Source organism: Acipenser ruthenus, chromosome 3 (genome assembly GCF_902713425.1).
Source record: "Acipenser ruthenus chromosome 3, fAciRut3.2 maternal haplotype, whole genome shotgun sequence".
Classification (NCBI taxonomy): Eukaryota; Metazoa; Chordata; class Actinopteri; order Acipenseriformes; family Acipenseridae; genus Acipenser; species Acipenser ruthenus.
The window spans coordinates 86077091-86310443 of NC_081191.1; the positions used below are offsets into that span (position 1 = coordinate 86077091).

The 233353-nt window shown below is 41.0% G+C and overlaps 3 protein-coding genes and 1 pseudogene across 7 annotated transcripts; all 4 read left to right on the forward strand.

The window, feature by feature from the left end:
• The first annotated feature begins 1335 nt into the window (after nt 1-1335).
• On the forward strand, nt 1336-7356 carry LOC117394340 (E3 ubiquitin-protein ligase TRIM39-like). The gene is made up of 6 exons (XM_033992497.3): nt 1336-1644; nt 2236-2331; nt 3644-3889; nt 4254-4276; nt 4945-5081; nt 5720-7356. Exons 1-6 carry the CDS (start codon nt 1477-1479, stop codon nt 6340-6342), a joined length of 1293 nt encoding a protein of 430 aa, XP_033848388.2. The 5' UTR covers nt 1336-1476; the 3' UTR covers nt 6343-7356.
• A 9428-nt stretch (nt 7357-16784) lies between these two features.
• On the forward strand, nt 16785-38355 carry LOC117394553 (protein lifeguard 2-like; annotated as a pseudogene).
• A 10209-nt stretch (nt 38356-48564) lies between these two features.
• On the forward strand, nt 48565-199853 carry LOC117394695 (potassium voltage-gated channel subfamily H member 2-like). Its single transcript, XM_033993152.3, has 15 exons — nt 48565-50374; nt 52414-52644; nt 113730-113891; nt 114497-114913; nt 115316-115530; nt 184008-184433; nt 185639-186038; nt 188820-189019; nt 189532-189784; nt 192933-193126; nt 193926-194025; nt 194551-194853; nt 196195-196381; nt 196947-197136; nt 197909-199853. The coding sequence occupies exons 1-15, from the start codon at nt 50299-50301 to the stop codon at nt 198179-198181; spliced, it is 3627 nt and encodes a 1208-aa protein (XP_033849043.1). The 5' UTR covers nt 48565-50298; the 3' UTR covers nt 198182-199853.
• A 13739-nt stretch (nt 199854-213592) lies between these two features.
• On the forward strand, nt 213593-221182 carry aoc1 (amine oxidase copper containing 1). 5 transcript variants are annotated; one of them, XM_059018333.1, is made up of 7 exons: nt 213623-213657; nt 214355-214456; nt 214954-215202; nt 215625-217175; nt 217725-218013; nt 219079-219211; nt 220050-221182. In XM_059018333.1, the coding sequence occupies exons 4-7, from the start codon at nt 215639-215641 to the stop codon at nt 220323-220325; spliced, it is 2235 nt and encodes a 744-aa protein (XP_058874316.1). In that variant the 5' UTR covers nt 213623-213657; nt 214355-214456; nt 214954-215202; nt 215625-215638; the 3' UTR covers nt 220326-221182. The 5 variants fall into 5 exon arrangements, with proteins under 5 accessions (XP_033915170.2, XP_058874316.1, XP_058874312.1 ...); XM_059018329.1 differs by lacking the exon at nt 213623-213657 and having other exon boundaries at nt 213668-214456; XM_034059279.3 differs by lacking the exons at nt 214355-214456; nt 214954-215202 and having other exon boundaries at nt 213593-213657.
• Nucleotides 221183-233353: the final 12171 nt, after the last annotated feature.

Sequence of the window (233353 nt, forward strand, 5' to 3'; positions counted from 1 at the left end):
CTCTCTCTCTCTCTCTCTCTCTCCCGTTCTCCACTGCAAACACCCAACCCGTGTGCATGAAGTAATCACTCTTTTATGCAGCTGTCAATCATTCACTTGAATTTTATTTCTTAGCAGACGCCCATCCAGGGCACACTCTTGGCACACTCTGCACGTGGACTAATTGTGCACTCCCCGTGCCCCCATACAAATACCCACTTTGATCTGCACGTGAAGTATTTGTACAATCCCTGTGCCTAAATACAAGTATACATTTTAAATCACCTGTGCTGCATAACCCACACTCTGTGCACCAATACATACACACAACATAAAACATAAAACACAAAAATACGCACAGGGGCAGGGCATCCCGCCACAAAGCTTTACTGTAAATGGCAGACTGCCCTCTGGGCGATATCACAGTCTTAGGGTGCACTGTTGAAACCTCTCCTATGTGCTACAATACACAAGGCATAATACCTATAACAACACTGTGAAATAAGCTTCGCATAAATCTCCCTAATTTACAGAATTACAGCAAAGAATTTGACTAGCTTACTGAAAGAATCTATAGGTAGGTGTGATGTATTCACTCGAGTCCAGGGTAAATGCTAAACTTGTTTATTAAACTTGAACACAGGCAACATGCCAACAGCTATTTTAAGTTCTCTTGCTGTTTACTGTTGGGGGACCATCTAACAATTACAAACCACTTAACATTTAGATTCTAAATTGTACTTATGAGCTATGAGCTGTCTCTGAACATGTCATTTTAATTCCAATCATAATAATGCAATTAATAAAAATAACACAATTAAAATAATAATATTAGTGAAAAAGCTTGACTAACAACTTTCAAGGCCAGAGTTCAATTTGAGTTGCAGTAATGTGTAGTAATGTGTGGATTTCAGAGAGCGGTGGATGCATTAACTGGGGTGCTATGCCACTGAATGGCATCTTTGTTTACTGGGTGATGCCCCTGATGATCTACCTATAAGTTGGTTGATTCCAAGTCAAGCAGGCAAAACGTTTTGTCTTCAGTGGTAACATTTCATTTTTCTCAGCTTGATTTAGGGATATATTTCTATAGTTTTTATTTTTTTTATTTTTATAATCCATGTTGAAGAAACAAACAGCTTGAGAGTGCTTTCAGGAGGTTGTCTTATTTTTTAAAGTATTACCAGTAATGCATCAGTTATAAAATGACCTTACTCTTTGAGTGTATGTATGAGATTAGGGAGGAACTCTTTTAACTGCTGTAAGGGAAATAGGTGAGGCTGCAACACTTCCAGATAGTTCCATGTGAAGTCACGCAGCAGTATAGTATAAAAGCCTTGAGCCCAGACAGACAGCCTCCAGTAGCTCTTGGTGAAGTAACTGACAGTGCAGGATACCTGACACATCAAAATGATGCCCATGATTTGAGCTTCTTTTATTATTTATTTGTAAAGATCAGGATCGCTTCACCTGTGCTTTTCTTAGAACAACATCACAATGAGTGACTCATCTTCCGATTCACTAGTTTTGTGCACATTGCATAATGAGGGTCTGATACTCTACTGTAGGGACTGCAGGCTGTGCATCTGTCCCGCGTGTTTGGTAAACGAAAGACATCGCAGTCACTCACTCATTTCCTTCAAAGATGCATGCAAAGCAGAGAAAGTAAGTAGTTAACTTATTATTATTATTATTATTATTATTATTATTATTATTATTATTATTATTATTGTTGTTGTTGATGTTGTGCATAAATGTCAGTGCTGTGCTTTAAAGCAGACAAAGTCTAATGCTTACAGCAGTTTTTGGTATTTCAAATTTCAATTGTCCAGAAAATCAGCTAGACTGCTTATATCAGTACTGCATTTATTATTATTATTATTATTATTATTATTATTATTATTATTATTATTATTTATTTATTTATTTATTTATTTATTTATTTATTTCTCAGACACCTTTATCCAAGGTGACTTACAGGTGTTACAGGGCAGCAAATGGTTAGAATGTAAGCTTTATTTAAATACAGTGTAGTTTACAGTATGTGCAAATAATACTACTAAAATACAATCTGAATTAGGATGCAATAAGTTAGGATTACTACAAGGTTTTTATGTATATCCTGGTATTGGGTGCATTTACAGTTGATTGTTGTTAATTTGTATACAGTTAATTAAAATCAGACCATAGTTCATAGTACCCATTTATTGAAGTTGAATAAAATTATTGTTGAGGCTTTTTTTTGTCTGTGTTCAGGGGATACTGGAGATTAAGGCAAAGCAACTGAAGAAGAACCAAGAAAAGCTGCAGAAAAACTTGCAGCAGCTTTCTGCCAGCGAGAAAGAAGTGGAGGTAGGTTTTTTACTTTCACTTAGCCAATTTCACTTAGAATTACTGTTTGTTTTATTTTGTACTGCACATCACAAACTAAAATATACAGAACAATTAAAAACAAAGCATTAATATCAAACTGTTATCATATACACACGTGTTGCACTATCACACAAAGCAAATTAAATATCTACTTGCTGAAGCGGTTTTTTAAGCAATGCACAAGGAAAAGTCACAGGGCAGTGACGTCAGCTCCATAGCAACACGCCTCCTATGTTGGGAATGGATTCTTTCAATGCAGCGGTTTGGGCATTTGAAAAAGGAAAGGAAGATTCATGAAATTAATTGGAGACTTAAGTTGATGAGAAGAAATTACCCTCCACAGTACGAATTAAAACGGTGTGCTGGTTTTTATATGAAAAATGAGAAAAAGCAGGTTGCATAGAGGATTTATATTGGACCCCGACACCCGCGATATATCGAGTAGGTGGTGTATATATATTGTAATGTTTTCGGGTTCCGACCTTATGGACTCAGACAGAGGCAGTGATTCTAGTGAACGGGTAGTGGTCAGCCCGTATTTATTTAGAATAAAGGATAGAGGGGTGAAAAAGCACAGGGTAGGCAGAAGTATGGGGGGAAAAGGATCAAGACACGCACACACACGCTGCTCCGCAGCTGTAGCTCCTTGGGCTCGTCACTCAGACTCCAGTCCGGCTCCTTCCCTCTGTCAATCGCTCCATTGTCTCGACAGGTTGTCTGTTCTCTCCCTCTTTTCCTCTCACTTTCCTCAGCAAGGTTCCGGGGGGGTTAATGGCAAAGCTGTAGCCGGGGTCCGTCTCACGGCTGACAGTAGTAATGGTGGGTGGTTCTCTCGCTCTCTTATTATCTCCTCACTCCTATCAGGTCAGCTGTCGTCGCTCTCTTCCCGTCCTCGCCTCATTCCCGCTGCTCTTATACGCTGGCCCACACCCTCTCGCTTCTCAGATCCGGAGCAGGGGCTGCTGGAACCAGCCTGGAGCTGGAGCAGGGGGTCTCCATCAGCTCTGGAGCCAGCCTGGAGCTGGAGCAAGGGCTGCTGGAATCAGCCTGGAGCTGGAGCAGGGGGTCTCCATCAGCTCTGGAGCCAGCCTGGAGATGGAGCAGGGGCTGCTGGAATCAGCCTGGAGCTGGAGCAGGGGGTCTCCATCAGCTCTGGAGCTGGAGCTGAGCTACCGGAGCCACTCCGGAGCCAGAGCTAGCAAAGCTGGAGCACGGCCCACCCTATAAAGGAAGCGAGTCCGAGGGGTTGCAGTGGAGTGTGTACTGACATATCCCCCCATCTCTCATGCAGGAAACAGTTGAAAAAGTGAAGAATTCGGTGAAAGCCATGTACGGAGAGATGCGTGCGCTACTAGAGCAGGATGAGCAAAACACATACCGTCTGATCGAGGCTGAGTACCACAACATGCTGCGCCAAATCCACAGCCGGGTGAATGGGGGGTTCAATTTAATTGAGGCTGCCATGAACGTGGTGGAAAACGTGGAGCACATGGACAATTTCAAGCTTGCTGAGTGCGGCAGCATCAACATACTGATGGTGAGGCTGTCTCTCCCTTCTCACTGCTAACCACGAATCACAGATTGACAAATTTACTCTAACCCTATCCCTCTCCCTCTCCCTCTTCACTGCTAACCAGGAACCAGGAAAATACCAATTTACCGAACTGTAGTCAATAAACTAAAAATAGTGTTGGGACATTAATCAAGGCTTTATGGTTTCAATAGCTTAACAGCATTCTCATAATACTCTACTCTCAGTTTGCCTGCAGTTGATATGAATTCAGCAATATGGATTTTGACTTTGTTAGATCCCACATGTTATCCATTTTGACAAATGATTGGTTAAATGAATGCAGACGCTTTCCATTGCTGATTTTCTTTTCTCATTTTCTCATACACAGGAGGTCAATTCAATGAAAACCAGGTAAACTTCAGTATTAAACAAACTTGCTTATCACATTAATATATCATAAATTCAATTTCAGTTTCACGTTTGCCTGTGTAAATATGAATCAAAGCGCTAAAGGAAACACCACTCATGAAAAGAAGCGCAAGGTCAATATTGGTATCAGTATCCTGAATCAAAATGATTAAAATAATGAGGAGTACGCATTGAGTTTAAACTTGATTTATTTAACTGAAAAATAATCTGTTACTTTTTATGGTTGACATAGCATGAATACAAAATTAAGAAATATACTTGTGTTCTGTACCTTGAAATCCAAATCTGAGCAGGGTACTATTCCATAATAATGGTCTTAAAGAGCAACAGGGTTGGAATATCTGTTATGTTAATATGTTGTTTAGAATGTATTTCTTTTTCTTATGTTCTTCACTGTCAGAACTGCAGATGACTTGCCTAAGTGCTACACAGATGTTGCCAAGTTAAAAACTTGCCTGGTTGCCTGGCCAGGCTTGTTTTAAGTTATTTATTTTTTACCAGGTCCTGGTTGTAGATGGCTATTATAACAAAGCCTTGAGTTGCTTTGTTAATAAAAGTCTATTTCTAAAGAATCTTCAATTTAGGTGAAGTGTGCTGGGTGAGAGTGGATAGCTTGGGCTATTTTAATCTTTTTTTTTACAATGGTTTAGTATTGAAGCGTTCGAGGCCATACATATATCTTTAGGGAAGGATGTCCAAGTTGACAACAAGAGGCTGAAGTCACTGGAGAATTGTGTAGATGAAATCCTGAAGAGCACCAAGAAATTCCTGCCGCGGCCTTGGCAATGTGAGTGAGGGGATGGAAACTGGGGGGCAGCCTCACCTCGATTTGACTGAGAACGTACATGTTGACTGAGAAACCAGTAACACTGTCAGTTGCAGAGCAAATGTGCCATAGTATGTACTCAGTAATTGTTAGGAAACAACAGTGTTACAGGGTCATTGGAGTTAAGTATTCTGTCTAAAAGTAAGTAAAGGGTTGTGCCAAATATTATTGCAGATATTAGTAATACAACAATCACATTTTTCATTTATATTTCTTGAAGCACACAGCACCATTACTTCCTTTATGGACCAGTAGCATCAATTCACTTCATATTTTAAAGTTGGCTTAGTTGTTGGTTTCTTCCAGTGCTGGCACCTTACCTTACCTAAGTTTATAGCCAGTGGATTCAGATTTGGGCCAGACCAGGTGATGACCAGTGCTCCAGAATACTAAAGTATACATTATATACTGAAAGCTAAAGTTGAAGCAATTTGTCAACCAAAGGCATTAGTTTGCAGATTTTTCACATTGAATATGGAGAATGAAAGATAGGTTAGAAGTCCAATTTTCTGAAAAAGTGAGCCCCAATTTGCTCCTCAGGACCTGGGCTAGATTCTACTGGAAATAAGTGGTGTTCATTGTCCTTCCTCCTGCTTTAGACTCTGAGAACATCACGTTCGACGAGAACACTGCTCACAGGAACCTGAGAGTCACAGAGGACCGGAGAGAAATAAGGTTTGTATCACAGGCCCAGAGCGTCCTGGAAAAGCCAGAGAGGTTCACCAAGACCCCCAATGTCATGGCAACTCAGATCTTCTCCAGCGGTCGCCACTACTGGGAGGTTATGCTCAAGGGCAAAGAAAACTGGGGTGTTGGGGTGGCTTACCCTACAATGTCAAGGACTGGGACCAGGAGAGACATGACATTGGGTTTCAACAAGGAGTCCTGGGTGTTCCAGTTGTCTGATGGAGAATTTTATGCCATGCACAACGGAGATGCCATCCACCTGATCTGCAAGAAGTTTCACCGCCTTGGGGTCTTCCTAGACTATGAAGATGGGAAGCTGTCCTTCTATGCGGTAGACAACTTCTGTCTGTTGTACACCTTCAAAACCAAGTTTCGCAAGCCAGTCACTCCTGCCTTCAAGACATATGACAAGTCAAGTACCTGGCCCCTGGTATTGTGCCCCATGCTGCCAGAGCCTAAAGAGCCTGTGTCTGATATAGGAGAGCCTAATCCTACAAAGGAGGATTCTGTTAGCTATTTCAGTGAGAGGCTCTGAGCCTGTAGGGTGTGCAAAGGCAATCGGTGTTATGGTGCTCCATGTTATGTATTACAGATGTAAATAACCTGTACAAAAATAATTGTCATCTTTACTGGCAACGTCTTAAAAATATATAGGTATAGGAGGCTGTGTGGTCCAGTGGTTAGAGAAACGGGCTTGTAACCAGGAAGTCCCTGGTTCAAATTCTGGCTAAGCTACTGACTCATTGTGTGACATTGAGAAAGTCTCTTGTTCTGAAATCAATAAACTATCATGCAACCGTATGGTTGATAAAGGCTGCCAGTATTACTTGTAATACATGAGAAACATCTTGTAAAATGTGGTACATTGTTGATATACAAACTTAGAGTCGTATTTATTAAGACTAACATAATTGTATTTGTTTTAGGGATTGTAGTTCATTAACAAACCAATTTTCTTATAAAAATTGGTAAAGCAAGCCTTATAAGGTAATAATTAAGTTGTGTTAATTAATTTTTATTTAAGCTAATCAGCTAATTCAAGTCTTTTGTTATGTTTTTCTTAGGTTTATAGATGACACACCCAATATTATATTCAGTACTTTTTGTTGTTCTGATTATTTTAGTAAAATACTCTAAATGGCTAATTTAGATTTTGAAGTAATCCAAGTTCTATGAAGCTTATAAAAAGTAAGATCTTCAGGGATGGTAGGGTGTTTACTGAATAACGATTCCATCAATGAAAAGGACAGTTTACCTCCAATTTGATAGGGAATTTCAAAGCACAATGCATATGTACATGGTGTCCATCTTTCTTCTTTTTTCTTTTTCTTATATTTTTTTAATCGAAGGTTTCATGTGGAAGATATTGTTCTTGTTGACTGGTTTATGTATTTCTTGTGTGTGTACAATAATCGAACTGTGGTGTTTTCTGAAGACGCACCTGTAATGTGCAAATTAGAAGATGTTTGATCAAGTTTATTTTATTTTCAGTAAACAGTTGACAGCTTTCTTTTTGTATTGTACATATAAAATAAAGGCTGTAATACTCCATGTTTTGTGATTTTTATATTATGCTCATATTAGCTTGAACATATCTAAGGAGATGGTCTCCTTGCATGTTTTAACAACGTGTTTCCCTAATGAGATGTATACAGTGATTGTTGGGTAAAAGTTATTTACAGACGGATTAGCACTAATTTTGCACAGCTACCTTATGTTGTGGATTGTAAAGTGTGGTAGTTCATTACGATATAAAAACAATATAATAAAATAATCAACACTATTGTAGTCAAAACAATACCTAGTACTGCTGGTATTCTGATTTCCAGGACAAAACAAAAAACAAACAAACAAAAGAAAAACATGTTTATGATATAATCTGTGAGGACATTGGTGAACTCCTAATAAAGTTATTGTCACACAGTTTGCTCAGTCCTTCAGAAGTGATATGAAAAGGGTTTGACTGTTGTGAAGAATGTTTACAAAAAACTACATCTCCCAGACTGGGTGCGCTATGCTGGCAGTACAGGTCGTGCGTCAGAAGCGTGGGGTTAGTTTAATTGTATTGCGGGTGACATTTTAATGCTGTCACAACATCCTTACATTGCAGGTAAGAGCGTTACCTTTAAATGCGAGATTTACAATTCACTTGTTTTCAAGTTTGAAACGACCACTTATTTATATCTTTAAACCTGTACGGCGTTGTTTTGCAACTGACAGATGTTTTATGCCACGTAATTTGTTAAAAAAAAAAAAAAACGGCTGAAAATGATCCGTGGAATTGCGTAGGAAGGCTAACCTATCTCTCGTCTCACACGGGTTTATTTCGTATTCTTAAATTGTACTTCTCATCACATCACCACTCAAGTGTTCCAGGACAACTAAAATGTTTGTGAGGAAGAAAAACTCAAATCAAGAGGTGTGTCTGTTCTCAATTCTGCTCATCAGATACAGCATTGGTACAGCACAATACTGCAGTGTTCTTTATTGAAAGGCGCCGACTGTGCATGTAATTGTTATTTAAATTTAAATGTATATAATCTGCAGGAAGTTTAATGATGTAACACACACACACACACACACACACACACACACACACACAGAGACAAAGTACCAACATGAAATGCAACAACCACCTCCATGGCACACACAAACAAACGCACTTGTCTTTAGTATTTACTGCTATAGTTTTGAAACATACATTTTTTTGCCCATTCATTAATCAAGGGCTATAATTGAAGCTAATATTCATTTTTACAGTCAGGCAAAAACAGAAAGCTCAATTGTATTTTTACTAAGATGCCAATGAACATGCGGTTTTTTTTTGTTTTTTTTTTTGTATAAACCAGACAGTAGTTACAGTTTAACCCCTTGACTGCCAATTTTTATATATATTTTTAAACAAATAACTTTTTTACTTGTCAGGGCTGCTTATAGTTTATCAGAACAGTGCCAGATGTCAGAATGGAGCAATATTACTGAACTGTCCAGGTCAATTGCAAAGAACTTGTAGATTTTAGTATGGAGCTGCATACAAAGTTGCGGACTAGCTAATAGGTACTGTCTCAGGTTCATCCCCTGCTCCGTATTAACTTAGTAACAATTGCAAGATGGGGAACAATGTTGGGGACTAGCTGATCCCACGCTTTAGTACTGAGCTCAGGATTAAGCTCAGGATTAAGCTCTTTATTGCAGTGTTTTTCCGGACCAAGTCCGTTTGTGTTCACACTACAGTTTGTAGGTGCACTCTGCTCATTTTATATGGGGTGTGAACCAGATGTTTACAATGTCCTGCAAGGCATATTGAAAGATGGCAGCTATTGACGTATTGCTCTGTTTTTTAATATAGCATGTTTTAGATTCTGACATATTGTTGTGGAAGAAAGCACTGGGGAGCACTTAGCTAATTTAATGAATACATTTATTGAATGCCTACAGTGGGAGAATGCAGTTTACGCAATGCTGCACGATGCTCCTACTGTCGGCATTAAACAAAGTAATTTGAGAAAAGATTGAATATATTTGACTATTTTGTGAGTTTTTTGACGAGTTCGAGATTTTGTTGTCTGATGAAAATTTCTACCAGAACTTCAGTTTCTCACACTGTCCATGTAGTTTAGGATTAGCAGATTTCCACAGTGAAAAAACTTTTTTTCTTCTTTAATTTACTGATGCCTTAGTAACTCTGAAGCCAACAATAACAGTAACTAAAATAACACAAAAATAGTTTAACAATTAAACATCGGGTGAATTTATTCCAGATGATAACTCATTTTATTTTTATATTGTCATCTAGTCAAAATATGTGAAATGTACAAAAAAATAGATTTAAAAAATAGATCAGCTCTTACAATTTAAACATATGGTATACATATAATCAGAATGGCTAAACAAATAATCCATAAGATGGTTTATTTTATTTTTGAATGGCGCTAACACACAACCTAATACATTACTCTGCTATTAACTTGCCAAGCAGGGTGATACAGTTTAGTACTTATTATTGGGCCAGTTAAAATTGTATCCTGGCCAGTAAAAACACTACCTCAGTGGCCCAAGGGGCCAGTAGTAAAAAATCTAAATGTAGAGCCCTGCTTAACTAAACCCTTAATTTAACTAATAATTAGCTTAACTGGGCCTTTTTAATTGTTTTCTGCTCTTTGGAGATTTCAGCTTCATTATAACATGTTATAAGTAACTTGAAATCTGCAACTTTACAGGAGCTGAGAACAATTAAAAAGGCCTAATTAAGTTACATGTTAGTTCTGTTTAGTTTTAGTTAAGTAATTGAGTGCTCAGTTGGAGTGAAACGTATCAATGATAATTTCATCCACTTGCCCTGGTACTACTAGCACTGGAACAATCATTTGAAAACCATACAAGCTAAGTTCAAGATCATAAATGTCCTGCAGTTGCACTTGAATTACACCACAGCCTACGAGAGTGACGCCTACTTCTTTACAGTAGCAATGAGGTTACCACTCCTTAACAGCATCTGTTCAGTCTTTACATTAATAGAGCAGGCCACTGAGCAACTGTCTAAAAGAGCCAACAACTGAACTGTGCACCTTTTCTAACCCCTAAGGCATTTACTGACATACCTGGTAGACACCCTTGAAAGCCTACGTTTTCATCGCACTGACACCTGTAATGTTGTTGCAGTATTTACTCTAAGTACTTGTCTACCTTGTTTTAAATGCCCCCAAATTAAAATGTAAATAAAAAAGTGTAGCTACAGTAGCTGCGCAGTACAAAAAAACTAATAATCATTTTTGCTGTATTCACAATAAAATAACACTTATCATATAGCAACCTAAATATTCTACATGTTTAATTCTAACTAACAAATAAAAACATAAAATTATCTGAATAGTGCAAATATTGTAACTTGGCCAAAACAATAAAAAATTAATTCCAACAGTTAATACCTTTGAATTTCATGCAGTCCAACTAACCTCTCCCTGTCAACTCCTGCTCATTGTTCTGTACCGCCCCCCTGGGTCTCTCACTCACTTTCTGGATGAACTCGACTATCTACTCTCCTCCCTCCCCTCTCTGTCTACCCCGACTGTCCTGTTGGGTGACTTCAACATTCATCTCTCCAACCCCAGCCACTCTGCTGGATTCCTCCCTCTCCTTCACTCCTTTGACTTCTGTCTCTCTCCGTCCCCTCCTACCCACAAAGCTGGCCGTCAACTGGACCTCACCTTCTCCAGGGCCTGCTGCCCCTCCACCCTCTCTGTCACCCCCCTGGACACCTCTGATCACTATTTCATCTCTTTTTCTCTGTCTCTCCCCCCTCTCCCTGCTCCTCCTACCCCCACTATCACCTCTCGCCGTAACCTCCGCTCTCTCTCCCCCTCTGTCCTTGCCTCCACTGCTATCTCTCACCTCCCTCCTATCGACTCCTTTTCGCAACTCTCCGTAGACTCTGCTACCTCCACCCTCTTCTCCTCACTCACCTCCTCCCTCGACTCCCTCTGTCCCCTCACCTCCCGACCTGCTCGCCTCTCCCCTCCCCATCCCTGGCTCTCCTCTGCGCTCCGCTCGGCAAGAATCACACTGCGATCTGCTGAAAAGAAATGGAAGAGAACCAAACTCCCTGCTGCCCTAGACCTTTACCGCACTCTCCTCTCCTCCTTCTCTACTCTCTCCTCTATTAAATGTGCTTATTTCCAATCTGTAATCCAAGCCTCCACTAACAACCCACGTAAACTATTCTCTACCTTCTCCTCCCTCCTAAACCCTCCCCCCCTCCTCCTCCCTCCTCTATCTCCCCTGATGACTTTGCCTCCTTCTTCTCTTCTAAAATCTCAGATATCCGCAAAATCTTTAACACCTCTCCCTCCCCCGCACCCCCTCCTGCTCCAACCCCTACTAACTCGCCCTCCTTCTCCACCTTCTTGCCCCTCTCAGACTCTGACCTCTCCTCCCTGCTCCAGGGTCACAAACCCACCACGTGTGCCTTGGACCCACTCCCCACTCACCTCTTTCAAGCTGCTGCTCCTGCTCTACTCCCCTTCATCTCCTCCCTCCTCAACACCTCTCTACTTTCTGGTATCTTTCCCTCTGCCTTCAAAAAAGCCTCTATCACTCCCCTCCTCAAAAAACCTATCCTTGACCCCACCTCCCTCCAGAGCTACCGTCCTGTCTCCCTCCTACCCTTCCTCTCCAAAACCCTCGAGCGGACTGTACACCGCCAGCTCTCTGCTTTCCTGTCCAACCACTCTCTGCTTGACCCTCTCCAATCTGGCTTCCGCTCTGCTCACTCCACTGAAACCGCCCTCCTGTCTGTCACCAACTCACTTAAGTGTGCCCGAGCTGCCTCTCTCTCCTCTGTCCTAATTCTCCTCGACCTCTCTGCTGCCTTTGACACTGTTGATCACTCTATTCTACTATCATCTCTTGCTGACCTGGGGATCTCTGGCACTGCTCTGGCCTGGTTCTCCTCCTACCTCTCCAACCGCACTTACCAGGTAACCTGGCGTGGAGCAACCTCCACACCTCACCCTCTCTTAACTGGAGTCCCCCAAGGGTCAGTCTTGGGTCCTCTCCTGTTCTCTCTCTACACCCGCTCTCTGGGCCCCCTCATCGCATCCTATGGTTTCTCATACCATTTCTATGCTGATGATGCTCAGATTTTCCTCTCCTTCCCCACCTCTGACTCCACCATCTCCTCCCGTATCTCTACCTGTCTGTCTGCTATTTCCTCCTGGATGCACTCGCATCACCTCAAACTCAACCTCTCTAAATCTGACCTCCTTTTCTTTCCCTCCTCCTCCCCCTCCTCTGATCTCTCTATCTCTGTTCCTCTGGAATCTACCACACTCTCTCCCTCTTCCTCAGCTAAGAACCTTGGAGTCACCCTGGACCCCTGCCTCTCTTATTCCCAGCACATCTCCACTCTGGCACGCACTTGCAGATTCTTCCTGAGCAACATCCGAAGAATCCGACCCTTCCTCACCAACTATGCTACCCAGCTCCTGGTCCAGGCCCTGGTACTCTCCCGCCTAGACTACTGCAACTCCCTCCTGGCTGGCCTCCCTGCGTCCGCCACCCGTCCGCTCCAGCTCATCCAGAACTCTACTGCCCGCCTGGTGTTCTCTCTGCCTCGCTTCGCCCTCGCGACTCCACTACTCCGCTCGCTCCACTGGCTCCCGATCACCGCTCGCATCCAGTTCAAGACTCTTGTACTAGCCTACAGATGCCTTGACCAGACTGCACCCAGCTACCTCCAGACCCTCATCTCTCCCTACAGCCCCACTTGACCTCTCCGCTCTGCCTGCACTAGAAGACTAGCTCTACCTCCGCTACGCTCCCCTGCTTCCAGAGCCCGCTCCTTCTCCACCCTTGCTCCGCAGTGGTGGAATGACCTTCCTACAGGTGTCAGGACTGCCCAGTCCCTGACCATATGCCGGTGCCTCCTTAAGACTCACCTCTTCAAACAGCACCTGTAGAACTCCTCTGTTTGTATCCTGGGACACTATCACCCTTCATGTAAATGTGCTTTATTCTGCTCTTATCTGCCCCCTATTTTACTGCATTTAATCCTGTACTTCAGAATACTGTAATCTGCCAAGTGTTTAACTTGTAGTACTTTGTATTTAGTCATATCCTGATGTAACTATCACTATTTAATCATATCCTGATGTAACTATCACTATTATCTGCTGTATTATTGAATTGTGGTTTGTCACACTTGTACTTTGCTTGAACAAAAGTTATTGTATTTCTTGCTCTTATTGTATTACTTGTATTGTAACACTTGAAATGTATTTGCTTACGATTGTAAGTAGCCCTGGATAAGGGCGTCTGGTAAGAAATAAATAATAATAATAATAATAATAATAATAAAACATTACTACCAATTACAACTAGCCATTAAGTACTGAAATCAGATTAAGCTAAGTCAAGTTACTTTGTTTATTCAATAACGTGTAAATAATTCAAAACAAGGAACATACTGTACCTGGTTGTACTTTTAATAGTCAGTGCAAATGTTGACGTTATTCCATCCATTTACAGTAACTTGCTTTTTCGTATTAGTCATTGCGTTGTTCTATGTAGCATTTAGTATGTTTTTATATTCATCATGAAGTTAAATTAGCTCTCTAATATTACCAAAGTGTGGCTTCCTTCTTTTAGCACTTGCTATATCCATTATTTTGTTTTATTTCAGTTTACAAATTTAAAGTTAGCCTGTGCTGTGCTACCGGAAGTTCTTTCACGACTGCCTAGCAACAGTGCAGAACCTGCTGTGTGCAGTCATTACAGAGGAACTCAAGCGGGGATCTGTTAACATTAGCTGAAAACAAGGCAACAATTTCACACAGAATCCGTTTACTGTAGAATTTTGCTGACAATTAATTAGGGTCCTTACGTTTAATATGCAAGTCTCATTCACATGAAACCACAATTCGAACGTCAGTATTAACGTTGGATGTAGCTAAGCCAGGCTAAATTGTTGGTTGGTGCAACAGGCATAATAATGTCTGACTTATGGTTTAAAACTGACTTTTAACACATGCGCCAGCATTTAAACAAAATATGTGTTTGCTTCTACTAGTAGCTAATATATAAGGCTTTTTTATGTACTCAAATATGTAATATGCTATTCGAATAGTTTTTTGATCTCTGTGTATTCAACTACACTGACCCATCCCTAGTTTCGATTTTAAGTTTTGGATAAACTTGGTCTTTTTACAGTAAACCTGATTGCAAAACTAGTTTATGTTAGTAGCAGTAAGCATTCTGAATACCCATAAAAGCTATTCACTGCAAACTCTTTCTACTTGCATCTCTGAATTAACTTTACAAAGACTTCGAGCATCCCTCTCTTCTGTGTTGCCACACATACTGTACAAGACGAGTCCCCTAATGTTCTGGGTGTTCCTGGGAGATGAGATAACTGACCTGTCCCTACTGTATCTAATACATACAAAGAAAAATGCTAAATTTAAATATACATGGTCATAGTTTAACCTTTAATATACACGTCATAGTGTTGTACATGCATTCTTTTAAAATTATTTTACATTTTACATTTACAAATCGTTCTCTTTTTTTTCCATGTCAGACAGACCCACTTCCTGATGGGTGTCCTGAGAAATCTCATTTTCGATTTAAAAGCGTTAGAGAAGATTCACAAACTCAGAGTATGACTGAATCTATAATGAATTGTATTGGATTACCCTAATCCTTTTATTATTTCCAGGGCAAGGTTTAGCCAGGATGTTATTGAATCCACCTGTCGCTTACTTGAAGAATAGTTTTCAGTTTATAATTTTAGTTATTACCGCATTCCTTCGAATTTAAGATGCCCTCGAATTTAAGACGCAGCCCAAATTCCCCACCCTTAATTTGAGGAAAGAATAAAACATCAAATACATATGCATTTACAAAGATACAACCTTGATTACCCATATGAGGCAGTTTGCAACCATCTGCTGTGACACAGCAGTACAGTTATGTGCAGCTTCTCATTTCCTGTCGGGATTACTCACACCTGTTTTTCTCCCAATTTGTGAACTGTGGTATTGCTTGGCATGTGAAAAATATGGGGGTCTGATCAGCATTTCCGATCTGTCCAACCTGGCGCTGTTTGTTAGAATCTCAGAAATTGTAAAAACTTCTCTTCAAATTCCTCAGGAAGCTAATGGCACTTTGTGGTCGAGCAGCAGTTGAGTGGCGTGTGTATGGTGACGTCACGGACCAAGTACCAGAAACAAAACAATGGATGGGCTGGTGAAGCTGAACGCTACGGCGCTCAGCGTATTTATTAAATAATAAATAAAAGATTTAAACAAACAACACAAAACACAACAAACAAAAAGGCGCGTTGGCCAAACAAATAAATATCGTGCTGGTGTAAACCAGCGCGCTTAGCAGTTATTTGTAAGCTAAGTTTCGTTTCGTTTCGTTTCATTTCGTTTTCTCTCTCTCTCTCCTCGCTCTCACGCCTAATACACTGTCCTCCGAGGGTAGAGAGCTACAGGTTTATATACAGTGACCATCTCCCGATTAGCAACAGTTAATCAATGAATTAACTCGGGAGATGGTCACCGTCTGCACGAGTTTAATAAGGATGCCTGAGTGTCAGCTAGCTAAATCACTAGCTGATCAGTCACGCATCCTCACTGGGTTTTTAAATTATAAAAACAATAACAAATACGCGGCGCTTTGAGCTGCGCTGCAAACAAAATTACAAATAATAATACAAATACATATAGGGGCAGGACACTCCACCACACGCTTATTTGAAAATGTCTGCCTGTATGTCATGGTTGATTCTAGATCGGGCAGTAGCGCTTTGGTCATCTTTTCTTGGCAGTCAGTTACGTTGCTGCTTGTGTATTCGGGCAGTGACATCTTTGTTTGTCTTTTCTCGGCAGTCAGTCAAGTTGCTGTTTGTGTACTCGGATAGTCATGTCTTTTGTTATCGATTTTAATACACATATCACTATACTTTACTCGAATTTAAGACGCAGGCTATTTTTGAGAAGAAAAAAATGGTTTAAAAAGTGCAATACAGTAATAGTGTGAGTGTTAAAATAATAATAATCTTTATTTTGTATAGCGCCTAAATGCAAGCATCTCAAAGCTCTATACAGTTTAGAATAATAATACTAAAAGCAACAAAACAAAGTACAAACAACAAATACACAGCATAGAGTTAAAAGTAAAACAGATTTTAAAATAAAACATTGCACAGTGACACAAGCCTAACCATGATGAAATGCCTGTACATAGAGATACGTTTTAATTGCTTTTTAAAAGCATCAACAGTATTAATGTCCTTGATCACCTGCGGAAGATTATTCCAAAGCCTAGGCGCATAACAGCAAAAAGCCCTGTCAATCATAGAACAAAGCTTAGCCTTTGGAATCCTTAACAGAACCAAATTTGCAGAGCAAAGGTTATAAGTGGCAGCATATAGATGTTAAAAGTAACTGTCCTAAAATTGAGCCCAGTAGCATAATGTACGACTTCCGGATATGTGTACGTTTTTTTAGCATGAAAAGGAGATTTACCCTGCCTTTTGAAGTCGTACAAAGTTTTAGACGTGCACTTCCTATAACGTGTGGAATGTGTGGGTTATGTACGTGCTGCGTCACATAAATAATGACTGTAGAGAGAGAGTGACTGCTTTCTAAGCTGTGTGGAAACCCGGCCAATGTTAGTTAGTAAAACAGCAAAGCGAAGGAAGTGAATATGCAAAGAGGGGCACCCAAAACGACAACTAGGACGATTAAAAGGATGTATAAAACTATTTTAAAAGATCCCAAAAAAGCATAAAGAAGTTAACTGAAAAGATCTAAAAAGGAGACAAAGGAGGAAACACAGAAGGAAACAAAGCGGCAGCTGTATGCGCCAGCGTCCTCTCGTCTCTACATTCTACCAGCATTGAATTCCAATAAAATAGTAACATTTCACATACTTTTGGATAGTAACATTAAAATAAAAGTAAATGAGGCCGTTAAAATGATAAACTGGGAATTGTGTTGTATTTATAGCAATATCTAGAAACTTCAAACTTTCATCCACCAATCAGAAAGATCCATAGTTGGACACTACCACACAGTAGACCACACATAACAAAAGATGCACTGTTTACCAGTTTCTAAAAGCAATAAAACTAGGATTTATGAGACATTACCTTAACTTGTCTTCCCTGTTCTGTCAACTACCAGACGGTAATGCACTATAATTTGGGTTTTCTTGTTTAAAGTAATTGTAGCTAACAAAATATTTCCATACATTCTATTCTCTTCCATGAACATCCATTCATTCTGTAGGTCTCATTTGTGCAGTTTTGAAAGAAACACAACAACCATGCATTTTAAAACATGATATCCGGTACTACATTAAGGTAAAGAATGTCCTGTTTTCAAACCATACTTATAGACTGTCTTGTACTTCCTTGGTCATTTCCCCTGTAGGGTGAAAGTGTCCCCACCCCTTCACTGGTTTCTTTCCCGTCAACAATCAGTCAGCTGCCTCCCCTATTTACAGATGTGATTTAAGCCACTAACATGCTTTGACCCAGAAACAATCAAATTGTCAACGGGGGAATACAGTGATATTCTGTAAACAAGTGCTGCCTCAATAATTAAGTAATTAACAAACTCATTAAATTGCACATATACTTTACTGTTTTAAGAGAATATAAGTAGTGGGGTTTCCGAAAAATATAGCATTATATATCCCCACATGTTGATACAACTGTTGAAATAACGTACTTGCAAAATGGCCGCCCTAGTGCACTGATAGTGTCAGGATTATTGCCCACATTGTCAAACAGGTAGCACAGCAATAATGATCCATTGATGTGGTATGGAACAAAAAGGCCACTCTTCCTGCAGTGATTTAGAAAACACATGTAAAATGTGGCCTCTGCATAGCTTGGGGGGGCAGCTGGCCGAGACATGATGGTGTCCTTGAGTTCTGGACAGGCGTGGGATGGAGGAAGAAGCTGGAAAACAAGAGAGAGAGAGGACAGTGCAGGTTTCATTATGAATTAAAATGCCTTAAAGGGTAAGTAGCAGGGTTCAGAAAATATATAGTTATATATCCAGCGTGTTGCTACAACTATTTAAATAACGTACATGTAATTTTTCTTTTCATTGTTAACATCCTGGCAACTTTAAACTCTGTTTCAAAGCTCTTTTCAAAATGGCCGCTCTAGTGCACTGGGTATAGGCCCCTCCCTATACCGCCCAGCCGCCTCATGTCCCATCCCCCTCTGTGCCCATTCACCCCAGCTGGGCCTTTGTCCACCCCAGCCCCAGTGAGTACTCAGCAGTCACACTTTAATGAAGCAGAAAAGGCAGAAATATACAATGGCTCTACAGTATAATACTGCAGAGATAATACACCATGTGTCACTACCACTAGTTTTCTTAAAAGGAGAAAATCACCTGTTATGTTAATGTTATAAACAACTAGAAATAAACAACCAATACCTAAGAGGCCTTGAATTCAACAAAAATATTGCTCTGACATATTGCTGTACTGTGAATGGCACTGTAAGGTTATGTATTTAAAAATAATGTTTCACTGGCGTCTAACTGTCTAAATACTGAAATTTGCATTTGGAGAGCATGCAAGGGCTCTGCTTCTCTTTGCAAATGCATGTGGCAGCAGGTAAAATGTACTGACGAAGATACCAACCAAAAAACTTGTCTACTTAAAATAGCTAAAATAACATGGGCTTTAGTAACCTTCTGAAACACTGTATGAAAAAACTTCTTACAACTTGGTAAACCACATCTTTTTAATCTTGCTGCAAGCAAGTTCATTCTTAAAAGTTTCTATTTTTGTTCAGTTTAGGAGTTGCCATAATAACATAGCAAGTCAGTTGTCCCACGGCACACTTCAGCCAGGGGGAAACGCACCTCTATAATCTCACGTGTTTGCCTCTGTTAAAACATATGTAAGTTGGAAAATGTAAGTTGGAAAAGCTTCTAATGTCACATCTAGTAGGACATTGAACATTCTGTTTGCTCCATAACTGCACAGGATGTTTCCCCCTTTATTTTATAATTGTTTTAATTAAAGTTTTAGAAAAATAAAATATAGCCATAGATAGTAGGGATGCACTATTACACGAAAAAAAATTTGAATAGCATATTACATATTCGAGTACACAAAAAAGACTTATAGTAGCTACTAGGACAGCGGTCCTCAAAGTAAATTGGGCACGGGCATAAATTGATCTTACTTGGCTGTTTGCGGACACGCTGACTATTGCATAGGTTCTTATCTTAAACACTGCCTTCCCGCGACATATACACTGTGTATATATATATATATATATATATATATATATATATATATATATATATTAAAAACATATAAATTTCATATAAAACATATAAAAATCACAGAGTATAACGTTATATATATATATATATATATATATATATATATATATATATATATATATATATATATATATATATATATATATATACATATACAGTGCCTTGCATAAGTATTCACCCCCCTTGGACTTTTCCACATTTTGTAGTGTTACAACCTGGAATTAAAATGGATTTAATTAGGATTTTTGTCACTGATCTACACAAAATAGTCCATAATGTCAAAGTGGGGAAAAATATCTACATATTTTTCAAAATTATTTACAAATAAAAAACTGAAAAGTCTTGATTGCATAAGTATTCACCCCCTTTGGTGTGACACCCCTAAATAAGCTCTGGTGCAACCAATTGCCTTCAGAAGTCACATAATTAGTTGAATGGAGTCCACCTGTGTGCAATTAAAGTGTCACATGATCTCAGATTAAATACACCTGTTTCTGGAAGGCCCCAGAGTTTGTTAGAGAGCATATCTAAACAAACAGCATCATGAAGACCAAGGAGCTACCAAAAAAATATCCCAAACTTTGAACATCCCCTGGAGCACCGTTATATCCATTATTAAAAAATGGAAAGAATGTGGCACAACCGCGACTCTGCCTAGAGAAGGCCGTCCACCAAAACTCAGTGACCAGGTAAGGAGGGCATTAGTCAGAGAAGCAACCAAGAGGCCAGTGGTAACTCTGAAGGAGCTGGAGAGATCCACAGCTGAGATGGGAGAAACCGTCCATGGGACAACTATAACCCGGACGCTCCACAAAGCTGGGCTTTATGGAAGAGTGGCAAGAAGAAAGCCATTCCTGAAAAAAATCCATATCAAATCCCGTTTGGATTTTGCCAAAAGGCATGTGGGAGAAGCATGGTGGTGGCAGCATCATGTTATGGGGATGCTTTTCATTGGCAGGGACTGGGAAACTGGTCAGGATTGAGGGCAAGATGGATGGAGCCAAATACAGGGAAATTCTAGAGGAATACCTGTTTCAGTCTGCAAGAGTCCTGGGACTGGGGCGGAGGTTCACCTTCCAGCAGGACAATGACCCTAAACACACAGCCAAAGCTACACTGGAGTGGTTTAAAAACAAGAACCTGAATGTCTTAGAATGGCCCAGTCAAAGCCCAGACCTCAATCCGATTGAGAATCTGTGGCAAGACTTAAGACAACTTGACAGAGCTTGAGCAATTTTGCCAAGAAGAATGGGCAAAAATTGCAGGATCCAGATGTGCAAAGCTGGTAGAGACTTACCCAAAAAGACTCACAGCTGTAATTGCTGCCAAAGGTGCTTCTACCAATTGACTCAGGAGGGTGAATACTTATGCAACCAACAAATGTCTTTTTTTGTTTGTTTAATTAACTTTTGTGTCACAATAAAAAAAAATTTGCACCTTCAAAGTGTTAAGTATGTTGTGTAAATCAAATGGAAAAATCCCAATTAAATCCATTTTAATTCCAGGTTGTAACACTACAAAATGTGGAAAAGTCCAAGGGGGGTGAATACTTATGCAAGGCACTGTATATATATATATATATATATATATATATATATATATATATATATATATATATTAGTTTTAGTGGGAGTTATTCTTGGCTCACTCTGATAAGGCCAAGTTTCAGGCAGTAATTGTGCATGCTGCGCTTAGTCTTTAAATAATTTATATAAAATACGCAATGCAAATATTTATTGAATAACCTAAAATAAAAGAGTATAGATAGTGTCTCGCTACTGTTTTAAAGATCGCTCATCTCCAGTACAATTATTCAGAAAAAGTGGATTCGTAACAAAATCTACTACGGTGTCTCCCTTGTCTGGTGAAATTAAAAAACATATAGAGAGAAAATTAAATTCTAAATACTGAAATGTATTATTTTTTCTCAATAACAGTCTGTGAAATTCAGTGCTTACATATTAAGCACTGAATTCCGGCATATTAACACCCCGCCTCTGCTCACGAATGATTGGACAGCTGTCAGGTCTTTCACTTTCCCATTGGCTACTCATTCACCTTCAATTTTCATACAGAATGCCGTGAACGATCTCTGCTTGCTTATGATTGGACAGCTGCGTAAAACTTGGAAGATATTTGACTGTCCTATTGGTTAAACTTACTGGCAGTACGTGCAACTGAAACAGACACAATTTATGTTCCACCCAGCTAACACCCAGCTAATGATTGGGCTACCACAGAGGAAATGTAGATATTCAATTGGTTGATCGTATTGCAGAGGACCTTCAGGAAAAAAAAATGTCAAGTACGTACAGGCTTTGCAGGCACGAATTTGCCCATAGGCACCACTTTGAGGACCAGTGTAGTAGTAGAAGCAAATAAGTTTTTTTTTGTTTTTTTTTAAATGTATGTTGACGCTTGACAAGTGTTCAAATCAGTGTTTAAACGCTGCGCGTTCATGTGAATGAGATTGGCATATTGAACAAAAAGACCCTAATTAATCATGCAATGCTTGTAGCAGCAAAATTCTACAGTTAATGTATTCTTTTTGAAATTGTTGCCAATTTTGTTGCCTTGTTTTCAGCTAATGTTAACAGATCCCCCGCTTGAGTTCTCCTGTAATGACTGCACACAGCCACTGTTGCTAGGCAACTGTGAAACAACTTCCGGGAGCAGGGCAGCAGCTAACTTTAAATTTGTAAACAAATGGCATATAGCAAGTGCTAAAAAGGAAGCCTAACTTTAGTAACATTTAAATTAGAATGCTAATTTAGCTGTATGTTGAATATAAAGACATACCCAGCAAACATGTACGTATTGGGCCCATGAGGGCAAAACAAAAATTGTGACACCACATAAAAGTTATGTGATATACCAGCAGAAAATCCTTCAAATTTAAAAAAAATCCCATCTGAACCAAGCTTCACCTGATAGATAGAGCAACTTTAAAAACAACATGATGTATTGCTAACAATCTTCTTGTTTAGCGGTTAAATTTAAATCCATTCACACTTAGCTTTGCAAAGTGTTAAATATACTATACCAACCACTGTGTTAGGGACAAATTTATAAAAAAAATGTAGACTGATAATACCAGAAATATATTCTTTATGGGAGCACATCTCCAGAAACATTGTCTTAAGTTTAAAACCATATTTAATTTCTGCTTTAGTGTATAAGGTGAATATATATATTTTTTTAGCTATATAAGGACTAACACATCACAACACTTGCAGTCTTGCAAGCATGTTTATAGCCACAGGTCATTCTAGCTCTTTAACTTAACCCCAAGCGAACTACTCTCTTTTTGATTTTGTCAGACTGCCTTCCTTGGAACCATTGGTGCAGAATTATGGCTGCCTTACTTGGTAATGAATTAGTAACCAAATTCAATTGGAAGGGACTTGGAAACAAAAGATCATTTTATGACCTCGAACTTCAAAAAGTGATGGCTGGTGAGTTACTCATATATGTTACACCTTGTCTGTGTAGAACCTTAACATTAGTTAAAAAACATCTGATCTTTTTTCATTGCATTTCAAATGAGCAGTAAATCTGCATGATACGTTAAATAAATTAGGTTAAGAATATTATGAAGTAAACAGAGAAGTACTGAAGTACTTGATAACAGGAAAAAAATTACTAGTACTACTGTAATGTATTTTCCTGATGGTGGTGAGGTCAGAGTGAGATGGGGGGGGGGGGGGTAGGGGAGTCGGGAGGAGGTGTGGGCGGGGGGGGTCGGGAGGAGGTGTGTGTGGGGGGGTCGGGAGGAGGTGTGTGAGGGGGGGTCCGGAGGAGGTGTGTGTGGGGGGGGTCGGGAGGAGGTGTGTGTGGGGGGGTCGGGAGGAGGTGTGTGTGGGGGGGTCGGGAGGAGGTGTGGGGGGGGTCGGGAGGAGGTGTGTGTGGGGGAGGTCGGGAGGAGGTGTGTGTGGGGGGGGTCGGGAGGAGGTGTGGGGGGGGTCGGGAGGAGGTGTGTGTGGGGGGGTCGGGAGGAGGTGTGTGTGGGGGGGTCGGGAGGAGGTGTGTGTGGGGGGTCGGGAGGAGGTGTGTGGGGGGGGGTCGGGAGGAGGTGTGTGTGGGGGGTCGGGAGGAGGTGTGTGTGGGGGGGTCGGGAGGAGGTGTGTGTGGGGGGGTCGGGAGGAGGTGTGTGTGGGGGGGTCCGGAGGAGGTGTGTGTGGGGGGTCGGGAGGAGGTGTGTGTGGGGGGGTCGGGAGGAGGTGTGTGTGGGGGGTCGGGAGGAGGTGTGTGTGGGGGGGTCGGGAGGAGGTGTGTGTGGGGGGTCGGGAGGAGGTGTGTGTGGGTTATTATTTTTGTAGTTATTTTTGTAGGCCAAAAAAAGCTTTGAAGGCAACAACAGATTTTACCTTTTTATAAACAAATTACACTATACATAAACACAGCAGTTCATTTAGCATGTGCGTTATTTCTATATCCAATTCCTCAAAAATTACTTCAGGGTGTGAAAGGATGTGAAAAACAGTAAAAGTTTGACAAGTTGAAATGACATGCTTTGAAAGCTTCCACACACAGGGAATGGGTTTATCACATGGCTGTGCTACTACAACTGTTGTCAAGGAAGCATGGCATCATGTGACAGGAAGTTATAGGTGGTGTCTCAACTTACCCAGTGTCTCAACTAGCCCCGCTGTCCCCTATACTTTGTGAACCCGGCCGGCTCCTCTGAAGACTGAACTTAAACTTTAGCGGCTTACCCTTTCTATGCTGTCTGCTGTAGTACACATGCGTATTTGCCTTTTATTCTTTATTTTGCGTAATAACACATTAAGCCTGCATTAAAAAAAAAATAGTTCTCTGCCATGTCGCATATGTGCTCCTAAAACAAGATGCTTGCACCAACAGCTTTGTTTTTGTTCCATATTCAACTAAACTGAGTGCACCTTAGAGCCCTGCATTAGTAATCATTGCAGTTAAAATTAGGCTTTTAATTTATTGAGCATGTAGACTGATGCTTTGGGGCACAGAGGATGTTCTCAAAATATTTTTGTACAGGCGTCAAGAGAGACTTGTCCTTATTATAATAGTTGTGGTAACCCTGATGTGCGTGCTTGCCCTTGATGTAGAGCCAGCAGATGCCTTAGGCGTGGGTGCAGGGCTAACAATTCTTACGACATTTATTGACATAGCGTGACACACAAAAAAATGCTTGTAAGCAGGACAGAGCACTTTTATAAAAGAAAAGAGACACCAAAAAGAACGTGACATTGTCCAAATCCATGCAGTAAAAAAAAGTCCATACTGGATTTCACGTTTAAGCAAAATTTGGTTCAGCAACTGACCTATTCTCCTGAGTAAGATCCATTCCTCTCCCAAACAAAGTCTGATTGCAGCATTTTATATTTAAATAGTTAATTTGGCTAATTGGTCAATAGGCTAGCCAATCAGCTCAGGGTATCTTATTAAGTAGGGGTTCAAGTCACACAATACCGTCATCTACATTGGTACTAAAACACAATATGTTACACTATTTACAGTCCTCCAGAGTTGGGGGTTAGCTTTTAAATAGAGATAGGGGCCATTCACCCTACACAAACCCCACAGCCTCTTCTCCAGGTCCTGTCCCAGTTGTGTGTATTTAGATTTTGCTGTTTTTTTTTTTTTTGTAGGTCCCAAATACACAAACCCCTACGCCTCTGACATGTCCTTGTCTTTCTCTGACCCAGGCACCAATGGGAGCTGCGATGGACTCAGCGGAGAAGGCTGGAAGGATAAAAACATCCAGCGCATGTTCATTCGGAAGGTGAGATATCATAAATATTTCCACTGCAGGACCAGGGGCGGGGCATTATATCATCGCTGACAGTAATGCGTAGACCTAAATTATGACATGCTTCAAGGTGGTCACTTCAAAAGTCACCAGAAGATGGAAGGAATGCATGATTAATCAAATTCAGGTGGAGCAGCAGACGGGAAAGAAGCTATTGAAACTCTGTCTAATTAACACCAGTAAACTAGCGCTCTTGCCACGTTGGTGTGTAAGGACCGTGTGAGTTATTTCATCAGTATCCAAGAAAGTGAGGGTAGTTGTTAATAGTTATAGTTCACAAATCTTGCTCACGAAAAAGACACTTAGTGTTGTACATAATTCATAGAACTCAAGTGAGAGAAAAAGGGTGATGGGAGTTTGCCATCTGCCTAAAACAAATCAAACGAAATACATTTAAAATCACACACAAATCTAAAATGATACATAATTAAAAAAAATACAAAAATAATATAAATTCTTAAAATATTATCATGCAAAACTAAACACACAAAACAAATATGCAAAAAGGAATGTATCTTTCCCACCGCTATTTTCATGAATGTAACTTTTATATTTCTTATTCCTTCTAGTTCAATACCAGTAAAACAGCATGCAATGCAAAAGTAATAAATACTGAAAACAGTCAATGTAAAAACGTTCTCATTCCGAGCCCTGGTTGATTATATGTAATGGGTTGACCCTGGTTGGTCCGGGGTCAGACTGGTATCTTGCCGGGCTGTGGTTTCACGGCTTGGTTCAGGGTCGGCTGCACAAAACGCACAGTAGAGACGGCTCTTCATGGGTCAGGTTGCTGAAGTGCACTAAAGCAAACTATCCCGACAGTTTTCCTCCAAACCCCCCACAGGAAGGTCCCCAGCCACTGGAAATGACTTTGGCAGTTACACTGTGATTTTTCTTCACTCCTTCAAGTGAGAATAAATCTGCATGTTCCAGTATCAAACCACTTGCCCTTTTAAAGGGAATGCTTCATAAGCACAGAATATTATAAACCTCTGAGCTTGTCTCATCCAGTCAGGTTTGGAGTAGAGTGATTTTCTCATTTTTTTTCAAGTAGCCTAAGCAAGGCCCTATTGCCTTTCACTCTTAAAATACATTTGTTTTCATATTGCACAACCCTTATCTAGGGGTGGTTAAAATGAAAAGAGTTTACAATTTTTTTAATTTAGTTTACATTTCCCTTACTATTTTATGGTGTTTGTAATAATTCTGACATTTAAAACAATGTCCCCTTTAACAGTGTAAAATCATTTAACACAGTTTAACACCATCTCTTGCACATTCTTGTCTGCCTGGCCCCTGTCTCCATTCTGCACAGTGTAGGCTTTGCTGTGAGTGTTTCTGATTTCACCAGTGGTGCCACACTTTCACTGTCCCACACTGCACTGCACTGTTAACAAAGTAGAGTGCAAATACTTGGAGCTCTTTGGTTTGTTACAGCACAAAAGCATGCACAGTGACTGCATTATCTCGGCTATGCCTTTGCGGAAAAACTGACAGCTTGAAACCTCAGCTCAGTCACTGACGGGCTCGTTGTATCTCATTCCTGCCTGACTGTCAGTTGAACAAAAAACAAACATGCCTAAAAGTTTTTTTAATTCAACTGAAAGGAATGCTTTATAAAATCTGCATTTTTCCTTTTAATTTAGTACCTGTTTCATATCCTGTTAAGCCTGCTCTCTATCCTCTGTTGTTGTTTCTGATTAAACCATTACTTACCGTGCTTACTAATTATTACAGTAATAAGTCTCCTAAAAGCTGAATTTCTGGAGTGAGTTGGGTTGAAATTACCAGTAGGGGTGTGTAACTATAATTACTGCCCTTGAGACACAGTGAAAATGGCAGCTTTGTTCTGGAACAGTGAGTAAGAATGATAAATAACAGTCTAAGCTGAAAAAACACTAGAGAATCAAAGGGAGCAGAAGAATCCTTGCCACAATCAGTTTGATGTTAGCGTTATTATTTCCTCAGGTTTTCCAGCTGATGGTGACTTTTGGAATTGTGGCTCTGTTTACATTCTGGTGCGTGCTTTTCTCTTTTCCCGCTCTTCTTGTGTATTGTTATTTTCAGACTATAATACTAAATGTGTGTGATATACGAGGTGCACAGTATACTCAGGTAACTGCAGAGGCTTTGCTGCTGCATGCAATAATATTACATTTACTTTTTGTTTCTGTCACAAAGACAGTCGGAGTGGGTGGTGTCAGACCAGATCCAGGAAATAAAACGACAGAGACTTGGGCTTTTGGTGAAGCTGAGCGCGTGATTGCGCTCAGCATTTAATAATTAATTGACAGAACAGAAAATAAAAGGTTTTAAACACAAAACAGGACACGGCACTTGCGCCAAAATAAATAGACAAACAAAAACGGACTAACACTACAAACGGTGCACGGACAGACAAACAAACACGGTAAGTACAAACACTTATATTTACGCTTTTACTTTTTTAACTCCTCTCTCTCTCTCCCGTTCTCCACTCTCGAACACCCAACATTAACACACGCAACATACAACACTTAACACACACATGCACACAGGGACGGGGCACATTGCCACATATACCCCCCCTTGTGCGCAGCACACATGGCCTCAACGGCCACCTCCCCCCTTAAAAACCCAGCAGTCCAGGTCAAAGTCTCGGGCTGGGAAGGGAGGCTTTAGTGGGCCCATGGCTGGCAATGCTGTCAGCACCCCTGCCGGTAGTGGCAAGGCTGACAGCATGCTGGTCCACTCCTGCAGCGAAATTGCCGCGGGGGATGCTGGTCTCCTGACCTCTCCCCTTTTCTTCGTAGCCAGTAGCTCCCCTTGGTGGGGCTCCGACCACAGTACTTCCGGCAGTGAAGAAGCTGCAGTGGGAGCAGGTCTCCGGACCTCCCCCACGATCTCCGACAGCGAAACTGCTGCAGTGGGAGCAGGTCTCCTGACCTCCCCCACGATCTCCGGCAGCGAAACTGCTGCAGTGGGAGCAGGTCTCCGGACCTCCCCCACGATCTCCGGCAGCGAAACTGCTGCAGTGGGAGCAGGTCTCCTGACCTCCCCCACCTTCTTCGTGGCCGACAGCTCCCCTTGGTGGGGTTCCGGCCACAGTACTTCCTGCTGCGATGCGGAGCAACAGGCAGCCCCAGGCGATGCGGAGCGGCTGGCAACCCCAGGTGATGCGGAGTGGCTGGCAACCCCAGGCGATGCGGAGCGGCTGGCAACCCCAGGCGATGCGGAGCGACAGGCAGCCTCAGGCGATGCGGCGCGACAGGCAGCCCCAGGCGATGCGGCGCGACAGGCAGCCCCAGGCGATGCGGCGCGACAGGCAGCCCCAGGTGATGCCAGACAGGCATCCTTGGGCGAAGCGTGGCGGGCATCCTTAGGCGAAGCGAGGCGGGCATCCTTGGGCGAAGCGAGGCGGGCATCCTTGGGCGAAGCGAGGCAGGGAGTCAGGACAAGCTGGGGTGCGGGTGTTGGCCCTCTTCTCGACCTCTGCGGCCGGGCGGTTCTTCCCCGTGCTTCCCTCAGCAGCCTATGCAAGGGCTGCTGAGGACCGCCAGCATCCAATCCTGGTCCTTCTGGTGAAGGGAGAGGCAGCTCCTGCTCTTCTCCCCCTGATGGTGATGGAGGCAGAGGCAGCTCCCGCTCCTCTCCTCGTGATGGTGGGGAAAGTGATACCAGCAGGCATTCATCCTCTGCTGGTGGGGGAAGTGATACCAGCAGGTATTCATCCTCTGCTGGTGGGGGAAGTGATACCAGCAGGTATTCATCCTCTGCTGGTGGAAAGGGACCCAGCAGGTATTCACCCTCTGCTGGTGGACGGGAACCCAGCAGGCATTCACCCTCTGCTGGTGGACAGGGACCCAGCAGGCATTCACCCTCTGCTGGTGGACAGGGACCCAGCAGGCATTCACCCTCTCCTGGTGGACAGGGACCCAGCAGGCATTCACCCTCTGCTGGTGGACATGGCGGAGGCAGAGGCAGCTCCTGCTGCTCTGCTCCTGCCGGTGGAGGTGGCGGAGGCAGAGGCAGCTCCTGCTGCTCTGCTCCTGCCGGTGGAGATGGCGGAGGCAGAGGCAGCTCCTGCTGCTCTGCTCCTGCCGGTGAAGGTGGCGGAAGCAGAGGCAGCTCCGGCTGCTCTGCTCCTGCCGGTGAAGGTGGGAGCAGCGTGTAGTCTCCCCCTTTTGCAGGGGACTGGTGCTGCTCTGCCTCTCTTGCAGGGGACTGGTGCGGCTCTGCCTCTCTTGCAGGGGACTGGTGCGGCTCTGCCTCTGAAGGGGAAACCAGCAGGCATTCTCCCTCTGCTGGTGGACATGGGGACAGCAGGCATTCTTCTTCTGCTGGTGGAGGTGGAACCAGCCCCAACTTCCCTCTCTTTGGGCTGTGGACGCACCGACTCCTCCCTTTTGGGCTGTGGACGCACCGACTCCTCCCTTTTGGGCTGTGGACGTTCAGGCTCCCCCCACTCAGGCGTAGGACGTTCGGGCTCCCCCCGCTCAGGCGTAGGACGTTCGGGCTCCTCCCGCTCAGGCGTAGGACGTTCGGGTTCCTCCCGCTTGGGCTGTGGACGCTCTGGCTCCTCCCGCTTGGGCTGTGGACGCTCTGGCTCCTCCCGCTTGGGCTGTGGACACTCAGGCTCCTCCCGCTTGGGCTGTGGACGCTCAGGCTCTTCCCGCTTGGGCAGTGGACACTCAGGCTCCTCCCGCTTGGGCTGTGGACGCTCAGGCTCCTCCCACTCAGGTACTGGAGAGGGCAGCGACTGCTCCTCTCCCTCTTGCTCACTGGAAGGCATCCCTCCCATGTCTGCAGCTAGGTACCCCAGCACCACCATGGTGATGTCACGAACTGATGCCGGGTTGTGCTGTTGCTCCCAGTCCTCCCATCGTTCCCCATCTCGCATCCGCAGCGTGTTAATAACCCAGGGGAGGTCACTGGCGAAGTTCCCCTCGGGGTGCACCAGCCAGTCCCATATTTCCCGGGATGGTGGGGAACCCGGTGGCAGTGGGGGTAGAGGGGTGGCTGCTGATGCTTGGGGTGACAGCTGCTTCCGCTGCTTCCTGCAGCTCTTTCTCCCCATCCTCGTTTTACTTTTTGTTTTTTTTTGTTTTTTTTTTCCCACACACAAACACCTCTCCTGGTCTGACGCTTGGAGGCGCTGTTATCCCACGCAGGACACCACGTGTCACAAAGATGGCCGGAGTGGGTGGCGTCAGACCAGATCCAGGAAATAAAACGACAGAGACTTGGGGTTTTGGTGAAGCTGAGCGCGTGATTTCGCTCAGCATTTAATAATTAATTGACAGAACAGAAAATAAAAGGTTTTAAACACAAAACAGGACACGGCACTTGCGCCAAAATAAATAGACAAACAAAAACGGACTAACACTACAAACGGTGCACGGACAGACAAACAAACACGGTAAGTACAAACACTTATATTTACGCTTTTACTTTTTTAACTCCTCTCTCTCTCTCCCGTTCTCCACTCTCGAACACCCAACATTAACACACGCAACATACAACACTTAACACACACCACTTAACACACACATGCACACAGGGGCGGGGCACATTGCCACAGTTTCTGATTAGGGTGGCAGAGACATTTAAGGCGATAAGTGGATCAAGTGTCGATCATGTATAACACGTTGAATTTATTATGTTTCTTCTCGTGTTTCTAAATTGAGCTCTATCGAGTGTTTAATAGTTACGGATGAACAGATCAGAAAGACACATAAGAAGCCCCCTAGGTCCTTACTGAAAGATTGTGCCAATTATGAGGAACACTTAAGGAAATTAAAACAGTGTTTTATTTGTAATACTGAAGTTTTATTTTTCAATGGATATTCTACATCTGCTATATAAATATGTAATTGCAGAATAACATAACAAAAATATGCAAGGGTTAAATTATGTTTTCCATCCAAAACCATTGCTTTCCTATTGTGAAGAACCTGCGTACAAACAAATGCAAATACTTAATTTTTATGAAAATGAACTCTAACTGTACTGTACCAGAGGTGTGCATTAGGCATTGGGTGATTACATTCTAAATATTACTGTGGGAGTTTACACCTGGGTTGGAATAAGGTTAAGCAACTTGTACAGAACAAAGAGTGTGGTCTATTCAGTTTATTTAGATCTGCTGCTGGTTTGATTAATAAATACTGTAATAAATCAAATATGATACCAGTATAAAGTACAGTAATCCGTCGCGTATCCGCCCCTCACATATCCACCCTAACCGTTTATCTGCCATGATCAGTCTTTTCAGCAATGTTAGTTTATGATTCAACGGAGAAGATTAGTTCATCGATTGTAGATCCTACTAAAGTTTTCGTACACTGTGTTGTATGTGCTGTGTGCGCTTCCATTGCTGGTAGTGTCACGCCAAGCTGTTCAGTGTGTTGATATGTAAATAAGTCCTGTTCGCCTGCGGAGTGTATCAACTTCAACCTTCGCCTCGATCTCCTGCCTGTCACTCAACAGCAAATGCACGCACCCACACAGCAGACAGCTACTCTGTCACAAGCATTAATACCCTGTATTTTTCTAAACAAGGGATTTAGGGGCACTTCCTAATAAAAGCTTAATCTCAAAACAATAATTGTGTCTAAATAGTTATTGTTACAGCTGTGTATAATGGTATTTAAAACAGGATTAATTTATCCCCCATTTTACATATCCGCCCTTACTCTGGTCCCACCACAGTCGGATACCCGACGGATTATTGTACAAGTATTTAATAGCAGCATAGCTCTAGAAAACAGGCAACAAACAGGCGAATTTACTACAGCAGGTACCAACGCAGGCGTTTTTCTTTTTGAACATAACTCAGGGTTGCTAGTTGTCCTTCTAGCCTGGCTGGCAGCTTGTGCACAGAAATCACATTGCTGAAATACGTCATGATGTGACAGATAGCCTTTCTCAACCACAAGTTTTGAATCCATATACAAAAAACGATGCTGTACATAACAAGAAATGATTTAAATATTTCTCATTACATGTGTTACACAGCTACTTCACAATTCCCCCAGTGCAGATACAGTATTGATACTAACACTGAACTGTATGTAGCTGTTTGTGCAGTACAACTGGATCCTGTACCTCACCTCCTAGTAAGTAAAAAGTGTATTTAATATCTGTATTTAATTGTTTTTAGCAATGTTAATCCTGCAGGAAACCAACAGAAGGACTAATAAAGAGTTAAAAGGTGGCTGCATTTAGATCTGCCACTGTTTAGATCACTAAAATAGATGCCTATATTTGGTGAGCTGTCAAGAAAAGAAAAAAAAGTATAATATGTTTAGTAAATCCTAAGCAGGGACACCCATTCATTGTTTATTAAAACTTGGTACGGCCTCGTAAGTTTCTTTTAGTAATATTACACAATCTACTCTTCACAAAAACAAGGTGATTAATTTCAACATCATGTTCATGTGATCATACCTGGCATTGGTGTGCAGTACAAGTGCCAGGTAAGGTGTGGCAGAGTTGGCAGCAGCTCTAAATGTCTGATATTTTGATTGGTTTCCATTTGACGGATATGTTCTATCATCTACTATTATTATTATTATTATTATTATTATTATTATTATTATTATTATTATTATTATTATTATTATTGTTCCAGCTTCTGAAAAGGCTCCTCAGGGCTGGTTTTGATTCAGTGAATTGATTTCATTGTAGTGTTGCACAGGCTTCAGTGTATAATGCTTCACATATAGACTTTTGAGCAACACTGATATGTTTTACTTTTTAGAAGCATTTTTTTGCTTGGCAAAAAGGGAATCATACAGCACACACATGATATGATATTTAACACAAATAAGTATTGCATTTGGAAAAAAGTATCCCTTTAAACTTAAATAGTATATATTAGTGACACATATCTAGGGCTTCTGATTTCCGGTGCTTTACCCCGACTTTTCTACTCTCCTTTTACTTATTCAATTGATACCTGTTAAGCCATTTGTGTATCTCAATCACAACTGAGAAACGTGTTGCTAGTCAAATTGATTTAATTTTGACTTTTTTTTTCTGTGAAACAACTCAATGGGCTTTTAAGCTGGCCAAGCCTTAATTTTTGATTAACAAGCAGAACGTACAAACGAGATTGCAACATGTTAATAAGCGACAATATTTTATTAAAGCTATAATGAAAAATAAAGTATTATTTTTAAAGACACACTTTATTACAATCGTTCTGCGTGACTGTATTTACATGAATAAAGAGGAGTCGCTTCTGCTTTGAAATGAAAAGTAAGACTTACAATTTAAAAGCCCATTTAGTTGTTTCATAGAAAAACCCTGTACATTAAATCAATTTGACTATTAACATGTTTCTCAGTTGTGATTATTATTATTTCTTAGCAGACACCCTTATCCAGGGCGACTTACAATTGTTAGAAGATATCACATTATTTTTACATACAATTACATTATTTATTTTTTTTACATACAATTACCTATTTATACAGTTGGGTTTTTACTGGAGCACTCTAGGTAAAGTACCTTGCTCAAGGGTACAACAGCAACGTCCCCCATCTGGGATTGAACCCACGACCCTCCGGTCAAGAGTCCAGAGTCCAGAGCCCTAACCACTACTCCACACTGCTGCCCTAGAGATACATGCAAGGCTTAACAGGTATCAATTGCATTTTTAAAGGAGAGTAGAAAAGTCAGAAAACACTGAAAATCAGAAGCCCTACACATATCAGATGTAGCAAAGTTAAAAGTGTTTACATAAATTGGCGGTTAACATAATTATCAGCTTATTGTAATCAAAAAATAATTCATGATCCCTATAATAGTCACCTGATATCACAAACTGCTTAGTGTGATCAAATTGCCACTCCTTTAGCTTATGTTTCTTTCCTTGAAGTGGACACAGTGTTCTGTAGAAATGGTGGCAGATGAATGGATTTTGAATTGGACAGGAACCTGAAAAAAGTGTTGCTGTCACATCTCTGACGGAGATGTTTGTTGCCATGGAAATGATGGTTTGCAATATCAGCTTGTTTATTGTCTTTTCAGACGTCGATATCCCACCAACCTTATTCTCCTGGGTATTTTCGTAAGTAAATTTAGTAATTGTATGGCTTCAAAATACTTCAGTACTTCACCAAATGGTAAGGGATAGTAATGTGCCAGAAAGTTTCACAAGCACAGTCTGGCTATTAAATACTTCCACAACTGCTGCACTAACCAGTGTTGCTTGGTTCCACATCCTGTAATACAGTAAATCATAACAGTGGGGGAGCAATCTATAGCTAGCTTAAATATAATATATCAGTATAATATAATATAATAAGTCATCGGAGAAAAAGTTCTATTGCAACTATTTGACCCATTTGGGTTTACAATCAGCAAAGAAGTGTGGCATCAGTTGACGATGCTCTATTTCATTGCCAAAGGAAACGGTGGTGTCAGGGTTTATGGTGCAGATAGTTTGAAAACCACTGCCTTAGATTGTAATGTATCTCTCTGCTTTATTTATTCAGACGCTGGCCATGTCATACATGGCAGGAATGCTTGCGAGGTAAGTAATTCGATGTGTTGTACTGTAGCGCTAATATGTTGGGTTCTGAAACATGAAGCAGATGGTCAAACTAGTAGTGATGTGAACTGGCTTTCTATTTTGCAGTTACCACAACACAAAAATGGTGATGCTGTGCATTGGCATTACTTCCATGGTGTGCCTGGCTGTCACCCTTTTCTGCTTTCAAACCAAGGTAAGCGGATGTGCAAATACACCCACCCCAATGCAATTGGAAACACCTGTAGTTTGTGGGAGTATCCATCCAATACTGTAGAGAGTATTGCCATTATGCATAAATATACACAATTTACCACCACTGCTACATCTACAGGGGTCATGCAAATAAAAATAGAATTGACCTGAAAAATCCAGTACATTTCTGATGTCGCCCCATGCATAGAACATATGACACAATTCAAACAAGAAATGTTATGTTTAATAGTAGTTCCCAGTGTAATTATAATGTATAGGGTGTATCTTACTATTTTTAGAAATAGTGAAAGTAACTTAGATATGAGAACCTAAAGACTTCTAATTGAAACATTTGTCATTGATATTAAGTTTCTTTTAGCGTTTCTAAATTCAGCACTGTTGAGTGTTGACTAGTTTTGGATGTGTCTATTACTATAACAGAAATAATTTTACAGCCATCTGACATCTTTTAAAAAATAATAAAAATAATGTAATGTATGAAACGTTTTCGCTGAGAAGTCTTTATCAGTGCCTTTGCATGTTGTATCACCTTTGTGCTCCAGTTTGACTTCACTTCCTGTCACGACCTGATGTTCTCTCTGATGAGAGTGCTCCTGCTCACTGGACTACTGCTGGTGTTCACTGCCCCCTTCGGATATGTAAGTAACCTTGGCCAAAGACACCATCCCTCATGGAGAACATGGCCTGTTGACACAAATAACTGAAACGTATTTCTTAGGTTTGTACAGCCCCGGGATAGTGAAGTTCTGTAACCCTACCGTCTAAGTGTCTAATTATATATATGCTTGTTTTTGGTTTCAGATTCCATGGTTACAGACAGCCTACTCAGGACTTGGGGCACTTGTCTTTACTGTGGTATGTGTGGCGGGGTGCCTGTCCCTGTGCATAGTTTTTGTGTTTTATGTTGTATGTGGTGCGTGTGTATTGTACATACGTATATGTATTGGGTGCTTGCAGGTCACCGCCCGGAGGTGCCTGTACATCACCGCCTGGGGATGCCTGCGCGTCACCGCCTGGGGGTCGTTTTCTGCTGACCCCTGGGGATTTGCTGTGGCCTCTGGTGGAGTGGGCCACAGCGTTGTCCACCTTTCTGCTGCAGCATATCCACTGCCACACCTGCCTTAGCTGGAGGACCCAGGCTTGGCGCTGTCAGCACGTCCACTGCCAACATTGCCCGTCGTCAGCCTTGCCGCTGCAAACGTTGCCAATGGCAGCGTGGCCACTGCCAGGATTGCCCGGACTGGAGGAGCCAGCCTTGGTGCTGTCAGCACATCTGCTGACAGCATTGCATAGTTTTTGTGTTTTATGTTGTATGTGGTGTGTGTATGTATTGGTGCACGGGGTATAATGGGGGCTATGTAGCATGAATGATTTAAAATGTATAGTTGGATTTAGGCACAAGGATTGCACAGTCACTTCACGTGCAGATAAAATTTGTATTAGTATGTGGGCATGGGGTTTGCACAAATTAGTTCTTTTGCTGGTATTCAAGTGAATGATTAATTAGTAATTGAATCCCAGCACAGCTGTATGTGTATGTATGTATGTATGTGTGTGTGTGTGTGTGTGTGTGTATATATATATATATATATATATATATGCACGAATCGCTCAGTCTGGGTTGGGTGTTCAGGACGAAAGAATGGGAGAGAAAAGGAGAATAAATTAAAACTAAATAACAATTGCTACTCGTGCTGACATATGGTAGATCGGCTCGATACTTGTGTGTTTAATGTTCACCGTGTTTTTTCTATTTGTTTTGGCCAACGTGCCGTTTTGTTTTGAGAGAACTTAGAACAAAAAATGATCGGTAATGCAAAAAGTGCTAATAATGTTACTGTATGTTACATCTGGATGCGCACTCATATAAATAAATGTATACTAATAATGGTAATAATAATGCACCACAGTTGTATGTGCCTGAAGGCTGCTTCTCTTGTTCCTGCAGTTCCTTGCCTTCGATGTGCAGCTGCTGATGGGGAACCGGCGCTACTCCCTGAGCCCGGAGGAGCATGTGTTTGGAGCTCTCTGTCTTTACATGGACATCATCTACATCTTCTTCTTCCTGTTGCAGCTTTTCGGAAGTCGAGAGTGAACCCCAACCCTTCCTTCTCTGCATCCCACCAGCACCTGTGTGAAAATCACTCATGGTTAAACACCAGCCCCCCCCCCCGTCTCCCATCGCTCCTGTGCATAGTCAAACCTGCCGCTCCTAAAGAGGTCTGAAACTCTGGACCAAAGGGATTCCTTTCGTGTCCCGTTTTGTCTATTATTTTATTTTTTCTTATCGTCTACTCGGAACCTTCCACTATATCCTGTTACTGTAGAGTAAGGCAGTTTGGTCTTCAAGCACTAAGGGTCTCGATTTTAAACTCAACCAAACCACTACTGCCTCACTCATTGGGAGTATCCAGATAGAATATTAAGTAGACATTTTGTTTTATTAAGAGAGGAGAAAAAATTTCATTTTGCAAAATCAGGAACCAAACACAATATAATTCAAGGACTCTTATCCTATTATTTGTGTCCTCTATGATTCTTCATTGTTGTTTCTGCTCATATGGTTATTTACCAGACTTAAAAATAATTTTAGCAGAAATGCCCTTTTACAATCACTTATCAATCCGAATTTCTGAAGCGGTGAAGCAGTTTGAAAAATGAGAAATTTTAATTGTTTTAGGAAGTGGTTGAAAAAAATAGATTTCTGCTGGGATAGTTGGTAAATAATGATCTAAGCAGAAACAGTAAAAGATGATGATAGGAACACAAGTTCATTTAATGCTGTTGGTTTCTCATTCTGTAACCTTGACATTGATTTTTCCAGACTTGAGTGAACACTTTAAACTTGACCACAGTATCTCCTGGAAACACAGCTTTTTATATACTGAGGATGTTTCTTCTGAAGGTCCATATATTTATATAAAGCACAGTACGGGTTACAATTCATTTTTATTCACATGTTAAAAACAAATCTAAAGCTATTTAAAATCCAACCAAAACAACAATAACTATAAAACAAAACTACACTGATGAAAGGGTTAAAGTCAATGTTAATGCAAATAAAAATTGTGACGCTGACCATTTTTTCTGCCATCAAAATACATTTAATTATTTAAATGATATATTGTATTTTATTAGCATACTTCCTAAATTAAAAGCTGATCAGAACTGAGGTGTGAATTAAAAATCAGAAGTTAAAACCAATTTCATTGACTGCAGTACATTCTCATTAAGTGTGTAATCTTCCTCTACTGCACTAGATGGCACTGCGATGCAGGCTGGAAGATTTTTAACTAAAAACCTGTAATATGCTGTAATATCAAAGCAATAACACCCCCAGGATTGGAGCGTCTATGCAGAATCCAAGGGCTCCTCATTTTAATGTGTCAAGAACCAGCCACCAGTTAACTCCTTTGTGCCGGCAAGCTGTGCCTGTATACAGTTAGTTGTACCCTTTATTTAATCACTGTGGTACATTTTCTTTTCCTTACATGGAGTAAATGTGCAACGAACAAAACTAGAGTTTTAACCTGTATATAGAATATTATAGAAAGTAAATATGCAGTAAGAATAAATCAATCAATACATATTTTGCAGACCACTAGCAATCACTTTATCATGGAGGAATAAAAGACCTACTTTGCTTTACCCAGAATTAAATCTGTCAACTATTTTGAAATGTATATTCTCAGATGGACTGTTTTGTCCTATAATCCCTAATTTTACTGATCCAAAATGAATGTGCGAAGAGGTCCCTTGTGCTCCAAGCCTACTTCACTCCGTTAGCAGGTGTCACAAAACCACTATGTCAATATTATACATAGAGCTGCATTCATGATAACACTGATCTCTAACACAAACATGGCATTAAATGAACTGTCAAACTGCAACCTTTCTGTGTTGTAAAATGCTCAGCCCACTTTCCAGATCCAGCATTGTACAGCTATGGCCAAATGTTTAGCATCGCCCTATAGAATTGTCTCATTTTGCTTCATAAAGTTGAATGTAACCTGCTGAATAATGTTACATTTACATATTGAATTACATAGCGCTTTGTAGTTTACCATATACTTAACGAAAAACTAACAAAAATTGAAAAATGTGATGTTTCGAAATTTAACATGAAATACTGTACTACTATTATGGCTTCCAGTAGACTTTTGCGATATCAATTTGTAGTTTCTTTGATTACATGATGTTAAAATAAAGATCTAAATTATGTTCATATATTATTATTATTATTATTATTATTATTATTATTATTATTATTATTATTATTATGTCTCAATCCTAAAATTCTAGGTGATACAAAACTTTTGGTCATAGCTGCATATAGCCAAATCCTGATCTCATCAGGTACCAGAAACAAGGTTGGGCATGGTAAGTACTTTGGGAGAGAGGACCCACAATGGGAAACCAGTTACTGCATATAGTAGTGTTTGTACTTCGGTATCGTCTTTCAAATGAACAGAGATACTGTCTGCCCTGTTGGCTTTAAAGATCCCATTCAAATCTTTCTAAGAAGAGCACATGTTTTTTTACCCTGGTGGTGTCACTGATATGTCCCATGACATGTCAGAGCAATTTAAGCTTTTCATCAGCTTTTATAGACCAGGATCTTTGTGTCATCAGCATTCAAACCAGTGTGCGCACATACAAAGCGTCCTCGTGAATGCACAGTAATAGGAGGCTACAGTATGAGATAAAACCAAGACAGTGACTGTGTTCACCATGTAGAGTGTAACAGATGGACAGACACGAATACGCATAAGCAACCTCTTTCAGAATCAACTGCGGACGCTGTTTTTAAAAGCGGACCACTACCTCCAGCCCAAAACAGTTTCCATCGTAGCTCATAAGCAGCAAAGAGACAAAATGATGGATAGTACCAAGTGCATTGTTCAACAGGAGAGAACACTTAGCAATGAGTCTCAGAGGTTAAAGGAGAGAACACTTAGCATTGAGTCTCAGAGGTTAAAGGAGAGAATGAGCATTGAGTCTCAGTGGTTAAAGGAGAGAACACTGAGCATTGAGTCTCAGAGGCTAAAGGAGAGAATGAGCATTGAGTCTCAGTGGTTAAAGGAGAGAACACTGAGCATTGAGTCTCAGAGGCTAAAGGAGAGAACACTGAGCACTGAGTCTCAGAGGTTAAAGGAGAACACAGCATTGAGTCTCAGAGGTTAAAAGAGAGAACACTGAGCACTGAGTCTCAGGTTAAAGGAGAGAACACTGAGCATTGAGTCTCAGAGGTTAAAGGAATGAACACTGAGCATTGAGTCTCAGGTTAAAGGAGAGAACACAGCATTGAGTCTCAGAGGTTAAAGGAGAGAACACTTAGCATTGAGTCTCAGAGGTTAAAGGAGAGAACACTGAGCATTGAGTCTCGGGTTAAAGGGAGTACAAAGAACAAGGAATTTCCAATTGCCATTTTACTTATTGTATTACTTGTATTGTAACACTTGAAATGTATTTGCTTACGATTGTAAGTCGCCCTGGATAAGGGCGTCTGCTAAGAAATAAATAATAATAATAATAATAATAATAATACTTTCTATTTTGTTGTATTGTTGTTCAGTTTGTATTTATCTAAAAAATAAATATAGAAATCCAAATAACTTTTTTTTTTTTACTTTTAAGAATAATAAATAAGTGAATATTGCTAATGCTGTATGTACCCTGCAGTGACGGTGAATGCATGATCCGGTCTGGTAGCTTCCCCACCTCCCTGGTCTGTTTAATGTGCTATGGATAATGTGGTTTCCCAGTGACATAGAGGCTAAAGCTCCACCTATTCTGTGTGTATTTCGCGAAGTTCCGGAATTAAAAGACAGCTGCAACTGCAATTTATCCAATTAACATTTTGGACACAGTAACTTTGTGCTGCTGTATACTGTATGTATTATTGGTATTTAGCTGTGCCACTGCAAGGTTATAGTGTCCCAAATGCTGCAGTATTGGTACACTGCTGCCCTTTCTTGTAATATATTGAATGAAAATGAATCTCTTCAATAAAAATATGTTAAGTTAAATACTGGTGTCAGTTTTATTGTATTAGTTGTCTGCTTTTAATGTTTAATGTGATATGTTTTTAAATTGCAAATTTAAAAAAAAAGACTGAGGCTGATTTAAAAATGTAATTAACAGAAATGATACCCACAAAAGCTGCAGCAGTATTTATAATGTATATAGAGCGAATTTGACATTTTCACCACACTGCCCCCTCGAGGCAATTGCACTGCTATGCTACACAGAAGGGCGCTTTGTTGACATCAAGGATGAGAGGGTCTGCTCTGCAGAATAACTACTACAGAACCCTCCAACTGCAACACAGTGCCTGTGAAGGCTCTGCTCAGCCAGGACCGTCACAAAGCCCCGCACTTACTGGGAGGCCGGAACTTTGGGAGCAACAGCAGTAGGTTAGTTTAGGGGATGTTGATCCCAAACAGTATAGAGAGGGTTTGTGTTGTGTAGATGGTTCCTGGAGTGGGACGTCTCTTTTAATGAAGCTAGTGCTCACCTTGTGTGATAAACTTTTATTTGTAGTGTGGTAAAGTATGGGGTAGAATAGCAGGGAGATATATTGGTCCTCATATTACTAGGAGCATATACCCCATGTACCACCGCAGGTGCAGTGAAGACAGAGAGATGTAGTCCAGAGGGACAGAAAACTACATCTCCCAGAAGGCAATGGTCTAATGAGGCCAATTGAGTATAACAAATTAGTTAATTATACAGCTGGTTACAATTAACTAGTAAAGGCTGGTATAAGTATCAGACTGGGGCAATGAATCTTAACACATAGCACAGTATATAGGTCACTTCCTGAATCCACTTTCTCAAAATCATAGCAGCTACATTAAAGATACTTATGACTTAATTAGTAAGATTAAATGCCTGACGGTTCACGAAAATGTTTTTTTTGTGGACAATTAATACACCAATATTGAGACCACATTAGGCTTAGAGACAGTTAAAAAACGTTTCCACAAATATCCAGACGATCAACTTTTATAATTAATAGAAATTATTTTAAACAAAAAATATTTTGAAGTTAATAATAAAAATTTTCAACAAGGGAACAACTATGGGTAAGAAATGTGCACCTTCTTGCACTAATATTTATATGGCCTCTTTGGACGAAACAACAAATGTAAACAATTACCATTGGCATATTACTGATACTTAGACGACATCTGGGGAATATGGGAACAAGATAAATAAAGCGTCTTGCAATTTGTGGAAACTGTTAATTACCACCACCTGCCAATTAAAGTAAAGGTCACTACAGAACCTACCTACATTGCTGTCTTGGATACAGCAGGTTTTTATTTTTCAACTCAATTTCCCAATAAAAAATCTTTAAAGACAACACGTTTCTCCTCCAAAGCACATTTTCATTATTACAACTCAATTATCCAGGTTTCACGAATTTCCACAAAATTTTCAGACTCTAATGAAGCCACAGAGACATTATTCCAAGCTGCGTTGTAACCAGAGACATTCTATCGAGGTCAAACTTAGGTTTCAAGCTATAGCTGGCAGTATTTATTATGATTGCTTGGTATTTACTATTCAACCTCCAAATCTATGTTACACGGCAAACCAACAGAGAAAATGAGTCTTTTGTACTTTACCAGACTTTTTACATCAGCAGTAATGACCTTGGTGTCCTCATAGTTAGTTACAGCCATGATTCCAATCACTTTGGAGGAGAGAATATTCAAAAAGACTTCTAACATCTGTTAAGTCAGATTTTCTTAGAACTAGGAATATTTATAATGAAAAAAAACCCACCATCAGTTGTAATTCCTTTTGTAAGCAAATTATCCACCTTAAGCCAAAAGACAAATACTGTTCAAGCACAATTTCCAAAATGTACATACTAAGATTCTAGCTTTAAATCAGTTCAAAAGTATTTCTACTTACAGTAGGAATACACATCTGAAAGACATATTAGTTACACCCTAAACTCAGTACTGACAAACCACTACAACAGACAGACATTAATCGGCGCTGCAAAATACAATCCCGAACTACAAACGACACAACTCACTTTCAAAATAGAACAAAATATCCCACTAACATGCTGCTGTATCTGTGCGATTCCATGTACGAAATGTAAGTTATTCTACACAGAGGAAACACAAAATGATTTAATAAACAGATTAAAACAACACCTCTACAATGTTAGAAATCATTAAAAAAAAACTTCAACATCCATTTAGTTCAACACTGTGTGAATCATGTCTTGAACCATATGTTTTTGAATTCAGACCAGAAATCAAAGAAGAAAGGTGGGGTTAATATGGATTGCTAAACTTTACCAGTGGTTTGAATGAAAATAAAGATATCAATTATTAAACATATAGGGTATATACAGGCATGCTTCCAATAGATTTAGGGGTGATAGCCACGTTTCCCATAAAAAGATACATTAAGGACATTTAAAACACATATACTTTTACTTATTTGTTTGTTTGTTTACTTATTTACTCATTTATGTATTGAACCTTTTAACTATCTTTTTAGCCTCACAATCCACACATTTGACATGGACTCTCCCAGTTGTTGTATTAGTACATTACTGTATATTGCCCCTTCAGTCTGTAATAACAAAACAATGTGTTCAAGGTTAATTATCTTGGAGAATTAACCTTGTGACTAATCTGCATGGCTGTTTGTGATACTATGGGGTTGATGTAAGGATACATGCAAAGTGATTTGCAGCTGCAAAACACCCATATTGCGGCCAAAATCGGTATTTTGGGACTTTATCGGCCACTAAAAATGCGACATATGTAAAGAATGATTTTCACCTGGCATTCTACACCTGCTATCAAATTACCACTTTGCCATCAGTAATCTATTTAAATGGTATTGAAATGTATTCAAATGAAGAAAAGAGCATGGAATTGGGCGGGGATCTGGAATACTAAGCAGGTGCAAACATTATAATGAGATGTAAGGATTTTGTCTTGCACTTGGGCAATTGCTGACCCTCCAAACACTTTGCACCTCCTCTAACAAGGGGCAAACCATTATAGACGTGAGTAATTAAGAGCTGTATAAAACCACACACCTTCAGAGTACAGATGCTAAGTAGCCCGATGCACAGGCGACCCTCATTATCATGACTGTGGCTTATCATTTGTGCGTGTTGAGTAACTTGCATTGCTCTTAAGCTTATGTAGGCCGCAGTGTAAAATAATTGCCTGCCCGCCAGGCAAACTGGATTTTGCAGCCTCAATTGTTTGCACTGCGCATATCCTTACATCAGCCCCTATATTAGAACAAAGCTTTTCCAATTTTTTCAGATAGATTTTTCATAAAAATAATTCTTTTTTTACTCATTTTTTAGAAGAATTTACTATGCAATGGCACTATTTCATGTTACTCTAAACATTGCTAGGATTAACAGACACATTCTCTATACGTCTACAGCCCCAAATGAGAGTCTACACTGGAAGCGAGCGATGCGAGCAAATTTTGTATCTACATCAAAAGCTAATATTTTAGCAGAAATTGACACGTGACCCTGTCCTTATCCCTCCTACTGTTCTCCCACCCAATCCCACACAAGACAAAGACGGCCCATTCACAACACCACTCACGCAGCACATAGACTACAGAACAAACAAGCAAAGCCAACACACACGAAAGAGAGAACGAAGTTGCCACAAATCCAGGAGAGAGAGAGGTCCTGCTGACAGGGGGGAAAGGTAAAACACACACAATCACACTCGCAGTAATACAACACAATACACCCGCAGCACCCACAAAACAGTACACAAACAACTATTTACATCATTTCCCCTAGTCGTCCACCCTCACCCACAGTCCCAACAAACAATACTGCATTAAGCTGTTGCAGGTGGGGCTTATCCTGGAACTGGGGTTGGGGCAGAGGTTGGGACTGACCCGGGGAACTGACTTTGCTTCTGATTGGTCCATTTCACTCTAGTCACTCACGACTGGCGGGAAAAATAGAACACATTTCTATTCCTGTGGAGTTGCTCACTTCACTAAGACAGCCGCTCGTGTCGCTCACAGTCGGTGTAGACGCACCCCTAGATTCCAGTCACTTATAAATTATTGGCTTGCTTCCAGTGTAGATCCACGTTACAATGCTCTGAATTCGTCAAGGAGCTTGGGAAAGCTGGTCCCTTTATGGTGCAAAAGACCACCGAAGTACCTGGCTCGCAAAGCCTGCTCCCTTACAGCGGAAATTCTCGAAACTCCATTTCCTGCTGACCCAATCCCTGCAGATGTTGTTCCCAAATTCAAAAAAGGTGTTCCACTTGTCTGTCATTGAAGGAACGAAAGACAAACATCTCCTGCGTCTCCTGCAAAAATCCCATCTGTCTTCAATGTGCCCGTCACATGCAAGCTGGATTAACCTATACGGAATTTACACTACAGTGCAGGGCTCCCAGTAGAATTGGGGCCCACGCAAGGTCACCGCTTGTTCGGGACATTTTACATGTGACCGGGCACAATACCAAATGCCCCACGGCCTCAACCTACTGGGCGAGATCAGTCTCTAGTCTTACGTCAGAGGCATCAGTCTGCAGGATAAAATGTATGAACAGAATCATGCCTCTTTAAATTTTTTAATTAGGGGGTTGAAATTTTAGAATAGAAAGACAGGTAAAGGTAAATGTGTACGATGCGGGAGGCTGAAGGAAATTCAAATGTCTGCAGCTGGCAAGAACAGTTTAAGTCCATAGTGTTTGTTTCTCTCTCTATTATAGCAGTGGTGCGCAAACTTTTTCTATGCCGCCCCCTTTTCTTATCCCCCCCCCCCCTTAACAAACTGTTGAAAACGTGTACCACAGATTTATAAATGTTGAAAACATGTATCACAAATTCAACATTTAAAGTGTTTTTCAGATTTATCTGTTAGGTAAATGTTGAATTGCCAAGTGTAAAAAAAAAAAAGATTTAAGTTACATGTATTTTTTCACAGAATTATTTGTTAGAAATGTTAGCTAAATGTTTAACAAGCGTGTCCAAATTGCATCTGAGCAATGAAACTGCCCAGAAATGTTTGAATAGAGTTGTTTTCTTTTGCTAAAGTATCCTTTTTGATAAATGGATTTCATTTGTCGGTTTCTTACTCTTAGACCAAGGCGTGAAATTCTGCCGGTACTCACCGGGAGTTATTTTGATGCCGGTACTGGGTACCAGGATTTATTTAATCTGCTTTTCATCCAACGTGGATGTATTCCATCCACTCACACAGTCCACTGACGCAACATTTCTCAAATGTGCTTTCATTCAGCACAGTTCGTGCTGCTTGTATCCTGTTCCCCACCCATTTTGCTTTGTGTCAGTGCTTATTCGTTGATCAGGGCGAGATAAGACTTTAGCAGTGCAACGTGAAAATAACGGTATGGAGTAATTATCATTTTTACGAAGTAAGAATTATCTTCATTAGTGTGGCGGAGAAACTATTTGAAATATTCGAAACCAAATACTGCTGCATATGAATTTGAAGGCAAAAATCCACGTCAGTGTGTTCGCCAGAAATACATAGTTGATAAATATTAGAAATAATTATCACAACGCGTTTTGCCTTGCACAGATTTATCATATTGCCAGAATTTGCGCGAAATTTTCTAAAATGACAAGTGATGTGTGGGACAGTGGGGATTAACAATAAAAAAAACAAGATCAAAGTGCAGCTTCAGATTTGCGAGTCAGAATCAGGATACAGGTGTTGGTGTGCTTTTCAAACACTGGCCCAATTTGCACGGTACATGTTAAGCATAGTGATCAACATTGTGTTTTGTTGTGATCCTAGTGTTTTCTGTTATGAGGACTGTAATAAAAAAAACCAAAACGGTGAGGTGTTTTTTCTTTGTACAATGCCCTCTTTTCTAAAACATTTTGAAGAGTTTATTTAGGTTAAATGTGAGTTTTCACTTGCGTGCACATCTAAAAAATAGACAGAAGTAAACCACAGTAATGTGCCTTTTGCCACTTTGTTTCTTGTACAGAAACCACAATACCTGACTGAAAAATATTTTTTCTGGAATAGATCATGGTAATTAATCTACACAGAAACATAACAGAGAAGCACACAGAACATATTATTGTAAGATAAGTAAGAAGTACAAAATAAATAAAAGAAACAGGGATATATGTTCTATTTATAAATGTGTCGTATACCAATATGTATACATTTTTTATTATTTATTTACTGGCACACAAATTGTCTCCGTTTTTAAAATGTTTACACCCGGCTGTACCTGCACTTTTTTTGTTGAGAATTTCACCCTTGTCTTCGACCAAATAAACGATGTCCATTGCACCTGTGGATAGTACCTAATTTTTTAGGTGCATTGTAGAACACGGGTTAACAACTATTGATTAAGTTTCGTTAATAGTTGGTTCATCTATATATATATATATATATATATATATATATATATATATATATATATATATATATATATATATATATAATTAAACTAATAAAACGGTGCAGTAAAATGAAACCTCGTCGCATGTTTAAGCATTATGTAAACATTACGACATTAACATATTTAAAATGACCTTTAAATAACTGAAACTCCATATGATCCTGATTGCGGAGTTGGGATCAGATTTTTGCTCAACAGTTTTAACTGTTCCTTGTTACTGTATATTAGGCTAAATAAACACGCATTTTAATATGTGACTACTCCAGCTGTTAACATTTAATACTTATGCCTGAATTCTCCTAAAATACTATTTTTATGCTGTAGTTACATTTTGTAAATCCCAGCTCCTGACTTAAGCATGAAATAAATAAATAATGAAATGCACTTTTGGAGAAACAAAGATTAACTAAAAAATATTCTGACGGTTTTAGAACACCGAGAATAGCTAGGGTACATTGTGCTAACTGAATAAGCAGCCAAAGTACATTGACTCATCTAATAAACTATAGCCTATGTAAGGCATGTTTCAATCGGTCATAACAAATATGTTATGCATACTGAAGCAGCAATGTAAGCTCTCAACAGGCCACAGCTCAGGTAAAGTAAGCATATTGATACACCGTAACGTGTGTGCAATAATACGTTCCCATTGACACACAGATAGACAGGTAGTTTAACTGCACTCCACGCCTGTTCTGGAAATCAGCATTGCGTGTTACACGTTTGATCACTATTGTCTTCATTTACTGGTTTCTCTGTCAGGATACTTTAGAATATTCACATTTTTTATTGCCTTGACTTGACAGAGCTTAGCGTTTATATTGTTTCATGTTTATAAATTAATAAAATAGTAAATCAAACATTATGTGTCGAGGGCGTCACTTGCCGCTTAATCAGGCGCTGTGGATACAGTGAGTGTGGCTGGAACGAAGAGGAGCTGTTTTTTTTTGTGTTTGTTTTTTTTAATTTATGGACACCATATCAATAGAAACTCCGCCCTTCGCAGCCTGTGATGCTCTTTATTGTGGAGTTTTATTATATCCCAAGAATCTGGACTGCTATACCGTGCACAAGAAAAAGAACATAGACCAACAAAACGGGTTCCAGCATTGGTGAATGACGGGACTGCATTCTAAATTCTGGAAATTACAGGGATAGAGGAATAAAGAAAGAGACAGAAGCGTAGGAGCAGCAGCGAGGAAGCAGGCTGAACACATCAACCCGACTGCTCCCTGGAGAGCCTGTGTGGTGTGTCTGTCTGTGTGACTAAATAAGGGATGCGTGCATGAGCCTGGTTCACATTCTGGACCATTGTAAAATATACATTTTCTTTTTTAACCTGAGAGAAGGAGTACCCTCCAAAGAAGCGTATTTTTGCATACAAAGTGCTCTTCGTGGAGAAAGGGCTTTACATATTGAAAGACGACCTGGTAATAAACCATAAATATAGTTTTCAAGGGGGAAAGAATGATGGCTGAATTGACACTTTAATTGACTCCGGAAGCAGGAATAAAAGCTATGCGTCTGAAGCGCGAGGGCTGATGTAAACAGACACACGCCACCATCCCCTGGGACTGGGAAACTCTGCAACTGGGCGCTGTGACTTTCAAAAAACCTTCTCCAAGCTGTTTTGAAACAGTGCACAATATGGGCATAGCTGTAAACCAGTGCAAGAGGCTGACGTCTATGAGAAAATGGAAAAAATTTAAGTAAAAAACAAAACAACAACAAAAAACACGTTTGTCAAAAGGGCTCATCGATGTAAATTGATTTTTGTTTCGATTTGGTAACTGCTAGTGGTTTCAGGAGGACCTGTATTTTTGACAAGGGTGATAAATAAAATAGTAAACCATTTTTGCGAAGAAAAACAAAGTACAGGGACTGACCTTCCAAAATAAATACATTGTTAGTATTAATAAGACGCTCGTGTAAAGGCAGATGAAGCAATAATGACACTCTGATGGTTACAATGTACAGAACACCGTGGATTTGTACAGCAATTTGATTTGAAATTGTGCAGCAATAACTGTTAACACTAATTGCACTTGTGACATTTAGGTGCAGGTGAATGGTACAGCGGTAAGTGAAACGATAACACCAAGACACTGAGATAATCCGTGTATAGCGCAGAGGATTGGCGACAACTCCTCGATCATTAGTTCTCAAACCGTCAAATTGGTGCGAGGCTGATCCCGTTGAGACTTGGGGGATGTTGAGTGCAGCTGGTTCTGGGCGTGTGACAAAGTGAGAATGAGAACACCGCGATCGCAGATCAAGCTCGGAGGCCTCTGCTGAAGCAAGTGTATTCTTATATTCCAGCGTCTTTCACGTGTGGCTGACAAAATCCTGTGACACCTGCGCTCAATTCTAGAATATCAAAAATAGGAAATAAATATGAATCTCTGTCAACACTAAAATCTGACAACACGCATGATGTTTCTGAATGATTTTGTAGTGCTTTCTGACTAAAACATACATTTTCTTTGCCTTAACAATTTTAATTGCTGGTGAAGTTTTACATAAAATATGGACATCCTACCCAGGTGTTCGCCAATAGAAATGGATTAACCCTTTCACCCCAGGATCCTCCTGGCACGTGTAAGTGGCAGTACCCTGGAAGAGGAAGTTTAAAGCAGCGAGCAGAGAATTGGAGGGGCTGTGGCGTGACGCTTGAGCAGGCGGCATCACCTTCATAAATCATAGCCGGGATTAAGGCTACAGGATGCCGGTCAGGAGAGGCCATGTGGCGCCCCAGAACACATTCCTGGATACCATCATCAGGAAATTTGACGGGCAAAGTATTATTATTATTATTATTATTATTATTATTATTATTATTATTATTATTTGGATGCATAGAGAACAACATAGCCCTGTAATTACTATGATAGTGCAATGTAACTATTGGTTTAGATGTAGCAACAGTTACTATAGGAGTAGGGTTGTGATCATGCACGCGTAATAGTTCATGGACCCAATGTTCTCCAGGTACCTATTATTATTATTATTATTATTATTATTATTATTATTATTATTATTATTATTATTATTATTATTATTATTGCACATTGTAGTAACTGTCAGGGACATGAGTCTTCTATGGCCTACGATGATTATGGGTCTCTAACCCCAGCATCTCTGCTAGGAACTGCATGCAGCCTGAAAGCTGTTGTAGACAGAAAAATAGATTGAAAAAGTCACTCGGATGTGATGACTGAAACCCAATATAGAACTTGAATCCAGATGTTTAACCAAAACCCTTTACCAAGTTATTGTTTAACTGCTGATTAATTTCATTTTTTGCAATAATTGATTTTAATATCAAAGCTGATCTTTGTGTAAAAGTGCAGTCACAGTTTTTTCACAAATGTATTATATATTTAGAATCTATACAGTTTGTAAACTATTTGTAAATCCTCTAAAAAAATGCTAACTGCTATGAAACCATGAATATTTCTGGCCAATGTAAAATATTCTAGGATGCTTTTCCAGTTGTTATTTCTCCCCTTGAAACGTATTCACTGAATTCTTCTGTGGCGATATGCTGCAATGCAATTGACAGTTTTGTGAAATGTGTCAGTCTGGCTCTTGTAGTGCTAAAAAAAAACAAGAAAAAATTGTGTTACAATGCATGGCTTCTAGACAATAATCGAGTCTTGCAACAGAAGGCATAGAGCTATGTTTTTCAATGTTCAGGCGTCTGTCTACCCGACTAGGAAGTCTATATATATATAAACGACTAAACTAGCTTATTCATTCATAGATTGGCCATTTATTATAATCGTCAGAGATGTTTTGAGTTGCAACACCTGCTCAGCTCAGCTTGTTTAAATACATGTTTTAATAAGATCCATTTGCCAAGTCCTTACTGAAGCTGTAAATCACCCAGTCCCCACCAGTCACTGTACCTGCAGACCTTGTTTATTTTATGTATGAAATTGTGAATATTCACAACAGGAATTCCTGGCATGTAAACAAGAGGTTCCAATTCAATGTGTGTGTGTGTGTGTGTATATGTGTGTGTGTGTGTGTGTGTGTGTGTGTGTGTGTGTGTGTGTGCGCGTGTGTGTGTGTTTTTTAATAACAAGTATGTGGAAGTGGAATATGCTGATTAAATTCCTACTGTTTAAAATATACTATCGGCCATTCCAGCTAAACTGGACTGCATTCAGGTGTTTCCTGATACACAAACCACATGTAATGGATAAAAGGGTTCCATGCAGAATAGCTGTGTAACTCATACAGTCCCACATGGGGAGAACTTGTCTGAAGTATACAAAAAATACCAATTTGATGACATTTGACCTAATTTACCTCAGTGTTGGGAATGACCAAGGCACACACTCCCCCTCTCTCTATAAAATCTCCATTAGTTTTGAAGGTTGTTTCAGTGGCTTTACAACTAAAAACTGATGTAAGCCATTGACCTAAGATGTTGAACAATCCCCTCTTGGTCCACTTGCACTAGAATTAAACTTATTGAGATACTGGCTACGTTTTTCCGAGGTACTTGTTGGTGTTTCAGTGTTCCACCTTTATTATGCCTACAGAATAGAACACTGCCTGCTGAGAAGTCCTTATCGTCCTTAACGTTTTGGGATGCACAATGAACGAGTAGAATTCTACAGTTACTACTCTCTCATGCACCCAGCAGGAATTATTAGTGAGGGTTCTTCCCTATTGGGTTTGAAAAGCAGTATAAATACTCTTATTTGACAGTTTCACAAGATAACCTAAGTGCTGCTCTTGCATTTTGATAATGGTTTTACTCAATAACATCTTTATATGTGAAAGTGGCTAAATGTAAATGTCCCCTTTGCTTTCTCACTTTCCTTAGGTCGTAAATTCATCATCGCCAATGCACGAGTCGAGAACTGCGCCATAATCTTCTGTAACGATGGCTTCTGTGGCATGTGTGGCTACACACGGGCAGAGATCATGCAGAAACCGTGCACCTGTGACTTCCTGTACGGGCCACAGACCAAGAAGAGAGCCATTGCGCAGATTGCACAGGCCCTGTTGGGTTCCGAGGATAGAAAGGTGGAGATTATCTTCTACAAGAAAGACGGTAGGGTCAGCATGTATACTTGCATTGTTGTGCTGGGAATAAGGCATACTGATCTCTTCTTAGGGGCAAGGCAGGGAGCTAGCAGATTAATAAAGATCTGTTCCTTTGGGGAGGTTGTCTTTTTAAAGAGACAACACTGTTGTCAATTTATATTTAATACTATGAGTTTAAAAGCAAGAAGGATCTCTTCTGAATGTCTTTCAGAATGGGAGATCTCAGATTTTAGACTATATATTTTTAGACTGCTGATTTGAGGCACTATCAAGAATGTATGTAACTGAGGAGAGATTAACACAGTTGTCAAAGCTCTATACTGCAAGTCATCATTAGAACAACCCTAACTAAAGCACTTCATTTAGAGGCTTGTATTTGCTTCAGCATCCCGTGAGGAGTGCTTGTAAGAAACTGCCGTTCTATAGCTGCTTAAAACTCTAACCACTTCTATCTCTGACTGCATATTTTCAGGGTTTTATAAACTTTGCAATAAGTGGTAACGTCAGTGGGAGGCGAGGTGTGACGGGTTCCTCCCCTAAAATTTCCACTAAAAACTACATCTCCCAGAATACCATATCTTCAGTTACTAGGCAACCATATGAGGAAAATCCTCCACAGCAAAGTCTCTGGTTAGCCCTATTACCTTTACAGCCAATCGGAGGAAGACAATTTCAAAGCTACTCAGAATCACTGGGTGGTTATTTACATGTGAATTCGCGATGCACATGCACGTTTGGGAGAACAGCTCGAGAAGATCAGGTTTGTGGGTGAAAGTAACGGCCACAGAAAGGGATAGGGTAAATCTCATTTACCCGTGAGCACGATGGAAACACGCATTTCATGTGAAAATGTTAACAAGCTCTTTCTGTCCTTAAAACTGCCAGTTTTCAACCATGGTGATCTGCAATAGCTGGGTTGGACAGTTTCATTATATACCTCTGGGTTAATTGTTTTCTTTTTTCTTTAATTAATAAGTTGTGTGATTAAATTAGTTGAAATATTATTCATTACTAACGATATGCCACCCCACCAATGGACATTTGAAAAACAATTTGGGGTTAAGCAGTAAAACACATTATTAAACAACCAGGCACGAGGCATTTACAAATCACAGCTTTATTACATCAGCTTAACACTGTGCTTTAAACAGTTTCACTCAAACAAGATGTCACCTGACAACCATGGATTTCCAGGTGAGATTCTCTCCTGTACCTGTTCTCTGTGCATGGAAACCACATTTTCCCGAGCTGTCTGCGCAAACAGCACGAGAACGCTACGCATGGCTCATTTGCATCAACCTCTTCCTTTCCTCTTCATTTGCATGACGTCAGGTGAAGAGGGTCTTCTCGAGTAAAATAAACTGAGCCAATGGAAACCTGAAATGTATGAGTGAGCAACGAACGAAACTGGACCAGTATGGAAGGCCATCTGGATCTAAAACACATTATTTAGTACACATTTTCAGATATTTACACCAGATATTGATTTGAACTAATCTGAATTAATAAAATAGTATGTTCTAAATAAATGTAAATAACCTACTTATTTTTACAGTTTACAGTAATACCTAGTCATGCCAACGTAGTCGCTTGTAATGACTTTGTATTCACAACGTATTACAACAGTAGCCCATCATCTTTGGGATGACATCTATTCAGATATGAAACACACTTAAAAAAAAATAAAAAAATCGAGACTAAGAAAAAAAATGCAAATATTGCGGCAACGGCAAGAAATTTTCTTATATGATGCAAATACAGATTTGCTGAGTGCTGTTGATTTAGGTGTTACCAGCCCTGATTTCTTTTTATTTTTGTCCTGGTCAGAAACATTTACAATTGTTTAATTCTCAGTTTAGCCAATGTTTAACTTTTAAATGATGATTAGGTTATGATTTATAGTTATTTTAACTGCTTCAGAGTTGTTATGAAGTCTAATGAATTGAAGAAAAAAACATGTTCCAGTTTTTCACTCTGGAAATCTGGTATCTCTATGCTGACTTGTACTAAATGTGTTCTTGACCCGAATGGCCTTCCATAGACTTAACTTGTTTGGCCTTCAGCAGAACAATCTGCTGCCTCGTTGTTGCAAGGTGCTTTTTAACCAGCGGTCCATTTACCAGTAGTCATTTTATGCCGTGTTTTTTTTTTAAGTTAGTAAAGAAAAACAACTCCCAAAGTCACCACTTTCAAAATAGGAGGGTCTTACTTTCTTTCCTCTTACTGCAATAGACTGTCTTGATGACTTCTACTAACACATATCAAAGAGATTAAAGTCTCGTGGCATTAAATATATCCAGCTCTACTTCGTGCATGTGCTTAAATTAGGCTTCCTTGAATTCTTAGAATATCTCTGCAGGATTTTTTCTGGACTGAAAGTACAGACTATATGGGAGCAATTTGGAAAATGCGCTGAAATTCAAGCCCTGCCACCTTGTTTTTATATGCAAATTATGTTTGCAAACAATTTGATCTGTTATGACGCTGAATGTTACAGAACATCAAGAAATGCGTTCTGTTACCGTTGCTGTGTCCCACGTTGTCTGTATTGCAACGATATATTTTAAAACATTTTGATGACTCTTTTAAACATTTGAATCGCTCTTCATGAGTCACAAATGAGACGTGCAATACATTTCTCAGCATTTAGGCCGCTACACACCAGACGCCCTGCGTTTTTCTTCATCGGGCCACAAGATACTTTCACAGCGACATGACCATATACACCTGATGTTGATGATGTTGTTTGACAAAACAATGATCAAGACTGTTACATATTTGACATGATGTGGAAATTATAAGTTTTCTCTGACTGTATTTCAACATATGGCAATAAATCATACGTACCAGGCTTATCCAGTTCCTTTTGAAATGGACTCCTATATTATCTTTTATCTCTGTATCTTTTATAATTGTGGTTATCTTTGTCATAAAGCTCTGGGTATTTTTCCACGGCATTCTGGGTACTGTTTCACCCTGGTGGACACTATGCATGGTGCGTTCAATAGGCAGAGTGCTCCAGAGCATTTCTATTGAACGGCCTGCACGCCGAGAGCGCTTCGTAATGTTAGCTAACATTCTGAGGAGCTTACTTGGTGGGCGTTTCAAAATGGCGGCAGTACAATGCCAGTGCGGCAGTTGTGGTGTCATTTCCCCACATATTGGACTTTTTGACCAACATGTCTGTATGCATTCTTTTTCTTAAATAAAATAAAAAAATCTGATAGTTTATTTAAATTAACAGTGTAATTAATTGACTATTTTTTGTATGCATGTTTAGCAAATAATATCTATATGCCACCAACTGTATATGAAACTTCAATTTCCGTTGTTACAAGACCAGTTAACCACTGTAGCCACCTGTAAATAAAACATGCAATATGCAACAATCAATGTACTGAGGAATAATGCTCTCAACATAGTTTTCAATCCGTACAGGACTCTCGCATGTGTTTGAATTCACTGCCGCTAAAGTCATGGTGTTGGCTCTCGATGCAAGTGCAATAGAGGCACTACACAGCAGATTTTCTGCACAATTTTCCATAAATTCATCCAAAAACAGCGCTAGTGCTGTGTTTTCCACTGTTTAAGAAGAGTTAATTGTGTTGCGTAGCGCCGCAGCAGAGTGCTCGACCTATTGAAAGCAGCCTGTTCTCGTCTGACTCAATTCGCTAGTTGTCGCGTGACAAAATCTCAAAAAATAGGATTCAATCCTATTTATTTTTCATCGCCTGTGATGTGAAAGATACCTATCAAAAGTATAGGTTCTGTTAATTTTGTCACATCGCTGCACATTTTCGCTCTGAGCACCAGCATTAACTGAATGCACTGCTTTGTTTGTGAGAAACAAAAGTCATTCTCTTGTTTAAACGAGTAAAACGTTGAAAAAAAGTAATTCCCTAGTTGTATATAGGCCTACCCATCTTACCTGTGAATAAAAAATAAATAAAAGCTATCAGGAATATGGTATGGACAACACAAGAGACAGCAAAGGTAAAGTAACATGTTTCTTATAAATACTGCAAGGAGTACTGTGACACTTGAAGCAAGGAAATCCAGCTCACGGCAGACTATTTCAGGTAATGTCACTGTTCTGTTAGGTGTTAGCTTATGACAAGCATGTATGTTCCAAATGCCAGATGCTTTCAAAGAGTGAGACTTTTGCTTGAGGGTGAATGTGAAAGCTGCTGACGTAACAAAACCAGGAGAATCATTTTGCAGAATAGTTAACTGCCTGCTGAATATGGTGCTCTTAAAAAACAATTTACCCTTTTAATGTAGTTTGGGAGAATAGTTTATTATTATTATTAATTATGTAGCATTAATAACAACAAAAATAATTAAAATAAACCAAAGCGAAAATGCACTTTGAATAAAACAATCTATTTTGTCTGTGTGGATCACATTACATAAGTATACTGAGCATCAAAAGAAACGTATCACTTTTATAACACATTTATTTTCGAAAATTTCAAGCTTGAATAAAAGCAATAAAGAAAATCACAGAAAAAAAACAATATGCCACATCTGTCAAGAGAACATTGCCTTCGTACAATTGGCATGTTGGAGGTTGGACTACGGCAACGTACTGTGGCTCGCCGTCTTGGGTGCTCACAGCCAGCAATTTCAAACCTGGCGAGAAGGTATAACCAGACACACACTGTCAATGACAGGCCACGAACTGGGAGACCAAGAGTCACAACACCTGGCCAAGATCGGCAGATCATTTTACAGCATCTTCGTGATATCAGTTGTTAATCAGCACAATAAAAAGTCACTTCACCTGCTTTAAAAAAAAGTTTGTCATTTTTCAATCACATCTAGTGATAAGTTTATGGGAAGTCAATCTTCGCACCTTTTTATAAATGATTCATTTTCACTAGGTCTACAACATTCTTGTTGGTCTTTGTACAGGTGTCTATTCCTAAATCTTAAAGTACCAGAACATGAATTTAAAATACAGATTTTTCTAAAACAAATTATACAAATCACGTTTTATTTGTACATTTAATAGGTAGGGTACTCCCCCAGTGCTGCCAGATTGACGTTTCTTTCCAGTCAAATATGGCTTGTTTTGAAGCATCTATGCGTTAATGTTTCTTTGGTGGTTTGGTTATTTTTTGGCTATTTTTATCATGCATTTTTTTTTTTTTTCTATTTCTTTAGATTATTTCATCACCAGCGCAAAACTTCAATCACCATGATGCCCTGTAGTATATCACGTCCTCCCCCCCTATTTTTTTTTTCCCGGAGCTCTGCATCCAATACATTTATGAATTATTATTATTATTATTATTTATTTCTTAGCAGACGCCCTTAGCCAGGGCGACTTACAATTGTTACAAGATTTCACATTATACATTATTTCACATTATTTTTACATACAATTACCCATTTGGGTTTTTACTGGAGCAATCTAGGTAAAGTACTTTGCTCAAGGGTACAACAGCAGTGTCCCCCACCTGGGATTGAACCCACGACCCTCCGGTCAAGAGTCCTGAGCCCTAACCACTACTCCACACTGCTGCCCCTGGTGAATCACACAAATGCTCAGTTATTTTTTATTCATCACCAGTTTTAAAAACTGTATCAATGCAATACATTTGTTTTTTAAATGTATTTTTAAAGAATATCTGCCGACAATAGTTATATAAATAGTTTATAACATTACCAGTGTGTTTTTTTTTTTAAATACATGTGTAGCACTTCTGCTTTTGTAATATATATATATATATATATATATATATATATATATATATATATATATATATATATATATATATGGAAATCATTATATATGTGACTGATGTACAAAGCAGCTTTAAACCTGTGTTTATGGCCATGGTCATAAGATGCACTTTTGCTGTCAGCTGTTGTGACAGGGTAGCCGTGTGGTGACGTCAGGCCAGATGCAGGAAGAAAACAAAGGCAAAATACCGCGGTGCAAAAGGCACTGTGGCGCTGTGTTTATTTTCAAACACAAAAATAAATAAAATTAACAAAAAAAAACACTGCTCACAGAGCAAAATAAATATTCAACCAAAAACAAATCACGAACACTAAACACAACCCTAAGGTCCGGCTGGGCAGCAACCTTCACGGATCCTTAAACTAGTTGTTCTTTTTACTTTCTCTCTTGTTCATCCTCTTGAACACCCAGCCAGAGTGCAGAGAGCTGCAGGCTTTTATGCAGGTGACCATCTCCCGATTAGCAACAAATGAATCACTTAATTCGGGAGATGGCCACCTTCTACACAAGGTTTTGAATTACTACTGGCAGAGGACGAGCTGCCGACCTCGCCTCTGCCAGAACACATTTAACACGCCGTCATATTTATAAATACATATATCATAATAATAATAATACAACAAAACAAATACAAAATAATAAATTGCACAGGGGCGGAGGGGTACTCCGTTCTAAAATAAATACACAATACATTTATGGCAGGGCTTTGCCCTGCCCCCTTTTCATGTGCAGGGCTTCTCGCCCTGCCACAGCTGTCTTCAGCATTTTTACGAAAAAAAAATTGTTAGCCTTCTTAAAGTAGTACTGTAGTTTGTAATAGAAGTCCCTAATGTTCTCTTCATTACATGACAAGGATAACTGACTGAATCAGACTATTGTATGGTTGACTCTAAAATACACACCAGTACCATCAAAACTGGTTTGTAGGGAATCGGACAGTGATTTATTTATTTTTGTTCCTAGTGTGTATTCAATGGAAAGACTAATTTTGATTTCCAAATGGAAAATCGATCACTTCATTGATGCCCAGGCACCGGAATTAGAGTGGTCGGGTGCTGTAGAAGCATTTTCATAAAAAAGCAGTAAATGGTCTTACAGGTAATTCTTAAGTCAAGGTTCTGCCTATAGAACAAAATGGAGGTTTTGTGTACAGTTGTTGGCATATAGATATTATTATTTTCTGAAATAAAATAAAAAACAGAAAAACGTAATCAGTTGAAGTGACGGTTAAATCAGCAGTACCACTATATATATATATATATATATATATATATATATATATATATATATATATATATATAAAATGTGTATATGTGTGTATATATATATATATATATATAGTGGTGCTTAGTGGTCTGCTCTAAGATCTGGCTTGTTTTACTTGCATACGAGTCATTTTTTGGAATGGAACAACAATTATGATGAAGTGCTGTGTGTTGTTTACTTGACATGTCTGCAGGTGTCAGAATTGACTTGTCTCGCATCCAGTTGAAAAAAGAAAAACTGCAGTTAAACTACAGTGAAAATACATTATACTGACAGTAGGAGAATAGTGTTTGTTAGGTTGCAGGTTGAGTTCACTATAGCAGCTATTGAAGGTAATATTTATTTCCAATGATGTCAAACTGCAGTTACACAGTCGTGGTGTTGCGCTTGGTTACCAAGGGAATGTTTACAGATGGACACACAGTAAACATGAGCCCCGCAGAGGCAGCTGTTTGATTTGTAAATTATTGTTTAGGAAAATCTGCACTGCTGCCCATAATGCTCTTTAAACATTTTCTATTATATATTTTATTAAATGTTTTAGTAAGGTAAAGCAATAACACTAGTTGAATTACTGTGGTATTGTGTGTGTGTGTGTGTGTGTGTGTGTGTGTGTATACAGTGCCTATAGAAAGTCTACACCCCCTTTCAAAATGTTTACCTTTTGTTGCCTTATAGCCTGGAATTAAAATTGTTTTTTTTTCATTTATCTACACATCATACCCCACAACTTCCAAGTGAAAAAAATATTCTAGAAATTTGTAGACAATTAATTTAAAAATAAAAACTGAAATAGCTTGGTTGGATAAGTGTCCACCCCCCTTGTAATAGCAATCCTAAATTAGCTCAGGTGTAATCAATCGCCTTCAAAATCACACACCAAGTTAAGTGGCCTCCACCTGTGTTAAATTGTAGTGATTCACATGATTTCAGGATAAATTCAGCAGTTCCTGTAGGTTCCCTCTGCTGGGTAGTGCATTTCAAAGCAAAGACTCAACCATGAGCACCAAGGAGCTTTCAAAAGAACTCCGGGACAAAGTTGTTGAAAGGCACAGATCAGGGGATGGGTATAAAAAAATATCAAAGGCCTTGAATATCCCTTGGAGCACGGTCAAGATGATTATTAAGAAGTGGAAAGTTTATGGCACCATCAAGACCCTGCCTAGATCAAGCCGTCCCTCCAAACTGGATGACCGAGCAAGAAGGAGACTGATCAGAGAGGCTACCAAGAGGCCAATGGCAACTTTGCAAAAGCTACAGGCTTTATGGCGAAGACTGGTCAAAGTGTGCATGTAACAACAATATCCCAAGCACTCCACAAATCTCGCCTGTATGGTAGGGTGGCAAGAAGGAAGCCATTACTCAAGAAAGCCCACCTTGGGGTGATCACGTGACCTCTTGGCCAGAATGCAAGGGTAGAATATGCTCTCTGTCCGTTTTGGCTCCAAATTAAATCCATCCGTTTAAATTAAGCATCCCTGACTGCAAAATTCGACGTCTGAATATGTCTAAACTGCAAGGGAAGAAAGGGAGAGAGGAGGAGGAATACAAATCTCCTGTTAGAAAATCGGAAAGAGAACCTTTAGAATACATTCGGTTTGTAGATGATATTTTTGGGGTTTGGACACATGGAGAAGAAACTCTTTTCCAGTTTCATAAAATGGCAAATGAAATACACAGTAATATTAAGGTGGACCTTCGATGGACAAGGAAAGAAATAGAATTTTTAGATACCATAGTAAAACTTGAAGAAGGTTCAATTGAGACTGACCTCTTCTGTAAACCTACTGACATGCACCAGTATTTACACATGTCCTCTGCACATCCGATACACACTAAAAGGGCAATCCCAAAGGGTCTAGGAATAAGAATACGAAGAATATGCTCAAAAGAAAGTGACTATGTAAAACAAAGAAATGTATTAAAAACAAATCTTAAAAAAAGAGGATACAAAGAAAGAATTATAGAGACAGAGTTAAGAAAAGTGGATAAACTAAAAAGAGATGATCTACTAGATTATAAAAATAGAGATAAAAAGGTCAAAAGAGTCCCATTAATAATGACTTACTCTAAACTTTTGCCCAATATTTCTAAGATAGTTTGGAAACACTTGCGGATTCTACATAATTCAGAAAAATTAAAAAAAGTATTTCTTAAGGCCCCAGTTGTAGCATTCAAAAGAGAAGCTAATTTAGGTGATATTTTAGTTCACAGTAAACATAAAAGAATAATTGACAAAATAGGTTCTACGAACATATGCACTAGTAGATGTAAAGTGTGTAAATACATAGACAAACGTAAAAATATAATTAAACATAAGAACACCACATATCCACTAAAAACGAATACCTACTGTAAAAATAGCAATGTTGTTTATGGAATAGCCTGTGAAAAATGTGATGAAATCAAATATGTTGGAGAGACTGGAACTACTTTATATAAAAGAATTCAGAACCACCTTTCATTAATTAGAAATAAAAAAATGAATGAACCAATAGTACAGCACTTCACCAGTCAGGGACATGACATAAATGATGTAAAGTTTGTAGTATTAGAACAGCTCAAATTAGACAATGCGACATATAGAAGAATAAAAGAAAGTAAATGGATAAATAGACTGAACACGATTATGCCAGCGGGACTCAACAGAAAAGAATGAACTAATTAACTTCAATAAATATATAACATTTAAATAAATAAACAAAATTCATTCAAAAGTTGTGCATGCTGATGCACTGGGGAGGCCAAATCTAGACTGATCCTCAGAGCCAGCATTGCATGATATATATATAAAAAATATATATATATATATATATATATAAGTTTATATAAAGTAGTGATAATTAGAATTAATACAGATTCAAAGATATAAGTGAAAATGATGTCACAATATATAGAACACCATTACATCATGTAAGAATAAATCATGAATTTGAATGTAAACAATAACAAGTAGTTGTCATGCCGTCAAAAACCTATAAATACCTCCAATGTTTGGATTCAAACACAGGCTCCCTTGAGAAAGATATGTACAACATATCGAAACGTTGGGCAGCTGGCTCTTTGAGCTAAAATATATATATATATATATATATATATATATATATATATATATATATATATATATATAATTTTTTTTCTTTATGATTATTTTAATCGCAAGCTCTGAGACACCAGTGTATATAGTTCATTTCATTTTATGTTATGTTATGTTTTTTTTCCTTTCTTTGTAACTGTACGGATTCTCTCAATATCTTTTGTATAAGCTGTTTTGATTGAAAATAAAAACAATTGATCACAAAAAAAGCCCACCTTGAATCCAGTTTGAAGTATGCAAAAAAACACTGAGGAGATTCTGTAGCCATGTGGCAAAAAGTTTTGTGGTCTGACGAAACTAAAATGGAACTTTTTGGCCTAAATGCAAAGCGTTATGTTTGGCGCAAACCCAACACAGCGCATCACCCAAAGAACACCATCCCTCCTGTGAAGCATGGTGGTGGCAGCATCATGTTATGGGGATGTTTCTCATCGGCAGGGACTGAGGCACTTGTCAGGATAGAAGGAAAAATGAATGGAGCAAAGTACAGAGAAGTCCTTGAGGAAAACCTGCTGCCCTCTGCAAGAAAGCTGAAACTGGGACGGAAGTTCACCTTTCAGCATGACAACGACCCAAAGCACACAGCCAAAGCTACACTGGAGTGGCTAAGGAACAAAAAGGTAAATGTCCTTGAGTGGCCCAGTCAGAGCCCTGACCTAAATCCAATCGAAAATTTGTGGCATGACTTGAAGATTGCTGTACATCAACGCTCCCCAAGAAACTTGACAGAGCTTAAACAGTTTTGTAAAGAAGAGTGGTCAAATATTGCCAAATCTAGGTGTGCAAAGTTGGTAGAGACCTATCCCAACAGACTCACAGCTGTAATTGTTGCCAAAGGTGCTTCCACCAAGTATTAACTCAGGGGGGTGGAGACTTATCCAATTATGATCTTTCAGTTTTGTATTTTTAATATATGTATTTTTTCTCAATAAAAACTTTTTTCCCTTTAACAGTGTGGAGTATGGTGTGTAGATAAGTGGAAAAAAATCCTCATTTAAATGCATGAAACTCTGAGGCACTGACACAACAAAATGTGAAAAAAGTTCAAGGGGGTGTAGACTTTCTATGGACACTGTACATACATACTTACATACAGGGGTGAAATTCTGCTGATAAACAGGACTTATTTTGATGCCTACTGGGTACTGGGACTTATTTAATCTGCTTTTCATCCAATGCGGATGCATTCCATCCACTCACACAGCCCACTAGCACAACATTTCTCAAATGAGCTTTCATTCAGCACAGTTCGTGCTGCTTGCATTATGTTTCCTCATACTGCTTCTGTTTCTGTTAGCTGCTGTTGGCTACCATCAATGTCCATGTAATCACTGCATGTTGATTGGCCGAGCTTTCATTCTGACCAGATTTCATTTTGGCATGAGTCACAAATCTCCACCCATTTCGCTTTGTGTCAGAGCTCATTCGTTGATCGAGAGAAGACTTTAGCAGTACAACATGAAAACAGCGGTGTGGAGTAATGATCATTATTACGAAGTAATAATTATTTTCTTTAGTGTGACGGAGAAACTATTCGAGATATTCGAAACAAACATTGCTGCACATGAATTTGAAGGCAAAAATCCACGTCAGTGTTCGCCATAAATGACATAGTTGATAAATATTAGAAATAATTATCATAACACTCATTATCATAGGGTAGCAGTGTGGAGTAGTGGTTAGGGCTCTGGACTCTTGACCGGAGGGTCGTGGGTTCAATCCCAGGTGGGGGACACTGCTGCTGTACCCTTGAGCTAGGTACTTTACCTAGATTGCTCCAGTAAAAACCCAACTGTATAAATTGGTAATTGTATGTAAAAATAATGTGATATCTTAACAATTGTAAGTCGCCCTGGCTAAGGGCGTCTGCTAAGAAATAAATAATAATAATAACACGTTTTGCCTTGCACCGATTTACAGCATTGCCAGAATTTGCGGGAAATTTTCTAAAATGGCAAATGATGTGTGGGACAGTAGGGATTATAACATAAAAAAACAGGATCAAAGTGCAGCTTTAGATTTGAGAGTCAGAATCGGGATACAGATGGAGGTGTGCTTCACGCTTTTCAAACACTGGCCCAACTTGCAAGGTACATATTAAGCATAGTGATCAATGTTGTGTTTTAACAACATAAGAAAGTTTACAAACGAGAGGAGGCCATTCGGCCCATCTTGCTCGTTTGGTTGTTAGTAGCTTATTGATCCCAGAATCTCATCAAGCAGCTTCTTAAAGGATCCCAGGGTGTCAGCTTCAACAACATTACTGGGGAGTTGGTTCCAGACCCTCACAATTCTCTGTGTAAAAAAGTGCCTCCTATTTTCTGTTCAGAATGCCCCTTTATCTAATCTCCATTTGTGACCCCTGGTCCTTGTTTCTTTTTTCAGGTCGAAAAAGTCCCCTGGGTCGACATTGTCAATACCTTTTAGAATTTTGAATGCTTGAATCAGATCACCGTGTAGTCTTCTTTGTTCAAGACTGAATAGATTCAATTCTTTTAGCCTGTCTGCATACGACATGCCTTTTAAACCCGGGATAATTCTGGTCGCTCTTCTTTGCACTCTTTCTAGAGCAGCAATATCCTTTTTGTAACGAGGTGACCAGAACGGAACACAATATTCTAGATGAGGTCTTACTAATGCATTGTAAAGTTTTAACATTACTTCCCTTGATTTAAATTCAACACTTTTCACAATATATCCAAGCATCTTGTTGGCCTTTTTTATAGCTTCCCCATATTGTCTAGATGAAGACATTTCTGAGTCAGGCTTATTGGTCTGTAGTTACCTGGTCTCCCTTTTTGTGGACCGGTATTACGTTTGCAATTCTCCAGTCTGTCGGTACAACCCCTGTGTCAAGAGACTGTTGCATGATCTTGGTTAGTGGTTTGTAAATAACTACTTTCATTTCTTTGAGTACTTTTGGGAGGATCTCATCCGGCCCAGGGGATTTGTTTATTTTAAGAGCTCCTAGTCCCTTTAACACTTCTGCCTCTGTTATGCTAAAGTTATTTAAAACTGGACAGGAACAGCTCGACATTTGGGGCATGTTGTCCGTATCCTCCTTTGTAAAAACTTGTGAAAAGTAATCATTTAATATATTTGCTATTTTTTTCTGCGTCTATGATTTTGCCATTTTGTATATCTTAGACATTTAACCTCCTTTTATTCATTGGCGCTCAAATTGTCTAAACGTTTTCACCCGGCTGTGCATACGAGTACCTCAACTTTTTTGTTGAGAATTTCACCCCTGTGTGTAAATATATGTGTGTGTATGTGTGTGTGTGTGTGTGTGTATATATATATATATATATATATATATATATATATATATATACATATATATTTCCTTTATTGAGAGCGTGCACCTTTCTTTCTCCCCTTTTGGGGGTTTAAAAATATTTAGTATCTGTGCATCGTTTACATGCAACATTAAAACACAATTATGGGCACTGATGACAGAATTCACCAAACTGTTAGTTTTGTTGTACTTGAATCCAGCTGGTTCACATGTTTCCAGTTTCGCAAAGTGGTATAAAGTCATCCACATGCCATGCCATGGTGTCGCTATTGTTGTAGTTGGGCATTTAAAATAAGTGGCCCACAGGTCCACTTGAGGACAAAAATGGAAATTGCATCTTAATAACGTGAGCGAAAAGTTGGACCACAAAAAAATTTAATAAAATGCAAAATCAAAGACTTTTAATTTTAAACTGTATTTCAATAGTGATTATTTATTTATTTTTAATTTATATTGTTGCTTCCGAAACAAGCAAGCATGACATCCCATAACCGAACAAACTACCAGTGTATATTCCATTGTCTCCTAGCAACCACTACATGGTGATAGTATTTCGCACAAGGATGACTTCACAGCTGCCAGTACAACACAGAGCAGAGTTTAATTTAAACATGTTTGTCATTTTAATTATACGCTCACTCTTTCCATATGCTACTGTTTAAAGAGTAAGTAGCGGGGTTCAGAAAAATATAGCATTATATGTTATCTGTTTCAAAGCTCTTTTTAAAATGGCCGCTCTAGTGCACTGTGGTTTGAGATCTGTCCTCTAAATCACTGCAGGAAGAACAATTAAAAAACCAAAAAAAACCAAAAAAAAAAAAAAAAACAAGTGCTCTGACTTTTCTGTTCTGTACCACATTATGGATCGTTATTGCTGTGTTACTTTTTTGACAATATTGGCAATGATCCTTACACTATCAGTGCACTAGAGCGGACATTTTGAAAATAGCTTTGAAACAGACTTTAAAGTTAAAGTGTAAAAGGTTGTCAGGATGTTAACAATGAAACAAAAAAACTACATGTACGTTATTTAAACAGTTGTAGCAACACGTGGGGATGTGTAACGTCATATTTTCCAGAACCCCGCTATTTACTTAATCCCAACTGTGTACCGGTATGCCTTGCCTACACCGGTGCAAAGAATTATATAAACACATTAGCATTGCTGCATCACTTCAGGAAGTACGGTATTTTGTAATAAATATCCTTGTGGGATTGACTCTACCTTTTCCGTGGCACAATGCAATGTTTTGGCTTATGTATTACAGCAAAACTCATGTCAGCAGCTTGGCGATGATCTCCTTTGTTTCTTTAAGCACTTGGGTATGCCATCCGGACCACAGGATTGGTGAGGCTTGTGAGCCCCCAGTCATCTTCGTACGTCGGTTTGAGGACTGACTGAGTCAGAGGGCATGTTCTTGACACCCTCACTAGTGAAAACTATTACAAAGTAGTCCTTTATATGTCTGTTATTGCTCTGCCATCCTCCTCTACATTCCCATGTTATCCCTCATGCTCTTGTCTTCTTCCTTGACTGTTCTTTTACTGTTGTGGTATTTGAAGAAATGATTGGGGTTATGTTTAATGTTCTAGAACAATGTGCAGTTCTATATCTCTTTTTTATGTTTACTAATCTTCTACTTATATATAATATTTCATACCAGTACCCGCGCAAGCATTTCCTTATATTTGTTTGGTTTTGCTGTGTGCTTAATGTATCGTATAAACCATTTAGTTTGCACTTCTTAGTCTTTGGGATGAAGAGATCTTCTATTTCCAGCATGATGTCTCTGAAAGTGAGTAAGGTGCTTGCAGCGCTGCAAAATTCTCATCACTGCTCAAAATGTATTTAAGTATCTTTGGATAACTTTTCCAAATGATCCTCCTTGGCATATTAAAAGGTTCCCTGAGTAGTTTTCCCAAGAGTTCTCCCTGTCAATATTATTAATAACGCTAAGAAAGCAGTGGAGCTTCAACATCAAGGCAAGGTCAAAATATTCACAATGACAGCATGCTTAAAACTCTGCTGACTTTGAGTCTCTTTCAGTACATTCATAACCTTGGGATTTCTGCAAGGGCTTCTCAGTAGAGTGAACCCTGGAAGTTGAAGGGTGAGGGGAGGGGGGGCATGTTTGAAGTAGGGACTGGGAATCAGTGTGGCTGAGCACCTAGCTAGATCTCAGGATATGGAAACTCAGTGGATTGAGTCACAGAACTGGGAGCAGCCATGGCTAGCAGTGGGAGCGGAAGGAGTGAGAGGTAACACAACATAATGGTTACTTCACATTTTTAGTGAAAGCATTATAAATTGATAGTGACTTTGAGTGATCCAGACAAACCTCAGCCCCCAGTCTGTTTTTGCAGTGGAAACAGTTTGATTCCTGTATAGTCTGCAGCCATATCTCTCTGTTTATTGCAGGACCTGACAGGCGGATACTGAGCATGAAAAACACACTCTGGAGTTGGAGGACCTACACACACAAAGACTTCTTATTGGATATTCAGCACACTATTTTAGGAAGTTAAGAGTTTTATTACTCCGGAAATAAGACGTGTTGAATAGTTAGTCAGGTTTGAGTAGTTGAGTGGCAAGAATATAAATTGCACTTATTCCATTCCATTTGCCATTAGCGGAAGCAACATTTCATTTAATCCACACATTTCCTGATGACTTTACCACGTCTCTTGATGTTAAAAATGCCAGAGTTTCTCTAATGCTTTACCTCTGAATTTAACAATTTACAGAGAACCCAGTTGTCCTTATAGGGAAATAAGAGAGCTGCACTGGGACAGCTTTATAATTTCACTCCAGTTTTAAGCCTTTCCCAGGCTTTCTGTATCCACTCTGTCTGATAGCTTTTTCTAGTCCACAGGGACTCTGTTATCTCAACTCCATTTGACCTAACACTGTAAAAGACACAAATGAAATTAAATTAAATATAAATTCAGTGAAAAGCAACAGCACACCAATCACAGAGTGCTCTACCAGGTATTGTAGCCTAGCATGAATAATAAAGAATTCCTTTCTCTATAGAAATGTATTGTTTCGGTTCTGCTGCAGTTACTGCATTATATATTAGATCTGTGTTGCAGCACGGTATTGTAAATACACCCTCATAGTTGTCACAGTTGATGTACAGTACAGCTCAGGAGAATCCAGAGCATTTCCTGCACCAGTGTTGCTGGCTACATTTGCAAAGGTTTTTTTTTTTTTTTTTCTCTCCGTGACCTATTAGCATGTCAGCTGGAGGGTCTTGGATAAGGATGCACCTACCAACCAAGTCTTTTTTGCCTTCTATCAAAGTGTCAGATCTGCTGTTGTGCCCATCACGACTGAAACTGACAGGGACGGGGAGATGCACCTTTATTATATTTCAAAATACTGATTAATGTTTTCCTGCACTTTTATTTTTTTGTGTGTGAAACCGTTACCAGTATTTTATTAAATACAAATCTTCACACCAGAATAAAGCATTTATCAGATGGGTCTCGGGGCTGCAGACCACATGAAGTTACAGCATCAGTACACATTTAATTGCAGAGTTACAGAGCAAGGATGGGGGGACCACAGTCTGAGTCAATGCAGTGCTGGCCAGTGTAACCCAGTAAAGCAGTGTCCTCCCACTGTGCCTGGCGCATTGAGGTCTTGTGTTACTCCTAATCACTTTTCCCTGCTGCACCGATCTTAGTGTTAAGGCATCTTGGATGCCTCATTCATTTCTAATCCCAATCAGTTTGTATATCTCATACTATCATTGATATGATATATGTAAACTCACGATATCTGTAAACCCATGACACCTCATTCTGAATGGATTCTCTGGATTGAAGAGATGGAGAGAACCCTGTAGCTGTTTTCTTTCTTCCATTGCCTGTTTTTATAGTGAGAGAATCCTGTTTTCTGAAAAACAGAGTAGAGCAGAGATACTGAAAACGACACCCTCAGCGTTGAGTATCACTGAAAAATCTGTTTGCAGGACAAATGAATCGGACGGCTCAGTCTGTCCTTCTAGAGGAGGTGGTAGAAGTTATATAACAGGCCTGCATTTAAAACAAGATACCAGGTAGACTGAAGCACTGATCCTTCATGAAACGCATCCCAGTCAAGACAGCATGCATTCTTACAAATACATATTCCCAACTGCGCTTGAAATTCCTGGCAGAAACAAAACTATTGGGTTTCAGCTGTTTGCTATGTCACAGCTTGGCTGACTTTAATTTCTATTTGTATTGGCGCTGGTAGGACGATACCCTCATTATCGGCTTACAAGTAGCATTTGATCTGCTAGCTGATCTTCGGTGGGGTAACCTGATCAATTTGGATTCTATAATATATAATGATGCTGACTGGTTTATGCCTTTACATCTCTAAATGAATTTGATTTGCAGAAGTCAAAGACTGCTAAATGTGAGCACTTCCATTTTTTTATGTACTGTAATGTATGTTAACCAGGTTTTTAATTTTCAGCTTTAGTTGAAATAAGTGTTTGTTTAATGGTGGAATGCCCTTTCAATTACTCTTCCTGCAAGTGGTGTGCTAAATTAATTCATACTAGAGTCTGTGACTTGCTTTTACATTGAAAAGGATGAAATGCCCCTGTTATTTGGTAGTGCTGTTAAGTGGGCATGTGCACTCAATATAGCTTAGTTGTGTTGTAAAGGAGTCACTCAGTTTTATATTTTAAAAGTGCTGCCGCAATGTGTTGACTGTGTTCTGTCCAGTGTTCCTTTTCTATTTTTTATTCCTTATCGATCACTCTTATTATAATTATATCTGCCAGGTTTTAAGATGTCCCAGTTTGTATATTATGTTGTCTGCATCTGGGTGAAGAGCATTTACTGTTTTGTCTTTAGTGCAAATAGACCATCTTCAGACATTAGCAATAATAGTGCTGAGTGTTTTATGTAACAATGACGGAAGATCTGTCACTCAGCCTTTCAGAAACAGTATATCCCTCAGTAATGGGGACTGATTTGTTACAGCTTTTCTGATAGTATAGCAGCTTAGTTTAAAAAGTCTATTTTCTGTTGAGTGTATGGTCAGAACAGATTTCCACATTGCTCAGTGTAATTGTACAATGGATTGTTCCTCTAAGAAATTAAATTAATCCATGACAGTCCCTCAGCCTGCTGCACAGCAATGAAATTGTCATGTTGGAATGGAAAATGCCTTATTCAGTAATACTGACCTGGTTAAGAAAAATCATGTGTCTGTTCAAAACATTATTTTAATAATTGTATGGCATTGTACAGCCCTTTTGGGTTCCTTCCAACTTTTAGGAACTTTATTGATACAACCTTTCCAAACTATTTAATCAAACAATCTAAATCCAAATGAAGGAATGTTGGAAGGTTAATTACAATTCAGGTTATTTCTGCAGTTGTCTGTTGTCTGCAGACATGTTGACACAAAAACACAAACACAAACAGAAAATAACTATTCATATTGTAGCACAAACCGATACCAAAATGACACCTCATGGGTGTAAACTGACCTTGTGCTTTGCAAACCCCTCAGGGACAAGTGCAGTATTCACATCAGCATCCCTCACAGCCCCAAGGAACACCCAAACACAAACCCACTATTAGAATAAACCCTAATGTCTCTCTCCAGGTGGTTGAGCCGGTTCCATGAATGTCTTCCTGTACACTCCCAGGGCAATGTGTATTGTATGTAGCCTTGGAGTTTATTTATTAGGATTTTACTAGTTTACAAATTGGCAGAATTGTAATGCAGTGGCATAGTGGCACTGTCAATTAGCAGGGTTTAGTAATTGCTATATAGGGACATGAACTTGCAAAATATATCTGTGGTCTAAATCACTGGAAGTGAGCAGTTTTATTTTTCTCCCAGGTGTGTGTACTGTCACTGACGTGTGCCCTTCACATTTCACCCCTTGACTGTAGTTTCCATGTCTTCAGCACCAGCTGCCAGGAAAAGGAATTGGTTCAAATCAACAGGGTTGGTAAAAGAATAACCGTGGTAACTGCTGATATTGGGTTTTGCACAGGGCATGCTGGGGTGCAGTCAGACTCCAGATTCCAGGTACTGCAGGAAACAACCCGATTGGCGAGGGAGAAGGTCTGCAGGAAACATCCTGATGGGCGGAGGAGAGGGTCTGCAGGAAACATCCCGATGGGCGAGGGAGAGGGTCTACAGAAAACATCCTGATGGACGAGGGAGAGGGTCTGCAGGAAACATCCCGATGGGCGAGGGAGAGGGTCTGCAGAAAACATCCTGATGGACGAGGGAGAGGGTCTGCAGGAAACATCCCGATGGGCGAGGGAGAGGGTCTGCAGGAAACATCCCGATGGGCGAGGGAGAGGGTCTGCAGGAAACATCCCGATGGGCGAGGGAGAGGGTCTACAGAAAACATCCTGATGGATGAGGGAGAGGGTCTGCAGGAAACATCCCGATGGGCGAGGGAGAGGGTCTGCAGGAAACATCCCGATGGGCGAGGGAGAGGGTCTGCAGGAAACATCCCGATGGGCGAGGGAGAGGGTCTGCAGGAAACATCCCGATGGGAGAGGGTCTGCAGGAAACATCCCGATGGGCGAGGGAGAGGGTCTGCAGGAAACATCCCGATGGGCGAGGGAGAGGGTCTGCAGGAAACATCCCGATGGGAGAGGGTCTGCAGGAAACATCCCGATGGGCGAGGGAGAGGGTCTGCAGGAAACATCCCGATGGGCGAGGGAGAGGGTCTGCAGGAAACATCCCGATGGGCAGGGGAGAGGGTCTGCAGGAAACATCCCAATGGGCGAGGGAGAGGGTTTGTCACCCTCTTCAGTTTTATGGGGCACTTTGGAAGTATTGTGTATATATTGCTTTAAGGGATGCATTATAGAGAAGAAAATCGTGAAGATTACCTGCAATATGCATAATTACTGTACTCTCTGAAGCATCTGTCCTGGTGGGTGTTCACAAACCAGTAATAAGGTTATAAAGTCACTTTGCTATACTGTTTATATAACCTGTCTAATCATCCAACAAGTAGTCTGCATCTGATTGGTACTGTATATTTGGTCAACTGAGCCAATAAAAGGAGAGGGAAGAGATCAGCTACCTTGTACATCTCATTAATTACAGCTGTAATGGGTCTGCCATGATAGCCCCGTTGTGCTGTTGAATTAATAATATCTGGATACCCTCTATTCATTCTTAATGATAGGTTTCCATTAACAAGGCATGCTAAAAGTTACAGGGCAATGGGGTCATTAATCTGAACTGTCTCGTTGGCCAGCTAAACAAGTCAGAGATCCTTGAAAACAATGAGCTTCCTGTTTCCAGACCCGTATTTATTAAAGAGATTGCGAATGTTTGACTGGAAGTCATGGCAGCTCCGAAACCAGTCACTTCTACATATACAAATGTATGACTGGTGTAAAACTGCACATGGGTGTTTTTGTCAAGAAAAACGGCTTCTCCAGGGATGTAATAAAAGGGTCATTCTGATAGGTCAGTAGCAACACCTATCCCAGGTACTGTTTGTGATTGCATTGCGATTTAATTTAAAATCAGATTGCAAATTAATATTTCATTATCTCATTTAGGACCAGTTTGCGACCCTTTGATATACACATGAATCTTTATCCAAGCAGACTTTAGATTCCTTGCATTTTGTGCTATGCCTGAGTAGAATGGTCAGTTAAAGTTGAGCAAAATGTAAACGTTAGTTGATGCACAGTTTTAAACATTAAAATGCCCCAGAAGTTATCAGATAGTGTATTAAAAGATTCAGGACAGGTTGAGAAACTGACAATGTAATAAAGTTTGGAAGCAATCTTCTGGTTAATGGCCTTTGTGCAGGAGCTGCAAGTTTCAGAAGCAGGTTTACTGTCTATTTGGCATGTTATTCAGAAGCAAGTATATGGTACCTGCTGTTTCAACACCCGCTGATGTGCAACCTTTCTAAAGGATTCAGCTCTGGGTGTTTACGTTCAGTGAATAAACTCCTTTTGAAATTTTAAAAGGAGATTGTTCCAAGTAGGAAACATTGCTATTGAATCCCAGTGACTGGGACTGCACAAGGAATTCATATCCTGTCTTGTGGTTCAACAGCCATGACTGCTATTGAGCAGGGTCATTCAATAGCTTCTTATTGTGCCGTGTCGTCCAGACAATGGAAACCAAACCTGTAATCTCATCCCCTTAAATAAGATTGCTGTTGCGCATTTGAATTACAAAATTCCTTTCATTAGCCATCTAGAGACATTTTAGATTTTAATGCACATCAACTGGGGGGCAGCGTATGTCTCTTTGCATTCTGTGTTGTGGCAGAGCAGGAAACAACAACATGAATAATGAAAACCTTCCTCAATAACTCACCTTGGCTTCCCCACGTGTAGCCTGATGTTATAGAGCTACAAATCTAGTGAAGTTGTTGTTTACATACACTATTCACTCCTTTTTTTGAAAAAAAAAAAAAATTAGTAGTCGCCAATTATTTTTTGTATTTTCTCCCAATTTAGAATATCCAAATATTTTTAGGCTCAGCTCACTGCTACCACCCCTGCGCTGACTTGGGAGCGGCGAAGATGAACATGCACTGTCCTCCGACACGTAATGGAATAGCCTGGACTCAAACCGGTGACTTCCAGTCTATAGGGCACATCCTGCACTCCACAAGGAGAACCTTTACCGAATGCACTCCACTTCACTCGGGAGCCCCTTCACTCATTTTTTTTTAATGTAAAGAATGCAATAGGGTTAGCACCAAATAGTCTACTAGAAAGATGGGTCAACCTCAGAAACTGGTAGTTGACTAATCACATGTCATGTAACTGGGAAGCGTGTGGTTTCAGTTGTATGGAAGTGCACTCCATTAACATATATAAATGACATCTTAAAATAATAATATACAGTCAAACACGGTTAACTCAACAGGTGGATAACTTGACACTTTCTCTTAATTCGACAGACAGTCTTGATCCCAGATTTTCTCCATATAAAATATATGCATCCTGCCATTTTTTTTTTTTTTTTTTAATTCGACACCATGCTTTACTCGTAACTCGACACTTATTACTGGTGTATTACCAAAGGGATAAAAACTATTAAAAAGACCATTGGATAACTCGACACTGTCGTTTCACGTGACTGATCTCTGACTGGAAACGGATCGTCCATTCATTCATTCGCAGCTATCAAGTGCAGCTGGTTACACTATCCGTTCACAATGAGTGAGAAGCGAAAAATAAATTCTCGATCACTTGGCTTTAAAGCTCAGGTTATTCTGGATAACAAGCTTGTCAGCAGAACTTTCAAAGCATGTGTTTTTGCATGTGAAACAATTGCCAATGCTTGATTTCTGTGTGAAAGTTGTTTATAATTTTGTTTGTTCACTGTGAATTCTGTATAATGTACATTTGTAAACTTTTGCTATTTAAGCTGTCAGATTAGAATATACAAGCTAAAAGTATAGTCAACAGTTTGTGCAGTTTGTGGTTGGATTGTTTTCGTAAAAATAACACTGTAGTTATTAATTCTTATTTCAATTGAACTATACAAGTTGTACCGAGTTTGTACAGTACTGTATACTGTAAGTGATTCATTCACTGCAGTTCTTTCAACTGTTTTCATAAGGACATTTAACTAAAAATAAACTTTTAAGTACTGTAATACTATAAATGTGTTCTGATACTCATTGCACCCATAGTTAACTTGACACCTCGGATAAGTCAACAGTTTAAAATAAAGTGCACAAATAGCAGCAAAGTGTTATGAAACAATATGTTCTCAAAATAGAACACCAGAAATTCTTAAATACAAAGACCTATCTGACTTTTTACTATGCCTCATTATTCTTTAGATTTGGGACAGAGGGAAGGAGACCCTTCTTCACAGGGAGTGGTGAGGCTATGGTATGGAATGTTGTTGAGGCACTCGGATCCTTTGAGACCCAACTTGACAAAGTTCTGAGATTAATCAGCCACTAGGAACCAGGTGAGGGCCTCCTCACATTGGTAAATGTTCTCATGTTCTTAACTATTCAACTAAAATGCGTAGTCCTTCCACCATTAGAATGCAATGTCTGTGTTTGTCGGGCTCCTGTGCTGTTAGGGCTCCGATGCTCTTAAAGAGCCAGGCTCTAAAACAGTTGGACATGCCTTTTATATTTTTTTAGGCGACACTGTGGTCCAGAGGTTAAAGTCCAGCGCTTGTAACCAGAAGGTCACCGGTTCAAATCCCACCTCTGCTACTGACTGACTCACTGAGTGACCCTGAGCAAGTCATTTAACCTCCTTGTGCTCCATCCTGCGGATGAGATGTCAAATCAGTGTCCTATTGTAAGTGACTCTGCATATAATGCAGTTCACAGCCTACCTCTGTAAAGCGCTTTGTGATGGTGGTCCACTATGAAAGGCGCTATATAAAAATGAAGATATTATTATTATATCATGTGACCAGGAACCAGAGCATGTAATATGATTGTAATGTTTGACTTTTATGTAGGAAAGCATTCAAATGACAGAGTCCCTCGAAATACTGTTTTTACAAGACATATATTTTCTAACGTTTTGGTATTCTCTGTGGGCCTTATTTATGAAGTGTTTACCGTATGCAAACATGATTTGTGTAGTTCTGTCCCCATCCTATTTAGCATTCCCATTTCCGTGCGGATGCAAAATGAAAGGGGCGAAATAGCGCCGCTGCCTCATTTGCATTGAATTAATGGTGTCTACATATGCAGAGCAGCATGTTAACACAGATAATGAGCTGCCATACATTCATGACCTATTCATGAAGGTCTGACAAGGATTTTGCGCAGGCAAAAATGACCCAAAAATTCCACCGACTGAATGCTGCTGCAGAGCGGAGAGCATAGCTGGCAGAAACTGTGTACTGATTTGAAATGGCAGAACATCCTGTATAGCCAGAACGTGTTAATGCCACACTATGATTTACTTTGAGCTAATCCTAAACAGACTAAGATAAAAAGAAAATATGCTGAAATAATTATTTCAGTGTAAAATAATATTTTATCTACGCGTCCTACAACAATGTGAAGCCTACAACGCATCAGCATGGCTTGTTTTGTATTACATAAGAAAGAAATAAGAAATAGACTTAAAAAAAACTGCTAGGTATTCATTTGATTTTACTACTGTACTGTTTTAAACCTATTGTACATATCTATATTTTTATATAATGTAATGTGTACAGAGAACACACTAATGTTATTTTAATATGCCCTCATTTATTGGGTGATTTTTTTTGCTAAACAAAGGTAAATCAATTGAAAACATACAAGTACAGGTACATATATCATACTTTAATTAATGTCGAAATTATATATATATATATATATATATATACAGTATATACTGTATGTGTGTATATATATATATATATATATATATATATATATATATATATATATATATATATATATATATATATATATATATCCAAATATATGAATAACAAACTAACTAAACTAACAAATACATATATACATAAATAAAACCTCCTAAGATAATGAAACACCTCCCCTAAACCTGAAGAAAAAAATGCAGCAAAAAAATGTCAATATATTCCTCAAAACAAAAACAACTATTTCCGACCTACAACTTGGCTCTGGAGTTGTAGTCCTGAGAGCTACGCATTGTACATGTATGCAGTGTGGAGTAGTGGTTAGGGCTCTGGATTCTTGACCAAAGGGTCTTGGGTTCAATACCAGGACACTGCTGCTGTGTCCTTGAGGAGTGTGTTGCTCCTGTAAAAACTCATCTGTATAAATAGGTACCAGAATTTGTATGTAAAATAACTAACTGTAACTTGCTTGGGGAAAAAACCGTCAGCCAAATAAGTATGTTATTTTTATTATTAATGGGTGAGAGCACCATAGTGCTGACGAAAAACCCACCACAACCGACGTTTATTTCACATACCTGATAAATACCTACCTTTTATTCATAAAAATTCAATTTACTACCTGTCTGATAAGAACTGATACTACAGACAGCTTTTCTAATTTAAATGAAATGCTCGCTTTTGCTGCCAAGTTTTCATTAATTTTTATGATATAATGAAGAAGATAATTTTGCTCATTATAGAAAGGCTTGGATTCAAAACGGCTGATGACAAGTGAATCTTGTTTTGACTGCCAAAAAGAACTTTCCAGGTCTAGCACCGCTCTGCTGCAAGCAGGTAGAGGCGAGGCTATTAATTGTATTATTTTTTATTAAGTCTACTGTGTACTAAAATGATTAAATACAGTTTACACTTTATTGTCTTATATTTAAACCTAATACTTCCTCTTTTTTTTATTTGCAGTAAAGCCTTTATATAAACTAAGCATTTATATTCTTTGGTTTAATTGATATTATTATGTCTAAAATATTTTTTTTTTAGTTGGAGACAGAAACTGAACTCATTTTTAAATTGATTAAATTAAATTAACATTATCTCAAATGTGTCTTAGCAATTGTCAATGTCAAGTATCTGTTATAATGAACTTTTAATATGTTCTTTCAACAGTTTAACTTTAAACGACTTTATAACATCTATTTCTAATTCAGATACTTCAATAATTTTATTTTACTACATTGATCTGTTATGAAGTCATTTAAGCGTTCAGTGGACGGTCCAGTTATTTTCATCTAAATTCAAGCCACTGTTAACATATTAGAATATAATAGTTTTACATTGACTGAACTAAGTCCTTTTTCTCTGTTCATACAAAATCCAGTTGAAGCAGGTTTTAAAACAACCTCTCCTTTTCCCAATTTTCAGTGTTGATTAGTATGAGACACTACCATAAGCATTTTCTAATACTCATTATTTTAAACCAAATTTTAGCTTAACGCTACACTTTTCGTTCCCATTTCTTCTTCCCAGGTTCTAATTAATTTCTGTGATATATAGAAATGTTTATTTTAATATAAACTCCTTCCTTCTATTATCCAAAAAGTATTTCGTTTGTTAATATTTACGAGATCGCTCATTATAGATGGGATCTTGGCTTTTAATTCACTGACCATCAAAAAACTGTGCTACATTGGCCAAAAAATGCCATTTTGCAAACTTTAAGTGATTGTCCTTTGAACATTTTCCTAAGAGTAGCTTTTTCCTTGGCCTGCGACCATGGAGATCTTCACCATGCAATACTCGACCTATGGTTGAAATGGAAAACCCACTTGCAGCCAATTTACTTTGAATATCTTTGGCAGTCAGTCTCGGATTGCTATTAACCTTCCTCACAATTCTTCTACTTGTTCTTGGTGAAAGAACCTTCTTTCTTACAGATTGAGAGTGCCTTGTGACAGTACCATGAGTCTTGTACTTCTTGATAATAGAAACAATAGTTTAAATTGGGATACTCAGATGTTTGGAAATCTTCTTGTATCCTCTCCAGCTTTATGACAATAAATCATTTTCTGCCTAAGGTCTTCAGATAGCTTTTTAAGTCTTAAGACTTTTGCACAGAAGTGTGTGTGTGTGTGTGTTGAACTGACAACAGAACTGGCAGAATGCACAGGTATATTGTAATGTATGTGAAAATGTCTATATAAATTGTATGTAGGCCAATATACTCAAATATACTACTTTACACAAAACACATTAATTAGAAGCAGCTGTCCTAGAACACAAAAAAAACACCTCAGTATCACAAATGTAATATAATTATTATTATTATTTATTTCTTAGCAGACACCCTTATCCAGGGCGACTTACAATTGTTACAAGCTATTATGTTTTTTTTACATACAATTACCCATTTATACAGTTGGGTTTTTACTGGAGCAATCTAGGTAAAGTACCTTGCTCAAGGGTACAGCAGCAGCGTCCCGACCTGGGATTGAACCCACAACCCTCCGGTCAAGAGTCCAGAGCCCTAACCACTACTCCACACTGCTGCTAATATAATGGAGGAAATAGAACAGAGTATTTTTACTTTCAAAGGAAATCTCAAACAGTAAAAAAAAAAAAAAAGATGTCTGAGTATATAATAATAATAAAGGCCATTGTACAGTGGGTCCATTCCGTCATCCGAAGAAGTCGTGCGTCAAGCCATTGCACAGTAGATGTGTTAATATCGTACTTCAGAGTGCTGGTGTGCAGTGGAGGCTTTGTAGTAAATATACCTAGTTTCAGTATTTTAATTAAAAAAAAATACAACTTTGAACTCAAAAATATAACTTTGAACTCAATGTTAAATGTAGTATAAACAATGATCAGCAAACACTGATGGAAGTTAAAACGCTTGCTAATTATTACATTTCTACTAGATCTACAATAATGTTGTTACGCAATACATTAAATAAATAAATAAATAAATAAAATAAACACATGATATTCCACAACACAGTTGTCATAGCATCAGAAACATATGACCAATATTTAAGTTTTCAAACACTCGCTCCGGTAATAAATATATCTAAAAGTTGGGAAGTTAGTAATGAGCTACCGAAAATACTTTACCATAATGACCTTCTACTCTCTGTGTATGGAGCCAGAAATTCCATCACTTTCATGTACTGCCCCTCTTCTCTGACTGTTAAGCCCTGACCGCTCTTGCCCTGTCACGCTTCTTTCTCTGATATGTGTCTCCAGGTTAGGCCATTGTTTCTTTACTTCCTCGACTACAATTGAAATAGAGTATATGCTTGTAATAACCTATACTGCACAAAGTTTATGTATGCTATCTGTTCAGAATGTCATGTTTTAGAATACATATCATTCACGCCCAAGTCCTCGGCAATGTCTTTCCATATGTTTTCTTTTTCTTTCAAAGTCTTTGTTGGATTTATCATAAAGTAACTTTTGTATGGTGACAGATTTTCCATTTTGTTCAGGGAACTGCAAGAATCCACGTGTCTTCCCAGTCGTTTTTCATTGGTCAATGTATTTTTTAACGCACGTCAAATCAGCTCAAATCTAACTTGTTTTCGATTCCGTCGTACGACAATTCCGGCCTCAGTGTGCAAGGTGCAATAGGGAATGCATATGATCATTTTTTTCTGTTTAGACGCACGTTAAATTTAGATGCGTTATTGGATCCAGTTTGCAATGGCCTTAAGTCTCAATATTTAACTTATATTCCAAAATATAACAGCACTAAAAAATATATATATACTGACAAGCTGTGAAAATGCGAAATAGTAAACAGTACCTGCCAGGCAGCTTAGCACAGAACTGCAGCTTCAGTGTACCACGCCTCATTCCTCTGTGCTGTCTGCTGCCGTCCCTGCTTCACAGTGGAAACTGAACCTGCTAAAAATAGTGTGAAGTGCTAGAGAGCTGAAGCCCCCTGCTTATCTGTTTATTGCTACCCAGTGGTGATTTGTGTGATGTGTGTGAGGCTGTATGCCTTTGATCTTGCTATTCCAAAAAAAAGATTGGACCAGATTTACTTTACTGAGATTTTTAATCCCTCCCAAAGAATGCACAGGACTTTTACAAAAAGGTTTTATCAGCTTCACCAAGGCTGAGATGAAATGTTCATGTATTGCAACCAGATACAACAGGGTTATATGTCATCTGGGAGAACTGTTTCCCATTGTCTAAGGCTTTTAGCATCTTTTTGTAGCAGCTGAGTTTGTTATAACTTTATACCTCATCACATTAAAAACCCATTTCCTTTTAGATACAAATTTGCTGAAATTTAACCGACAAACAACACGAAAGTTAATTAAGTTAGACAGTTGGGATGTAAAAGCTTCTGGATTTAAAGTTATTCTTAATAATAAATCTGTCATTGCCATCACAATCCTTCAATAGCGTTAGTAATATCAGCTGGGAGAGGTGGGTGGGTGAGTGGAGGGGGGGATTGCTAGTGTTATAGATCAGCAACAGTATACTCTTTCAAAGTTTTCATTTCTGAAATATGGTATAAAAAATATAATTAATACAGGAATTATTAAAACATTATACAGTGCTAGTTAATCTGACATATTGAACCTGCTTTGCATACTGCTGTTGCACTTGGAGTAAAGTGCACATCATTTATTTTTTTTTGGTCTCATTTCTTGTGTGGATTTGGGAGAGTGCCAGTTTTGACTGTCGTATCCATGAGGACATATTTTTCATGGTGTTAGTGGGTGAAGACCCCAACCTCTAATGAAAATCAGTTGTAATTATATTTTACAATTGTTGATCTCCAGAACTGTTTTTCTGCATGGCTGTCAGAGGGAATTGGAAAAGTATATGTTTGTTCATGAACTGAGTTTAGTAATATAAAGACATAGACAGACAGATGGCACTTTTTTCTCTGAACCTGGATTCCTGGCTGCAGTCCTCAGTTGTGTCCTCTACTATGTTTAGGATGCAGATGAGTCCTCCCAACAATTCATTAATTAAGAAAAAGGGAGGCGGTTGAGAGGAGGCCTACAGATCACAGTTTCTTAGAAAGTGACAACATCTGGAAGTATATTCATAAGGACTGATATGATGGAGTGAAAGGCCAGGGGGTTGGGTCCGAGGTTACGCTCCACAATCAAGGAAAGGCGTATATCCTTCAGTGACCAGGAACAACAACATTGCTTTTGTCCAAGGCTGCTTCCCGGAAAGATACTTCATAGTTGTTTTTCAATGATATGCATTGGGTTGAGGCGATGCAGCTTGTGGGAACACTGGCCCAGCGTGGTGTATCGCGGGTGACAGGAATCAGATGCAGCCGGCAGCCCTGGCTGGAGTGTGTCTGAGTCCTGAGAATGACCTGGGAGGGTGCAGCTGGCCAGCTGGCTTGAGGAGAGAGATTTGTGAAGGAAAAGAAGTATGAAGCTATCAGCAGTTTAACAAAATAAATAAAAGTAAGATTTTCAAGCAGAAAGTAACGGAAGAGGAGACTGGATAGATTCATACAGCATTTGTATTTGTACAAGTATGTGCTTATATAAATCTCATGTGACGTACAGTACATCTACCACATAACTACATCTATGTGCTATCCCAAGATTTGTGGTATTAAAAGGGACTTCCCTCATTGGTAATAATTATTGAAATAGTGGCTGTAATCATTTACAGATTAAAGTGCATCTGGATGCTTTGAACAGGGCTATACAAATACATACACATTTTCAGCAAGATCTATCCCAAAGAAGTGCCCATAAAAGTGCCCTTAATAAGAAATGTTAGGACTGAAACACTGATGACTAGAGCCACATATACTTAATCACTCATACAACAGTCTAACGCCACCATGGCATGATTTAAAGCAAACCAGCACAGTCTATGTCGAGTGTAACTGAGCACTGCACACCGAGCCTCATTCTGAGTCTGATGTGAATCAAGTTTAGAACTGGACTCCATACACATAATCCCAGATATTGCTAATGGGCTATTGTACAGGCTCTAAGGGGAACGGGAGAATACCCTACAGTATACACTGATATATCAGTGTGAGCTGAACCAATCCCTGCACCGCAGGTGACACCCGTGACCATGGTGACTGTGGAACTGTTCGTGCATCAGCTGTCCTAATCTTTTGCACATAATAGTCATATCAGCTATGTACAGAGGATTACGTAACCAACAGTCAGTAATCACAATACAGGAGCTCAAAATCCATCTGCAAACAAGTTTGAATCTTCTGCACTTCATTACCAGCACAAAGTACCTCAGCATTGTTAATGTGCACTTTGTAATTGTATTGAGCTTTGACTACGCGAATAGTCAGTCCCAAAATGCAACTCTGCCGCTCTTCCTGCCAGCAGACTGAGTTACTAGGAAGTGAATCCCTTGTTCAGAACGGCTGGAGGCTGGATACACTTTCTTGGGGTTTAGGAGTACATGCTTGGCCCGATTTTAATGCAGGTTTAATTTCAGCCCAGGGGTCATAGCCTTAAGCAAGATAATGCAGTCCTTATTGTTTATGTAAAACGTTATCTCCAAATATGTAAATCGTTACTCTGGTTTGCTGTGAATGCTGGTAGTTTTTGGGTTGTCTGCTGATGCTCTGGTACTGTGTGTTCTATTTGAAGGTCGGCAGCTCATTCCAGTTCCCAGAATCCTTGGAGCAATGTTCTAATGTCCACTCCATTAATATTGCAAGGCATTGTTCTTGTGGGGCTTTCTAGGAATGCCAGCATTCTATCAACTGTTCCCAAAACAGCCGTATCCCCATACAAAGGCTGATGCCGATCCTGTCAGATACAAGTGGGAGATTTATTTTTGCAACATAAAATCCAAGACTTTTGGCCTTTTAAGCTTTATTGCTATTTTAGATTGCAGGTCTTTTTTTTTGTAATGTGTAGCCCTTCATGTTTTTGGTAATATTTTTTCACTTCAATAGGATTTAATTTATTAATTAAGATGCAGCTAACTTGCTGTAGGACTGCTTTTTAAAATGAAGATACTTTAATAGTTTTACTCTTATAAAAGTTTATTATAGTAAAGTGTAATAAAGCATAGGTAAGCATTGTAAAGAATTGCAAAGGATGGTAAAGTATATTCATAAATATGGTAAACTGTGGTAAGTGCATAGTATAACCATGGGAAAACTGCACAAATACAGTGATAAACTTTTATAAGGGTATTTAGATTATTATTTTTTTATATATTATTTTTTTTTTGCAGTGTTAGCATTTAATAATTGCACAGCTATAAAAGTTTTTTATTATTTTGTAATTTTTAAAGTCATTATGAGGGTAGCTGCGTCATAATTAAAATGAAAATCCAAAGACTAAAGTGATGATTGTGGTGCAGTGTTATATAGCAGTGGGTCGAAGGGAGCAGTGTGTGTATTTCCCCAGAGTAACCATCAGTGAGTGAAGGGCATGGTCAGAGTCTGAACTAACTGGGAAAGTTGTTGTAGCCTGGTTGCTAGGTCATGGTCTCCCTGTTGTCGACAGCAGTGTGGGTACATGGTAGCCCAGATGTAGAGTCATTCTTCAGGGTATTAAGTCACTCTCTAATTAATAAAGCTCATCTGTTAGCATGTGCAACCAGATCACTTCACATTTCAAAGATTAAATAGATTTGTAGTTACTACACAAGGAGGTGAATTATCAAAGAGGAAAGACAACTATTTAACTGTACCTTCCTATAAATATATTTTTTTAAATTCTAGTCTTAAAGGGTACATCAGCACTGCATGAAAGATAAAACATAAACTAGCCCACCTTGCTGTTCAAACATTCCGAATCAGCTGGAGCTATATCTAAGCGTTTGGGAACGTATATTGAAACAACAGTGCAATTGTGGGTAGGTCCCTTCATTAGTTGGAAATGAGAACAACTCTGTCTTGTTTGGTTTTTTTTCCGCCGCAACCACTTACACAGCACAGACGTGCTTTTTTTTATTATTGAATGCAACATTAATCATAATAATATATCAAAATACAACATGTGAAAGATGTCAACTATACAAAACGAAAGCAGGTACAAGTTCCTTCGTTATGGAAAATTAGACGGACCATGCTTGTCACACAGACTAGTGTGTTTCCACACGGAGGTAATATAGCTAATACAACGCTTCATTGGTCATGCGCCGGTACGTTTCAGAGCACATGTGAGGGTGCATGCGGAAGTCATGTTTTTTGGCTGAGAAGAGATGCTCGGGAACAGTGATTTTGGACATTAGCAATGTGGCATTATGCAGATGTTTGGGTGCATACGGATTATTTTACAATGACCAAATACATTCGGAACAGCACGGTACTGATATACCCTTTAAAGAGTAAGTAGCGGGTTCTAGTGCACCGATCGGATTATCTAGTGCAGGGGTGTCAAACATAAGGCCCGCGGGCCAAATAAGGCCCGCCTTTGTATTTTATCCGGCCCACGCAAAGTTTACTCATTATAATGTAAAATGGCCCGACCCGGTTTGTGCTGTCAGCTGATTGTAAGAACGCCAATTCCCATCAGACTTTCTAAAATTACAGGGAAATAAACTGAAAACGGCACGAGCGTGACTGTTGATCATATGATCATAGATATCCACTAAGGCCGTATATTATGGGATGTGCATATGATCGTGCACTGTGCTCGTCACATCCTGTTTTCTGCAACAGTCATACAGTGTTCAGAAACGTGTGAAGCTCCAGCTCTTAAAATGTCAAAAAAAAGAAAGATCGATAAGGAAGGCAGACTGTTTCAAGAAAGGTGGGAGACAGAATATTTTTTTGTCGAGCACAAAGAAAAACCAATTTGCTTGGTATGTAAAGAAAGTATAGCGGTGATGAAGGAGTTCAATATAAGGCGCCACTATGAAACTAAACATAAAGAAAAGTATGGCAAGTTAGAAGGAACTGACAGGCAGGAAAAAGTAGACGAATTACAACGAAGCCTTGATTTTCAGCAAAACATGTTTAAAAGAGCAAAATGTGAAAGTGATGCGGCAGTAAAGGCGAGTTACGTTGTGACAGAATTAATTGCAAAGTCATCAAAGTCGTTTTCTGAGGGAGCATTTGTAAAAGATTGTATGCTTAAAGTTACAGAAATCGTATGCCCTGAGAAGAAACGCGCGTTTGCTAATATTAGCCTTTCTAGAAATACAGTAGCTGAACGAGTGAATGACCTGGCTGCCAATCTTCAAGATCAGCTCGTTGAAAAAGCAAGGAATTTCGTAGCTTTTTCTCTTGCAGTCGACGAGGGCACAGATATTACCGATACTGCACAGTTATCAATTTTCATCCGGGGTGTGACTGCAGACTTAACCATTACTGAAGAACTTTTGAAAGTTGCCGCTATGCACGGCACCACTACAGCAAAAGATATATTTCAACAGCTTGAGAAGTGTATGAACAGCATGAAATTAACTTGGGAAAAATTGGTTGGCTTGACAACAGACGGAGCGCCTGCTATGTGTGGTGAAAAAAATGGGCTTGTTGCTTTAGTGCGCAAAAAACTAGAGGAGTTGAATTGCCCGGGGACACTTACAATTTACCACTGTATTCTACACCAGGAAGCCTTATGCGGGAAGGTTTTGAAAATGGACAACGTCATGGCCACAGTTGTGAAAACTGTCAATTTCATCAGATCAAGAGGTTTGAATCACAGGCAGTTCCAGATGTTGCTAGAGGAGCTTAAGACACAACACAGAGATTTGCCATACCACACTGAGGTTCGCTGGCTTAGTCGTGGTGCAGTACTTAAAAGATTCTTCGAGCTACGTCAAGAAATAGAACTGTTCATGCACAATAAAGGGAGAGAAATGCCAGAGCTTTCAGATACACAATGGCTGTGTGATTTTGGATTTCTCTGCGATATAACTGAACACCTCGACACTTTGAATGTTAAAATGCAAGGCTGTAAACAAGTCATCACAGAAATGTATGACAGCGTAAAGGCGTTTCAGCTAAAGTTACGTCTTTGGGAAAAGCAGATGCAAGAAGGAAATCTTTCTCATTTCCCAACATGCCAAGCTGTTTCTGCGGGTGTGACTTTTCCTGGAGATGCATTTGCTGCAAAACTGAACCTGCTGCACGTGGAATTTGAGCGCCGCTTTTCTGATTTTAGAAAGCAGCAATTCCAGTTCCAGCTTTTCTCAAATCCATTTATCGTGGACGTGGAAGCTGCACCAGAACACATGCAAATGGAACTGATTGGACTACAGTGCAGTAGCGCACTGAAAGCGAAGTTTGATTCTGCCGGGGCTGAGCAATTGTACCGTCTCCTTCCAGTCACATTCCCACAGCTCCGCCTTAATGCCTCACGAGTCCTGTCAATGTTTGGAAGTACATACTTGTGCGAGCGGCTGTTTTCATTAATGAAGATCAATAAATCACCTCAAAGATCCCGGGTGAATGATGAACATTTACATTCCATCCTTAAGATAGCTTCATCACAAGACATGACTCCTGACATCGATAAACTGGTCTCACAAAAACGGTGTCAGGTTTCTTCAACAAATGAGCACTCTCAGTACAGCAAATAGGTAAGATAAAATGTGTTTCATCTTAATAATTTATGCCAAAAACGAATGAATATAAATTCTTATATATATAGTATCCACTAAAATGCATGTTTATATGTAAAAATGATGCATATATTTTGTGGCCCGGGAAGCAAACATGAAATTGAGATGTGGCCCATGGTAAAATTGAGTTTGACACCCCTGATCTAGTGCATGGATTATTGCTCACATTATGAAACAGGTAACAGCAATAACGATCCATGTGGTATGGAACAGAAAAGCCAGAACACTTGTTATGGGTTTTTTTTTTTTTTAAGCACTTTCCTGCAGTGATTTTAGAGGACAGATCTCAAACCCAATTGCACTAGAACGGCCACAATGGAAAGATAAATTACAGGTACGTTATTTGAACACTTGCAGCAACACGTGGTGACGTATAACGCTATATTTTTCGGAGCCCCACTACTTACTATTTAAAGCATTGCATTACTATGGCTTTGTTCCTCCTAAGTTTTTTTTTTTTTTTTGCACTTTAATTAGAAAGGCCCATAGAGACCTTTCATTATCAGGATTAGGGGTGATTATCCTTGGTTAATTACACACTCATGCAGAGATGAGATTACATTAAAGATGAATAGTTATTGAATAAAGACTCCTTTTAAAAGAAGCCCCCATTTGAAGTGACACCAATGGTGAATGGCAGGGTCCTGGCCATTATTAGTGGGACCCCAACCCTAATGCTGTTCTGGAGTGCTGTAATTTAATAGAAATTAAATTTAACAAAAGAAAGGTGGCAAGACAAAATAAAACTTTGCATCCAGAACTTTGCTGGTGAGCCGACATTGTAATCGGAGAATGTATAAAAAAAAATGATATATATATATATATAAATATATATATATATATATATATATATATATATATATATATATATATATATATATATATATATATATATATAATTAGACCAGAGACTGAACCAGCCAGGAGTGTTTTGTTTTTGTAAGTTAACATTAATGAAAATAAATGGATGGGTAAGGCAAGTGATGGTGGAAGTTAACCTCAATAAAAAGGAATGGATGGCTAAGGTAAGTAAACTGGGCTGGGTCGGTTGGGGGGTGGACGGGAGTGGTGCTGGAACACCAGCATCACTGTCGAGTCTTCCTGAGGTGTTTTGGGCTAGTCACCGAAACGGGAGGTGCCCACCTGATGACCCCTGCATAGTGCCCCACCCAGCCCATTCCAGACGGTTGCCATGCTGAGGCGTGAAGGAGGCTGCACTTTGGTTGATTCCTGGAGCCAGCATCGCTGCCGACCAATAGGAAATCCACGTTACCTGGCTTATATTACAGGGAAGCTACGTCTTGGTTGGCCCCACCACTACTGTCTCATTTTATCTTTGAAAGCCGTCCCCTATTAGATTGAATTCAATAACAGCTACGCTACTCTGATGTGATACAAATCTGTGGATATTAATAACAGCTACAATAACTAGACATGGGAAGTTTGTCCTTGTTCATGGCAAATCTGTGGAGTAAATCTTCTCTACCACAGGGCTTAGTGAGCTTAGCGAGCTCCTACAGATTCTGATTCAATGGGAAAAAAAGGGGAAAAAAATGTATTAACCAGCAGCTGTCTGGGCTCCTGGCTGTGTGTTTGTGTATCTGTGTGAAAGAAAGATTTAAATATTTACTCTGAGCTTAGATTTATAATCAAACGATTTATTTATTTAATATATTTTCTCAGAACGTGGTCAGTTACCAGTATTTTACTTGCCCATTTTAATAAAGCAATGTTGTGTTTGTAATTGCATTTACCGGTGCGTTCATATTTTCTGAATTGGAACGCTGCCCAGCCAAAGGTATTTGGACAGCTGCCTTGAAACAGAATGACTGTGAGGGAGGCTTTTATTGCCCCTTTCACCTCACTTCAGATACCTTACTTATGTTGTGATCTTCTCTTTAAAAGTCATTGTAGGTAATGAAATAAAACCTAATAATGTTTTCCCCGCCACACACATCTATTAAGATGTGTATTAAAGATGTATTTTAATTTCAAACTTATCTGGCAACCCCCCCCCCCCCCCCCCCCCTCACTTCAGATACAGGGCAGCAGTGTGGAGTAGTGGTTAGGGCTCAGGGCTCTGGACCGGAGGGTTGTGGGTTCAATTCCCAGTGGGGGACACTGCTGTTGTACCCTTGAGCAAGGTACTTTACCTAGATTGCTCCAGTAAAAACCCAACTGTATAAATGGTAATTGTATGTAAAAATAATGTGATATCTGTATACTGTGAAATAATGTATAATGTGATATGTTGTAACAATTGTAAGTCGCCCTGGATAAGGGCGTCTGCTAAGAAATAAATAATAATAATAATAATAATAATAATAATACCTTACTTATGTTGTGATCTTCTCTTTAAAAGTCATTGTAGGTAATGAAATAAAACCTAATAATGTTTTCCCCGCCACACACATCTATTAAGATGTGTATTAAACTTATCTGGCAACCCCCCCCCCCCCCCCCAGTCCTCCTATTTCCCAATACTTTTGGCAGTGCAGTGAATAGACATACAGAAAGCACCACTGACTAATGGGGAACTGTACCTTTTGGGGGGTTGTAAATGGAGTCGGCTGATGAGGAGAGAAATGTATCATTAACACAGTGCTTTTTTAACATACACAGGTTGACAGGTAGACAGGCACAGTAATTTGAAGGGGATCTGACGTAGGCTTGGACTAATGGCAAATTCCCCACTGTGTAGAGCAGATGGCAGCCTTGTATCTGCCTCAGAGGGCCCCCGATAAGAGGGCTGGTGCATTCTTGAATTATTTAGGAGGAGAGACAGTTGAGGGAGCTCACAGTGCATGTCGCCTGATTACCATCATTACTGCTGTTGTCATTAGGTTCCACCTTAACCCTTTACACACCAGTGTAAATTCACTCACTTTCATCTAATTCAAAAGGAATGCTTTGCTTTTGCATTTGCATTTAAATGCAGTACTCTCTTGTGCTCTGAAGTTATGTTGTTGAATTTAATGTTACTTGCTTATTTAGTTTCAGAGCCTGTGCGTTATGAACAGCAGATGCATCACTCATAGCACTGCCACTGCTAACATAACAATACCGCTCCGGAGAATATAAAGATGAATTCAGTTAAACAACCGAGTTGTGGAAGGGTTTATTGAGTGGTTTGTTGTAAAATGTGCAGTATTTGTATATAAAGTTCATTAAGTGAGTAATCACTGGAGCTTCTGTAATATAGAATTGTATTGTTCCATGAACACTACTAGTTAGTAACTGCATATATTGGCCCCTGTAGACGCATGCAATCTAGAGAGAGCCCACCAACCTGTTTGCACCAATTAACTGCACCGTAGTTGTTTTTCATATACATTTGTTAAACCATCTAGAGAGCTTTATGTTCAACTGATAAATCAACAACTGTAAATTTACTTTTGAAATAATCATAAAACCATCAATACCTGTACAAGATTAGAACCTACAACTTAGAACTAAAAAAAATACAGGTCTAGATGCATTCAAGAGTTGGCTTCTGGCCTTATGCTGTGCTTTTACCATGTGCTTTTGTATTACACAAATATCGAGGCATAACATGGAAAAAAGACAGACAGTGGGTTACTAAAAGCACATAATATGCAAAACAATTACTCTTCAGTGTCAAATATGAGACGCACTCACCATAGAAGCCAGCATCTCAATGACACTTGCTCACTCAAACTATTCAGCCTGTATGTGTGTGTGGAATAAAAACAAGTATCTGTGCAATTAGATCATCATCTGACCTACACAGATTAATTCACAATTAGAAACTGTTTAACTTTTGTTTTATTTACCTGCAATCCATCCATATCCTAGATCTAATTATCCTCCAGTATTGCTTAGAATACAATACCTCTGTGCATGTTTTCACAGCACATATTTTTGGATTTTCATCACAAACAGCTTGCTTTAGCCCAGTCCCACACTAGTGTTCAATGTCTGAGTGCCAGATAAGTTGTTCTCATTACATCTTGCACAAAAAAAGAACATTTGTAACAAGGCTTCAATAATAGACATGTAACATGGAACTATTGGAGGATTATACTTCTAGAACAAGTTGAAATGCTAAAAGAAATTCTAAATTCTTTGAGAACTAGAACATGTTCAGCACCTTAATACAGCATAGAACTTATTATTATTATTTATTTCTTAGCAGACGCCCTTATCCAGGGCGACTTACAATTGTTACAAGATATCACATTATTTTTACATACAACTACATTATTTTTTTTACACATTATTTTTACATACAATCACCCATTTATACAGTTGGGTTTTTTTTTTTTTTACTGGAGCAATCTAGGTAAAGTACCTTGCTCAAGGGTACAGCAGCAGTGTCACCCACCAGGGATTGAACCCACAACCCTCCGGTCAAGAGTCCAGAGCCCTAACCACTACTCCACACTGCTGCCCCTTTTTTGTCTGCAAACTTAATCTGCAAAACTACATAGCCCTTGCACTTGAGTCCAGTATTTATGAATCTGCACATTTATGACAGCAATTACCACAGAGAATAATGCTTTCTTACAGCTGCACTTACACTAACAATTTAATATGCAACACGTTGTAAAACTTGCTTTGCAAACAGTCTATTCCATTATTAGTACAAAATACACTGTCAGTCATATTTATGTGGGATTTTGTAAAATGGGCAAAAGCTTGTTTCCTTTGCAGATTCATGTATATCTGCCTATTTTACAGAATAGCTGTTTTCACCTTTGCAAATTAGTTATTGAACTAGCCTGTTATGTGGAATATGTAATTTGTCAAATTAGGCATAACAATGTATGCAGCTGCATTAAATCCTCATTGGTGACTCAACCAGGAATGTAACCTATAATGTTGAATAGTCTCCATGATTCATTCACTATTTTGGAAATGTCTGTCTTAATACTGCTTCAGGCACTGCGTGGCTCCATAATGCTGTTCTGAAAAATAACAAAAAGATCAAAAGTTTGCCCCCCTTTACATGTCCCTTGCACAATGACCTGAGCAATTACACGTTTGCACACAATCCTTCTACAGATTAAGAAAAATACATATATATTTACAAAACACGTTTTTATAAAGTAATAAATAAATTACATTTCTTTTCCCGTCCTCCTCATTTTAAGTGTAACGCTGCAAACCTGCCCCCACAGACATATTGATAAGGTATACCTCAACTAGGGCAATATTAACAAACCTAATTTCTAGCAGTGAGGACAGTTCTATGTTATACGGTGCCAGTAAAATAAAGGGCACAAAGCTTTGAGTCCTGCTTTAGTATTCTGTGGGATACTGCTTCTCACTCTCTGCGTATATTCATACCGCTCCCCAATCCAGACTATTTCAGTGCGGTCACTGAGGGGCAGCTTGACAGTGCTGCAGAGCTGAGGGCGAGTGCCTTAGTGCTCCTCTATTTAAACACACAGAACTATTTTGGAAAGCAGTGATGCGTGTCTTATCTTTGTCCTACAATCAGGAGATCTGTCTCAGCACTTTCTTCTCTCTTGGGCATGCCAGCTCAGCTGGGGCACTCCACACATCTGTCCTGCTCTTGCAGATCAATGAATCAATCTCAAAACCTGACCTTTCCTAGCCGGTATTTGTGGCACAGGGTGACAAATATCTGGTTTACTGCAGCAGTAGTGTTTAGGAAACCACTCATTGCACGCACAAACTTTTTCAACTGTTTGGTAAATCCAACTTGGTAGATTGGGGGCTAATTTGAGACCACCGAACTGCTTTCCCTTGTTTGATACAAACCTAGATGTCTGCTGTTCCACCTCCTGTAGCCTCCTAACTGGACGAGGGATGTTTAAAGTACATAAAACAATACGTTATACATGAGGGTCATTCCACGCCAACTCAACCAGAAAAGGGACATTTCGTTGCCCGTCCGTCTCAGATTTTCCTAGAAAAATTCACCTGGGGGTGAATTTTAAATACACCTGTCTCTGTCAACGAAGACCTCCTAAACCAAAGACTTTCAGTTGTGCCTGACATTGGCAATCATAAGAATGCAGCAAATGGCTTTTTCACAAATGGTTGGTCAGTCAATCAGTTATCCCCCTAGGCAGGCACCACAACTTATAAACAAAACTTTACTATCACTTTTTGTTTTTTAAAATCCAACTAAGTAAGGTTTAAAAACAACAAAAAAGAACTCTTCCTCTGCAGGAGCTCTGTACAGCTATGTAACATTGTTGCTTTGTTTTTCCTTTGCACTCCAGTATAGGCCCATGTTTGACTCTGGCCCAATGATGCTTGTGATTTGTTTTATTAACCTCAGAGTGACTCATGGTTGAATGCATTGGCTTTTTTTGTATACTTATATGTTGTTCTGGTACATTTTTATCAGTGCCGGGCAACAGTCTGGGAGAAAAAAGCCAAATGTAACACAGTACTCTTCTCATAAATTCAGCTTTACAAATTCAGTGTTAGAATGTCACATAGATTAATTGAACAAAATTAATGTACAATTGCTTTGTCAAGAATAAGTTATGGAAAATATGCTAAGAGTTCTGCTTTGGTGCCTAAAATGGAAATCTCAATTTGTAAGGGGGAAAAACATGGTAACCAATGGGCATCAACTGTATTCTCTAAGGAAAATCAGCATAAATAGCAGTTCGAAATACTTGTCATGTCAGAAGCATTCGTTTTCTATAAGAAACTTCATTTTGAAGCAGTGAAAAGGCAAAGATAAATGTATATTTACCAAAATATATTTAACTGTATAAATGTAGTTGCAGGAAAGAAGTTAAGAGGTGTTTCTTGTTTTATACCACTAAAATTGTTTTATTCCTCTGAGAAACTGTGCCTTTGTACTTGCTTCTAAATAGAGTCAGTTGCCCAAAATAAACTTTACTCAAAACAATAATGTAACTGCTGATACTGCATTTCTTGCTAGTCTTAAAATATTTATATTTTTTTACTTTGTTTTTAATTAATTATTTTTTGTGAAATAACCATTGCTTTAGATTTATTAATACTGCTTAATAACATTTTAAAAATACAAACTTTAGGGATGGTGTTCATCTTAAACCTGTTCATGGTCAAACAAGAATATTAACTTGCTAACTTCCCAATTCTTATAAATATAAACGGTACGTTTTTTCAATTAATATAAATAAATTAATATAGAAAAAAACAAACTAAACTACCAACTTCCTAGTCTATATTTAACTATTCATTTTTGTAATCCCTGCTTAACTGGCGGCAGCTTCTTTCAGTCGCTCCATTCTAAACATTAGCAGTTGTAATGTTGTAATACATTGCGAACCATGGGTCAAATTAATGTTTAGTATGGTGGTTTTCTACCAATCTGGCCTTTATGGCATCCTCTGAATGCCTTTCTATTTTAAGTCAAAACCAAACAAAAACATAGAATAAGTGTGTAAATACTGAGTGAAAAAAGTGGAGGCCCAATGTGGCAAAGTGGTTTGCAGTGCTCAAGACAAGGACAAACAACAAAGTGCTGGTGAAATGATGGTTTATTTGTTTGTAATCCACAGTCTGATGACAACAATGGTGATAACAGGCAATACACAGCGTGGCATATTGCTCTGTTTAATCCACGGGTTCAGTCCTGATATACAGTGCCTTGCGAAAGTATTCTGCCCCCTTGAACTTTGTGACCTTTTGCCACATTTCAGGCTTCAAACATAAAGATATGAAACTGTAATTTTTTGTGAAGAATCAACAACAAGTGGGACACAATCATGAAGTGGAACGAAATTTATTGGATATTTCAAACTTTTTTAACAAATAAAAAACTGAAAAATTGGGCGTGCAAAATTATTCAGCCCCTTTACTTTCAGTGCAGCAAACTCTCTCCAGAAGTTCAGTGAGGATCTCTGAATGATCCAATGTTGACCTAAATGACTAATGATGATAAATAGAATCCACCTGTGTGTAATCAAGTCTCTGTATAAATGCACCTGCACTGTGATAGTCTCAGAGGTCCGTTTAAAGCGCAGAGAGCATCATGAAGAACAAGGAACACACCAGGCAGGTCCGAGATACTGTTGTGGAGAAGTTTAAAGCCGGATTTGGATACAAAAAGATTTCCCAAGCTTTAAACATCCCAAGGAGCACTGTGCAAGCGATAATATTGAAATGGAAGGAGTATCAGACCACTGCAAATCTACCAAGACCTGGCCGTCCCTCTAAACTTTCAGCTCATACAAGGAGAAGACTGATCAGAGATGCAGCCAAGAGGCCCATGATCACTCTGGATGAACTGCAGAGATCTACAGCTGAGGTGGGAGACTCTGTCCATAGGACAACAATCAGTCGTATACTGCACAAATCTGGCCTTTATGGAAGAGTGGCAAGAAGAAAGCCATTTCTTAAAGATATCCATAAAAAGTGTCGTTTACTGTTTGCCACAAGCCACCTGGGAGACACACCAAACATGTGGAAGAAGGTGCTCTGGTCAGATGAAACCAAAATCGAACTTTTTGGCAACAATGCAAAACGTTATGTTTGGCGTAAAAGCAACACAGCTCATCACCCTGAACACACCATCCCCACTGTCAAACATGGTGGTGGCAGCATCATGGTTTGGGCCTGCTTTTCTTCAGCAGGGACAGGGAAGATGGTTAAAATTGATGGGAAGATGGATTGAGCCAAATACAGGACCATTCTGGAAGAAAACCTGATGGAGTCTGCAAAAGACCTGAGACTGGGACGGAGATTTGTCTTCCAACAAGACAATGATCCCAAACATAAAGCAAAATCTACAATGGAATGGTTCACAAATAAACATATCCAGGTGTTAGAATGGCCAAGTCAAAGTCCAGACCTGAATCCAATCGAGAATCTGTGGAAAGAACTGAAAACTGCTGTTCACAAATGCTCTCCATCCAACCTCACTGAGCTCGAGCTGTTTTGCAAGGAGGAATGGGCAAAAATTTCAGTCTCTCGATGTGCAAAACTGATAGAGACATACCCCAAGCGACTTACAGCTGTAATCGCAGCAAAAGGTGGCGCTACAAAGTATTAACTTAAGGGGGCTGAATAATTTTGCACGCCCAATTTTTCAGTTTTTTATTTGTTAAAAAAGTTTGAAATATCCAATAAATTTCGTTCCACTTCATGATTGTGTCCCACTTGTTGTTGATTCTTCACAAAAAATTACAGTTTCATATCTTTATGTTTGAAGCCTGAAATGTGGCAAAAGGTTGCAAAGTTCAAGGGGGCCGAATACTTTCGCAAGGCACTGTACAGTCACCAACAAAAAACACAAACACTATCACAAGTCCGTAGTGCTGTACTGCTTGTGGTGCAAATACAATTAATCGTGAAACAAGCACAGTGTTGTCCGGGTTTTGTGCTGGCCTGTAGCAACAGCTCCGGATCGTGTTAGCCGTCTAATAACAACAAACAAGTATTTTAGACATGACAAAACAAACAAAACACTCACAATAACAATACAGGTTCTCCTTCCGGTTCAGCATTATCCATATCAAAGGAAAAGATCACCTTGCTATTTCCCCTTATATACTGTCAATCACACCCCCTTAGTTAATGATTGCAACCGCTCCCCAATCTGTGGATGCCACATGGTTTCCTTTCCGGGTCAATGATTTAGTGTACCATAGCTCCGCCCCCTTTCTAGATGTCCGACTTCCACTAAACCCTAGGAATGAATTGTCTGGCCATCCAGTCCAGGGCACTTTGTGCCCTTTACACAGCACCCTCACAGGTCGGGAGGTTGATTTATCACCAAGAATCATTCTATCTCTGTCACACCCAAATATACAGTTTACCCCTCCAATAATCAAATTATATGAAAGAGTAATAAAGCATGGTAAACCATGGGTAAGCACTGTAAAGCCCAGAGGGGTATGGTAAGGAATATTAAAAAGGTAAATGCATTGTATAACCATGGGAAACCTGCAATATTACTCTGCAATTTTATTGTGGTACAGTTTGAAAAGGGTAAAAACCAGCAGCCCAGACATCCAGTATCATTTACTGTGTTGGTCACTGTAGTCTTAGATACCAGTGCCAGTAAGCTAGCAGAGTCATTGGTTTCTCTGTGTTGTTTGCCAGTATAGGGTTACCAAAACCCTTGATTGCAGGTCCTTGGTTATGAGTCTCATGGTTACAGTCTCCTTGACAACATGCTCCTGAGCCCCTGGGTGATGCTGCCGCCTCTCAGAGGCACCGGCCGCGTGTTTCTGAAACTCCCAAAGTGGTTGCGGTAACCCAGAGACTGAGCAGAAAAACAGAAACACTGGAATGTCTCATTAATCACTGCCTTCAGCCCTGGCTCTCAGTGCTAATGTTAACAAAGCAGCCAGATGCAAGCCAGGCAGGGTTAGGACTGGAGCGGGGAAGCGATAATAAGTCCTGTTCTCTGTAGAGCCGAGGACATGCAACCTGGAGAAACTATGGGCTGTTAGACACCGCTACATAGTCAGCCTCGATCCCAGAGACTACATGGAATGTGGGGACACAGCTACACAGCTAGCCTCTCTCCAATAGATACTACAGGGCATTAGGGGACTTGGCTACACAGCCAGCCTCCATCTAAATGACACTACAGGGTAGCCAGCATTCAGAGTAGCCAGCATTGTCCATAGCCATCACACTTCGGGTTAACGCAATCACTTTGGGAGTGTCTGTGAACTCGCATTACAGCAGCCCAACAAACCCCTGAAAATGGCACATTGATTGTTTGTAGTGTTCCTATCAGCTCATGTAAGATGCCTGCGAGTGGTGCACAGTCTCAATTTCTTGACCAGCCCCAGGTACGGCTCCTGCAGAGCTTGGAATGACCGGCGACAGGCTGCTCTTGGCAGCAGATAGCACTATCTCTGTATTGAGATGCCCGGGGTGGAGACAGGTTTGAGATGTTTGTTGTGTGTGAGAATGAAGAGGAGAGAAACATGGGCTCACAGAGAGCCTGCTTACCGAGAGAGAGAGAGAGAGAGAGAGAGAGAGAGAGAGAGAGAGAGAGAGAGAGAGAGAGAGAGAGAGAGAGAATGGGTATGGGAGTATGGGTAGGGTGTTTAGTGTTTGTTTTGTAACATTTCAGTGTTTATTTTTAAACAATTTCAGTCTTAACAAAATTCGGGCTTTATCGGATATGGCATTTTTATTTTTTAGCAAAATGATTCATAGTTTTTACAAAAGTAAATAAATCTGTTAAAATCTATTTTTTGTGTTAATTTGAATAGTTATATCCTGTACTGCATCTCTTTTTACAGCTTAGATATGTTTAAGGGGGAAAAAATCAACACCAAATATCAAGAAACAAACTATATATGAAAATAAAAAAATGTTACACATTATATAACTAAATAAAATGTTATACTTGTAAGGCACTCTTTTACAATATTGATTCACCCACCCCCCTTTGTATCAGTGTAGCAACTACACAAATGTAAATGCCACACACTCCTTACATTTATTCTGCTTAGCATTTCTTGTGCAAATATCTGATGAAGCACAGTGATTTTTTTTTTTAAATTGTCAACAAACTGGTTTGAAGATCACCAGGCGAAGCCTTTGTGGTTTTTTACCGGTGTTTATAACGTAAAGCCTGATTCATCTTTTTTGGTGCCGGTGGTGTTTAATCGAGTTTTACTGGTTAAAACCGAAAACCGGGAACCCTGAGTATTGGTAAATGTCCGTTTATCCTTGAATGCATTACTTTATCTTTGCTGTACATTAAACATTTTTAAACATATATTCGCACATCACGAGGAGCGTTTGCCACGAGGAAGACCATTTTTCCTCTCACTATGCTCGGATTGGAAAGAGGCTCTTGTGGGAATCATGATCAGGTGTAATTGTATTGTTTAGCTGGTTCTCTAAGAACACCTAGTTGCAATAACAAAAAATAAATAAAAACAGAAAAATGTCACCCTGAACATTGATAGTGAATACTAAAACACAACATTCTCAGCTCTCCAGCACTGTCCTTCTACAATTAATAATACATCCATCTCTCTGGCATGATTGCCTTGATGAATATTATTATTGAGCATTAAATTAACCATTCTCTGTCGCCCTATATTAAATGTTTGTAAGTACTGGACCACTCCACCTAATCAGTGAGGGTCTCTTAGCTCAGGCTGTTTGGACATGAGTAGTCTTATTGTCTCACTGATACCTCTTCCATTCGGATCAGCTCTGGCTCCCCATCCCGAAGGACCTGCCTTCCCTGGTTCCCTGCTCTGGCAAGAGAAAAGTGTCAGTGCAGCTCCATTGTTGGAGAAATATCATCCGTTCTAGTCTATTCATCATAAAGACAAAGGCTGCCTTTTAAAGATGATTACCATCTCTTAAATCTGTTTCTGTCTGCTGACTCTGGAACACTGAAATTCTAGGTGATGCAAAACATTTAGCTTAGCTGCACATAATAATGCTAATAATCCTGATGCAACATAGACATTTCCATTTAAGTTTTAAAAGAAATGCTTGTGAGGGGGCAGCTTGCAGACATGCTTTCCAGGAATATCAAACATCCTCTTAAGGCTGTAACATTCAGAGATAACTGGATCCAGAAGAAGTAAACATTCTGTGATTAGGACAGTGGTTCCACTATTTCATCTTACTCTTCAATCTGTTACCTTGATAATGGAATCACATATTAGCTCACATATATGCCTAGTGCACAGGGGCTGAATCAACAATGTGGTGGCAGGATAAATGGGCTTCACCCAACTCAGAGTAACACAAATGTTTGGAAAAATAAGTTTTATAAAGACTTGGTAATTAATACTTTGAATAATATAGTTAGTTGAGCAAGGTTCCTTTGGACCAAGCAGAGGAAAGGGTCTAGCAGAAGGAACTAGGATGTAATAAAAGATAAGCCACCCAGTGTAACAGTCTCTCTCCGTCTTTGCACAGATGCTCTGATGCTCCTATGCTACAACAGTAGAACTAATAGTTGATGTAAAGCAATGTGCAGCAGGCATTGCCTTGGTACTAGTTGTTCGTCGTCTATGCTGGGCACCAATCGTCACCTACAGCTTTTGTGGTTCACTGCTAGACGGTAGCCCTTTACCATGACTCTATACCAGGGGTTCCCAAAGTTTTGTTCAAAGAGGGCCGCTTAACAGATGGGACGTTGGGTGATGGGCCGCATAATAAAATTCCCCTATAATTAAACACCAATATGTGCAATAAATATAACATACCGTTAAATATAGTCCCAAGACTTTTCTTTTTAAGATTTGATTTTATCATGTTTGTATTTATACTTTATTGGCTAGCGCACCTTTCTCTGCTGCGCCTTGGTTTCATACGGCGCTCCAGCAGCGAACTGTATTTCACTGTACTAATGTATGTAAATGATATGCTAAAGAGTATAGTGTGTCCCACAATGCTACACAGATCACCTGTTACCGTCAGTCTCAATCATGGCAGCGACAGAGAGGAGCAACCAGTTCCAATTAGGGTAAAGCTGCAAGAGGTACACGTCCCATCTGGTACATCCAGTCTGATACAGTTGCGCGCGCACACTAACTCCACCCCTACAATGACGCAATCGCCAAGGTCCCACACTGATCCCACCCATAGCAAGTTAATGATCATTAAGAGGAGAAAATGGTAATCGTTAGCTGTCTTCAATATCTTTATTTTCTGATAAAAACAATTGATAGACCATTAGTTGTTGAAAATCATGTAAATGGCTCATCTTTTTCAGTGGTCTTGATTTAAACTTACAGTACTTCACAAGATTGCTGTCCTCTCATCTATAGATCGCCCTCTGCTTCTTTGAAAACCATTCAATTTGTGTTTGTGCCCATTGCAACAGTACCTTTAATTGATAGCTTCACACAACCTAGATCTGCCATTAAGTGTCCCACTCCTCATTTCATTCACATGCTGACACATCTCTGTGGGTTAGCATGTACAGGTATATACACATGTCTGATATATCCCCTTAAACATTTAAAGAAAACAGCTCATAGCCTTGTTTGCAAAGGCCTTGAATCAGATTTGTAATCGGATTCCATTTGTCTCTTTGCTGTCACAAACAACGTGTTTGTCTCCCAGCGAAACAACCTGTATAAGTAATAAACACAAATATAAATAATTAACTCCTAACTAACTTCGCAATTTAACAGAACATCTGGATTTTCTACTTTCTCTGCTCAAAGCAGATCAATTCACTGACGGTTATCAAACCTCTCTCTCTCTCTCTCTCTCTCTCTCTCTCTCTCTCTCTCTCTCTCTCTCTCTCTCTCTCTCTCTCTCTCTCTCTCTCTCTCTCTCTCTCTCTCTCTCTCTCTCTCTCTCTCTCTCTCTCTCTCTCTCTCTCTCTCTCTCTCTCTCTCTCTCTCTCTCTCTCTCTCTCTGATGTTTTGACTTTGATCAAACTCCTTGTATTCCTGAACTCAGCCCTGGGTAATTTAGAGATTACAATGAACAGCACCCACATGTGGAGATTAGGTTGTCTTTCCAACAGCAGCAGGGACCCTTCAGCACCTGCTACCTGCTACCTGCTACCTGCCAAGGAAGACTTATTGCTGTGTATTTTTAACATGTATTTATTTCATATTGGTTTTGCAAGCTCAGGCTTTTTCCGTGTGTATAAGAGTGTGTGCATGTGCTGTAGGATCTTTAGGATCCCACACCTTAGACTAGGAGTGGAGCAGGAGACACTGCCATTGCCAGTTTGAACAGTGGAGCTATCACACATGCTGCACCTCAAGGCACAGCTTTGGACAGTCTATCAAATCAGAAGGGGAGATGTACAGTAGGGGGAGATACCACTACATTGCCAATACAAGCTTTGAAGCAACTACAAAGTTTACAGAGACTTTAAATTATAGATCTACTGCACAAGTATTGGAGATACCAACTGGATGGCTCATCGGATGTGTGTCCATCTGACTGGAAGTTAGGGAAGCCCAGGTTATGGGTATGGACTCTACAGAATCTGTTTCAGAGACAGTAGAGCTGGAGTGACAGTGACTGATGCTGCCATGATGGAGGATAAACCATCAGGCAGGAGGACTGGAGTCAGTGAAGATACAAGGAAGACTAAACAGCAGCAACAGGAGATTCTTAAACTGTCTCAGCTGCCTTTAAGGGGTCAATGCTAGTCATAGAGGAGTTGCTGAGGACAGTCGACAGAGGGGCGGTAAGACAGGCATGCCTTTGACATGGATACTAGTGGAGTCTATCCAATTGATCTGGACAGTGAAGGATCGAAATATGACCCCAGTTTGGATATTACGAAGGGGTGATGTGTTTACCAAGGTTATACCAAGGTCTCTTCAGTGCATTACTGTCTCTGAAAATATGAAAAAACGCCAGGGAGGGTAATATTTAAATGATTTAAATGATGGCAGTATTTAGACCCCAGGATTTAGAACAGTCAGAACATGCATGTTTCATCTGCAAACAAAGTGAACACGGTCAGTATTTAAACTGCCTGCTCCGAGAGCCTTTGCACCCCTCCAGCTAAGATAAACTGATCATGTCATGTCAGCCCCAATATCAAAACATCTCTATCCCTGTGGTGCTTCTGGAATAGCCCATCTTTAACTAAAACAATATTAGCAGGTTTACTGGTGTTATATATGTGAATTGTTTATATGAATTGTTAATATAACTACCATCTTTTTTTTACTTTCTCTATAATGAAGGGCAATAACAATTTATATACGTTGATGACAGCATTTGGTGAAACCTTAGTCAAACCTCAAAATGGAGTTATATTTTTAATTTCCATTTATTTATTTACTTTTTTAAATATCATATTCCTTACCCAGAATGCCCATGAATCTACCCTCTGCACCATTCAAAGGTTTACAGCAACAACAAGAACATCAACTTAAAGCTATGTTTCCCCACCTTGGTGCTGGAAAGATGTTACCGCATCATTTTTCACTGGATTTTTCAATCATTTGTGCCCCAGTAATGTATCTGAGTTTGCTACCACAAATACAGGGGATGACAATTTAAAAGAATAATACACATTCTGTTGAGTTGCACATGCATATGGCTAGTAGTTGACAGGTGCAAGGTTATGAGTCGTATGCAAGGGAAGTGTTGTACCAGCTCTTTTGTAATGCTCATTACTACATGGACCACTGGCTGTGTCACAGTGTAGCCTTGCAGACTGATGACGGTGAGAATTCTGTGGCGGGCTCTGTTGCCCCGTTGCCCTGGACAGTGTCATTAATTCACCTGCTCTGTCCCGCCAGCACTGAGAGGCCTGCTTAGGGTTTGATTAATTGACTTTGACTTGCATCTCAGTCTCCCAGCATCTCACTTTAGGGATACCTAACTTCTTAAGACACTTTCCTAAAACAAGTGCTGCTGTATACAATACAGTACAACACAACATCATTTTGATATAAAACCTTTCAGAACATCATCAAGGACATCATGATGAACCTTCCATTTGAAACAAATGAATTGACCTTACTTCTTAGACCAGTACACATGGTCAATGTCCCATTAATAATAAAATAGTGTGACCAGGTCAGACCTACCAGGAAAGCTCTTGTAGAGACTATTAAAAAAATGATAAGATAAAACAATAAATCAGAGATGCCTTATTATCTCACAGGTTGCTTGTGAGTTGCAGAGTGTTGGGCACAACCTCACTGTCTTACAATAACCTAGAAATATCTTGCACACTGCATATGTGTGTAGGTACCCCCTTATTGCCTTATTTCTAGAGCTTAGCTCTCAGTTTATGTATTTATGTATTTATTTATCTATTTATTTATATGCTTGCTGCTCGCTTCTTGTTTGTTTTGTCACTTACTGAAGTGAATCCATTTCATTAGCAGAGGGTCTAGCAGAAAGATTCCTGGCACACTGTAATGCAGAGCAATGACAAACTGATACCAGACATCTGTACAGCATCAATAATAACATCAACACACACACACACAGCCATACAGCCGAGTCTCCGATAACACCACAGCAGTTTACACAGACCATAGGCATGCGGGGGTGGGGGCCTGAAGTTGTTAGGTAATATTGGTAATGCATTTCCTGTCGAGGAACCCCCTGTGGCTGGCGGTAGTGTACTGAGGTAACCGTAAGGGCTTGATGACAGGGAGCTTGGTTTTGTGAATATTTAAAAGCCAGGGTTAACTGGTGGGGCACATTTTTGAAACCCTCTTTTCCAAGATCCATCAATCTGTCGCTGGTCCAGACCGAAAACAACCAGAGAACATGTTCAGCTTGATGTATTCCTCGTGTTTCTGGCTCAGGATCCAGTCTGCTGTCTGCCCTGCCTTGGTGTCCGTGCTTTGTAACTTTCTTGTAGTTCTTACTGTACAGCACCTTAAGATGCAGTGGTGACTGTAGATGCCTCTGAAATCAATTACCCTCACTCTGCAGTAGTGGAATGACCTTCCTACAGATGTCAGGACTGCCCAGTCCCTGACCACCTTCCGGCGCCTCCTCAAGACTCACCTCTTCAGACAGCACCTGTAGAACTCCTCTTTTCCCTCTGGACACTTTATCACTCTTCCTTAAATGCGCTTTTATCCTGTACTTTAGAGTACTGTAATCTGTCAAGTGTTATTTAATCTGTAGTATTTTGTATTTAATTATATCCTGATGTAACTATCACTGACACTTATCTGCTTCGTTACTGAATCATATTTTGTCATACTTGTACTTGCTAGAACCAAAGTCATTGTATTTTTTATCTTGCTCTTAATTGTATTATTACTTGTACTGTGATTCTTGAAATGTATTTTTGTTTACGACTGTAAGTCGCCCTGGATAAGGGTGTCTGCTAAGAAATAAATAATAATAATAATAATAATAATAATAATAATAATAATAATAATAATAATAATAATACATATTGATTGCATGCACTTATCACAAAATACATTATATGTGGGTCACCAGTGATACTTAAAAGAAGCTAGTGGACAGCTACTACCTACCAGTTGAGGACACTGGCCTAAAAGAAGTGGTAGGTCTTCCCCCTCCAATCCCACCACCCACCACCAGCCAGTCATCTTTCTTTCAATCACATCATGGCTTTACCCTCTATGATCAGAACAGGTGAATCTGCACTACAATGACATGAAGGCACATCCTGTAAGAGAGTGGGCATGTGCTTCCCCCTAGTGGAGGTAAAACGCAATAACATTTATGTGGTGTTTTTTCACACACTGCAGCTTTTTGACATGCTTTAGAGCCAGTTCTTCCTTTACACTAACCTTTGTAGGGGTTGTTTATAGGGGTACTCATCTGAGATATAAATTAACTCTTAAAGGTACTGCCCTGTGAAATGCAGCAGCATTTAATCAGCTATTCTTTCAAGATAAAGTAGCTGCTGTGTCAGTCACTGTTTGATCATTCTGTGACAAATCACCCTGTTGACTCAAATTTACACAAAACAAGCTGTTCTGTTGGTTTGGTCTTGCCTGTTGAAAAGTGCCAAATTAGCAAGCGAGCTGAGTTGATAAGAAACACTGCACTTAAGAAATGAAACATTTTATGTGTATACTTGTGTCAGTCCTAATTTTTTTTTTTTTTTTTTTTTTTTTTGGAGAACTCAAAAAGACTTTTCATCACCCTTCAGTGGTCACAAACAAACACCTGCAGTTTGATATATTGTGAATGTCCAGCCACAGAGTGGGTGCTTCCTGAGTAATACCACTGTGGGTGTATGAAATAGCATGACATAAGCATGACGTGTTGAATTAGGCAGACTGTGAAAGCAGCACTGGCTCAAAGTGTAGTGTAAGTGGAGTCTGGAGTGCAGCTCTGAAATGAGATGATGCACCTCAGTGGGCCTGTGCTGTTATAATAGTTTGATGGGTTTGACTCTGGGAGGGCAGGCTAGACAGTAACAGGGAATGTTGGGTTTCAGCCTCGATGTTCTGAAGATTTGGATGCTCTGTTGTTTATGTATCATTCTTGACTAATGTACCTAGGAAATGCAAAGGTAATGGAGCACTTAGAAGCAGCTCTGCATCCTCTCTCGATGAGGTCTGGTGTTATTACAGTCCATCAGCATGGCTTTTATTGTTTGTGAAATTGTTCAAGTAGTTGTTGGAGTATGAACTTCACCATTGCTTGCATTTAAAGAGGGATACTTAAATCCTATTGTTTGAAACCAAACATCCGATAGATGGTATAATACACAGTGCAGAGGGTTGCCTTGTTATTGATTTAATACAGCGCTACATTTTCGAAGTGGGGCCTCATTCCACTAGAGCCTTAATGGTAAAGTAAGCCATTTACAGTATAGTTTAACTGGGCGAGCGGTACTGCGGTGAATGCTGTCGTGTCAATTACAGAGAACTATTTACTGGAAGTCACTGCTGTGGATCTCAGCCTGAGAGCAGATCAGACAGCAGCTTGTTCCTATCTGACTCTGTGCAGCTGCGCTCTTCAGCCTCTGTTACAGATAGTGTAAACACGGTAATTGCAAAGTGCTACCCAGCAGAGTCGAGAGTATGAGACCCCTGCAATTAACCAGTCTGAAGTCCGGGAGGGGCAAGGGGGGGGCCTGCCGGCTGTACAGCCGCAGCGTGTACAGTATTTCTTCTACAGAAACAATTAGCACAGCACTGTCAATATGTAAGGATTTGCCCGTGTTGCTGTGTAGAGGATGCTCTGTCCATGCTGCTCCCTGATGCGATGTGAGAACACAGTGTAACACTTCTCCCTGTCTGCTAGTCATTCCCATATTTAGATATGAATACCAGAGGTGCTCGCAGTCTGCTTTTAACCCCGGTGCAGCCAGGCTGGTCCTCGTTAGAGTAACTGCCTGGGGCTGGGGCTCATTGCACTTACAGGTTCTGCGTTGAAGGATAATTCAGCAAGGTGGCACTGCTGGAGGTTAGAATGGAGTGTCAGAGATGTTCAGGTTACAGAGTTGGTGGAAGTTAGAGATGACTGTTCAGCTAACAGCACTGGTGAGCTCAGGGGATGGGTGATAGAGTGTTAAAGACCATTGACAGATCATTGGGAGTTTCTTAAAACCAGCCACATGCCATTTAAAAAAAATGATGTGATCAAAAAATCAAGTTGCAAGTTTATAATCTATGGTAAATTGATCGTTTATATACAAATAGTTGACGATTAGGGATTTGTAAGCATAATCAAAGCAGTAGTCAGTCAGGTCTGTTTTTAGTTATACTTTACACAACATTTAATTACACTTCCACTCCACATATCTGTATAAATGTTGTAAATCTAAGACCTAAAGCCAGTTTTGTGAGTTTCTGAGCTGAAAACCCACAAAGCCCCTTTGTGTCTATAGATTTGCAATTCATGACTTGGGCTGGAGTAATACACAGGGCTAACACTCCGGCCACTACATGGAGTAATACACAGGCTAACAGGTATTGTTTGAGTGACATTGTTAAAATCCACATCGTACTGTGTGCATTTGAAATGTTACAGGGCTTTGTGAAACAGTGATGTAATTAACAGCAGCTAATCTTGACAGGGATCTATGGTCTTCACGTGGCTTGCATTGTCCTGTTTCTCCAGGGGGTTATATCACACATGTCTGTCCATTGAAACCTTTCTGGAGTGATCTAAACATTTGGTATTGCCATTAGTATACATAACACCAGATTGGTACTTATGTTCTCAACGTCATCTGTTACAATTTACTGGTTACGTTTTTTTAAAATATTTTTTAATTTTAAGCCTTAACAAGGTGTACTTTCTATTTAATTGGATGGCACCCCTCTGCCTGAGTGGAAGAGAAAGGGAGAGAGAGAAAAACTGGTTCTGCTTTATCGGACTTTCCGCTCTATTTGTAATTACTCAGGGGCTCAACAATAATCCCTCTTCTGCCTTCTCCAGTAAAACAAACAAAAAAAGCATTTAGTTTCCTCGGTGGGAGGCCGTGCAAGCAGGACGGATCGCAGTTTAGTTTATGTACAGAACCTTCCCTGTCTCATTTTCAACGCAGTCAGGAGTGAACCGGAGAGTCACACACTAAAGCAGTGGCAGGTGAGGAGTTGAGAGGTGGAGGGAGTGCATGAACATGTGAGGAGGTGAGGGGTTGATGGAATGACCTTTATCAAAGTTTACCACTATTTTTGCAAGGTATTTTTGGCAGTTTTACCTTGGCTTTCCCATGGTTATACTATGGTTTGCCATGTTTATTAATATGCTTTACCATACCTCTCTATTCATTACAAAGCTTAACCTATGATTTAATACACTATGCTATGCTTTTGTTATAGTAAACATTTAGAAGGAAAAGGTTGAGTGTTGTCTGTGGCAAAGTAACACACTGAATCTATTTGGCTTAAATAATAGAGCTTGATTGAAGTATTTAAAATCTTAAAAGGAGATGACAAATTTAACGGAGCTGGAAACTAAGTGGAGTGTTTTTTAAACAGAATGTGGTGAGAGCATGGAATGGGTTACCTAGCTATGTTCTTGATGCTGAGTCATTGGGATTCTTAAAGACACAAGGATTGGGCCGAACTCCTCTCGTTTGTGAATTATTTTAAGTTCTTCTATTCTTATGAATGCAGTGTTGGCCAGTATTAGCAGTGCTGGGAGCTGGTTTTCAGCAAAGTACGGTGTAATGGATTTCTTCCTAGGGGCTGATGAGTTATTCATACTGACATCAGCATAAAGACACACACTTCCCTCTTGACTATAGAGTTTGCTCTTTAGTTGAATGGTTAAGACGTTCGACTTGAACTCTGAGGTTAGTGGTTCGTGTCCTGCCCTTGCCTTTTCTTTCAATTCAGTGGGCTGAGATGCCAATTTATTCCAACGGGTTGTGCTTGTGTGATGAAATGGATGTGTTTGTGTGGTGTCAGCTAAGACAGGAGCAGAGCTGCAGGAAGCTGCTGTCTCTGTTTGCAGGAAATTCTCTTTAGGACAAAGCCAGGGATCCCTGCAGAGGGGAACCCCAACAGAAACATTCCCGCACAGCGAGATGCAATCTGTATGCTTCATACTTTACCATGCTTGAATACGTTTTACCATGCTTTAGCATTCTTCACAAAGCTTTAGCATGCTTGGATAAGTTTTACCATGCTTTAGCATTCTTCAAAGCTTTACCACGTTATACCATGCTTGGCATTTGTATCAATATTATCATAGCCTAAGATAAAACATTTTATTTTATTTTAAACTTGTAAGAGATGTTAAACAGGTCCCACTGTTGTTTCACTGTATCAAGGAACTGTAGTCAAGCAAACATTTGTCTTAATTTCCACATTAACGATAAACTTCCTTTATAAACAAATTATTTCAAATTATTATTATTATTATTATTTATTTCTTAGCAGACGCCCTTATCCAGGGCGACTTACAGTTGTTACAAGATATCACATTATTTTTGCATACAGTTACATTATTTTTTACATACAATTACCCATTTATACAGTTGGGTTTTTACTGGAGCAATCTAGGTAAAGTACCTTGCTCAAGGGTACAGCAGCAGTGTCCCCCACCTGGGATTGAACCCACGACCCTCCGGTCAGGAGTCTGGAGCCCTAACCACTACTCCACACTGCTGCCCAAATACAAATACATACTTTTTAGATTCCTTTAATAAGCTTTATTTATATTCTCCAGATTACAAAATACCAGTGAAACAGTAAACATGAGTGATACCCCACCGTATTTTCTGTTTCCCAATTGGATTCTCAGATAGGGTGATATATAAATGTACAGTATGTTGTGTTGCATGCTATGACAGCGGAATCTGAGATTGAGCACTATATACAGTGCCTATAGAAAGTCTACACCCCCTTGAACTTTTTTCACATTTTGTTGTGTCAGTGCCTCAGAGTTTCATGCATTTAAATGAGGATTTTTTCCACTTATACGACCATACGCCACACCATACGCCACACTTTTAAGGGGAAAAAGTTTTTATTGAGAAAAAAAATTATATATTAAAAATACAAAACTGAAAGATCATAATTGGATAAGGATCCACCCCCCTGAGTTAATACTTGGTGGAAGCACCTTTGGCAGCAATTACAGCTGTGAGTCTGTTGGGATAGGTCTTTACCAACTTTGCACACCTAGATTTGGCAATATTTGACCATTCTTCTTTACAAAACTGTTCAAGCTCTGTCAAGTTCCTTGGGGAGAGTTGATGGACAGCAATCTTCAAGTGATGCCACAAATTTTCGATTGGATTTAGGTCGGGGCTCTGACTGGGCCACTCAAGGACATTTACCTTTTTGTTCCTTAGCCACTCCAGTGTAGATTTGACTGTGTGCTTTGGGTCGTTGTCATGCTGAAAGGTGAACTTCCGTCCCAGTTTCAGCTTTCTTACAGAGGGCAGCAGGTTTTCCTCAAGGACTTCACTGTACTTTGCTCCATTCATTTTCCCTTCTATCCTGACAAGTGCCCCAGTCCCTGCCGATGAGAAACATCCTCATAACATGATGCTGCCACCACCGTGCTTCACAGGAGGGATGGTGTTCTTTGGGTGATGCACTGTGTTGGGTTTGCGCCAAACATAACGCTTTGCATTTAGGCCAAAAAGTTCAATTTTAGTTTTGTCAGACCACAAAACTTTTTGCCACATGGCTACAGAATCTCCTGAGTGTTTTTTTTTGCATACTTCAAACTGGATTCAAGGTGGTCTTTCTTGAGTAAAGTACAGGCCAGATTTGTGGAGTGCTTGGGATATTGTTGTCACATACACACTTTGACCAGTCTTGGCCATAAAAGTCTGTAGCTCTTGCAATGTTGCCATTGACCTCTTGGTAGCCTTTCTGATCAGTCTCCTTCTTGCTCGGTCATCCAGTTTGGAGGGACGGCCTGATCTAGGCAGGCTCTTGTTGGTGCCATACACCTACCGCTTCTTGATAATCATCTTGACCGTGCTCCAAGGGATATTCAAGGCCTTTGATATTTTTTTATACCCATCCCCTGATCTGTGCCTTTCAACAACTTTGTCCCGGAGTTCTTTTGAAAGCTCCTTGGTGCTCATGGTTGAGTCTTTGCTTTGAAATGCACTACCCAGCAGAGGGAACCTACAGGAACTGCTGAATTTATCCTGAAATCATGTGAATCACTACAATTTAACACAGGTGGAGGCCACTTAACTTGGTGTGTGATTTTGAAGGCGATTGATTACACCTGAGCTAATTTAGGATTGCTATTACAAGGGGGGTGGACACTTATCCAACCAAGCTATTTCAATTTTTATTTTTAAATTAATTGTCTACAAATTTCTAGAATATTTTTTTCACTCGGAAGTTGTGGGGTAGGGTGTCTAGATCAATGAAAAAAAAAAAATGAATGCATCTTAATTCCAGGCTATAAGGCAACAAAAGGTGAACATTTTGAAAGGGGGTGTAGACTTTCTATAGGCACTGTAAATGCATGGGTTATAAGATCCTAGTGCAGTAGAATATCGTAGTGGGCGCTATATAGATGTATGGGCTATGGCATGCTATGGGAGTAGACTCTGAGATCTGGATGGCAGTGAGAGTTCAGAAGACATGGTGCTGGACACTCTTATTTCAGGGATTGAGATTATCTCATTCAGACAAATCCGCTTTAACCAAACTTTCCATCTTGGGAAGTGGCATTTAGTTTCCAGCAATTGATTGATTTATACGCCTGAGAAAGAAAATGGTGCAAGGCTAGGGTGACCAGATTTTCAAAGCTCAAAACCGGGACACATTGTTAAATAACTGATAAGACTTATTCAACTATTTAAATATAGGCAATTCAATGGCTATTTAAATAGTAATTCACTCTTACTATTATTATTATTATTTTTTTTTTAAGCAGCTAGCTAATTTCAGTACACTCACAGGTGTATATTTTGTGGTTAATTGTGGTTAATAATTCATAATGTGTTATATAAAGTATTGCTACTTTATAATAATAATAATAATAATAATAATAATAATAATAATAATAATAATAATAATAATAATAGTATCTTAGTTAGACACAATCTCCCTTTCCTAAAACCATGCGGACTGTCTCCCAGGATACTGTTACCATATAGGTTTTATTCCATTTTGGATCTTATTATAGTTTCCATATACTAGAAGTCAGGCTTATTGGTCTGTAGTTACCTGGTTTGGTTTTGTCTCCCTTTTTGTGGATCGGTATTATGTTTGCAATTTTCCAGTCTGTCAGTACAACCGGTGTCAAGAGACTGTTGCATGATCTTGGTTTGCGGTTTGTAAATAACTTCTTTCATTTCTTTGAGTACAATTGGGAAGATCTCATCCGGCCCAGGGGATTTGTTTATTTTAAGAGCTCCTAGTCCCTTTAACACTTCTGCTTCTGTTATGCTAACGTTATATATGGATAGGAACAGGTCAACATCAGAGGATGTCCAGAGCCGGTATAGTAGATACAGTCTGGCTTTTAGACTCTACACTCTTTTAACTGAAAGAAAAGTGACAACAGGGCTCTCTCAAACCTTTTTTTTTTTTTTTTTTTGAAACTAGAAAAGTCTGCAGCGATGAATACAAAATATACAATTTGCATACAGTTGTACAATACATTTGTACAGACACAAACTTGATTTTCTAAACTACTGAGTTTTGTTATTTGATATTTTTTTAAAGTTTTTTATTTTATTTTATTTGTTTTTATTTGAAAGGACCATAATGACCATCTACAACATTATGCATATAAACTACAGCCATTCATATAATAAAATAAAGATGTAAAGTAAGGATGAGCTCACAGCAGTTGTGCTGCCACTGTCGGTACCTATTGATGTCGCTGGTTACCAGACACAATAGTCTGAGCAGCAGGCTACAGTTTCCCAGGATTATAGGACCGTGCAGAGTAAGAAGGTTGGAAGCTCTTGTGATCCTCGTTTCCTGCTGCTGTCTGACATGCTGTAACGTGGTGCCCTTGCTGTTATTTTGTTCTCTGATGGTGTTGTCGTTTTCGCCCCTCAGGTGTGTGGTTCCTGTGTCAGGTAGACGTGGCCCCGGTGAAGAATGAAGATGGCACAGTGATAATGTTCATCCTGAACTTTGAAGCCATGACAGAGAACGAGCTGCTGCACTCTCCTGAGAGGGATGTCAATCACAAAGTCCCCTCTAACTGGTTCCCAGCAGGTAACATTATTACTGTAGTTTCTCCAGTGGGCAGGGTACAGTACAAAAGGTACCAGATACAGTATACTCTCTCTCTCTCTCTCTCTCTCTCTCTCTCTCTCTCTCTCTCTCTCTCTCTCTCTCTCTCTCTCTCTCTCTCTCTCTCTCTCTCTCTGTGCAAGTACCCAGATTCATACTGAACTGTTATGTATTTCTACTGTACCAGCTCCCAAATTAGCATTTACAACTACAGTACATAAGGAAACACACCATCATGACAATAGACAAAACCGTGCACAGCCAGATGGCTGTTGTGTGCCTTTCTTATCTTGTCTTGAAGTTGATGGAGAAACACTACAATGCTTATTTCATTCAAATTATTTAAAGGTTGATTTAACAGTACACTGTCATCCGTGTTGCGCTGAGACAGTACAAGCATTGTAGAGCTTATTTAAAGAGCTTGCTTTCCTGACAGGGGTTTCACTAAGATTATCTATAAAAAGAGAAACATTACATTGGTACTGTGTATTAGAGCCATTATGCAGCGCTTTTCTTTTTAAGCATCAGACTCTGACTCAAGCTGAGTCAGACTCTGACTCATGCCTTCGCCTGTCTCCCGTGTCCAGGCAGGGCGCGAGGCTTCAAGCTGCGTTTTCCGATGCTGCGCTCCCTGACAGCCAGTAAGCAGTCCCTGCCGCAGGAGGACCCAGACGCGGTGGTGGTGGACTTGTCCAAGCCTAGCAGTGAGTCTCTGGCCATGGGGGAGCTGCTGTCCACTCCGGAGAGGAACTGCCTGGTGAGCTCCGAGCTGCAGCAGCCGGATGACCAGCGAGTGCTCATTGACGGGGTGCTGGAGTCCCTGAACCACTCCTGCTCCCAGCCACACCGTCTCAACCCCGACATGTCCTTCTCCAACTACAGCCTGACCTGCAGCCGCTCCCGCGAGAGCTTCTACCGCGTGCGCCGAGCCTCCTCTGTCGACGACATTGAGGCGCTGAAGACCGACTTTGACAAGAAATTCTGCAATCGCCATGCCAGCACAGGTACAGAGGGAGGGGGGCAGGGGATAACAGGAGGGAGGGGGTGGTGGTCTGCAGATGGTGGGACTTAAGGGTGGGGGGCTCTTAAAAGGTGTTGACAAAGTTAACTCAAACCAATACTTTAAGAGAAACATAGAAACTAAGACCAGAGAACATTAAGTGGAGATAAACTTTGGACAGAGATGGTAGAAGAGACTTCTTTACATAGAGCAAGGTGAGGGTATAGAATGGGTTACCTAGCCATGTTGTTGATGCTGAATCACTGAGGTCCTTTAAGTCTTGAGATCAATCTGCTACTAGGAACCAGATGATCCTGATGGTCTGAATGCCCTCCTCTCGTTCATAAAGTTCTTCTGTTCTTATGTGGTCAGGTGTGAGGGATTTAAGAGATCTGCTTCTCCACAGATGGAATGAATCACATCAAAAGCACCCTTCTGAACTCCACCTCGGACTCTGACCTGATGCGCTACCACACCATCAGCAGGATACCGCAGATCACCCTGAACTTCGTGGATTTTAAGGGGGATCCATTCATAGCCTCCCCGTCCACGGACAAGGAGATCATCGCACCGTGCAAGCTGAAGGACCGCACACACAACGTCACTGAGAAGGTCACACAGGTACAGGCCTTGTGGGCAGCTTACTGCTGTTGTTGGTATGAGGTAGAATATAAAACAGGAAGCTGGTTGAGGCTGATAGTGCGTTTATCACCGAATGTACACTGCAGTGACACTGGGGTTCTGTCATTAAATAATTGGTCCTACTGTTGCAGCAGCAGTAGAACTTCAGTGATAACTATGTTGTGCCAAATCAATGTTGTCAATGCCAGAAAACTTTCAGGCATGATGAGGTTACTGCTGTTATAAAAGTTTGTTCCTCTTTGTTCATAAAAAAGTGAAACCAAGAAGAGAAATGTTTTTGCACCTAGTTAGGTTTCACATTGAGGGGTTGTGTAACTTCTAGTTCTGCTTCAGTGGATCTGTGGATACACAGGAGGTACATCATAAAGCTTGCACTTGAGGGTGGCTGAATGGATTCTTTCTGCTGTGCTGATCAGATTTAGAGAGGATTGCATGAAAATGGCTCACTGGTAGTTTTATTTTTATTTACTTTTTACAACAAACTTTTTTTTTTTTTACAATAAAGTCCTGCAAATCAAATTGCAGCCAAAGGTTTTAATATATTTTCAAATTGTAGAAAAAAAAAAGATTTAGGACTGGATCAAAGGCGAATGCGTTTACACAAAAAACAACAACCATGAAGCTGCATCAATGCCTCCTTAAAAGTGCTTAGTGTAAACGGGTAGAAAGTCTTAAGCACCTACTAAACAGTATGTTTAGATAGTGTCTACATTAGACTACAAAACAGCTATTAGTTTGCCTTGCTTAGTCTGTTGATGGTCTTAACTTACCAATGACTTCGTCACAAGCCGGTCTGTCTTCAGGGGGTGAATGCTTTGGTTTTGTTCTCAGGGTTTTCGTGTTTTCATCTTTGTTTTTCACTCTGGATTGCCAGTTGCCATAGTGAATTACTGGGTGTTCATTCAAAATAGATTTAGCAGCCATGTGGAAAAAAAAGTTAGGTAATGTATTAAAATAGCATAAGCATACAATCTGTTATATAAAATATTATCAACGTAAGAATAGAACACAGACAACAATATGTTTCCATTACAAGAACTACAAGAGCTTTACAGAAGGTTCAGTGGTACGTTTCATGCATACAGGGGGATATAAGACCATGAGCAAGGACCATCTTATGATGAAAAGAGCAGCTTTTAATCTCCTCTGTTCGTAGTATATAATGGTGGCATGCCCTTTATGAAGGTGTAGGAAAGCTTAGTGAAAGCATGCTAAAAAACAAAATAAAACAAAAAAAACAACATGACAAACGGGGCAACTGTACGAATTGTGGAAAAAACAAACATCAAGGTAAATGTTATCATTACTGGGCAATGTTACCACAGTATACTGTGATAAGGTTGTTGGACACAGTTGCAGTATTTATTTGGGGTCTAAAGTACATAATCGTTATTATGATAGTGGAGACTTTACCCACTCATCTTTTACTGGGGTGACCAGACAGCAAGATTGAAAAATCCAGACACTTTCAGTTGGTGAGCGGAGGAAAGAAACCTCATGAACTATTGCACAAAGCAAGCGACACAAACTACGTATCTTTCTTCTGTAGATAGGCTTTTTTTATTCCTTTGCCTTCCTGTGTGCATTGCACTTAGGCAAAAACAAAAACTTACTCCAAGGCGGTTAACTTTCTTGTTTACTGTTCAGATGGCAACAAGATTTAATCAGCCTATCAGTGCATCTGTACTGGCTTTTCTGTGACCTGCTGTATTGTACGTAGCAGGTGGGACAAAGTCAGTGCTGCATTGTTTTGATTTAGGTTGCTAAAATCTACTTTTCAGCATTAGATGTAAAATAACAAAAATGGATGACAAAACAAGTATATTTCGGCTGAGGATCGTGTCAAGACATTTCCCAAATAAACTGTACATGCAGATGGAGGTAATTGTTTTGCACATCTTGTAATGTGACTTAAAGAAAATACCATCGATCGCTATAACTTCAGAATCACACATTAGATAAAAGGCTACTACAGAGGCTGCTGAACAGAACGTAAAACAAACAACAGCTTTCAGAAAACAATTTGGAAAGTCAGCACAGACAAAAAAGTATTCCTGTGTTGGTTGTACCCAAGTTAAATCAGCACTACAGGTACAATCAAGCACAGCTGCCTCGGTTCAAACACCTGCTGTTTACTTTGTAAACGCAGTTAGAATTTTAGACCTGAATAGGCACGTTTTCTTTGTTTTGACTCGGTACTGATAAAATAAATTCCTGGATGGGACAAATAATATGACAACGAACGTGTTGCATATGGACTTTATTAAAGAATGCCAGACACCTTTGGGTAACCGAGTTTTGGGATTGTTTCTAATCGATTTCCACATCTATATAACCTGGCAAAGCTTTGCCTTACACTTCCAACCAATTCAGTAGATGCAGACAGCACTCTGTTTTAGTAAGGAAGCAAGTACCACTATTTTTAGGCTTTTATAGTGCTCTGAAATATAAGGTGTATTTAATGTTTAAACAGGTCCACGAAATGTCAGTGAAATCCTAATTATAACCCTAATCCTAATTGGATGACTTGACCATGGATGACTTGACCTGCGTTCGGTACTTGTCTTTTTTGCTTTTTAGTCACAGGCTCGTCAACAACACCAGCCATCATGACACTTCTTCAGTAAAACGGGACGCACCGGCGCACGCACCAAGAAAAACACATGACGAATACCGCATCATATGACTGCAGGTTAACATGATTGGATAGCCGCATAGATGCAATGCAAACAACTCACTCAAACAACACGCCCTAAACTGGTAGAGTATGCTGTTGCACCGCAAGACAGTGCAGCAGACACATAGACGAAATTTCCTAACGTGATCAGAATTTGGCAGGTACTGTTTCTGAAACTTACTGAAACACACACAGTCTCCAGTTGCTGCAGATCTGAATGTTATCACTGCACTGGAATTTTCTCTTAGATTATAATATCAGTTTGGTGTAGTGTGTTTGTTAAAGGCTTGATCAAAGACCTTAATGGAACAATGTAAAGTGCTGTTTTTACCGTCATACAAACAGGAACACAGGCATCCTATTTGCGGTACATTTTGCTGGTGTCACACATATTTGAACATAGAAGCTTATTTTTATATGGCCACTGTGTGTTTTCTACCATAACAAGCACAGTGGAGCCACTAGACATCCAATTTTGGTGATACAGTGGCTCCCTAAACTGGTTACAGCTTATGACCTAGGCAAAATGTTTAGCATTTCACAATTTCCTTGCAAAGAAAATATAATCTTTTGGCTTTGCTGGCAGAGTAAGGGTTAATTATTATAAAGAAATAATCTGGTTTCCAGGGCGACTGGTCGCAACAACAAGAGTAAACAGAGAATGCTGAAAAATACATAGAACATGAAGCCTAAACTGATGCTCAGCCATGCAAAGATCTATTAATAACATTTGTGTAAATATGCTGTGGTTACTAAGTCACTGGCTATTCAGTGTAAATCATTACAGTGTTTAGAGAAGCAAACATTTCAAAGTCCGCTTCGAGAATAGCACAGACCTGCATTGCTCTGGGACAGCGCCTCACAGGAGTCAAGTCTTTAAATGTCTCATTCTGCCTCCTTGTTCTATATTAGTTTCAATGCTACTCATTTCTTTCTTGTTATGCTGCATTTTGTAATGGCTTGGCATCTCAGCCCATTACATTGAAGTGAGAGGCAAGGGCTGGATGCGAACCACTAAGTTCTCAGTTCAAGAGCGAACATCTGACTATTCAACTAAAGAGCAAACTCTGTAGTCAAAAGCCTCAAATTACCTGTCTTATGCTCTCCATTTACAATGTCCTTTTCATAGGAAGAAACAGCCAAGATATCATTTTGGATCTTAATTCTACAAAACCTCTGTTATACACAAATTCACAGAGCAATTAAGCAGCTCTCTTTTTACATTACAGGTTTTCTACTGTGGGCATATTGCCCGTGCTATGTATTTACTTGCAAGGTACATTTTCCACTGATTTGCCCATAGGGGAATGTGTAGGACAAATGGCTGGTTTCACTGATGCCAATTACCACTAATGTTACTTTTAGGTAAGGAATCCAAGATAAATGCCTTATACAACAAACCTTTTGTTGTACATGAACAATGTTTTGAGCAGATAGCACTACATTTGTGGTGTTTTGTTATTTTGTATGTTCTTAAGTGTTTTATAACTTTGGGAGCCCACTCTTTTTGAACAATACCCCCCCAAAGGCCATGAAGGTATTTAAAAGTTGTTGCACTCCTAGTGGCAATGGGGGGGCATTAATAACCTCAGGGGAACCAGAATTCAAACCAACTGCAAATCAATTGAAGAAGAAGTTTTGTTCACCCTTTATCTTGGATGAAGTCACCACTGGTCAGTGACAGCTGGTAGACAAAAAAATGGGGAAGCAGAAAAAAGACAGATGGCATGGGGTTCCATTAAGCCCCCAGCAACAGTAGAATCTTATTATTTTATTCTGACTGACAACAATATAATAGTAATAATAATATTTGTTTATTTGGCAGCCACCTTATCCAAGGTGATTTGCAGGTGTTACAGGGCAGTACTATACAGGGTTACAATGTACGATTAATATTTAAATACAGTATAGTTTACAGTAAGTGCAAATTATTCTGCTAAAATACAATATGAACAAGGATGCAGCCAGTTAGGATTGCAACAAGTGATATCTACGATTACATATTAGTAGTGCAGTAGTGCAAGGACAGTGCAGCAGCTCATACATTATATATATGTACTTTGCTAATTGTCGTAACGAAAATGACTGCGGTATGTTTGAACTGCGACTGGCCCATTTACATATACCCCTAAGTAAATTAAATTAAAGTAATAAAAATAACACATGTTAATTTAATTAACGTAACAAAAAGGTTAAATCAGACTAAAGACAAATATCCTTTCAGCACCTGTAGCCCATTGCTTAATTATCGTCCCCTGCTTATGGCAGACTGGCTCCAGAGCTTCCAGCAGTGTCCCCAGTGGTGTATCTCTGGCCTTGCATGCCTGATTTTAGCCCACCATGAGTGTGCCCTGTCGTCAGTTCTGTGAGCTGGCTCACAATATATATATATATATATTATTTATATCTATATATATTTTTTTCACTTTTAAATTTTGAGGAGGCACTGCTATATCTAAATATACTTTTCATGGTCATAAGTGCTGTGTCATTTTCTGGCCATTTTCTGGGAGTTTCCAGCACCATTCCAGCACCATTCTGAGCTGCAGGAGAACAGCAATACAATTCCAAGTTTGCCCTGCAGGTGGCAGTAGTTCTTCTCATTCTACAGCAGCGCTCAAAGGTTTTAAAATTTCAATACAATACAATTTGTTTTCACATGATTCCTTTCATGACAAAAGTGATCCTAAAAACAGTAAAGGAGATCAAAGAAGCAGCATCATCACTGGTCCCCTTTTTGTGTTGCAGCTTGTTTTTGTTTCTTTGGGGTTTTTTTTATATTCTTTTCTATGATATACAGATTCATTAAGTACATGTCCTAGTTGTTAGTAGAGCATTGGAGTGAAACTGACTTACCGTCCAGAAAGGGGTTTGCAGTAACTTGCATATCTATAGCACTGCATTTGAAATATCTACATATCTCAAGTATAAAATACAAAAAGCCCTATCTATGACAGAGGAAAAGGTGGGACCAGTGATAATATTGCTGTGCTGATAAAAACGAGTGCTATCTAATTTCAAGATTCTTGAAAATCTGGAAAAAAAGAGAAAGTGTAAATAAAGCGGTTTACAGAAAATATGCTAGCGAGCACTGACTGTCAGTGTGTCCCGTTCTACCGGTGATGCTTGAATCGGACGGTGATTAAGCTCTGTCAGGTTATGTTTTCCCCTTAACCAAAACAAAGTAAAACTTACAGAACAAGTGTCTGCTGAACTATATAGTACAAATATCAAAATTTTGGAATTGTTTTAAGGTTGGGTCAACTTTCTTGGTACTAAATCCCAGGTTTAATACATTTTTACTGGACCAACTTTGTGTATCGTTCAGGGGCACCCAGTGTTATCTGTGCTAGACTTACTTTAAAAATAATTATATTAAAACACTGAATACTGATAATTTCAAAGAGAACACCACACAGACAGATGTTTCTGCGACATCATGGATTCACGTCGCAGCTACAGAGAATGTAATATTAAAGTATTTGGCAAAAAGCAGCAGTTATCCCCCCACTAGCAAAATGGGGAACTTAAGCTACCCTTTAGCATAGCTGTTCTGGGTCGTTTCCTTATAGTAAATAACATCTTAATGTAACACCCTCTCAGACAGGGGGCTTACAAAATGGGTTAAATGATTTCAGACACAAAGGAGTTATTTTTAATATGTAGCAAGATTACGCTAGTTCAGTGCGATAAGGCACAGAACTAAATATAGCAGATCTAAAATACAGGGAACAGTGTCACCAAGAAAAACACACAGGCGATACATACGAAATCAATGGAATTTACTGAGCAGCATGTTTAAAAGTAGCAACAACACATTGTTCAAGATCCTTACAGAAGATCACAACTATTCAATTCACCAGCAAATAGTCAGTACACATTTGCTATTGACAGGTACTCAGGATTAAAATTAGTCGAAATAATTATTTTAATCAACAAAGTGCAAACTGCAGTAATTCACATGATTTCCATTACATTAGAGTAGATGTTAAAACTTCATGCTGATTTGAACTCGGCTCTCACCAAGATAAGCACCAACTAAGACGTAGCTTTACAGTAAATTAATGTGATCCATCTGCATCTCCATCAATTTGCATTTCTTTCCATCTGATGATGTAGATATCCTTCTGCCTGGTGTTGATGGCTGAAGTGTAATGCTGGCTCCAGGGATCAGCTTATTGCCTCCCTAGCACATCAGCACACACAAGGGCTGCGATACTGGCTCCGGGGATCAACCAAAGTGCGGTCTCCCCAGCGCATCAGCATGATTGAGCTAAGTAGGGTACATCTCTGGGGTCTTCAAGTGGGCAGCTTCCATCCTCGGTGTTTCGTCGACTAGCCCACGACACCTCAAGAGGGATCGACAGTGATTCTGGCTTCCCAGCATCACCCCCCTCCGTCCCCCACTCAACTCAGCCCAGCTTACTTACCCGTACATCAGCGTTGCTTTCTTTCTGTTGTGCTTGAGATCCCCAGCCAAAATCTTTCCGTCTCAACCACAGCCAGTTGCTGCTCCTTTCTGCTGCTTCAGATAACTTCTTCACTGTTCTTCACATCCTCGCTGTTCCGCTTCAGCAGCTAGTTGAGCATACCAAAGTTTCTTCCTCTCATACGCCTCATCCACAGCATTCTCCCATGGCACTGTTAACTCTACCAGATGAACAAGGCGTGCTGATCCAGACCACAAGACGATGTCTGGTCAAAGGTTAGTGGTGGCAATCTCAGGTGGAAAAATAAGCCGTTGACCAACATCTGCCAGCATTTTCCAGTCTCTAGCAGCTTCCAGTTGTCCTGGGCGAGGCTTGGTTTTAACACCTTTTCTTGGTGGTTGCTCTCCTGGACAGAGGAATATTGTCTTTTGTGTGTAATGCTTTGATGGAACTGGTGGTAACTTATTGGTCATGTTACGCTTGTCTTCCAGTGCTAAGGCCAAATATCGCAGCACCTGGTCATGGCGCCAAGTAAACCGTCCTTGGCTAAGAGCCAACTTACATCCTGTCAAAATGTGCCTTAATGTTGCAGGTGATGAACACAAAGGACATGAGGGATCCTCACCCACCCAGAGGTTTAGGTTATGGGAGAACATCATATGTTGATCTGAAACTGATCCTGCTCTGTTCCATTATCCAGCCGGTCTTGCATTGTTCCACACTCTCCCATCTCATCCATTCTCCCTGCTTGGCCTGGGAAATGGCCTTTACACACCTCATCCTCTCCTCCTGCTTTTGCACCTCGTTGACTACGAGCTTCCTCCATTGAGCTTGGGTTGCCTTGTGCCACGTAGGAGGAGCTGAACTGAGACCAAGACCCCCTCTTCAATGCTGAACTTGTCACATAATATCACTGTTTCGATGGGCAGCCTTTGCATCTTCCACAGCTTTCTTTGCCATCCACTTTCTTCCAGTTTTCAACACAGGTGCTGCCTCCTTTACGCATTTTTCGCATGACTACTAATGTCATTTCCAGTCGTACCTTGGCACACTTAAACACCTCGCTTAGAGCAGAGACTGGTAGCTGCAGTATTCCTTTACCATAAATTCCCACTCTGCTGAGGCAGCGTGGAAGTCCCAACCATTTCCTGATGTATGAACTGATTAAAGCTTCCAGCTTCTCAACTGTTGTCAAAGAAACCTCATACACAGTCAGTGGCCACAGCAGCCTCGTCAGTAGACCAAACTGAAAGCACTAGAGTTTCAGTTTGCCCGGTAAAGCACCGCTGTCTATGCTGTTCAACCTTTCCACTGCTTGTTGTCTAACTTCTCCCACACAAACTGTATCCTTTAGATCCCCGTCGTACCATCTGCCAAGACTTTTCACTGGCTTCTCAGACACTGTTGGTATTGCCTCACCATTAATGTAGAACCTTTTGTCTACTACTTTACCTTTAATTATAGATATGCTCCTTGATTTAGTGGGCTTGAATTGCATTCGTGCCCATTCGATGTTATTGGTTAATTTGCCCAATAACCAATTAGAGCAGGCTACTGTTGTAGTCAAGTTTTTAATGTCATCCACATATGTCGAATTGGTGGTAGTCGCATTCCAGAAGCCAAGCGCTCTCCTCCCACTACCCATTTTGATGCCCAAATAATTACTTCCATTGCCATGATAAAAGCCAGTGGAGAAATGGTGCATCCTGCCATTATTCCAACTTCTAGGCATTCTCATGTAGTGCTGAATTCTGAAGTTGAAAAACAAAATTGCAAATCTCCAAAGTAGGCTTTCACTATATTTGTTATTGTCATCGGTACACTGAAAAAATCAAATGCTCCTTCCTCTCCTTTTTAGCTGATAGAATGTGTTGCCAGATCACGCTGATGTGTTCTAAGCATCCTGGGAAACCTGGAATGCCCGCTTTTTGTACTGAAGTGTCAATAAAGCAGTTCTTTAATAGGTAAGTTGACAATCTCTGAGCAATAATAATGAAGAAAATCTTCTACGTTTAATAGGGATATAGGGTGAAACTGACTGATGCTTGTAGAATCTTTTTCTATTGGTATAAAGACTCCACCTGCTCTACACCATGCTCTTGGTACAACCTGTTTTTCCCATGCCCCTTTCATCAATTTCCACAAGATTCGGAGAACTCCTGAAGCACTCTCGTATACTCTTAGGCCCTGGAGATGATGATGCCCTTGCTTTTTTTCATAGCTTGCTCTACTTCTTTCCACTTTGCTGCACAGTCCTCCATTTGGTATTCTGGTGGATTATTATTATTATTATTTGTTTATTTAACAGACTCCTTTATCCAAGGCAACTTACAGAGACTAGGGTGTGTGAACTATGCATCAGTTGCAGAGTCACTTACAATTACGTCTCACCCGAAAGACGGAGCACAAGGAGGTTAAGTGACTTGCTCACGGTCACACAATGAGTCAGTGGCTGAGGTGGGATTTGAACCGGGGACCTCCTGGTTACAAGCCCTTTTCTTTAACCACTGGAACACTTTTAGTGTGCCATTTTTCTCACTGTTGAATAACTTCTTTACACATTTGAATGGATCTTTATAAAACTTAGTTCTAGCATGCTCTTTCATTTTGTAGCGTTTCTGTAGGTGCTCAGCTCTGCGCAATGTTGCAATTTTGCAAGCTTGTCTTATATGACCCTTTGTAGGAGATTGACACCCTCCTTCTGGCTTTGTTCTGCTCTTCTCCATTGCTTCCTCAGCTGTCTCCTTTTCTCTAACTAAGTGTTCAATCTCCTGCTGCCGTCTAGACTTTCCTGGAGTAGTTTGTACTTTTTCCTTCCTTTTTCAACTCCAAACCTCTCGCTTCCACATGCGTAGATGATGTCCCCAAATTTATCCAGCTTCTTTTCAACTGTTCCACTTGACCTTTCCAATGCAAAACAGAGATACGTGTTTACTGTGTCCCACGCAGTTTTCTCGCAAGCTCTTGGCCATTTAACTCCAGGCTTGTGTCACTAACAAAGTGCTTTGTACAACTAGTAAGGGTAGAGGGTTTCTTCTCATAATCAAAACACAATAGAGAATAATAATAAAAGAAACACTGACTGGTGTAAGAGCAAAAAACACACACACAATGGGGTAGTTTTCATGTGTGGTTATTTACACATGAAGTGGCGATGCATGTGCACGTTTGGGAGAACAGCTCGAGAGGCCAAAAACGCTTAATTTGCTCACGTTTGTTATTCAAACCGGCATACAATCAGACAGAGAGACACAACCCCCAGCATGGCCACCCTGTTTGTAAGAGATGTGGGCTATTTATATTCAGGTGCGTAAAACTATCAATAATTCAATTAGTCAGTACTCAATAAGGCATATCAAGAGGACTGAACGAAGAAGCTTCTAAGAAGTGGTACAAATCGATTACAAAGTGTCAGCCAATAATATGTAAAGTGTGCACTAATCAAATCAATGTGTCAAATTATAATAATAAAACAGACAAGTGACCAATAAACATGTGAAAGATAACGGCATTGTTGACCCTGTTACATTAAGATTAAGTAAAGGCATTTCAGATGCTAACAAAACCCACAGCGGATAAGCTCCAGACTGTAATAATGAAATATGTGGCAATCTGTATTGTAATGCTGCTGTCCCAAACCAGGCCTGCTTCATTATCCTGGTGGACAGGTTGTTCAGGGTCAGGCCTTGAGGTGAGGTGACCTTTTATATAAACATGCTTTTCCATGCAGGAGAGTGGGATGTTTTCAGGCAGCAGCAAGTTAACTTTCTGATTTACGCTCCGGTGTGAAGCTTGTTTCTAGTAATTGCTTTTATGCTGGCTGTGAATCGCAGCGCACAGCACAGTGAGGGATGAGCTGGGAGGGTACATGGACGTCATCACCAGTACTAAAGGGCAGGATTGATGTGAGCTCTCTGATGAGCACAGTCCCACACCCTCCTCAGCCCCGATTTACTGATATTAACCCATTTTTCAGTCCTAGGAGACAGGGTTTGTGAGGCTCCAGTTCATTAACTTATTTTTGTACAAAAAGCATTTTGGTACTTGATAAGGGAAGATGACAGCTGGAGAGGCTTGTGATATCTGAAATCCCCCAGTCAATGGATACATACCGCAATAACTCAAACACTGGATGTAGGTAGTGAGCAGCAGGTATGCATGGCAGATGCACTGTGGATGAGGACACATGAACCCTGCAGATTCAGAGAGATAACTGACTGTGCTGAGTTCTCTGTGAGGTACAGTATGGTATTCCTACAGTAGTATCTATCTTATCTTCAGGACCTGCTGATTCCTGACTGGGGCAAAGAGGGGCTTTTACAGTAGTTGCTATTCCCCCCTCCCCCCACTTACAACATTGAAGTCGGTATCAATAAAACCAGCTGAATCGAATCTCTCAAGTCTAGATTGAAAACATATCTGTTTGAGTGTGCTTTTTCCATAGTTGGAGGGGATTGAAGTGCCCTGGGATGCCCTGCCATGAAGAGCGCTATATACTGTATTGCATTGAGTATTATATATCATCAGTGATGTGCCAAGGCTGGGTCAGGGCCAGGCTGCATGTATCTTAGCAAGGTCCCTGTCTGGGGTGACATCTAGGGATGTAAAGCTTAAGCTGTTTCTGATGACTCAGCACTGATAAGGAAGGGAATAGAAGGGCAGGAGGTTGTCATTCATTTTCGAGACAGAACTGTTTCTCTCCCCCTGGTGCAGCGTACTCACAGCTATGTTACTCTCCTGACATCCAGATTCGAATACACTGAATCCATACATCTTGCTCAAACATACCACACAGAACTTATATACACCTTAGAATCTCAACACTGGAGATCATCAATCCATCAACTGCAGATTAATCTTATGCACATTATGTGGTCTTGTACCAAACTAAGTTATTTTTACATTTTTTTTAATAATGTATTATATTACAATAACCCCCAAGAAAGACTTATTCTCACTGCCAGTGTCATTGATAAGAGGTTAATAGTGTTAAATTACTATAAAAGTGATATCTACACTACACCTGTAACTGCCTGGAGGAATATGCTACAGCACTGGAACAATAACGCTATGGAAATTCTGGTAATATTAATATATTTAAACATCCATGGGACTCCGCAATTAAAATAAACACTCATTTATACACTCACAAACATGCACATTCACAGACACTCTCCCACACGCACACGCACACAAACCATGACACGTAACTCACTCATGCACACTTAAACCCTCACACACTATAACACAATTGCACTCCTGCACTCGCACACGCTAACGCACAATCAGACACACACTAATCGACACAATGGTCTGTATGTATCGCAGTCGAAAATGGACCAGCTGACCCCACCCCTCATTAGTGGAACGAGGCAGAGCAGAGAGCAAGCAGGAGTGTATCAATCTGCAGTATCTCCAGGGCATGTTGAATGAACAGCCTCATCTGAGAACAGTGAACTCAATAAAGGTGCTTCATCATCGGATATTAATGTTTCCCAGTCAAGTGTGCTTTTACCATGCTCATGCAATGCATTCATCTTCATGTTTTTATAATGCTTTGTCATAATTTTCAGTGATTCACCATGATTCCATGTGCTTTACCATGTTTTCACTGTGCTGTATTCGGTGGCTACCTCTAATCATGTTGAGTGTATTTCTCACATTAAGTTTTGTCAAGATCAAGTCATAAAAAAAGGCACAGGGCAAATGAACTCTCAACATGATTAGAGGTAGCCACCGAACACTTACTACCGAATAAACTTACTGTACACTTGGTCGCTAAATCCAAATAGAAAACCAATGAAAAGCTGATATACAATAAAAATCATGGTGTTTTTTTTATAGACTGTGTTGTGGTTTCAACTTTTAAATGCTAATATGTTCTAATAGGGACATGACTTAATTTACCAGAAAGAAAGTTTTAGTACCAACACTGATGTAATAACAAGCCTGTGAAATGGCAGCCGAGAAGTCAGGCTACCATTTCAGTGAGCACAAACAACAAGAAATGCGTTAGAAGCGTCAAAGCACACTTTTTTATTCACACAAAAAAACTTTTTTTTTAAGCTAATCATTGTTTGGTTTCTTTGATCAGCAAATGCCTGCATCTCCTGTGCACGCTCCTGCCTCCACCCCTCCCTGTAACAAAGGCTTCTTGTAGTGATGGGACTGAAGCCTCAGCTGATTCGACCCCACATGAACCAATTGAAGCAAACAGTGTTACTAAGCAAAGGTTCATGTGGTTCATCGAACCACTGGGTCATGTGACCCATGAATGGGGTTTAGCAGTAGCTGATAGGAAGGAAATCAATTTTAACCCAATATGTACTCTTTTTGTCAACAGTGCTCACAGTGGTGTTTCAGTCAAGCTGAAAGGGACTTTTTTTTTTTTAAAGATGCTGCTTTTTGTTTTATATTTCATAAACATTTACGTATTTTTTTCAAATTAACAAAAAACAAAAAAGCATTTAGTATGTACAAACAGAGCACTTCATGAATATTATTGGTAAAAAAATCTTCCGCTCTGTTATAAGTGTATAAAGGATACACCATCTCTTTAAAAATAGAAACGACACAGATTCAAACCCACTATTTTCCTCCTCTCTACTTCATAGCTACAGCTAGAATCAAAATATCCTACTTAAGAACACAAGAAAGTTTACAAACAAGAGGAGGTCATTCAGCTCATCTTGCTTGTTTGGTTGTTAGTAGCTTATTGATCCCAGAATCTCATCAAGCAGCTTCTTGAAGGATCCCAGGGTGTCAGCTTCAACAACATTACTGGGGAGTTGGTTCCAATTCTCACAGTTCTCTGGGTAAAAAAGTGCCTCCTATTTTCTGTTCTGAATATCCCTTTATCACATCATCTTACACACTACGGTTGCTGAAGCCTCATCAAATTACGCTGTCTCTTATTTCAAGCAACAAGAGCTTGTTTTCGATTGGACAACACTTTTATATTTCTAGTATGATTATTTAAGAAGGTTTTATTGGTTATCGCATGTGTGGTTGATATGTAAAATAAATATTCCAGGCAATTTCGAAGAAAGCAGCGGCCGAGCTGTCTTTAGAAAAAGCACTGAAATGTCTCTTTACACAGAAACGATTGTTTAAATTATAGATGCCCAATTAACCGAGAAAATTAAAAATGCAGTTGCTTGATGTTGTATGTCAAAAGTGTATGAAATGTCACTATATAACACATTGCAATTGTCCACTTTACTAAATGCCTCGTCTCTGGGGATAGGGGGCTGTCTTGACTCTCAGTGTACTGAGTTGTGCAGATCTACCAAGAGATGGCACTAAAGAGCATGAAGCGCTTCATGTGCTTCGGCTCAGTGAATCTTTTTGCGAACCAAATGATTCAGAGGGTTCAGTGGTTCAGGAGGCTTCACTTTCCCCATCACTAGCTGATTGCAGCCTTTTATACACCTGCTTTCCAGGTGAATTAGTTTAATTAACTAATTGGACAATTGGCTATCTAATCAGCTCAGGCAGCTTATCAAGCTGGAGAATCAAGAGATCCCCAGCAGAGTGGATGGGAAAAGTGAAGCCTCATGAATCACTGAGGCCTTTGAACTATTGCAGGGCTTCTCAAACGGTCCTGGGGACCCCCTGTGTCTGCTGGTTTGCATTGCAACCGAGCTCTCAATTACTTAACTATACCCTTAATTAAACTGATAATTTGCTTAATTAGACCTTTTTACTTGTTTTCAGCTTTTGAATAGTTGCATATTTCAAGTTAGCTGTAATATTTGATAAGTAACTTCAACTGCAACTGTTTAAGAACTGAAAACAAGTAAAAATGTCTAATTAAGCAAATTATTAGTTAAATTAAGGGTATATTTAAGTAAATGAGAGCTCGATTGGAATGAAAACCAGCCCACACAGGGGGTCCCCAGGACCGAGTTTGAGAAGCCCTGAACTATTGGTTTGCGCAAAGGTTCACTGATGCATTTCTGAGTCACATGAAGCATTTCTTGCTCTCTAGTGACATCTAATGGTAGATCTGCACAACCCAATGTCTTTAAAAGCAAGGCATTACTTATTGCTGACTTAAAGGTGGTGCTATCTCTAAAGCAGGTTACAATTTACCCCTCCACCAACTAGACAGACAGGCAATGCTTTCTTGTACTTCGTTACCATGGACAGCCAACTCGAGTTGACTCAAGTGCGCTCAAATTGGCCTGAATTCTCCCAGAACTCAAGTTGATGGGCAACTCGAGTTGGTGAAAAAGGTGGCGTTTCCATGTTTTTCCGAGTTATCCGAGTTATCACGTGAGTTGGGCTGGAAATACTACCAATTTTCCCCAGAAATACTTGCGAGAAAGTTCAAGATGTGAATTTGTTGCAGACGGTATTATAGTTAAAGTGTCAACGATTTAAAAGATAAATCCATCTAGATATTTTTGCGCATTTGTTTCATGCAGTACTTATACATTATACATACATTGCTCGGAGTCACTGCATAAACATATATATATATATATATATATATATATATATATATATATATATATATATATATATATGCAATAGCAGGTTTCTTTTCCTCTCTCAGGCAGGCAGACGTTACTCTGTGAGGCTGCCTGTGCTCTCAGTCTCCCTATATAAAGGCATTCCCTGCCTGAAGGAGCTCTGCAGCCATGATGCTGGAGCACATACTCGGGGAATAATTTGGGAAGCTGCCATATAAACAGGCATTCATTACTGCAGGGAGAGACTGTGTATCATCTCTGTGTATAAATATCAATATCACTGCCTGGTGCTTTATAATTGGAAAACAGTTTCAGTAGCAGTGCATGTAAAGCATATTTGATGCATTCAATTTCCAGGAAACTGGACTCTTTCACTCTCCGGTCCTGTACAGGCATAAGGAATTTAACTGTGCTAAAAGTACATGATAATAACAGTACTTATTAAAACATCTTAAAGAGCATTATTATGGCAGTGTTTAATATTTATCAAATTAATCTAGCCACCACTTTCATAACCTAGATTGTATGTCTCTCTCTCTCTCTCTCTCTCTCTCTCTCTCTCTCTCTCTCTCTCTCTGTGATGCTGTTGGTAGCTTTGACCAAACAAAACCTTTCCTTTTTACTGAAAGTCCTAGTTCATGTTGCCTATAAAAATTGACTGATGTAAAAAAAGCCAGTATGCTACAAAGTCATAGTACAGTAGCATACGAAACTCATCTAATGATCATGGAAAAACTGCTGAGGACGCACTTCATTGTTGCTCACTTTTTGTTAAAACTTAATTCATGTTTTGATAATCCCTAAATTGATACTGGCTGAAAATGTTATTGGTTTATGCAAATAGGTTAATAAATTAATAAAGCATGACCACATTGGGTCACATTACCTGTTGTTGCTTTTTTTTATTATTGGCAGGAGCAAACTTATCAATGCCCACCCTTGCCCTTGTTGTTCAGTGATATCTTTTCACTGAAATGTGTGGATTGCAGAGGTACTGTGCTACAGATCCAGCAATGTGTTTAGATGAATCATGTAAAATGTATTTGACTTGGTGGTGAAACTGGTCACAGCTTCTTCCAGTGTGTGGTTCATTAACAGTGAGAGCTGCACCACAAGTGCTTATGTGGTTTTGTTGTGGGTGAGAACTTATCTAGGACAGGACATGTACAGACACATACAGACCACAGTCGCTCTGTAGCATTTTACTCATGGGTGTTTCGCTTTTATTTTAGATTTTTTGTTTGTTTTTGTAGCTTCTTGGTTATTTTTATAGGTCACCCAATGCCCACCCATGACACAATCTGCGATGTGAAATTGTTTTATAAATGTGATTTGTTGTTGCCTGGGGTCTGGTATAACTGTCAATAACCTATTTGTAGTCTGGTGTGACAGGTAAATAGCCATCCTCTCCCATTCCCTACAGCTCAGATCCTTCTGATACCAGATAGCTTCTGATCACAGAGAGATAGATACAGTCAGGATCAAACTGTCTGATTCCACAAAACTATGACTCCAGGTAGTCTGTGTCTCTCTTCATTAGGCTGTCCGTCCTACTAATCTCTCCAATAGCATCAGTGTTGACTTTAAATAACATTGCCATAGTGGACTTACTGTTACTACCTTGATACTGTCATCTGTTGGTATGTACTGTACATTTTATGGTTCTGTATGAGGGTTTTTAAAGCTGTAGTAATACAGTATACCTACTGTTTCAGTAGTATGTTGCCACAGAAAAGACATCTAAGCACTTCCTTGTACTAGAAATGCAATGCAGAAATTTGGTCTGACAGGAACTCTTACATCCTTCTACAGTAGCTTTCAATAACAACAACACAAATAATTTAGGTGACACTTCATTGAATTAAACATACAGGCAATTTTATGTATGTATATATGTGTGTATGTACATATGTATGTATTTATTTATATACTGTAACTATACTTGTGTGTATGAACTACATGTATGCATTTCAGTATTTTGCACTTTATCCAGTGTCCCATTGTGTTGGTAGGCAGACAGCAGCACTTCAGGCTGGCTCCAGTTATAGTGTAATAATGATGCACAATAAGATTATAGAGGGGAAAAAAAAACAATAAGATAAAGACCCTTAAAGGCTGGATGTATTGTAGGGTAGAACCATACAGATTAATTTGCTTTAGCTCTATCATTTGATTTCCACACTCATTACACCAGCTGTGTACTGCAAGCTATGGTATGTTCTTCTGGGCTTAAGAGGATCTATTTTCTGGGATATCAAGGCATGTAGAGTACAAGGGGTCTGTGTGGGTTAGCACCGTTCTTGGGAGATGGCTTGAGTACTGTCTGCTGAATGTCACTGTATCCTCCTCTTCACTTCACTGGGGAGATACTCTCTGTGCAATCGAGATAGCCCAATAGAAAGATGCTTTCGGGGTTTACAAAGAGTTTAAATCACCCAGAACAGGGTTTCCAAATCCTGGTCCTGGGGACCCACTGTGTTCTGGTTTTCATTCCAACAGAGTTCTCAGTTACTTTATTGAACCCTTAATTGAACTATTAATGTGCTAATTAGACCTTTTTAATTGTTCTCTAAAAAGTTGCCGATATTGTGATGTATCGAATGTGCTGTGACGGGGGGGGGTTATGTTCATATTCAACAGCTGCGTGATGTAGTTACGCACACACCACAAGGTTTGAGAGTTAGTCAGAGCTGTGGCTGAGTTGAGAGAACGTGTTCTTGTTTCCTTAATAAGCCTGTGATTAAAATACAAGTTTAATTCAATACTGGATTTGTGTCAGTTATTCAAGGACAAACTACATACACTGGAGGGATCTAATACTGGCGACGAGACAGGATCTTTTTTTTTCTATTAAAAATAAATAAAAAAAACCTTTCCCCGCTGAGACTGCTGTGTGAGCAGTGAGTGTACATGCAGTGAAGGCCACTGAGGAAATCAACAAACCAGAAACCGAAAAACAATCACCAGCCACATCTGAATCCAGATCACCTGTGGGATACCAAAGAACTGTTAGTTAAATAAACACATTACATATAATGTGTAACTGAAGTGGGACTTTTATGTATACAATGTTCTTTTCTCCTCCCCTTGTTCTCTCGATAGAGTGCAGAATGTTTACAACACATGCCGTATTAACCATAAACATGGAAACACTAGACCATATAGAAGAGTTTAATATGGACACAAAAAGCTCATGGCAGGAATATGCTGAGAGACTGGGATTTTTTTGATGCAAACAGTATTGAAGATGCAGGCAAGAAACACTCTGTGCTGCTGTGTGTGTGTGGCCCTGCCACCTACTCAGTGATATGTTCACTGGCAGCGCCCAAGTTGCCTACTTGGGTGTCCTGTGAAGAGTTAGTGAGGTGCTTGCAGTGCCACTTAAACCCCAAGCCATCTGCAACTGTGCAGCGATTTCATTTTCATAAATGCTCCCAGCAACCAAACCAAAACACTGCAAGTTATATTGCGGAGTTGCGCCGATTGTCAGTGCATTCTGAATTTGGTGACCAGTTGGAGATCATGCTGCATGACAGAATAGTTTGTGGCGTGCAAGTTGCAGCCCTACAACGTTGGCTGTTGTCCGAACCTGACTTGACATTCAAATTGTCTGAAGAAAAAGTGCTGGCATCTGAAACCGCGTCGATAAATGCACATATGCTGCGCACTGCGTCAGTATCTGATTTATATGCATCAGCCGAGGTTTACCAAACAAGGCAAAGCAAAGGGACAACAGAAATTTCAGAGGCCTGAAGAGACATGGGAAGCCAGCAAGCCTTGTTTTCGCTCATGCTGACAATTCACAGTTTGAACAAGGGCACAAATCTACACTGTCCACGCTGAAGTGATCTTAAACGAAGTGAAACACAGGATGGAAATCGACTCTGGTTCATCTTGTTCACTTATTAGTGATACGTATCAGCAGTTAAGGTCAGGCAACCCACCAAAACTGAGCCAGAACAACTCTTCTCTGTGACAGTGGTCACATGCAGCATGTGTGTGGATGTTCAATACAATACACCCTATTGGTGATGGAACAAGTCTGCTGGGCCGCGATTGGTTTGATGATCTGGGCATTACTGTTAGTGGAGTACACCAGGTACAACAACAGTCTGTGTCAGAGATTTTGGATAGCAGCATTTTCAAGGAGGAACTGGGAGTCTGCCATGGCCCTCCAGTCACGATTGAAGTGGACCCTGCTGTCGCTCCAAATTTCTTGAAATCACGCCCTGTCCCATTCGCACTGCATTCCAAATAGATGAGGCTCTAGAACAACTTTTGGAGCAAGGAATTTTCCAGCCAGTGAAGCATTCCAGATAGGCCACACCCATAGAGCCCGTCATGAAGAAAGACGGTAGCTTGCGTCTCTGTGGGGAGTATCGTTGCACTGTCAACACAGCGGTTAAATCTGATACCTATCCCCTGCTGACACTAGCTGAACTGTTTGCTTAACTTGCTGCTGGAGCACTTTTTACAAAATTGGACCTCAAACAAGCGTATCAGCAGCTGGTTCTTGATGAGACATCAGCTGAGTTGTTAACTGTAAACACACATATGGGACTTTTTCGCTCACTGCGGTTGTAGTTTGGCGTTTGCACTGCAGTAGCCATATTTCAATGTTTCATGGACACTGTTGGCTGAGATTCCAGGTGTAAAACCTTATCTAGATGACATACTTGTCTCTGGCAGAACATGATGAACATCTGCAGGAAGTTCTACAGCTATTTGCCCATACTGGACTGCGCCTGCAATAGGAAAAATGCTATTTTGCAGTAAAACAAGAGGAGTTTCTAGGATTTTGTGTCGATCAGCACGGAATCCACCCAACCAATGAAAAGGTGAGGGCTATTCAGAACACTCCAATACCCAGAAACAAGATGAAACTCCAAGCATTTCTGGGACTTTTGAATTTTTATAATTGCCTTTTGTGTAACAAGGCTACCATTCTGGAACCATTGCATTGGCTCCTTGACCAGTCTGCTAAATGGGAATGGAAAGCTAAACAAGAAGAGGCTTATGCCAAGGCAAAGCAGTTGCTACTGGCCGATGACGTCTTGGTCCACTATGACGAGAAGAAGCCTCTGGTGTTTGTGTGTGATGCTTCGCAATATGGAGATGGGGCATTGCTGAGTCATGCGGTCCCTGATGGGAAGGAAGCACCAATTAGCTTTGCTTCCAGAACAATAACCTCCACTGAAAGAAATTACGCCCAAATCGACAAGGAGGCACTTGCTGTGGTTTTTGCTGTTAAAAAATTCCACCAGTACCTGTTTGAGTTATGTTACAGGCCAGGAAAACAATTGGCCAACGCTTATGCGCTTAGCCGCCTACTATTGCACACTGCTGACTCCCACCTCTACTGGAAGTGTTATTCTTGGAGATGGTTCCTGAGGCACCATTGCATGCTGCACAAATTGCACTAACAGTGAAGGACCCTGTCTTGTCCAGAGTGTTGCATTAGATCTTGCATGGTTGGCCCGAAGATTATCAAGACAATAATTATACGCCTTTCATTCGACGCAGAAATGAATTTTCCGCCCATAAGAACTGTGTCCTATGGGGGAGTTGCATTGTAATTCCTGAGCTAGCAAGGGAGGAGGTTCTCACTATGCTGCACGCTGCTCATCCAGAAATCGTGCACATGAAGGCACTAGCAAGAAGCTATGCGTGATGTCCAGGTGGAAGTGATAAAATGTTGCGCAACATATCAAGAGACATGTCTTGCCCCAACAAAAGCTCCACTGCATCCATGGGAATGGACAGCTAATCCATGGTAACGACTGCATATTGATTTTGCTGGACCATTTCAAGGGAAGACGTTCCTGATTGTGGTGGACTCCCATTCTAAATGGTTAGAAGTCAGAATTTTGAGCTCCATGTCATCACGTGCTGTAATTTGCAGTTTAAGAAAACTATTTGCAACACACGGCCTGCCTGATGTACTAGTGTTTGACAATGGCACTACCTGTATGTCAGCTGAATTCAAGGAGTATGTTCAACACAACTCAATCTGACATGTAACGGTGGGACCATATCACCCCTCATCAAATGGACAAGCTGAGCATATGGTACAGACAACAAAAGAGGCACTGAAAATCTCAGTGGGGGACTGGCCAACATGCTTAGCCAGATTCTTACTGGCGCAACACACCACACCTCACTCAACAACTGGGAAGAGTCCTGCTGAGTTGTCGATGAATAGGAAGCTGAAAACTGCCCTAGACTGGCTACACCCTGATTTGTGTACCGATATGCAACACAAGCAAGGTGGGGCTGTACAGCAGAGCCTCAGGACTCATTTCACCCTCAGGACAATGTTCACATGAGAAATTATTCTGCTGGTCTGAAGTGGATCCCTGCAACTATTATGGAGATTACCGGACCTGTGTCCTACAAGGCTCAGACACCAGATGGCCAGATTCATCGTCGCCTGTGGACCAGCTGAGAGTCCGGACACCTGTCGCTGTTGGTTCATCACCGCAAACCCAGGCAGTTCCTGAGTCGTCAAGCCAGGAGTCTCAGGTGATGCAAGAACCCTCACCAGTTACTGGTTTAAACCCAATAATGTCATCTCTGACCGAGGATGTCGGTAGCCCTCCAATTTCACGACCTAACGAGGTAGTTGCAAATAGATGTTCCAGATCTCCCTGCAGCCCTTGTGGCCCAACCCCGTTGTCGGCATATGTTACCCAAAATATGGTACCCGATATAAAAAGGCTGCAGCTCTCCAGCTCGTGGTGGGTGCTGGAAGGAGAGAGTGAACGAGAGGAATGAGACGAAACTAAAACGAAACTAAAATTAAACTCCAGGAACAGTGAAGGCAATTGCTCAGCCTGACCTGGGTTTTGTTTATTACTTTTGTGTTTGTGATTGTGTTCTGTTTAACTATTTATTTTGCTCTGTGAGCACAGTTTGTTTTTGATTTATTTTTGTTTTTGCTTAATAAAAACGGCGGCCAGCCGTGTCTCTTTGTTTGGAAATCTGCAGTATTTGGTGTCAGATTATTTACCTTCCTGCCTCTGCCTGACATCACCGCCCAGTCACCCTGTCACACGTGGTGTCCTGCGTGGGATTGCAGCGCCTCCTAGACGCAGACAGAGTAGGATACTGAAGGTTTTTTTCCGTTTTTTTTCCTAATTACTTGTGGAGACAGGAGAGTGAGGAAGGAAGATGGGAGGAAGAAGAGGAAGGATGGGAGGAATGAGGAAGAGCTGCCAGGAGAGAGGTGTGAGGAGATGGTGGTCACGGGACCCCACCCAGCTGGGACCCCCATACTGGGACACAGAACAGGAGCAGTGGAGAGCTGAAGGGGCCCCCTTGTGTGTCATCTGCAGGGAGTTTGGGCATGGCCAGGAGGACTGCCCTTATGAAGACCCCTGCTTCTGGAAGGCCTACTCAATGGGGAGGGTGTCCTGTGCGTCTGGGTGGTTTTGGCTGCTGGAGCAGCAGACCCCATCACCTCCACAGGCCAAAGGAGACAAGGGGAAGGAGTCGGTGCGTCCACAGCCCAAGAGGGAGGAGTCGGTGCGTCCACAGCCCAAAAGGGAGGAGGCCGAGCGTCCACAGCCTAAGAGGGAGGAGCCGGTGCGTTCACAGCCCAGGAGGGGGGAGGCCGAACGTCCACAGCCCACGTCTCCACCAGCAGAGGGAGAGTTCCTGCTGGTTCCGCCTCCATCTCCGTGGGAGGACTGTGTGTCGCTCCGACCTCCGCCAGCAGAGGGAGAGTTCCTGCTGGTTCTGCCTCCACCTCCGTGGGAGGACTGTGTGTCACTCCCACCTCCGCCAGCAGAGGGAGGATACCTGCTGGTTCCACCTCCACCGCCTTGGGAGGACTGTGTGTCATTCCCACCTCCACCAGCAGAGGGAGAGTTCCTGCTGGTTCCACCTCCACCGCCTTGGGAGGACTGTGTGTTGCTCCCACCTCCGCCAGCAGAGGGAGAGTTCCTGCTGGTTCCACCTCCACCGCCTTGGGAGGACTGTGTGTTGCTCCCACCTCCGCCAGCAGAGGGAGAGTTCCTGCTGGTTCCACCTCCACCACCATGGGAGGACGACTTGTCGCTCCCACCACCACCAGCAGAGGGAGCATGCCTGCTGGTTCCGCCTCCATCGCCACCACCAGCAGAGGGAGCATGGCTGCTGGTTTCACCGCTGCAGCCAGAAGGGGAGGCACCCCTGCCGCCTTCGCAGCCAGAAGGGGAGGCGCCCCTGCCGCCTTCGCAGCCAGAAGGGGAGGCGCCCCTGCTGCCTTCGCAGCCAGAAGGGGAGGCGCCCCTGCCGCCTTCGCAGCCAGAAGGGGAGGAGCCCCTGCCGCCTTTGCAGCCAGAAGGGGAGGAGCCCCTGCCGCCTTCGCAGCCAGGAGCAGAGCAGCAGGAGCTGCCTCTGCCTCCACCATCACCACCTGAGGGAGAGGAGCAGGAGCTGCCTCTGCCTCCACCACCACCTGAGGGAGAGGAGCAAGAGCTGCCTCTGCCTCCACCACCACCACCTGAGGGAGAGCAGCAGGAGCTGCCTCTGCCTCCACCACCACCACCTGAGGGAGAGGAGCAGGAGCTGCCTCTCCCTTCACGACAGGATGGACCGGGACAGGAGGCTGGCGGTTCGCAGCCTGCCCTTGCATAGGCTGCTGAGCAGAGCAAGGGGGAAAACTGCTGGGTCGCAGCAGCTGAGAAGAGGGCCAACCCCAGCACCACCGCTGGTCCTGGCTCCCCTCCTGCAGTCGCCTCCCAAGGGTCCGTTGCCGCCGTCGCCTTCTGAGGGACCGCTGCCGCCCTGCCGTGCACCACCTGGGGATGCCAGTTCGCCACCGCCCGGGGATGCCAGTTCGCCACCGCCCGGGGATGCCAGGTCGCCACCGCCCAAGGATGCCTGCCTCTCACCGCCCAAGGATGCCTGCCTCGCACCGCTCAGGGATGCCACGCCTGGATCGCCTGGGGCTGCCTGTTGCTCCTCATCGCCTGGGGCTGCCTGTGGCTCCTCATCGCCTGGGGCTGCCTGTTGCTCCTCATCGCCTGGGGCTGCCTGTTGCTCCTCATCGCCTGGGGCTGCCTGTTGCTCCGCATCGTCTGGGGCTGCCTTTTGCTCCACACAGGGTACAGGGTACGAGGGAGAAGTGGAGCTCCTGCTGCCACCTCCATGGCTAGAGGCTCCCCTCCCGAGTTTGCCTCCTGAGGGTCGTCCGCTGCTGCTGCCGTCGCCTCCCGAGGGTCGTCCGCTGCTGCTGCCGTCACCTCCCGAGGGTCCGCTGCTGCTGCCGTCGCCTCCCGAGGGTTCGCTGCTGCTGCCGTCGCCTCCCGAGGGTCGTCCGCTGCTGCTGCCGTCACCTCCCGAGGATCCGCTGCTGCTGCCGTCGCCTCCCGAGGGTTCGCTGCTGCTGCCGTCACCTCCCGAGGATCCGCTGCTGCTGCCGTCGCCTCCCGAGGGTCCGCTGCTGCTGCCGTCGCCTCCCGAGGGTTCGCTGCTGCTGCCGTCGCCTCCCGAGGGTCGTCCGCTGCTGCTGCTGTCGCCTCCCGAGGATCCGCTGCTGCTGCCGCCGCCTCCCAAGGGTCCGCTGCTGCTGCCGTCGCCTCCCAAGGGTTCGCTGCTGCTGCCGTCGCCTGGGGTCATCGAGGGTCCTGCTTCGCCTGGGGTCATCAAGGGTCTTGCTTCGCCTGGGGTCGCTGGGGGCTCAGCTTCGCCTGGGGTCGCTATACTGTGGCCGGAGCCCCATGAAGGGGAGCGGCCGGCCATGAAGAAAGGGGGGGAGGTCAGGAGACCAGCTCCCCCAGCCGCATTTTCGCGGCAGGAAACACTGTGGCCAGAGCCCCACGGAGGGGAGCTGCCGACCACGAAGAAGGGGGGGAGGTTAGGAGACCAGCTCCCCCAGCTGCACTTTAGCGGCAGGATAGTGTGTGGTGGGAGCCCCGGAAGAGGGAGCTGCCAGCCACGAAGAATTGGGGGGTGCCGGACATTCCACCATGGCCACCCCCAGAAACAACTTGCTTCCCCCTCTTCCGGGACTTTGAGACTGAGGGGGGAGGTGGCCGTTGGGGCCAAGTGTGCGTTGCACAAGGAGGGGAAATGTAACAGGGTGAGGTGCCCTGTACATTGATTTGTTTATTTTATTTTAGAACGGGGTCCCCCTCCGCCCCTGTGTTATTTTGTATTATTATTATTATTTTTGTATTGGTTAAATGTATAGATGATGGCGAGCGCTGTATGTTTTGTTATTGTTTTGTTTAAATGACGACGTAGCCGAATGTTTGTTTATTTTGGTTAGTAGCGTGGATGGGAAACCCCATCCAGAGTAACTGAAAAACTTGTGCAGATTGTGGCCGAGGGGTAATAGAATAATGAATTGCAAGCTAGTTAAACCCCTCGGCCACGGTATAAAAAGGCTGCAGCTCTCCAGCTCGTGGTGGGTGCTGGAAGGAGAGAGTGAGCGAGAGGAGCGAGACGAAACTAAAATGAAACTAAAATTAAACTCCAGGAACAGTGAAGGCAATTGCTCAGCCTGACCTGGGTTTTGTTTATTACTTTTGTGTTTGTGATTTTGTTCTGTTTAACTATTTATTTTGCTCTGTGAGCACAGTTTCTTTTTGTTTAAACTTTTGATTTATTTTTGTTTTTGCTTAATAAAAACGACGGCCAGCTGCATCTCTTTGTTTGGAAATCTGCAGTATTTGGTGTCAGATTATTTACCTTCCTGCCTCTGCCTGACGTCACCACCCAGTCACCCTGTCACAGCAGGGTATACACAAGCACCTGGGAACAAAGTACTGTTGGAAATGAATCAAGTTATTTGTTGCTTTCTTACCTGAAAACTGTAGTTATAAATCAGTAAATTCCACAACAATTCCAATTGTTGGAATTACTTTCTTATTATATATATATTTTTTTAAATTTTAATATTTGCCATTATTTGTTATTTTCTTCAGAAGAGTTTACAAGAGAAAGTGACTTTGTTTGCCGTTTGCAAAATCTATCATTTTATCTCCACCACTATGAAGTATTTGAAAGGAAAATGGTTACTTCAAGCAAAAAAAATAGTACATTTTAACAAATCGTACACAGAAGAAAGACAATTGTTTTAAGCTTTGCCCTTTTTGTGTGCACCTAATCTTCCTCTGGCTGATCTCTTTATTCTTACTTGCCTGTGTAAAATAATTTGCTCACATTACTACTGTGGCATAAGCGCAATTTCACTTATCCCTAGAGGGATTATAGTTTGTGTCACACAAAGCATCTCGGCTTAGTTTGGAAAGAAAAAAAATGTCCTTCCTGTCTATCTGAGCTCTGCTCCAGATTCTGAATGATGCTCCAGCTAGACATTCCCCTACAATGTTCAATAACTGCACTTCAAGCACAGTGAAGAAGCTTTTCAGACCACCATTGCTTGTTCTGCAGCTGGATTGTCAGTGAACCAGTAAACCGTCACCTATTGAGATTTGTTTAGACAGATTACTGCCTCAGCTACTTGTACTAAAGACCAGCTGGTGTGTAGAATTAGGTTGTATACATAACTTTGGAAACTAATAAATAATATCTTATACATGCATTAGTCTGGAAGGGGTTGATTACATTAACCTATTGGTTACATTTTATGGGACTAACATTGAATAAAAACCCAGCATGAGGATGATTGGTAGCAGAATAAGGGGTGTCTGATACAGATTACCCCCCCCCCCCCCCCCCCCGGGTTACATGATGGGACCTCAACTGTAGTTGAAGCAGCCTGCTGTCTGTAAATGCTGACTGGTGCTAGGTTACTTTACTGAGATGAAAGCAGCATCAACTTACTATACATTAGCCAGTCCTGGGGGACTTTAAGAGCATACGAGCAGAATCGCAGCATTGCATCTGTTGCCTCATCATAACCTCTTCATAAGGGCATATCGAAAACAGTAGCATCACATGGTACAGAACATAAGAACATTTTACATAACAAGAGGAGGCCATTGAGCTAAACATGGGATTCGTTGCTTGTACCTTTAATTGACCCTCTCTTCCAAATGCTCTCGGATCACAAGTTGACCTTCTTGTGCAATGTGTGAATCTGGTATGTAGGCTTCTCTGTGGATCTTTATAGGGACATCCCAGCCAAATGCACAGTATGAAAAAACAGCTTGAAACGCTGAGCTAAGGAACTGAATAGGAGCCAATAGGGGCTGATGGATGGCTGGATGGGTAGTGAGAGAGAGAAAGATAGACAGGCATACTGTACAAGTAGAATGGAGATGTTGCAAGACTGACTGTATGAAGAATGTCTGGGTTATTGTCATTGCACTAGTAATTTAGAGAACACAGGTCATGCCCTGTAAATGGTGTTGTTTCATTTGAAATATTGATTTAAACTAGTCATTCTGTTTGATAAGCATTTGCTCCTCAGTCCTATCTATTACAGTTCTGGAGGGAGCTCCCCAGGGTCTCATTGCTGTGTGGTTTAGGCTCCTCGGCCAAATCTCTCTAATCACTTTCAAACAGAGCCAAACAGAGAGTGTCCTTTCCTCTTAAAGGACAACACAGATTATTTGGACTGTTTTACATAAATCAGTCTTATATTTCTTAGAACATGTTTATCAGGCTTTCAGGCATCAAAGGTGCATATTTCTCAAGCCTAAATCATGCAAAACATCCACACTGTAAACAGAACACAGTGATATTTAGGACTACAATGTTAGTCAAATATAATGTTTGGCCGTTTGTCTCTGCAGTATAGATGTAGCACTCTCAGTTAGAAAGCCCTGCTTGAGGGTGCCTAAACAAGGATATAAATAAGACTACTGTTTCATAGCAGTTTCACCCATTCCAGGTTTTACTACAAGCTTGATTAGATAACAATAGCAGGTGTGTCTTATTAAACTACTGGTAAAAAAACAGAATTGGATCAAACTGCTATGCAATGACAGTGTTATTTCCATGCCTGCTGAACCAGTGCAATGACCCAGAGTTTTCTGAAGCAGTCAGCCTGCCTCTCTGGTCTGTGTATTACAAGACTCGGCAGCAAGGAGTGCCGTACTATCTGATGAGACAGGAGTTGAATTTATCAGGGTAATTAGGCAGCAGAGACACCATTCCTTCACTTTGAGTGATATTAAAGCTACTCTGTTCTACAACTTTTATTAAAATTAAATAGCAGCATCACTCCGCTTCCTCAGTTGCCAACGCAAAGAGAACAGGCTGTTCATGGGAGATAATTGAAATAATAATACATGATATGCTCGCCATCCATTATCCATTTATTATGGGATATCTATAACTATTAAAATGAAAAATGACAACAAAGTATTAAAAAAGAAAACCTCTCTGTGCACTGAAATGCATCTAAAATGTGTAAAAGGCTGCACGTAATATTGTGTACTTTATGCTCAGAAGAAGAATTTACAAAATGTTACAACAATTTAGTCATAATCTTGAGTTCTTAATTTTACATCTTGATTTTTATTAGATTTGTAAAATAATTACTTAATTTTATATGTGTATTTCAGATAACTGCTGAGTTCGAAATGCTTATTATACACAATTGGCAAAACTGTTTAATATTTGTACCAGTTTTATGTGGGGGCTTTCTAGAGAAGAAACTACATGCTAACTAATTGTAAGCCAAACAAATACATTATTATTATTATTATTATTATTATTATTATTATTATTATTATTATGTGAGCAGGGTGTTGCTGTTTGCATGCTTTTTCTTGTTTGGTTGTTTCTGTGACCTTTATAACTTGCTGGATTCATTTGGAATGTTGTCTATGGGTTCATAATGGTGGGAGAACCAAACAGGTACAGTTTCAGATTTTTATAGCAAAGCGTTCCCATAAAACACCCCAAAAACATAACCCCTTAATACTTCTGGATCTATGAGCATAATCATTGGCAAGAGAAGCCTTCACGTAGTTATCCTGTTTTATTTTTTTGCAAGAGTGTCAGGGATATTCCCAGGAAATCAGCTTTGATCACACTTTTCCTGTAGTATCGGAAGGCAGACTTTATTCTATGTACTTCTCTCTTTTCAGTTATGATGAACCTTATTCTCATTCACATTCATAAGTTTTTTTTCAACGTCTTCTTTTATAAAATAAATACTCTTTGATACCTGTCCTTGTCTCTTGGTGTGGGTTTTGGGAGGAAACCTCAGGTCTGCTTCTGGTTGGAGCTGTGCCTGAGATGGGTGATCTGCGCAAGTTCCCATCATGGTAACTCTTGCTGTGTGATTTGTAATGTTAGCAGTGGTGTATGGTTGGTTCTGTTTAGTGTTGTGTCTACTGTGTAGGTTTCTGCAATGTTCTTTTCAAGGTTTCTGTGTTGATGGTAGTCTGCTTTGAATACAAGATTGTGTTGCTGTATTATCACTTTTAATCTCTCAATCATGAATATGCCAAGCAGACTGTTGCCTTAATTAATTTTAACTGTTTAGTTGAGTACTGTATAGGAAATAAAAGTAGGGAAATCACTGTACATCTATATCCACCCTATAGAATTAACACATTTTGCTGCATAACGTTGAATGAAACCTGCTGAATAATGTTACGTTAACATATTGAATTTAATATCGCTTTGTAGTTTTCGTTCTACTTAACAAAAAACTGACAAAAATGGAAAGATGTGACATTTCGAAATCTAACATGAAATACTGTACTACTGTTATGGCTTCTGTAAGACTTGCAATATCATTTTGTAGTTATTAAAAGATCTAAATTATGTTATTATAAAATTTCCCTTGGACAATAACCGACATTCACACAACATGTCAGAAATATGTCAAAACAATAGTTTACTTAAGAATAAACAGGGGTGGACAACGAATCTAATATTACAGAAAGGAAAGGCTATTGGTTAGAGATATGTCTGAATAGTATGCAGTTCATTGATCTCATAATCAAGCGATTACAACAACCATAACATCATTAGCATACATGATTCATATACTAATATTAAACATGGCTTATCACACAGTGTCTACTTTGCATTAGTATTTTCAATACCCATTTCTTGTTGTAATTGATCTAGTCAATATGCACAATAATTAATTAAACTTCCCATTCAGAACGGAATCCAACTTTCCAGTACCTAATTTAGCAAATTAGTTTTACCGTGTTAATTTAGTTTAGATGCGATGTACCAAATTAATATGTTATCAACCTCCGTTGATCAAGGGCGTAGGTTTGGTTTGAACATTGGTGGGGACACAATTTTTTAGGGGGGCAGAGTCGCGGTTGCTAGGGGGGTTCGGTGGCATGCCCCCCCAGGAAAGAATTTTTTTAGGAGACAGCTGTTAAATGGTCACTTCTGGTGGCTTGAAATGAATGCTGGACATGAATCGCGGACAATCTGATTGACTTGAAGTTGGCTGGTATACACTTAAATCACTATGATAAAGTGTCCCTCCTGGAAGCTGGTTTGACATCCCTGCTATAGAATTACTAATAACCGGAATTATAACCTATCCCAGCCTTACTGTAAGCTACCATTACCCCTTCCACTATAAGCATGAGCACATGCATGCTCACGTGCTCTGCCTGCCTCTCCTGTGTCTGTGCTGCTGCTCGTACCTGGGTGCATTGCTTCATTCACCTGATAAAATAATAAACTGATGCATGCCATATAGAAAGAAAATATATGGCTATGCTAACTTCATTTGCTGAGTGTTACTATACAGCATTAGCCTACTATCATATCACAATGTGCCTCAAACAATAATATATCTCAAAACTGAGTCTAACACTTTCACTGTTATAATCACTAAGCCATTACAGCTGTCACCTGCGACCCTGTTGCTCCACCTGCCTCTGTACTGCTTTTACCAGGTTGCACTGTTTCATTCGCCTCATAAAATCCTGTAGGAGGTTGTGTGGTCCAGTGGTTAAAGAAAAGGGCTTGTAACCAGGAGGTCCCCGGTTCAAATCCCACCTCAGCCACTGACTCATTGTGTGACCCTGAGCAAGTCACTTAACCTCCTTGTGCTCCGTATTTCGGGTGAGACGCAGTTGTAAGTGACTCTGCAGCTGATGCATAGTTCACACACTCTAGTCTCTGTAAGTCGCCTTGGATAAAGGTGTCTGCTAAATAAACACATAATAATGATAAATTGATGCATGCTGTTTAAAGAGAAAGTATGACTCTGCTAACTTCATTAGTAAATTATTTTTACATTTGCTATGAGAATCATTATTAATTGTGTTTATTGTATTTACTACATCTTCCTACTTACACTGACTTTTTGTAAAAAAAAACTTCCTTATGTCCATCTTTATTTTTTTGGCTGCCATTATGCTTTAGTCACCTAAAGCCAAATTGAAGTGATTAGATAACGTTAATTGGTTGATGATATCAAAACATGCTCACGCACATTCACACACTCTCTCTCTGTCACACACACACATATATAATGATTTACCTGTGAAACAAGCTAACTAGCTACCAAGGACGTGGGGTTAGCAGCTAGCAATGGGTCGCTAACGTAATAAACCTATTTACCCATTAGGTAGGTAGGTAGGTTTATTCACTCAAACTATGTTGCTCACGACCTGACAATACCTTCAGCCCCGGCACCTGGCTTTCATTCAGTCAGTGGCTCACACTCATATCAGACTGACCGGCAAGCGGCAGCTTCAGATGGGCGTCTTTCCAGAGTCCAGCCTAAGCCAGTGGCTCTCAATCTTTTTTTACTCACGCCCCACTGAAATTTATTTTTATTTTTGTCCCCCCCCCCCCGTTTAATTTGACTTTTTAATATATATATATTTTTATTACTGCCTATATAATATAGTGCGTCTATTTAGCCGTCTGGATAGTCACACTGTCCAGTCAATCAAATACATATGTTTGTGTTCGCTTTTTACACACACGACACAAAAATATCAAGCAAGGAGTAAGTTAGTTACAAAGGGAGGAAGGAGGAGGATAGAAATAATGTGACAACGCATTAACCAACAAACACAAACTAAATATCGAATTAAACTGATTATATGTATTCTTATTTTTTTTAATAAATGTGAAAATTGTGGCATAATGTACACCGTTTAAGAATGACTAGAATCTTTTTTTTTATTTTAAACCCGGAGAATTACCTTTCACTCCCGAGTCCTTGTGTACTTTCGCATCTCAATGAAAACAACACACTCTGCTTGGTCCCTGACGTCAGCCGCGTGCTGAGTCCGTGTTACAGTGATGCATTATGGAATTTGTAGTTTTCTTGTCTGCTGATTACACCCCAAAACCCCACCAAACACCTACAAATACCAGGGTGCCATTCTTTTTAAAGCTACCGGTATCTCTTTTTCTCTTTAATAACTCGCTGCACTCAAAGGGCGAAATCGGGAGTATTGTTTGGCACGTTACTGTTATTATTACTAGTGACATTTCAGATTTATCAAAATTATTGGTTGGGACAATTCAACGGTCCCTTGACATTGGTAGGGACATGTCCCTACCATCCCTAGCTAAATCTACGCCGGTGCCGTTGATTATATATTCAAATTAACTGAGAAATGGAGCAATGATCAAATTCTCTGCATTCTCTGCAACAAAATACATTTCTTACACTAAAACAGGAAGTTATATTCTATTCCTAGAACAGTTTATCCACTAACTTGATAGCATTTGCTTCAGTTACCTTCTCGAGGTCATGAAGTATTTAATATTAGATATGTTGAATGCTTATAGATTTCCATATAAAGACGTCAATCTGTGTTGATGAACACTGCAGCTCTATGGATCTGAAGTTCCAAAGAAGACGGTACTTTGCTGCACGCATTGTATTGCGTAGGCTTGCAATAAACAAATAGTTATTTTCAAATGGAGATCAGATTGTTGATCTCCAAGTCTTGCAACATTATCTTTGTTGTCGACAGTTTTCCAACTGGGAATAGTTCCGTTGATCAGACGTAACTCAGTTCAGAAATTGAAATTGAAAAGTTATATAGTTTGTAGAAGTGTTCTTGTTGCAGTTCTCTCAGGATCTTCCAAAAGAATAACTGATGGCTTCACTTCAGTTCGTTTCATGCATCTACGTGGAAACAAAGACCCGCTTTCTGATTAATGCAGTATCCCGTTTACTGATTCAGTCTCTCGTAGGACAGACAGCAGGGCTCTTCCTCAGAAGATGATTTTAGACATTCTTCAGAACATTAGTTCTTCCTTGCCTTCCGTGAATTCGAACAATTATGCTCCCATGACTTCAGTAACATTCTTCAGAACAGTTCAGATTCCATTTCTCCCACAGCACTCCTTCTGATTGTCAAAGTTCAGAGACTTGTCCCTTGTGCGGAGAGCGCTCTCTCTTGCCTGGAGTGCTGTTCCTGCAGGGACCTTGCTTAGTGTGGAAAAACTCTTCGTTTGAGGAGAGTTCGCTCCGTTTGAAAGTCGCACGGTTGGTTTTGTGATTCTCACTTACAACCTGTGATTGGTTATTTTGGGCTGTGCCAAAGTCCACGTGGGGTGTTTCTCATTGTTCTCAATTGGTCTGTGGTTTCAACCCCTGTCGGCTGTATTTATGAGGGGTACTGTTCTCTGTCCAAGGTGTCAAAGCACCCAAAACTGTCTGGCTTGTGTTGTGCAAGATGCTGCTGGCACCAAATGAATCATTCAGCGGAGCGGTGGGGGAAGATAAGACATTTAGTTTATGACTCTTTTTAAAAGCATTCTTTGTCAGTGGGGGTGTTTGTGAGCAGAAACCAAGTAGAGAGACTGGCTTAGGGCCCCCTCTATATATTCCATTTCTGTTAATTTCATACACAGAATGATATTGTCAACCCACTCTGACGCTACAGTCCTGATTATTAATCGATACGGATGTAAGCATCGTGCTGATGAACAGTCATCCTGAGAGCTTCGAGATAAATACCTCAAAACTGTGTCAGGCTTTTGTGCATGTGTGCATGTGCGTGAATATATGTTTATGTGAATGTGTTTGTGTTTGTCGGGGAGATTAATCAAGCCAGGAGGGGATGAGAAGCGGATCAGGCAGCAGCAAGCAATTACAGCTGATCCATTGGGTCAAAATTGACAGGGAGGGGAGGGGGTGGAGGCAGGGCTGCTGTTTTTCCATGTGAGGGTTTAACCGCTGTTTCACTTTGTAACTGCTCAGAAGTGGGTAGGAATGAGAGAGAGAGAGACTTTTTGACTTTTAACACAACTTTATTTAGTCTTTTAAGAAATTAAGAAAAAGCAGAAATGTAGTCTCCCCCTATTGCAGGGGACTGGTGTGGCTCTCCCCCTATTGCAGGGGACTGGTGCGCCTCTCCCCCTATTGCAGGGGACTGGTGCGGCGCTCCCCCTATTGCAGGGGACTGGTGCGGCACTCCCCTTATTGCAGGGGACTGGTGCGGCTCTCCCCTATTACAGGGGACTGGTGCGGCTCTCCCCCTATTGCAGGGGACTGGTGCGGCTCTGCCTCGGAAGGGGAAACCAGCAGGCATTCTTCCTCTGCTGGTTGTGATGGGGAAACCAGCAGGCATTCTTCCTCTGCTGGTTGAGATAGGGACAGCAGGCATTTTCCCTCTGCTGGTGAAGATGAGGACAGCAGGCATTTTCCTTCGAGCCCAGTGAGGGTGCAGGTAGGTGTGGCTCCTCCTACTTGGAAGTCAACCTGCTGAGGAAGTCCTATATCGGCAGCCAAGTAGTTTATTACCACGGCTGCCGGGTTCACAAAGCGCACTTGCCACAAGAGTCTTTGAAAGAAAGTGTCTAGCAGTGTGAACAGAGGCTGTAGGCAGGGACAGGCCAAATAGGCATGGAAACCAGTCTCCCTCACCCCACAAAAAGGACAATTGTATGATGCTCCAGGGGTTATTATACTGATAAAAGAATTGACGGCAATGATGGTGTGGAGTACAGAGCCCTCCATGCTGGCCGCACATCCTCCCCCACCCCCAGCTGCTCCCTCCAATATGTATCCGGGAGCCCCTGCAAGGTCGGAGCATGCCTCACCTTCACACACAGGCTTTTCTTCTCAACCACAGAGGAGGAGAAACTGCTGAGCCTGGCAGGGTCCAGCAGCACCCCTGGTCTAAAGAGGGAGTCACCATCAACGAGGGAAAGGGTTCCTCTGAATCAGTAAAGCACAACACCCTGTCCAGTTCACGCACAGCTTGGGCTCTCAGTGCTGAGCGAAGCTGATCCAAGAATATCCCCACCACTCTCACCGAGCACAGCCCCAGCTGAGCCGCCACGTTCTCAGGGTTGCTCCAGCCAACCTGGGGTTCCTCCAAGCACCAGGACACACTGTCCTCCTCCACAGCCTGCTCCACCTTCAACAGGCTCCAGGCACATAACAAGCCACTGTAGAACTGCTTGAGCTGGGAGAGGTCCAGTTTTGTGGTGTCCAGCAGGAACATGTGTCTGTCATACCCCAGCCCCCCCACTTGTCTCAAGAAAGCAAAGGCCCAGGGCCTCCAACTCACTGGCTCTGTGGAATACAGTAACTTCTGCACTGGCTCTGGCAGAGTGTACTGTACCTGCCCCACCTCCTCCCAGGGCAGGTACAGTACACCCTGCCAGAGCCAGTGCAGCCCGTCCCAAAAGATCTGCACCAACTCACTGTTGTTCTATCTGTCCCACACCTAGACACTTCTGCCCCACACCGCCACTGCAGTCCCCCCGGCATTACAGGGGGGGCCCGTACTTACCAGTGACCCAGCAGAGTGACACTGCTCTTGGCTGAGGATGCTCTCTCAAAAGCCTTTTTACATTGGTGCAGGTTCTGCACGTTCTGCTGTCCTGTAATGAAGACGGTGATGTCATCTGCGTACACCGTCACCCTCACTGATTCCATGGGGCAATGGGGTACCGCCACTCAGGTCAGTAACAACTGCAGTCTATAAACCATGGGTTCGATTGCCAGAGAGTAAAGCATGCCTGACAGGGGACATCCCTGACACACTCCCCTGCATACTGGAAAAGGACAGCTCAAGACCCCATTTACCTTCAGGACACTAAAGATGTTGCTGTAAAAGAGCGCAATTTGAGATGTAAAAACAGGCTCAAAACCGAAAGCTTCTAAAGTTTTTAGGGGATAGCCATGATCAACCCGATCAAAAGCTTTCTCCTGGTCCAGCGAAATCATTCCTGCATCAGAACCAAACAGCCTAACAAGGAAAATGTTGTCAAAAATAGACCTATTTGGCACACAGTATGTCTGGTCATGGTGCACTATTTCCCCCATCACAGTCCTCAGCATGTTAGCTGTTGCTTTTGACCAGATTTTATAGTCCATGCATAATAGGCTAACTGGCCTCCAGTTCTTGATGCAGCAGAGGTCTCCTTCTTGGGCAGCAGAGTAAGGACATCACGACGGCAGCTAAGGAGTAGCTCCCCCTCTCTAGTAGTCTCCTCCAGCACCTGCAACAGATCTTCACCTAACTGTGTCCAAAAAGCTTTAAAGAATTCCACGGGCAGGCCTTCAATGCCTGGAGCTTTCCCAGTGTGCAGCACCTCCAGAACAGTAGACAGTTCTTTTAATGTAACGGGACGGCTGAGGGCCCTCTTGTCCCCCTTAGGGACCTGCGGGAGCCCCTGGAAGAGCAGCTGTGCCTCCCTATCCCGTGAGACAGCCTCTGCAGTGTACAGTGCAGAATAAAAGTCCAAAGCACAGCATTGAATAGCTGACGGCTGCCACAGTTCTTCCCCTGAATCAGTCCTTAAACAATGAATTTGCTTGCACTCTGCTGCTCTCTTCTGCAGACTGAAGAAGCACTGTGAGGGGGCATCGATGTTATGTGTTGGAATCGTGAGCGCACCAACGGCCCTTGCACCCTCCGGTCCAACAACTCTTGCAACATTTTCCTTTTTAATTTAAGTTGTTCAATTTGCTGGATATTATGTTGGGATTCCAGAGCTGTAACTAGGTCTATAATGTCAGCCTCCAGCTGTTTCTTCACCTCACTAGGGCTCAAAGCGTGGCTCTGTATGATTCCTGTCTATGGAGTCATTTATAGTGCAGTTAAAATCCCCCCCCCCCCCTCCCCAAATAAAAACTCATCTGCTTGACACTCGGCTACAACTCTGTTTAAAATAAAAAAGCACCCTTTCTCTCCCTTCAGTGGGGGCATAAGCATTTATAAAGCAAAAAAGAGGCTTATTAATCTTTAACAGCCTTCCCACTACTACTTCTTGAAAAGAGAGAGAGTCATGTGCACAGCTTTTAGAAAATAAAACAGCAACCCCAGCGCTAACATTTGTCCCATCACTAAAAACAATATTCCCCCTCCATTCCTTGTGCCAGTCAATTTCATTATTTACATCACTGTGTGTTTCTTGGATTAAAGATCTATTTTTTTCTCCCTCAATGTTTCAAACATACATGTCTGTTTATGCACATCTCTAGCCCGGTTAACATTAAAGGTGCTTATTGTGAGGTTATCCATTATGAGAAAGGAAAGAAAAAACACATCGAAAAACAGGACGAAAACAAACTCAGTAATAGAGAGAAAGAAGTGAACGTTTTTACAGCCATTACAGTTTCTGATTTTGTATCTGTCTGCGAACTTTTGTGGTCAATTTCTTTAATCTATACCGCTCAGAATTTCACAAAGTGAAGAATCATACAGTATAGCCTGAGTGGTACTCACAAACAGCTCAAGGTCTGGAAAAAGAAATCCTCTATTTTAGCACCTCTTCTACCCTTTGTATTTTGTAAAAAACTTTTAATCCGCTCCGGAGCTTATCCCCCCACTCCAGACTGACTGAGAGTGGGATCAGAAATCAATGAGGAGTCTGTGACAGACCCGTCCCCGTCGCTGTCATACTCCAAGCTTTCTTCGTCCTCTATCGGAAGTACAGCCATGCGAGGCCGGTGAGCTACGCTGTCAGTGACTCCACTGTCTGACCCTTCCCCCGACTCATTCTGAGCCCCTGGGTCCACCAATGGTCTCTTTGCAGCGCCTACCACTCTCTCGGCCTGCTGTGTTCTCCTTCTTTTTGGTACTTTGAATACTCCGTCATTGTTTGTCTGACTGCTATTCTCTTCATTACTTGTGTTAGTAACCTCACTCATTTCACTCTTTTGCGCTGGACCGCTGCTTCGGGCTCAGCCTCTCTCCCTGTACTGTCTGTCGGGGCCGGCTGCCCTCTGCTCCTCGCCTACACCAGCTGCTCTCCCACCGGCAGCAGGCTCTTGAGGAGCGGGACCTTCATCCCCACTATTCGCTCCGTCAGCTGCTTTCTCTTCATCACCAGTTTTATCTGGATATTCCCTTCTAATATGCCACCCTTTACCACACGCAAAACATTTCATGTCTTCAGATGTTACAAAAACATTATAAGTGCTATCATTCAGTGCGTTTACATGAGCATAAGAATTACAATATTTTTCGGAAAACTAATTCATATCAAAAGTCATGTAAACACAGTTTTTGGAAAATGTATCGGAATATTCTGAAAGTCAGTTTTCGGAAAACAGTACCTAAAATTTACAATTAAATTCTGAAAACTAACAAAGTGTATATCATTTAAACACTTTTTCAGAAAACGAACTGCACATGTGCAAACTTTGACTTTCATTCCTGCACATGGTTTTAGAAAACAGAGAAAATAATAATAATAATAATCTGTAGTCAGTCTGCCTGCATCCATTTGTCTAGTTAGGGATAAAGTAATAAATTTGTTAAAGTCCGTATGTATTTATTAATAGCCCATACTGAAGCAGCAGATGTTTTCCAGCTTTAAAATGACGTGATAATTTAAAATAATGTCTGCAAAAGAAACTGGTAATATAGAACAGGATGAGCTGTTGGAAAGGCTGATTGCACATTTTGGGGAATCTGAATAGAGGTATAGGGATAGTATTCTTTGAATTTAAGACCGTACTTGAATTTAATTGTACTTAGGCTACTTTGCATGCGAAAATACCCTGCGTTTTCCGAAAACTTCAATCCATGTATATAGTTGAATTCTAATTAGATTTTCTATCGTGAATCATGAAAACACAGAAAAGTGATGTTTAAAGAAAATCAGTTTTCTGATTTAGTTTTCCAAAAACATTAGTTTTCGGAAAACGCTTTGTCATGTAAACATACTGAGTGATATAGCGCATCAGCTCTCTCTCCAAGCGCTCATTTTTCATGAACGGAGGAGCATTAGCGCCCTTCATACAGGTGTATCTCAAAGCACTTTACAGGACAAAAATAGACAAATTTATAAAAACAAAACAAACATGTCAGATGAAAAAAGTTTAAGAAATCTATAATATAAACACCAGTAACTAAATTAAAAAAAAAAAAAAATATATATATATATATATATATATATATATATATATATATATATATATATATAATGCAGATAAAATACAAACAGATACAACAATAAAAACTAAAACAGGTATATACATACATATACATATACATATTATTATATTCACCAGAGTCTCGTCACTAAGAAAAGCCACCACAGCTCGACTCATACGAGACACAGACTTTACATTATTACACCCTATTATCTGCCAGTACACACTCCTCCACAGACACATACTCTTCTGTCACTACCTTAATCCTATGTCTGCGGGACAGGGACTCAAAAGAAAGTGGGGGGGGGGAGGATCGTCTCCTGCTTTGGGCCATAATGGCCCTAAGCGTTAGAAGACCACAGAGAGTGCGTATAAAACTAATTAAGAACGGTGCACGCAAAAGACTAAAACGGTGTATAAAAGTTAAAATACAGAGAGATACTCACAGCGTCTCACTCAGCCACTCACCCAAAACCCACACTCCCAGCATACACTGTGAGAGAGGAGAGAGAGAGAGAGAGAGAGAGAGAGAGAGAGAGAGAGAGAGAGAGAGAGAGAGAGAGAGAGAGAGAGAGAGAGAGCATGAGGGGGAGCACATTGCTAGGGAGGAAATAGTGATACTGTGCAGTGTCTCTGAGCTATCCTGACACAAGTCCTCCTGGGCGAGTGAAAGAAAGAGCGAGAGAGCAAGGAGAGGGGTGCACTGGCTTCCCACAGAGAGTCAACGTGTTTAAGAGAAACAGAGAGAGAAAGGGAAACAGCTGCAACACTTTTGACTGAGTTCTTCAGAGAGAGAGAGGGGAGAGAAAGAGAGGTTGCAGTGCTGATCAGTGCCTGGCTTTCTCAGAAAGCAAGTGAGAGAGCGAGAGAGAGGGGAGTGAAAGAAACAGAAGGAAGCAGATTTAACAAGACTCGTCTCTCACTGCTTCTCGTGCCTGTGGTTCCTGCATTTTGCTAAGAGAGACAGAGAGCAAGCAGGGAGACAGTGTAGAGTGAGCCCCTGCATATGCTACAGTCAGTCCCTCAGTCCTAGTGATGAAGTGCTGGTTTTGGAGGGAATGAGAGCTGCTGGGGTATAGAGGTGTGGAGCGGTGGGGAGGGTGTCGGAGTGATGTCGCTAGGCAGGAAGGACAGTCTGCCGCAGGAAGGAGCCAGCGAGTGGAGGAACACCAGGGTGAAGCGCGCCGTGCGCATCTCCAGCATTGTTGCACAGGAGGTAGGTCCACCAGTTAACCTGCCAATGGCTTTTTTTTTCCTGTTTTGGACTAGTTACAGTGTGAGCATTGTGTTTTGGAGCTCATTTTTAATGTGGTGTTGACAGTGCTGTAGAGTGGGAACAGAGTGTGTTTGTTATTAGGGTACAGGGTGACAGAGCTACGAAGTTGAACATGGAGTGTTTAGAACTCATTATTGACAGTGCTGGAGAGATGAGATCACTGTTAAGGTGCAGGGTAAGGAGAGTGCTGAAGAGTGTTTGATTTCTGCTGTGTTTTAGAATCCCATGTTTGTCATGGGAAGTGTGGGCTGCAGTTTTATTGTAAAAGGTAAGCTGTTGTCCAGAGAGAGTAGCCACGGCCAGCGCTGCTCTTGTGATTTCATCTCCACTTGCCCTCAGCGGTTTGGTGAGCGCAAGTCTCTCTGTTCACATAGCTTTAACTGCCCCTCAGCTGCAACATGTAAGACCAGCCTATTTTGAGAGGTGTCATGTCAGTCGCTTAAAGATAGTGCTTAAGGTTTTGAAACATGTTGCCACAGTGTCTGTAGATTCCCCCAGCCTGGTAGTACAATGCGCAGGCTTAGCATTCTCTGATGCTCTGGCATAACAACAACAGATACATGCAGTTTCTTAGACAATGTTTTTGTTTGTATGAAAAAAAGTACTTCTCCATTTGGGACAGTGTTTTTAACTGTGTCTTGCAAAATTCTTTGCGGTTGTTTTACCGACTTTTGTTACAACTGTTTTGTCCTCTTCTTGTGTTTTGCTGTGCTGTCAGGATTCCATTGAGAGCGAGGTGCTAACCTATATAGAGAAATAATTTCTAATCACATAAATTCTAACTATCAATGCAATATCAAAACAGAACTACAGCTGGGTTCAGTCCAGCTGTTTTGAGGAGGAGATTTGTGAAAAGAAGGGAGAAGGGAGACAAGTACCAATATTGGTAAATATTGGTAAGGATGTATTGTGTAGGGTATATGTGACAGTGTCTATTAAAATGACAGTGTCTGTCTGTTACTCTCTTTGTCTGTGTCTCTGTATGTTTGGTTTGGGCTTTGTTGTAGCCCTGATCATGTGCATATGAGAGAAAGAGACAACCCTATTTGCTCAGTTCTGTTATTGCTGGGGTTCAAGCCACTTTTCTGCTTTGTTGGAACACAGGGAGGGGGCACAGACATGTGTGTCTTAAAGTTTTCTTTAACAGCAATTAAACCAGCCTCTCTGGACGCCACAGTTGTTGGTGAGCGCATAGGCAGTAACTGGTGTTTTCTACATGAGCACTCTTGAAAAGGAAACTCTCTCTCTCTTTGCTCTAAGCCGGAGCCACCTGCTCGCTGCCATGCAGAGCAGCGCTGTGGTTTTTCAACGTGTGAAAATGTTTATCAGTCTGTTTTAGCTGAGTGGTAATTAGTCTCCAGAGCTCGTCAATACGGCTCCCAGAACACAGAGATTATTGCAACTCTTAAAGTGCTGGAGAGATTGAGAGAAAGAGAGACGGTCAGACTGGCCTTGTCAATACGTACACAACTGTCAGAAATAATGATACGGGCTTGCTGTGGAGTGGTTCTCTCGTGTAAGCTAGTCACATGAAGAGAATTTTATCAGCATATCGTTATCTGGAGAATTGTTATGTACATTCTTTAGCAACACTAATCAAGAACAAACATTGTCTTTTTGCTATAGTTTTGTTGAGTTTTTAAAGATACATTCCTTCTACAACACAGCATATAAACAATGAAATAAACTAATGAAGCATCTCTCTCCCTCGATCAAAGCCAATGGTGCTTGAGGAAACAAGGTTTAGCACATCACACTGGAACGATGAGGTTGTTAATGTTTAGTAAATAACATGTAGGTTTAACAGATTCTAAGTTCCTAATATTAGAAGAAAATAGTTTGAATTTATTCAGAACTTGAACTGCTTTCATTGCAATTTCCAGAATCATTATTAAGATGTTAATAATTTAAATTATAAAGCCACCTTTCTTTTGTAAAATGTAATTTTTTTAATAATAAAAAAAGTAAAATCTCTTTTATATTAAGTTTTGTGGTGTGGTACTGTACATTTCTACAGCTTTTTTTGTGTGTCTAGACTTAGGAATTGAAACTAGGAAAGGCTGTGGCACACACTGTAACCTTTTTAATACCAAGTTTTACATAGTCCTGTTAAAAAGCATTTTGCAAACATGTAACACTCAATCACAGTGTTTCATTATGGTTTTAAAAAATGATCATTGACCTATTTAATAAGAGGAATAACCCACTCAGGGTAATGCTGAAATGACTGCACCATACCATTTTAATTCCCACACGCACCAGTGGAATCAAACACAGACCATATGCTTTCTCACAGCAGCAGCACCCTAAATAATACCACTGCCACTGTGGAAACTGCATAACGTGTTTTGCATAAATGGAGCCAAATGTATATTTTAGTTATATTTTAGGCGCCAGTTTGTAGCAGTGAGACGTCACAATAGCAGCTTGGCCAAGCTTTTAATTCATGGCAAAATTCCATCTTTAAAAACCTTGAGGAAATCCATCATCATAAGTACTGGTTAATTACACGTGGTACACAAAGAAAACATGATGGTTCTTCGTGGGTAGTTCAAACAATCATTTAGTATCATCCCTCTATGTTTATGTCATCCCTCACTTATTGATTATTAGGACATTGGTTGACATAATAATCTAGGGTCATACTGTATGTAGGCATCTGGCTGGCCGTCAGTATGTCAAACTTACATTTGTGCATTTGGTGGAACATATTGCATCGTTACTGCAATCCTGCAATGGGGTGTTATTCAATAGGGTCAATAAGGCGCCCTCCCCCTCTGCAATGTCTTGTTCCTCCTGGGCAGAGGCATCAGGTTGAAGAATGAAGGAGGCTGTAATCATATTTCATAGTCCCACCCAGAGCTTCTTACCTGGGTACTTTCATTAGCAAGCAGCAAGGACAACCACTAGGCCTAGTTTCCTCTACTTTCCTGTCACACACGCAGCTTGCTCTTATCTGAATACATCCCAGGATAGGTAGAATACAGAGAATCTTTGTGAATGGATGGTTTAGATTAACTAGATTTCTTGCTGGTGTTGGTTTCAGTGTGCACATGCTTAAAATGGCAGTTCCCTCTGCAGATGTATGTGTGATTTGGCTTTCATCTGTTTTAAGTGTGAAATGTAATTACAGACAGCCTTATCAAGACACAAAATGTGATTACATGGCGTTGGAACAGGGCCTGAAATTCTGGAGGTGTTTTGGAATGAAGCCTGAGAATTGGGGATGCACAGTGAAGCAAATATGGGGCAGTAAAGAATTACAGGGGAGAGAGAGAGAGAAACAGAGAGAGAGAAGGAGCAGAGAGAAATGAGACGCAGAAGCAAGTGATGTTTTAACCTTTCACCAGCCTGTGCCAGCCCATGGGTTTCTATTTGGCTCAATTCAGAACATTCTGTCCAAATATCAGCTGACAATGTTGGCAAACAAAACACAGCCTAGATATTTTCCACCAGCATGCTGACTTTGCACTAAGTCATGGTTCGGATTGTTATGGTTGGTTTGTCTCCAAAACTTTTTACTGGACTGGACGGTGCTGTCAGTCAAAAGTAGGCTGGTACTGTAAATGTGCCAGGAATATAAAGCTGCTTTATTCAAGTGTCTTCCTTCTAAAGCCTTGTTTCCATCTCAAAGTGGGACTGAGTTGATAGTGAGTTGAAATTGGTCCATCTCACTTCCATCAGCAGCGATATCAACGCAGTTAGGATAAGTGAATGAATTAGCTCTGGCTGAGGTCTTTTAATAAGTGTCCAATTCGAAGGACACTAGAGGCGGGTTTTAAACAAGGAGCACTGTGAATGTTTTATACTGTCAGGAAACGTTGTCAGTGATTTTCGTTTTTACCGTGAATGGTAAATATACAAAAATAATCTGCAGATGGAACCAGCAGCAGCTTTGATACTGGAATAAAATGAGATTTTATAGATTGATATCATGGTGCAGATGGAAACACAGTAAAATAATTTGCAAAACATGTAGGTCTACCCCGGGATTATCACAGGGGTCTGTAACAGGGCGAGGAGCCCGGTACATGATTGTTTGTTTATTTTTAGAACGGGGTCTCCCCCTCTGCCCCTGTATCTCATTTGTGTTATTTTGTATTTGTGTTTTATGACTTATGTATTTATTATATAAGACAAGCGAGGTGCCATCCTTCAGGGTTTTGTGTTTGTGTTGTGGTATTAGTATTATTGTTATTGTTATTTATTTGTTTATAAATGTAACGGCAGAGCCGTGTTTTATTATTTTGTATTGTTTAGTGTAGCACAAAAGTTTCACGCTTAACTTTTGACTCATGTGTCCGATCAAGCTGAAACTTGAAAAAGTTTGTTTTGGCCAATAAATATTTTATATCTCTGAGACAGTGCTGTGTAACTCTGAGTGGCTTGACAAGGAATGACCCTGTAAGAGTCATACACAATGGCAGACATGCAGACAGATGGCTTCAGTCCCAGTGTAGTCAGTCCTTCGCATTTCACAGAGACTGACCAAGCGAATATTGTACTTTAAGGGAGATGGTTTGGACTTTAGATGCATTATGCCATGTGTGTATGAAGTCTGGGCAGTTGCAATGCCGGTCCTGGGGAGATTAACAGAACAGCAGGGTATTACTGAGAGGGAGCAACAATGTACCAGGTACCCGAGAGTTGCAGCCCAAGGAATCCTCACCACACCCTGCCGGTTCAAATCAAGGGAGGTGATGGGGGGGTGACAGATGCTGAAGAGGTGGCATTTTATGAAGGATTCCGAGCTCAAACTCAAACTCTTACTTTGTGATAAGAGGTATGTAAGGCATTTGCTGTACACAATGAGAGTATGGGATGATGCTGAATCACTGGGACCCTTAAATGTTGTTGATGTAGTTAACCCAATAGTCAACAAATACTTTAAGTGCAGCACAGAAACCAAGACCAGAGGACACATTTGGAAATGAAGTGGAGATAGACTTAGGACAAAGAGAAGGAGACACTTCATCACACAGAGGGCCATGTTTTCAAAGCATTTACTCCAGTCTTTAATTAACACCTATGTTTTTAAACTAAAACCTAACAACTAAGTTATGTATAGAGAGTTTTGTACCTCATTTCGTAACATTAACATGTTTTTCTCCTTTCAAAACATAGGAGTTAATTAAAGAATGGAGGAAATGCTTTGAAAATATGGCCCAGAGGGTGGTAATGGTATGGAATGGGTTACCTAGCAATGTTGTTGATGCTGATTCACTGGGATCCTTTAAGACCCGACTTGACAATGTTTTGTGATCAAAGAGCTACAAGAAACCGAAACAAATTATGTTATTTGAAGATCGGGAAGCAGAGAGCCTCACAACTGCACCTCCTGCTGGCATACATGTTTAAGACTGTATTCACTGAACAATAATTGGATTCCTTGTGTATATGTGACAATTGTGTTGTTAGTGGGGTGACTTTGTCACTATTTTGGGGGTCTTTTCTCAGTTTTATAAATAAGTTGTGCATACAGCAGTTAGGACTACCTTTTCCTGTATGATCTCTGTTGCAATGGATATACAGCACCCTGCGCTGTATTCCTGAGCCAGTGCACCTCCCTGCTACAACCTTTCCCCATATTTTACCACAATATGTTTGAAAGTTAATCAGTATGAATGCAGTTGCTGAATTGCTGACATTAAGTGTTCCACTCGTCACCTAATTGCTGACATACGGTTCACACTGATTGCAATTTGTGTGGCTGTGGAGCTTTGGAAGAGTGGGAAAGATTGTTAATCAACAGTGGAACAAAAATACCAGTCAGCGAGTAGACAGTTTGCGTCTATTCAATGTGTCTTTAGTCTGGAATCTTTCATTTATTCATTTAAAAAAATGTACAATAAGTATCCATACATGCAATATATATATATATATATATATATATATATATATATATATATATATATATATATATATATAAAATAAATTGCATTCAATTAATAAATAAATAAATACAATAAAAATGTAATATTTAGATATTACATCCAGTTCAATTCATATTAGTCAAATCTTTACTTGAACACATTATAATTCATAACAATACAGAGTTAATATAAATAGTCTGGAATCTTAATAAGATTTAGTCTGCCAACAGCAGTCATAATTCAGTCATAATGTTATAGAAGTAAATAATGTATATGCTTGGTTAAATACCGTAGTGTGTAGGTTACATGTTTTGGTAATTAGAAGGCTTTAGCATAAGGAGTTAATTTGCTTCGTATCCCAGTGGAACATCATAATGTAACGTTGAAACCAATACAAGAAATCACCCATCCGCTATACATACATATTTCTGTTATCTTCTGAAAACTGTTGCTTAAGTGAGCCAGATGTCCAGCGTTTCAGGATGGTTAGCATACCTTTCTCGAGGGAGTCTGCGCTTGAAAATAAACAGCGCAGTTACACTGTAACACAACTTCACTGGCATGTAATAGAGCAGTTACACTGTAACACAACTTCACTGATATTATTTATTTATTATTATTATTTATTTCTTAGCAGACGCCCGTATCCAGGGCGACTTACAATCGAAAACAAATACATTTCAAGTATCACAGTACAAGTAATAATACAATTAAGAGCAAGATAAATACAATGACTTTGGTTCAAGCAAGTACAAGTGTGACAAAATGCAATTCAATGATACAGCAGATAAGTGTCAGTACTAGTTACATCAGGAAATATATAAATACAAAATACTACAGATTAAACACTTGGCTGATTACAGTACTCCGACGTACAGGATTCAATGTAGTAAAATAGGGGGCAGATAAGCGCAAGTAAAGCGCATTTAAGGAAGGGTGATAAGTGTCCCAGGCGAAGTTAGTTAGTGAGTTAGTAGGGGGTGCAGTGGGTGTAGGGGTTGGAGCAGGAGTGGGTGTGGGGGATGGAGAGGTGTTGAAGAGTTTGCGGATATCTGAGATTTTAGAAGAGAAGAAGGAGGCAAAGTCATCAGGGGAGATAGAGGAGGGAGGAGGAGGGGGGGAGGGTTTAGGAGGGAGGAGAAGGTAGAGAATAGTTTACGTGGGTTGTTAGTGGAGGCTTGGATTACAGATTGGAAATAAGTACATTTAGCAGAGGAGAGAGTAGAGGAGAAGGAGGAGAGGAGAGTGCGGTAAAGGTCTAGGGCAGCAGGGAGTTTGGTTCTCTTCCATTTCTTTTCAGCAGATCGCAGCGTGATTCTTGCTGAGCGGAGCGCAGAGGAGAGCCAGGGTTGGGGAGGGGAGGGGCGAGCAGATCGGGAGGTGAGGGGACAGAGGGAGTCGAGGGAGGAGGTGAGGGAGGAGAAGAGAGTGGAGGTAGCAGAGTCTACGGAGAGTTGTGAGAATGAGTCGATAGGAGGGAGGTGAGAGAGAGCAGTGGAGGCAAGGACAGAGGGGGAGAGAGAGCGGAGGTTACGACGAGAGGTGACAGTGGGGGTAGGAGGAGCAGGGAGAGAGTGGAGAGACAGAGTAAAAGAGATGAAATAGTGATCAGAGAGGTCCAGGGGGTGACAGAGAGGGTGGAGGGGCAGCAGACTCTGGAGAAGGTGAGGTCCAGTTGACGGCCAGCTTTGTGGGTAGGAGGGGATGGAGAGAGACAGAAGTCGAAGGAGTGAAGGAGAGGGAGGAATCCAGCAGAGTGGCTGGGGTTGGAGAGATGGATATTGAAGTCTCCTAACAGGACAGTTGGGATAGACAGAGAGGGGAGGGAGGAGAGTAGATAGTCGAGTTCATCTAGAAAGTGAGCGAGAAGCCCAGGGGGACGGTACAGTACAATTAGAAGGAGTTGACAGGGAGAGGTTAGTTGGACTGCATGAAATTCGAAGGTATTAACAGAGAGTGAGGAGAGGTCGGAGGGGACAGAAAAGAGTAAGGAGGGAGAGAGGAGGAGACCAGTCCCACCTCCCCGTCCAGTGAGACGCGGGGTATGGGACAGGACGTAGAGAGAGGACAGGGCAGCAGGAGTTACAGTGTTATCAGGGGACAGCCAGGTTTCAGTGAGAGCAAGGAAATCAAGAGAGAGGTGGGAGGCAAAGGCAGAGATGAAATCAGCTTTGTTAGCAGAAGTGTGACAGTTCCAGAGAGTGCACCAGAGAGTGTGCGGGAGGGGGGGGAGAGACAGAGGGATGAGGTTAGAGGGGTTGGAGGAGGAGCAGCAGCGGAGGGAGGGCAGAGGACGAGGGCGAGAGGACAGAACAGGGATGTGAGAGACAGTCATAGCAGGACAGGTGAGACAAATAGGCATAGTGGGAGCAGTGGGGTGGAGGGTACAGACCTGACTAGTAGAAGGCTTCTTCCAGAGCGCCGTTAGGTTCGGATCTATTGGAACAGTGTCTCAGCGCAGGCCTCCCCTTGCTGGACTCCCACAGCTAGACTCCTGGCTCTTTTGTTGAGGCTCTTGGTTTGCTGGCGGAGAAATAGGCTGCCTAATATATAAAAAACAACTGCGTGGCAAAATAACCGACTAAACTGCGTGGAAACCAATCAGATAGCAAATCAACTTCTATTCAATTAAACCACTCACCTGGTACTAATCACACACTAACTCAGCTAATTCAAACACCACCTTACAAAGTTACCAAATGTAGTTAATTAAAAATTACTTGAAGCAGGAACTTGCCTATCTGCCTCAGTCCCTGGTTCCTGTAGACTGACCACTATTATATGCCCACCCTTAAATGGGTACCACCTCACTTTGCAAGGGGACTGGCACAACTGCTAACTGCTCTATTGACAATACTTTTACACACTTCAAAGGGGATCACACCACTACAGGAGGCTGTGTGGAGACCAATCCAAATGCAAACAACTCTCTTCAAGTTAATAAACCACCCTCCCTGATACAATTACAAATTGCAAATCACCCTATTATTCAAATAACCACACTACCTGGTATAAAATCACATACACACACTCCTCCCTAAATTGAAACACCAACTAATAATGATACTTAAATAGTTAATTCAAAATTAGTAGGAGCAGGACCAATTACCTATCTTGCCTCAGACACTGGTTACCTGTAGACTCCCACAGCTAGAGCAGTTACACTGTAACACAACTTCACTGGCATGTAATTGAGCACAGTTACACTGTAACATAACTTCACTGGTATGTAATAGAGCAGTTACACTGTAACACAACCTCACTAGTATGTAATAGAGCACAGTTACACTGTAACATAACTTCACTGGTATGTAATAGAGCAGTTACACTGTAACACAACCTCACTAGTATGTAATAGAGGACCTTGCTGCCTGCAAAACAGCAAAATGTATAAATGGTTTCTTCATGGCGCGGCACCAAAGAGCACTGTTCAGAAAAGAACTGTAATTCAGTTTAAAAATATGTAATAAATCATGTGAAATACCCCTTAATACGTAAACCATGTATGTGAGAAATCTGCCTTGAGGCTGAATTTGAAATCCTGAATGGTATTTGAAAAGACATTCGGACAATTGTGTCAGGTTCAGTATGTGTTGGGGAGATGGAGAATGGAGGCACAGCTTGAACTGTACTCCCAGAACGAGCCTAATTATGGCTCTAGACAAACACGGATGAAGAATAATATGAAACAAGTTGATTGTCCACATTACAAATTAGTTACTAAGCTTACTATATGTTTTTGTGAGGGTCAGTGGCATTGCTGTGGTGTGCTGGAGGATATTAATGGAACCCCTGAGTCAATAAAGCCTGAGACCAGAGGGAGTTCCATTGGTAGGCTTCCAAGCTTTTTTTTTTGTTATTGTCATTTTTCCTCACAAAACTTTAACTGCTCCTGTTCACACACAGTGTAACCAATCAACATGAAACTTGGTAGGTATCATCCCGTGTAGATTACTGTTCAGATGCAAAAAAAATTGTGGTCCTGCATCAACCAAGACAGCAGCCTGAAGCATTTTTTAGAAAAACATTTCAAAATCTTTTTCTTGGGAAGCGGTGAAACGATTGATCAGAAACTTCAAATACATCATCAGCAACCAAACCCGCTTCAGGTTTGCGAAGCAGAAGTTACTGCGATAAATTTTACTATAAAAATGGCTGTCACCAAATTCGCCAAAACACACCCTAAACATCAAACTGCTTCTGTTTGCAAACCGTTTAACCAACTAACTCTTGACTTGGTAGGCATCATCCTGGGGACAGTGGAATTCAAATATGGCAAAATGATGTTCTTTTGAAAAACAAGATGGTGGCCAGACCTATGTTTTATTCTTAAATTTAAAACCACTTCAGTTGAAACATGGTTTATTTGATTAACTCCAAAGTTGACAAGCATCATCCCTGTGTCAATACAATTGACTTTTTCAAAAATGCGTAAACCGATATGGCCACCTGACGTATTTCTTTAAAAACCTTTCAAAATCTTCGGTCAAATGTAAAACTAGCTTCTAACTCCATACAAAGTGCAGATAGGTTAATGGTTACTATGAAACACATATAGGAAACCATATGTGCTCTGTTCAAAAATGACCTTGCCTGTGACCTTTGACCTCTCCTTAAGTTAAAATGTAAAACTAGCTATAACTCCTTACAGTGTATATAGCTTAATGGTCACTATACAGTAATGTGCAAATGTTTTAGGCAGGTGTGAAAAAATTCTGTAAAGTAAGAATGCTTTCAAAAATAGACATGTTAATAGTTTATATTTATCAATTAACAAAATGCAAAGTGAGTGAACAGAAGAAAAATCTACATCAAATCAATATTTGGTGTGACCACCCTTTGCCTTCAAAACAGCATCAATTCTTCTAGGTACACTTGCACACAGTTTTTGAAGGAACTCGGCAGGTACGTTGGCCCAAACATCTTGAAGAACTAACCACAGTTCTTCTGTGGATTTAGGCAGCCTCAGTTGCTTCTCTGTCTTCATGTAATCCCAGACAGACTCGATGATGTTGAGATCAGGGCTCTGTGGGGGCCATACCATCACTTCCAGGACTCCTTGTTCTTCTTTACGCTGAAGATAGTTCTTAATGACTTTTGCTGTATGTTTGGGGTCGTTGTCATGCTGCAGAATAAATTTGGGGCCAATCAGATGCTTCCCTGATGGTATTGCATGATGGAGAAGTATCTGCCTGTACTTCTCAGCATTGAGGAGACCATTAATTCTGACCAAATCCCCAACTCCATTTGCAGAAATGCAGCCTCAAACTTGCAAGGAACCTCCACCATGCTTCACTGTTGCCTGCAGACACTCATTCGTGTACCGCTCTCCAGCCCTTCGGCAAACAAATTGCCGTCTGCTACAGCCACATATTTCAAATTTTGACTCATCAGTCCAGAGCACCTGCTGCCATTTTTCTGCAACCCAGTTCCTGTGTTTTTGTGCATAGTTGAGTCGCTTGGCCTTGTTTCCACGTCGGAGGTATGGCTTTTTGGCCGCAAGTCTTCCATGAAGGCCACTTCTGACCAGACTTCTGTGGACAGTAGATGGGTGTACCAGTGTCCCACTGTTTTCTGCCAATTCTGAGCTGATGGCACTGCTGGACATCTTCCGATTGCGAAGGGAAGTAAGCATGATGTGTCTTTCATCTGCTGCAGTAAGTTTCCTTGGCCGACCACTGCGTCTATGGTCCTCAACGTTGCCCGTTTCTTTGTGCTTCTTCAAAAGAGCCTGGACAGCACATCTGGAAACCCCTGTCTGCCTTGAAATTTCTGCCTGGGAGAGACCTTGCTGATGCAGTGTAACTACCTTGTGTCTTGTTGCTGTGCTCAGTCTTGCCATGGTGTATGACTTTTGACAGTAAACTGTCTTCAGCAACCTCACCTTGTTAGCTGAGTTTGGCTGTTCCTCACCCAGTTTTATTCCTCCTACACAGCTGTTTCTGTTTCAGTTAATGATTGTGTTTCAACCTACATATTGAATTGATGATCATTAGCACCTGTTTGGTATAATTGTTTAATCATACACCTGACTATATGCCTACAAAATCCCGGACTTTGTGCAAGTGTACCTAGAAGAATTGATGCTGTTTTGAAGGCAAAGGGTTTTTCTTCTGTTCACTCACTTTGCATTTAGTTAATTGATAAATATAATCTATTAACATGTCTATTTTAAGGGTTTTTCTTCTGTTCACTCACTTTGCATTTAGTTAATTGATAAATATAATCTATTAACATGTCTATTTTTGAAAGCATTCTTACTTTACAGCATTTTTTCACACTTGCCTAAAACTTTTGCACAGTACTGTATAACACAGATAGGAACACATATATGCTCTATCCAAAAATAAAAAATCCAAAAATCACCTTGCCTGTGACCTTTGACCTCTCTAAGGCCAAATGTAAAACTAGCTTATAACTTCTTACAGTGCACATAAAATCAAATACAAGATACAGTTATAGTTAGGAGCAGTAGTTGTATGCGGCAAGGTATGGAGCAGTTCAGTGCAAGTACAAGCTGATGCAAGAACTGATGCAATTGGGTGCCATATAGTCCAGTATAGTCGAGAGTTGAGGTCTACAGATGCTGTCTGAACAGGTGTGTCTTGAGGAGGTGCCGGAAGGTGGTCAGGGACTGAGCAGTCCTGATATCTGTGGGTAGGTCGTTCCACCACTGAGGGGCAAGGGTGGAGAAGGAGCAGGCTCTGGAGGTGGGGGAGCGGAGGGGGGGTACAGCTAGTCTGCCGGCGGTGGAGGAGTGGAGGGGGCGAGCGGGGGTGTAGGGAGTCTGGAAATAGGAGGGTGCAGAAAGGTCAAGAAAGCAATAGGCGAGTACAAGAGTTTTGAATTGGATGTGAGCAGCAATAGGTAGCCAGTGCAGAGAGCAGAGCAGCAGTGTAGCGTGGGAGAAACGAGGAAGGCAAAAGACAAGGTGAGCAGCAGAGTTTTGGATGAGCTGGAGCGGACGGGTGGCAGTGTCAGGGTACCGTTTTTTATTTTTTATTTTTGAGCATCTGAGTAAAATGTTTCACCAGTAATGGTTGTTTATGTTTAATAGACCATCACAGCTATATTATTATTAGTATTTTATTTCTTAGCATACGCCCTTATCCAGAGCGACTTACAATTGTTACAAGATATCACATTATTTTTACATACAATTACATTATTTTTTTACACATTATTTTACATACAATTACCCATTTATACAGTTGGGTTTTTACTGGAGCAATCTAGGTAAAGTACCTTGCTCAAGGGTACAGCAGCAGTGTCCCCCACCTGGGTTTGAACCCACAACCCTCTGGCTAGGAATCTAGAGCCCTAACCACTACTCTACACTGCTGCCTGTAAATTGTGTTCAAATGTATTGTAAACTAACCTACATCAATGTAGTGAACAGAATTGCTCTGTTTCCTTGTCTTATTCAATACATTCTCTAGAGGACTACAACTCAACTCTAGCAGCGTCTCTGTTACCTGCTGGGACTCGGAGGTGATGACAGTGCAAGGAATCACATCAGTTCCTGATGCAGTCTGCCACCCAGTCTCACTGCACTAACTGAGGGACTCAGAGGCAGTGTGATCTAGTGGTTAGGTATGAGGCACTGGGAGGGAGGCACTGTGGTCTAGTGGTTGGAGTGGAGGGACTGGCAGAGAGGCAGTGTAGTCTAGAGCAACGTTTCTGGCATGGTTTCTGATGGGTCGCCAAACAATAAAAAAAAATATGACATATGTTGAAAATAAATATAATTCGCATACAAATCATTAGCAGTAATTATGTAAATAACATATTGTTTTATCACCAGTCTTCTGCTTTAAATATGAACCAAAAAAATAAAGCATAATGTGACATTTTATGTGTGGTTACTTGTGATTTTGAAAACACTTGTTAAAATGGATGCAAAATGAAAACATGTCTAATTTTACTTGCAGCTCAAGGAAACAAACAAAAAAATCCTTGCTATTACCATCTGTAACAGGGTACGTGCTTGTGGGTGCGTGCATTCGCTGCTGAGTGACAGGCAGGAGATCGAGACAGAGGTTGAAGTTGACAGGCTCGCAGGATTTATTAACACACCTCACTCACTATACACTACTGGGATTTATTAACACACCTCACTCACTATACACTACTGGGATTTACAATCCCTGAAATAATCTTCTCTGTTCAATTATAAGCAAACCCCGACTCCGACTACTAGCAGGGCCATCGCGGTTTTGCTTCTGATACCGGGTCACTCTCACGGCGATCAGGATTACACAGCCAGGTCTCCGTGTCTTACGTGGGTGACGAGGATGATCTGCATCCTCGTGTGTCATTTGTTGTGAAGTACTGGCTCACGAAAGCTAAGGCGTTGGCATCTGAGACAGGGCATCCAGATTGCGCTGGGAAACGACACAAGTCTTTCTAGAAGAAAGCTGATCAATTAGCTAAACAGCAAGACGTCTTTAAAAAATCAGTCACTGTCTCAGAGAAGGAGATGAATGTATCCTACCTGGTTACAATGCATATTGCAAAAAAACTGCACAACTGGCTGTTGTCAGTATGTTTGCAGTGATTGATATTGAATTGAAAATGAAAATGGTATTCATTATGTTGCAACACAATTTTAAATTGATATTGTAACATGGAGGTAAAGGACGCAAGTATTCTGGTCTCAAATGCACAGTTTATTTTACAAGAACGGGCAGTTCAATACAAGGGTAAATACAGGGGTTTAATAAACAGGCAAGTAACACACACAAAGCTAACAGTCTCTGCGTGTCTGACTCGGTAATTCAAAAAGACAACAGGTTCCCTCCCGCAGCTCCAAATCTCTTCATCCCCCCCCCCCCCCCCCCCCTGCCAGGCTTACATTTCACTCGTCGTGCGCGCTCCCCCAATCACAGGCATGCATCCCCCCCCACCCCGGTTCATCTGCCTCGCTGTTACAATATGTTAGTTTAATACCATTTTTTACTAACAATTCATTTGGTAAAAGCTGTAAAACTTTCAAAGTCTGAATGCTTATGTAGTGTAATGTAGTTACAAATAAATGAAACGTGGCTTTTTGATTGGTTAAGTATTTCAGTTAAAATACAGAATAGTGAATAATTTTGGGTCATGGGTTCATTATTCCTGTGTTCGTTTGGGCTGCCAATCAAAAAGTTTGGGAAACACAGGTCGAGAGGTTAGTGCTAAGCGACTGAGAAACAGTGTGGTCAAATGGTTAGGGGTGTGGGACTGGGGGCAGTGTGGTCTTGTGGTGAAGGCTGAGGGATCAGGAGGCAGTGTGGTCTGAGGGTTACAGCTGGTTGTTTATTTTTATAACATTTAAAAGTATATTTTTCCTTGTAGAAAACAATGGAGTAAACTGCTCAGCCCAGGGTGTTTGTGTGTCTTGTTCAGGCCCAGCATTGAGTTGAGGCAGATCTCTGAGCTCATCCTGTCAGAGGTGTTGTTGCGGATGTCAGGCCTCTATCAGAAAATGGTAGCTGCTAAAACTGGCAAACTGTCACACAGCACGAGTGTGAATTCAGCTCAGAGAGGAGAGAGGGAAAGCTGCTGCAGATTTAACACTCACACACAAACACACACACACACTCGCACAGACACACACTCAGCAGGCTGTCAGCATTCGCATATGTGTGAGCAAGGCTTTTGTTAGGCAGTGCTAGTAAAAACATTGCGGCTCAGAGCACTATCAGAAGCAAGAGAAAAGAGCAAAACTTGTTTACTTGTTTTAATGAAATACTTCTAAATCGAGCTTGTATGTAATTGTCACATGTACTCTCTTTGTGCAATTAATTAAGTAGAAAACGCCATATTTGAGAAACGAAAGCGATGGCTGTGGGGTGCAGATCAACACCTGCCTGGGGGGAACGTCATGTTAAGTTTATGGACACATTTCTATTAAACTCTTGCCCTGTTTCAAGACTGTTAACAGGTACATAGGACTTCTCATTTTTCCACACATCCTTTTCACATCTTACATCTAAAGTGCCTTTCCCATTACACTATGCCTCTAGGGGTTTTGTGTTTTTATTCACAAAAACTCTAGCTAGTCCAGTGACTGACAGTAAACCTGATTGATTTTGCATGGGGGGAAAAAAACTCACATAGCTGCAGTCAAATCACACTTTGAGTGCTGATCTAATTCATCAGACCAGCACATTGGAGGCTTGGTTTAGCTAACTACTCATGGCTCAATCCAAACCACATTTCATTTTCAAAACTGGTAAACAACTGCTTATTAACCCAGGGTTAACCAAAATACAGGTGGTTTCATTATCACACTCACCCACACCTAGGTTCTCAGCTCTAACCCATAAATCACACTGCCTTCCAGTCCCTCAGCTCTTAGACCACATTACATCCCTCCCAATCCATTAGCTCTAACCACTAGGCCACATTGTCTCCCTTTGTCTCAGTCCCTTAGCTCTAACCACTAGACCACACTGCCTCTCTCCCTTCAGTCCCTCTGCTCTAACCAGTAGATCACACTGCCTCCCTCCCAGTCCCTCAGCTATATCCAGTGACTAGACCTCACTACTTCACTCCCAGTTCCTGTTGTTGGTGAGGGAGCAAGTGGGTCAGTGCCCAAAGGGCAGGATTCACAATAAAGCTAATTGGTAAACTGATGTAACAAACCCTGTTTTATATCTCTGTTACACCTTTAACAGTTACATAACTGTATACTTATTTTATATTACTGTTGCCCCTTTAAGTGGCCATTGACCTCGATTTTTTTATGGGAGCTCTGTATATTTGGCAGATAATGTAGACCTGACCCTGAATATGTGCAGGTGTGTTTTAACATTGCGTTTTCCAATAAATAATTTAATTTGAGAACGTAATTTGAGAGCCATTTTTGAGAGCGACTTATTGAGCTTGCTGGACCAGTGAGGGTTTGTAATGTTCTTTTTGTGTAATTCCAATCAGGGAGAAGTGTTTATCTGAAGCTAGTCACTGGATTTTCCCCTCTGCTGCTTTCCCTCTGTGCTCTAGTCGTTCCGAAGTTGTGTTAATGCAGCCAGGTGGAAAAGGCTTGTGACTGACCTGACACTCGCCCACTCTGCTGCACTAAGCCAGCGGGAATCAAAGGCCTCCTAACTTTCTTACTTGACTGGGCAGCAAGAACAAACCTGTGTCTCCATTTAGAGCAATCAATCTAAACAATCTTCTTCTTCTTCTTCAGATAACTGAGTGAGACTCCATCAAACATTGTGTGAAATGCACTGTATAATGAATCAGTTGTACATTGATTCCTTTCTCTCCACTATTCTAGAGACCATTGAAGCAGTTTTCCCCTTCCTGTCTCGATGCCTTTGTCTTGTTGCAATTGCAGGCGGTTGTATTTTTAGATTGTAGTAAAATGCCTTTAGAAAATATATAATGAATTCACAAGCAGCAAGTTCAGGGTGTTATTTTGCATATTATGTCTGTGTCAGGCAACTGGTAAAGGAAGAGTACTCCAAAAATATATCCCGATGTAATAGCCGGAATTATTATGTAAAAAGGGCAAATCACATGACACTTGTTATTTGCTGTATAGAATATTTTGGAGAAGAAGAAGAAAAAGAAGAAGAAGAAGAAGAAGAAGAAGAAGAAGAAGATTATTTTCTTGGTGGATGGATAGCAAATCCTAAATGTGTTATTGGAATAGATACATTGTTGATAACAGTAACAATATAATCATAAAAAGTCCTCTCACCCTGCAGGTAATGGAACAACATCTTCTCACCCTGTAGCTGCTCAATAAAATAACGTCTTCTCACCCTGTTGCTGCTCAATAAAATAACGTCTTCTCACCCTGTTGCTGCTCAATAAAATAACGTCTTCTCACCCTGTTGCTGCTCAATAAAATAACGACTTCTCACCCTGTTGCTGCTCAATAAAATAACGTCTTCTCACCCTGTAGCTGCTCAATAAAATAACGTCTTCTCACCCTGTAGCTGCTCAATAAAATAACGTCTTCTCACCCTGTAGCTGCTCAATAAAATAACGTCTTCTCACCCTGCAGCTAAAGGAACCTCTTCCTCACCCTGCAGCTAAAGGAACCTCTTCCTCACCCTGCAGCTAAAGGAACCCCTTCCCCACCCTGCAGCTAAAGGAACCCCTTCCTCACCCTGCAGCTAAAGGAACCCCTTCCTCACCCTGCAGCTAAAGGAACCCCTTCCCCACCCTGCAGCTAAAGGAACCCCTTCCTCACCCTGCAGCTAAAGGAACCCCTTCCTCACCCTGCAGCTAATGGAACCCCTTCCTCACACTGTGAAGCTGATTCCATAGCGCAGGGCTGCTATTAGAGGAATGAGAGGAAGCTGGGATGTGCTCTCCTCCAATGCTCTTCTCTCGCTCTCTGCTCTCCATCTCCTTTAACTTTGCCGGCGGGTGATGTATCACACATCACTTCACCGAGCTCGGCACCGACACTATTATTAGAGCTTTCTCTATTGATATTCGCTCATTTGTGTTTGTGTACACTTGCTTTCTGGGAGTGTGCAGGGAGGGCCTCTGTAGTTTGGAAGTGAGAAAGTTCAGCTGTTTTGTGATCGGGTTTGTTACAGTTTCTAACAGAATTTGTTGTTGTTGTTGCCAAGAGAGAAGCATTTAGCTGAAGAGTAATGTTGGGATGCTGGGAAAAATATCTGCCCCAATAATTGTGCAGCTCTGAGGCACTCTGTCTGTTCCTTTCACTCTTTCTTTTATTTAACTGTTTATTATGTCACCCATTACATTCCTCTTTTCTTTCTGTGTTCTCTCCCCCTCTCTCTGTCTGTCAGTATCTCTTTCCCTGCCTCTGTTGTGTTCTCTCTCCCTTTCACTCCAATTACACTCCACAGAGCATGTATCAGTGTGTGTGTGTTTTTTCCTGTCATGCTGATTTCTTGCCAGAGATCTCTTTCTCCGAGCAGCAACGGCAGCAGCTGTGTGTATTTTTCTCGACTGGTGTATAACCTGAGCCTCGCTGTCCTAGGAAACAGAAGAAGCTCTTGTGTCTCTCAGATGCTTTGCTGTTGTGTTTTTATCTGTTTGGGGTATTACTCGTGTAGTTCTGGTTCATGTGTTATCAGTGGTGCACCCTGGTGGCTGCGCGCCTCGAAAGCTGGAGTCTCTATGCAGTTGCTGCCTGGCCCCGGCTCTGGTGTGTGTGACGTGACACGGCAGCACCTTGGCGTGGTGGTGAAGACAATGATCCTGCCACTCGTCCTTAAGCTGCTGAATGAGCTGAGCATGACCCACTGCCATCTTCTCCTCCTCCTCCTCCTTCTCCTCCTCGTGACCCCATGCCGTGCCCCCCGGGACTCCAGAGCTGCTTCCGTTGTGCCATTGAGACCCCCAGACTGCCCCACAAGGGGAGAGAGGTGAGGGAGAGAGAGAGCCTGAACTTGAAAGTGTGGGGGACAACGAGTGAGATGGGGTGAGAAAGAGTGTAAAAAAGAGTGTGTAAGACTGTGAATGTGTGTGTGTGTGAGAGAGAGAGAGAGAATGTATACTGTAAGTGTGTCAGTGTGAGAAGACTCGTGTGTGTGCACGTGGGTCTGTGTGAAAAAGCTGGTGTGTCAGTGTGAGAGAGGAGAATGAGTGTGGTGGTGTGAGTGTGAAAAAAGAGAATATGTGGAATGTAAGTGTGTCAGTGTGAGAGAGTGTGTGTGTGTGTCTGTGTGTTTGGGAGAGTGAGTGAAGTGATGTGAAAAAGTGTGTCGGTGTGAGAGAGAGAGAGTGTGAGGGGAAAAAACAGCTGCAGACTTGGCAGTATGGTCTAGTGTAGTAGCAAGAAATACGATTTTCGAACCCCAGCTCTGACCCTCCTGACCGTTTGCGCCAATGGAGAGGGGTTATCAGAGCCAGCTCCCCCGGACTAAGAGGGACAGTAGCGGTGAATGCGAGCTGAGCGCGGGGCTTTCTGTCCTGGAGAGACACTGGGGCTTCCCATCTACAGATTCCCACTCCCTAGAGGGAATGAGGGAAAGAGAGAAACCCACCAGGGCTCATTGAGAAACCTGCCCTTGTTTGGTAGTCATTCACTACAGAGGACTTGAGATTGCTATCTGGGTTCTGTAATGTCAGGGAATTTTCTGAAATACTGTGCTTTCATATCACGTTATGTAACAGCATGTGATTGGAATGATCTCAGCCTCAAAGAGAATGCCAGTTTCCCACACTATGTTTTGATCTGTTCATTTACAGTCTCTCCATTTTCTTTTGAATTTTTTGTATCAATTTTTATTTATTTTTTTATTTTTATTTCAATTTCTACAAAATGGAAGTTTGTGGAGGAGCTAAAACTCTCTCTGGTGTGTTCCTTTTTACACAAAGAAAACAATTAGAGGGGGATATTTTCTGAAATACAGAATATGTAACTTTAAAACCAACAGTAATTGTTCAAGACATGGAATAAACATGAATGTAAGCATTGAGATGAGAGAAACGTGAGCTTCTAGTCCTACCGTACCTCTTTCAATATGACTGCTTTATCCTTGGAAACTGTGAAATTAAGAAGTCTTTTTAAAGAATCTGTCCCTGAGCTTTGGTACACAATCCTGAAATAAAAATAAAACAAGGGGTGCAGAGAGCTTGCTATTGGAAGTGTGTATTGGATTATTTTCAGTTTAGTAAGTACTGGACAATGCAGAGTAATATCCTGCAGAAACAACTTTATACGCAAAACAAGAATACATTTTATTAAAACATATGGTAGAAATAAATTACCGTTTGGAATCTTGTGTTCTGTCAGTTTTATGAAACTCATGAGGAATAACCTGTAGGTATCAGGAAGTTATTTTGTCACTCATCATCATTTGTGGCTTAAAACTGATAAAAATGCAAGAAGTAGCCACTTATGTCTGTTCAGTGCCCGGAGGTTTGGACTCTTCAAGCAAGCTCACTGCCAAAGACAGATACAGAGAAAACATACTGGAGTAACAGAACACAAGAAAGACAAAAGTAAGAGAAAAATTATTAAAAAAAAAAAAAAAAAAAATTGGAATGGGAATAGCAGTTTCAATATGTAAAATAAAATAAAAATTTGCATTGGCAGCTTCAAGGTCAATGGTTTATACAAAGCAGACATGCACTTAGTGGATGGAAGTACTACTGTATTAATTTCATTTCTGTATACTGATATCATTTCAAGCTCAGTTATCAGATACAAATTTAAATGGTGACGATGGTTCAATTTCATTTCCAAAATGAGCTGATTTTTCTTTACCTTACCTGTCATAATGTATACTACAGTATCTCTAAATTGTCATTGAGTGTGGTTGTTTTGGTAAAACATACCTTTTGAAGACAGATTACACACTTGGGTTTAGTAGTGTTAGAGCTTTGGATCAATATTTTGTGTTAAGTCATTGTGTGAATTAATCTGATCTTAACAGAAATCTGACTTTACTTCTTTTAGCTTTCTTATTTTATAACATGTTGCATTTAATGTACTGTAGTAAAATCTGATTCCCATTATAGATTGTTTGAGATTTAAGTACAGGACTTCATTGTGATGATTAGCCTGTCAGCTTGAATCTCTGAACTTTGCAGCCCTGTGAGGGAGTGTTTAATTGACAAGGCTTTCTCTGTGTTGCTGCATTTCTGGAGACCAACGGGACTGTCATGAGAGACCAGAGAAACTTTCTTAAGAGACTTCCCTTATAAAGCTTTCCACAGTAAATGTGTACAGTAATTTTGCATGGTTATACTATACACTTACCATAGTTTATGTGCTTTGCTATATATTTTTTAATATGCTTTGTTACATTTTGCTATGCTTTTAAAGTGGTAAACTTTTATAAGGGCTCGGGCCATATTAACAAAGCATTTACCACCATACCAAGTTAGCACCTGTTCTGAAAGAAAAGAAAACAAAATGCTGCTATTACAATACTGTAAATAGCATTCACCTTGGTGGGTTTTTTTTCACATTCCCCTAAAATCATCCCCCCCCCCAAAAAAAAAAAGTTTAACTAATCTAATGGAACCGTTTGGGGAAATTCTTTAAGGAGGATTATGTTTGATGAAAATGACACTTAATATTACAGCATGCCGTGTGAAGCTGCTGTCAGCTGTGCCATTTAGCAATTATTATCTCAAGCTTGATATTCATTAGTGGTATTCGGGCCTGCATTGATGCATTAATGTTATGTGCGGTTGACAGTCCACTGCTGTACAGCTGGGGGCATTCCCGAATGCTGTGTTCTCCATATTGATATTATTTAATCAAGTTTGTGGTGATTTTAGTAATATCTAATTGATCTGTTTCTGTACAGCTTGCTCAACCTTTACACTATAATGTGCATTGCTATTGTATTACTGGTTGTGTTTATTCTTCTTTGCTGCATCCAGATCATTTTCTCAGTATCTGTACACAGGACCTGTTCACTAGATGGCACTGATGAGCTCGTACAATTATACAAGAAACAACTAGAGCTGGCAGGCTGTTCAAATAAGCTTACATTTTGAATGGGGTCTACATTATGTGCCAGATTGTGATGACGGGGCAAACCTCGAGTGCAAGTACAAGATGTGTTTACCCCTGGCTTTTCTGTCTGCGACAGTGTCAGTGGTCAGCATAACTTTGGGGTGTGGCCTCATTTGAGGGATTTTGGAAACGGGGCTGTCTCTCATACTTGTTCAATTAATGTAAATATCTAAATACTTCATTGACAAATGGTGCTATGGCACTAAAGAACAGCTTTTTGTTCATCAAGATCACAACAAAGGCAAACGCTAGGGCTATCGTTTTCTTAAAGGGAATGTCAGTTGCTCCTGATTTGCTAGCAGCTTCTGACTCCCTCTTTTTCTTCACTGGTCAGCGCTAACAGAATTCCGCCAGCACCCAGCTCAAACTCCCTTTGAAATCACAACATGAAGGGGACAACTCCCTTTGCCTTTACATTTGTGTTTTACCAGGTTTCCTAAAAATCAGGCCCTATATATTTTAAATGTTTCTATACAAAAAACAAGCCAAACGGAACATGCATTAAAATTCAGTTGTTCACATGAATCATATGGACATTTTCGAAAGGCAGTGAAAAACACTGTGGTCATTTTTTATATTTATTTGCCACTCAAGGGTTATTTAATATTGATAATTTTGTTTGTATTGGTATTTCCAGTAATACATCTCTGGGCAGGTTATTCTTTGGCTTTAAACAGAAATGCATTTGCACTTACAGTGATAGGCTGCAGTTTTATTGCATTCATTGTTTATATTGGAAAGAAAGGGGAAATAAATAGATCTGCCTCCGGGAGAACTCCAACAACAACAGAGCAATAAAATGAAGCGAACACAGAAGAGGGCCATTCAATTTCAAGATGACAGGCTTGCCTTAGGAAACTTCTGAACTGGATTGTTGTTTTTAAGTCGTAAAGACTTTAACTGTTCCTTTCCAGAGTATTTTATTATTTAATTTCAGGTATTATTAACCCTTATTACGAAGCCTAGGTCACTGTAATAACTACAGTTTAAAACTGCAGAGGTGAAGACCGGCACATTCTGCCGAACTGCTGTACACAAAGTGATCGTGAGCAGTCTTTCTCTTACATCACTGTCTTGCTTTTAAATTTGTATTTGTAAATGTTTTTATATACTGTACATAACTTTGTTTATTATAACTAGACTCACTCCTTTTCAACATTTATTCTTTGTGTCTGACCAGCAGCTGACCAGATACATCCATTGTCCGTTAATGATCCTTCAGGTAATGTGTTTTTTTTCTCTGTAGAGAGTCCTGTTGCCAAGAAGACAAAACTGCGCTCGCAATGCAGATGCAGCGATGTTAACCTTTACACACGGCTGATTTAGATCTGCACTGACACACTAACATTCTGAATTATCATCCTCCAAATGCCCTTTTAAACACAGCAGCACACAGTTCAAATTACCCTGGAATTCAGCACTTTTTAGTGTTCAAAATAAAATTCTATAAAACCCCTGCCTATGGCTGGCAATTCTATTCACTTTGCAGACTACCTGCAATGATAAATAGTATAATGACATCTTCCAGTTTTAAACTAAAAGAAACTTTAGGGTGTTGCTTCGATTAACCTATGCCCCGTTGTGATAAAAAAAAGCATATTTTTTAAAGCATGGGTGTAATTGCACAGGTAAAAATCATAAGTGAAATAGTTCTGTCAAGGTCAAACACTACAGGTACAGGACTCTGCTGAACAATTGTTTGAACAACTGAGCAGAGAAATAACTGTTTCAACTACTGTATTCCTCAATATGAATGTACAGGGTGACAGTGGTGGATAACATAATGATGTGTTTTAGTGCTTTCAGGTGCAAAGTGACAGAGCTGTAAAGCTGAGACGTTTGTTTTGGGGAGAGCAATAGCTCTAGATATGTGAAAATGAATACTTCAGTCTTCAGGGCTCCTGCACAGATCTTTGCACAGCACCAAGGTCCACTCCACAGGTAATGAGTTTATAGTGCCCGGTGTTTTCACTTTTAACTCTGATGAATGAGGCCATTAAAGGCAGATACACATGAGATTGTCCCCACATTAACATCGCAACCTTGGAAGAGTGTATGTTTGTTGTAGATCATTAATCTTTTTTTAGTCGCGCTGTGCCTTACTGAGCAAATATAGTTTGTGTTGGAGCTTGTATCTAATTCTGAAAATCAAAACCAAGCAACCAATAGTTTATACCTGTTTAAATTTGCATTACATGATACGTTAAACAGATGCTTGCACTCTGTGCCTCTCTCTGCACCTCTTCTCTTGGTAAATTATTCCAGTTTGTTTGCTATGTGAGTTTACTCTGTCTGAGTAAGTGAAGAAAGATGGACTGCTGTCCATTTACTGTAAGAAAGTGTATCGGTAGGGCAGGGTTTGCTGTAGTTAAGCAGGGGATTTGCATGTGTTTGCTGTGGTCGCTATAGAAAGCTAGGATGAACTGTATCTCAGCTGGGTAATTATTAGATTTTGTCAGTGGTATAGACTGATAGATGCTGTATCTCTTGCCTCTATCAGATGTGGCAAATGTCACTTAGCTTCACTTTTTGTTCTTTATTGCAAAGGCCTGTAAGATTATGTTTCATATATTTTTTTACAGTCATTGTTGTTGCTAGCACTGTTTGCTAAAAGGGCAAATAATGAGCTTTTAACACTGCTGCCCACGATGGCAATATTTACAGTGTTTCCCTGAGGATACAAGCAGTCACACAGACAGATGTACCTCTAAAACCATTTATCTTCCTCAAAGGACTACATTAGACCCAGACCTCTTGAGGTGTTAACTGTACTTGTTCCTGTCCCCACCCAGGGATGGAAATAAGACTCCTATTACATAGCAGTTTCACCCATTCCAGGTTTTACTACAAGCTTGATTCACCACAGTGTATAGGTAATAAGCTCAGGTGTGTCATATTAAACTCCAGGAGTGGATCGAACTGCTGTGCAGTGGGTCTTATTTCCACCTTTTAAAGATTGGTACTGCTATAGGGAATACAACTCTGGTATCGATTAAAGCTCTGCGGACATGTTGTTTCTCTGTGTCCATACAGAGCAGTACAGTACATTCCAGTCCATAGGTGGTGCTGTTGTAAATGGTACAAACAGTTTATATACCTCCTAAGCATTCACTTCCAGTTGAAGAATAAAGAACTCGAAGGGGTGGATGTACTAAAGTGAGGCGGATGTCGATATAGTCGCAAACGAGTTGGAACTCTAGGGTGAAATGTACTAAACATGCGCAATGCTATTGAGGCAGAATTTTTTCTTTGCGGTTCAGCCTTAAATGAATATGTAATTCTGGGCGTTCCTGGATGAATGCGTATGGAGGATATGGAGATAATGCAAATGAGGGTCTCATATATTATAATGAGATGTACTAAAGCTGCCGGCAATTGCGACACTTACAATTGCATCAATGTGTTAAGAACTTTTTTGAAAGCATGTTTTAAACAGTCACAATTGTTGCTGGCGTTTCCCAGTCCGCTTTTTTTCATGCGTTGCCAGTTGTACTCAATGCATTTTTGAGGCGAAGACCCAAATATCTATTTTTCCCTAAAGTCAGGGTCTACTTACAAGCCTTGAAAATACATTTCTATGACATTTGTGATTTCCCCAATGTTTTGGAACAATAGACTGCACACAATATAGGAACAGGAAACACACCTATTCTACTAATGTGCAGGTGGTTTGTAATTGTGCACAATGTAGCACTGCACCATTGACCTAACTTAAATAAAAACTGACAGTATACATTTGGCTTATAGAGGCTACTGTATGATTATGAAAAGCTTTTTATAGAAAAACATTTTTATTTGGGGGTGAAGGTGGGGGCCCCACTATAGAATCTGATGAGATTAAACTGCCTTTCATTATTTGTTCGATAAAATGTCGCACGACTTTCGCAATGCTAGAGATCTCGTATTTGAAATGTATTTGCTTACAATTGTAAGTCGCCCTGGATAAGGGCGTCTGCTAAGAAATAAATAATAATAATAATAATAAGATGATGCAACAGATATTTAAATTTGTATACTACGACTCTCTTTATTAACATGTTTTGTGTTAGTGCATATGACAAAATGTATACTTTGCGAATTGTTGCAACAGAAATGCAAATTGCGGTATGTTTGCGCTGCTACTGGCCCATTTTAATACATAGTTTCTAGTTTTATTACATAGTCAGTATCTCTCATTTCTGGAAGCTTTTCACTGGAGCAGAGTTTGTCCTTTAATACTCATTATCTTTTCCATGACCAAGCTTTCGGGACCCTTACATGATGCATGTTGTTTTATGCAAGTCCCCGTCTCCTAGGTGCTTCATCAGGACAGTCTGCAGAGTAACAAGGGGCTTCTCTGGATTCTTCAGGGCAATCCATGAAGGGTTGGCTGTGGCAATGTGTTTAAAAAATCTACACAATCATTTGTTTTGAAACCTCATTGCAGAATAGATTCACTGAATAGAGTTTGATAAATAAAGACAAACGTGTTTATCTGTGCTGCCCCTTCCAAGCCTTTTAACGCTTCTGAAAACTATTTTTAATGAGAAACCCTCAAGAGAGCTCCAGGAATCTGGGGGTGAACTGATGTCAGCAGTTTCAAATTGAACATGTGCAATTCAATGTTAAATTGTTCCCTCACTGTTAATGTGAAGAGTTATGAGCTCTGCAGATCCAGCCCAATGGTGTTATGTTAATAACTTCTCTTGATATTAATCAATAATATAAAACATTTGGAGGGGGTATGGCATAGGTTACCTAGCTATGTTGTTGATGCTGAATCATTGGGATCCTTTAAGTCACAAATTGACAAAGTTTTGAGATCAAGCAGCTACTAGACCTTATAAATGTTTACCATAGTAAAAGCATAGCAAAGTGTAATTTTAGTGAGATATGGTAAAGCATGTTAATAAACATGTCAAACCACGGTAAACTGTGCTGAATGCATAGCATAACTATGGGAAAAGCATGGGAAAACTGCAAAAAATACTGTATAAGGGAGGAACCAGAGGAGCATAGATTTTGTTATGTTCTTGTTTCTCCAGGACAATATTAACCCGTAGCACGTGTCTCTTCTTGTCCTCTCTGCCAGGTTTTGTCACTGGGTGCCGATGTTCTTCCTGAGTACAAGCTGCAGGCTCCCCGGATCCACAAGTGGACGATCCTGCACTACAGCCCCTTCAAGGCAGTGTGGGACTGGCTGATCCTGCTGCTGGTGATCTACACAGCCATCTTCACGCCCTACTCAGCGGCCTTCCTGCTCAACGACCGGGAGGAGGTGAATCGCCGGGACTGCGGCTACTCCTGCAACCCGCTCAACGTGGTGGACCTCATTGTGGACATCATGTTCATCATCGACATCCTCATCAACTTCCGCACCACCTACGTGAACTCCAACGACGAGGTGGTGAGCCAGCCCGGCCGCATCGCGGTGCACTACTTCAAGGGCTGGTTCCTCATCGACATGGTGGCTGCCATCCCCTTCGATCTTCTCATTTTCCGCTCCGGATCTGAAGAGGTCAGAGGCTGCCTTACACTGTGCAATGGACGGGCTCTGTTTGAGCTGCTTCAATGCCGTTCGATCGCTAACTTCTTCCCTGTCTGACATCCCTTCACATATCTCCTGGCAGATCATACCACTTGTTTAGCTTGATAGCTTGTAAGCTAAAAATTGTATCTGATAAAAGAAAACAAGAATTATTTTCCTTTTACACGGCAAAGAAAAACAAATCTGTATGACTGGGTTGCCTTAGCACTTGCTTCCCGGAAATGTTCTTCCCCACCCCCAATCCCTTGCAGTTGGCAGTTACAAGGCTACAGTTAATCAAAACAAGATACGACAAAATAAGCCAAATAAATGTCATTTACATATAAATAACATATTCACTGTATAAATATTAGATTTATACTATCACTTATTAGATGAATATCGTTCCAAATAGCCTGTAATCAGCAATCCTATACTTCAACATTGTAATTTATGTTACGGTCGTAACTTACATGTTTTATAAAGTTGATCTCTCATGTCCTGTCATTCCTTCTCTGACAGGCTGGCTCAGGTGTCTGCTAATAGCACCTTCAATAATGCTCAAGTTGAAAGAGTGAGAGGGGAGGGAGAGAGGAAGATATAGGGGAGAGTGGGAGAAAGTGAGACAGGGTGGGGGAGTGAGAAGGAGAGAGGGGGTGGAGAGGGATATGGGAATGGGGAGAAGGCTGGAAGGAGAGAGAGATGGAGGGATGTGCACTTTACCCAAATAACTGCATCATAGGCTTATTCAATCACCCCAGCCATATGACACATCTGTCCACTGCTGACTTACTCAATCATTATTTTTTTAGTCTTTGCTTCTGACTGGCAGCTGATCAAATGCGGCCATGCAGAGATATCCAAGCTGAGGAAAATCACACCAAATGAAACGGGTGTCAATCATACCCGATGCTTTCCTATTGTTGACTTTGGATAAATAAGAACCCCAGCCAAATACGTTGCTCTAAAATGTGAGGGATCTATTACTGTAATTTGTGATACCCTGTAAAACAAACACTGAAATGTAGCAAGTCTATTTATACTTTACTATACAATTTTCTAAGCCTTTTCACAGAATTTTAGTCTATGATACTGCTATGAGCACTATTCAAATTAGATTCATTATATAGCCCCAGGGTGAACAGTGGTGATTACCTTACAGATGTGAATTGTCATGTCTCCTTTCACCTTCCCAGACCACCACTCTGATTGGCCTCCTGAAGACGGCCCGGCTACTGCGATTGGTGCGTGTGGCGCGGAAGCTGGACCGCTACTCCGAGTACGGCGCGGCAGTGCTCTTCCTGCTCATGTGCACCTTCGCCCTCATCGCGCACTGGCTCGCCTGCATCTGGTACGCCATTGGCAATGTGGAGCGCCAGTACCTCAGCCCACGGATAGGCTGGCTAGACTCTCTGGGAGACCAGATTGGTAAATTCTACAATGAGAGTGACCCCTCTTCTGGCCCTTCCATCAAGGACAAATACGTGACGGCGCTCTACTTCACGTTCAGCAGCCTGACCAGCGTGGGCTTCGGGAACGTCTCCCCCAACACCAACTCTGAGAAGATCTTCTCCATCTGCGTCATGCTAATCGGCTGTAAGTGAGACACCATCCTCCTCCTTTGTTCATTATTTAGTAAAATGCTAGTGTACATTTATTAATTTTTTTTTAAAACTATTAAGTTGTAAAGATGTCTGTAGCCTGGACCAGGAGAACTTCACAATTCTTATCAGACTGGAACTTACAATAAGGACTGGCCTTACAATCAACTCGCTGAACCCAAAGGGCAGCTTTATTAGCAGGAAGGCAGAATTAGAGCATTGGCAGGTACAGTATACAGTCTAGTACAGGTATACAGTCCAGTATATTTCAACAGTCTATACTTTGGTCTGTATTCAGTCTAGACTGCAGACAGACCACATGGGATAGGTGCTAACATTAGAATGGATATGCAGGCTTATGCCCAGCATAATGGGAGAGGAGAGGGAGAGACCTCCCAGCTGCAAGTTACTTATATAACATCAGAATTGGAAAAAACCTCCCTACTGGACAGAACTTTGTAATTTTAGCAATTTAAAGGGAAAACACCATTGTGATTCACCACTTCCAGTAGCAATTAAGACACAACTAGCACTTAAAACAAGAAGAAAACAGACACAATACAAAGTTCAACACTCTGGCTTATGGTGGCACACTTGTTGTACATTTTTAGTTCCAGAAGTTTTTTTATTTTTATTTCATGAATTGTATTTTTTTTCAGCATAATGGTATGAAAATATTTTTCACGTTTGGATTTCAAGACTTTTCATGAACTTCAGATGTGCCAACTCTATCACAGCAGAGAGCTCAGCTGAAAGTTTACTGTTAATTTGCCGAAGTAACTTGAAACTAACTAACAGCTACTCTAGACTCTACAAAATAGCTACACATTTAATCAATCATTAGCTTACTCACCTTTCCAGATTTCAACATCGAATAAAGATTGCAAACTCACTTCCCCACACAAAGCGTTCTGTGCACAGTCCACTCCGAGCCGGCAGCTGCAAGTACCAGAGCCAACTATTTTTTTATTAGAAATTGATCGTAGTTACAGGTACAACACAGCTCGTCATCCACCCGACACTAAAACCCCAGTGAGGTGAAGTGAGGTGTGCCTGCCATCCTCACTGCAGGGATTTCAAATGACAGTCCATTACAGAGCAATGCATCTACAAGTACAATGAAGTTTAATAACAGATGTCAACGGGTAGATTATACTGGACCGGGATAGGTTGCTCGCTTCTAGTAAGGTGACTGAGAAGATTGATTGACAGCTAACTAGAGCCTTAAAAACATTCCACAACACCTGCACCTATGTTCACTGATTGCCTCCTTTCACACACCTAATTTTCAATAATTGTCTGGAAAATTTTTACTGTTTAATATTTGAACTGTCGGTAAACATATTTATTCCATCCTTGTCTTTACTGTACAGTGCTATTCTATTATTTTGGTTCTGTATTATGACATAGTCACAGAATGCAACACAGGGAAAAAAAAACCCTTCATTTTATATACATTGTTCACTGAAAGTTTAGGGAAACAACAAGTTTTGTTTTTAATAATGTGGAAACACCTTGAAAAATCCCGTTATTAAAACAAATGTGTGTGTGCCTGCTAGTCATGCACTGACGAGAAGTGGCTGAGCACAAGGGGAGTTTGTTACAATAATGAAACTGGCACTGAGTGGAGAAATCCATTTTTAAAGCGATGAGTGGTGGGAGTGATGCTGAAGAGGTGTATCCGGAGTCTCAGAGAATCCTAATACTCCATTTACCTAAATTAAAACCCTTCATTCCCTGCATGAAGTGAGTGGCTGCACACTGTCAATAAAAACCAAATTGTGACAAACGAGAAAGGGCTGCTGTGCCTGAGCCTCTATGTGGACAGTCTGCTACAGAGTAAATGAGTTAGAATGCTGGGGTCCAGTCTTAATTTCGAATTACTTGGACAAACTGCCTGTGTCTGTGTATTATAATATTTTTAGGCTTGCGAATAAACAATACACAACATATAACTACTTATACTAAGAATGTTTCCAAACTTATCCCCCACTGCTGATATTTCCTGTAGAGGTGATATAGTGGTTGTGTTTTACACTTACCATTTGTCCATATATCTGGAGAAATGTTTATACAATTCTGATGAAATGTTGATATTAAAATGATTTAGCACAAGTTATTGAGAATATCAGAAATATGGAGGTGTCTCTCTGTCCGTTCATGTCATACTTACATTGTTGCATATATTTGGAGAAATGATTATGAAATTGTGATTCAACATTTCATTGTTATTTCCTATTCTATAATGTTATGCACATATTGTTGACATGTGTCATGCTTGCCAAATTTTTCATCATGCTTACAGCTCTAATTATGAGCTTATAGCCATGGCGGGGGTGTATGTTACTGACATACTTGTTATATCTAAGGTTATGTTTTTTTTTTAGTACACACTTTTATTATGCTAATAGAAAACTTTGTGGAGCTTTGACCATAATGCTTTACCTCAACATTTTTCAGACTGGTGTGCAATCCAGTCCCGTTTTGCAGAACAGTTAGTTGCTTTGTGAAAACAATGTGATGAGTGCAGCGACAGTATTGTGTGTTATGCTGCTGGATTCGAACCCCTTTAGAAATAGAAAAAGAAACTTAATAAATCTAATGACAATTTTCTCAATGTATTCTTCTAGTTGAAGTGACTGCCCTTCGATGTTATTTTAGTTTTACCAAATGTAGCACTTTGCTGTGCTGTTACGCATTCTAACAGACGAGCCTGTTTCACTTCGCCCTGTTACACTGTGATTCTCTGACCCTGCTCCCTCTTTTCTCTGTGCAGCTCTGATGTATGCCAGTATCTTTGGGAACGTCTCTGCGATTATCCAGCGGCTGTACTCGGGCACGGCGCGCTACCACACTCAGATGCTGCGGGTTCGAGAGTTCATTCGCTTCCACCAGATCCCCAACCCACTGCGGCAGAGACTGGAGGAGTACTTCCAGCACGCCTGGTCCTACACCAATGGCATCGATATGAATGCGGTGAGCTTACTATAAAACAAGACAAAAACTCTATAAAGATAACGACTTTATCTATGTATTGTATTCTTTTATAAAAAAAAAAATGTATTTATAATAAGTTACATATCAACTGATATAAGAAACATTGTCAACCGGACATTGTAACTGATATAAGAGACAGGGTGGACTGGACATATTAACTGATATAAGAGACAGGATTAACTGACATATTGACTTATATAAGGATTTCCCTGAGTGCTTCCAGGAAGGTGTTCCTTCCAGTGTAACTTCCCCTCCATCTCTCCCCTCCCAGGTGCTGAAGGGTTCCCCACAGTGCATGCATGACAGGGGTTTTACGATGCAGCTCCCTGCTTTTGCAGGTGAACCTCTCAGTGTAACTCCCCTCCCTCTCTCCCCTCACAGGTGCTGAAGGGTTCCCCACAGTGCATGCATGACAGGGGTTTTACGATGCAGCTCCCTGCTTTTGCAGGTGAACCTCTCAGTGTAACTCCCCTCCCTCTCTCCCCTCACAGGTGCTGAAGGGTTTCCCGGAGTGCCTCCAGGCAGATATCTGTCTGCACCTGAATCGCAGCCTGCTGCAGAATTGCAAAGCCTTCAAGGGAGCCACCAAGGGCTGCCTGCGAGCACTGGCCATGAAGTTCAAGACCACGCACGCCCCCCCGGGCGACACACTGGTCCATGCGGGCGACGTGCTCTCCGCACTCTACTTCATCTCACGCGGCTCCATCGAGATCCTGCGCAGGGAAGTGGTCGTCGCCATTCTGGGTAATGAGAGCAGGCCATCCTCTGGGGAGGGGGTGTCTTCATGTATGTTTATTAGTGCTGGGCGGGTCCCTCTAATCAAGTTGAGAGTGTATTTCTCGCACACTCTTTGCTGTGTCAAAAGGTCTGTCATGCAAAGAGTGCAAGATTAAGTACACTCCCAACTTGATTAGAGGAAGTCGCAGAACACTTATAAACAAGTCATTAAATCGAAAAAATTGGTGAAACCCTGATATTAATGTACTTAATCTGTTTATATAGAACCTGTTGAGGTTCAAACGTTTGGAATAATATAAGGTGCTTGCTTAGGGTTTAGTGTTGCTTGATTGCTTCCACATCAGGTGTCCCAGTCCGCATTGTAAATATTTAATAAGTAAAATCTGAAAAAAATCTGAATCCTTTTCAGTCGTTGCCATCTTGCCTTTTTGATTAATACTGTGAACATAATAAGGGCAAATCTGTGATGTGAATGTTTTCAGTGAGGGGCAACGTGGATCCTTGCCATGTGTAATGGGTTTTGACTGTATTGGTCTTCAAGGTATTTGTTTTACTGTTTTGTTAGCCCTTTTTTAACAGTGGCTAATTAATGATTGCTGTCCCAGTGCGCATTGTAAATATTTTATAAGACAAATCTGTGAGGTGAATGTTTTCAATGAGCTGCAGTCTGAACCCTTGCTGTATTGCCTTTCTGCTCTAAATTTTGCAGGAAGCTGATGGATTTACTGGGTATGTTTTGCTTCGATTACTGATGCAGTGAATATTACATTCTTTAAACACCTACAGTAAAAACTAATGTTCAATAACCAGGAGCAAAGATTACAGAGAAGTGCCAAATACAATTAACTATTTTCCTGGGGGGAACAAAATCAGGTGATTTAACAACATTACGGAGAAATATTTATATTTATAGGTACAGTTCTTCCTCTATTTCTCTGTCTGACATACTGTACTGTACACATAAAAAATGAAGACCCTTATGCTTCAGAAACATTGTATTTGTACAATTTACTTTCAGTATGACCTAACAGGGCTCAAACAAAATGTGGGAATTATGAAATCAAAAAATATTGAGGGAGCGCTGTATTAATTTAATACCAACTGTTAATGTGGTACTTGGAATCAAACTAAATATCTGTGCATTTTAGGGGGCGTTTATTCTATTACATTTGATTTTTACCAGGAAAAAAATGTTAATGCTGAGAAAAAAAGAAAATATATGCGCAACTCACTACCAGTCTCTTGCGAATGCTGTGCGTCTCAGCACACTAGCATAGAGCGAAGTTGACACTAAACTGAAGTCTCTTCATGTTCATTCAGAAAGCAGACAGGCTCCCAGTTCTTATGGGTCTTTTAATACACTTATCGCTAAGCTTTCAATCATCTTTCATGACAATAACTGGCACGAGCTCGCCTGTAATTTTAAGAGCATCTTTTCTTAGATCCACTAGCATAAGGAGGTAATCAGTGAGGTTTCTCTTAGATGGCTGCATTGCTCCCTGCGGCCTCAAATATATAAATCCTGAACACTGTTTCAAAATCCAGATGAACAAAATTATAATTAAAATGAAGTGAAAGTGATAATGTGTTTTTGTTTTTATTTTTAGCTTTAAACAGCTCAAGCAATAAAAATAGACGCCAATTTGCAAATAAGACTCCAACTGCACCCTCCTTGGTATTGCAATCGGCTTAAAGTCTAATTTAGATTTCATAGTTGGAGTGACTCACACTGCTCTACAGCAGTAATCTTGTTTTCATCCTCAGACAATCGGCTTTTCTCTTATTAATGTTTCACAAACATTTTTTAATCTTGCCCCCAAGTAAGGTAACTATTAAACAATCAAAAGTGCTAAATTTAGAATTAAAAAAACAAAAAAACCTAATAAATTCAATGACAAATGTTTTGACTAGAAGTCTTTCTTCATGTCTTCGATGTAGAAATGAGTTTTGAGTCACATACTCATCCCTGGATGACGTGGACAATGCACCCCTGATTAATAAAGTGTGAAGGATGTCTTAATGGACCCATTAAAAGAAATGTGTGTGTGCTCATTTTGCACATATTGTACGTTTGTAACTGTTCAGTGGCTACCTCAAATCAAGTTGAGGGTGTATTTCATACACACTGATTCAGGTCTGTCATACAAAGAGTGCAAGAGAAAGCACACTCTCAACTTGATTAGAGGTAGCCACTGAACACTTAGAAACATATTATAAGGCTTTAAATCTAAATAAAAATAAATATGAATGTATTCAATCTGTTTATATAGAATCTGTTGCGGCTTAAACGTTTCAAATGTTTTGTCATTGAGTGAGAGATCTACACTCTCAGCGAAATTCTAAGTGTAGTTGCTGCTAATGGGATGTGGCTTACAATTAGGGCTTCTGTTTTTTTCGGGTTTTATTAATTGTATTTTTCGGTGCTTATTTTGAGCTATTTTCGAGTTTTATGTAAATCGTTTTTTTTTTCGGGGCTTTCTTTTTTCATATACTGTATGAAATTAGTGTTTTTGGTTACTTTCCAAATGCTTGAGCTTTTTTTGTGTGTGTGTGTGTCAAAATATGTATAGTAACTCAACAGTACTTGCACACTTAAATTGTACCTTCTTTCCTTTGCTGTCTTCCACAACGAAATCCCTGTGGTCACGTGTGGAGGCATTTTTGTACATTTCGCCACAATTCGGTTTTAAATCCTCCGTATCTTAACTGTAATACAGCTTTAAATCCCGCTAACAAGCCTCCATCCTGATTGTAATCTCGTTTTAAATCTCGCAAGCGGAGTCTCCAATAGAAATGTAGGACTGTACTGTCACTCAGTAATTGGGGCGGGTTTAAAGTATTCAGAACTAATCAATGATAGATACAAGTCAAGAAGGCGGGACATTGCCCAGCAGCACAGGGAAATATATTTATTATTATTTTTGTAGTAGGTTTTATTTTTTTAAATGTGAAAAGGGTAAAGTCAACGTAAATAGATTAACTATTTCCAGTTTTTTCCGGTGTTTTCCGGTGTTTATTAGCTATCCACCGATCTCATTTTTTTTGTATCGGGGGTGTTTTATCGGGTTTTATCGGTTAAAACCAAAAATCAGAAGCCCTACTTATAATGAAAATTAACCTTGCCAAGGTGTGTCATCCCCTCCCCCCCCCCCAGGTAAGAACGACATTTTCGGAGAGCCAATCAACCTGTACGCTCGGCCTGGCAAGTCGAATGCGGAAGTGCGAGCGCTGACCTACTGCGACCTTCACAAGATCCACCGCGAGGATGTGCTGGAGGTACTGGACATGTACCCTGAGTTCTCAGACCACTTCTGGTCCAACCTGGAGATCACCTTCAACCTCAGAGATGTGAGTTCAGATGCCCTCATGCCACAGCCTTACCCACTCAGCTAGGAAACTCAGCTTTTATAATAGTTGTCCCATAGTAAAAGCATTGTAAAATGTAATAAAGCACAGTGAAAGCATGGTAAAGCAAAGGTAAGGATTATAAAGACCAGAAAGGTATGGTAAAGCATATTTTAAAATACAAACCATGGTAAACTAACCCTTATAAATGTTTCCCATTGTAAAAGCATAGCAAAGTGTAATAAAGCATAATGAAAGTATGGTAAAGCATCGGTAAGCATGGTAAAGCACAGAGAGGTACTGTATATAAAAAACAAAAAACATGGCAAAAACTTTGTTAAACTGTGGTAAATACATAGCATAACCATGAGGAAACTGTAATACAGTCAATCACATGCTCTTAAGTGTCACACGTGTGACAGCTGTTTACTAGACTGTAGTGGCAAGAAGAAGGACATTTTTTACTTCACCACACTCCTGCTGTGCAGTTAATGACTCATCAGTTGAATTTATAGGGATTTAAATTTAGATTACATTTTTCAACAACCTCCTAATCAGTGATTATGACTGGGTAGTGTGGTCTGCTGGTTAGAGCTGAGGGATTGGGAGAGAGGGACACAGTGTGGTTTAGTGGTTGGAGCTGAGGGACTGTGGGAGGCAGTGTGGTCTAAAGGTTAGAGCTGAGGGACTGGGAGGGAGTTAGTGTGGTCTAGAGGTGAGAGACTGGGAGGGAGGCAGTGTGGCTGTGTGGTTGGAGCTGAGAGAGACATTAGAGATTGTTAATTCTGTCATGTTTCTCTAGACCAACATGATCCCGGGATCCCCAAGCAGCAACGACTCTGACTGCGGCTTTAACCGGCTACGGCGCCGGAAACTCTCCTTTAGGAGGCGGACCGAGAAAGGTAACCGAGAGCTGAGACCTTTTACTGTAAATCCGGGTCTAAAAAGAGGACTGTATATACATATGGATTTATAAATGTAGTTGGTGCAGTATTTTGTGGTTGTTTTAAGGATGTTTCTATTTGTAAAAATAGTACAGAGGCTACTGAATACAACTTTTTCAGAACAAAATGTGTTTATTGGATAATTCAGTATACAGCAGCGGTGCACAAATCCGGTCCTTCATGTTTTCTTGATATCACTTACTGTAAAAACCTTTGTATAAGTCTATTTTCTAGGTATTTTTAGGGGGCCCTAAAAAGGGGGGAGTGACTTATACACCGGTGTGACCTATAGGCTTTTTCTTGAAATTGTTGTCTCAAAAAGGACTTATACACCGGTTCTTAAAGTAAATATTAACTGACCTGGAAGGAAGTTAAATTAGTTAAATGAAGTATTTAGGGTACAGGTGGAACAAAGACCAGGAGGGCTCCTGGAATTGTGGGCCCTTGTCCTGCTGTCTATGAAAATCTGTTTCTTTCACGCAGATGACGAGAAAGCTGGTGAGATAAAGACAACCCAGAAGTCTTTGCAAAGGGGGAGAAGGGAGGGCAGGAGCAACCAGGGGGAGCGGAGGAAGGCAGAGTGGGAGGGCGCTCACAGCTCAGTCTCCTCCCCTTTGGAATCCAGCGATGAGGAGGGCAAGGGACCTCTGCTACAGGCCCCGCCCCCTCCCTCCACCATCCTGGAGATGTCCCCCACCAAGGCCACACCCACACAGCTCCACTTCGGGGACACCCCAGAGGGGGAGGGGGACCCCAAGACAGGCAACACTTGTAACGCACTCTCGGGTAGTTACTCAGTATGTTTATCTGGTTTGAACCCCTGAATACGAACGTTTGGGTGAAAGATGCTGAAGGGACTTGAATCTTTAAAGGGGTAGACAAAGTTTACCATAACCTTTACTTAAAGTGCAGCACAGTAACTAGGACCAGGGAACACACAGTTGGGAATTAAGTGGACATAGGACAGAGGGTAGAAGACAGTTCTTTACACAGAGAGTGGTGGGGGTATGGTATACTGAATCACTGAGATCCTTTAAGAAAAAGTTTTGAAATCAGTCAGCTTCTAGGCATTGATGGGTTGAATGCCCCCCCCACCCCCCCCCCCCCCATGTTTGTCCTAGTGCAAGGGTAGGCAACTCCGGTCTGGGAGAGCCATTCCATACCAGGTTTAACAGGTATCACTAAATCATCAAGTTGTTTATGGTCTTCAATTGAAATAATTAAGCACCACATATTGGAATAAAGACCTGGGCTGGAAACAAAAACTGTACAGCAAGCAGAAGACACTTAAGAAATGAAAGTGTACTGTTTTGTTGTTTTGAGATTGTGCAGGGCAATGCAGCACTGCCTCTTTATTTCTGACTTACACATACAAAAAAACATATTGAAGACAGTGAAATAGTGAAGGACCCTTTTATAGGAAAATACAGAACTTTTACAATTTAATGCCAACACGGGCTAACACGGTCATCGGATGGGTGTGAAGACTGAACACTGATAAGTCGAATGAAACCTGCTGAATAATGTTAACATATTGAATTACATACTGCTTTCTAGTTTTCCATGTATTTAACAAAAAACTAACACACATCTTAAAGTGTGACATTTCAGAATCTAACAATAAATACTGTACTATGATTATGGCTTCCGGTAAATTCTGTATTTTCTTTGATTAGATAATGTTAAATAAAAGATCTATATTACGTTCATATAGGTTTTTCTTTTAAAATGATGTCTCAATCCTAAAATTCTAGGTGATGCAAACCTTTTTGCCATAGCTGTAGATACGCTTTACTGTTTTAGTCATCACATCCAGGTGACTTTTTAAAACTCATAAAATATTAACCTTCTAAAACTTGTAAATTTGCTCAGTAATTTCATAGTTTTTCCTTGTATTTCCTATGGTTTCTAGCAAGCAACACAAGATACTGTGTATAATTCTGAGACAGTATGTCTGAGTTTTTCAGCTGATACAAATGCATTATCCTTCAAGAATGTTGTTTGTTTCGATGCCTGAAACTGATGCTGTAATACAGTTGTTTTCATGGTGTGTCTGAGCTTGGCCTGCCTTGTATAAATAATAAATCAGGAACACGCTGACAGAAATCATGATGTCTGCCTCTCTAGGAGCGTTCTCGGGGGTGTCAAATATCTTCAGTTTCTGGGGTGACAGCCGCAGCCAACAGTACCAGGAGCTGCCGAGGTGCACCGTGCCGCGACGCGCTCCTGGCAATGCACCGACACACAGCATCACACGGCGGCAGAGGTCAGAGGTGGAGTGCAGGCTGGATCTGCTCCAGAAACAGCTGAACAGGTGAGAACACAGAGTGGATGGTGGAGCAACCCTGCTATGAACGACACCAGAAAAGCAAGATGTCTTGTCTTTTTTTATTTTATTTACATTGTATTAAATCTATCATTATCCACTTTCAAACCTCATCTAAATATGTTATACTATACCTAATACACACCAGGGACAGCTGTGCTAGTATATTTCTCAGTGACATCAGTTGCTGGTGTGGACAATGCAAGAACAATAAGGAGGATACATTGAAGTCTGCAACCAATACTTTAAGCACAGCACAGAAACCTGGACCAGAGGACACATTTGGAAATGTTGTGGATTTTGGAGAAGCTTCTTTACACAGAGAGTGGTGAGGGTATAGAAATGGTGTTACCTAGCCATCTTGTTAATGCTGAATCATTGGGATTTTTTTTAAGACCTGACTTGACAAAGTTTTGACATCAATCAGCTACAGTACTAGGAACTGGATGAACAATGATGGCTGAATGGCCTCCACTCGTTCGTAAATACTTATATTCTGTCAAACCTGTTATCTGGAGTGTCCATGCTAAGCTGTGTGCGTTGCCTCTGTCAGGTTGGAGTCCCAGATGACATCAGATATCGGTGCCATCATGCAGCTGCTGCAGAGGCAGATAGTCCTGGTGCCGCCAGCCTACAGCACGGTGCTGTCTCCTCCGCAGCCGGCACCCTACCCTGACCTGGGAGAGAGTCTGGTGCAGCCTGCCCCCCCGCTGGAGTCTGAGACGCAGGCCTTGCTTTCTCAGGTAACACCTTTCACACTCCAGTCACCCAGCTTTTTTAAATAATGGCCCAGAGAATCTGAATTTATTAAAAATAGGTCTGAGCACTCAGGCCCGGCTGCACAATGAACCAGGAGGTCCAGTAGCGACTAAGTAAAACAGTCTTTATTTAAATCAGTGGTATACTTTTGTCTTCAGTGTCTTTGTTCATCGGCTCTGTGTGCTGCCCCAATGCTTGAAGTACAGGACTGTTTGAATTGAAACTGACTCTGATGGGTTTGAGGACGCATATGGATTAGGCCGAGCTTTCTTTTGTGACCACTATTTGAAATCTGGGTCTCTGACTTTTACCTACTAGGAGTCAGCTGTTACTAAATCTTCCTTCCTTCAATAATACTGAAGAATATTTCATGCTGGTGTCATTTCTCTCCTTCATACCAGCAGGGAACCAGTGGTCATCACAAAGCAGGTTACTGGTCGCTCCAGCATGCAAACCAAAGCCAGACTTTACAAAAGGTTTTCCTTGCCCTTGACATAAGAGACTGTAAATAGTAGTAAACAGCTTCAGGGTAAAGCATTTCATTTTTAATAAGGCTGAGTGCTGGTTACTTACCTCAATACAGCTACTGTATGCTTTGGGATTATTGACATTAAAGGAAGCTATCTAAAAGTATGGTTTTCTATTGTCGGATAGTAATGTAATTATTTCTTGTGTTCTTGTTAGGTAGTAATTTATGGTGTATGGGCTGTTCCTCACAGTTGTATTTCCTTTTCTCTTTCTCCCCCACCCCACCAGATTTCTGATTCCCAGGATTTTGAAGCGTTTCCTCTGAAGTCCTGTCACTCTCTTCTGAGCACCACAGAGCTGCTGCCGAAGGAGCTTCCAGCAGAGACGCCTCAAGCCGGGGAGGCGTGCCAGACAGCCAGCCACACCGAAGCAGACCAGGACCTAGGAGGGGCAACATCCAGCCACGAGGGGCCACCCCAGCTCTCCATGTCTGACCAGCACAGAGGAGACCCCTTGGACTCACTGACTCCCCAGCGGCACAGCTCGGACCCTGGAAGCTAATGTTCACTCGATATATCATCATGAGCTCTTTCGTGCTGTCCAACACAAGGGGCATCTGAATTGCTCTCTGGTGGGAACAAATAGCCTCTAAGAGAAAACTCAAGTGTTTTATTTTATTTTAGGACACTTTTTAGAAAACCTGTCTCTTCTTGACAGACTTGAGAGGAATTGAGGAGACAAATGTGTTTCTACCTGTTTAGTAGGTATTTCGACTGCAGTGTGCAGAGAGAAAGTCTGTTTCCGATCTCTGGTAGAGATGATATGAAACACAAGTGAACAGGCCTATAGATAAAATAGCCATTTGGTCTTGCACTGAAATTCAGGAGAATATTCCTTCCTGGCCCTCACTAAGGCTAGGAAGACGCTTCCTGACTGAAACTGAACTTTTAAGATGTTAGCTGGCCTAACAATCAATCACCCATCCTTTCAGGGGAGCATTCACAGAATTCATTGCTCCTGAAAGAATAGCCATTGGTTCTAACTGAGCATATCAAACTCTCGTGGGAAAACCTTGTACAGATTGTTCAAACAAAGTCATATAACAGTATGCACAGCAGTTCAGAATAGTAAGTTATTTTATGTAAATAGGATTTTAGTTCAATATGCATGTAGGCAGAGATGCACATTCTTTAGAGATACATCTGGATCTACCACTGCACCATTATACAGTTTTAGCCAGTGATAGCCAGTTATTGTCAATCACATGTTACAAAAGTTGACACAGCTACCACACCTCATAGCAAAGGCTGGCTAATGTTGTCTTTTCTTTCAATAGTCAGCAGTCAGCAGATTAAAATCCCTCCTTCATGCTTTCAGGAAAATTACTCTTGACATGTTTGACACGCACAACCTGCTCCCAGTCATCCATGTTGCATGAATGATGAAGCAATAGGGATGTGCACACACTCAGATTTTATAAGTAATCCCCTTTAACATTGTTTAAGTCGGCAGGTATTATTTGATTCAGAAAGAAACCTGCTAAGAACGTATTAATTGCAAAACATGAAATCATGATTTTCCCGTATTTTTTGCTGTCTGCACATTAATAAAAAACAACCAATAATAATACGATAACTTTTACTGGTAGTGAAATTAATATAGAATTATCTAATCGTTTGTCAGGTAGAGAGCTGGAGCAACGCAAGGTCTCTTTCATCTGAAAATAAGGTGTTCTACTTCAAGCAGTATCTGAGATTAGCTATAAACATTAAACCTGTCTTCTGTTGTGAAGGAACAGTCCACTTTTACATTCTTACTTTGTGCAGACTTTTTCAACAAATTAATTAATTGTAATTAGAATATTAAATCCATGTCCTCTGTGTGCACATCCTAGGCATACGGTTATCTTGCCATTATTATCTTATTGTATGGATATTTGTATATTGCAACATTTTGCCTTGTGCATCCCTGGGTTGCTCTTGTAAACGAGATGCTGCCTCGTCCTAGTTAATAATATTATCCCTGTGATATGGAAGGGGTGGGGGTTATCCACTGGCAGAAAGACAGAGACAGAACTGGCACTGACACAAAGCTCAGGTGCACAGAATTTGTGTTTTTTTTATACTGTGACACTACCAACAATGGTAGGACATAGGTGGGTATGCAAATATTTACAAACAGGTCAAACAAAACACTGTACAAAAAGCAACTAAAAATAAAAGTTTGCCGTGAACACTGCAGTCTTCTTCTTTTGTATGGTGTTTGAAAAGCCAACAGGCTGCAATTGTACTTTTAGTTTTGTAAGCCATTCCACGGTATCTGGGGTCGCTGTGTGGAGTCCACTTGTTCCGCCACAATATGCATGTATTGGGCAATCATCAGTGATGTGCCTGGTGGTTTGCACCTCACCGCATTCACAGCTTGGTGAGTCCTTGATCTTCAATTTATGGAAGAAATATCCACACCTCCGTCGTCAGCGCTGCTCCTACTGTAAAGGAGGTCCTGCTGACACACCATACCTATCTTTACTTTTACAAAATGAGTTAAAGCTCTCTAAACTAATCCCTGTTCTCTACAGGGTTGTTTGGTTGCTCACACACACTCCAACAAGACGTTTTCCTCTAATCGATAATATGGACTTGTTTGGTCCTCGCTCTCAGTATGGGGGGCGTGTCAGGGGCTCCTATTTATAGTGATACGCTCCACTGAGACACACCCACCAGCCAGTCAAGGAACGCAGCCCACCAACCCTCTGCTGTGAGTGCCCCCTCCCCCACCCCATGCTACATGCTACATGCTACATGCTTAAAACCTCAGAGACTCAGTATTGAGATTTTTTCCACATACTGTGGGTTCCTAACACCTAATTACAAGTAAGATATTGTCTGTGTTATCCAGCAGTCTTGTTCTCTTCAGGGGAGCTGAGGTCTGTGTTATCAGATAAGCACACAGAGATGTGTACAACAATGTTGATTCCCATTTTCCAATACCTCTTGAAGGTTTTGCTCTGTTCAGGCTAGCTGTTGTTAAGGCTGCTTTGCACAGCACACAACTTTACTAGTACAGTGGTATCATTAGTAGAACTATAGTCATTATAATTGTGAAGCAGAATATCTCCTATTGAAAGGCTATCGTGCCCCCCTGCAGGTCCAGTTTGTGGTTCCCTCGCCAGAGACGAGACATACCAAGTTATTGTTGTTATCTGAAAAAATAATATTGTGTAAAACCATGCATTAAGACTAAAATCACAGCAGGTAACTCGTTCAACACTGGAGATGCACTGCACTGCAATGTAAATTAATGTAACAGTCTCAGTAAGGTTGCTTCAATGGGCCTGCACAACTCTCTTCAGACATATTCCACAAGGACAGGTTTCGGAGCTGTAAGTGCTGGAAGGGTACCTGAAAACTGTTGTGTCATTTGTGGTACAAGGTACATTTCAGGATGGATTCACATCTAAAATCATCAGGTTGTATGTTTTTGTTAGGTCTTTATATAGGACCCCTGTTAGAAGTTGGGGCTAGGTTAGGTTTTCAGGTTGTGGTTAATGTTTAAGTGTATGGAATAAGAATGTATTAGTCCTAGGACTGTCCTTTCCCATAATCATTATGGGAGCTGCTTTGTTATCCGTTTCCTGAGTGAGGTTTTAACGATCCTGAATTGTTTTCCTCTAATCGATAATATGGACTTGTTTGGTCCTCGCTCTCAGTATGGGGGGGGGTGTCAGGGGCTCCTATTTATAGTGATACGCTCCACTGAGACACACCCACCAGCCAGTCAAGGAACGCAGCCCACCAACCCTCTGCTGTGATTGCCCCCTCCCCCACCCCATGCTACATGCTACATGCTACATGCTTAAAACCTCAGAGACTCAGTATTGAGATTTTTTCCACATACTGTGGGTTCCTAACACCTAATTACTAGTAAGATATTGTCTGTGTTATCCAGCAGTCTTGTTCTCTTCAGGGGAGCTGAGGTCTGTGTTATCAGATAAGCACACAGAGATGTGTACAACAATGCTGATTCCCATTTTCCAATACCTCTTGAAGGTTTTGCTCTGTTCAGGCTAGCTGTTGTTAAGGCTGCTTTGCACAGCACACAACTTTACTAGTACAGTGGTATCATTAGTAGAACTATAGTCATTATAATTGTGAAGCAGAATATCTCCTATTGAAAGGCTATCGTGCCCCCCCGCAGGTCCAGTTTGTGGTTCCCTCGCCAGAGACGAGACATACCAAGTTATTGTTGTTATCTGAAAAAATAATATTGTGTAAAACCATGCATTAAGACTAAAATCACAGCAGGTAACTCGTTCAACACTGGAGATGCACTGCACTGCAATGTAAATTAATGTAACAGTCTCAGTAAGGTTGCTTCAATGGGCCTGCACAACTCTCTTCAGACATATTCCACAAGGACAGGTTTCGGAGCTGTAAGTGCTGGAAGGGTACCTGAAAACTGTTGTGTCATTTGTGGTACAAGGTACATTTCAGGATGGATTCACATCTAAAATCATCAGGTTGTATGTTTTTGTTAGGTCTTTATATAGGACCCCTGTTAGAAGTTGGGGCTAGGTTAGGTTTTCAGGTTGTGGTTAATGTTTAAGTGTATGGAATAAGAATGTATTGTCCTAGGACTGTCCTTTCCCATAATCATTATGGGAGCTGCTTTGTTATCCGTTTCCTGAGTGAGGTTTTACCGATCCTGAATTGTGCCTTGTATTAGCCCTGTATCTCCTTGTCAATAAAGAGAACATTTTGTAAGGAACTTGAATTTGGCACTCACAGCCAGTACTATACAGAAACCTATGGCATGTTTCCGAATGCCAACTGTAGCATCTTTGGTTCAAGAGTTAATCAAATAAATACACTGTGTACATTGTAACTGCATGCTGCACTAAATATATTCCAGGAGTTTCGAAGGTTAGTGTGTTTGGCACCAGGGGGTTGGTGTTTGGGAAGGGTTGGGGGTGTCTTGAGAACCATGTCATAGACACGGTAAAGACTGGTAACAAGGAGCCGATAGGGTAACCTGCAGACCCCGATGTGAGTTCCATGGGGTGTGTTTAGATTAAGGGTGTGCTGAGACTCGTATTTTCAGAGTAATTAACTTGAAGAAGTATTTGATTGACTACAATTATGACTACACATGTTTTATTGAATTTAATTAATACCTAATAATTTCATATTTCTTAAAAGTAATTACTTGGAAAATATGAGTATTGGCACACCCCTAGTTTAGATTCCATTTCTCTGAGTTGCACTCTGTGTGTCTGTTATTTCCAATACAGTGATTTTTTAAATGAATTGCAGGGACAGAGTGTGAATCGTTTGTAAAGCAGTTAAAGACGGGGTGATTCACGTGTAGGGGGTTCTTTCTGATTTGATCCTGTTATGCAGTAGCCCAATTTTATTTTATTTTAATAATATATTAAAACAAAGACAAAGAGTTGGCTTGTTTAAAAAAATAATAACTTTCAGTATATTTAAAACAACTGTATTTATTTTGTGCCAGTAACAGCATTTTAACTATTGTTAGCAAATTCTGGAAGCACATGATATGCGGTGCAGCACATTCAAATTAAAGGAATACTTGATTATTTTATTTTGAATCAGTGAAAAATTGCATCTTGTATTTCTTTTATAATATTGTTTACTCCAATACTGAGACCTAGTTGTTTTGCCCTGCACAAAGATGGGAACTTTTCATCACTGTATGGGTGAAGGACAGACTTATGTTCAATTTAAATATCAGTCTCTGTGGAGAACACAGGAGAAAGCTAAATAATAATAATAAAAGACCTATAACAAGAAAAAAAATGGAAACTTCTTGAGCTGTTTCAAGGTATTTTTCCACACTAGTCTCAAATATGAGCTGCGTATAAGTGTACTTACCCATTATGTAAGTATTACTGGCTCAATTTAAATTGTCCACAACCTGCGCAGAACTCTACATAGGCGTAAGAAGATGTCTGACATTGGGGGGGCCAGATTTCAAAAGTATTTAAAAAAAATATATCAAAATGAACCAAAAACAAGTTGTGTCACCTCTCATTGACACTGACAAACTGGGAATATTTGTCAGGCACAAATAGTCAGTTCTCTGTTTAAATACATGCAAGAGGTTGAGATGCTGTTGAGTCATGGTGGACCTCAAGTAGGGCTTGATGCATCTTAGAGTGCGTTTAACACCAAAGCTAAACAAGGTTTGTTGCTCCCCTCCTTTGCCTCTTTGCTACTGGGCCATATTTCAGTTATCTGTAACAACATGTCATGTATGAAATTATATAATTACCCACCGTTTATAAAATTGAATGAGCAACTCGATTACATTTTTCTCGGAAAATTTGTTTCATGCATTTAATATTGAAATGAGTACAGAAAAAATGGAAAGAAAAATAAGAAATATGCTTACGGGTGCATAATAATTTGAATGCTTGAAAAACCCTGGAAGTCGCCATGGATAAGGCGCCTTAATATACATAATAATGATGACTTAGCAAATAAAAAAACTAAGGAAATCTGCAGGGACATTTAGTAATTAAAACTCATTTTGTGACACTGTACCTTATCTGCAGTGACAGTAACTTGATTAATAAATTAGGCTCATAACGTCTTCTGAAATATCACCCAAAAAGAAAAAAATATATTACGGTTATTTAAAATTAAACATTCTCAGAGCTATTTACTGTTCATCTGAAAGGGGCTTTGTGACAGTCTGGCTCGCAGTGGTGAGGTTGATGACGTCACAGACCAGGAAGTAACTCATAACCAAAACAGTGGATGGGCGGGTGAAGCTGAATGCAATTGCATTCAGCGTATTTAATAAACAAACAAATGATTTTCACAAAACACAAAACAAAAGGGCACGAGGGCCAAACGAATAAACAAACAAACAAGTAAGTGTCGTGCTGGATAATCCAGCACGTTTTAGCAATTGTTTTTCGAATGTTGCTCGCTCTCTCTGCTCCCCGTACTCTCCTCTGTACACCCAACCTCAAGTGCAGAGAGCTGCAGGTTTATATACTCTGGCCGAGGGATTAACTAGTTGTTAATTATCTTATTATCCCTCGGCCAGAGTCTGCACGCGTTTGGTAAGGATGCATGACTGTCAGCTAGTTAAATAATCAGTAGCTGATCAGCCATGCATCCTCACGGGGTTTTTAAATATAATAATAAAAGACGCGGCGCTTTTACCCGCGCCGCAAACAAAAATACAAATAATAATACATAGGGGCGGGACACTCCACCACACATGCCCCCCCTTGTGCGCAGCACACATGGCCTTTTCGGCCACCTCCCCCCTTAGTCCCCAGTCCCGGTTAGTAGTCCCGGCGCAGGAACAGGGGCAGCAACGGACCAAAGGTGGCGGCCACGGTGGGATGTCCTCCTCCCACCCAAACAGCCGTAGCGTTCCAAAGGCCTGCGCACCGGCCGGCTCCTCTGGCCAAAAAATTTTTGGGGGTGGTCTCCAGACCTGCCCCCCCTTCTTCATGGCTGGCCGCTCCCCTCCGTGGGGCTCCGGCCACCCTTTCTCCTGCAGCGAAATTGCTGCGGGGGAAGCTGGTCTCCTGACCTCCCCCCCTTCTTCATGGCTGGCAGCTGCCCTTCACGGGTCTCCAGCCACAGTATTTCCTGCCGCGAAAGTGCGGCTGGGGGAGCTGGTCTCCTGACCTCCCCCCCCTTTTCCGTGGCTGGCAGCTCCCCTTCATGGGGCTCCAGCCACAGTATTTCCTGCCGCGAAAGTGCGGCTGGGGGAGCTGGTATTCTGACCTCCCCCCCCTTCTTCGTGGCCGGCAGCTGCCCTTCATGGGGCTCCAGCCACAGTATTTCCTGCCGCATGGCAGGACTGGTAGCGACCCCAGGCAAAACAGGACCCTCGGGAGCCGAAGGTAGCAGCTGCAGACCTTCGGCAGGCAATGGCAGCAGCAGCGGACCCTCGGGGGGCGATGGCAGCCGCAGCGGACCCTCGGGGGGCGACTGCAGCAGCAGCGGACCCTCGGGGGGCGACGGCAGCAGCAGCAGCGGACCCTCGGGAGGCGACGGAAGCAGCAGCAGCAGACCCTCGGGAGGTGAACTCGGGAGGGGAGCCCCTGGCCATGGAGGCGGCAGCGGGAGCTCCACTTCTCCCTCGTTCCCTGTAGCTGGTGGCTCTTCAGGCGATGTGGAGCAACAGGCAGCCCCAGGTGATTCTGAGCAACAGGCAGCCCCAGGCAATGCGGAGCAACAGGCAGCCCCAGGCGATGCGAGGCAGGCATCCTTGGGCGAAGCGAGGCAGGTATCCTTGGGCGAAGCGAGGCAGGCATCCTTGGGCGAAGCGAGGCAGGCATACCTGGGTGGTGCGAGGCAGGGCAGGAGCAGTTCTTCCCATGACGGTGGATGTGGAACCAGCAGGTATTCACCCTCTGCTGGTGGTGCTGGGAGTGGCAAGCAGTCCTCCCACGGCGGTTGAGGCAGAACCAGCAGACATTCACCCTCTGCTGGTGGAGGTGGGAGGGGCAAGCAGTCCTCCCACGGCGGTGGAGGCGGAACCAGCAGGCATTCACCCTCTGCTGGTGGAGGTGGCGGAGGCAGAGGCAGCTCTTGCTGCTCTGCTCCTGGTGATGGTGGAGACAGAAGCAGCTCCTGCTGCTCTGCTCCTGGTGGTGGTGGAGACAGAGGCAGCTCCTGCTGCTCTGCTCCTGGTGGTGGTGGAGACAGAGGCAGCACCTGCTGCTCTGCTCCTGACGGTGGTGGAGACAGAGGCAGCTCCTGCTGCTCTGCTCCTGGTGGTGGAGACAGTGGCGAGGGCTCCTCACCCTCTAACGCTGGAGACGGCAGCCATGGCTCCTCTCCCTCTGGCGTTGGAGACGGCAGCACTGGCTCCTCTCCCTCGGGCGCTGGAGACGGCAGCAATGGCTCCTCTCCCTCGGGCGCTGGAGATGGCAGCAATGGCTCCTCTCCCTCTGGCACTGGAGAAGGCAGCGATGACTCTTCTCCCTCTGGCGCTGGAGAAGGCAGCGATGGCTCTTCTCCCTCTGGCGCTGGAGAAGGCAGCGATGGCTCCTCTCCCTCTGGCGCTGGAGACGGCAGCGATGGCTCCTCTCCCTCTGGCGCTGGAGATGGCAGCAATGGCTCCTCTCCCTCTGGCGCTGGAGATGGCAGCAATGGCTCCTCTCCCTCTGGCGCTGGAGAAGGCAGCGATGACTCCTCTCCCTCTGGCGCTGGAGATGGCAGCGGCTGGGCTTTTCCCGATGGAGCTGGAGATAGCGGTAACCCTGCCATATCTGCAGCCAGGTAGCGGATTACCATGTCCGCAACCTCCGGGAGGGACACTGGGCAGTGTTGCTTTTCCCAGGCTTCCCATCGCTCTCCATCTCTGGCCCACAGGAGGTTGATCACATCGGGGAGGGCCTCTTCAGCATTCCTCCCAGGCTCCACCAGCCAGCCCCAGATTCCCTCAGAGGAGAGTGAACTCCTCTTAGCCAGCGGGCCCTCTCCCCCTGACGCCGGACGCTCAGGCTCCTCCATCTCCTGCCATGGAGGGGGTTGGTCTGGTGCCTCTTATTATCCCTCGGCCAGAGTCTGCACGCGTTTGGTAAGGATGCATGACTGTCAGCTAGTTAAATAATCAGTAGCTGATCAGCCGTGCATCCTCACAGGGTTTTTAAATATAATAATAAAAGACGCGGCGCTTTTACCCACGCCGCAAACAAAAATACAAATAATAATACATAGGGGCGGGACACTCCGCCACAGGCTTACATGTAAGCTAATACGCATTAGTAGTCTAAATATTCTCCTCTTGAGAAAAATAGTAAAATACATACCTTAGCTCTTCATTAAACCATTGCCAGGCAACCATCTTCAAGAAGACTTCCTTGCAAGTGAAAAAAAAGCCTGCTGTGATTTCCAGTCTCGTTACACCACTCTCATTGGTTGTTCTTAGGTTGTGCATCAATAAATTACTGTTATTTCCCTGGGACTAGCAAAATGTTAAAAAAAAATAATAATTGTGACGCCAATTTCTGTGGTGCCCAACGGATTTCATTTCCTGTGATTATTGGTAAAGTAGTGGTGGGGCCTGGACCCCCTTGGCCCCCGTGGTTCCTGCGCCTATGCTCTAGTCACGTTCCACAAAAGGTGGACTATTACACTCTCTGTCGGGTGTGTTATCTCACCAGTGTGCTATGCTGTCAATGTCAGTTTAGCCAATAAAAATTACACAATATCCTCATAAATTATGGTTGATAAATGGATACATTGTTACTGTGTTTGTCGTTTAATACAGCCGCCAAAATTCACTATAGATAAAATATGCATGCTGGTAACTTACCCTTTGGTTTAATTGCCCTTGCTCTTTTGATAACATTTCTTTTCCTGGTTCATCCTCACAGTACTTAAACACATTGGGTACAGTTTCTGTTGTCTGAGTTTTAAGGGTTTTACCTATATTTAAACACCTCTAACAATGATCTAATTGTTGGTGGATGTCTCTTTAACTCAGACCACCACTGGAACGTCTGGGAACAAACTTGCCACCAGCTTCAAGCTGATTCTGAGCTATTGCACAATGGACAATTTAACTTGGGACAGTAGTATATATGCCTATTTGTGCGGTTATACGGCACTCGTGCAGTATAGTTTCCAGGAGGATAAGGCATGGTTCATTCTCACTCCCTATATGTCCAGCTTTAATCTATCTGTCTGGTCTCTCTTAACAAGCTCTAGCCAGTCTTGGACCTGCGACTCTCCCTTTAAAACAGGGTTAATAGGTAACAGGCTGTGCAATTTGTGTTCCGGCCTATAACAAAAATGCAAGTGCTAGTGTAATGGTATTATAGGGTTAATGGGAGCCAGGGCCACACCACCTTATAATGAGGGAGCACTGTGCCAGCTTTCTCAAGAAATTAATAAAGAAATGAGAAAAATCTACGTTTTCCATTTAAACAGTGATTACTATGTTTTAATACCTAACCTATTAATTAATATTACTTTTGTTGCTGATAATACCATTATTATTTTCCGATCGCTGTGAAAAAAAATAAATAATAATAATCACTTGTGCAATGTGACCTGTGGTTGTCTGGTATGTTGTTTTATTTCATTTCTGTGTTTTGTGTGGAACCCTTTCGTTTTATGCACAGGGATCGCCGGTATACTGTTTTATTTAATTTCTATTATCGAGTGGACCCTTTTCTTCTGCACAGAGACCATTCTCTGCATGCTGTACCTCCTCATGGAAGATTCACAAAATAAAGAAATCTGTTACCAAACAATGGTTGTGTTTCTGGGATCAGGCATATTGTAAAAAGTGTAGAAGATGCTCCACTGAGACCTTTTTTTTTCTTTCACAAAAAAAAGTTTTTCTCAGCTGAGAACAATACAGTGAGTTTATAAAAATCGCAACTAACATCACAACTGATAAGGACATCCAGGGTAAGTATGATAAAGAGGTTTCTTTCAAATCTACAATGTTACACTTGCATTTTAATATGAAAATGTTGAGTTACACAACAGACCATTTTAACATGCATGCTGGAATACTCCATATTTTATAAAAAAAATATTCTCATTGAAGGAGATGGAAGGGACCAGCTTTCTAATATATACCATACATGTTATCTGCAATATCATAAAAATGACTCAGTCAACAACTTTTAGTTTCTTACCTTTTGGTATCTTGTACTTTTGTTGGAACATTGATAAGCAATATTATTTATGATGTTGCTAAATTGGGGGCACTGTACAGATACAAATCTTGTTTAATCCTCACAGTGTTGCTTCACACTGCTTCCCTCTCTTCCAGTCCCAGCTCTAATCACTACACCACACTGCCTCCCTTCCAGACCCTCAGGTCTAACCACTAGACCACACTGCCTCTCTCCCAGACCCTCAGGTATAACCACTACACCACACTGCCTCTCTCCCAGACCCTCAGGTATAACCACTACACCACACTGCCTCTCTCCCAGACCCTCAGGTATAACCACTACACCACACTGCCTCTCTCCCAGACCCTCAGGTATAACCACTACACCACACTGCCTCTCTCCCAGACCCTCAGGTCTAATCACTATACCGCACTGCCTCTCTCCCAGACCCTCTGGTCTACCCACAAGACCACACTTACTCCCTTCCAGTCCCGTCAGGTCTTACCACTGGGATATATTGTTAAGTGTGTGACCCAGTTTTTCATTTTTTGTGAATGACAAGGTAGTAAATGAACTACAATGGCCTACTTTTCAAGGCATCAATTCAATGCCTGTTTGGTTGCCACATGAAGCCCTCTTACCATTGATATCAATCATTCATTATGTTTAGGATCATTTACTATATTTGCATTACACAACCATCCAGACTTGCGCCAGGTTTTATTTCTTAATAATAAAAAAGTGATTGTCATGCATTAGAAAGGTCACTGAACATGTTTAATCTGAAAGTCTTTCCAATTCTACTACACTGCAATGAACCCCCCCTGGTTGCTGAATCAGTTGAGTAATATAAAGTGGAGCCTGTCTCTGTTTGGCTTTGAACCAGGAGACTGGGGTTCAAACCTCAATCAAAGACCCTGACACCCACTGAGCTGTGTCCTGATCTCTGTGATAATTTTGAAATAGTGATTGGGGTCGACTTTGTTGACCCCTGTTAGGATTTTAACAACTTTGATGAAGTATCCACTAAACCTTCTATTCTCTAGGACAGCATTTCTCAAACTAGGGGTGGCGACCCAAAAGGGGTTCGCGTGATCACAAAAAATACTGACATAACCTTTAGATTAGGGCTTCTGATTTTCGATTTTAACCGATAAAACACAAATGCAAACACTGGAAACGGTTACTCAAGTCACGTAGCCTTAACCCCTTTACCGTAAAAAAAAAAAAAAACTACTACAGTACAAAAAAACTAAAGATTACAATTACATAGAAGGCAAATTGTTGCGAAATGTAAAAAAATGCCTAGACACACAAAAACCCAAGAAGAATGTGCCCGTGACCATAAGGATTATGTTGTGGAAGACAGCAAAAGAAAGAAGGTCCAACTAAGTGTGGAACTGTCAAGTTACTACTATCGTGACAGAAAAAAACGCCCAAGAATTTTGGAAAGTAACCGAAAACAATAATTTCATACAGTTTATACAAAGTGAAAGCCCCGAAAAAAATGATTTACATAAAACTTGAAATGCCTCGGCAATAGTGCCACCCACCTCTGAGTTGAATGCTGAAATGAGAAATGCGGGTGTCAATTTTGATCCAGGTCCACACATTAGGAATGTAACTAAAGTGTCTTTTTTAATTTAAAAAATACTGCTAAACTAAGACGTTCTCTTTCTCTACGATGCTGAGAGAGCGGTGCATGCTTTTATAACATCTAGGATTAATTATTGCAATGTGCAATTTTCTTTTTTGTGATATTTCAAGTTGCGTTTTATCTCGATTGCAGCTTGTGAACAGCTTTGCTGCTTTGTTAACTAGAACAAAGAAGGACAAACACATTAACCCTGTAACTTACAATGGCTTTCTGTACGGTTTAGGATTGATTTTAAAGCAGGGGTGTCAAACTCAGTTCCTGGAGGGCTGCAGTGTCTTCTGGCATTCGTTCCACCCAAGCTCTTAGTTACTTAATTGGTCTAATTATTTGATTAACTGGACACATTTAACACTTCTCTTCAGGCCTCAAAATGTTTCATAGATATTGTACCTTGAATCAAGTGCATTTTTAAAACCATCAAGTGTAAAAGACCTTGAAAAATATTAAATATGCCAAATTCAGCAAATAATTAGATCAATTGAGAGCTTTATTTGGAATGAAAACCAGAAGACCCTGCGGCCCTCGAGGACTGGAGTTTGACACCCCTGTTTTAAAGTTACACGTCTAACTTTTATAAAGTTTTAAATGGCCTTGCTCCCCTATATGTAAAAGATTTTCTAACCCCATACGTCCCTATAGTCAGGAATCCCTAGTCACTGTCTTAGATCACAGAGTGAAGGTTTACTCAGTAGCGAAAGAAGGCACGTGGCATAGCATTCAGCTTTAGAGTCCCAAAGTTGTGGAATGACCTGCCATGATTTGAAAGGGAGGCACCATCTCTTGCTGATTTTAAAGCAAGATTAAAAACATGTGTTTTATAATTTAGCATTTGTATTTCAAAGGGAAAATATATAATCTTATTTTATAGTACTGTGACAGGAATGGCTGAGTGGTGACGTCAGACCAGAAGGCGGCACAACAAAAACAAAAGGTATGGTGCAGTGGCGCGGGCGCCATTTTATTTAACGCAATCCAAAAAATAAATAAAATATTTAAACAGAAAACACTCGCTCACAGAGCAAAATAAAAGGGTAAACAAAAACAAATCACGAACACAAAATAATAACAAAACCCAGGTCAGGCTGGGCAATCGCCTTCACTGACGCTAGTTAGTTTCGGTTTTTAAATAAATTCCTCTCGCTCTCCGGCTCTCTCCTCTTTAACACCCACCCCGAGTTAACGAGCTGCAGGCTTTTTATAACAGGTGACCATCTCCCGATTAGCAACAAATTAAATCACCTAATTAATTCGGGAGATGGCCACCTTCTGCACGAGTTTTAATTATTACTCCTGGCAGAGGACGAGCACTGATATTTACATAAATAATCATTCCTGCGGCGCTCGCCGTCATACATTTAAATATAATAAAACAAATCATAAAACAAAACAAATACAAAATACACTGCACAGGGGCGGAGGGGGAGACCCCGATCTAAAAATAAATAAACAAAACAAACAAAACAATGTACAGGGCTGCTCGCCCTGTTACATATCCCCCCCCCTTGTGCGAAGCACACATGGCCCCAACGGCCACCTCCCCCCTCAGTCTTAATGTCCTGGAAGAGGGAGAAGCAAGTTGCTTCTGGGGGGTGGAGGTAGAGGTAGCGCCTGCTCCTCTCCTCTTGACGGCAAAGGCCGCAGGGGCTCCTCCCCTTCTGGCTGCCAAGGCGGCAGGGGCTCCTCCCCCTCAGGCGGCCAAGGCGGCAGGGGCTCCTCCCCTTCTGGCGGCCAAGGCGGCAGGGGCTCCTCCCCTTCTGGCGGCCAAGGCGGCAGGGGCTCCTCCCCTTCTGGCGGCCAAGGCGGCAGGGGCTCCTCCCCTTCTGGCGGCCAAGGCGGCAGGGGCTCCTCCCCTTCTGGCGGCCAAGGCGGTTCCTCCCCTTCTGGCAGCGACAGGGAAACCAGCAGGCATGTTCCCTCTGCTGGCGGTGGTGGAAGCGACTCATAGTCCTCCCACAGAGACGGAGGTGGCACCAGCAGGTATTCTCCCTCTGCTGGCGGAGGTAGGAGCGACACCCAGTCCTCCCAGGGCGGTGGAGGTGGAACCGGCAGGAATGCTCCCTCTGCTGGCGGAGGTGGGGGCGACTCACAGTCCTCCCACAGAGGTGGAGGTGTAACCAGCAGGAACTCTCCCTCTGCTGGCAGGTACCTGGGCTGTGGACTTTCGGCCTTCCCCTTCTTGGGCCGTGGACGCACCGCCTCCCCCCTCTTGGGCCGTGGACGTTCGGGCTCCTCCCACTCAGGGGCAGGATGTTCAGGCTCCTCCCACACAGGCGCAGGACGTTCGGGCTCCTCCCACACAGGCGCAGGACGTTCGGGCTCCTCCCACACAGGCGCAGGACGTTCGGGCTCCTCCCACTCAGGCGCAGGACGCTTGGGCTCCTCCAGCAGCTGGAATCCCAGTCTTCAGGGAGGGGGCAATTAACGGGGAAATTCCCCCGCTCCCCACAGATGCAGCAACAACACAGCTGGCTTATGCTATGGAGGAGGGCTTCCAAGCTCATCTCCTCCTGTGCCTGCTGTTGTTGCTGCAGCGGCTGCTGCTGTCTCCTCATTCTCCTTCTTCCTCCCATCTTTTTTCCTCCCATCCTCCTCTCTCCAAACAATCAAAAAAACGAAAAAAAATGAAAGCTGCAGTACCCTCTTCTGCCTGCGTCCTGGAGGCGCGGTGATCCCACGCAGGACACCACGTATGACAGGAATGGCAGAGGGGTGACGTCAGACCAAAAGAAGGCACAACAAAAACAAAAGGTATGGTGCAGTGGCGCGGGCGCCGTTTTATTTAACGCAATCCAAAAAATAAATAAAATATTTAAACAGAAAACACTCGCTCACAGAGCAAAATAAAAGGGTAAACAAAAACAAATCACTGGCTGGGCAATCGCCTTCACTGACGCTAGTTAGTTTCGGTTTTTAAATAAATTCGTCTCTGTCTCTGTCTCTGTCTCTGTCTCTGTCTCTGTCTCTGTCTCTGTCTCTGTCTCTGTCTCTGTCTCTGTCTCTGTCTCTGTCTCTGTCTCTGTCTCTGTCTCTGTCTCTGTCTCTGTCTCTGTCTCTGTACTCGCTCTCTCCTCTTTAACACCCACCCCGAGTTAGCGAGCTGCAGGCTTTTTATAACAGGTGACCATCTCCCGATTAGCAACAAATTAAATTACCTAATTAATTCGGGAGATGGCCACCTTCTGCACGAGTTTTAATTATACACTACAGTTATTCAAAATACACTGCACAGGGGCGGAGGGGGAGACCTCGATCTAAAAATAAAAAAAACAAAACAATGTACAGGGCTGCTCGCCCTGTTACAAGTACTTATTTTTTTTAATTACTTATTTTTGTCACTGCTTTTAAAGTAAAAATTAAAATGACATGACAGGCACTATATTAGAAATAAAGATTGACTGGAGCAGAATTTCAGAACAACATGAGCCTGATATTTTAATGCTTTTAGAAAAAAAAGAAGTTTGTATTTACAACCCTTCGCGCATGGATCTTGAAACCGTGCCAGGCATCCGAAATGAGCGACAGAAACGTCTGATGATGTAGAGAAAAGGTATTGTAGCAGCTTTTACTTTATTTCTTGCATGTGTGTAGGATACTTTTACATTATCACCATCATGTGATCATTTCTAAACTAAATTAAAGCTTTAAGTCTTAAACAGTAATAAAAGTAATCAGAATGTAGAGGCATTGGAATCAATTCCTTAAATAATGCAACCCCACATAGTTTAAAACGCTGCAGTGGAAAAGAGGGGTGTAGGTGTTTGTCTGTGTGTTTTTACAATCCTCGTAGATTATCACTGAGCCCAAAAGGAGTCTGTGTGAGAATGATACCAAGCTTCCAAGCCTGTTGGTGGGCCGAACACTAAAAAACCCATGCAGCTCTAACAGAAAGCTATTTTTTATCTCCACGATGTTTCTCACATTAATATGACTATATCTCTTTCACACATGTATCTCAGTAAAATAACTTTATGAAGGGATTAATTATTTACCCAGCAGGGAACACTTTGTTCAGTTTGTGCTGATGTCACTTTTATTACCAATCAGGTGCTTTGAATGCCAATTATAACCAGCAGTAACTTCAAACATTTCTCAGCACATGAGAGAAGGCAGAAAGGTAGATACACAGAGAGAAATCTCCCAAGAGCTGGGGCAAAAGAAGGAAATAGTCAGAAAGATAGACAGCTTGCCCATCTGATGCTGATTGGAACAGAGGAAAGTCTGTTACCTACAGCCTTCACAGGCAGACACACGCTCAAGAAGAGACCACAGATCTTAAACAGTAACACTAGACAGGTGAGTCACAAATACTTTGTTTTACTCTGAATGCAACCTGGTTGTAAACTACAGGAGCCCCACTTTGCATCTTTTTCCTTTTCATCAGCTCAACAATTTGTGATTTATTACATACATAATCTTTTTCTTTCTTTCTTTCTTTCATCATGATCAGTACTAAATTGGGTTCTTCTTTTGTTCTAGTTATGTGATCCATTCCGCCTGATAAATTATTATATATAATATTAATTATTCTAGCAATTATTCAATGTAAATTTCATGTACATTTCTTATATGCTAACCCAATATACTGTAGAAAGCTCTTAATCTCCAAAGTGTTTCTTTAATCTGCATGAAGAGTCAAATAAAGTGATTTTCTTTTTGAAACTCTTGCATGTAATCTCTCCCCCTCTATCTGTTTCCCTGTCCTTCTTCTTTTCCAGGTATCCGCTCTGAGATGTGGTGCCACTTTTTAATCTTCTTGGCTGCCGTAAGCACTGCAGGCGCCACCTGCCACCAGAAAAGGGAACCAGCAGGCCAAAGAGGCTCTATCTTTGCCGACCTGACCGCCGACGAGATGCATGCAGTGCGAGACTTCCTGATGTCTAAACCACAGCTGCGCCTCTCCTCCTCCCACAAAGAGACCCTGAAGAAAAACAGTATCTTCCTGATGGAGCTGCATGTTCCCAAGAAAGGCGATGCTCTGAAAACCCTGGACAAGGGACATGCCATACCAAAGCGTGAAGCTAGGGTGGTGGTGACATTTGGTGACCAGCTGCGCCCCAACATCACTGAGTACATTGTGGGACCTTTGCCCAAACCCACCTATTACAAACGCAGAACCTTTAAAGGTAAGCCTCCCAAGTTTGAGTCAAGGCCCATCAGCCAAATGGAGTATCGTCACGTCATCAATAAGCTGCAGGAGATCACAAAGAAAGTGTATAGGATTCTAGTAGACACCACTGGCTTCTCTTTCCACAATTGCACTGATAGGTGCCTGACCTTCTCTGATATCGCTCCCCGGGGCCTAGAGTCTGGAGAGAGGCGGACCTGGATCATGCTTCAGAAGTTTGTGGAGGGCTACTTCATTCATCCCATTGGCTTTGAGTTCCTTCTCAACCACAAGTCCCTGGACCCAGCTGAGTGGGAGGTAGAGAAGGTCTGGTATAATGACCAGTACTTTGACAGCGTGGAGGAACTGGTTGAGAAATACGAGAAAGGGGAAGTCACCAAGATCAAGCTGCCTGACCATGATGATGACGATCTGTACTCCACATACATCCCCCGCGGGGAGAGCAGCATACGAGCCAACGTTCAGGGACCCAAGCTGGTGCAGCCCCAGGGACCACGGTACCGGGTGGAAAAAAACTTCGTGGAGTATGCAGGTTGGTCCTTTGCTTTCCGGGTGCGCTCCTCTGCCGGTCTGCAGCTGTTTGACCTCCGATTCAATGGGGAGAGGGTGGCTTACGAGATCAGTCTCCAGGAGGCGGCGGCTTTCTATTCAGGGAGCACGCCGGCTGCCATGCAGACCAAGTACATTGATGCAGGTTGGGGTATGGGCACTGAAGACTTTGAGCTGGCCCCAGGCATCGACTGCCCCGAGATCGCCACTTTCTTGGACCTGTACCATTACTACGACACAGATAGGCCGGTGCTGTACAAGAACGCCCTCTGCATCTTCGAGATGACCACCGGTGTTCCCCTGAGAAGGCACTTCAACAGCAACTTCAAGGGCGGCTACAACTTCTATGGGGGTCTGGAGAACAACGTGCTGGTGATCCGGACCACATCCACCGTTTATAACTACGACTACATCTGGGATTTCCTGTTCTACCAGAATGGGGTGATGGAGGCCAAGGTCAGTGCCACAGGGTACATCCACGCTACCTTCTTCACCCCAGATGGGCTTAACCACGGGGCCAGGGTCTACAGCTATGTTCTGGGCAACCTGCATACTCACCTGGTCAACTACAAGGTGGACCTGGACATTGCAGGTAATCTCTGTCAAGGAGAGGTTCACTTTCTAAATTAATATAATTTTAAATATCTAATTTTATGCTAATTATTTCATTCATTGTTTCATCTAAATACAATTTTAAATGTCTAGAGCAGGGGTGTCAAACTCCGTTCCTGGAGGGCCGCAGTGTCTTCTGGCTTTCGTTCCACCCAAGCTCTCAATTACTTAATTGGTCTAATTATTTGATTAACTGGACACATTTAACACTTCTCTTCTGGCCTCAAAATGTTTCACAGGTAGTGTACCTTGAATCAAGTGCATTTTTTAAATCCTCAAGTGTAAAAGACCTTGAAACATATGAAATATGTCCAATTGAACTACTAATTAGATCAATTATGTTAATTGAGAGCTTAAGTTGGAATGAAAACCAGAAGACCCTGCGGCCCTCGAGGACTGGAGTTTGACACCCCTGGTCTAGAGAATGGCCAACTAAACATATTATTATTTTGTCTGCTACTGTGAAAAATAGGACATTTTTTTTAAATCGCCTTCACTCAGTTCTATTGATTTGTTTATCAATTTCCAGGTAGAGATAACAGCTTCGAAACCATAGAGCTGAAATACGAGAACTTCACCAACCCCTGGAGCCCTCGTCACTCCATCGTTCAGTCTCGGCTCCATCGCACTCAGAGGACAACCGAAAGGGAGGCCGCCTTTCCCTTCGGCAAGCACCTCCCTCGATACCTGCACTTCTACAACCCCACCAAGAAGAACAGGTGGGGCCATCACAAGGGATATCGGATCCAGTTCAACTCCCATGCTTACAGCGTCCTGCCACAGGGCTGGAAGGAGGAGGTTGGCATTACCTGGTCAAGGTGAGGCTGAAATTCTGTAGTCTTTTATTTTCAGTACAAATCTGGTTGGTCCCATAGAAAAAACATTTGTGCTGCTTGGACTGGAGTGCATCTCCAGGGCTAATGTTTTGCATCTCCAGGGCTAATGTTTTGCACCACTGCATTTACTAAAGCTGCAATGTAGTCCAAGTGACATTAAATAATAGGCTACTAACCCACAGCTATGGACAAAAGTTTTGCATCACAAATCCTATATGAACATAATTTAGATATTTTATTTAATCATGTAATCAAAGAAATTATAAAATTATATTGCAAAAGTCTTCCGGAAGCCACACTAGTAGTACAGTATTATTGATTTGTATCAGTGTGTTAGATTTCGAAATGTTACATAATGTCAATTTTTGTCAGTTTTTTGTGAAGTATATTGAAAACTACAAAGCGGAATGTAATTCAATATGTTAATGTAACAGCAGATTCCACTCGACTTTATGAAGCAAAATTAGTTAATTCTATAGGGTGATGCAAAACGTATAGGTAAAAGCTGTGTACATTTACCCTGCAGAATTACCCTTATAAGAGTTTCCAAAAGTAAAAACATAGCAAAGTGTAATGCAGCACACTGAAAGCATGGTAACACATAGGTAAGTATTGTAAAGCACAGAGAGGTATGGTAAAGCATTAATAAACATGACAAACTAGGATAAACAATGGCAAATGTAATCATGGGAAAAGCATAGGAAAACTGCAAAAATACTGTGCAAAAGTACCATGGTAAACTTTTATAATGGTAACAATAATGCACATTTGATCTAGTTTCACCAGTTATTCTATAAATGCTGCCAGTTTCAATTTTAAACTGCTCCTATGATGTGTTTATTTATTACTGAAATTAACCTGCACTTGCTTTTACGTTACTGTGATTTGCCCTTTCACTGCATTTAGGGCTTACTGTGTAGTATATGGCTTACAGTATATGACTTAAGAGTTCATTAACACAGACTTTTACTGCTCACGTCCTCAATCTCACTATCGATCTCGTCCTTTCTCTCATCCCCTCTCCCTCTCTCTCACCCCCCTGTGCAGGTACCCCTTGGCAGTAACTCGTCAAAAGGACAGTGAAATGACGAGCAGCACCATTTACACACAGAATGACCCGTGGGAGCCAGTAGTGTCCTTTGAAGATTACATTCGAGACAACGAAAATATCGACAAAACGGTAATCTTCGATTTTGTTAATGTGGTCATTTTGAAATACAAATTGCACAAAAACAAACTGGGTTTAAAATGTAAGTAAGTGACACCTTGTCTGCTGGCTTAGTGATCAGAGTACGTATTAAAGCCTAGGGGCCAGAGAAGGGGGGTGTAGAAGGCTGTTTGATGCCAGTTACATAGCACTGTGCTCTCTGCTCCCAAACTATCTTTAACAAGAACAATTTTGGGGTAACTGTATGGACATTTAATGAGTCATTGTTTACTGTCCTAAAGCTCTCTCTGAATCCAGAGGCTGGGTGAACAGTTGGTTAAGTGGGTCCAGAAAAATGAATATGGAGATTTTCTGTTCTTTAAAATGCCATAAATCTGCTTACCTTTTGTATACCTACTGGATATCCAGTGAGAAATGTTTGTTCCAATTCCCAAGTCTTGCTGGTCACCAGCTCACAGGAGTTGGCAGCAGGATTTGGATTTCCAGATTATAAATTATAAGAAGTCACCAGCAAGAGGTCAATGTTTTCCTTTTACAGAATACAATATTTTTTATTGTTTGTGTGTGTCCAAACTGTCTTTAAACTTTGGATGAATTTTAGATGAGTAAAATAAGACAAATAATGCTGTAGTGAGAAGACATGACTACTGTAAGGTCAGAATTATGTTATAATCACCTTTCTGTACTTAGACCTGTTTCATAGTTTTCTTTACACTCTTAAATTACATCCAGGTCTGTATTGCATATGCCTTTAACCGAGCTATTTAACTTTATTTATTTAACTTTTAAAATTGTAGCATATGACGCACCAGCCTACCTAATCACTCTGCTTGCTTGTCCCTGTCTGCAGGATCTGGTTGCCTGGGTAACAGTGGGGTTCCTGCATATCCCACACTCTGAGGACATTCCCAACACATCTACCCCGGGAAACTCGGTCGGATTCTTCCTCCGACCGTTTAACTTCTTCGACGAGGACCCCTCCGTTGCGTCCAGGGACACGGTCATCGTCCGGCCGCACAAGAACAGCTTCTCCAAGGTAGACACGGACCGGTGGACTCCCGAGCTGGCGGGATACTGCATGTCCAACAAGCCCTTCCATTACAACGGCACCTACAGGGAAGTTTAAGAACAAGCCCACAGCTGATTGCAGTCACGTTCTTTCAGTGGGGGTACAAGGGAATGGACACTGACACGACAAAAAGACTCTAAGACACAAAGAAACACCCCCCTTTTTGATTGACTTCAATATCTCCAGATCTCAGGAGCTTTCTTTCAGTATCTATCTTTCTCCAAAAGCACAGCCGGTTTATTTTGTTAACTTAATATCACCAACTCTTTTTCTATTAACTCTTGTTTCATTTAGCTTTTAACTAAATGCTGACTAAGGTTTAAACTACATTATTGACTTCTTACTAGCATTGTGATTGGTCCCACTTTTTTATTCTGAAGATCCTTCAATTACAATGCAGTAGATTTTAAAAAGAAAAATCAAACTGTTTCATGAGATTTTGTCAAAAAGCAGTCACAACTTTTTCTTCAATAGCGCTGTATGTTCTTCAACAGAAGAAACTGATAATATAGCTTGTCCTGATGACAGATAAGAACAGGGTGGTATATGTGTGTGTTTCTAATCTTTTGTTTTCTTTGTGCCTCTTGGTCCCAGTGCCAATGTAGTTACCTTTATACACTGAGAGATTTAATGGTGCTTGTTTTTATGCTATCATTACAGATAGCTGTTATATTGTGAGGCTCTCATCTCTATACCCTGATTACAGAGTACACAGGGAAGGCGTGGATACCTCCCTATGTGGAACATTAATGTATATTTCCATAAGCACTCATTTCCATAAGTACTATCCATTTTGTACTTGCTATTACAGCAACCTGAAAAATGTAGAAAATGAATTGATGTCTGCTGTGCCTTATACATGATACAACTGAAATGTTACACAACCTTTAATAAACAACATGGTTTGGAATGATTCTTGAATGTTGTTGTTTTTTTTTTTTGGGGGGGGGGGGGGTTGTTTTATATGCTTGAACAATCTTTAAGGAACTGGGGTCTCAAATGTGGTCATGTCACAGGTTGTGGGTTTTCAATTGAGGGTTTTCTTTGCGTACAGAAAAACGGGGGCCTACTGTACATAGTGAATGGATGTACATAGTGTGGGAAATGTATAGAATTCTTAGTTACACTCACTTTAAACCCCTTGTAACAGGATGGCCTGTTTATTTATTTTTGGTACCAAAGTATTTTTGTTTATTCCAAGAACCTTTCCTACTTCCCTTCATGTATTAATGTGTGTATCAGTGGCGGCTCTTCATAAGAGGCTAGGGAAGGTCATCCAGGTCAAAAACGCATTATTTAGTACATGTTTCAAATATTTAGTATGTGTATTGATTTCAACCAATCAGAATACGTAAAAAACTACGCGTTCTAAAGAAATGTAAATTAATTACGCTTTTTCTGCATAGTGGCTGGTCATTTTAAAGTAGTACCTATGTAGGGGTTGGTCATTTTACAGGCATGCAGTGTAATTACAAGAGTAGCATCGTTTTAATTTCAGAAAATGAAATTCGCTTTAAAAAAATCAAGAATTTAGCCCGGAACACACTGCGACCGTCGCAATGGAGGAGGTCTAAAAAATCTTTGTGAGCACACTGCCTGATTGCCTGATTTAAATTGCTGGAAGGGACGCACAAGTTGTGAATTTTTCTTTAATGATGTTTGACCTGCCCCCGATGCATAAATTACAGCGGCAATGGGGCAAATTAATGACAATATGCGAAAACATAAGCCTATGGCACAATTTTGGTAAAAAGGCAATGTGATCGTGAAAACCACATGTGACCGGAGACATGCGTGGTCTGGTCGTTAAAGAAAAGGGCTTATAACCAGAAAGTCTCCGGTTCAAATCCCAGCTCACTCACTGTGTGACCTTGAGCAAGTCACTTAACCTCCTTGTGCTCTGTTTTTCGGGTGAGACGTTGGTGTAAGTGACTCTGTGGCTGATGCATAGTTCACACACCCTAGTCTCTGTAAATCGCCTTGGATAAAGGTGTCTGCTAAATAAACAAATAATATAATAATAATACATTATCTCTCTCTATTAACAACATTTTTTTGAAAAAAAAAATATATATATATATATATACAGTGCCTTGTGAAAGTATTCGGCCCCCTTGAACTTTGCAACCTTTTGCCACATTTCAGGCTTCAAACATAAAAATATGAAACTGTAATTTTTTGTGAAGAATCAACAACAAGTGAGACACAATCATGAAGTGGAACGAAACTTATTGGATATTTCAAACTTTTTTAACAAATAAAAAACTGAAAAATTGGGCGTGCAAAATTATTCAGCCCCCTTAAGTTAATACTTTGTAGCGCCACCTTTTGCTGCGATTACAGATGTAAGTCGCTTGGGGTATGTCTCTATCAGTTTTGCACATCGAGAGACTGAAATTTTTGCCCATTCCTCCTTGCAAAACAGCTCGAGCTCAGTGAGGTTGGATGGAGAGCATTTGTGAACAGCAGTTTTCAGTTCTTTCCACAGATTCTCGATTGGATTCAGGTCTGGACTTTGACTTGGCCATTCTAACACCTGGATATGTTTATTTGTGAACCATTCCATTGTAGATTTTGCTTTATGTTTTGGATCATTGTCTTGTTGGAAGACAAATCTCCGTCCCAGTCTCAGGTCTTTTGCAGACTCCATCAGGTTTTCTTCCAGAATTGTCCTGTATTTGGCTCCATCCATCTTCCCATCAATTTTAACCATCTTCCCTGTCCCTGCTGAAGAAAAGCAGGCCCAAACCATGATGCTGCCACCACCATGTTTGACAGTGGGGATGGTGTGTTCAGGGTGATGAGCTGTGTTGCTTTTACGCCAAACATAACGTTTTGCATTGTTGCCAAAAAGTTCGATTTTGGTTTCATCTGACCAGAGCACCTTCTTCCACATGTTTGGTGTGTCTCCCAGGTGGCTGGTGGCAAACTGTAAACGACACTTTTTATGGATATCTTTAAGAAATGGCTTTCTTCTTGCCACTCTTCCATAAAGGCCAGATTTGTGCAGTATACGACTGATTGTTGTCCTATGGACAGAGTCTCCCACCTCAGCTGTAGATCTCTGCAGTTCATCCAGAGTGATCATGGGCCTCTTGGCTGCATCTCTGATCAGTCTTCTCCTTGTATGAGCTGAAAGTTTAGAGGGACGACCAGGTCTTGGTAGATTTGCAGTGGTCTGATACTCCTTCCATTTCAATATTATCGCTTGCACAGTGCTCCTTGGGATGTTTAAAGCTTGGGAAATCTTTTTGTATCCAAATCCAGCTTTAAACTTCTCCACAACAGTATCTCGGACCTGCCTGGTGTGTTCCTTGTTCTTCATGATGCTCTCTGCGCTTTAAACGGACCTCTGAGACTATCACAGTGCAGGTGCATTTATACGGAGACTTGATTACACACAGGTGGATTCTATTTATCATCATTAGTCATTTAGGTCAACATTGGATCATTCAGAGATCCTCACTGAACTTCTGGAGAGAGTTTGCTGCACTGAAAGTAAAGGGGCTGAATAATTTTGCACGCCCAATTTTTCAGTTTTTTATTTGTTAAAAAAGTTTGAAATATCCAATAAATTTCGTTCCACTTCATGATTGTGTCCCACTTGTTGTTGATTCTTCACAAAAAATTACAGTTTCATATCTTTATGTTTGAAGCCTGAAATGTGGCAAAAGGTCGCAAAGTTCAAGGGGGCCGAATACTTTCGCAAGGCACTGTATATACACACACACAAGGTATTTCATTGGTTTGTATACAATACCCGTGCCAATAACTTTTGAAAACAAGCCCTGACAGCCCCATAAGCATTGTTTCTAACTATTAGACAAAATATTTACAGAATACATAAAAACTGCTGCTACAACCATGATTAATTTATTATTACTAACGTTTGAATTAAATTATACCAAATCACGTTTTTTATTTACAATGAAAATGGTTGACTGCGAGTATTCGCAGTTTGGTTTTTCAAACTGGCTCTTCATCTTCCCGGTGGATTTCTGTGGGCTACAGTGATTTAAAAAATCTACCACAGGTAGGGGGCTCCCGAGTGGCGCATCCAGTAAAGGCGCACCGTGTGGAGTGCAGGATGTGCCCTATAGTCTGGACGTCGCGAGTTCGAGTCCAGGCTATTCCTTTGCTGACCGAGGACGAGAGCTTCCAGGGGGCGGCGCTCAATTGGCCGAGCGCCACTGGGGGGGAGGGAGGGGTTAGGTCGGCCAGGGTGTCCTCGGCTCACCGCGCACTAGCGACCCCTGTAGTCTGGCCTGGCGCCTGCGGGCTTGCCTGTAAGCTGCCCGAGAGCTGCGTTGTCCTCCGACGCTGTAGCTCTTCAGTGGCTGCATGGTGAGTCCGCAGTGTGAAAAAAAGCGGTCGGCTGACGGCACACACTTCGGATGACAGTATGTGTTCGTCTTCGCCCTCCCGAATCAGCGCAGGGGTGGTAGCGGTGAGCTGAGCCTAAAAATAATCGGCCATTTCAAATTGGGGAGGAAATAATAAAAAAAATAATTGACAACAACTAAATTATTAAAATATATACAGTACTGTGCAAAAGTTTTAGGCAGGTGTGAAAAAATGCTGTAAAGTCAGAATGCTTTCAAAAAGACATGTTAATAGATTATATTTATCAATTAACTAAATGCAAAGTGAGTGAACAGAAGAAAAATCTAAATCAAATCCATATTTGGTGTGACCACCCTTTGCCTTCAAAACAGCATCAATTCTTCTAGGTCCACTTGCACAAAGTCAGGGATTTTGTAGGCATATAGTCAGGTGTATGATTAAACAATTATACCAAACAGGTGCTAATGATCATCAATTCAATATGTAGGTTGAAACACAATCATTAACTGAAACAGAAACAGCTGTGTAGGAGGAATAAAACTGGGTGAGGAACAGCCAAACTCAGCTAACAAGGTGAGGTTGCTGAAGACAGTTTACTGTCAACAGTCATACACCATGGCAAGACTGAGCACAGCAACAAGACACAAGGTATTTATACTGCATCAGCAAGGTCTTTCCCAGGCAGAAATTTCAAGGCAGACAGGGGTTTCCAGATGTGCTGTCCAAGCTCTGTTGAAGAAGCACAAAGAAACAGGCAACATTGAGGACCGTAGACGCAGCAGTTGGCCAAGGAAACTTACTGCAGCAGATGAAAGACACATCATGCTTAGTTCCCTTCGCAATCGGAAGATGTCCAGCAGTGCCATCAGCTCAGAATTGGCAGAAAATAGTGCCATACCTCCGACGTGGAAACAAGGCCAAGCGACTCAACTATGCACGAAAACACAGGAACTGGGGTGCAGAAAAATGGCAGCAGGTGCTCTGGACTGATGAGTCAAAATTTGAAATATTTGGTTGTAGCAGAAGGCAGTTTGTTCGCGAAGGGCTGGAGAGCGGTACACGAATGAGTGTCTGCAGGCAACAGTGAAGCATGGTGGAGGTTCCTTGCAAGTTTGGGGCTGCATTTCTGCAAATGGAGTTGGGGATTTGGTCAGAATTAATGGTCTCCTCAATGCTGAGAAGTACAGGCAGATACTTATCCATCCTGCAATACCATCAGGGAGGCATCTGATTGGCCCCAAATTTATTCTGCAGCATGACAACGACCCCAAACATACAGCGAAAGTCATTAAGAACTATCTTCAGCGTAAAGAAGAACAAGGAGTCCTGGAAGTGATGGTATGGCCCCCACAGAGCCCTGATCTCAATATCATCGAGTCTGTCTGGGATTACATGAAGAGAGAGAAGCAACTGAGGCTGCCTAAATCCACAGAAGAAGTGTGGTTAGTTCTCCAAGATGTTTGGGCCAACGTACCTGCCGAGTTCCTTCAAAAACTGTGTGCAAGTGTACCTAGAAGAATTGATGCTGTTTTGAAGGCAAAGGGTGGTCACACCAAATATTGATTTGATGTAGATTTTTCTTCTGTTCACTCACTTTGCATTTTGTTAATTGATAAATATAAACTATTAACATGTCTATTTTTGAAAGCATTCTTACTTTACAGCATTTTTTCACACCTGCCTAAAACTTTTGCACAGTACTATATATATATATATATATATATATGTCATTTTTCTACAAATGACATCACTCATGATTCATCAATCAAGTAATCTTATTAAATTATGTACCTTTTGAATATATATTGTTGTATACTTATACTGTTATATAACTTACCATATTTAAATCATGAGACAGAGACTGGTGTGGCTGATAAATGCTGTTTACCAACGTAAAATGCCAAAAACAATGCACTGCCGTGCGCAGACTCAATTAGTATCATTAACTATACTTTAGTTTCAGCTCAGCAGTTTCACTACTGCTCAGTATATAACATATATATATATATTTAGCCTCCCCACTTATTAAAGTCAGGAGCTGCTAATGGTGTGCATGTGATATGCATGAGGAATTCATTATATAGTGATGAAGTGTGGGGCACTGTGGTCGAGGGCAGGTATTTTGGGCCATGGATTATGCACAGTCTATACACATTTAAGGAGATGTAGTCCTGCCAGTCTGGCACAGCAGGACTTCAATTCTCAGGAGGCCATGGGACCAATGGGCAGCCATTTTAGATGGCATAATTGTAAAGTAGGTGAGTGTGTAATTGATTCAACATCTACCTTCAAGTATACAATTGGGAGCCTTTTAAAAAGGACAGGGTCACCCTCTTGGTTGGGAGAGAGTTGAAGAGTGAATCTTTGTGCAAGGTAGGACTTAAGAGTCCTTGTGTTTTGGAGCCGGTAAGCAGCTTAGCTGCCCGGACTGTTAGTTAGGGATACTTATCAGTATAGTCAGTAGTCCATCAAGGAGTTAGGCTTTGTTTTGGATATCTTTTTTTTAAACACTGTAAATAATAAACACACAGTCACCGTCCTGTTTAAACTGCATTCCTAGAAGTTTGACTTTCTTTTATGGTAGAGGCCAGTGTAAAAGGTCCGTAAGAAGTGACAAACTTATAAAACATTTCCAGAGTTGTCACAGTACATATATATATATATATATATATATATATATATATATATATATATATATATATATATATAATGTAAAACGATTGACCCACTCGGGTTCGTTGCCCCTTTAAGAATGCGACCCAGAGACGAGAAATGGATTTTTTCCAGCGCTCACGCGCTATTTTTTTAATAAACACAAACGTAAAACAAAATACACAAAATAAACACCTAGCTCTTCTGAGCACTAACTACACACGCAGGAACCTAACTATCACAGGACGGCTAAGCCGTTTCCCTGTTCCATCAAAAACTCAACCACACAGGTTTGCACGATACCTTTTCTCGAGACTGCCAGGAAGCAGAGCACTCCTTTCTGCCTCCTTCCATTCAGCAGCCTCGAGCAGACTGCTTGCTCTCTTTTTAAACCCCCGCACCTGGGCTTAATTTCCAATAACGCCCAGGTGCGGATGACAATTAACAATAAAACAATTAAACAATTTAAACAAAACAATAAATCAACACAAATCAAAACAGAACACAAATCAAAACAGTGCATTTCTCTAGCAGGGAGGTTTTAACCCCCTCCCTGCTGTTTCTCATAACCCGCTATTTTACAATACATATATATATATATATATATATATATATATATATATATATATATATATATATATACAGTGCCTTGCAAAAGTATTCAGACCCCTGACCAATTCTCTCATATTACTGAATTACAAATGGTACATTGAAATTTCGTTCTGTTTGATATTTTATATTAAAACACTGAAACTCAAAATCAATTATTGTAAGGTGGCATTGGTTTTATGTTGGGAAATATTTTTAAGAAAAATAAAAAACTGAACTATCTTGCTTGCATAAATATTCAACCCCTGTGCTGTGGAAGCTCCCAGTTTACACCGATGAAAGAAACTGCCCTAACAAGGACACAATTACCTTACCTTTGGCCTCCACCTGTGAACCATTAAAGTTGCTGTCACATTTTCTGGATAAAAACCCCACTGTTGAAGGATCATTGGTCAGGCTGTGAATCTGAAGGAAAATGAAGACCAAAGAGAATTCTACAGAAGTTAGAGATAAAGTAATACAAATGCATAGATTAGGGAAAGGGTACAAAATAATATCCAAGTGTTTGGATATCCCAGTGAGCACAGTTGGATCAATAATCAGGAAGTGGAAGCTGCATCACACCACCCAGGCACTGCCAAGAAAAGGCCGTCCCTCAAAACTCAGCGCTCAAACAAGACTTGTGAGAGAAGCCACAGAGAGGCCAACAATCACTTTGAAGGAGCTACAGAGTTCAGTGGCTGGGAGTGGAGTAATGGTGCACCAGTCAACCATATCAAGAGCTCTGCATAACACTGGCCTGGGATGGTATGGGAGGTTGGCAAGAAAGAAGCCGTTACTCAAAAAGTACCATCTGAAAGCACGTCGAGTTTGCCACAAAGCATGAGAGTGACCGAGCTGCGATGTGGGAAAAGGTTTTGTGGTCAGATGAGACCAAGATAGAGATTTTTGGCCAAAACTCAAAGCGCTATGTGTGGCGCAAACCTAACACTGCCCGTGCCTCAAGACACACCATCCCTACAGTGAAGTATGGTGGTGGGAGCATCATGCTGTGGGGATGCTTCTCATCAGCAGGGACTGGGCATCTTGTTAAAATTGAAGGAAGAATGGATGGAGCAAAATACAAGGAAATACTGCAAGAGAACCTGCTTCAGTCCGCTAAAAAACTGAAGCTTGGGAGGAAATTCACCATGGTACAACAGGGATCTAAAGGACACAGTTTGTGTGGGAGAAGTTAGACAACAAGCAGTGCAAAGGTTGAAGAGCATAGACAGCAGCGCTTTACTGGGCAAACTTCAACTCTGGTGCTTTCAGTTTGGTCTACTGCCAAGACTTCTGTGGTGACATTGGTAGAGTCACACGACGAATGTGTGAGGGAGGCAGCACCTGTGTTGAAAACTGGAAGAAAGTGGGCGGCAAAGGAAGCTGTGGAAGATGGAAAGGCTGCCGTTAGTATCAGTGATATCATGGGGCAAATACAGCATGGAAGAGGAGGCCTTGGTCCCAGTTCAGCTCCTACATGGCACAAAGCAGCCCCAGCTCAAAGGAGGAAGCTGGTAGTCAACGAGGTGCAAAAGTTATCGTGAGTGTTTTGTCTTGTCTAAAATCTACTTGCTTGTTGTTATTAGACGGCTAACAGGATCTGGAGCTGTCGCTACAGGCCAGCACAAAACCCAGACATGTTCACAATAAATTTTATTTTCACCACGAGCACTACAGCACTCACTTTGGACTTGTGACCGTGTGTGTGTGTGTGTGTGTGTGTGTGTGTGTGTGTGTGTGTGTGTGTGTGTGTGTGTGTGTGTGTGTGTGTGTGTGTGTGTGTGTGTGTGTGTGTGTGTGTGTGTTTGTTTAACTGAGTAATACACATTGTTGTGTATTGCCAGTTCTCATTATTCTTTACTGTTGTCATCAGACTTTGGATTATAAATAAACCATCATTTCACCAGTCCTTTGTTGTTTGTCATTGTCTCGAGCACTGCATCACCTCTACACCTGCGCACTGCAAACCACTTTGCCACAATGGCACACGAAGAACAACATTCCTCCGTCAAGGGCAGCAACCTCCAAGAAAAGGTATTAAAACCAAAACTCGTCTAGGACAACTGGAAGCTGCTAGAGACTGGAAAATGCTGGCAGATGTTGGACAACGGCTTATTTTCCCACCTGAGATTGCCACCACTAACCTTCGACCTGATATTGTCTTGGTCTGGATCAGCACGCCTTGTTCACCTGTACATTTTAAACAGCTTCAGTATGAAAATGAAACACAAACTATCCGATACAACTCAAAAGTTTTATTTATGAACATCATATCTAACATTTGCATTAGCAGAAACACTGTATTTAAATTAAAAAATAAACATAAAAGGCTTTATTTTCAAAATTAGTGCATATAATCCATGACGTAAAAAAATGAAAAACTATAATAAAATAAACTATATGTACATACACAATTGTAAAAACTAAGTAATTATTTACAAAAATAATATAAAAGGCTTTTTTTCACATTAGCCTACTGCATAGCACGACTTCAAAAAATGATTTCTTGAAAAATTCTTGTAATAGTAATATTATACGACAGCAGACTATATATGCTCATTTGGATAACACATATCTAGATGTCAAGAGCAATATTCTATTCAAATGCATACTGCTGTAAACTCAGTGGAGGTACATATAACAAACTGGCTTGTATACATATAAAAAAATAGCGTATTGTAGGTTATATTAACAATAAAAGCATGTAACGTAACAAGCCGTCAAAATAACTACTTTTGACAGTTCTAGGGAGATGTGCTTTTAACTTTTTTATTTTTGCGATTCTGACTTTCAAATGCCGTCAGGGTATTTAAAGCTTGTATTTAAGAAAAGTCAAGAACAGACAACCGCAGATCTTTAACACATACAGATGGAAGGTGCCCACTTGAAGACCCCAGAGGAGTACCCTACTCAGCTCAGTCCAGATGGCTGTCATGCTGATGGGCTAGGGAGGCCGCACAGTGGTTGATCCCTGGAGCCAGCATTGCAGCCGTTGTGTGTGCTGATGCATCAGGGAGGCAAAATAGGCTGATCCCTGGAGCCAGCATTACACTTCAGCCATCACCACCAGGCAGAAGGATATCTACATCATCAGATGGAAGGAAACGCAGATGGATCACATTCATTTACAATAGAAAGAAGTTGTCTTAGTTGGTGCTTATCTTGTCGAGAGCTGAGTACAATATCAGCATGAATTTTTAACACCAACTCTCATGTAATGGAAATCATGATTAAGTAACCAAAGCTGTAAAAGCCAGTCAATCTGTAACTGAAATTTAACCTGTTTTTTGTCTGCTCACAATAGCCCTTTGTGCAGTTTATTAGGACCACCTAATTTAGATCAAAGCCAGAGAAAGACAAATCATGTCTTGTTTGGATAAAAAGTCTACACTTGTGTTTAGCAGTATGTTTGTATAAAACATATGTACACCTTTTCAATACCGGTATTTATATCTTTTCAATATGTACACCTTATCACTTAATAAGTAACTTGAAGATATAAAGATTGAGTGATAACGGCACATTACGGTCCAGTTTACCATGTGTAAAGTTTGGAGTTTGGTCCATTGTTTGATAATAACAAGAAGAAATAGGTTGGTGTTTGCAAAAGCCATTGAATTAAAATTCTAAGTTGATCATGATTAGTTTTGAAACATGAAGGCCTGATTTACAAAGAGTTTACCACCTTATTAAGTTAAAACCATTTCTAAAATAAAAAAATAAACAAAATGAAAAATAAAAAAAGATCAGGAGGTTAACTTAAGCTCCAGCACGCTTCTTAAGTGTTTCTTGCTAGTTCTGTAACAATCGCAGCCCTGACTGTGGTACTGTGGAGCAAAGTAAGTGAAACATGTGGCTGCCATGTACAGTAAGTGGGGGTGCAATATAAGTAGGCCACACAGCCTGATTAAAACTGAACTCTTTTTTGAGAGGAAGTTCATATAATTTGTTAATTTGATTTGAACATTCAGATGTATCATTGTAAAGATATTGTGACTCTAATATAAAGAATTGTGGGGCAGCAGTGTGGAGTACTGGTTAAGGCTCTGGACTCTTGACCGGAGGCTCATGGGTTCAGTCCCAGGTGAGGGACACTGCTGCTGCACCCTTGAGCAAGGTACTTTACCTAGATTGCTCCAGTAAAAACCCAACTGTATAAATGGGTAATTGTATGTAAAAGTAATGTGTAAAAAATAATGTAATTGTATGTAAAAATAATGTGATATCTTGTAATAATTGTAAGTCGCCCTGGTAAGTGCGTCTGCTAAGAAATAAATAATAATTGTGTGCTGTTGTCAACCCGAGACTACAGCTGCATTGCCTCTTTGTAACACCAAAAAGAACTACATTAAGAACACTGAAAACAAGCAGCTACAAGAGATAACCTCTTTATTTCAACACTGGTCCTAATAAATCACAAAAATACATTGCGATTTGGATACAATCTACAAAATAATCAACATTCAATTAATATATGAAATACTTGTGATATAGATAGCTGATATTTATCTAATTATTTCAGTTATTGCTGACATGTCCATACTCCAAGCTTTATAGTATTTGTGCTAACATCTCTTATTAGATTAATATTGTACCTAACTGTCTGGAATCAGCTATCCTATACTTACAACATGATTGTCTCTCATGGAACAAGACTGCCATCTGATGTGCAATTTAGCTAAGTAGAACTATTTAACAATATAGTATAGTAACTGTAAATTCTAAAAAATAATTTGTACCTGCTCATTAATGTTTTGTGTCTCCAGTCTGTGCAATGTGATTCTGATAGTACCCTTATAAAAGCTTATTGTAGATAAAGCATAGTTAAAGCATAAGAACATAAGATCTTTACGTTGTCCTTTCAAAGGTTTTAGCCTTCACACTCCTACCTAAAATAATGGGTTAGCTGAGTTTAATAACTTAGCTCCGCCTGTTACTAATTGTTTGGGAACTGGCAGCCATTTTAGCTCTAAAACAACCCCCAGTGTATGGTCTGATCCAAGATGGTTGCTGGTTATGGAAGCCTCCCAGGGAAATAAAATACAAGCTTTCAATTCAGGGATGTAAACCTTATCATATCCTGGTTCTTGACAGGTTCAGTTCAGCTAACTTTGATAGGGTTACCATATGGCTCCAGATTAACCGGACGCTTTGAGACAGACCGGGATTTCAAAATCCCCCCTAAATTGAAAGTAATTCACGTATAAATGAGTTCCACCTTTGCTGAGATTAATCCTGCTGTGGTGGAATTGCTTGGGCGCAGCAAACAATTCACACTGATCAGCTGCTTCTGATCAGATCTTAATGAACGAATAGCTAATCTATCGATAGAGCAACGAGATGATGATGCTTTGATTGTATTTGCAGAATAATATGGGCGATTGAATTTTAACAAACAGAAAATAATAGCGGCTGGCTGCAATTCATTCTTGGTATAATACAATTATTTGACGCGCATGCAGGTATTTAAGCACCATTCTTAATTGTAGCTAAGGATG

Bases quoted from the DNA above. Each gene is read 5' to 3' on its own strand.
- LOC117394340 (XM_033992497.3), top strand. From the start codon at position 1,477: ATGAGTGACTCATCTTCCGATTCACTAGTTTTGTGCACATTGCATAAT. The intron at 1,645-2,235 runs GTAAGTAGTTAA...GTCTGTGTTCAG, and splicing joins ATGCATGCAAAGCAGAGAAA to GGGATACTGGAGATTAAGGC. The intron at 4,277-4,944 runs GTAAACTTCAGT...ACAATGGTTTAG, and splicing joins GTCAATTCAATGAAAACCAG to TATTGAAGCGTTCGAGGCCA.
- LOC117394695 (XM_033993152.3), top strand. From the start codon at position 50,299: ATGCCGGTCAGGAGAGGCCATGTGGCGCCCCAGAACACATTCCTGGAT. The intron at 50,375-52,413 runs GTATTATTATTA...CACTTTCCTTAG, and splicing joins CAGGAAATTTGACGGGCAAA to GTCGTAAATTCATCATCGCC. The intron at 194,026-194,550 runs GTAACCGAGAGC...TCTTTCACGCAG, and splicing joins TAGGAGGCGGACCGAGAAAG to ATGACGAGAAAGCTGGTGAG.
- aoc1 (XM_034059279.3), top strand. From the start codon at position 215,639: ATGTGGTGCCACTTTTTAATCTTCTTGGCTGCCGTAAGCACTGCAGGC. The intron at 217,176-217,724 runs GTAATCTCTGTC...ATCAATTTCCAG, and splicing joins GGTGGACCTGGACATTGCAG to GTAGAGATAACAGCTTCGAA. The intron at 219,212-220,049 runs GTAATCTTCGAT...CCCTGTCTGCAG, and splicing joins ACGAAAATATCGACAAAACG to GATCTGGTTGCCTGGGTAAC.